At 44.6% G+C, this 278,946-nt stretch overlaps 3 protein-coding genes and 3 long non-coding RNA genes across 7 annotated transcripts; 3 read left to right on the forward strand and 3 right to left on the reverse strand.

Moving 5' to 3' along the window:
* Positions 1-31,704: 31,704 nt before the first annotated feature.
* Positions 31,705-97,181, forward strand: UBTD2 (ubiquitin domain containing 2). 2 transcript variants are annotated; one of them, XM_045501408.1, is made up of 3 exons: positions 31,705-32,224; positions 75,070-75,306; positions 94,686-97,181. In XM_045501408.1, exons 1-3 carry the CDS (start codon positions 32,155-32,157, stop codon positions 95,081-95,083), a joined length of 705 nt encoding a protein of 234 aa, XP_045357364.1. In that variant the 5' UTR covers positions 31,705-32,154; the 3' UTR covers positions 95,084-97,181. The 2 variants fall into 2 exon arrangements, with proteins under 2 accessions (XP_045357364.1, XP_045357374.1); XM_045501418.1 differs by lacking the exon at positions 31,705-32,224 and adding an exon at positions 48,485-48,751.
* On the reverse strand, positions 49,544-54,019 carry LOC123610608. Its single transcript, XR_006718223.1, has 2 exons — positions 53,918-54,019; positions 49,544-49,670 (listed from the first exon to the last, which is right to left on the reverse strand). It is a non-coding gene; the product is annotated as an uncharacterized LOC123610608 (long non-coding RNA).
* Positions 62,831-64,811, reverse strand: LOC123610613. The gene is made up of 2 exons (XR_006718224.1): positions 63,493-64,811; positions 62,831-63,232 (listed from the first exon to the last, which is right to left on the reverse strand). It is a non-coding gene; the product is annotated as an uncharacterized LOC123610613 (long non-coding RNA).
* A 2,974-nt stretch (positions 97,182-100,155) lies between the features above and the next one.
* Positions 100,156-111,239, forward strand: LOC123610605. Its single transcript, XR_006718220.1, has 2 exons — positions 100,156-100,336; positions 110,496-111,239. It is a non-coding gene; the product is annotated as an uncharacterized LOC123610605 (long non-coding RNA).
* Positions 104,622-110,920, reverse strand: EFCAB9 (EF-hand calcium binding domain 9). The gene is made up of 4 exons (XM_045501431.1): positions 110,785-110,920; positions 106,718-106,866; positions 105,596-105,772; positions 104,622-104,866 (listed from the first exon to the last, which is right to left on the reverse strand). Exons 1-4 carry the CDS (start codon positions 110,918-110,920, stop codon positions 104,669-104,671), a joined length of 660 nt encoding a protein of 219 aa, XP_045357387.1. The 3' UTR covers positions 104,622-104,668.
* Positions 111,240-121,299: 10,060 nt separating the features above from the next.
* Positions 121,300-237,693, forward strand: STK10 (serine/threonine kinase 10). Its single transcript, XM_045501468.1, has 19 exons — positions 121,300-121,797; positions 146,619-146,783; positions 174,174-174,222; positions 179,494-179,643; positions 194,522-194,594; positions 195,856-196,050; positions 196,632-196,713; positions 204,015-204,149; positions 206,252-206,797; positions 209,170-209,300; positions 213,563-213,686; positions 214,105-214,284; positions 218,349-218,441; positions 221,241-221,370; positions 223,136-223,260; positions 224,495-224,683; positions 225,280-225,405; positions 228,100-228,213; positions 235,235-237,693. Exons 1-19 carry the CDS (start codon positions 121,642-121,644, stop codon positions 235,373-235,375), a joined length of 2,904 nt encoding a protein of 967 aa, XP_045357424.1. The 5' UTR covers positions 121,300-121,641; the 3' UTR covers positions 235,376-237,693.
* The last annotated feature ends 41,253 nt before the right edge of the window (positions 237,694-278,946 follow it).

The following is a 278,946-nucleotide window of genomic DNA, read 5'->3' on the forward strand; positions in this document are numbered from 1 at the left end:
CCAGAACAAATGTTAATAGATATCCTGAAATAAGACACTGATGGGGAAACATGAGAAACACTGGGTTAAGTAAAGTTAAATAGTTCCCTTATTACAGGATGTCTCAAAGCCTCATATAATAACATGCAGTGTGAACGGCTGAGAGGGGGTTATTTATAGTGGGTCCCTCAAATGGACTTGACAGTGAAACCATTCACAGGGCATCTAGCAGGAGCTTGGTTTCATGCAATAAACTCTGGAAAATGTCAAAGTTTGCAGTTCAACTCTCCCTTGAATTCTGTCTGAACCACCATTCTTAGCTGATTCGTCACCCTGACTCCAGCTGTGACTCTGCCCCGCACCGCAACCCAGTCCTCAATGCTAACATTCACAGCATCACCAGTACAAAATACTTCCTTGAATGGGGAGCTGCTCGTGAACGTGGAGGTTTCTTATTGGCTATTGGTCTAACCTGAAGCAATCTGAATGGGCTTCTCCACAGTGAAATTGCCCCATGTAGGAAACTGTTCAGAAAATAGCCTCCAGGAATGCAGTTTGTGTTCTACCTCATAACCAAATTCTCCTTTAGAGATAACTTTAAGTTAATAGCAGTATTCAGAGCATTCTAAGTCAAGTTAATAAAGTCTAGATTCACTTCCTCTTAAGACTCGGGGCCCAGATCCTACAATTCACTATGTCCTCTGGCTTCCTTTTAACTGCATGAAAATTGGCCACACGTGTAGAGTGTAGCTTACAATAGTCATCATCAGTTTTCACTGAGTATAATCAATAAAAAAATTTAGCATGTGTGTGGCATATATTTATATATGTTTTATGAAATGAATATATCATGGACTGTCTTTTAAGGTAGCAAATTCTTCCACTCCAGGCTTGGTATTCCCTTCCACTTAAAGGGAGCTTCACTAGAGGGGCGCCTGGGTGGCTCAGTCAGTTAAGCATCCGGCTTCGGCTCAGATCATGATCTCACTGTTTGTGAGTTCAAGCCCCACACCGGGCTCTGTGCTGACAGCTCGGAGCCTGAGGTCTGCTTCGGATTCCATGTCTCGCTCTCTCTCTGCTCCTCCCCCCCCCCCCCACTCTCTCTCTCCCTCAAAAATAAATAAACGTTAAAAATTAAAAAAAAAAAAAAAAAAAGAAGAAGCTTCACTCAACACTCCAGCTTTCTTTCTCCCTAGACAAGAAGAGGACATTCTCTAGATGATTGATATCTAGGGTAGCAGGAGTTCTGTAGGGCATAGCACACTCCTCCTTCTCTCCTGTGTGGAGTCAGATATCTTCAGGGAGCACCCCTTCCAGCTGGGCCCAGACAGTGGGAGGCTTAGTGGTAAAAGGAGCCCCCACAAAAGAAGTCCTGTGCTTTTCCAGGAGCATGTCTAATTCTAGGACCCAGGCATAGGAAACCCATGACTGCTGCCCATCTCACCTAAGCCAGATTCTCCCATGGCTGTCTCAAGAAGAAAACTGACATTTTGTTTTCCAATTCCCGGGTCCTTCTGTCTCCCTCAATTCTAAATTCAGGTGTGGAGAAAGGCAAGTTATATGTTAGGATCCTTAAAAACCACCTACAGGGGGGCGCCTGGGTGGCTCAGTCGGTTAAGCGTCCGACTTCAGCTCAGGTCACGATCTCACGGTCTGTGAGTTCAAGCCCCACGTCGGGCTCTGGGCTGATGGCTCAGAGCCTGGAGCCTGCTTCGGATTCTGTGTCTCCCTCTCTCTCTGCCCCTCCCCCGTTCATGCTCTGTCTCTCTGCCTCAAAAATAAATAAACGTTAAAAAAAAAAATTAAAAAAAAAAAACACCTATAGGGGCGCCTTGGGTGGCTCAGTTGGTTAAGCGTTCAATCCTTGGCTTCTGCTCAGGTCACGATCTCACAGTTCATGGGATAGAGCCCCATGTCGGGCTTTGCACTGACCGTATAGAGCCTGCTTGGGATTCTCTGTCTCCCGGTCTCTGTGCCCATCCTCCACTCCCTCCCTCTCTCTGTCAAAAGTAAATAAACATTAAATAGTACCCTATTGGCTACTGATGAAGTTAATTTTAGCTGATTTGTTATAGCAGTTTTTATATTATAATAATAAAATACGTATGTAAAATTGAAAGTGAAGGATGAGCTAAAAAATATATAATTAAAAGACATAGTTTCTCACTACTGTGAGATAATAAGAGATTTATATTGGTCTCTGCCCCGAGTTCCCACAGAGAGCTCCTAAAACCCTTGTAAATTGCCTGAATGATAAGAGTACAGGGAACATGTTTGTTCTAATAGTTGGTCTTTGATCCCAGGTTCCCGAAACAGGGCTCCTGAAACCCTTGTGATCTCCCAGGTGGGAGGCATAGCTCTGGTTCTAATAAGGTTCTTCTGGGTGAGCTCCTGGATGGCTCCGGAAGGGGAGTGGTCGCCAGAAAGACCAAGCCGTGATTAGAAACTTGGCATTTTCAGCGCATCCCCTTTCTCTTGAGAGAGGAGAGGGGCTGAAAATGGGGTTAATGATCAATGTGCCTACGTGATAAAGACTCCACAGAAATCCCAGTAGTATGGGGCTCAAAGAGCTTCAAAATCAGCAAACACATCCACACCCAGAGGGTAACGCACCCTAATTCCACAAGGACAGAAGCTCCTGCACTCAGGACCCTACCAGACCTCACTATGTAGATCTCTTCCATCTGGCTGTTCATTTATATCCTTCATCATGTCCTTTAATAAACTGGTAAATGTAAGTGTTTCCCTGAGTTCTGTGAGCCTCTCTAGCAAATTGATTGAACCTGAGGAGGGGGTCATGGGAACCTCCAGTTTGCAGACAAATCAGACAGAAGTTGTAGGTACCCTGGGGACCTAACACAGCATTTGAGATGGGGGTGGGGCAGTCTTGTGGGACTGAACCCTTAACCTGGGGTATCTGATACTGTCTCCAGGTAGGTAGTGTTAAAATCAAGTTAAGTGATAGGACACCCAGCTGATGTTGCAGGGAATTGCTTGGGGCGGGGAACATACATTTGGTGACCAGAAATGTCAGAGGTAAAGTTTTCTGTGTGAGTAGTAGACAACACACACAGGAAGGAAAAACACAGGAGACACAGGCAGAAAACAAGTGTTTCGAATTCAGCTACGCTCCAGTGACTTGTCCCATCCACCTCCTGGGCTGTGTGGACCCCACTTTGCAAAACACTGACAAAGCGACCATTATGGCCTTTGGGGTTAAACAGACCTGGTTTTGAATTCTGGCTCCGATATACACTTTGTCTTTCTGATACTTAGCATCCTTATCTGTAAAATGGGGACAATAATCTCACACAGTTGTGAAGATTAATGGAAGCAATGTATGCCTAGCACATAGCAGGCACTTCTAATAACGCATCATAATTATCATTGTTTCTAGAAAAAGTAAAAAGAATTAACAGTCTTCAGATATTTTCATCGCCTCGGACAGGAGTTAGCACTTTTTCTCAAAGAGTTACATAGTAAATATTTCAGGCTTTGGGAGGCAAGAGTCAAAACTAGAATGTTATGCAAGAACTTACATAACTATTTAAAATGTAACCATTTGAACATGTAAAAACCATCCTTTGCTCTGAAAAAATATGCCGCTGGGAGGATTAGGCCCAAGGGCTAGTCTGCTGACCCTTGGCCTAGTCTATATTCATCTTCTATTTTATTACTGCTCTCTAAATGAAAGTTTTCCAAAGTGTGTTTGTGAGAACATCAGCCCCTCACATGATCATGAAAAAGCATCATGTGGTCAAATCCATTTGGCAAACACTTGTGTAAGTATCTTCCAAGGCTCTTTCCTTGGAGATCCGTGTGACACGCTAGCACGTTAACGGCTCTGAGAATCCTGCGGTAAGGAAGCTGTTTACCCTGGTTTCATCCAGAATTTCCAAAATGTATTTGATAATAGAATTCTCTTTTTCATGTAACATCTAAGAATATCCCACAGAATATACTTTGCATTCAGATGCTCTGCCCCTGAGCTATACCCCCGGCCACCGAATATACTTCGGAAAATTCTGCTGTAGATCCTAGAATGTAACCATTATTCAGCATTTCCCTGCACTAAATTGTATTTGTGCCCCGTAATGCATACATCTGAGGAATCTGACTTGGATCGTGTGTGTTAGTTACTATCTTCAGCAGAGTAACCAGGCCAACTTGGTCTTTAGTTTGAAAGAACTATAGACTTTGCTGACTTTTCTCCCTGTGTTTATTTTAGGACCGTAAGAATGTTCACTTGGAGAATGTTAAGGAAGTCCCTGTTAGAAGGATCAAGACGCCTCTTATAGCCCCTGTGTGCCCTGGGAATTGTGCCCCATGTGTTCTTGGAGGAGATCTGAGAGCCAGGCCATGTCCTTGCTGCCAGGAACCTGGATGTGCTAAATTACTGTCACTATGGATTCCTTTTATTATGGTGAGATGCACATAGCATAGTGTTTATCATGTCTACCATTTTTATTTGTTTTTTTTTTTATTTATTTTTTAACGTTTATTTATTTTTGAGACAGAGAGACAGAGCATGAATGGGGGAGGGGCAGAGAGAGAGCGAGACACAGAACCGGAAGCAGGCTCCAGGCTCTGAGCCATCAGCCCAGAGCCCGAGGCGGGGCTGGAACTCACGGACCGTGAGGTCGTGACCTGAGCTGAAGTCGGACGCTTAACTGACTGAGCCACCCAGGCGCCCCTCATGTCTACCATTTTTAAATGTACATACAGGTCAGTGACATTAAGTACATCACTATGTTGCATAACAATCACCACCATCCATCTCCAGAACTTTTTCATCTTCCCCACCTGAAGCTCCTTCCCCCTTACCACCAACTCCGATATCCACTTCTCCCCACCCCCTGCTAAGCACCATTCTGCTTTCTGCCTCTGAGTTTGACTCTTCCAGGTACCTCGCGTAAGTAGAATCATACAGTACTTATCCTTCTGTGGCTGGTTTATTTCACTTAACATAATGTCTTCAAAGTTCATCTATATTGTGGCACGTGTCAGAATTTCCTTCCTTTTTTGGGGCACCTGGGTGGCTCAGTCGGTAAAGCGTCTGACTTCAGCTCAGGTCACGATCTCGCAGTTCGTGAGTTCAAGCCCCACATCGGGCTCTGTGCTGACAGCTGGGAGCCTGGAGCCTGCTTCAGACTCTGTGTCTCCCTCTCTTTGCCCTTCCCCGGCTTGTGCTCTCTCAAAAATAAACATTAAAAAAATTATTTTACAGAATTTCCTTCCTTTTTAAGGCCGAATAATATTCCATATTTGTAGCACATTTTGTTTATTCATTCATCTGTCGATGGATGCTTGGATTGCTTCCGTCTTTCAGCTATTGTGAATAATGCTGCAATGTACATGAGCATACAAATATCTGGTTCAGTCCCTGCTTTCAATCCCTTTGGGTATATATTCACCATGACACTGCTGGATGCTACGTAATTCTATGTTTGATTTTTTAAGGAACGGACATACTGTTTTCCAGAGTGGCTGCACCTTCACCGTGTCCGTTGTTCATTTCTGGACCACATTTTTTTATTGAGATATAATACAACAGTTTCAGGTGTTTAATGTAATGTTGCATATTTGTATTATTGTGAAATGATCACCACAATCTACTTAGCATCCATTACCACACATAGTTACAAAAAAATTTTTTTTACTTATGATAAAACCATCTAAGGTCTACTCCTTTGGCAGCTCTGAAATATACAATGCAGTACTATTAACTATAGTCATCACGCTGTACCTTACATCCCCGTGACTTATTTATTTTACAACTGGAAGTGTGTTCCTTTTGACCCCCTTCTCTCATCTTGCCCACCCTCTGCTCCCCACCTGTGGTAATTGCCTGTTTTCCGTATCTATGAGTTCTGTTGTTTGTTTTAGATTCCACAGGTAAGTGAGATCACATGGTATTCATCTTCCTCTGTCTGACTTATTTCACTTAGCATAATGCTGTCAGGGTCCATCTATGTTGTCACAAATGGCAAAATGTCCCTCTTTTATATGGTTGAGTAATATTCCACTACTTTATATGCCACATTTTCTTTATTCATCTATTGATGGACACTTAGGTTGCTTCCATGCCTTGGCTGTTGTAAACAATGCTGCAGTGAACTGGGATGAACACGGGTTCAAGCTAGTGTTTTCATTTCCTTTGAATACATACCCGTAAGTGGAACTGCTGGATCATATAGTATCTTTATTTTTAACTTTTTTTCATGTTTATTTCTTTTTGAGACAGAGACAGAGCATGAGTAGGGGTGGGGCAGAGAGAAAGGGAGACACCGAATCCAAAGCAGGCTCTAGACTCTGAGCTGTCAGCACAGAGCACGATGCCGGGCTCGAACCCATAAATCATGAGATCATGACCTGAGCCGAAGTCAAACACTTAACCAACTGAGCCACCCGGGTGCTCCTGAGGAACCACCATACCTTTGTCCATAGTGACTGTACCAATTTAAATTCCCACCACAAGTGTATAAAGATTCCCTTTTCTCCATATCCTTGCTAACACTTGTTGCCTCTTGTCTTTTTAAAAACAGCCATTCTAACAGGTATTAAGTGATATTTCATCACGGTTTTGATTTGCATTTCCCTGATGATTAGTGATGTTGAGTACTTTTTCATGTACCTGTTGGCCATCTGTATGTCTTCTTTGAAAAAGTGTCTAACCAGATACTCTGCCCATTTTTCAATCAAATTGTGTTTTTTTGCTATTAAATTGTATGAGGTCTTTACATATTTTGGATCTTAACTCCTCCAGATATATGATTTGCAAATAGTTTCTCCCATTTGGTAGGTTGCCTTTTCACTTTGTTGCTGGTTTCCTGTGCTGTGTAGAAGCTTTTTAGTTTGATGTAGTCCTACTTGTTTGTTTTTGATTTGTTGCCTTCGTTCTTGGTGTCAAATCCAAAAACTCATTGCCAAGACTAATCTCATGGAGCTTACCTACCACCTATTTTTTCTTCCAGGAATTTTATAGTTTCAGGTCTTACATTCAAGTCTTTAATCCATTTTGGATTAATTTTGTGTATGGTATAACATAGTGGTCCTGTTTCATTTTTTGCATGTGGCTGTCCAGTTTTCCCAGCACCATTTATTGAAGAGACTATGCTCTCCCTATTGTATATTCTTGACTCCTGTGTTGTAAATTAATGGAACATATCTGCGGATCTGTTTCTTGGCTCTCTATTCTGTTCCATTGATCTATGTGTCTGTTTTTATACCAATACCCTGCTGTTTTCATTATTATAGCTTTGTAATATAGTTTGAAAGGGAACATGATGCCTCCGGCTTTGTTCTTCTTTTCTTCTTCTCAAGGTTGCTTTGGCTATTTGGGGCCTCTTGTGGTTCCACACAAATTTTAGGATTGTTTGTTCTGTTTCTGTGGGGGAAACAATATCCATCAGAATTTTGATAGGGAGTGCACTGAATCGGTAAATTGCTTTGGTTAGTATGGACATGTTAACACTATTAATTCTTCCAGTCCATGAGCACAGTATATCTTCCCACTGATTTGTGCCTTCTTCAATTTTTTTCATTGGTGTCATAGGGTTCAGGGTTCATACAGGTCTTTCATCTCCTTGGTGAAATTTATTTCTAGGCACTTTATTCTTTTTGATGCAGTTGTAAAGGGGAATTTCTTTATCTGAGAGTTCATTATTAATGTATAGAAACAACAGATTGTGTATATTGATTTTGTATCTTGCAATTTGGCTGAATTCATTTATTAGTTCTGACAGTTTTTAAGTGGTATCTTTAGAGTTTTTCAGACATAATGTCATGTCATATGAAAATAGTGACAGTTTTATTCTGCCTTTGCAATTTGGATGTGACTTATTTTTTTTTTTCCCTTGCCTAATTGTTCTGGCTAGGACTTCCAATATTGTGTTGAGTAAAACTAGCAAGAGTGGCCACGGGCCACATTTTTGACATGGAGCTTCTTATGTTTAAAAATAATTTTTCAGGGGCGCCTGGGTGGCTCGGTCAGTTAAGCGTCTGACTTCAGCTCAGGTCATGATCTCACGGTCCATGAGTTCGAGCCCCGTGTCAGGCTCTGTGCTGACCACTCAGAGCCTGGAGCCTGTTTCGGATTCTGTGTCTCCCTCTCTCTCTGCCCCTCCCCCATTCATGCTCTGTCTCTCTCTGTCTCAAAAATAAATAAACATTAAAAAAAAATTTTTTTAATAATTTTTCAGGGCACCTGGGTGGTTCAGTCGGTTAAGTGTCCGACTTCGGCTGAGGTCATGCTCTCACGGTCTGTGAGTTCGAGCCCCGCATCGGGCTATGTGTTGACAACTCAGAGCCTGGAGCCTGCTTCAGGTTCTGTGTCTCCCTCTCTCTCTCTGCCTCTCCCTGGCTCGTACTCTGTCTCCTCTCTCTCTCTCAAAAATAAACATTAAAAAAAAATGATTTTTCAAATTTGATTTTGTACCTACTCACTTTAAAGATAACAAAAGTCTTGGGGCACCTGGGTGGTTCAGTGGATTAAGTGTCCAAGTCTTGATTTCAGTCAGATGCATTAGCCTAGGTCATGATCCCAGGGTTGTGGGATCGAACCCCGCGTCAGGCTCTGCACTGGGCATTGGAGCCTGCTTAAGATTCTTTCTCTTTCTCCCTCTGCCCGTCCCTTGCGCGCGCTCTCTCTCTCTCTCTCTCAAAAAATAAAATAAAACAATAAAGATAACAAAAGTCTTAGAGACTTCCGGTGTCTGGACTGAAATGGTTTTTCATTATAGCATTATCTAACATAAACCAGGCACAAACATGTTCTCTTTGTAAAGAGAGCTAGTATAAAAATGTAAAAATGAACACTTTTAGAAGTTAAACACCCATCTACAAAACCAATAGAGTTTACCTTACCATTAATAAGAAAATTAATGCTGCTTTTTTGGATTATTTTTTATGGTAAAATATATAGAAGGGCTGATGCCGCTTTGCCAAAACCGTACCTCTCCTCACAATGACTGGATGAAGGCAATCACATTGGAGCAAGGTTTTTTTCAGTCAGTTGACCTACATACCCTGTGCATGGTGACAATTCCTCTTTCTACAATGGAAATGATAGGAAAACCTTCAGTAAGGCAGGATACATCGTGCTGCCATTAGCCCTAATTTGGTGCAAATACTTCACTTAGGTGTTGTCTTAGTTTGTTCAGGCTCCTCTAACAAAGTACCGTAGACCGGGTGACTTTGAAACAACCGAAATTTATTTCTCACAGCCCTAGAGGCTGGAAATCTGAGGTCATGGTGCCAGCAGGTTCAGGTTCTAGTGAAAGCCCTCTTCTGGGTAACAGACGGCTGCCTTCCGATGGTATCCTCACGTGGTGGAAAGAAAGCAAGTTGAATCTCTGGCCTGTGCTTTCAAAAGGGCACAATTCTCAGGACACCTGGGTGGTTCCATTGGTTAGGTGTCCGACTTCGGCTCAGGTCATGATTTCATGGTTCGTGGGTTTGAGACCCTCATCGGGCTCTGTGCTGACAGCTCAGAGCCTAGAGCCTGCTTCGGATTCCGGGTCTCCCACTCTCTCTGCCCCTCCCCTGCTCATGCTCTGTCTCTCTCTGTCTCTCAATAATAAATAGACATTTAAAAAAATGTTTCAAAATCATCAAAATGAAAATGCAAAATTTAAACGTTCTTCTAGATAATACTGTCTTTCTAACCCTCCCCCTACCTGCGCCAACCCCTAGGGACAAGCACACAGACACTCTCCGGTTGGACACTCTTTCTGCCACCAGCCTCTCCACTTCCCGTGAACACGCCCCGCACGGAAGAAGGTGTAAAGAAGTTGTGTGTGTGTTCTGGAAGGCATTTGGAAAGTGCTGGGATCACCCAATGCTTTACTTGCACTCTGGGGCTGGCTCCCTAAGAGCACAGAGTAGCAGTGTATTAAAAGACACCCAAAGGGGCGCCTGGGTGGTGCAGTCGGTTAAGCGTCCGACTTCAGCCAGGTCACGATCTCGCGGTCTGTGAGTTTCAGCCCCGCGTCAGGCTCTAGGGCTGATGGCTCAGAGCCTGGAGCCTGTTTCTGATTCTGTGTCTCCCTCTCTCTCTGCCCCTCCCCCGTTCATGCTCTGTCTCTCTGTCCCAAAAATAAATAAACGTTGAAAAAAAAATTTAAAAAAAAAAAAAAAGACACCCAAAGCTGCTCCTGGAATTTCGTTCTTGCCCAAAAATTGGTGATAGGGAAAAAAAGTTTGGATTCGAGGTTTAAGCAATTTAACCAGCAAGTCATTTTACACATTTTCATGTCGAAATAAACAAGGATAGGTTATGCAGTAGAATATAAAATTTGCACTTTTAAGATAAAACTGCAGACTTCAAAGAAATTTTGGCTTCGGTGGACTGCTTTGGGCCAGGCCCCAGGCCTCTTGAGGGAACCTGAGTCAGTAAAGTTTGAGAAACTAAGTGATTCATCACTCCTGCCACTGGCAAGTAGGGCGAAATCAATTAGGAGACTCTCTCCTTCCAGGTGTAGTCTTCTAACTGGGTTCATTATCAATCAAAACCAGATGCCCCATAGAGGATGAGCTGTAGAGATTCTCAGAAAAAGGTCCCACGATAGTACCCTAAGTGGGGGCAGACAGAGCTTGTGCGCAAAAGCAAATGCTTCTGAGAAACTCCTGCTTGGTAAAACTTAAAAAAAAATTTTTTTTTTAATGTTTTTTTATTTTTGAGAGAGACAGAGAGACAGAGCATGAGCAGGGGAGGGAGAGAGGGAGACACAGAATCTGAAGCAGGCTCCAGGCTCTGAACCGTCAGCACGGTGCGTGATGTGGGGCTCAAACTTACAAACCGTGAGATCATGACCTGAGCCGAAGTCAGACATTTAACTGAGCCACCCAGGTGCTCCCGTGCTTTTTAAAACTCTTAATTCTGGGGTGCCTAGGTGGCTCAGTCGGTTAAGCGTCTGACTTCAGCTCAGGTCACGATCTCACGGTCCGTGAGTTCGAGCCCCGTGTCGGGCTCTGGGCTGATGGCTCAGAGCCTGGAGCCTGCTTCCGATTCTGTGTCTCCCTCTCTCTCTGCCACTCCCCCATTCATGATCTGTCTCTCTCTGTCTCAAAAATAAATAAACGTTTAAAAAAAATTAAAACTCTTAATTCTTCTGGTCACGTGGTGGGGAGCCCTTCCATTAACTTCTGCCTGTATTTAATCACCTTAAGAAAATACTTTGTAATTTTTCAGCTAAGGGGTACAAGTTTGGGGTAGGGATGGTGGGAGGGGAACTCCCGACTTGCCAAAGGTGTACCTCAAATATTCAGAATCAGGACTAGGGACTCAGACAAGACCAAGGTCGAACACTCAGGTGCTACCACACCCTCCCCTGTCCTTTTGAACCCACACACATACACAAGCTCCATGAACAGGATGAGGGCTCCCACCTCTGTGCTCGTCACTCATCATCGAAAGCTGGATGTTCCAACATCAAATGAAGTATCCCTTCTATGTGGGCTGAAAAGACAGCTGCCCAGTGGTAACTTAACAAGTGGCTCTGGTGAGGGGAGAATGGGTGGCTCAGTAGGTTAAGCATCCGACTTCTGCTCAGGTCATGATCTCATGGTTCATGACTTTGAGCCCAGCATCAGGCTTTCTGCTGTCAGCACAGAGCCTGGAGCCTGCTTCAGATCCTACGTCTCCCTCTCTCTCTGCCCCTTCCCCACTCATGCTTTGTCTCTCTTCCTCTCTCAAAAATAAATAAACATTAAAAAAAATTTTTTTTAAACAAGTGGCTCTGGGGACAAGGAGGAGAGCAAGCAGCCCCTTGCAAACTGCTTTCTTTCAGCCTACAGGGACAACAATGTCTCCTTCAAAATCTGCCCCTCCCCTCCGATAGTGGGTCGGTGACATCAGCCAAGAACACACCCTGGGGTGTGTGGTCCACTTGCCATTCACATCAGTTAGGAATCCAGTGTGTCCTTGCTGAAGTTCCTTCACACACCTCCTCTCTGACCCCAGCAGTTCCATAAGAGAGAGGCTTCCAAGGGGCGAAAACTGCCTTGGCACGCGGTAGCTGAGCCTAGATGCTGTGTAGACAGTCCTGAAAGCTCCATGTTCACGCGTGAGAATACAGGAGCAAGCAGCCTACTTCTGGGGCCTTCTCTGGGCCAGACGTGGTGCTGGGAGCTGGAGACAGAGAAATGAACAAGAGAAGGATAGTCTAGCCGGAAAGACCGACCTATAAATGACTCCAGGTCAAAAACGTGAAAGGGTAGACACCGCACGGTGGAAGCTGGCAGCTGGCGGCCCGTATGTACATTTTCATGATTGCAAAGTGAAGTTTGACCAGGACGACCCCCATGTAATCACCCTTTTCTGGATCTAAAAATACTCAATGAGGTCCATAGTAGAAATAATTTTGCTTTTAATTGAAAGTCCTTGATCCTCTTTTCATAACACTACTGAAGTATAGTAAGGTTTTTTAAACGTTTTTTGTGGAGGGGTGCCTGGGTGGCGCAGTCGGTTAAGCGTCCGACTTCAGCCAGGTCACGATCTCGCGGTCCGTGAGTTCGAGCCCCGCGTCAGGCTGTGGGCTGATGGCTCACAGCCTGGAGCCTGTTTCTGATTCTGTGTCTCCCTCTCTCTCTGCCCCTCCCCCGTTCATGCTCTGTCTCTCTCTGTCCCAAAAATAAATAAACGTTGAAAAAAAAAATTAAAAAAAAAAAAATAAACATTTTATGTGGAAGGAAAGAAAAGGGAGAGTTCTTTGCAGAGAATGTTGCTATAACACCACACCACACGGTGATCCTGTGTTTATGTGTCCGTCTGCCTCCCCTCTCACCCCCCAGACTGGGATCCTCTCTGGCAGGGATCTCCTATTACTTTTGTCTGTCTCCTGAGTACATGGTGGAAGAGACGGACAGCCCTCTGTGTCTGCTGTGTGAATCAGCCTCGCCGGTAGAGTGGCGGGAGGGGAAGAAAAAAACGAAATAGTACTCCAGAATGCTTCTGACCAATGTTTTCTTAATGTGAGACAATGGAGCATGGTAATTAATTCGTTTAGACCTGAATTCTTGCCTGTTGAAGATAATAACAGGGTTGGCGTAAGGATTAAATGAGCTAATAGATGTAAAGTGATTAGAACAGTGCTAGTAAATAAACATTCAATTGATGGTAGCTACCGTTATTCCTGTTATAATTCATACAATTACACCTCCGTGCTGCACGCGCACACACATACACACACATACACACACGAATTGTCAAATACTTGCATAGGGGGGACATTGCGACTATTAGCTGCCCACAATCTATTTTCCTTTCCCCGGGTAGTATCACCCTCATCTTCCTTTAAGGAACCAACCACTTTTGCCCCTACTCTCAATTCACGAGATGTGGGTGGGGCGGGCTTCACCAGGGCCAAGAACAAGCACGTGACCCAGGTGTGGCCAATCAGGAAAGCCCAGTCTCCTGGCTACAACTGGCTCGGTAATGGGCACGTGACCTAAGTCGAGCCAATGAGACTTGACTTTTGCAGAGATTTTGAGAAGAGGCTTGCAAAGCTGGCCGACTGTAGCCTCCAGTTGCGGGTGACCGTGCTTGTCACCTCAAGTGCCGCGCCTACCAGAGAATGACGCCCAAAGCAAAGCGCCAAAAGATGTGGAGAAAAAGTCTGGGTGACGCTGCTTGAGACTCCGGATCTAGCTGTACCTGAAGGTGAATGGATGATTGGATTTTTGTTTTTGTCAGGTCAGTTTGAGTTGTTTCTGTCAATGGTCACTGAAGAGTCCTAATATACATAGTTAGTCAGACGGTATGTGGATCTTCAATCACTTTTTTTGGATGCCTTATTTAGAGCGAGTTTCACCAGTTCAGTTCAACAAATTGGCACTGTGGGGGGGGCGGGAGAGCAGGGAACATGAATGTAAGACTGCTCCTACGCTCAAGGTCCACATCTAGAAGGGAATACAAACTTTACAGCCATCTCGTAATACATGTTGAAATTGAGAGGTGAGGGGGCGCCTGGGTGGCTCAGTCGGTAAAGCGGCTGACTTCAGCTCAGGTCATGATCTCGCGGTCTGTGAGTTCGAGCCCCGCGTCGGGCTCTGTGCTGACAGCTCAGAGCCTGGAGCCTGTTTCAGATTCTGTGTCTCCCTCTCTCTCTGACCCTCCCCTGTTCATGCTTTGTCTCTGTCTTAAAAATAAATAAATGTTAAAAAAAAAAAAAAAGAAATTGAGAGGTGAGGAATGTGCTAGAACAGGAAACAGAGGAAGGTCCGTTCTGCCATAGGACTGTCTGGAAGAGAAGGGAGTACGGCCGCTTTACCATAAAACAATTTGCAGGGACACCTGGGTGGCTCAGTCGGTTAAGCGACCGACTCTTGGTGGTTTCTGCTCAGGTCATGATCCCAGGGTGGTAGGCTCGAGCCCCCCATGGGGCTCTGTGCTGACAGCACAGAGCCTGCTTGGGATTGCCTCTCTCTCCCTCTGCCAGCCCCCCTCTCAAAATAAATTAACTAAAAAACAAAAACAAAAAAACACACCAATTTGCAGACATTTAACAGTGTTCTCTTGCCTGGGTTCTGGAAGCCATTCACAGGCTGCCTATTTCAATTAGGTTTTACTCACCCACAGCTCGTGTATTCCTTTAACGAGTGCTTGATGTTACCAAGCGGAATGAAGCGTGCTTTATGCTGCTCTGAATGTGTGCCCACCTGCCTCATGATACCTAGAAGACTCTTTCTGGAAGCAATCCAGATATGAAGAGACGGGAAGGCCTCCGGGGGTGGGGGGGAGCCAAACAGAAAACCTACCCCTCGTATACTTACGGAAGAAGCATATAACTCAGTTATGCTCCGTCCTCTCCTTGGAGGGTGTGTGGTTTCAGCCAGGGGGCTGTGAGGGAATGGCATTGTGGGCACCACTGCTTGCTTTTCAAAATAGCAAAAGCACCAAGCTCCACCCACCTAAAGCTCTGCTACACAAAATGTCTCTTGTATCTTTGCTTGCCCTTCGTTACTCCTCACCTGCCCAACATAGTCTAAGCCCTTTCACTTGGCGCAGAGGGAAGGTTCTTCACAAGTGTGCCAGGGATCGCTCCAGGTGCTTGGGAGACACAGATCAACTAAAACCTGTTCCTGCCCTCAAGCAAGAGAAACCCCACTCAAACAGACTTATAGGGAATAAAATTAAAGTGCATTGACTTCTGGAACTGAAAGTTCCAGGGAGTAAATGTAGGCATCCCTGGATCCAACTCAGATGATTTTCAGGATTTAGTTTTTTTCTTCTTCTCAGCTGTACTTCCCTCTATGGTGGCGTCCCTCTTGGGTAGGCTCTCCCTCATTGGAAAGTGGCCCCGAGTTTTCCCTTAACGGGGACTCCAAGCAGCTCCAGGTTTACTTCATCCCAAATTCACGGGCAGAAGAAAGGAGATTCTTTCTTCTAAACGGTTGTTTGCAAAAAAAAGTCCTGGATCTGACTCTGAGCGTCTGTCTCCTAAAGTGATTCATGTGCCCCTCCTAAACCAGTCATGGGTTTGGAATACGCCAATTGGCTCAAGTCTGGGTGTCACAACCACCCTGCAGTAGGGGATGGAATGGGCTCCATGAGAGCCAAACGGACTGAGTCATGAGTGGGAGGAATTGGGTCTTCAAAGGGAATTCAGGGCACTATTACTGGAGGAAGGCTGAGTGGATACTGCGGAGGCACAAACTACACAGACTAAAATCTAATCATTGAGCTGTTACAGTAAGGCCGTGGTCTGGTCATAATACAGTGTTCCATGCGGGGTCTGGAAAATGGTTGGCGGGCAAGACTTTGTGGGGTCTCTTCAGCATTTTCCAAGGGACAGAATATTCTGTTTTTCAGGATTTAGGACAGGTATCCAGAGAAAAGAATATCTGCTTATTTGCAGACGACAGAAAGAAAAGGCATAAGGTAACAGAAACTTCCTCAGGAAGATCCAACTCCATCTGCTCGAATTATTTGCTTAACAAGCCACTTTCTGAACTTGGTCTCTTGAAAGGCCCCACACCTGCCACACTGGGAGAGAGACTCTGGCACAAACAGCCAGTAGTTGTCTTTCCAGACAGATGAATAATGTGCCATTCCACTGTGCACATCTCTTCCTTGTCATCTCCGAGCTTTCCTCCTTTGGTGAAAAGATAAAAATCAGGTATTTAAACTGAGGAAGCCTCCGCAAGTGGACATGAGGGTCAGTAAAGCAGACTGAAGCAATCGGTCTCTCTCTTTGCTACTTGTTAGCTGCAACATTGCCCTTTTCAGAGGCAAACCCATAGGAAAAAGCAATATTTTCATCCCTACCAATTAGCATCCTGGCTTGCTATGATTTAACAAGTATTTTTCTAAATAGTAACCACGTATTCCTGTTGGCCACCTGTGGAACGTTAAATTATTTTTGGCTCCGATTTTTCACCCTCCCTGTATCCACTCCTTTTGCCTGGGAGTTTTCAGTCTCTCTCACCAGGGACAAAATGGACTTCTCCACCCCCTGACTTTGGGCTTGGCCGTGTGACTTGTGGTGGCTAATGGGATGTTGGCAGATGGATGTGCCCCAAGCAGTGATCTCAGCCTGTATTTGTGCAGTTGGCTGTGCCTTCTTGCACCACTCCCTTAGCCATGAGAATATACTCCGTCTTAGCATATTGTTCCGAGGGCAACGAGAGACACCTGAAGCTGGCCTTGACTGAACCCTCAACCTGAAACAAAATTCAGTTTGGAGAACAAAGATCCCCAACTGACGTGAGAAAGCCCCCGCTGAAGTGAAGACCCATGGGAAGGCATAACTTCTTTAGAAATCATTTCAAACAGGGGCGCCTGGGTGGCTCAGTCGGTGAAGCGTCCGACCTCAGCTCAGGTCATGATCTCATGGTCTGTGAGTTTCAGCCCCGCGTCGGGCTCTGTGCTGACAGCTCGGAGCCTGGAGCCTGCTTCGGGTTCTGTGTCTCCCTCTCTCTCTGCCCCTCCCCTGCTTATGCTCTGTCTCTGTCTCAAAAATAAAAACATTTAAAAAATAGAAATAATTTCAAACATATAGAATAGTTGTAAGAATAGTCCAAAAACATCTTTATCTGGATATACTAGTTGTTAACATTTTGTCCCATTTGCTTTATCATTTGCTCCCCTTTTTTTAAGTTTATTTATTTTCGAGAGAGAGAGAGAGACAGAAGGCGGGGGGGGGGGGGGGGGGGGCGGGGACAGAAGATCCGAAGCAGGCTCCATGCTGACAGCAGAGAGCCTGATGTGGGGCTCAAACTCATGAACTGTGAGATCATGACCTGAGCCAAAGTCAGACACTTAATCGACTGAGCCACTCAGGCATCCCTTGCTCGCCTTCTATGTAAGTTTTTTTCTGAAACATTTGAGAATAAGTTACATATATCATACCTTTTTACCCCTAAATCCGTCTGTGTGTTTTGCTTAAGAATAAGAACCTTCTCTTTTAGAGCCACAGAGCAATTGCAATTGTTAACTGCAGGCAATTTCACATTGATACAACATTTTTACCTACTTTACCATTCATATTCCAATTTTATCTATTGAGCCAATAATATCCTCTATAGGATCAAGTGTCTTTAATCTGCTGTAATCTGGAACAGTTTCTTAGCTGTTCTTGGACTTTAATAACATTGACATTGAAAAAAATACAGTGTCTCTCTTCTTTTTATTATAGAATGTCCTCCTTTTGTGTTTGGCTAGTGCCTTCTCATAATTCCATCCAGGCTGTACCTCTCCAGTTAGAATACTACAGAAATGACGGTGTCATTCGCAGGAAATTCCATTTGGAGGCACATGACATCCATTTAATCATTTGGTCAACGTATCGTGTATTTTTTCCTTCTGCATCATTACTGGTTTTCTGCTTGCAATGAATAAACAATCTGTGGGGTGATATCTTAAGACAATGCAAATATCTAGCTCTTCATCAAAACTGTCTTCATATATTTAGCATCCATTGATGATTTTTGCCTGACCTAGTCTTTGCTGCTGTCTTAGTTCAGGCTGCTATAACCAAATACCATCAACTATGTGGCTGAAATACTAAACATTTCTTTCTCACAGTTCTAGAGGTTGGAAGTCTGAGATCAGGTGTCGGTGTGGTCGGGTTCCTGGTGAGGGCCCGATGCCTGGTGTGCAGATGGCTGTCTTCTCTTTGTATCCTCAGATAACAGAAACAGACAAAGGGCTACCTCTCTTCCTCCTCTGATAAGGACACTAACCCCACCATGGGGGCTCCTACAGTCCTACTTCCAAAGACCATCACATGAGAGTTCCAACATAGGAATTCTGGGAGATCACAAACATTCAGTCCATTGCAACTACTGCACCTGAAAAATCATGAATTTCCAGCTCCAGCACTTTCTTCATATTCACCAGTCAGCACTCTGCTGTAAGCAAGTGCCTCTCTTGTGTCTCATCTATTTATCTATGTATTATGTGTATATACTAATGGAGTTCTGTTATCTTCAGTGATGTGTAATTCCTTACTGTCCTTATTTTTTGGTGTTCAAATTGTCCTAGGTTTGGCCAATGAAACTCCTTCAGGCTGGCTCTTGTGTCCTCATGACATGTCTCCACCATTCTTTTTTTGGCACTTTTTAATTTTATGGCATAACAAGATCCTCTCTCCTTCAGCTTGGGATATGCCATTTCTAGAAGGAACCCTGCTTCCTGGTTGTGTGGAATGGTATTAGAGCCCAACATCTGGGTCCAAGACATGCTAATAAGGATTTTGCTTCTAGCTACACACACATACATAATCCTATGCACACAAACATAAAATATACTTATATGCATACATATATAAACATATACATGTAAACATATGGTTAATTTTTTGTGTCAGTTTGGCTGGTCACAGGGTGACCAGATTAAACATTATTTCTTGGGTGTCTGTGAGGATATTTCTGGATGAGATTAGCATTTGAAAAAAAAATTTTTTTTAATGTTTATTTTTGAGAGAGAGAGAGAGACAGAGTGCAAGCACAGAGGGGCAGAGAGAGAGGGAGACACAGAATTCGAGGCAGGCTCTAGGCTTTGAGCTGTCAACACACAGCCCAACGGGGGGCTCAAACTCACGAACAGTGACATCATGACCTGAGCCAAAGTCGGACACTTAACCGACTGAGCCACTCAGGTGCCCCAGACATTTGTCTTTTAACTTTGTTTGTGATGGTTTTGGTTAAGTAAAACATTTATTTTTGTGTAGTCAAATGAATAATTTTTTTAATGATTACATCTGGAATTTTTTAAAGACTTTTAAAGTTTACTTATTTATTTTGACAGTGAAAGAGAGAGAGCATGTGCATGGGAGGGACAGAGAGAAAGGGAGAGAGAGGGAATCGAAAGCAGGCTCCACACTGCCAGCGCGGAACTCAAAACCACGAACCAGATCATGACTTGAGCCGAAACCAAGAGTCAGATGCTTAATTGACTGAGCCACCCAGGTGCTCCAACATCTGGATTTTAAGATACATCTGGATTTTTTTAAAGCTTTTCCCTATATCCAAGTTATAGAAAAATTCATCCTTGTTTTCATCCAGTCCTTATCTGGTCACCTGGTTTCATCTTTTATGTTTAAAGCTGTGATCCATTTGGAATTTCTTGTGATGTGTGGGATTAAGAATGAATATAATTTTGTCACTTTATTCCAACAGTTTTCCACTTAGCCCAACACTAATTAAAAATTCCATCTTTTCCTGGGGAGCCGGGGGTGGCTTAGTCAGCTAAGCGTCATACTCTTGATTTTGGATCAGGTCATGATCTCACAGTTCGTGAGTTTGAGCCCCGCGTTGGACTCTGCACTGACAGTGTGGAGCCTACTTGGGATTATCTCTCTCTGCGCCTCCCCTGCTCATGCACTCACAACTCTCTCTCAAAATAAATTAAAAAAAAATTGTAATAAAACACGTATGGAATAATCACATGAATTTTCTTCTTGGATCTATAAATATGTTGAATTATATTAATAAATATCTAACATTGAACCATCCTTGCATTTCTATAATAAACCCCATTTGGTTATGGTTTATTATTTTCTTTAATGTTGCATTTGAGTCTGTTTGCTAATATTTTATTCCCGATTTTTTAAATCAGTATAAATGATATTGGTCTGTAATTTTATCTTATGTGGGGTATCTTTATCAGCTTGAAATGTCAATGCTAACCTACTTCATATAAAGAATTTAGAAGTTACCTTTATTTTCTCTACTCTGGAACAACTTATAAAATAGTAATGGGACTATTTTCTAAGATTTGGTAGAATTCTCTTGTGAAACTTGAGCTTGGTGTTTTGATGTGTGATAGTTCTTTAATAACATTCTATATTTCTTCCTTGAAATTGATTAACTTTTTATCTTGGGAGAGTCAATTTTGGCCAACTATATTTTCCTAACACATTATCCATTTCGTTAGGTTTATAAATTTCTTTGCATAGGGCTGTGTATGTAAAGGACTGTTTTATGACTTTCTGGCTTCCTCTGTATTAGTAGCTACTTTCCTCTTGTCATTTCTTATTCCACGTATCTCTGCTTTCTCCTTAGTTAAATTAGCTAGTGGCTGGTCTATTTTCTGACTTTATGCAAAAAGCCAGAATTTTTATTTTTTTGATCTATTTTCTAGTTCTCTATTACTTCCTGCTTTTATCTTTGTTATTTTCTTCCTTGTGGTTTCTTCTGGTTTTTTTTTTTTCTAACTTGAATTGGGAATTTAATTAATTTTAATTCAATTCAATTGATTGTTTAATTTTATCAACATGGGTTTTAGGGATATGAATTTTTCTTGGCTATATGAATATTCCTTGGGATATGTGTTTTACGTATATCCCATAGATTCTGATATGCAGCAATTCTGTAACTTCAGTAATTCCCTTATACCCAATCATTGTTAAATATAAGGTTTTTAAGTTTTTAGGTGGAAAATTATGCCAGTTATCAAGTTATTGCATCTCATATCCAAATTCACTCTTCATTGCCTGCTCTGTGAAAATGGATATGGGCCCTTTAAATATTGTGCCTTTGTCAGTTGGCACACATTTAGCTTTGACAGTAGAGGGCGCTGGAGAGACAACGAGGAAGGAATTTCCATTTACTCATTCAGTAGGCTTCCTCAGCATGGGTAGCTTCTCCAAGGTTGGGTCCTACAATACACAGGAGCTAACAGCACCCAGCAAGCAGCAGCCTCCCCAGGCACAACCCTGTCAAGTAGTTACATAGTAAAATGGCTATCATGAGATGCCTCCTATGAACAGTTCCCAGAACCCTATGGGACAAATTTCTAGCCATTCCTGGAGTGTAGATTTCCAGCAACTTCACTGGTGCAGCACAATAATAACCTCTCTGCCATTCACAGATCCAGGGCCATGTCCTCTCTAAGAAGGTCTGGCTCTTAATCCTAGAGGGGCCCCTTCCTTAAAACACACTCTCTCAGTCCTAGGGGGCATAGCTGTTTCTTAGTTGGCCATTCTTCTGTTCTTTAGATTTCCTTTCTCCCTTCCATAAAACTGAAATATCTAATACCAGGATTTTTTGCTAGGTATATGTTGCCACAATATTTAACAATAAGCCTACATCTAGCATCACACTTAATGGTGAAGAATGAATGCTTTTTCCCTATGATAAATAATAAGTAAGGATGCCTGCTCTCACCATTTCCATTCAGTATTGTAATACCTGCATTAGTGAAGCTAGGCAATGAAAGCAAAAAATTGGACAAGAAGAAGTAAAATTCTCTTTATTCACAGACAACATGATCATCTATTTAGAAAATCCAATGGAATCTCTAAAAGAACTACTAGAACTTGGGGTGCCTGAGTGGCTCAGTCGGTTAGGTGTCTGACTCTTGATTTTGGCTTAGGTTGTGATGTCATGATCTCATGGTTCATGGGATTGAGCCCCACATCAGGCTCCATGCTGACAGCATGGAACCTGCTTGGGATTCTCTTTCCCTCTCTCTCTCTCTCTCTCTCTCTCTCTCTCTGTCCCTCCCCACCAAAAAATAAATAAGTAAACTTAAAAAAGAAAAAGAACTACTAGAAACTAATAAATGACTTAGCAAGTTTGTAGGATGCAATATCAACATACAAAAATCAATTGTATATCTATGTACTATCAACAAACAAGCAGTAATTGAAATTATAAAACCAATACTATTTTCAAAAGCATCTAAAACTGAAGTCCTTAGGGATACATCTGATGAAAAGTGTGCAAGACCTATGCCCTCAAAAGTACAATGCATTGCTGATAAAAATTAAAGAAGATGTAAATAAAGAGAGATATACCATGTTCATGGGTTGGAAGAGTCAATATTGTTAATATGTCAATCTTCCTCAACTTTATCTATAGATTCTATGTTATCTCAGACAAAACCCAACACGTTTTCTTTTTGGTAGAAATTGAAAAGATGATTCTAAAATTCACATGGAAAGGCGAAGAGTCAAACCTACTTTGAAAAGAAAGAACAACATTGGAGGATTAATACAGCCTAATATCAGGACTTCTTATAAAGTCCTTCTTATAAGGCATTAGGGGTGGCTAGGTGGCCCAGTCACTTAAGCGTCCAACTTCAGCTCAGATCATGATCTCATGGTTTGTGAGTTCAAACCCCATATCAGGCTCTGTGCTTATATCCTCTGTCTCGCTCTCTCTGCCCCTCCCTCTCTAGTGTACATGCACTCTCTCTTTCTCTCTCAAAAATAAATAAACGCATATAAAAAACAATAAAGTTATAGTAATCAAGATAATATGGTGTTACCATCAAGAGAGACAAACAGATCCATGAGACAGGGTAGTAAGTTCAGAAATAGACACCCACGTGCACGTGGACAACTGTCTTTTTTTTTTTTTTTTTTTTTTTTTTTTACAAAATGTGAAGGCAGGTGGGTCTTTCAACAAATCTTGCTGAATAAATGGATACGTATATTCAAAAACAAAAACAAGGGGCACCTGGGTGGCTCAGTCGGTTAAGCATCCAACTTCAGCTCAGGTCATAATCTTGTGGTCTGTGAGTTCGAGCCCCATGTCAGCCTCTGTGCTGACAGCTCAGAGCCTGGAGCCTGGTTTGGATTCTGTGACTCCCTCCCTCTCTGTCTCTCCCCTACTCACGCTTGCTCTCTCAAAAATAAATAAATATTTAAAAATATTAAAAAACAAAAAACTTTGATCCATACTTCATACTATACACAAAAATTCACCCAATGTGGGTAATAGGCCTAAATGTAAACCCCCAAACTCTAAATCTTCAAGATGAAAACATAGAAGAAAGCCTTTTTGCCTTTGGATTAGGCAGAGATTTCTTATATATGACACCAAAAGCATGATCCATAAAAGCATACGTTGATAAACTGGACTTTATAAAAAATTTAAAACTCTGCCTTTTCACAAGACACTGCTAAGAGAATAAAAAGATCAGGTAAAGACTGGGAGTCAGTAACTGCAAGCCATATATCAGATAAAAGAGTTGTATCCAAAAAATATAAAGAACTCTCAAACTCCATAATACGCAAACAACCCGATTTACAAATGGGCAAAGGATGCGAACTTATGCTTCACCAAAGAAGATATACAAATGGCAAATAAGCACATAAAAAATGGTCAACATCATTAGTCATTCGGGAAGTGGAAATTAAAACTACAGTGAGATATCCACTATACATCTATCAGAATGGCTACTATTAAAAACTGACACCAAACAAGTGTTGGTAGGGATGTGGAGGAAGTAATGTTTTCATACAATTCTGGTAGGAACGTAAACGGTAACACCACTTTGGAAAATAGTTGGGCAGTTCCTCCGAACAAACAAAACCCAAAGCCATTCATTCTCCTACTAGACAGTTACCGAAGAGAAAGGAAGACATGTGCCCATACATAGACGTGTACATGAACGTGCACAGCAACTTGACTTGTAATTGTGAAAACATGGTGTATCCATCCACACGTTCAACAAACTGCCATGTCCATACAATGGAAAACTATTCATTAATTAAAAGGAATAAGCCTTACAATATGGATGAATCTCAAAATAATTATGCTGAGTGAAAGAAGCCATACCAATAAAAGACTCCATGTTGTATATATTCATGTACAGAAATTTTTAGAAAATGCAACGTAATCTGTAGTGACATAAAGCAGATGAGTGGTTGCCTGAGGACTGGTGACTGGGGAGGTGCAGTAGAGAGGGATTAATTACCAAGGGGCATAAGGAAACTTTTTGGAATAACGGACATATTATCTTGATTACAGTGATGGTTTCACAGCTGTATACACATGTCAAACTTATAAAAATGTACACTTCAAGTGTGTGCATTGTAATGTATTTAGTTATTTAGAAATCATGCTGACTGCTGGCGGAAGAATGTGTTGTAGGATGAGGCAGGAGAAACCACAGCAAGTTCAGTTAAAAAGGTTTTGCAGTAGCCAAGGTGAGAGGAAGTGGTGATGGCAGCAGACAGAGAAAAAGAGCGATTCAGACTACGTTTAACGGATAGAATAAAGAGGACTTGGTAATGGATTGGGTGTGGGAGAAGAAAATGGAGGAATCACTGATAAGTCTTGGGTTTGAGGCTTGAGCAATTGGGTGGATTACGGTGCCATTTGTGGAGGATGAAAAAGACTAAAAACCAGTTTGGCAGCGTGGGGAGAATTGAGTTTTTCAAGGCCATGTGTTCTTGGAATTCCCATCTGTGGTCTGAACTGCATCGGGAAATGCCCGATGTGTGAGTTAAAAATGCTGATTGCTGGACTCCACCTCAGACCAAATCAGCATCTCTGGGAAACTGTGATCTACAGAATCTCCCCAGGCCACTGAAATCCATACTAAACTTTGATGGCTACTGGATTTCATTTCTCCCTTCCCCTTTTCCCTTCTTCCCACTTTTTTCTTTCTCACTTGCCAGTTCGCCCTGAAGAATGAGCTTAGAAGGGGCGCCTGGGTGGCTCAGTCGGTTAAAGCGTCCGACTCTTGATTTCAGCTCAGGTCATGATCTCATGATCATGAGATCAAGCCCCACATCAGGCTCCACAACGAGTGTTGAGCCTGCTTAAGATTCTCTCTCTCTCCCTCTGCCCCTCTCCCCTGCTTACTCTGTCTCTCTCAAATAAAAAAAAATTTTAAAGAAAGTTAACTAAGAAGGCACTGCAAGTTTAACAATTGTAAACACATAATACCTAACAACAAAGTCCCAAAATTCATGAAGGGAAAACTATTAAGTGAACGAATAAATGAGCTCAGCAAGGATGCAGGAGACTTGACCAATATACAAAAATCAATTGTATTTCTATACACTTGTAATGAACAACTTGAAAGGGAAATTAAGACAATAACTCTACTTGTAAACAGCAAAACATGCAATATACAATAGGATGAAAAAGAATAAAATACTTAGGAATAAATTAAAAAAAATTTTTTTTTAATGTTTTATTTATTTTTTGAGAGAGCGAGCATGATTGGGGGAGGGGCAGAGGGAGAGAGAGACAGAATCCAAACCAGGCTCCAGGCTCTGATCTGTCAGCACAGAGCCTGACACGGGGCTCAAACCCACAACGTGAGATCATGATCTAAGTTGAAGTCGGATGGTCAACCGACTGAGCCACCCAGGCTCCCCAGGAATAAATTTTTAAAGAGTGCAAGTCTTACACACTGAAAACTACAAAATATCATTGAAAGGAATTTGAGGCATACATAAACAAGTGGAAAGATATCCATGTTCTTAAATTGGAAAGCTTAATATTGTTAAGATGGCAATATTCACCTGATTGATCTATAGATTCAACACATTTCCCATCAAAATTCTTTTTTTCCCCCAGAAATGGACAAGCTGGTAAAATTCGTGTGGATATATAAGGGACCCAGAATAGCCAAAACAATCTTGAAAGGAGAACAAATTTGGGGGGCTCATACTTCCTAACTTCAACACTTACTATGAAACTACAGTAATCAAGACAGTGTGGTACTGGCATAAAGATAGACATAAAGACCAATGGAATAGGGGCACCTGGCTGGCTCAGTCAATAGCACGTGAAACTCATGATCTCAGGGTCATGAGTTCAAGCCCCACATTGGGCATAGAGCTTACTTAAACAAACAAAAAAACAACCAACAAACAAACCTGACGCTTTCAAAAAAAAAAAAAAAGACCAATAGACTTGAGTCTAGAAATAAACTAAAACATTTATGGTTAACTGATTTTCAACAGGAATGCCAAGACAATCCAATGGGGAAAAGAATAGTCTTCTTTTTTTAAAGTTTTCTTCTTTTTTAAGTTTATTTACTTATTTTGAGAGACAGCACGTATGACAAAGGGAGAGGGGCAGAGAAAAAGGAAGAGAGAGGGGGAGGAAGAGAATCCCAACCAGGCTCTTCACTGTCAGTGCAGAGCCTGACTTGGGGCTTGAACTCACAAACTGTGAGATCCTGACCTGAGCAGAAATCAAGAGTCGGACACTCAATTGACTAAGCCCCCCGGGTGCTCCAGCATAGTCTTTTCAACAAATGATGGAACACTGGAAATCCACATGTAAAAGAATAAAGTTGGACCCCTACCTCACATCATACTAAAAAATTAAAATTCTTAGAGGAAAATAGGGTTGGTTTTCATGACTTTGGATTAGACAGTGGTTTTTTAGATATGAGCCCCAAAGCACAAGTAATCAAATAAAAAATTGGAAAAATGAACTTCATGAAAATTGAAAACTTTCATGCTTCAAAGGACACTACCATGGGACACCTGGATGGCTCAGTTGGTTAAGCACCTGACTCTTGATTTCTGCTCAGGTCATAATCTCATGGTCATGGGATCAAGCCCCTTATCAGGCTCCGTGCTGACAGCATGGAGCCTGCTTGGGATTCTTTCTCTCCGTCTCTCTCTCGGCCCCTCCCCGCTTTTGAGTGTGCGCTTTCTCCCTCTCTCTTTCTCAGGATAAATAAAAAATAAACTTTAAAAAATTTTAAAAAAACAGAGGAGACTATCAAGAAAATTATGGAACTATGGGAGAAAATACTTGCAAATCATATATCTGCTAAGGGATTTGTGGTTAGCGTATAGAAAGAACACTTACAATTCAATATGAAGACAAATAATACTATTTAAAAATGTGCAAAGGATCTGAGTAAATATTTTTCCAAAAATTGATATACAAATCTATAAAAATCTATAAGCACATAAAGACATTCAACATTTTTAGTCATCAGGGAAGTGCAAGGCACTTGGGATACATTGAGATCTTATTGAGTCACAGTGAGATACCCTACGTATGCAAAACAGCTGTACCATTTCACGTTTCCTTATAAATTGCTGGGGGGGGGGGGTGGTGCGGACACCTGGGTGGCTCAGTCAGTTAAGCGTCCAAATTTGATTTCGGCTCAGGCCATGATCTTACAGTTCATGAGATCCAGCCCCAAGTCAGGCTCCACACTGTCAGAGTCCCACTGCTTGGGGATTCTCTCTCCCCCTCTCTCTGCCCCTGCCCCACTTGCTCTCAAAATAAATAGATAAACACTTAAAAAAATAAAAATAAACTGGTGGGGATACAAAATGGTGCAGACATTTTGTAAAATACTTTGCCAATTCCTCAGAAAATTAAATGTAGAGTTATCATAGGCCCAAGCAATTCCACTCCTAGCTATATACCCAAAACAACTGAAAACTCACGTCCATTCAGAAACTCACACATGAACGTTCATAACAGCTTTATGCATAATACCCCAAAAATGGAAACCCAAATGCTCATCAACTGATGAATAAACAAAATGTGGTACAGCCACACAAAGAAAAATTCATCAGCTATAAACAGGAATGAAGTACTGACACATCATACAACATGGATCAACCTTGAAAACATTATGCTACATGAGAGAAACCAGCCACAAAAGACCACATATGATTCCATTTATATGAAATGTCCAGAATAGGCAAATCTATAGAGACAAAAAATTGATTAGTGTTGCCTGAGCTGGGGCTGTGAGTCGGGAGGAAATGGGGAGTGACTGCTAATAGGTATGGAGTTTCTTTTTGAGATAATGAAAATGTTCTAAAATTGATTGTAAATATACTAAAAACCCGTGAATTGTATACTTTATTTTTATTATCATTTTTAATCAAGGTATAATTGTCAGGGGTACCTGAGTGTCTCAATCGGTTAAGTGTCCAACTCTTGATTTTGGCTCAGGTCATGGTCTTGCAGTTGTGAGATGGAACCCTCAGTAAGGCTCCAAGCCCAGTATGGAGTCTGCTTCAGATTCTTTCTCCCTTGCTATCTGCCCCTCCCCAACTTCTGTGCCCTCACATGCACGTGCTGTCTTTCCAAAAAAAAAAGTGTAATTGTCATATGACATTAGTTTCACGTGTACAACATGAGTCAATATTTGTATATATTGCAAAATGATCACTACAAGAAGTCTAATTAACATCCATCACTATCCATGGTTATAAAATTTTTTTCTTGTGATGAGAACTTTCAAGATTTAATCCCTTAGCAACATGCAATACAGTATTAACTATAGTCACCATGCCGTACATTATATCTCTGTGACTTATTTATTTCATAACTAGAAGTTTGTGCATTTTTACCCTTTCACTCATTCTTCTGCCACCACTCGCGCCCCCCCCCCCCCCCCACCTCTGGCAATAACCAATCTGTCTGTGCATTGATGAGCTTGGACTGGCTTTGTTTTCATTGTTGTTTTAAATTCCACATATAAGTGAGATCATAGGTATTTCTCTTTCTCTGACTCATTTCACTTAGCATAATGTCCTCAGGGGCGATCCATGTTGTCACAAATGGCAAGATTTCATTCTTCTTTTTTTTTAAAGATTAAACAAAATTTTTAATGTTTATTTTTGAGGGGGGAGGGGCAGAGAGCAAGGGAGACACAGAAACTGAAAAAAAATTTTTTTTAACGTTTATTTGTTTTTGAGACAGAAAGACAAGTGCAAGCAGGGGCGGAGAGAGAGGGAGACACAGTATCTGAAGCAGGTTCCAGGCTCCAAGGTATCAGCACAGAGCCTGACATGGGGCTCGAACTCACCAACCACAAGATCATGACCTGAGCCAAAGTCGGACGCTTAACCAACTGAGCCACCCAGGCGCCCCTTTTTTAAATTTTTTTTAAGTTTATTTTTGAGAGAGAGGGAAAGAGTGCGTGCGTGCACGAGTCTGGGAGGGGCAGAGAGAAAGGGAGACAGAGGATCCGAAGAGAGTTCTGCACTGACAGCAGAGAGCCCGATGTGGGGCCAAACCCATCAACTGTGAGACCATGACCTGAGCCGAAGCCAGACACTCAACCAACTGAGCCACTCAGGTACCCATTCCACTGTGTGAATGTGTGTGTGTGTGTGTGTGTGTGTGTGTATCACATTTTCTTTATCCATTTATCTACTGATGGACACTTGGGTTGTTTCCATGTCTTGGCTATTATAAATAATGCTGCAATAAACATGGGGGTGCATACATCTTTTTGAGTTAATGTTTTATTTTCTTCGGGTAAATACCCAGAAGTAGAATTGTTGGATCTGATGGTAGTTCTATTTTTAGTTTTTTGAGGAACCTCCATACTGTTGTCCACAGTGGCTGTATCCATTTGAATTGTACACCTTAAACTGGTGAAATATAGGGTATATGAAATAGAGCTCAATAAAATGTTATATAAAAAGAGAAGCACACACACACACATACACATAGACACACAAAGAAGGCACTGTTTCTAAAGAAGGTCTTAAGTGGATTGAGCCATGCAGTAAGTTTAAATAGGTGATGCTAGACATGAAGTAGAGGACAGTTAATAAAGAGCCCCCACAGAGTTTAGAGCATTGTTATTGGCCCAGTTTTACAGGTGGGGAAATTGAGCTATGTAGAAATTTAAGGTCATACAGCTAGTACAGAATGGAAGCCAGATTCCAACCTAGGAAGTTGATAGCAAAGCTGTGGCCCTTAACTGCCACATTACTCTGTCTCCTTGAAACTCATGATTCTGCTTTAAGATAAAGGCAAGGAGGGGAACACCCACAACTGAAAATCTCTCAATGGCATGGCTCTCTCTTCCTAGGGCAACTCCTCAGTGCTCATCAGAAACACTCATCATTTGGGTGCCTATTATCCGTTTAATAGACATTGTGGAAGTCTTGGTTTCTGCCATTTCTAAAGCAAAATTCAGGACAAAGCAATCCTTTTGAAGATATTCATCATGCAGCTTCTCTCCTTCAGGGAAGTGATGAAGTGATGTCTGTCTACCAATGTGAATACTCAGCTGGTAATGATCAGATAGAAGGCTTTGTGACACAGTACCTGAATGTCAGAGCAACCTCTGAAAACTCATAAAACATGATTGTATATAAGCTCTTCTGAATTTTCATGACTACCCAGAACAATACTGATTTGTCAGTATAAATTTAATATAACAGATTTCTGTTTCTCACATTTCTGTGCTTTTATGTAAGTATAGGGTTTTGTTTGTCAAACCCTCATTTTTATCTGATTATCAAATGAATACAAGGACAGAAATCTGTCTTTGCATTTTGGACTATTTCTGTGAGCTAGATACCCATGTGTGGGATAATCCCAAGTCAAAGGGTATGAACATTTTTAAGGTTCTTGATCCTCGTTTCCAAATTAATTTGCAAAAAGATTAAACCAATTTACACTCCCACCAGCAGTGTATGAAAATATATTTAAATGCAAATTCCAAACTGCAGAGAGTCTTTTTCTTAGGTATTTCACTTAAAAAAACAAATTTTTTTTTTTTTTAATGCTAAGCAAAAGCCGACCCAAGATGTTAAAAAAAGAAAGTCTGATATAAAAATGGAGCAGATAGTTAAAACAGCTTGGGCAGAAATAAGCTTTAAAAAGGCCCAAGCAGGCTGATAAAAAATTTTAAGGCATCATAGCAAAACACAATTCTGAAGGGACCATTAACAATTTGGCTTAGATTAGGATAGCGACCGCCAAGAATGTTGGGCGTGGTCCATGTACCAAATTCTGGTTTCGAAAAAGCTGGGTATTTAATTTTTTTAAATACTTCACTTTGTTCTAAAGGCGATGTAAATACCTAAAAGGAGTAGCATTGTGTCTGAATAATCAATCCCGTGGAGATGAAATGAACCCACGCCCTCAGAACTACGGTCAGCGCTTATCTCTCCTACACGGAATGCCTCGCCTCTGTAATCTGAGTCCAGCTTGCAACCACAATGACCGCTTCTACGTCTAATAATGGGGCACAGTGATTTGGGGGGGGGGGTCTCGTGGGAGCGGTGCAGGCAAGGGGAAGCCCAGACTCGGCGTACCAATCCACTGAATTCTACACAAATCCCAAAGGTGCTGGAACCTCAGCCTTCGGCCAAGAACCCCCCACCCACCTTCGCCAGTTATTTGGGAACCAGCCCCGTTTCCGCCTACGAGGCTTCTATTACTTCTCTGTGCCCCCTCTGACTCGCTTCCCAGAGAAAGAGAAAGCTGACGCCCGAGGAGCAGCCAGAAACTCGATTTCGCCCCTCTCTACATCTCCTTTCTCACTTTTGTTCCTCCTTTCCTGCTGCCTCTCCCTTCTCTCTCCTTTTCTTCTCTTCTTTCCCCATCCTTCCTCCACGCCTCCTTTCCCTGCCTCTTCCCCGGACGGATCCGCAGTTCGCCTCCGCTCCTCCAGCTCGGAGCTCCCCTCCCCTCCCTTCTCCTCCCCTCCCCACCGCCCCAGCCCTCGGCTCGCGGCCCCTCCCGCAGCCAATCAGCGCGCGGCCTCCCGCGGCCCCGCCCCCGCCGGCCGTTCCGGGCGGGCCCGGTTGAGCCCAGGCCGCGGGTGCGGAGGGCGGCGCCGCGGGGCGGGGGCCGATGGGGCCTGGCGGACTGGCGGCGCCGGCGCGGGGCTCGCCTGGACGCGGGTGTGCGGGGCAGTGAGCGGGCGAGGCGGGCGCTGCGGCCCTCCCGGGATGGGCCGGCCCTGGCCTGGCGGGGCCGAGCCGGAGGCGAGGGCGGCACGCGGGCCAGGCCTGCCGGGCGGGCGGCCCGGGGGCTGAGGTAGAAGTGGGCGCGGAGGAAGGGGCCGAGCCAAGGCGGTGGGTGGAGCGGCGAGGGGGGCGGAGGCTGGGCCGCGGCGGGCGAGCGGAGCGGCGCGCCTGTCCGGGGCTCGGTGGCGGCGGCGGCGGCGGCTCTTGAGGAGGCTGAGGCGGCGGCGGCGGCGGCGGGCCGGACGAGCGCCCGGAGGTGGCGGACGAGGCGCCGGGGGCCCCCATGGGCGGGTGTGTGGGCGCCCAGCACGACTCCTCGGGCAGCCTCAACGAGAACTCGGAGGGCACCGGAGGTAGGTGAGCGCCAGGGGGCAGCCTCGGCCCCCCATTGTTCCCGGCCAGGCCCGGCCACCTGTCCCGGCCCCTGCGGGCCCGCTGGCCGCGCGGCCGGGGCCCCTGAGCCCCTTTGTCATCCCCTCCTCCACGTCACTCCCCGCGCTCCGCTTCCGGCCGCCCCGCCGGCCGCGGGGTCGCCCCTTGCCCTGCCGGCCCCTGAGGAAAGTCCTTCGCCCGCCGGGGATGTAGCCCTCGGCCTCTCGACCCCACCGCCTCGGCTCGGGAAACTCGCACCAGAAACTGCCTTTCTTGGCCACCTCACCCCCTCTCCAGCCCGTTTAATTATTCAGGAACAGGATGGCGGCGCTGGGGTTGCAGAAAAGCGAATTGATGGGGGGTTGGGGAGGGGAGCTTAATGCATTCCCTCCGACGGGCCCCGCCACATCTCTCCGCACCCTTCCTCGTTCGGCAGAGTTGGCTGGTCTCAGCTTTCCTGAGTTTCAGATGACAGCTGCCCTGGTTGGTTCCAATTTGGCCATTTAAACCTGCAAGTTTCTGGAGCTTGGCTGGGGAAGTCTCGAGTGGCCACACGCATTATTTTAAGGAGGGGTGGGGAAACCGTCCGCCCGAGGAAAACGTGGCTTCTTGCTACGGCTTGCGGGTGTTGGGCCAGTTTGCTGTCGGGGTGGGCTAGTTGAATTCCTATCCGCCTTACGTAAAGGAAAATATGTAGAGTAAAAGTACAAATGCAGGAGTCCGACTTAGCCCAGTGCTTTAAAAGTTTTCGAACACGGAACGCACTTCTAATTTGTTGTAAATAGCAGCTGGCGGAGGAGAGCTTTTTAATTCAATCGGCATTGTGGTATAACAGTGTAACAATACAATTAATTCTACCTTTGCTTAAATGACCTTTGGCTGAGGCCGCTCTATAGCTTGTGTAGAGGGCAGAATGTTGTAGTTAAAGAAGAAACAGCTAGGAATAGCAAAGATGACAGTGCTGGTTCTGTTCCAACCTTCTGTTAGATGTCTCAGAATGTAAGACGTATTTATAAGTTCCTGAACTAAATCGTTTTGGGGGGGGGGGAATGAGAGGGTTTACAACTTTTTCTTTTACTAGCTTTTTGGACCAATTGCTCGCCCTGTCCCTGGAGCTCCATCTGTAAACTGTGCACACTAACATTTAGCTGATAAATTTCCTGAATTACATGATATTTTGCCATGCCACTTGATTAAAATCTGTGGGTTTCTTGTATGATTAAATCCTGGACGAATAGTTTGAGGATTCATTGAAGTGTGTGGTGAAAAAAAATTGTCCATGAAAACACTACTTGTACATTTCAAGTCGTAGCATTGTGTTTTGGTGGCACATTAACAGTGAGATCCCCAGTGAGGACGAAGCAGAAGATTAAAAGCGCATGATTTAAAACAGCCCTGGGTTAAGGTCAAATTGGGGGTCAAAATGATTCTTCCTGCAATTGAAGTGATCATTAGTGGTACCAAAATACACTAGTATGTGCTATAAATAGTGGGTTTTTGTTTGTTTGTTTTAAGATTTTAAATTTGGGATGCCTCAGTGGCTCAGCTGGTGAGGCGTCTGACTCTTGGTTTCATCTAGGGTCATGATCTCCGTTTGTGGGATCAGGCCCTGCATTGGGCCCTGCTCCGACAGCGTGGAGCCTGCTTGGAATTCTTTCTCCCCGCTCCCTTTCTGCCCCTACCCTCTTGCACTTTCTCTCTCTCAAAATAAATAAACTTAAAAAAAATTATTTTATTTTATTTTTTTTTTAAGTAATCTCTGCAACCCATGTGGGGCTCAAATTCACAACCCCGAGATCAAGAGTCACATGCTCTACTGACTGTGCCAGCCAGGCCACCCTGGTAGTGTTTAGTTTCAGTTAAATCTAATTTGTTTTACACTCATTTAAAAATTTTAATAAACATTTTTCTCTTCTTGGTAATGAATTTGAACCAATTTATTGAAAACCTTTTGGTAATGTGACTTAGGACCAGCCAGGCATTATTAGCACGGGCCTTTAAAAGCATGAAGTCTTAGCTGTTGGTAATTTATTACCAGTAGTGTCTAGTTAGATAGCCATAGTATTAGTTTCTTTGAGAACTGAGATCTCTGGACCTTAAGCTGTGCTATAACTTTCTAAAGTAAAATTTAGAAAAAAGGAACACCAACCACAAAACCTCTTACTTTTCTTCTGAAGAGAAAGTATGGGCCTCATGTAATGAGTGGAAGAAGTAGAGGAAGGGGCTGCATGGGATAAAAAGATTGTTTTTGGAATTTAATTATAGAAGACTTTGTTCTTCATTATTGTCACGATAGTTAAGAGTTAATTGCGGTTTAAAGGAATTAGCTCAGGTGAGTGTTTTAGGTTAACACATTAAATAGTTTTTACTTATTATAGTAGGTTTTTGTTGAGAAGGGAAAGAGTATTTTTCCTAAGGGTGTTGGCACAGATCCTTTGCTTTTCAAACATAAATTGATGGTTTGTAGTTTTCACCTGGACATTTGTGTTATGAAAAATTCTTTTATCAACATGAAGTAATTTTTTATGACAGTTTTACATTCACATTGTTTTCAAGTCTCACCATTTTAGATTGGTTTGACCTTTTTTTTTTTTTTTTTTTTTTTTAAAGAGTGTGAATTGGGGAGGGTAGAGGGAGGGAGAGAGAATCCTAAGTGGACTCCACACTGAGCACTCGATCTCACAACCTTCAGATCATAACCTGAGCTGAAATCAAGAGTCAGGCGCTCAACCGACTGAGCCACATAGGTGCCCCTAGATTGGTTTGACTCTTGAATATCAGGTAACCTTAGTAAAAAATGACTGTTTTAAAAATCTTTTTGGCCATTTGAGATACTGTACTTTCTCTTTCCCTCTGGATCTAAGTCTCTTGTGCATGCAAGTAATTGCATATAGGAAAAAAACTTGCTTACTAAGGGATGTACTTTGAAGGAATTTGAGAAATTTTTGCAAAAGACTGTAGAATATGGAAATTGCTTAATCCACATTATAAGATTTGTGTTATATGTTATTTTGGAATCATTTGTAGTATATCTTGCCTAGAATTCAGTTTCTGAGTTTCAGCTAGTTTGACCATTTTTTAAAAGCCTAATTTTCATCAAGACAAGTATAGTATATACATTATACAAGATTATTTAGCAATTCACTTCAGGCTTCCATGTTCCTAGAACATTTTTTAGACAGCATGTTCTGTATAGTTGTCTGCCTTATTATGATGTGACATTGTGATGCTGGGGTTGGAACTCAGGACCTCTAGACAGGCTTTGTGTAGTCCATGGCATTGGCTAGGGAATGAAATCTCATGATTTTTAAAAATAAGTATGTGGGGAAAAAACGGTAAAGTGAAATTAGTTGAAGACAGCCAACTATTATTTTGTTCACCTCTTTAATGAACTTGATGTAGAAAGTGGGTTCTCACTTTCTGGGTGTATCTTTTGTTTTGCATAGTCAGTGATATCCCAAGGGGACTAACCCTCGGTGGTCACAAGTTTCCAGGTTTACAGCAGGATAACTGACTGCTGGCCATTCATTTCTTTATTTCATAATGTCTTGAGAATATCATGGAATTCTTTTGGGTATCCATTTATAGCAGCCTTATAGACACCTACTTGAGTAACAGTGGTTTTTGAACAATAACTACCATTTATCCAGTATTTATTATGTAACAGATGTTGTGCTCAGTGATTTGGTTTTCTCAGTTAGTCTTCAATAACTCTGGAAGGTGGATAATATTTCTATTTTATGGATGGATTGAACCTGAGAGAAATTAAGTTGCTTAACATTGCACTGTTTATAAATTTTTTTTTTCAACGTTTATTTATTTTGGGGACAGAGAGAGACAGAGCATGAACGGGGGAGGGGCAGAGAGAGAGGGAGACACAGAATTGGAAACAGGCTCCAGGCTCTGAGCCATCAGCCCAGAGCCCGACGCGGGGCTCGAACTCACGGACCGCGAGATAGTGACCTGGCTGAAGTCGGACGCGTAACCGACCGCGCCACCCAGGTGCCCCAACATTGCACTGTTTATAAATGGCAGGCAGAACTTGAACTCAGTGCTGTGATAAAAAATGCTAGTTTCTCTTTTTTTCTAGTTTCATTTTAAATTTGTGACAAAATACATATAAAATTTGCCATTTTAACCATTTTTGAGTGTACAATTTAGTGGCATTAATTACATTCATCATCCCCATGTGCAACCATCCCCCCATAGTTTTAGAAACTGTGTATTTCTAAAATTTTTCATCTCTTCAAACAGAAACTCTAGATCATTAACGAGTATTTCTTCTCCCCTCTCCCAACCCGTTAACTTCTAAATCTAAGTTTTTTCTTTGTGAATTTACCAAGTCTAGATATTTCACATAAGTAGACTCATACAGTATTTGTCCTTTTCTTTCTGATATATTTCACTTTGCATAATGTCTTCAGGTTAATCCTGTGGTAGCAAGTATCAGTACCTCATCCTTTTTATGGCTCAATAATACTCCATTGTATGTATATACCACATTTTGTTTATCCATTCTTCTATACAGACATTTGGGCTGTGTCCACTTTTTGGCTATTGTGAATTACGTGGCTATGAACTTTGGTGTACAAAGAGCTGTTTGAGTCCCTGTTTTTGGTTCTTTTGGATATAATATACCTAGGTGTGGAGTTGCTAGGTTAAATGGTTTACTTTTTTGAGGAACTGCCAAACTTTACCACAGTGGCTGCATCATTTTTCATTCCTACCAGCAACATACAAGGGTTTCAGTTTCTCCATATCTTCATCAACACTTGTTATTTCCCATTTTTAAAATTAATAGCCCTTGTAGTGGGTATCTTACTGTGGTTTTGGTTTGCATTTCCCTAATGACTAGTGATGTTGAGCATCTTTTAATTAAAGTGCTTCTTGGACATTTGTTTATCTTCTTTGGAGAAATGTCTGTTTAAGTCCTTTGCCTGTTTTTTAATTGGGTTGTTTTGGGGTTTTTTGTTGTTGTGTTATGGGAGGCCTTTATATATTCTGTATATAAACTCTTATCAGATACATGATTTGAAGATATTTTCTCCCATCTTTTCACTTTTTTTTGTTTTTAAGATTTTATTTTATTTTTTTTATTTAAAAAAAAATTTTTTTTTTTTTCAACGTTTATTTATTTTTGGGACAGAGAGAGACAGAGCATGAACGGGGGAGGGGCAGAGAGAGAGGGAGACACAGAATCAGAAACAGGCTCCAGGCTCTGAGCCATCAGCCCAGAGCCCGACGCGGGGCTCGAACTCACGGACCGTGAGATCGTGACCTGGCTGAAGTCGGACGCTTAACCGACTGCGCCACCCAGGCGCCCCAAGATTTTATTTTTAAGTAATCTCTGTACCCAAGGTGGGGCTTGAACTTACAACCCTGAGGTCAAGAATCCCATGCTCTACCAACTGAGCTAGCCAGATGCCCCATCTTTACTCTTTCTTGGTAGTGTCCTTTGAGGCATAAAAGTTTTTAATTTTAATGAAGTCAAATTTATTTTTTCTTTTGTTGCCTGGGCTTCTGGTTTTTGTTTTAAATGTATATTTAACTAATCCTTCACTGATGGAGAAAGAATAAATCTTTAACCGGTAATTCATAAGTCTAACTTAACTAACATTTGCTTTCTTAACTATGAATAGAAAACTATTTGAAGTTTATTTTCTGTCTTATGTGGTGAAAAGGTTGATTAGTAGTGAAATGGTTTTTAAAAAGTTGACAAAAGTAATCCATAAACCTACTTCGACTTCTTAATCAAGAGATGATTGTTACATTTTCCGTAGAAGCGTTTCACAATCAAAAGGCATTGAAAACCCACAATATGCCCAACATTGGGTTGGTTGCTGTTGTTCCAAAAAAGGAATCATGATCTTATTTCTTGAGTATGTCAGAATCCTTTTTTAGGAAAGCATAATAAAATATGCACACATGAAACAACTGTAAAACACTGGTAAACAGATAAATATACTATAGGATAAACTGTGCAAGTGCTGAGGGAATAAAAGAAAATAGTGATCTGAGCTGCTCAAAGGTGGTCCCGCTACCAGCAGTTTTGCTGTAACCTGGGAGTATGTTAGAAGTGCAAAATCTCAGGCCCGCCCCCAGACCTAGTAAATCAGAATCTTCATTGTAACTAGATTCTCAAATGGTTCCTCTGCATATTGAAGTTTGAGAAGCACTGTACAGGATTGCTTACAGTGGGAAGAGATTAGAGCAAGGAACCCATTAGGAAAAAAATGGCATGAATTGGGACTATATTGGATAAAGGGGTATAGAAAAGAAAGTAAAATACAGACAGTCCCTGACTTATGATGGCTCAATTTAGGATTTTTCAATTTTACAATTTTACAGTGGTGCAATGTGATACATACACATTCAGTAGAAACCATACTTGAGAGTTTGAATTTAGTTTTTTTTCCATGGCTGATGATAGGTGATATGATACTCTCTCGAGATGCTGGGCAGAGGCAGCAACCTGCAGCTCCCAGTCAGCCACGTGGTCAGGATCATGAGGGTAAGCAACGGATACTCTTACCATTTTGTTTCTCGCCTTCAGTATAGTATTCGACAAATTACGTGGTATTAGGCTTTGTGTTAGATGATTTTGCCCAACTGTGGGCTAATGTAAGTGTTCTGAGCACATTTAAGGTAGGCTAGGCTAAACTATGATGTTCTGTAGGTTGTATTAAATGCATTTTCAATTTATGATGATTTCAATTTACGATAGGTTTATTGGAACGTAACCTCGTCCTAAGTCAGGGAAGATCTGTAAACCCATGTTTGTGAATCTGGGTGACCAGGAGTATTGAGGTGGCTTGGCAGGTTTTGGGGAATAAGAAAGAGCTATCTGGGGCAAGTTATAATTTGCCTTTCAGTATGCCAAGGTTTAGTTGACACAAGAATTTTTAAGTTGGGACATCATGTAGGGTGGTGCAGATGTTTAGATATGGAACTCTTATTCAGGATTAGGAATGTGGATTTTGGAGTCTTTGGGGGAGGTTGAATGAAGGTGTAAAAGTAAATGACTGCTATAAGTAAGTGAAAAGAAGAAGAAAGTACTAAGAACTGAGTCATGAAAATTTCACAGAAGATGGACCTGACCATTCTTACAATTTCAGAAAATAATTTATTTTTTTAACTTCTCATTCTAGTGTGGTGTTTGCAGAAATTCTACCTGTAGTGTATTACATCCAGACTCAAGGTAGACTTCTTGGGCATCCAGCCCCAGAATATACCAGTAGGCCTTTTGAGGTTGATACACTTCAGAACAAACACATTTCTCTACAAAACACTGATATTCACCAAAAATATCATTCATATCTCTATCTTATGTATTTTCAATGCCCCATATATTCTACACATCATCTAATTAGTTTGCTGATTGAATTTTCTTATGCTTCTACTCTTAGGACTGGGTCTATAATTAAAAATGAAGTAGAACTGAGCATGAGGAGGGCTGATGATTAGGCTGCCCTTCTCCTTAGTGTGACAGTTGAAGTAAAAATTTTTCCTGTTTTCTGGGCTGGTAGCTCTGTGGCTTTATGAGTAGGATGCATAAAATTTTATGCCAGTTGGAGAAAGACATACTACAAAATAGGAGGCATTTACTGGATATAAAGCAGAGAGTGCTTGACTTTACCAGAATGAGTATAGCTGTGGGGGAAGACCAAAAGGAAAATAGGCAGCAAGAAGGTGTGTGTTGGAAATCCAGGGGAACTCTGGGTAGGAAGGCTGTAGGTATGAGAACAAAATTTAGGTTGGGGACGCTACAGTTGGAAAATACTGAGATGTGGGGAAAGCTGAATCCTCTTTGGAAAGAGATTTAAGCACTCAAGTTTTTATTAAAAATAGACATGGGATATTATATCCCTGGTTAGTCCAATTTTGTTTTCAGTTTTCTAGCAAATAAAAGGTTGACATTTTTTCCCGGTCAAGATTATCTTGGACGTTATGTTGGAATGGCATTTTTAAAGATTCTTGCTATGGATAGTAAATGGCCTGGGTTTTTTTCATCTCTGATTTTATTTAGGAATCAGTTGCTAGGGGGCGCTTGGGTGGCTCAGTTGGTTAAGTGTCCGACTTGGGCTCACGGCATGATCTCAGAGTTTGTGGGTTCGAGCTCCACATCCGGCTCTGTGCTGACAGCTCAGAGCCTAGAGCCTGCTTCGATTCTGTGTCTCCCTCTCTCTGCCTCTCGCCTGCTCACACTCTCTCTCTCTCTCTCTCAAAAATAAACATTTAAAAAAAAATCAGTTGCTAGTGCTATATACTATGGGTAGAATCTTTATGCCATTAGAAATCATAAGAATCTTGATCCTAGTCTGTAACACCTCTCTTTAAAAAAATTTTTTTTAGTGTTTTATTTATTTTTAAGACAGAGACAGAGCATGAGTGGGGATGGGGCAGAGAGAGAGGGAGACACAGAATCTGAAGTAGGCTCCAGGCTCCGAGTTGTCAGCACAGAGCCCGATGCAGGGCTGGAACTCACGAATTGCGAGATCATGATCTGAGCCGAAGTCAGATGCTCAACCAACTGAGCCACCTGGGTGCCCCTGTAACACCTCTCTTATGGAGAAATTTTAATAGATGGATTTTACTTTTTTTTTTTTTTAAGATTTTATTTTTTAAGTAATCTCTACACCCAACATGGGGCTTGAACTCACAACCCTTAGATCAAGAGTTGCATGCTTTTCCAACTGAGCCAGCCAGGAGCCCCTATTTTTTTTGTTTAAACATTTTTGTTTTAGTTTATTATTTATTTTGAGAGAGTGAAAGAGCACAAGCAAATGCAATGGGGGGAGGGGGAGAGAGAGAGAGGGAGAGAGAGTGTGAGTGTCTCAAGCAGTCAACATGCTGTCGTCAGCCCACAACTGTGGGATCATGACCTGAGCCGAAATCAAGAGTTGGACGCTCAACTCACTGAGCCATTCAGGCACCCCTATTTTATAATTTTTTTTTTTCAACGTTTATTTATTTTTGGGACAGAGAGAGACAGAGCATGAACGGGGGAGGGGCAGAGAGAGAGGGAGACACAGAATCGGAAACAGGCTCCAGGCTCTGAGCCATCAGCCCAGAGCCTGACGTGGGGCTCAAACTCCCGGACCGCGAGATCGTGACCTGGCTGAAGTCGGACGCTTAACCGACTGCGCCACCCAGGCGCCCCCAGGCACCCCTATTTTAAAATCTGATTTTCTTACTGCAAATGCAGAGCTTTGGCAGCACCTGCTAGTGGTACTATACTTAGGTGAGTCTTCTAATAGGAATGATTATTGAGTGTTACTCTCTTGTAGTGAGGAACTTTTGCCATTGTGTTTATGAATTAGTTATCTCTCTTGTGGCTTTTGACCAAGACACATTCTTCTCTTGTTGCAAGAAAGCATTAGATTGATTTCGTTAAACAACATAATCATATTAATTGGGCATGATGATCAATTTGCTGATTTAGTGATTCTCTCATTTTTCCTTACTGCAGACCACCTGAATGGTTTATCTTCATTTGGTGGACCATTGCACCTGATTCTTCCCGCCGCCCCTCACCATCCCTACCCAGCTTTCTGCTTCTGCTTATCGGGCATACTAGGCTACCAGCAAGCTCCTCATGATTCACTGGTAGTTCAAGGACCATAGGTTGAGACTTTACTAACGCGTATGTACTTAAAGATGCATGTGTGTTGGCCGAGAACAATCAGCATGTATTCGCCTTGCATCAGCCACTTTTGACTTGCAGTCAGCAACAATCAAGTTTGTTTTTGAATATATTCCATATATTGAGCTGAGAGGTTAAATATTGCTGAGTATGCATTGAGTGTTGTAATGCCGTTTTTTGCGTGTTTGCAGTAAAACTTTTAGGCATTTCCATTATTGCTCTGTTTTCAGAAATGGAATTTCCGTTCAAGTTAGATGTCTAAACAAAAACATCCTAATGTGTGAAAGTCATTTTAAGTGAATTTTACTTGAGTGTGAGTGAGGTCTTGATATATCAAGACTTGACTAAATAATGAAGTAGTGACTTTTGGACTTTTCTCATGAAGTCCTCAAAACCCTTCAGATAATTTTTTGCATGTATTATGATTGGCTCATAGGTATGAGCTAGGGCAGGCCTCTTTGCATCAGTTCAGATCATTTCCGTGCTTGTGGACTATGTGACAAGAGTATCAAAGGGGCAGAATAACAGATAGTCCAGATCACTTGGTTATGCTTCATGATAAACTATCACTTTCAACTCAGGGCAAACATCTTATTTTTTTAAACTGGAACTTTTAAAAATAGCCAGCCTCCATTATTTCTAACTGCCAGTACTTATAGCTAACCATATAAATAAGGCCTGCTGTCTGATATCAAGTAGCCTGTGGTTGAGTAGAGGAATCATACATTTAATTAGGAAAAGTTTTAAAAGCCTCTACAGTGGGGCTCCTGGGTGGCTGAGTCAGTTAAGCATCCAACTTCTGCTCCGGTCATGATCTCACAGCTTGGGAGTTTGAGCCCCACGTGGGGCTCTGTGCTGACGGCTCAGACCTGGAGCCCACTTTGGATTCTGTGTCTCCCTCTCTCTCTGTCCCTCCCCTGCACATTCTCTGTTTCTCTCTCCTTTATTTTTTTTTCCCCCACCCCATCTGCCCTTCCCTCTTTTTTCTTTTTTTTTCTTTCTCTCTCCTTTAAAAATAAACATTAAAAAAAATTTTTTTTAAAGCCTCTACAGCAATGGAAAAAGTATTATGGAAGTTCAGAGAATAGTGGGGAGCAGGGTCAGAAAGCTTCACTGAAGAGGGGATATAAGTAGTTGGTCTTGAAAGACGAGTAGATGGAGACAAAGTAGAAGGCAGAGGAAATTATTTGTATACCAATATGAGAAAACCTGGCATTTTGGCGGACTGGCAAGAAGCTTGTGGAGGGGTAGGTGAAATATGAAGTTATTAAGGTATGTTGTCAGATTTTAGGAAGGCACAGTTGCCACAATTAATAGACCAGTTGCGAGACAATATATAGGTGATGGTATTTAAGTGGATTTTTTGTGTGCTAATTCCCATTTAATGCTGCATTCTGAGGTTATTTGATACAAAATTCTGATGTAGCAAGGTGTTACAATCTTTAGCATATTTTTATTCTTTTGTAATTTTAACCATATTTTCACATATTAAATATCAGAAACGTGTTTCACTTTTTTGCATGCACATGGGGTGCCTGGCTCACCCACTCAGAAGAGCGTGTGGCTCTTGATCTTGAGGTCGTGAGTTCCAGCCCCACGCTGGGTGTAGAGATTATTAATAAATAAATAAACTTAAAAAAAACCACCTTTTTTATATGTACGTGTATGTATATGTTTGTCCCACATCAGTTTTTGTCTCTGGTCCTAGGTTTCTGGCACATGGAAAGAGTTTGCACTAAGATTCTGCAGACCTGCCTGAGTTTTAATCTCTTGAAAAGGCCTGCATTATCTGTGGTGCTTTGGGCTCCGTTTCTCACATTGTTGAAAGAAGAGAATGGATTAAATCATCTTTGTCAAGATTATATCTTAATTCTTTTTTAAAATATTTTTAATGACAGTTTTCAAACATATTGAAAAAATTAATATAATAAACATTTGAATATCCATCACTTAGATTAAACAGTGTGTGTGTGTGTGTGTGTGTGTGTGTGTGTATTTGCTTAACTGAGAGTACAGACATCATGACACTTCAACATGTAAATACCGTTATCACTTCTAAGAAGATTATTCCCTAAGATCAAGTCCATAATCACAGTCCACCAATTGTCCCAAAATGCCTTTTATAGCTATTTTTTTCTTTTTTTTTTCTTTTTTTTTTTTTAACATTTATTTATTTTTGAGACAGAGAGAGACAGAGCATGAACGGGGGAGGGTCAGAGAGAGGGAGACACAGAATCGGAAGCAGGCTCCAGGCTCTGAGCCATCAGCCCAGAGCCCGATGCGGGGCTCGAACTCACGGACCGCAAGATCATGACCTGAACCGAAGTCGGCCGCTTAACCGACTGAGCCACCCAGGTGCCCCTATAGCTATTTTTTTCAAATTAAGATCTATTCAGCATTGAGACATTGCATTTGTTTTTGTATTTAATTTTTTAAAATCTAGAACAGCTTCTCCCCTTTTCTACCCTATGACATTGATTTTTTGAAGAGTATTATAGAACGTATCACATTCTGGGTTTGTCTGATTGTCATTTAGTGTATTTCTCTAGCCTCTGTATTTTCTTTAAACTGAAAATTTGGTAGATCTAATACTAACAGAATGTGATTATTTCCTAGGCTATCCTGGATCCAAAATCCAAACTTTTCCCAGTTCTTTTCTCCTAACTTCCAACACTGGGATAATCTTTGATTACTGAATAAATCTGAACCTTATTTTCATTTTCCCACCCAGAAACAAGCTTAAGATCTGTCAGCCTGCAAGTCTACAGTACCCTATTGTTAACTATAGTCACTATGCTGTACATTATTAGATTCTCAGAGTTTATTCTTTTTATAACTGAAAGTTTGTACCCTTTGTATCTACATTCCTTTCTTTCAGAGTGTGAGTGGGGGAGGGCAGAGAGAGAGGGGGAGACCGAATCCGAAGCAGGCTGCAGGCTCTGAGCTGTCAGCACAGAGCCTGATGCAGGGCTCAAACTCGCAAACTGTGAGATCATGACCTGAGCTGAAGTCAGCCACTTAACCGACTGAGCCACCCAGGCTCTCCTCCTTTCTCTCATTTTTATAAAAAGGTTCTATCATGTTTTTTTTTTAATTTTTTTAATGTTTATTTATATCAGAGAGAGAAAGAGAGCACAAGTGGCAGAGGGGCAGAGAGAGATGGAGACACAGAATGTGAAGCAGGCTCCAGGCTGTCAGCACAGAGCCGGACACGGGGCTCAAACTCACAAGCCGTGAGATCATGACCTAAGCTCAGGTCGGACGCTTAACGGACTAAGCCACCCAGGTGCCCCTATCATGGTTATTTTTCGACATTACTTATCTTCTCGGGATGTAAGCTGCATTGGCCTGGTACAGACTTCATAATACTTGAGGTTTCATAATACCTTAGACTCAGTTAACTGTTGCGTGACATACATTTTTGACTTTATAATGGTGTTAGGGAGAAAGTAAAATTCCACTAATAGAAGACTTATTTAATTCTAGAACAAGAGCTCTTTGTTAACTAGAACCATATAGCGTAATGAAAAGTTCCAGTTCCACCTCTGTCTCTCTATATCTAATATGACCTTAAGTCACTTGACTTCCCCATTGCTTGTTTTTTTCTTATCTATAAAATGAGCATGTTTGTTGGATGAGATCAGTATACTCAAACTTTTTTAACAGTTGAATCTCCTTTTTTTAAGTATACCTTACATTGAATACTAAAGTATCAGCCTCAGCATTTCATTTTCTTTTATTTTGATTGTACACTCACTAAAAAAAATTAGAGTCTCATAAAGTTCTATAGGTTTTTTTTTGAAGTTTGAATCACTATCAACTGTACTCAAAACTTCAACATTATGTCTTCCAGTATTGTGACTTATGTTATATTTTCATTAAGCATTGTTGAGTTTTTGTCATGAGAGAATATGCTGAGCAGGTATATCTAAACTTGCTGTGACATTTAATGGGGCCCAGACCTGCATAGTACCATATTAGTGTGTTCACTGGTACATTGTTACATGAGTGGACATGTGTGTGCCTGTATTAAACAAAAGGCACCGTGCAGACCTCTTGATTTCCCAATCAATGACCCATTTCAAGAAGTTCCCTAAGTTTCATATGTGCATAGAGAAAGTAAGGGAAGCTTTATTCCAGTGTCACCATGATTAGTTTCATGATGAACATGTTTCATGATGGTCTGTATGTTTGAAATTTAACATTTGATGTGTGGGGTCTTGTTATATGATTCTTAAAAAGTAACATATTTTACATATAATTTGAATCATGTTTGTAGAACTCTGAAGCAACTGTTTTGTTTCCTTGAGTTCTTTGGAACCAGTTTTTAAAATTAGTTGATTAGATCCTAGGAAAAATCTTTAACACCTAATTTCAGTCGGTTTTTCTCTATTCTCAGGATAGGCATACTGTTGTGGGCGTTGTAGTAGATATCTGTGGTTTCATAGAATTACTGAAGAAGTACTATATGAATTAAGTATAAAACTTTAAGAGCAAACAAAAGAAAAGTAACACATTAAAAATAGCAAAGATGGGGGGCACCTGGTTGGCTTAGTAGAGCATGCAACTCTTGATCTTGGGGTTGTGCGTTTGATCTTGGGGTCATGAGTTCAAATCCCACGTTGGGCATAGAGCTTACTTAAAAAAGAGATAGTGAAGGGAATCAATGCGGTGGTAACTTGTGCCTATATTACTAATTGCAGTCTGGTTTTAGATCTGGAAGTTTGTTTACTGCCTGCATTTGACTTGCCTTTGCCAGGAATTAAAAGGGTAGTAACAAGCCCACAGGTGGTCTCTTTCTTCTGGAGCAACTTTTGGCTTCATAATGTACTCTGTAAGTGAAGCTGTTTCATTATTTAAGACATGAACTTTACCTCTCAGCCCATTTGAAGCTTGGCACTATTAGGCCTACTCTTCTCTCTGTCTGACACAGCTTCACTTTTCTCCTTTCTCTCTTGGGTGTCAAATATTTCAGCTCTTTGTCTACAATTCAGGCATGCTTGTATTGTGTTTAAACTTTGGAGTTTCAGGGGTGTCTGGGTGGATTAGTCAGTTAAGCGTCTGACTGTTGATTTTGGCTCAGGTCATGATCTCATGGATCCGTAGGATCAAGCCCTGTGTCAGGCTCTGTGCTGGCAGTGCAGAGCCTGCTTGGGATTCTCTCTCTCCCACTCTGCCCCTCCCCCCCCCTTTCAAAATAAGTACATAAACATTAAAAAAAAAAGAAAACTTTGGAAGTTCAGGCAGGAAGTGCTTAATGGAAATGGGGTTGATAAATGAGATCTTGCTTTTGAAAGATTTGACTGTGGCTTATGAAGGAAGAACCAGAATGAGATGATGCTGAGAGGGACCTAGTAGGTGAGGTCTGCTGTCTGTCATATATGTTAGTCAGACTTTGCTTATAAAGAGTGGACTATATTGAGATAAAACAAAGGAATGTCAATGAAAGAAAGATCTTCGCATCTAGTGAGCAAGGCTTGGATTTTCTTTCCTTTTCAAGGCCTTTGACCTTTTCACTTAGTATTTATTTACATAGTAAATATTTGCTATGAGATGCTTTTTTATTAAGTTCTTAAAAATAGCATGGCCCTTCCTCATTTTTTTAATTGCTTTTAGAAATTATTGGTTTACTTGTTTATTTCTTACTTGCCTCACAATATTATAAGCTCTGAAATAATAAATGAATAATTATGACTGTTTTATCACTTGGAGAATGAAAAGTTTACTACTTGGCTTTAGTTATTTAATTTGATTTTTGGATGAAATTATTTTATTACTAGTTCCTTAGTTGTATGAAAGCCCATTGTCTTATAGAGACTCCTCACCATAATTAACTCTGGGATAAATGCTTATTTGCCCAACTGAAGGAGGCAGTGATCTAATTTGCTTGTTAAGGTCTCCCTGCTTATTTTGTGTGTATTTTTGTTATTTTCTCCTGTCATCCTTAGCAAACCTAGTGATGATTTGAATTGCTTTGCATATGAAAAGAGTTAATTATATTTATAGCCCACCCAGCCCAGTAGAATTGTTAGGCTGCCCTTGAGCTGCATTTGTGTTTACATTGAATGCAGCAGAAATCTAGTTTTCACATATAGCCTATAAAGTATTCTATTAACAGGGAATAATAAAGACACTCTTTATTAATTTTCTGAATTTAGGGGTTTTTGTTTATTCATTCGGTGGGTTTTTTTCAGCAGACATTTTAGGGGATGTTAGAGGAGGGCAAAGTCTGAGGACAAGTTGTAGGATGAAACTGATCTTTGAAGTATTTTACTAAACACAAATTTCACTTTGGGGGTCTAACCCACACTCCTCCATGTAAAAAATATAAGGAGCTTTGTGTTTGGGAGGAAATTAGTTACACAAATACAATATTATAACATGTAGCTCTTTAACGCATGCCTTGTGTTATGAGATATTTAGTAATGCAAATATATTTCTCACTTTTCATCCTGTTTTTACATATCAAAATCTCCCTGTTATTTGCACAGCAAACACATTGAGTATACCAATATGACAAACTGAGCGTACATACTATTTCAACAGGGCCTAGCACAGTGGCTTGTAAGTAACATATACATAAGAAATACTTGTTGAATGAGAGCTTGAAGTAATTCAGAGTAATGGCTTTTCGATTGTTTAAGGTTCACAAGTATAATTAATATGTGAGAAGAGCCGTAATTGCAATACATAATCTTTTCCTTTGTTGTAGTTTTTGGTTTAAAAATAAATCTTCACATTTTCTTGATTCTTACAAGGACCCTTTGACTTTAAGGAAAAATGATGTTAATATCGCTGGTTCACAGGGGAGGAAACTGAAGCACAGAGATGTTTCGAATAAGGAATGAAACGAGTATCCCAAACTGTAAGCTCCATTTTCTGTTTTCTAACTCCATATCCTCTCCACAGATGGTGAGGGGTTTGGGTTGACTTTTCTTTCCTTGCTGCAGAAGTGTGTGTGTTTTTCCTTTGTGGCAATAAGCATAGTTGAAGTTAATGGAATGTGTTTCTTAAGGACTCTCATGTTCACTCTTGTATTCAAAATGGAGATGACAGCAGTAAAAAGTGAGGTAGATAGTTGCCTTTGATCTTAGTCAATAAATTATCTTGCTTTTCACAAGATAGAAAATTTGAACTAAGATGTTAGTTATCTAAAACTGGTGAAATGGAAAAAAGTGTTAGTCTTGTTCATCTTTTGTGCCCTTTTACTTGCTTATCTTTTGCACTTTTACCTCTGCCTCCTAACCTAGATTGAATGTTTTCAGCTTAAAACTCAGTTTACTCAAACTTGACCTTGAACTTCGCAGTTGAACTGGGTGGGGGAACAAGTTTCCTTGAGTTTCTTAAAGTATAAGAAAAGAAGGATTTGTCTAATCTGAAGAAACCTTAATAAAGTTTTTCTAGGCCTGTCCTCTGAAATTACCCTTAGTATAGAAGTATTAGAAAATCGGTCTCAGATCCTAAAGTGGTGATCACTCCAAGGGGTGAGTTGAAGGAGGTTACATGAAAGTTCTTTCTAATTGGTATATCCAGCAGTTAAAGGATGGGGATTGGAACCCAGAAGTGAATTAGTGTTTGTACTTAAAATGTCAGCATATGAATCATTGCAACTATCTTCTAGTTTTATAGCTGAGAAAGGGAACAGAGAACATCCATCTCCTGAATATGTCTTGCTCTGAAGGAGGAGGTGAAAACTATGTTGGTCCCATAATGTAGTTTCATTATAGTAGCTTGTGCTTTTTCTGGCAGTCCTCAATACATTTCTGCCTTGAACTTCAGTTACCCTGAAAATAAGAATTTTAACTTGACGATTAAAAAGCCTTTGGACCTTTAATCATTGATGTGTTGCCAAAAATTAACACACAGGACCTATTGAACACACCCTTCTGTGAATTTGGCTTTTGCTTCTCTGAGTTTGTGATGGTTGCATCATGTTGTGGGTAGCTGTGTCTTCCTAAATGACTCAGAGTAGTTTATAAAGTCTCATAATTTTGAAGTGAAAAATTGAGATGTGTGCTACTACATATAAATAGGACATAATGAAAAGGAACTTGAGAAACAATAAAATGATACCTAGTACTCTGGAATGAACATTGAATAAGACACTTCGGCCTGTAACAAGAGCTCTGAGAATGGGGAGAGTTGCTTATCTGTTATTGAATGAAATGTAATATACCCTTGGAAGCAAGAAGGAGAGTATCTTTTTGCACTGAATCTGTCATGGGGTTGAAAATAGGTTCTTGGCTTGTATTTTTATTTTCTATATACCAACACTAAATATACTGACTAGAAATTATAATGTAACTGCCTAGGGCAAACAAATGACTGAAAAACATTTAACTTTTTTTTCTGGAACAATTGATCCTTAAGCATTTTAAGAAGGGAATAATAAACAGGGACAGAACTACATTTGAATGGTAAAAGTAGGTTTTTCAGTTTAGAATAAGGATGAATACTAAAAGCCTAAATACGAAAAGTGTGAGAAGTTCCACATTCATTTACTAAAAAAAATTTTTTTTAATGTTTATTCATTTTTGAGATAGAAAGAGACAGAGCGTGAGTGGGGGAGGAGCAGAAAGAGAGAGACACACAGAATCTGAAGCAGGCTCCAGGCTCCAAGCTGTCAGCACAGAGCCTGATGCGGGGCCTGAACTCACGAACCGTGAGATCATTCATGACCTGAGCTGAAGTCGGATGCTCAACCGAGTCACCCAGGCGCCCCAAACTTCCACCGTTTATTTTATTATTATTTTCTTATTATTTTTTTAATGTTTTTATTTATTTTTGAAGGAGAGAGAGAGACAGAGCATGAGCGGGGAAGGAGCAGAGAGACAGGGAGACACAGAATTCGAAACAGGCTCCAGGCTCTAAGCTGTCAGCACAGAGCCTGATGTGGGGCTTGAACTCACAAACTGTGAGATCATGATCTGAGCTGAAGTCGGACGCTTAACCGACTGAGCCACCCAGGCACTCCAGTTCCAACATTTATTAAAGAGGGAAGAAAAAGAAGTTCTCAGATGAAACATCAAGGGAGATTAAAGAAAATTAAGATGTAGAATAAAATTCAGTTTCCATTGAAAAATAGTTCTTATTTAATAATAGGTGGTATAAAACACGTTGGCAAGTTATTTTTGTACCGAAGTCTTGAGGGAAAATGTTATACAATTTTAATGCGTTGGAAAGTATTGACTAATGATATCTTTGCATTTACTCCTGATACAGTCTAAAAGCTACTTACAATGTTACTAAACTAAATCAAACCTGGATCACTTTGCTTTCTAGGTAAGAAAGAGTAATTGAAGCTTTTGCACGCATGTGCGCACATGCACACACATTATATATAATATACATAAAATATATATACACATGGAAAAAATATATATGTATGTACTCTTTTTTGGTATATTTATTCTTATATATAGTCTTCTCATGTTTTACAGGAGGACTTGTTTAGGACTAATTTTTTCTTACTGTATATATTTATGGTTATTTAAAAAACTTTTTAAGAACTCTTTGTGGGGCGCCTGGGTGGCTCAGTTGGTTAAGCGTCTGACTTCAGCTCAGGTCATGATCTCACAGTTTGTGAGTTCGAGCCCCGCATCAGGCTGTGTGCTGACAGTTCAGAGCCTGGAGCCTGCTTAGGTTTCTGTGTGTCCCTCTCTCTTTGCCCCTCCCCAACATGCACACATGCGCGTGCTCTCTCTCTCCCTCCCTCTCTAAAATAAACATTAAAAAAAAACACTCTTTGCAAAAAAATTTTTTAAGTCAAAAAGCGTATTTAAGGTGCTCCTGGGTGGCTGAGTCAGTTAAGCATCTGACTTCGGCTCAGGTCATGGTGTTGTGGTTTGTAATTTCGAGCCCTGCATCAGGCTCTGCACTGACAGTGAGGAGCCTGCTTGGGATATTCTCTCTCTCTCTCTCTCTCCCTCCCTCCCTCCCTCCCTCCGTCCCTCCCTCCCTCCCTCCCTCCCTCTCTCTCTCTCCCCCCCTCCCCTGCATGTGCACGCTCTCTCAAATTTAAAAAAAAAGTTTATTTAAGAAAAAGTAAATCACATTTATCTTAACACCTAACAAATATTTTGGTGTACATTCTTTCATGCTCAGGTTGTGTGCTGTATGTATAAAGAGAGGGAGAGTAGGCACAAAAATCAGGTCGTATATTCAGAGGAAGGTGAAGTGCTTTTTAAAGTCATTGCAGCTATGCTTCTAGAGCAGTTATGACTTCTAGAGTTTGACTTTATGATGTTCTGGGATATAACAGAAATGTCAATTGTTAGCTTTTCATTTTGGGAGGGTTTATCAGTATTTTTTCTAAAATTGACCTGACCTCACTGTCTGTTTTGTAGAGTCACCACAATGATGTGAGAGATGCGCATCCCACGACTTAATCTGAGGAAATGCAGTATAAACTAGAGCAAAGGGAATACCCTGCTGTAATTGGGCAAGTTACCCAAGGTGTTTATGTGGGCAGTTTGTGAGAATACAGTATTTCTTAGGACATTACATCCTTCTGAACAGTGCAGTTAAATAAGCTAAAAGTAAAGCTTGGAGTTTTGTTGTTGTTGTTGTTTTTTTAAACGTTTATTTATTTTTGAGACAGAGAGAGACAGAGCATGAATGGGGAAGGGTCAGAGAGAGAGGGAGACACAGAATCTGAAACAGGCTCCAGGCTCGAGCTGTCAGCACAGAGCCCGACGCGGGGCTCGAACTCACGGACCGTGAGATCATGACCTGAGCCGAAGTCAGCTGCTTAACCGACTGCGCCACCCAGGCGCCCCAAGCTTGGAGTTTTGTAATGGACATAGCTATAGATGCAATTTAAAATAATTAGGGGCGCCTGGGTGGCGCAGTCGGTTAAGCGTCCGACTTCAGCCAGGTCACGATCTCGCGGTCCGGGAGTTCGAGCCCCGCGTCAGGCTCTGGGCTGATGGCTCAGAGCCTGGAGCCTGTTTCCGATTCTGTGTCTCCCTCTCTCTCTGCCCCTCCCCCGTTCATGCTCTGTCTCTCTCTGTCCCAAAAATAAATAAACGTTGAAAAAAAAAAATTAAAAAAATAAATAAATAAATAAAATAGAATAAGTGACATTCAAGGTCTATCTCTTCCCATGAGTCTAACCCCAAGACAATACAGTTTCTAGTAGTTTTCCTGTTACTTTGATTGTTTCCATCACCCATCACTTTCTTATAACTTGGTGGAGAGGTAGAGAATTTGATGATTGAGTCCCGGTTCTGCTTTACAGATTTTGTGGCAAAATCTTGGACAAGCCAAAATCCCATTATGTTCTGTGGATCTGTTGAAAGTACTGTTTGATTCTTACCTGTTCTTAAAATTAAGCGGGCTTTGATTGTACTTAAAACCAAAGGACTTGGCAAATGAATACAATTCAAGTGAAGTGCATTTACCCACATTTTTGCCCAACAATTTCTCAAGCAAAGGAAACTTTTCATATTGAAAATGGAGACCCTCCCCCCCACCCCCCCCCCCCCACCCCGAATAGAGTCTGATGGATCACTGGCTGGGACAGACACCAACATGCTTTGGGTAATTGGTATGTGCTGTCTGGGAAATAGTGTATAGTTTGGGCACTTAAAATCCATGCCAACTTGCTATGCCATCCTAAGCTCTGGTATACACCTTTAACCTCATGTAGCCCTGCAACCTTATAGATGGATTGATTATCATGTGGGTTCACTTTGGGAGGGTAGATAAAAGTCTAGGACCATGTTGAACATTAATCCAGTAACTCTTAAAGCCATGAGGTAGTGTAGTCCTAGTGGCTTAAGAATATGAACCCTGGAGTCAGTCAATCTGGGGTTGAGTCCCAGCCGTACCATTAGTTTGATGATCTTTGGGAGATTTTTAATTTTTATTAATTTAACAGACATTTAGGTATTGTTTTTTTTTTAATATGCTAGGCAATGTTCTAATTGTGTGTCAGAGAAATACTACTTCATTAAATCTTTAACTATCCAATTAAACTTATTTTATTTTTGTCATCTCCCTTCTCCTCCTCCCCACCTAGGTATTTTACCTTTTAAGTTTGTTTTCTCATTTTAAGATGGAGATTATACTGGAGTTGAACAGTAGGACAGTATATGGATAGCACTCTACACAGTGGCTGGGCCATGGTTATCATTCTCTGTTGACTTACTGTTTCTGAGAAAAGCAGCATTATGTGGCAAACTGCTACCTTCTTTAACCGTGATGTAACAATCAGAGTGATAGGAGTCATTCCCTGCAGGGTCTTCTAAATGCATACAGGAGCATTCCTGCAAATTCCTGAAGAATTTGAGTTGGTCAGGGAAAGTCTCTAAGAGTCTAACTCCATCCAGACACAGTCAGCACCTTTACATTGCCCTGGGTCTTTGGGGCCTGTTGAGATCTAGGTTAATACAATGGTTGCTCACCCCAATCCAAATCTGTATCCAGGGAATTATCAGAGTCACAGATCTTTTTTGTTTGTTTTACTTTATTTTAAAAATAATCTCAGATTTACAGAAAGTTGCAAAAATCGTAGGAAGAAATTCTGTATACCCTTCATCCAGATTTCCCTAAATGTTATTTTGTCGTTTATAATATTCTTTCTTTGTATATACCTACATGTGTGTAAATACTTTTCTTTTCTTTAACCATATGATTAAGTTGGAGACAGGAAATCTTTTTTTTTTTTTTTAATTTTTTTTTTTTTCAACGTTTATTTATTTTTGGGACAGAGAGAAACAGAGCATGAACGGGGGAGGGGCAGAGAGAGAGGGAGACACAGAATCGGAAACAGGCTCCAGGCTCTGAGCCATCAGCCCAGAGCCCGACGCGGGGCTCGAACTCACGGACCGCGAGATCGTGACCTGGCTGAAGTCGGACGCTTAACCGACTGCGCCACCCAGGCGCCCCGACAGGAAATCTTTTTACCCAAAAATACTTTAGTATATATTTCCTAAGAGCAAGGACATTCTCTTATTTAACCACAATATAATGATCAAAATCATGACATTAATATTGATATCATGTTAATATTTGCTCTGTTAGACTTTATTCAGTTTCACCATTGTCTTCCCTAGTATTCAAAGAAAATCACCCAGAATCATGCATTGTGTTTCAGTTGTCATATCTCTTTAGTCTACTTTAATCTGGAGCAGTTTAGGAGACTTTATCTTTCATGACCTTGGTATTTTGAAATATACATACAGGCCAGTTATGTACATTTCAAATGTACAGGCAGAGTGTTCCATCAATTTGAATTTTCTGATGTTTCCTCATGCTTGGATACCTAATGATTAGGTAATACCACAGAGATTGTGTCCTTCCTAGTGCATGATGTCAGGAGTCACATAATGTCTCTTTTTCCATTATGGGTGATGTCGATTTTGATCCGTTCTGGTGCTAGCCATATTTCTTCACTGTAAAGTTAAATTTTTCCCTGTACAAATAATAATCTAGTAGGGAGAAAAAAAAGTAGTAGGAAGATTGAGTGTATGTAAATATTTTGTTATCAAACAGGTATTAGTTTTAGCATCCATTGATAATTCTTGTCTCAAACAATTATGGTGGTTGTCAAATGGTGATTTTTTTCTAATTTCATCACTTCTTTTAATTATTAAATTTAATGTAAAAAAGAGCCCTCGGCTCCTCCATTCATTTACTTATTGTATTAGTACAGTAATGTACTAATGGTTTTCTATTTTATTCCATGAGGTATAATCTGTTACCATTGTCATTTATTTTGATGTTTAAATGGTACCATATTGGCCAGTGGGAGCTCTTCCAAGCTGGCCTCTTTTCCTTTGACATGGCTTGATTATTTGTTAAGCACCTATTTGTTTTCTAGTATTGTTTGCTAGTAATATTTGTTTTCTGGTATAACAAGATGTTTCAGGCTCATCTTGTATTTTTACCTGTCACAGCCCTGTAATCAGCCAGGGATCCCTGGTTCCCTTTAGTGGAGAATGATATTTGGAAGCCAGGATCTAGATTCCAGGTGTATTTGGTACTATTGGAGTGGCATTGCTTCTAGATTCTCTCAGTGAAAAGAGTTAGGATAGATAATAAATATGTAGATATATAGGTATAGATACAGATATATCCCTAAATATAAGTGACATATATGTGTGTATAACACACATCTCTATCTTTTTATGTATTAAAAACAGTGAGTTCATAATGATATCTTACATTCCCCTGCCTATATTTACAATTGTATTTCTCACAGTGAAAAATTTGGCTCTCAGTTTCCACAATATATTTATTTATTTACTCAATCTTAGAATATGTACTTTTGGAATTGCTAATTCATTTTATTGTGAAAAGCAAAACCACCAACTGGAATTGATTACAGTTCTTTATGTCTTTAACTTAAGGGTAAAATTACTAACAAAAGAGGTGCCTGGGTGTCTCAATCAGTTAAGCCAAGTAAGCGTCCAACTCTTGATTTTGGCTCATGTCATGATTTCACCCTTTGTGGGATCCAGCTCTGCGTCGGTTCCCTGTTTAGGATTCTCTCCCTCACTCTGCCCCTCCCCCACTCACACTTGGGAGCATGTTCCTCTCTCTCACTCTCTCACAAAATAAATAAACTTTAAAACAAAATTACTAACAAAATTTCTGTCCTCTGAAGTTTAAGTTAGATACACACTTTTTTTTTAAGTTGTCTTTTTTTTTTTTAAGTTTACTTATTTGTTTTGAAAGAGAGAGAGAATCCCAAGCAGCTTCTGTGCTGTCAGCACAGAGCCTGATGCAGTGCTCGAACTCACAAACTGTGAAATCATGACCTGAGCCGAAATCAAGAGTCACTTAACCAGTTGAGCCATCTTCTTCTTCTTTTTTTTTTTTTTTTTTTTGAAAAATTTTTAATGTGGGGCTTAAACTCAAAACCCTCGAGATCAAGAGTCACATGCAGCTGACTGAGCCAGCCAGGTGCCTCTCTTCTTTTTTTTTTTCCCCAGGAAAAAGACAAGAGCCCCAAATAAGGGTCCTTGCCCTGTATTTATTCAGACCAGAAGGCTTGCAAATGTGATAGGCGTGTATAAAGAGATAAACTAGGAACATTAACTTGTGGATGTGAGGGGGAAAAGGGGATTTTAAAGATATACAGTGTTTGGGGTTTGGGTCGATACAAAATCCAGGCACCAGGCAGATGGGTAGATGGTTGTTAACACCAGACAGGAGGCGCCGCACCTGTTTATCTTTGCCAGCCTAGGGGATGAGACAGATAGGGGGAATAACCTCAGGGTTAATATGCCACCTTTTCTTTTGTTAACCATCTCCGCTCTGGGCTGCTTTGCCTGCAGCGCAGTGGTCCAAAGTCCAATTCACCAATTTTACCTAACCTGGCCCCAATCTCCTATGGAAGCAGCTTTCTGCTATGGGGTGCTTTCACCTTGAATATCTAATCTTGTTATTCCTGTGCGCCATTTCTCTTTCAGGCCTTTGCCTCTCTCTCTATTTTTGGGGGCTCAGCAACCCCTCCCTATGTTGGGGTGCTTGGCACCTCCCTATTCCTGGCACCTTTGTGCCTCCCTATTCTTGGGGTGTCTTTGCACCCCCCTATTCTTGGAGTGCCAGTCTGGTTTACCCAAACTCGGGTGTGGGCATTATATTGACTTTGTATCTCTTTGTGTCTTGTTAACCCATTGGTGTAAACTCAGGGGATTCCTAAGCTTATCCCCCACAGGGGTGCATATATCCTTTAGAAGTAGTTTTTTTTTTTTTTTTCTTTTGTATTCTTTGGGTAAGTACCCATTAGTCCAATTGCCGCATCACAAATTAGTTCTATTTTCAATTATCTGAGGAAATTCCATACTGTTTTTCAAATGGCAGCAGCAATCTGCATTCCCAGCAAAAGTGCATGAGGGTTCCTTTTTCTCCACATCCTCACCAACATTAGTTTTTTTCTTATTGATTTTAGCCGTTCTGACAGGTGTAAGGTGATATCACGTGGTAGTTTTGATTTGCATTTCCCTGATCATGAGTGATGTTGAGCATCTTTTCATGTGTCTGTTGGCCATCTGAATGTCTTCTTCATGGAACTCTCTGTTTGTGACTTGGGCCCATTTGTATACTGTATTGTTTTCTGGCTGTTGAGTTGTATAATTTCTTCATATATTTTGGGTACTAACCGTTTATCAGCTATGTCATTTGCAGATATCTTCTCCCATTTAGTAAGTTGCTTTTCAGTTTTGTTGATTGTTTCCATCGCTGAGCAGGAGCAATTTATTTTGATGTAGCCCCAATAGTTTAATTTTGTTTTTATTTCCTCTGCCTCAGGAGACACTTTAGAAAAATGTAGCCATGGCCTAGCATAATAAAAACTTACTCTTTTTTTTTAATTTTATTTATTTGTTTTTTTATTTTTTTAAATTTACATCCAAATTAGTTAGCATATAGCACAACAATGATTTCAGGAGTTAGATTCCTTAGTGCCCCTTACCCATTTATCCCACCCCCCTCTCACAACCCCTCCAGTAACCCTCAGTTTGTTCTCCTTATTTATGAGTCTCTTCTGTTTTGTCCCCTCCCTGTTTTTATATCATTTTTGTTTCCCTTCCCTTATGTTCATCTGTTTTGTCTCTTAAAGTCCTCATATGAGTGAAGTCAGATGCTTTTTGTCTTTCTCTGATTAATTTCACTTAGCATAATACCCTCCAGTTCCATCTACGTAGTTTCAAGTGGCAAAATTTCATTCTTTTTGATTGCCGAGTAATACTCCATTGTATATACATATACCACATCTTCTTTATCCACTCATCCATTGATGGACATTTGGGCTCTTTCCATAATTTGGCTATTGTTGATAGTGCTGCTATAAACATGGGGGTGTATGTGTCCCTTCGAAACAGCACACCTGTATCCCATGGATAAATGCCTAGTAGTGCAATTGCTGGGTTGTAGGGTAGTTCTATTTTTAGTTTTTTGAGGAATCTCCATACTGTTTTCCAGAGTAGCTGCACCAGCTTGCATTCCCAACCTCTCTTCTTAAATCAGTTTTGATAATTTATTTCTGAGAACTTGTCCATTTCATCTAAGTCGTTTAATTTGCTGGTGTAGTACATAGTATTCTAGTATTATAATCTTTTTTTATTCCTGTAAATTTAGCCATAATATCTGTACTTTTGTTTCTGATTTTAGTTATTTGTGTCTTTTTTATTCTTAGTCAAGCTACAAATTTGACAATTTTGTTGGTCTTTTCAAAGGACTAGTTTTTGGTTTTGTTGAATCTCTCTGTTGTTTCTCTGTTCTGTATTTTATTTACCTCTGCTCTAATCTTTATTATTACCTTGTTCTGCTAGCTTTGGGTTTATGGTTCCTTAAGGTGTGTAGTTAGGTTATTGATTGAGAGTTTTCTTCTTTTTAAATGTAAACATTTCTAGTTCTGAATTCCCCTGTGAATATTGCTTTTGCTGTATCTTACGAGTTTTTATATTTTGTGTTTTTGTTTTCATTCGTCTTTTCTCATTTCCTTGTGATTTCTTAATTGATCCATTGGATATGAGTGTGTTGTTTAATTTCCATATTATATATTTGTGACTTTTCCAGTTGTCTTTTTTATTGGTTTCCACCTTTATTCCATTATGGTCAGAGAATATATGTTGTATGATTTCAGTCTGAAGTTTATTGAGACTGGTTTTCTGGCCTAATTTATTAGTCTGTCCTGGAGAATTTCCATGTGCACTTAAGACGGATATGTATTTTTGCTGTCATTGGTGAAATGTTCTATATATCAATCTGTTAGGTTTACTTGGTTTATAATATTGTTCAGGTCTTCTGTTTGGCTATTCTATTCGTTATTGAAAATGGAGTATTATAATTTCCAACTATTACTGTAGAACTTTATCCCTTCAATTCTGTCGGTTATTTCCTTAATATATTCTGGGACTCTGTTGTTAAGTACATACAGGTTTATAATTGTTATATTTTCCTGATAAATTGACCTGTTTATTATAAAATGTCCTTCTTTGTCTTTAGTAAAAATGTTTGTGTTAAAGCCTGTTTTGTCTGATACAAACCTAGTCATACCAGCTCTCTTTTGGTGACTCCCTGCGTGGTATGTCTTTTTCCATTTTTTGCTTTCAACTTAAATGTGTTTTTCATTCTAAAGTGTATCTTGTGGGTAGCATATAGTTGAATAATGGTTTTTTGGTCCAATTCTGTAAATTTCAACATTTTTTTAAGATTAAAAAAATTTTTTTTTAAGTAACCTCCATGCCCAATAAGGGGCTAGAACCTGCGACCCCATGTTCAAGAGTTGCATGCTCTGTGACTGAGCCGGCCAGGCGCATTTGTAAATTTCAACATTTTGATTAGAATGCTTAATATTTATATTTCATGTTAATACTAGTAAAATAGAATTTATATTTGCCATTTTCTGGGGGTTTGCTATATGTTTTATTCCTCTTTTCTTCTGTCCCTCTATTAATGGTTTATTTAGTGTTAAATAGATATTTTTCTAGTGTATCATTTTAATTTCTTTGTCATTTCTTTTGCTATATATTTTTGCATCGTTTTCCTAGTGGTTGGTCTGGAGATTATAATTAACAATTTATAACAATCTAATTGGAAGCAATCTAATTTCAGTAGCACATAAAAACTTGTACAAAGCTCCTTCCCCTCCCTCCTTTGTGCTCTTGTTAACATACAAATTACATCTTTATATAGTAAAACCTTGAATTGTGACTTCCTTGTTCTGCAAGTGTTCCACAAGATGAGCAAACATTTCTAATAAATTTTAACTTGATAAGCGAGCAGTGTCTTGCAATACGAGTAGTACCTGGCACCAAATGTCACATGATGACAAATGAGCCAGTGGTTCTTTTCCCTCCCTCCCCCTCTCTCTCTCTCTCTCTCTCTCTCTCTGTGTGTGTGTGTGGGGGGGGGATTAGGGGTGATCATTTCTCATGCTTGGTTGCTGGACTCAGGCCGTGGTGTTTGGCAGAAATCAGTGATTTTCCAGAATGTTGGAAGGTGCCCACAACTGATATTAGTGTAATTTTTGTCACTTCAAAGCACCTATGGACAGTCCTTTGCTTTTCTGTGCAAGAGTAAGCTTAGGAATGCTTTGCTCCATTCTAGATCAGGCTGTCTGCAGATATAGGCCCTTTTCTTCTGCTGCGTTATTGCCAGTTACATTAAATACAGTATGTAACAAGAATTTATTACTACTGTACTGTAGTCAACATCTGTGCGAGTATATATAGTGGTCTGCATGCAGAGAAAGATTCTGTTGAGGTGATAGCAGTGATTCTGTTAGTGATAGTGAGAGTTGTCCTACACAATAACTCTCCTTACTCTTGTTTCCCTCACATCAGCCACAAAGGTTTTCAAAGGTAAGTGCAGGTTAATTTACTTTTCTTTATATTTTGTATTTTCTTTATTGTTTTGTATAATATTACAGTATTGTAATCATTTTTTTATGAATATTTTTCCATTGTGGAACAAATCATCTGAGTTTCCATTATTTCTTATGGGGAAATTTGCTTTGATATACAAGCGCTTTGGATTACAAGCATGTTTCTGGAATGAATTATGCTTGCAAATCAAGGTTTTATTGTACATTGTATGCTCATGAACACAGATTTATAATTATTGCTTTATACACATGTCCTTTAGATCAAATAAGAAGAAACAATTTCAAGTGAAAAATCTATATTTGCTGGGTTTTATACTGAACTGAGTAAATTTGCATATGTAAATTTACCTTTACTGATGTTTTTTTATTTCTAAATGTATATTCACAATACTGTCGAATATCATTTTGTTCCAGCCTGAAGGACTTCCTATAGTTGTTTTTTTGTTTTGTTTTGTTTTGTTTTGTTTTTTGGGGTTTTTTTTGCAGAGCTAGTCTGCTAGCAACAAAACCTCTCAGCTTTTGTTTATCTAGGCATATTTTACTTTCTCCATAATTTTCAAAAGATACTTTTTGGTGGATATAGAATTCTTGGTTAACACACTCTTCTTTTCATTATTTTGAATATCTATCTCACTGCCTTCTGTCCTCTGTGGCTTCTGATGAGAAATCAGTTGTTAAACTTTTTGAGGATGTCTTGTATGTGAGAATTCCTTCTTGTTCTTTAAAGATCTTCTCTTTGGGGGCTCCTGGTGGGTGGCTTAGTTGGTTAAGCATCCAACTCTTGTTTTCAGCCCAGGTCATGACCTCACGTTTCCAGAGTTTGAGCCCCATATCAGGCTCTGCACTGACAGTGTAGAGCCTGCTTGGGATTCTCTCTCTCCCCCTGTCTCTGCCACTCCCCCACTCATGCTTCCTCTCTCTGAAAATAAATAAACTTAAAAAAGAAAACAACAGGGGCGCCTGGGTGGCTTAGTCGGTTAAGCCTCTGACTGGCTCAGGTCATGATCTCGTGGTCTGTGAGTTTGAGCCCTGTGTCGGGCTCTGCACTGACAGTGTAGAGCCTGCTTGGGATTCTCTCTCTCCCCCTCTCTCTGCCACTCCCCCACTCATGCTTCCTCTCTCTGAAAATAAATAAACTTAAAAAAGAAAACAACAGGGGCGCCTGGGTGGCTTAGTCGGTTAAGCCTCTGACTGGCTCAGGTCATGATCTCGTGGTCTGTGAGTTTGAGCCCTGTGTCGGGCTCTGTGCTGACAGCTCAGAGCCTGGAGCCTGCTTCGGATTCTGTGTCTCCCTCTCTCTTTGCCCCTCCCCTGCTCATGCTCTGTCTCTCTCTGTCTCAAAAATAAATAAAAACATTAAAACAACAACAACAACAACAATATTTACTATATGTGGGGCACCTGGGAGGCTAAGTGGGAAAAGCATGAGACTCTTGATTTCAGGGTCATGAGTTAGGACCCCACCTTGGGTGTAGAGATTACTTAAATAAAATATTTTTTAAAAAGATCTCTGTATTTGGCTTTTGACTGTTTTATTATATGTCTAGGTAGGGATCTCTTGCATATATAGATCAATGTATTTCATCATATATAAGAAGTTTGGGGCCATTATTTTTCCAATACTCGTTGTACCTTTTTCTCTCTAGTTCTTCTTCCTCTTCTTTGTTTTAATGTTTATTTGAGAGAGAGAGAGAGATAGTGTGCGAGCACAAGAGAGTGGCAGAGAGAGAATCCCAAGCAGGCTCCATGCTGTCAGTGCAGAGCCCCACATGAGGCTTGATCTCACAAACTCCAAGATTGTGACCTGAGGCGAAATCAGGAGTTGGACACTGAAACAGCTGAGCCACCCAGGTGCCCCTTCTCTCTCCTTCTAGTACTCATATTATGTGTATGTGTATTGGTAATCTTGATGGTTACACCCTTATCAGGATCTCTTGAGATTTTGCTCATTTTCTTTGTTTTTGTTTTTTTTTTAAATGTTCCTCAGAGTAGATCAGCTTAAAGGACCTATCTTCGGGGCGCCTGGGTGGCGCAGTCGGTTAAGCGTCTGGCTTCAGCCAGGTCACGATCTCGCGGTCCGTGAGTTCGAGCCCCGCGTCAGGCTCTGGGCTGATGGCTCAGAGCCTGGAGCCTGTTTCTGATTCTGTGTCTCCCTCTCTCTCTGCCCCTCCCCCGTTCATGCTCTGTCTCTCTCTGTCCCAAAAATGAATAAACGTTAAAAAAAAAAAAAAAATTTAAAATAAAAAAAAAAAAAAAAAAAAAAGGACCTATCTTCATGTTCACTGATTCTTCCGCCTGCTCAAATCTGTTATTAAGTCTCTCCAGTGACTTTTTCATTGTTATTGCCCTTCCTTCCTTCCTTCCTTCCTTCCTTCCTTCCTTCCTTCCTTCCTTCCTTCCTTTTGTTCTTTCTTTCAACTTTTATTTATTTTTGAGAGACAGAGCATGACCAGGAAAGGGGCAGAGAGAGAGGGAAGGGAAACATAGAATCCAAAGCAGGCTGCAGGCTCTGAGCTGTCAGCACAGAGCTTGACGTGGGGCTTGAACCCATGAACTGCAAGATCATGACCTGAGCTGAAGTCGGACATTTAACTGACTGAGCCACCCAGGTGTCCCTGTTATTGCACTTTCATCATTTTAAAAATAATTTCTATTTCTTGGGGGGTGGAGGAAGCAAAATGGATAAAGGCAAGTGGGAGCTACAGGCTTCCAATTATGGAATGAATAAGTCACAGAAATGCACAGCATAGGGAATACAGTCAATGATATTGTAACAGTGTTGTGTGGGGACAAATGTAGCTAACATTTGTGGTGAGCATAGCATAAGGAATAGAGATGTTGAATCAGTATTGTGCACCTGAAACTAATGTAATGTTGTGTGTCAACTATACTCCGAAAAATAATTTCTCTTTATTAAGACTTAATCTCATTCTTCTAGTTCTTTACATATGGTTTCCTTTAGTTCTTTGAACATATTTAAGATAGCTTAAATTCTTTGTCTTCTAAGTCCAATGTCTGGATTTTCTCAGTGACAGTTTCTTTTATCTGCTGCCCCCTCCCCTGTGTGTGGGCCATATATTCTTTGCATGTCTCATAATTTTTTGGTTGAAAACTGAACATTTAAGATACTACATGACAACCCTTGATTTCAAATTCTCTCTCCCTCAGGGTTTGTTATTATTACTGTTTTTTTTGTTTTTTTTTTACTGACTTTACTGAACTAATTCTGTAAAGTTTGTATTCTTTGTTAGGTATGGCCACTGAAGTCTCTGCTTAGTTTAGTGGTGAGCTAATGGTTGTGTACATATTTCCTTAAAAGTGCAGAATCAATAATTGTCCTATTCTTTGCTACATGGCTCTGTGTTCATATTGGGGCTCACATATTGGGGCTCATATTGGTACTGCTGTACCTTAGCCTTTATTTCCTACTTGTACAGAGCCTCAGTATCAGTCAGAAATAAGACCTTAGGATATTCTCTTGTCTTTCCTAAACATGTACACAGTCCCTGAATATGCACAGTTCTATGCATGAACACCTTTTAGATTCCCAGAAATACGTCAGTTTTTCTGGACATCTCATTCCCCAGCTTTGATTACCTTCTTGCTTGCCCCAAATGTTTCACTGCCTCTTGCAGGTGCAGTGTTAAACAATTTCTGCTTATAGTTTTTGACAAATGCCCCAGGAAAAGGCTGTTCATCCTGGGAGAGCTGTAAGTTAGGTCAAATAAAGATAAGCCCTATGAGTAATATTTCCCAGAGAACTTCCACATAGGCCAAAAACGACTGTTTGTTTGTTTGGGATTGGGGCTTTTAAAGCACTCCAACCCCATTAGACCCCTCCCGTGGCTGTGGGGCTGGTGGCTTTCACTGTGATTGCTGTCTGTTGGTTCTCAAGTCTGCCCTGAAGCTGGGGAGAGGGGAATTGGTCAAGGCATGTTAAAATACCACAATACTCATGCTTTTTACCAAAATTCAGCACTTTTTCTTGAATAAGAAGGAGTAAATCCTCCCTGGATTGTAAGAAGTCTTTGGTTAATTTCCAAATTTCTGAAGTTTATTTTGACAATTTTTGCCAATGTTCTCATTGCATTTATAGAGATTTTCAGAAGTCCTTGGGGCACCTGGGTGGCTCAGTTGGTTAAGTGTCCAACTTTGGCTCAGATCATAATCTCACAGTCTGTGGGTTTGGAGCCCCGTGTTGGGCTCTGTACTGACAACTCAGAGCTTGGAGCCTTGCTTTGGATTCTGTCTGTCTGTCTGTCTCTCTCACTCTCGCACACACACAAAATAAGTATTTTTAAAAAAAAAAGTTCTTACTCTATCTTTTCTGGTGATAGCACTCAATTTTTTTTAAGCTTATGTATTTATTTTGAGAGAGAGCATGAGCAGAGGAAGAGCAGAGAGAGGGAGAGAGAGGATCCCAAATAGGCTCCCCACTGACACTGGGCTTGATCCCACAAACTTTGAGATAATAACTTGAGCTGAAATCAAGAGTTGGGACACTCAACCTACTGAGCCACCCTGGCACCCCATCACCCAATTATTTTGTAAGGAAGTTTGAATAATAACTTAAAATGTCTTTTATATTTGTCCATGTAGTTAACCATTTGTAATGGTCCCCATTCCTTTGTGTAGATTTAGGTTTCCATCTGTTACCATTTTCTTTCTGCCCAAAGTACTTTGTAATATTTGGGTACAGGTATGTAGGTGATAAATTCTTTTAGTCTTTTTTTTTTTTTTTATGTTTGTTTATATTTGAGAAAGAGACAGAGTGTGAGCAGGAGAGGGGCAGAGAGAGGGGGAGACACAGAATCTGAAGCAAGCTCCAGGCTCTGAGCTGTCAACACAAAGCCTGATGTGGGACTTGAACCCTCAAACCGAGAGATTATGACCTGAGCCAAAGTCGGACACTTAACTGACTGAGCCACCCAGGCACCCCGAGATCTTTCAGTCTTTTTTTTTTTTTTTTTTTAATTTTTTTTTTTTCAACGTTTATTTATTTTTGGGACAGAGAGAGACAGAGCATGAACGGGGGAGAGGCAGAGAGAGAGGGAGACACAGAATCGGAAACAGGCTCCAGGCTCTGAGCCATCAGCTCAGAGCCTGACGCGGGGCTCGAACTCACGGACCGCGAGATCGTGACCTGGCTGAAGTCGGACGCTTAACCGACTGCGCCACCCAGGCGCCCCGATCTTTCAGTCTTTATATGGCTGATAAGGTCTTTATTTCATCTTTGCATCTGTGTTTATGAGGAATACTTGTTTATAGTTTTTTTTTTTGTATTTTATTTTTTGCAGTTGTGGCCCCATAAATTGAATTAGGGAGTATTCCTTTCTCTTTTGTTTTATGAAAGTGTGAGTAATTAGTATCATTTCTTTTTTTATTTTATTATTATTTTTTTAATGTTTAATTTTTGAGAGAGAGCATGAGCAGGGGAGGTACAGAGAGAGAGAGGGAGATAGAGAATCCAAAGCAGGTTCCGTGCTGACAGCGCAAAGCCCGATGTGGGGCCAAACCCACAAACATGAGATCATGACCTGAGCCAAAGTCGGAGGCTTAACTGACTGAGCCACCAGGAGCTCCATATTATTTCTTCTTTGTGTTGGTAGAATTCAGTAATCCCATCTGGGCCTGGAGTTTCCTTTGTCAGGAAGTTTTTAAAGACAAAATATCTTTAGTACATATGGAGCTAGTCAAGTTATCCCTTTTTTCCTGAGTAAATACACCTTCATTATCCCTTAAATATCTGCTGGATCTCTAATGATACCACCTCTTTCATTCTTATGTTGTAATTTTTGTCACCACCTCCCCCCCCTTGGTCATTCTGGCTAGAGATTTATCAATTTATTGATTTTTTTTTTGTTAAGTCAGCTTTTGCCTTCATGATTTTTCTGTTTTTATCTGTTTTCAATTTCTTTGGTTTCTGCTTTTTATTATTTTCTTTCTCAAGAATAGGCACAGGAACCTGGACATGGGAATATATAAGAGTGGATTAGGCATATGCCAAAAAGCCATACACATATAAATAAAACTCTGAAACTGGAAGTTTGAGTAGCACAGATTTAGCTTCTGAATTATGTGCTTGGTGTAGTATAAACTTAGAGTTCTCTGATCCTTTATTATAATCAAACATGGGGAACTTAAACAGTTATGTAAACATAACATTGAGTATCAAGAACTGATCACAACTGAAGTACTTTAAATATTGAATTCAGGTCTTAACTGCTTCTCACCGTTTGAGTTTTTACCAAAAAGGTTTTATTGTGAAAATATTCAAGCATGAAAAAATAGTACGATGAATATTCGTGTACTTCCCATGTAAATTTAGTAGTTAACATTTTGCTGTATTTACATTTTTCTCTTTTGTGTATATATGTGTATGTGTTTATACAGTCACACACACTCCCCCTTTTAACAGCTGAATCATTTGAAAGAATTGTCACAACTTTGGGGCACCTGGGTGGCTCAGTTGGTTGAGCATCCAACTATTGATTTCTGCAGGTCATGATCCTGTGGTCATGGGATGGAGCCCCATGTTGGGCTCTGCACTGAGCATGGAGCCTGCTTGGGATTCTCTCTTCCCTTCTCTCTCTGCCCCTCTCCTCTCTCTCTCTCTCTCAAAATAAATAAACTTAAAAAAAAATCCACTCATCTAGCTTCAGGAAGTTTTTTTTTTTTTTTTTAATTATTTTCATTGGAAACATGTTAAATGTAGATAACTTGGGAAGAATTGACATCTTTATAATGTTAACATCCAAGTATAAGAGATGTCTTCATTTTGTTCAAGTCTAGTCTACTTAGGGGTCTTTCAGGAGTTTAAAAAATGCATCCCGATAACAGGTGTTGCATTCAAAATATTTTGTCTTTTCTATTACTGTTATAAATGGGACCATTTCTTCCATTATCTCTTCTAGCTGGGTATTTTATGTATATAAGGCTTATATTTTATATCCCATTATCATATTGATTTTTTCTTATTTAATTTTAGCACTGATTTTCTTGTATTTTCCAATCATACTGCAATTAGAGATGGTTTTACTTCTTCCCTTCTGGTTATTATGCTTTTGATTGCTTTGTTCTGATTGCGCTAACACTTTCAAAACGATGTTAAATAGTTGTGGAGATGATGGGCATCCTTGACTTATGTGTGCTTCCCCTCCCTAGGATTACCCATAAATTAATAGAAGTAAAAGTCCCTGGATTCCAAAGACTGTAATTCTAGATAAAGCTATTCCCCCCCTACCCAGTAGAATCCTCTGAAAATTGCACTTATTACTTTAGAAGGTACAGTGGGCTTCTGTTAAGCGACCATTTTCTTAGTTCCAATTTTATGTAATTTTAGCCTTCCAAATAAAGTTGGGGCTTTCCGTGTACGTGTGTGGGATTTAATGTATGCTTTTGTAACATTTTTATTAAGACTCGCCCATTAAGAAAAGTCCTTTGGCATACTTTGTTCTAAGTTGGCATTCCTGTTGCCTGTTTGTATGCTCAGGCCATTGGTAAGTGGATTTATACTCTGAAAAACAGGCCAGGAAGTCATTATATTTACTTTCCCCCCCTCCCCATCAATAAAGCTAGCTCAGACAACATTAGAAATTATATGTATGTCTTTAAAATTATATCTTATATTGTATCTATAAAATTAACTGCTTAATTTTTATAAACTGTAGGATGGAAGCATGGTCAAAGTTCTTGTTTCTATTTTTTATAAAATAGCATTAAAAATGGTATATTTAACTTACGTAGATAAGTACGTATACATGTGATCTTTAGTGCCTAATCAGCTATAGACGCTGAGTACTTATAAGTTGAAGCTGACAGACCAGAAAACTGCATTAGCTTCTCCTTTATTATAGAATTCCTCTTTGGTGAGCGTGTTATCTCCAAAGAAATGAATTAGGTTGGGGATTTGGTGCTGCTCAGTTAACTTTTTCTTTCTCCAGAGATATTCCATTGGTCCTAAAATAAGTCTGTGAAAGATGGATCACTAGAAAAACGACTCAACACATGCTTTATTTTAAATGAAGCTTGTAATTGATTTGGTATGTAAAAGAAAATACATTTCTCAGCCCAAGTGAGACATGGAGTGCTATAATGGAAAGAGAGCTCTGGACTTTGAATCTAGTCATCTGGGTTCTAGTTCTGGCTCTTTTTGATCTTGAGCAAGTTGTTTAACCTCCTTAGGTCTTATTTCCCTTCCTGTCAAATAGTAAGGTTGGCTGGTACCATCTAAGGTCTCTTCCACATCTAGATTCTCAGATATGAGAGAACTTATGGGTATGGTTTTGACAGTTGGCCATGTTGATGCTCTTAGTTTAAGCATTTTAATCCCCATATCCCTATTTTTATTTTGACAGTTGCTTTAGGTAAAGGGAATGTATGTTGTGTGTGTGTGTGTGTGTGTGTGTGTGTGTTTGTGTAGTGTGTTCTAAATTTACATGAGAATAAAATACGAGTATCCTTTTAGGCTAGCACCATCTGTTGTGGAAGAGTTCTGTAGGATCTATTCTTAACTCTTGGGAGTAACAAAAATTTCCCTTTAGTTTTCATGATCTTCAGACTCAATCTAAATATAGGAACATTATCCCAATCCTATTCCTTGCTGCTTTCAAGTTTTTAGAATTCTGTTAAACAACATTTAGTCCTTTGATGGTGATCTCTTTAAATATTCAGTCTTTTCCCTTTGGCTGTTGTGTTAGCAAAACTGATGCTCTAGTTTTCAGTCTGTTAAAGCTATTATTACTTGAGTCGGATCTTGATGTTTACCTTATACATTATGGCTTCTCCTTTATTCATTTGAAGAGTCTCAGTATTAAATCAGGAAACCAAGAGGGAGGAAACCAAAAGAGAGGAACCAAAAGCAGGAAAATAACTATCAACATGCTTCATTTTGGAGATCATTGTTTTTTATCAAAATGTCAAAGTGAATTTTGTGCAAAATTCATTCAATTGTGTAAAACTAAATATTTAAGATTATGTTGCTATTTGGATCTGAGAAGCAGACCTTTCTTGGGTTTTCTGCATGTTAGATCTGTTTGTCAGAGTGGGAAGAAGTGTTGAATAGTTATAAGGAAAGATAAGATAAGTAGATGAGTGTGATTAAGAGGCTTCCCCCGGGCGTCTGATTTCTGCTCAGGTCACGATCTCACTGTTCATGGGTTTGAGCCCTGGTTCGGGCTCTGTGCTGACAGCTCAGAGCCTGGAGCCTGCTTTGGATTATGTGTCTCCCTCCCTCCCTCCCTCCCCCTCTCTCTCTCTCTCTCTCTCTCTCTCTCTCTCTATCTCTCTATCTCTCTCTCAAAATAAACATTAAAAAAAATTTTTTTTTTTTAATTTTTTTTTTTTCAACGTTTATTTATTTTTGGGACAGAGAGAGACAGAGCATGAACGGGGGAGGGGCAGAGAGAGAGGGAGACACAGAATCAGAAACAGGCTCCAGGCTCTGAGCCATCAGCCCAGAGCCTGACGCGGGGCTCGAACTCACGGACCGCGAGATCGTGACCTGGCTGAAGTCGGACGCTTAACGGACTGCGCCACCCAGGCGCCCCTAAAAAAAATTTTTTTTAAAGAGGCTTCTCAGAAGGTGAGTTTTTGGCAAAGTTTTCAAAAGTAACTGTGGATTGATGGGGGAAAGAAGTGTATTTTCTGAAATAATAAAATTAGATTTCTTCATTAATCTTTTGTTGTATGTTAAACCATGGAATAAACTTAATGTGGTTGATTGCCTGCAATTTAAATCAGAAATTTAGGGAATAAGAACTGTGTCCTGTCTTTAAATTCATTGTTAGAGCATAATACTGTACTTAGTCCCAGATACATGAATGATAATGAGCATCTCTCTCGGTATCAGGAGTCAGATTGATGTGTGAAACAGGTAAATCTGAAAGTTTCAGAGCATAAGATGTAATCTAATTAAGTATACATAGTTTACATCTTTTCCTTCATAATTGAAAATGGTTGACTTGGTTCAAAAAAAAAACATAGCTTCTTAGCTGCGAGACTCATTTCTGTGTCCAGGTATTTTCAGAAATAAAGGTTTATAGTATTGGCTAAAATCATAGCACATTTGATGACCAATTCCTAAAAAAATACTCCGATGAACACATAGGAAGAGCATGACAGTCATAGAACATTTCTTTTCAAAATTAAGGGAGGTACTTGATGTCAAATTCTCAGAATGTCAGGTTCTATTCAGAAGGTATGAAAAGAAAAAAGACTTAGCCTGTGTATTTTTGCAAAAATGTCTTAAGGTTTTTTATTTTATATAGCGGTCCCAAATTTATTTTTACTTAGCAAACACTTATTTGTAGTTTATTATATACTAATGATTTTTATTAGTGCTTTACAGATATTAAAATCCTCATAAAACCCTAAATATTTTCATGTTTTCATAAGACCATAGTTTAAATGCTAAATTATGCTAAATATTAATTGCTAAATATCCATTTTTTCTCCAGTTTATTTAACAAAGGTAAGTTAGGCAACAAACTGCATTTAGTTTAAAATGATCAAGCTTTTAACCTCATATTTTTTAGTGAAAAATCACTGCTCAATGGTTGCACTAAAATAATATGTTGTAAAGGCTTAAGTATTTTAATAATGGACATTTAATAGAAAGACATTCTTTATTACATATGTTTGTGATACGGAGAAAAACAGAGACCTAGACAGAGAAAAGGAGGCTTACTTGATGTCACAAGCATTTATTTTGTCTTACTTGCTTTTACATAAAGCAATTACTTTGGAACTTTACAGCATATAGATTTGAAATGGATTTGGAATGATTATCCTTAGGAAGCATAATGCATCATGTTTTTTTTATGGGAGTTCTTAAAACTTCTCTATGTGGAGGGAGGTAAAATCTACCTTCATATTTGTAGGGAAGGGGCTTTTACTTTTTCCAAAGTATTTTCTATCTTTATTGTTTTTCTTTTTGGTCCCTCTGAGGGCCTCTTTAGGTTTCTTGGGTGTAGGTACTGAGATTGTTCAGGTTTTGTTTCTGCCTTTGCTTTGCAATTCTCTCACAATGACAGAATTACAACTAGTTATCTCTCTGATATGTTTGATATATGTGAGGCTAGACAGTTCTCTGGAACTACTCAGGAAGACTCAAAACTTTATTCAAATGGGTATCTTATTTGATTATTGAATAGATAACTTTGAATAATAGATACTAATTTGAATGTTGAATAGATACCTATTCAAATAAGCATTTACCAGGGTGCCTGGGTGGCTCATCCACTGAGTTTCTCTTTTTGTTGTTGTTAGGTTTTATTTATTTATTTTGAGAGAGCACATGAGCAGGGAGGGACAGAGAGAGAAACCCAAACAGGCTCCATGCTCTCAGCACAGAGTCCAATATGAGGCTTGAACTCATGAACCATGAGATCACAATCAGAGCCCAGCTGAAATCAAGAGTTGGACACTTAACTGACTCAGCCACCCAGGCGCCCAAGCATCTGACTCTTGATCTCAGCTCAGGTCTTGATCTCAGGGTCCTGAGTTCAAGCCCTACTTTGGGCTCCGTGCTGGGCATGAAGACTACTTAAAAAAAAGGGGGGGGGGTATTTATCTATTGTATCCTGCCCTCTACTGTCTGTTCAGTAAACTAATACTGAGTGTTGTCCCTAAGTTATTTCTGACTTTAAAGGCTAATACAGCAGAAAATAAATTTTGCCTTTCATTTTACCTTTTGGTAGAACCAGTAGATTGCTATTATCTGACATATTGTGAACACCTTTTAGAGAATAATGCTCTGTATACATTTATTATTTGGAAGATGCAAGGGAAAATATTTAGTATAGATTGTGTTTCTCACATTTGAATTAAACCAGATACACACACCTATAGTGTTACCCTTAGTGGACGTTCAGTAAATACCTGTTAAATAAAGAGACTTGGATTCTATTTCTAGCTTTGCTACTAAATAGACAGTTTTCCTACTCTGCTGTTCATACCCTTTTAGAACTCAACTGGTTGGCATTTTACTAGGATAAGTTACAGAGCCAAAAAGTACAAGGAGTCAAAACACTGAATGTTTTAAGAGAAAACAGCTGGCAGTGACATGATGTGCTGTTCTGAAGGTAGAAGATGAGATCTCATGTTTGCTGCCTTGAGACAAAATGGCCAGTTTGGGGGGAGAGAGCACGGTTTAATCCAAGTGTCAAACCAGACACATTTGGCAGTATTAGTTCTGTCATCAGGAACATAGCTTGGTATAGGGTATAGAGATTGCCCAGGGACTGGAGTTATGAATAGCTCAAATTTATTTGGTTCTGGGCCAGTAAGGGAGTGGTTAATTTCATGGCCTCTTTAGAACCATTTTGAGAATAATTTCTTTTAAATTAGTATTCTTTCTGCTCTTAAATATAGAACATTGAATTTTGATGTACACCCTCTCCTTCCCACCACTGTGTCATTTACTTTCCACCCACTCTTACCCAAGACTCCATCAAGCTTCAGTTTTCTTTTTACTTATTTTTCCATCTGTCAAACTATTTTTTACCTATGGCTCCATATAAGATTAAGAATGGCTCTGTATGTCAGTGTGAGATCAGTGATCCTAGGCCAGGTAAGTGTCTGGGTGCAAAAAACTTACATCACACTTGTTCTAGCTCTACTACTATGTGACGTTCTCTAAGGAGCTATGATGCCTTTTACAGCAACAGAGGAGTGGACCCTTGCCCTCTTTTTTCTGCTCCTTGTAGTCAGGAGTTTCTCCCTTGGTTCATTATCAAGGATCACCTGTTCAGTCCTATTTTCTCCAAAGAGTGAAGCCCTGATTTCTGACCTTCTCCCTCACTACTTTCAAAATAAGCTCCTGTATAGGTTTCAGAGAAAAGTATTTACACTTTCTTGACTGAAGTGCAGGGGATGCTCCTATGATTAGGTTTCTTCATATGGAGCCGGTGGTTTTGACTGTTCTTTGGACGCCACAAAGCAGTCTTTCCCTTCTTGGGGATTTCTCAGTTCCTACTTTCTGGCTTCATATGTCCAGAGTCCTGAGAGTCCAGCTAATGTTGCTACTTCATTTTTCCTAATATCTTACCTCTCTTTATGTCATCCTTTGACTTTTTAAAATACTGCCATTATTGTTTGATGAAACCCTTATTGCTATTTTTCTGGGTAATTTTTGAAGTCATCCTGGGGAGAAGGCTTAACTGAGTTGAAAAGAATTACTAACTTGTCAATGGACATTTTGGATAGAACCTTCTAATGTCCTCATTTGCTCTTGTAGTTCTAAAATAGGGAAATTTCAGGGGCCCTTGGGTGGCTCAGTCGGTTAGGCATCCAACTTCGGCTCAGGTCCTGATCTTGCGGTTCATGAGTTTGAGCCCTGTGTCGGGCTGTATGCTGACAGCTCAGAGCCTAGAGCCTGCTTCGGATTCCATGTCTCCCGTGTCTCCTGTTTGCTCTCTGCCCCTCCCCCACTCATGCTCCGCCTGTCTCTGTCTCTCAAAAATAAATAAAAAACATTTAAAAAATTTTAAATAGGGAGATTTCAGAATGCAAGAATTAACTAGTAGGCGGGGCACCTGGGTGGCTCATTTGGTTATTGATAGCAGCTCAGGTCTTGATCTCATGGTTTCAGGAGTTCAGTCTGTGTCAGGCTCTGCCCTGACTGCTCAGAACCTGCTTGAGATTCTCTCATTCTCTGCCCGTCCCCACTCACGCTCTGTTTTTCTCAAAATAAATGAATAAACTAAAAAAAAAAAAAGAATGACTAGTAGGCAAACTTGTAGCTATAATTTTGATGAGTGAATCAAAGAGAACTGACCAGATCACTTTTAATACATTGTTTATAAATTTTGGTTTTCATATCAGCTTTTTATTTTTCTTCTCAGTCGCTTTAGGTCGTAACCAGCCTTTGAAAAAGGAGAAACCCAAATGGAAAAGTGATTATCCCATGACAGATGGACAACTGCGCAGCAAGAGGGATGAATTTTGGGATACTGCACCAGCTTTTGAAGGCCGTAAAGAGATTTGGGATGCTTTGAAGGCTGCAGCACATGCTTTTGAGAGCAATGATCATGAACTGGCACAAGCAATCATTGATGGTGCAAACATAACATTACCACATGGTAGGTTTGGTGGTCCTCAGGGACAAAGGGGAACATAATCAGCTCCTTTCTAATAACAAGAAACCAAATGGGAAGTGTTCATTTTACTTGCTGTGCATGATTCTCCTCCCTGCACAACCCCCCCCCCACCATCAAAGAGGAACATTTGTCTTTGCTTCTTTGTGGATTTACTTTGTGTGTGTATGTGTATTTTTTTTTTTTAAGTAAGCTGTGCCCAACATAAGGCCTTGAACCCATGACCCTGACATCAAGAGTCGCATGGTCCACTGACTGAGCCAGCTAGGTGCCCCAATATATGTATTTTTTAATATCTAAATATCTTGGGTATGCCTGGGTGGCTTAGTTGGTTGAGCATCCAACTCTATTTTGGCTCAGGTCATGGTCCCAGGATTGCAGGATCAAGCCCTGCATGGGGCTCTGCACTGAGCACGGAGCCTGCTTGGGATTCTCTCTCCCTCTCTCCCTTTGCCCCTCTCCCCCACTTGTGTGCTTTCTCTTGCAAATAAATAAAAATGAAAGATTTAATATTTTTAATCTCATGAAAGAGAATGCTTAATAACCTGTATTTTCTAACTTACATCCTCAGAAACTTCCTTGTTCTTCATCAAGGACCCTCCACCCCCTACCCCAATCTTTTTAGAGCTTCTACTTTATTCCTTTCCTATGAGCACTAGAGAAGTAGTCTCAAATTTAGATCTCAGAAGCCTTAGAGACTCAGTGGATGCTTCTTTAGTCTTTATGCTTTCTCATCAAGCCTATTTTTAGCAAAATGAAAAAAACTAAACATAGAAGTCACATGTTTTGAAGGACAGTTTTCTATGGTTGCAGGCCTGAGCATTATGAAGAACCTTTTTCTTTTGCTTAGGAATGTGACTCTAGGGACCACCATTAGCTTTGAGTATTTCCAGGAACACATATCTGCTGGACCCATGCACATCCTCTTGCTTGGTCTCTTTGATTAGAAACACTTCACAATTTTTCATGGTATGCTGAGCTTTAAGTGTTAATTTTATACTGTATTTATAAAATTTTTCTCTTTAGTTTTTCAAATTAATATTTTTCCAAGTTAGTCCTGTATATAATCCCCTGTGTTCTTCTGTATCCTTTTCTGTTCATTTATATCTTCATTGTTTCTTTTTCAATATCTCCCTTTTTGTCTACATTTTCAGAACACTGCTTTTCACTGTTTAATCATCTGCTTTATGTCCTTTGACTCCTTTTCAAATAAAGATATTTTAACTTTAATAAAGATAGTATCCTTCCCAGTTTTCCAAATCTCTGTTAATTTTCTGAACTAACTGTGCTTCCAAGAAACTTTTAAAAATACATATTCCAGGGGCACCTGGATGCCTCAGTCTATTAAGTGTCCGACTTTGGCCCAGGTCATGATCTCACGGTTTGTGAGTTCGAGCCCCACATTGGGCTCTCTGCTGTCACCACAGAGCCTGCTTCGGATCCTCTATCCCCGCCCCCCGCCTCTCTCTCTACCCCTTCCCCACTCATGTGTGCATTCTCTCTCTCTCTCTCTCTCTCTCTCTCTCTCTCTCTCTCTCTCTCTCCCTCCCTCCCTCCCTCCCTCAAAAATAATAAATTTAGGGGCGCCTGGGTGGCTTGGTAGGTTAAGCATCCAACTTCAGCTCAGGTCATGATCTCATGGTTTGTGAGTTCGAGCCCCACATCGGGCTCTGTGCTGGCAGCTCAGAGCCTGGAGCCTACTTCAGATTCTGTGTCTCCCTCTCTCTCTGCCCCACTGCTGCTCACACTCTGTCTCTGTCTCTCTAAAAAATAAACATTAAAAAAAATTTTTTTTAATAATAAATTAAAAAAAATTTTTTAAATACATATTCCATAGCTGTCCTGTTCTTCATTATGAAAGCTTATTAGCATAGGCTTGTGTTAATAACATTTATTGAGCACCTACTATATATAGATCACTTTTTCTGCACAGATGGAAAAATTATCCTTCCTACATTTAAAAAATGTTTAATTGAATGTCATTTCAGTATGACTCTTTAGTCCTGATTTTCATGAATACCCTCTAAATTCTTTACCTCTTATAATAATTGGGGTGGTGGACATCATCTTGCTCTGTTACCTCTTTCAGTTCTATATCTTGTCTTCAGATACTAACTTTATGGGCACCTGGGTGGCTCAGTTGGGTAAGCATCTGACTCTTGAACTCAGCTCAGGCCTTAATGTACAGTTTGTGAGTTGAAGTCCTGTGTTGGGCTCTGTGCTGGGCGTGAAGCCTACTTAAAAAAAAAAAAAAAAAAAAAGCTAGCTTTATATAAAGGAAAGAGTCTTCCTTTATAATTACTTTTTACATTCCTTCTGTTTTTAATACTTATAGCCTATATTTTTAGAGCAGTATTTATTTATTGTTTGCATAGGTTTGCAAGTTGGGAGTAGGGGATTGGGGGTGGGAAAGAATAACTGTTTATCTGTGATTGCCTTAATGTAGAATAAGCCTGAGACCCAGAACCTTAGAACTTTGACTTCCCTTACTTTGTACTTATCATAGTTATCTATAGGAATATCCGATTGTGTTCTATAAATTATGGCCTGTTTACAGGTTCATGGAGACAAAGTAGCTCTGTTTTATGTAAGGCAAGGGCCTATGCATTATTTTATTGGATATGGGCTCAGATCTCTTTGCTTATTCTCTGCTTTAGTATGAAGGAATCAAACTGATGTTTGATCTTTCCTTGTTCAAATGTCTAAAATAACTTTCTGGGTATTACTGTCATTGGTACCCTTGACTGAATTTCCTTGTTCATATCTGAAACTTAACAGTGTTTCTTGGGTGGACTTTTGAATTGTGTTCTGTCGTGTGCTCTAACTCACCATTAGTTTATAACTTAGCTATTTAGCTACATGATTTTACCTAGAAGTACTCAGTGGTGTTGCTGAAATTTAAGTTTAAGTGTTCTCATTTGTAAAATATGGATTATAACTACCTACCTCATAGGGTGGTTGTGTTGATTAAATGTGATAATAACACATATAAATTACTTACCATAGTCCAGAAAACATTTGATAAATAGTAGTGCTAATGGTTGTACTTCTTTTTTTTTTAATTTTTTAAATTAATTTATTTTTTATAATTTATAACCAAGTTAGTTAGCACATGGTGCAACAATGATTTCAGGAGTAGATTCATTCATTAAGCCCCTTACCCATTTAGCCCATTCTCCCTCCAACAACCCCTCCAGCAACTCTCTATTCTCTATATTTAAGAGTTTCTTATGTTTTGTCCCCCTCCCCGTTTTTATATTATATTTGCTTCCCTTCCCTTAAGTTCATCTGTTTTGTATCGTAAAGTCCTCATATGAGTGAAGTCAGATATTTGTCTTTCTCTGACTAATCTCGCTTAGCATAATACCCTCTAGTTCCATCCACATAGTTGCAAATGGCAAGATTTCATTATGATTCCTGAGTAGTACTCCATTGTATGTATATACCACATCTTTATCCATTCATCCATCAATGGATATTTGGGATCTTTCCATACTTTGGCTATTGTTGATAGTGCTGCTATAAACATTGGGGTGCATGTGTCCCTTCGAAATGGCATACCTGTATCCCTTGGATAAATATTTCGTAGTGCAATTGCTGGGTCATAGGGTAGTTCTATGTATTAATTTTTTGAGGAACCTCCATACTGTTTTTCAGAGTGGCTGCACCAGTTTGCATTCCTACCAGCAGTGCAAAAGAGATCCTCTTTCTCCGCATCCTAAAATCATCTATTGTTGACTGAGTTGTTAATGTTAGCCATTCTGACAGGTATGAGGTGGTATCTCAGTGTGGTTTTAATTTGTATTTCCCGGATGATGAGTGATGTTGAGCATTTTTTCATGTGCCAGTTGACCATCTGGATGTCTTCTTTGGAGAAGTGTCTATTCATGTGTTTTGCCCATTTCTTCACTGGGTTATTTATTTTTGAGTATTGAGTTTAGTAAGTTCTCTAGAGATTTTGGATACTAACCCTTTATCTGATATGTCGTTTGCAAATATCTTGTCCCATTCTGTCGGTTGCCTTTTAGCTTTGCTGATTGTTTCCTTCGCTTTTTATTTTGATGAGGTCCCAGTAGTTCATTTTTGCTTTGGTTTCTCTTGCCTCTGGAGATGTGTTGAGTAAGAAGTTACTGCAGCCAAGACAAAGAGGTTTTGCCTGCTTTCTCCTCTAGGCTTTTGACGGCTTCCTGTCTTAAATTTAGGTCTTTCATCCATTTGAGTTTATTTTTGTGTATGGTGTCATAAAGTGGTCTAGGTTCATTCGTCTGTATGTTGCTGTCCAGTTTTCCCAGCACCATTTGCTGAAGAGACTGTCTTTATTCCATTGGATATTCTTTCCTGCTTTATCAAAGATAAGTTGGCCATACGTTTGTGGGTTTCTGGGTTCTCTATTCTGTTCCATTTGATGTGTCTGTTTTTGTACCAGTACCATACTGTCTTGATGATTACAGCTTTGTAATATAGCTTGAAGTCCAGGATCGTGGTGCCTCCTGCTTTGGTTTTCTTTTTCAATATTGCTTTGGCTATTCAGGGTCGTTTCAGGTTCCATACAAATTTTAGGATTGTTTGTTCTAGCTCTGTGAAGAATGCTGGTGTTATTTTGATATAGGTATTGCATTGAATATGTAGATTGCTTTGGGTAGTATTGACATTTTAACAACATTTGTTCTTCCTATCCAGGAGCATGAAATAATACTTTTCCATTTTTTTGTGTCTTCTTCAATTTCTTTCATAAGCTTTCTATAGTTTTCAGTGTATAGATTTTTTACCTCTTTGGTTAGATTTATTCCTAGGTATTTTATGGTTTTGGTGCAATTGTAAATGGGATCAATTCCTTGGTTTCTCTTTCTATTGCTTCATTATTGGTGTATAGGAATGCAACCGGTTTCTGTGCATTGATTTTATATCCTGCAACTTGGCTGAATTCATGGATCAGTTCTAGCAATTTTTTGGTAGAACCTTTTGGGTTTTCATATAGAGTATCATGTCATCTGCAAAGAGTGAAAGTTTGACTTCCTCCTCGTCGATTTGGATGTCTTTTATTTCTTTGTGTTGTCTGATTGCTGAGGCTAAGACTTCCAATACTGTGTTAAATAACAGTGGTGAGAGTGGGCATCCCTGTCTTATTCCTGACCTTAGGGGGAAAGCTCTCAGTTTTTCCCCACTGAGAATGATAGTAGTGGTGGGTCTTTCATATATGGTCTTTATGATCTTGAGGTATGATCCTACTGTCCCTACTTTCTTGAGGGTTTTTATTAAGAAAGGATGCTATATTTTGTCAAATGCTTTCTCTGCATCTATTGAGAGGATCATGTGGTTCTTGTCCTTTCTTTTATTGATGTTGTGAATCACATTGGTTGTTTTCCAGATATTGAACCAGCCCTGCATCCCACATATAAATCCCATTTGGTAGTGGTAAATAATTTTTTTAATGTATTTTTGGATCCGATTGACCAGTATCTTGTTGAGGATTTTTGCGCCCGTGTTCATCAGGGAAATTGTTCTATAGTTCTCCTTTTTAGTGGGGTCTTTGTCTGGTTTTGGAATCAAGGTAATGCTGGCTTCATAGAAAGAGTTTGGAAGTCTTCCTTCCATTTCTATTTCTTGGAACAGCTTCAAGAGATTAGGTGTTAACTCTTCCTTAAATGTTTGGTAGAATTCCCTTGGAAAGCCATCTGGCCCTGAACTCTTGTTTTTTTGGGAGATTTTTGATTACTAATTCGATTTCTTTACCAGTTATGGGTCTGTTCAAATGTTCTATTTCTTCCTGTTTCAGTTTTGGTAGTTTATATGTTACTAGGAATTTGTCCATTTCTTCCAGATTGCCCATTTTATTGGCATATAATTGCTCATAATATTCTCTTATTATTGTTTGTATTTCTGTTGTGTTGGTTGTGATCTGTCCTCTTTCATTCTTGATTTTATTTATTTGGGTCCTTTCCTTTTTCTTTTTGATCACACTGGGTAGGGTTTATCAATTTTGTTAATTCTTTCAAAGAACCAGCTTCTGGTTTCGTTGATCTGTTCTACTGTTTTGGGTCCTTTCCTTTTTCTTTTTGATCAAACTGGCTAGGGGTTTATCAATTTTGTTAATTCTTTCAAAGAACCAGCTTCTGGTTTCGTTGATCTGTTCTGTTGTTTTTTTGGTTTCTGCTCTAATCTTTATTGCTTCCTGTGTTCTGTTGGTTTGGGGTTTTATTTGCTGTTCTTTTTCCAGCCCTTAAGGTGTAAGGTTAGGTTGTGTATCTGTGACCACCTTTCTTCCTTCTTTAGGAAGGTAACGGTTGTATTTCTTGAACTCTGACATTAACAAGTAAATTTGTTGTACCAAATCTTTAATTATAGAGTTTGTTCATTTTTCTGGATATATTATCTACTGATAACATCTTTTTCTGGCTTTTAGGAGATTGCCCATGGGCATATGCCTAATCGAATTTGGAGGTTGTGTTAACTCAATAGCTACAGGTTTATTAGACACCTAAACATTGAGGACATAGTTTAGTATCATCCCATATCTGGGCCATCCCTATCCCTTTCATCTGCATCTGTTAGTATTACCATAAGAGTATTGAACAATACTTAGATATTAGATTGACAATCTGAAGAGATCTTAGGCCATACACTCCTTTCTAAGATTCTTTCAGTCAAATCTCTCTCCTGTCTTGTTTTCATCTCATCCTCTCTGTCTTCTCTTTCCATAATCTTATTATCTCAACCTATTCATATTATCTTCCCAATATAAATATTATAAAAAATTCTTCAACGTTTGAAAACTATATGGAAATGTCTTTGTAAATGTTATTTGTATAGGTCTTGCTATCTTGTCTGTTATTTTAGATTTTGTGTGTACAAAATAAGCAAGGATCGGGGCGCCTGGGTGGCGCAGTCGGTTAAGCATCCGACTTCAGCCAGGTCACGATCTCACGGTCCGTGAGTTCGAGCCCCGCGTCGGGCTCTGGGCTGATGGCTCAGAGCCTGGAGCCTGTTTCCGATTCTGTGTCTCCCTCTCTCTCTGCCCCTCCCCCGTTCATGCTCTGTCTCTCTCTGTCCCAAAAATAAATAAACGTTGAAAAAAAATTAAAAAAAAAAAATAATAAGCAAGGATTATACACTTTTTGGTTTAAATTGTATTTAATATCAGTGTTATGTGCACAAAAATTATGTATTTCTCAATGGCTTTTGTTCCTATAAAATAACTATCTTTTTTCCTGAGTTGTTTTTGAAAGAAACAACCAAAACACATCCCACCACCCATTGCCTCTACCCCATGTTTCCTCCCTTATTTTCTTATAATGGTTCCTTGAATGATTCTGTCCTTGTCTCAGTTCCAGTCTGCAGGTCATATTCATTATATTTTTGCCTTGTCCAAGTGCAAAATAATTCCGTGCTTCCTAATGATCTCCCTTTATTAATATCAGTGGTGTCTTTAGTTCATTACTCTCAAATGGCAGTAGGGAGAGTTAAGAGGGCGGCTGGTGTCATAACTACCTGGGAATATTATATGTATGCATATATTTTCACTCTGCAAATTGTGACTCAGATTGAGGATGATATGGACATGTATATTATGGAAAAATCTTCCTAGTGATTCTCGTATCTGGCATCTCTTTTCTGTAGCCTTCTATCCTTTAAGAGCTTTATTTATTTATTTATTTATTTTTAATTTTTTTTTTTTTAATGTGTATTTATTCTTGAGAGAGAGACGGAGCACGAGTGAGGAGAGGCAGAGAGAGGAGACCTAGAATCCCAAGCAGGCTCCAGGCTCTGAGCTGTCAGCACAGAACCTAACGCGGGGCTGAAACCCACGAGCCACGAAATCATTACCTGAGCCGAAGTTGGATGCTGAACTGACTGAGCCACCCAGGCACCCCAGAGCTTTATTTTTCATGATTTACACAACATTTTTTACTTATGGTCCTAAATTTATTAAAGAATATCTCCTTTTTCTAACTGATTGCTATTTTGGCATTACCTAAAAATCATAAAAACATTCCTAACACAGTATTTTGCCACTAAAACTAGGTTACAGATTAAATGGCTTACCCAAATTAGCATAAACAGGTTTTTCCTTTTGTTTTTGTTTTAAGGTGTGAGATGCCTGCCGGGCTCAGTTGGTAGAATGTGTGACTCTTGATCTTGGGGTTGTGAGTTGAGCCCTACATTGGGTGTAGAGATTAATTAAAAATAAAATTATTTATTATTATTATTATGTTTGTTTATTTATTTTTGAGAGAGAGAGCACAAGCTGGAGAGGGGCAAAGAGAGAGGGAGTCAGCAAATCTGAATAAAGTAGGCTCCAGGCTCCAACCTGTCAGTGCAGAGTCCGACATGGGGCTTGAACTCAACGAGCTGTGAGATCATGACCTGAGTCAAAGTCGGACACTTAACCAACTGAGCCACTCAGGCGCCCTTTATTTTATTATTTTTTAAAGTTTATCTATTTAGAGAGAAAGAGAGCAGGGCGCAAGCAGGGGAGAGAGAGAGAGAGAGAGAAAGAGAGGGAGGGAGGAGGAGGAAGAGGAGGAGAGAGAGAGAGAGAGAGAGAGAGAGAGAATGAATGAATGAATGAATGAATGAATGAATCCTAAGCAGGCTTGTGCTGTCAGCACAGAGACCAAAGTGGGGCTTGAACCCATGAACCATGAGATCATCACCTGAGCTGAAATCAGGAGTCACTTGCTTAACTGAGCCACCCAGGCACCCAAAAAATAACATATTTTTTAAAAGGTGGTTTTTACTTCTTATTTTTCACAGAATCTGGCTCATAGTTTGTTTCAGAAACAGTATCTGTTTTATAAAGATGAGCATTTAATGCTTTTTAGAATTATTATATAGAAGATTAAAACGATTTTTAAAATTGGCTACTCCCTCTTCCTACCTTCTAATTTTTTAGAAAGGGTTATTTCTTTAGCATCTACAGTTAGTATGGTTTCCATCTTCCTTCCAATTCAAATGTAAAAGCTCCCCTCTTAACCTTTCTTGTATAAAAGGAGTAGCTGCTCACTGTTATTCAAACATGCACTTTTCTCTTACTTACAGACTTAACTCCAACTTTATTATTCTTGTGACTAAACATTGGCAGGTGTTCAGTTATGCTTTTCAAGGTCCATTTCTTTTGTCCTTTTTCATGCTTAGGGATATGGGAGGTATAAAAGGGTAATTCTTTAAAAACTTTTTAAAATCACCTTCAAAATACAGGTTGCCCAGAAATTTTTTTTTCCTTTTTCCTGGTCTTATCTCAAAATATATCAAATGTGAATAGATCAAACTATGTATAATGCAATGTAAGTTTTTAAACGTCAAGGCACTTATAAGTAGCTTAAATAGAGCATTTCTATGTAGAGGGAGCCCACATGATGAAAAGAACACCTGGACTGAGAATCAAGAGTAATAAAATACTAATAACTCGTGATGGTTTGAACTGATGTTATATAATCCTCATGCCTATAATAATCACCTACAACAACCCCCGTTTTAAAAGATGAGGACAATGAAACACAGAGAGGTTGTGTCCTTTTTCCAAGTTAGAAGTCATGGAATTGAAATTGGGATTTGAACTCAAGTCCTGGATTTAACAGTAACAAAGCAATTGAATAACACCATCAAGTCATTTCATCTCTGTTTTTTGTTGAGTGACCACACAAGTAATCTTCAATGTTAATTCCATTTTTAATCTCTCCCACACTATATAGAATACTTTGAAACCAGGGCACCTGACTGACTCAGTCAGTGGAGCCTGTGACTCTTGATCTTGGGATTGTGGATTCAAGCCCCATGTTGGGTGTAGAGATCACTTAAAATCTTTAGAAAAAAACAAAAACAACCCCCCCCCCCCAACGGTATACTTCTATTAACACTAAAGAGAAACAAGTGGATTCTCAAGACATGGGTAGGCAGGATGCATATGTGTAGGCATTGTTTCTGTTTCCCTTAAGTGAGAGTCCGTTAAGAAGCAGATCATGGGGCGCCAGAGTGGCTCAGTTGGTTTAAGCTGAAGTCAGTTGACTTCAGCTGAGGTCATGATCTCATAGTATGTGAGTTTGAGCTCCACATCAGGCTCTGCGATAGCAGTGTGGAGCCTACTTGGCATTCTTGTTCTCTCCTCTCTTCCTGCCCCTCCCCTGCTCGCGTTTACTCTCTCTCTCTCTCTCTCAAAATAAATAAATAAAAAAAGAAGCAGTGCATGAATTCTGGGTTATTTAAAGGTCCCTATAGAGGTGCTTAGGTGGCTCAGTTGATTGTGTCTGACTCTTGATTACAGCTCAGGTCATGGGGTTGAGCCCTGTGCTGGGCTCCACGATGAGCTTGGAGCCTGCTTGAGATTCGCTCACTCTCTCCCTCTGCCTTTTTTTTTTTAAATGTTTATTTTGAGAGAGAGACACTGCAAGCAGGGGAGGGACAGAAAGAGAGGGGGACAGAGGAGCTTGAAGCAGGCTCTGTGCTGACAGCAGAGAGCCTGATGTGGGGCTCGAACTCACAAACAGTGAGATCATGACCTGAGCCAAAGTCAGATGCTTAACCAACTGAGCCACCCAGGTGTCCCAGAATTTGTCTTTTAATAAGCTTAATTGATAAATTTGTCATCAACATAAAGCTTAAGAATGAAAGCATGAAGACATTACACATACATGGAGACAGAGAATTTTCTCCAGACTATTGTGTTTAGAAATGAAACAGGAAATTAATATAGGATCTGTTGAATGACTAACCATAAGTTAATAGTATATTAATATATTAATTAATGATTTCCACTCTATCCTCGAAGAAACAAAAATGATTTGGAGTTATAAAATGTAAACTTACCCGGGGCGTTATGGGTGGCTCAGTTGGTTAAGCATCCGACTTGATTTCAGCTCAGGTCATGATCTCACGGTTTGTGGCTCGGAGACTGCTTGGGATTCTGTCTCTCCTTCTCTCTCTGCCCCTCCCCTGCTTGCTCTCTGTCTCTCTCAAGATAAATAAAAATAAATTTAAAAAATAAAATAAAATGTAAACTTAACCATTCTTCTGTTTCTGTCACCCCCCCCCCCTTTTTTTTTCAATTAGAGTGACAAAGTCCTTGAAATAGCAGAGGTAAAAGATTGTCCCTGTGTCAGTAGGCTTCTCTGAAGATCATTGTCCCCTTAAATATGTGACAAAATGTTGCACAAGCTCTTAATCATGGTTTAACTATCAGATGGCTTGAGCAATGTACACAAGCTAAGCCACCTTTCACATGCTTGCTAGAAGACAGAGAGAGAGGGAGAGACAGAATCCCAAGCAGGTTCCATATTAGACTTGGTGCTTCTGAATGCTACTGTCTTAATAGCTAACTTGGTAGCATCTCCTAGTGTTTGACTGCCAGATATAAGCTTAATATAATTCCCAGGAAAGTGTTGTTTGCATGAGAGCTTGACATTAGTTAGTCCTAAAAGACCACTCATATTTGAATGAAGGGTAATTTTGATGGTCTTTTTGACATTGCAATTCAGGTTTGTAGAGGACCGCATGAGGCATAACGCATTGGACTCGAACTCTGTGAAAGTTTGATGCTTTGTGATGCTGCTGTGAGTGAGCTCTCCCCTGTAAATCTGGTTCTGAGATTTAAAACTTGTGTGAGAAGGGAACCAACATTATTGTTTTCAATGGGTTTATTATATGTATTAGGCAATTTTGCATGAGTTTTATTATTTGATCCTTATGACAATTCTGAGATAGATACTATAGTCCTTGGGGAAACAGATTGAATATATCCAAAATTAGTGTCTAAATTAAAATTTGAGTATGATCAACTCCAAAGCTGCTACTCCTTGCATCAGATTTACTTCTTCTCCTCCAGTCTTCTGGTCCTCCATTAGACTTGACAGTAGGCTTCCCAAATCATAGGATGAACCTACTGTTTTGTTCCTGTACAGTCTTTCTGTTATTTCCGTGCTTCTATCCAACTTCATTAGGCCTTCCTTTGCCATAAGAAGTCACATTTGTTGAAAAAGAGTTTGTGCCTTTTGGGTCAGTTAGAAAAGAGAAATCAGGGGGAAAAAAGGAAGGAAGGAAGGAAGGAAGGAAGGAAGGAAGGAAGGAAGGAAGGAAGGAAGGAAGGAAGGAAGGAAGGGAAAAAAAGAAAAGAAAGAAAGCAAAGAAAAGAAAGAAAAGTTCAGAATAAAGACAGTATTTCTACAAGCTTTGGAAGAGACCCCCAATGTGACAAAAGCCTTGTAGTTCCAGGACATTGCCCACTTAGTTAATTTTGGGAGGACAGTTTTCTATATCAGATTGTCAGTGTATTTTGAATATTAAAATTTCAACTGTATTGAGGTATATTGAAGTATACTAACAGCACATATTTTTAATTTTTTTTTAACGTTTATTTTTGAGACAGAGACAGACAGAGCATGAGCAGGGCAGGGACAGAGAGAGAGGGAGACACAGAATCCGAAGCAGACTCCAGGCTCTGAGCTGTCAGCACAGAGCCCGATGCAGAGCTCGAACTCACAGACTGTAAGATCATGACCTGAGCCGAAGTCGGATGCTTAACCAACTAAGCCACCCAGGCGCCCCAAGTGTACAACTTGATCAGCTTTGGCACGTATACACCATGAAACCATCATCACAAGATAACCTTTCGTATCTCCACAAGTTGCCTAATGTAAAAATTTATTTTTAACTTTTACAAATTTGTTCATGTAGGGGCACCTGGGTGGCTCAGTCAGTTAAGTGTGTCTGACTTCAGCTTAGGTCATGATCTCACAGTTCGTAAGTTCAAGCCCTGCATCGGGGTCTATGGTGACAGCTCAGAGCCTGCTTTGGATCCTCCATCCCCCTCTCTGTCTGCCTCTTCCCTGCACGCATGCTCTCTCTCTCACTCTCTCTGTCTCTCAAACATTAAAAAAATCAAAAAAACAAAAATGTGTTCATGTTGCTATGTGAGTCTCAGGTAGTAAAAACATTAAGACTGACTGCATGCAGTCTTATAGGAGTGAGCATAGAGGGATAAGCAGTGAGGCCTTTGAATGAAAGGCTGAAAAAGGCCTCTTTTTTTTTTAACCTGAAACATTGCTTGAGAAAGAGTTCTGGCATTTAGTAAAGCTATTCTTATTATTTGGCATATAATCTAGTTTTATCTTTTTAATTTTCTTGTGAAGTATTTTAAAATACTTCATAAAATAACCATAGAAAACAGTTGACCGAGGAAAAGAGAATATCTGCACAAGTCATCTAGACAGAAGGTAAATAAAAACTTGAGAAAATATGTATGAAATTAGGACACAAGGTGGAGCCTTGGCAGCTTTCTTTCTATCATGGGGAGATTTCAGGGCTTCCTGACCTGGGGAGGTGATACCCTGGCAGTTGTCTATCCTGGTGGCCATCTGTCCCTCCTAGCACTTGAAGCCTGTGATAGGTTTTTGAGGAGAAGGGAAAAAAGACAGGAGCATCCTTGCACTGAGACTGCTTGGTGAGCAGTGTAAGCAAGCCTGACCAGAACTTCTTTAGAACTAGTGAATTTGCTAAATGAACCATACCCTCAGGGTCCAGTGGGCAGTGAGTAAAAACCTAGAAATTGCAACTGCAAACATAGCTAAAAGTGATTTTAGAAAGGTAGAAAAATGCCTACATTATTGACATTCAAAGTGGTTATTTCCTTCTTGTGTTTAAACGTACAGGCTTTCTTTAAGGAAAACTCTCTGTCTTACAACTTTGCCCTGTTGTTCATACATTCCTCACGTATGGTAGGTGAGACAGTGACAGTAATAGGTCCATTTTGTCACTACATTTGGTGGCCTCACAGCACTGAAATTTAGTCACCGTTTTCTTTTGCCTCATCTTCCAGTTCCTTCTTGGATCTTATATTGTTCATATCATTGGCAGTTGTGTTGGTGGGCTGCATTTGGACTGTGGGCTTCTTGCTCCTTGTGATTCATGTTTGACTTTTCATCCCTCTAAAAGTTTCCTCTTCGTGGGGCACCTGAGTGGCTCAGTCGGTTGAGCGTTTGACTTCAGCTCAGGTCATGATCTCACGGTCTATGAGTTCGAGCCCTGTGTTTGGACTCTGTGCTAACAGCTCAGAGCCTGGAGCCTACTTCGAATTCTGTGTCTCCTCTTTCTGCCCCTCTCCTATTCACACTCTGTCTCCCTCTCTCACTCTCTCTCAAAAATAAATAAACATTAAAAAAAATTTTTAATTTTCCTCTGCCTTCCCTCCCCCCCCCATGTCCATTTCTTTCTTTCCATTAGCCATATCACTTGGGAACCCAGCCCTGTAGTTTTACCCCTATGTTACACATTTACTTCTTCAGGAATGAGATTATTTCAGTCTGTCACTTACTGTGTCTGACCCTGGACAAGTTCTTTCTCTCTGCTTCAATTTTCTCATTTGTAGAATGAGTGGAATAGACTGGCCATAGAAGGCTATTGTGAGGATTAAATGTTAATGTGTGAGAAGTGCTTAGAGCTAGAGCGAATGTCTGCTTTTATGTTCAAACCTGTACATCTGAGATTATTACTCTACAAGCTGCTCTTAACCCTTTTCCCAGTATGCCTTTTCAGTTACCTGCACATAATTCAGTTGAAGTATCTCGCTGAACCTGAAGTAGTTAAGAAACTAAGCAAAAAATCTTGTAACCCTAAATTCTCTGTCACTCTCATTTCCTATTTAGGTGATTCTTTCCTTTTTCTTTTCCATCATCCATAACCACTCGATAGGTCTGGCCAGTGACCATATTGTCTCAGATCCAATTCTTTCCATTGCTGTAGTCAGGCAGTCATTTCAGCAGGTCCCCCTGATACCAGGCATTGTCTCTTTATACAAATGATAAAATAGCCTTCAGCCTTTTGTTGTTCACTAGCCTAACCCTAGCACCTGGAACATTGCTTGGCATGTAACAGCCACTCAGTATCTGCTGGATGAAGAACTCATGTACTGTATCAGCCACCTCCGGTTACTTCCTACATTACGAAGTCTAAAGTCCCAAATCTTTCTATCAGGTTGCCACTGTTTCTGTCTATCTAGTCATTTCACATCATCGATTCTCTGTTCTACCTTAGCAAAATCACTTGCTATTTCCTGCTTACCTTGTACTAATTCTTGTTTTCTTATCGTTCCTATTTCTTGAGATGCCCTTTCCGTGTCCTGCCCAGAACACACTCTTTCTTCAGAATTTCTCCTCCTTTGCTCTGTTAACTTTAGTCACTCTTCTGTTGTGTGATGTCTCAGCTTTTGTTTGATTTTCAATGTGTCAATTTATACTTAAAATCTCTGGTGGGTTTGCTGTATCTGCTTACCTCAATTAGAAGTTTCTGGGGATCTAGGACAATGTTGGCTCTCTTGTAACCTTTTCTCCCTAGGGTCTTACACTCTTCCACGTGTTTAGTAAATGTACCTGCAACAACTCTGTGGACTGTGAAGATTCTTTTCTAGTAGTCCTTGTGAAGTCCTACAAAGGTGTGTTAGAGATCACTATTAGAGCAGTTTGTCTTTAGTGTAGAGATTTAGGGCTAATAAACAATGGAGGATTGGGAGTGTATTGTTCAAAACTCTGGGCCTACAGAGAAGGCATTCTGCTCTGAGCAGGTAATTCTGGGGTAATATTCAGCTGTGGGCTATATATATTGTCAGCAATGATTGTTTTTAATGATAACTTATGATCCCAGATATTTGGGGAGAAAATAACCAATAAAACTATAGCTTAAAGTGTAACAAAATCGTATCTGACTTCCCCTATTTAGTTATTTAGAGCATGTTTGTAACTCAGATTATAATTTGACAAAAGTGAGGAAAAGAGTAAATCAGAAAACTTCATGTTAACGAAATGCAAGTTACCTTTCCCAAAATATTAAAATATGGAAGCTAAGCAATACGTAGTCTGGATAGCTTATTTCCAGCATCATAGACATGAGTGCTGCCTGAGCTAGAATAAGAAGATGTGCCATCTACTGGCATCACTTCCATGGAATTTTTATTCTCACCGATTTAAGTCTGAAAACTGAATTTCTGACTTGTTGGGCTGAAGGGCTGAAGGGAAGACTGCATTCCAGGGGCACCTGTCTGGCTCAGTCAATAAAGCATGCAACTCTTGATCTTAGGACTGTGAATCTGAGCCCCACATTGGGGGTAGAGTGTACTTTAAAAATAAATAAATAAATAAAATCTCTTCCTTTATGATATTATCTTAAAAAGGTGGGGGAGGGAGAGAAATGAGTGAATGAATTGGCAGAAGATGCCTGAAATTAGCATTTTGTTTTTTTAATTTTGTTTTTTTAAGTTTATTTATTTACTTTGACCAAACTGACACAAGCAGAGAAGGGGCAGAGAGGAGGAGAGACAGAATCCCAAGCAGACTCCATGCCATCAGTGCAGAGCCCAATTTGGGACTTGAACCCACAAACCGTGAGATCACGACCTGAGCGGAGACCAAGAGTCGGACGCTCAACTGACTGTGCCACCCAAGTGCCCCTGAAATTAGTTTTAAGAAAAAGAGAGAAGGGGCGCCTGGGTGGCCCAGTTGGTTGAGCATCCGACTTCGGCTCAGGTCATGATCTCGCTGTCCATGAGTGAGTTCAAGCCCCACATCGGACTCTGTACTGACAGCTTGGAGCCTGGAACCTGCTTCGGATTCTGTGTCTCCCTCTCTCTCTTCCCCTCCCCCACTCATGCTCTGTCTCTCTCTCTCTCTCTCTCTCTCAAAAATAAATAAACGTTTAAAAAAAGAGAGAAGCCTGCTATCTATGGCATAGGGGCATTCAGATGTAAAAAGAGCCAAAGTACCTATTTGATTGTATGTTTGTTTTGAGATTGGCATGCACTCCTGTTGTAGCAATGTACAAAAGCTGCTATGACATCTCTAGTCCTTTTCTAAAGAGCTGTCTTTCAGTCTGGACATGGTTCTGCTTGCCATTTGACTGCTTTTGTTTGCAGACCTGCTATTTTATATCTGTCATGGCACTGACGACAAAGCAGCACATGCAAACCTGGAAACCACTTTAGAGATTTTCTCCTGCCTCATTTTGCTGAGTGAGAAGCGTATTTCAGGTTAAAGAATATTGCTTAAGGTTGCACAGCTAGTTAATAGCAAGGCTGGGAGTTTCATCTTGGTCTCTAGATTTCAAAGGTAATGATTTGGAATGGTGCTTCTCTAAAAGAATGTTTTTCTAGCAGAACAATTATGTAGATATGCTCTGGTACTTAGGCTGACCATACTGACCCCCCCCCCCTCCCCAGCAATATCAGTGGGATATATATCTGAGGTGTTTCCTTAATAGAGGTGATGGGTCTTTAGTGAACTCTCCATGTTCTCTCTCCTAGTTCTCCTGGTGGCCAGCCCAGCTGGAAGACACTAGTAGATTTCTTTGCCTCAGGACTAGGCTATATAAATAGTGAAGTTTGCACAACTGACTCTACCATTATTTATAAATAGTGTTGGTACTGCAACTGTGCTTGAAGTGTATCCATTTCTGCAATGTCCTAGCATTCGCATTAATTAGTGAACAACACAGAGGCTGAATGATATCTTTAAACACAGGGGCACTTGGGTGGCTCAGTCACTTGAGCATCCGACTTCGGCTCAGGTCATGATCTCGCGGTTGGTGAGTTCGAGCCCCGCGTCGGGCTCTGTGCTGACAGCTCAGAGCCTGGAGCCTGCTTCGGATTCTGTGTCTCCCTCTCTCTCTGCCCCTCCCCCGCTCATGCTCTGTCTCTCTCTCTCTCTCTCTCTCAAAAATAAATAAACATTAAAAAAAAAAAATTTAAACACAGAGGAAAGGGGAGATTCACGTGTGTTATGCTTGGTGACTGAATTCTCACCCAGCCCGTTTTCATGTAATTTAGAAGACAGAAGCCATGGTGGGCTGGTGACTGTTCCAGTCTCATTTTGGATGCCTTATATTTTCAGCCTATTGATAGTGGCCACAAAGTTCAGTTCATTGACTTATTTGTTCATTAATAAGTATTTCTCAGTGTCCCAACCCCATTCTCATTAGCCTGTGTGTGTGTTTTTTTTTTTTTTCTTTTTTTTTTTTTTAACGTTTATTTATTTTTGGGACAGAGAGAGACAGAGCATGGACGGGGGAGGGGCAGAGAGAGAGGGAGACACAGAATCGGAAGCAGGCTCCAGGCTCTGAGCCGTCAGCCCAGAGCCTGACGCGGGGCTCGAACTCACGGACCGCGAGATCGTGACCTGGCTGAAGTCGGACGCTTAACCGACTGTGCCACCCAGGCGCCCCAGCCTGTGTGTTTTGAATATGGTAGATGTTTTTATTTTTTATCCAAATTGATAATCAGCTGACATTAATGTTCCAGTTTGAACAAAGGACGTGATATGAATAACCTTGTAAGAAAACATTCAGTATGTATTCTTTCAAGCTTCCCAGGGGAAGTCCTGGTAATTATAATGCAATTTATGCTTTATAAAGAAATCAGCCATTAATACCTCCTTCTAAACCATAAATGATTTTTTTCTCTCCCCTGAGCTATCTGGTTATAAACTTCTTACCCCTTTTGTTCTTCCTTTTCAACCCATAACTTCTCTGTAACAGATTAACTAATTGGGGTTAAATAAAACCCCTCAGTCATTTTTGTGGTGATTGTGCAAATGAGGTTCATCTATAAGCCAGGAGCCAGAGCAGCTGGTAAGCTCATCATCTCCAGTTTGTGGTGTCTTTGACGAAGGACTTTTGGCTAAGTATTTAGGAAGTTGAGGCACTGAGGGAACTGCTCTGGAACACTGTGTTGGGGTGAATTGGGTTTAGAGATCTGTTTTTTGCTTTTTTGGTTGTTGTTAAGGTCGCTGATTTATTTCTTTAAAAGATATCCCAGCACAATTTGAATATCCCCTTAACTTGGTCCAAACACTAATAATATTAGTAAATTTGGATTCTGTGTGCTTTTTTTTCCTTTATCTTTTTTTTTAAGTTTATTTATTTTGAGAGCGAGAAAGCAAGCACCAGTGGAGGAGGGGCAAAGAGAGAGACGGAGAGGGAGAACCCCAAGCAGGTTCCATGCTGTCAGCAAGGAGCTTGATGCAGGGCTCGATCTTACAAATCGTGAGATCATGACCTGAGCTGAAATCAAGAGTTGGATGCTTAACCGACTGAGCAACCCAGGTGCCCCTCTTTTCCTTTATCCTCTTTTAATGAAAGTGTGAATTAGGTACGAAATGGCTTAGAAAACGTGGGGGTAAGGGGCTAGGGTCCTGGTTAAGGTAAGGTTAAGACCAAATAATTGGCCATGGGCCTTCATGATGATCTTTGATGAGCAGCTGGCAGTGATTGGCTTTATATATTTTTTCTCCTCTACAGTGGCAAGCTAGCAAGAGGCTTAAGCATTTTGCAGGGTATAAATAAAAATGCATTCATTGAGCTGAAACTCTTACTCATATCTTCTCTTTTTGAAGGTGCACTTACAGAGTGCTATGATGAACTGGGAAACAGATACCAGCTTCCAGTCTATTGCTTGGCACCACCAATCAACATGATTGAGGAAAAGAGCGACATAGAGACTCTGGATATTCCTGAGCCACCACCTAATTCTGGATACGAATGTCAGCTCCGTTTGCGCCTTTCCACAGGCAAAGACCTCAAACTTGTGGTCCGCAGCACAGACACGGTATACCACATGAAGAGGAGGCTACATGCAGCAGAAGGAGTGGAACCGAGTAGTCAGCGATGGTTCTTTTCTGGCAGACCTCTCACCGACAAAATGAAGTTGGAAGAGCTGAAGATCCCAAAGGACTATGTTGTACAGGTTATAATGAGCCAGCCTTTGCAAAACCCAACACCAGTGGAGAACTGATTGGTCCTATTGGCTGGTCCCCAGATCCCTCCCGCCCCTTTTTATTGTTGTTGTCATTTCCTACTCTATGGCGTGAAATTTATTTTCACTGCTCTGAATTCCGTATGAATGGATTTAGTTCTGAGGAATTACCAGTGAAAAATTCCATCTGTGATGGAGACCAACAAAAATAATTAATAAAACACAAAGAGCCAGCCTTTGAGACTCATGTAATTACAGTTTCTAATTTGTAAGGCAGTTAAAAAATAGATAACCATTTATTTTAAAATAGCCAACAACAATGTAATGACTGTATTTAAACAATTTGGACTGTAAATAGAATGTTATGTCCATGAAGAACAGCACCAAGCACCTTGTGAATACAGAATCAAAAAAAAAAAAAAATAGATTCAAGAAATCATCAATAACAGTTAAAAAACTTGAGCTTTTTAAAATGGAAACTGAAAAGAGCAGTATTCAAGGTTCACTTCTATTCTGGTCTTGATTCTTTGCTCAATAGTATTTAGCCATAAAGGAGTAGAGACTGGCAAATTGTGTTTTAGTATTGCTTTCCCCAACCCCCTATCTTGAGCTCCTTATTTACATTCACACTAAATTTTGGTGCCTTCCAACACATTGGTGGCAGGCACCCTTCTGGAACACTAGGCAATAATTTAGTGCGGTCAGATCTCTGATTTTCAGCTGATACTCACTTGAAAAGTCACTTGTCCATTTGCTGCATAGATATTTTGAAATGTCTCTATGATGAAGCTGTTTTTATATCCAGGCTTAGAAGGTCACTACAATGTAATACCTTCAATTCATCTACCTACTGTGCTTGGGACTTTTCAGCATGTTCCCCCAAATGCACTGGGCCAGGGAATGCAAGGAATCAAGGGCAAGTGTTCCCACTATAAGACAATAAGGTAAATTCTCTCTTCTCCCCCACTCTGCAGGAAGGGTGTAAGGAAAACCCATTGTATCTGTGCCTGGGAGAATTGTGCCTATTTTCAGTCTTTAAGAGAAAATTTCAACTCCTAATTTACTAGTATGTTTACGGACATCGCTTAAACATCAGCAGTGAGACCAAATGATGAAATATTGCTTTATATGTTAGTGCTTTCCAGTTCACTGTTACCTCTACTTGTGGTGGATGACAATTTTCCTCTCTCATCTTTCCTAGCAAAGAGTCCAGTTAAGAACCATCTGCAGATTAGATTAGAAGACAAAAAAATCTGATGAGAGTGCCTGATTCTCTCATACTATGACTGGAATAAAGCTGCCAAGGGTTATATTTAATTTGGAGCCTTTTCAAAGTTCCACAAATGAGAAGGGGGCTATCCCATAATCACTGTAGCCCCGAGCCTCGGTGAGATGGCAAGGTAGAGGCAGGAAGGTGCTTATACTGCTCTCCCTGGAAAATGATCAGACCTCCACACCTATTTGGATGAGAAGCACTATTCTTATTAATTTTAATGGCAAAATGAAACTGCTAATTCAATGTAAAGTTTAAAATGGCATTAAATTTCCTATAGCCTGATTAGATATAATATCTGTAATTGTAACTTCTGTTTCTGAGAGCTTTACTTCCCTTTCTTTATGCAATCATCTTAAAGATTGTGGCTACATTTAATTTAGGATTGCTAATAATTGAATCTAAATTCAAGAGACAATAGCAGCGTTCATTCCGAAGGAGTATTTTGATATTTGAAGGTAGAGGTTTGAGGGTATTTGACTGTAACGCCCTGTCATCGAAGAGTTTCGTTGTCATTTGTGTGCCACATTGACTAATAGCAACATCTCTCAAAGTCAGACAACTGGAAAAGTGTTCAAACCTATTTTTCTTAAGTTACGTTGGGTGATATCATCAATAATCTATGGTTGGTAAGAAGTTTTCTTGTTTGTTTAGAATTTGAGCTCTCAAGAATTTATTTTGTTTTAAAGGAAAATATACTTTGCATAACAATTTTCTGGGCATGTTTAACTAACCTGGATGAGAAAACCATGGTGCTGTTTAATGTAAATAGATTGATATAAGATTGGACCAATACTTGATGTGTACAATTTTAGTATGTAGGGTTTTTGTGCTTTTTTTAAAAAAAAAAAAAGATTCAATTTTTCTCTTTGTCTTGGCTTTTATTCTGGGTTTTTGTTATTCTCTACAGAAGGGTAATCTGCCTCATTCTAATGAAACCTCTAAGAAGGTTTTTCTTCTTTTGAAAAACCTTACCTCAATAAATAACAAGTTCATTATCACCAGACTTTGGCTCTGCTATGCCAAACCATACATGGTCATTTATAGATATGCTTTATCTTTCACGTTGAAATCTTGGTCTAAAGTAGGCTGTTGTGTTTTGTTTTTTTGTTTTTTTTTTTTCCTCTCTTTTAGAGCTAGAGTGTGAGTAGGGGAGAAGGGCAAAGAGAGAGAATCTTAAGCAGCCTCCATGCTCAGTGCAGAGTAGCAGAGCCTGACACGTGGCTTGTTTCCATGACCCTGGGATTGTGACCTGAGCCGAAATCAAGAGTCAGATACTCAACTGACTGAGCCACCCAGGCGCCCCAGCTGCTGCTGCTGTTTTTTTGTTTTGTTTTTGTGTTTGGTTTTGTTTTTTTGAGTCATAATTCAGAACTCATAATTCCGTTTTCTAGAAACAGTGAACTTTCTTACCCGTTTGCATCAAAGTGGCAGGTTTTGATAATTATTTTATTTTTTAATTTTTTAATGTTTATTTATTTTTGAGAGAGACAGAGCACAACCATGGGAGGAGCAGAGAGAGAGAGGGAGACACAGAATCTGAAGCAGGCTCCAGGCTCTGAGCTGTCAGCACAGAACCCGACACGGGGCTCAAACCCATGAACCATAAGATCATGACCTGAGCTAAAGTCCTACGCTTAACCAACCAGGCCACCCAGGTGCCCCTAATACCAGGCACCCCAATTAATCTTTTATTCAAAATAGGTGATAAATACACATGGAGGGGAAATCCAAACATACCAAAGTAATCTATCCATTCCCTAGATATAACAACTCTTACCACTCTTCTGGGTATCTTTAAAGATGCTCTATCACAGCAGTTCCTCAACTTGAGCATGCATCAGAATTACCTAGAAGGCAGGGTGCCTGGGTGGCTCGGTCATTTGGGCTTCCGACTTCGGCTCAGGTCATGATCTTACGGTCCGTGAGTTTGAGCCCTGAGTCAGGCTCTGTGCTGACAGCTTGGAGCCTGGAGCCTGTTTCAGATTCTGTGTCTCCCTCTCTCTCTGCCCCTCCCCTGCTCATGCTCTCTTTCTGTCTCAAAAATAAATAAAAACAGGGGCACCTGGGTGGCGCAGTCGGTTGGGCGTCCGACTTCAGCCAGGTCACGATCTCGCGGTCCGGGAGTTCGGGCCCCGCGTCGGGCTCTGGGCTGATGGCTCGGAGCCTGGAGCCTGTTTCCGATTCTGTGTCTCCCTCTCTCTCTCCGCCTCCCCCGTTCATGCTCTGTCTCTCTCTGTCCCAAAAATAAATAAACATTGGAAAAAAAAATTTTTTTTTAAAATAAATAAAAACATTAAAAAATTTTTTTAGAATTACCTAGAAGGCATATTAAGACACACATTGCTGGACTTTTCTCTTGCGAGTTCCACATTAGGTCTGAGTGGGGCCACAGTAATTTGGTTTTCTGAACATTCCCAGGTGCTATTGTTGCTGGTTGAGATTCACACCGTGAGAACCACTGTTCTGGTGTACCTTGAATACATTCACCCACCCTACCCTGTTTTTTCTGTAAATATGCATAAATACATATACTATTCTGCACCTTGATTACTCTTTAAAATGATTAATCTTGGATCTGCATCATCCCTCTTACTCTACTGTCTGGGGTACCAGTTATTTCAGACTAAATTTGGTCAGTTTGGCTATTTGCAATCTTGCTGCTGTAAACCATGCTGTCGTGAAATGTCCTTCTCTATAGTTATGTCTTGGTGCCTATGTATGTCTATAGAATGCACTCCTGAAGAGAGAATTGCTAGATCGAAGAGTCTGTACATTTAGAGAGTAGAAGCACAATTGCCCTCCAAGTAGATTTTACCAGTTTAACACTAGAGCAATATGACTGCTTTTGTTTTCCTATATACCCTAACCAACATTTTGATCGTTGACAATCTAAGTGAAAATCTGTGTCCTGCGGTCCTACTTTGTATATTTTCTTTGAAGTTTAGCATTTTACTCTAGGCCTTTTTTTCCCCCCTGCAAATTGTCTGTTTGCTCATATTTCTGGTGCATTTTGGTCCTTATCCTCTTGATTTGTAAATATTAAGGAAATTAGTCATTTTCTATCCTGTATTACCATTTGTTTTTGGTTTGGGTAATTTACCATGCACAAATTTTAAGTTTTCCTTGGTTGGATCTATCAGTCTTGTGTTTTATGGCTTCTGGGTTTTCTTCTTTACTTCAAAAGGTATTACCCACCTGGATTATAAAAGTTTTTTTCTCATGTTTTTAATATGTTTTATGGTTTCATTATCTGGAATTATTTTGGTGCAAGGAATATAGTACCTGCCCAGATTTATCTCTTTGTTTTTGTAGGTAGCTAGTTAATCCCACTTTTCCTGATACTACTTACTGAATAATTTTCATTGTTCTTTTTCCCATTGATGTGGGAAAAATCACTCTTATTTTATGGCTTTTTAAGTTTGTTAGGGTGTGTATGTACATGAGCGGGGGGCAGGGTGGCAGAGAGAGAGGGAGGGAGAATCCTAAACTGGCTCCACACACGGTGCAGAACCTGACGCCAGGCTCAATCCCACGAACCATGAAATCATGACCAGAGCTGGTATCAAAAGTCAGTTGCGTGGGGTGCCTGGGTGGCTCAGTCATTTAAGCATCTGAGTTAAACTCAAGTCATGACCTTGAGTGGTTTGTGAGTTCAAGCCCCACACTGGGCTCTCCCCTCTTTGTGAGGAGCCTACTTCAGACCCTCTGTCTCCTTCTCTCTCTGCCCCTCCCCTGCTCATACTCTCTCGCTCAAAAATAAATAAACGTTAAAAAAAAAAGTCAGTTGCTTAACTGGCCACCCAGGCACCTATTTATTTATTTATTTATTTATTTATTTATTTATTTGCTTGCTTATTTGTTTGTTTATTAATTACAGAGAGCACAAGCTGGGCAGGGGCAGAGGGAGAGAGAGAATCTCAAGCAGTCTCCATACCCAATGCAAGAGCCCCACACGACTGAAATCATGACTTGAGCAGGAATCAAGAGTACGACACTTAACTGACTGAGCCACTCAGGTGCCCCTTTTCACGGTTTTTAAGACTATCCTTTTTTAATGGTCTAATTGAACTATATAACTAGCAAATATATCTGTGTCTGCCTCCAACTTTCAAATGTTATGATTTAACATTTTTATTTACAGAAAAGAAAGAAGAGTGTGGCTGATAACCTCCCTTGCAGTAACTGGCCTCCTGTGATTTCTGTTCTCTGGCTCTGTGAAGGGAGTTCACGTAGGTAGCCCCATTTTGGCAGGTGTCAGCAGAGTTGATTTGGCCTTTTCTAGTCTCTGTCTTTGGCATGAGGCAAGTGATAACACAAGAGGGCTAAGGACTAGTGGAAGAGAAATGATTTCACTTTGCTTAGCTTCCTCTAAAATTCTTTCCTCTTCGCGGCGCCTGGGTGGCTCAGTTGGTTAAGCGTCTGACTTAGGCTCAGGTGGTGATCTCACGGTTCGTGAGCTTGAGCCCCGCATCGGACTTTCTCCTGTCAGCGTGGAGCCCACTTTGGATTCTCTGTTTCCCTTTCTCTCTGCCCCTTCCCCACTCACACTTTTTCTCAAAAATAAATGAAAATTAAACATAAGATGATTTCCTCTTTATAGCTGATACAGTTTGTGGAGGAACCCGTCCTGTGGTGCTGGGTTCCGGGGCTGACACTGTAGTCCTCTCCCCAGCCCAGCCTGCCGTTCTCCTGCACTGCAAGTGCGGCCGCTCTGCCCATTGCTTAGGCTCCCTGAACAACACGTGTTTTGCTGACCAAGGAATTCTAATCTAACTATGACATAGAATATAGTGTGTTAACCACCACCCAAAAAATACGTAAATGTACTTGGTCCAACCGGACACAGTGGATTAACTCACTGTGGAAATAAACTTAATTGAAGCATCTACATACACATTTGTATTGTTATTATTTTTTTATTTTTTTTTTTACATTTATTTATTTTGAGAGAGAGGGAGAGAAGGAGAATCCCAAGCAGGCTTCGAACTGTCAGTGCAGAGGCCTCCCCACCCCCGATGCGGGGCTCGAACTCACAAACTGTGAGATCATGACCTGAGCTGGAATCAGGAGGCAGACGCTTAACCGATGTAGCCACCCAGGTGCCCCATACACAGACATTTTTAAACACTTTAAATCCCGGTGTGCTTTGGTGCCTCTGTCGGTTAGTGACCGGCTTCAGTTCAGCTTATGGTCTCATAGTTCAGGAGTTCAAGCCCCACATCGGGCTCTGTGCTGACAGCTGAAGCCTGCTTCAGATTCTGTGTCTCCCTCTCTCTCTGCCCTTCCCCCACTTGTGTTTGCTCTCTTTCAGAAATAATAAACATTAAAAAAAAAAAAGTTTAAAAACTTGAAGTCCTGTAATGTAATTGAGAAAAAAAGTTCCAAAGTAGACGTTGACAGATTGTTTTCTTTGTTGTACCCCTAGTCCCCAAAGTGTCACTTTACCCCTGCTATTGAATTTTAGTTTTTATACAGAGTTTCAGTTGGGGCCCATCAGAGCTGAATGCTCAGTTTCCTGATTCCATTCTTAAATTGCCCAATTTATGAAAATGCTCTTAGGATTTCTTAGGGGTGCCTGGGTGGCTCAATTGGTTAAGTGTAGGACTCTTGATTTTGGCTCAGGTCATGATCTCACAGTCATGTTGGTCTCTGCACTGGGTGTGGAGCCTGCTTGAGATTCTCTCTCTCCCGCTCGGGCTCTCACTCTCTCTCTCTCAAAAGAAATAAATAAACATTTGTTTTTAAGGATTTAAAAAAATCTGATAGTTGGATCATGTACCTTTTATTGTCACCTAATGATATCCAGGGAGGAGGGAAAACTCATTCCTGAAACTTTAGTCATTTGATACTCACTTTAAATTAACTGAAATAGGGGCACCTGCGTGGCGCAGTCGGTTAAGTGTCCGACTTCAGCCAGGTCACGATCTCGTGGTCCGTGAGTTCGAGCCCCGCGTCGGGCTCTGGGCTGACGGCTCAGAGCCTGGAGCCTGCTTCCGATTCTGTGTCTCCCTCTCTCTCTGCCCCTCCCCCATTAATGCTCTGTCTCTCTCTGTCCCAAAAATAAATAAACATTTAAAAAAAAATCTTAAATTAACTGAAATAAATAAGTTATTTTAAATTTTAGTTTAAAATTTAGTTAAAATTCAAACCAATGAACTTATCTTCAACTTTCCCTTCTCCCTTCCTACCCCCATTCTGAAATAGTTAAAGGTATAGTATCTTCATTGTTTTAGAGACTGTGTCTGTAAAAATCACATATGCCATGGTTCCTTTTTATATATCTCAGGACTGTTGCCCTTGGAAAATAGGAAAGAGAAACCTTTCTAAGACCTCATTATAGTTTCTCCTCCCAGAACTCTGTGTAGATCTTAAGGCTGTCTGGTAGCAAAAGCTATCTAGGATTCCAGAAAAGAGGCAGAAACCTATCCCAAGATAAGCTTATTGGCAAGAACCTTTGAAATGATGATGGATTTCCAGCTGTCATTTTCCAGCTAAATGCCAGTCTCTCAGTTCAATACTCTGTGTCTATGCAGTAGTATCTAAACTGTTTGCCAGAGGGTATTCTCCTTGGGGAATATCTGCAAACTTTTCACCAAATCAGAGGAAGAGAGAAGCATTGTTCTGAGGTGCTTTGTATGTTAAATACAGAGTGTGTTCATGGTAAAGAACTTGATTTGTGTTCTTACAAGTTTGACTTACCAGCCACAATCTTAGATAAGCAGTATTCTTTTCTGTTGCACGTTGAAGGTGATTTCTGATGGTTATTAGGTAATGAAGTTTGGATGCCTTATGGTTGGTTATAATGTATAACTGATCCTTAAGAAATTCCTGGTTTATAGTAAATGAGCTGTATTTCTTTAATTGCCCAACTTGTTCCTCTAAAGTTTATGGTAGAAGGAAAGGTGGTAATTAGCATTGTGCAGAAGGGGATTCAGAGCCAGTGAAATCCTGGCTTGAAATTTAAACAGAATCTGCTAGAACTGAAGTCAGTTACTCCGATCATTTGCTCTGAGCACGGGCATCTAACTGACCTTGAATTTGAATCGTGGTCCTACCACTGGCACACTATGTGTTTTGGGGAAAGGTTGTTAATTTCTCTAGGCCTCAATTTCCTCACCTGTAAATTCTGGATAACACCTGATTCACAGGGTTATGAGTATAAATAACTTCATGCGTCTAAAGCACCTGCCTAACCCATAGCAACTACTTACTAAATGGTAATTATCACCATTAATATCACAGTGCAGTCAGGGACGCCTGGGGGCTCAGTCAGTTAAGCGTCCAACTCTTGATTTTGGCTCAGGTCATGGTCTCACAATTCTGTGAGTTTTAGCCCCGCTTCAGGCTCTGTCCTGACAGCTGGGAGCCTGTTTGGGATTCTGTTTCCCTCTTTCTGTGCCCACCCCTGCTTGTTCTCTCTCTCTCTCTCTCTCTCTCTCTCTCTCTCTGTGTGTGTGTGTGTGTCTGTCTGTCTCTCAAAAATAAGTAAATAAACATTAAAAATATATATATATCACAGTACATTCAGGTGGGCGGATTCACAAGTCCCATACTAAAATCATTTAAAAATTATTCAAGGCATTACTTATACAAAAAAATAAAATTATACAAGGAAATGTAATAATTATTTTACCGTAGTAGATTTGTACAGTTGCTTAAGCACCTAACTTAGTAATTTAGGTCCTAGGAAGAACAAGCCCCCTATATCCTTAAAAGTCTTGGGGCCCCTGGGTGGCTCAGTTGATTAAGCGTCCAACTCGTGATTTCAGCTCAGATCGTCTCAGCGTTCGTGAGATTGAGCCCCATGTCGGTCTCTGCGCCGACAGTGCAGAGTCTGCTTGGGATTTTCTCTCTTCCTCCCTCTCTCTCTGCCCTTCCCCTGCTCACTTGCTCTCAAAATAAATAAACTTTTTTTTTTTTTTTTTTTTTTTTAAGAGGAAAAAATGTCTTTCCCTTACAGGTAGAGGCACTTCACCAATTTGAAGTGTCTTGCATCCAGGTGGTTTTAGCTTAAGGATTGAGAGAATCGAAAGGATTCTGAGAGTATTGGACAACTAGTGAACAAACATTGGAAAAGTATCATTGTCTTTCAGCTGCTTAGCTCCAGCCAGTGTTTGTAATTATTTGGATATACAGGGACCTTAGGAGCAGTGTTGATCTGAAAAGCGGCAACAGAACTGAGACATGTGCACTTCACGTTACATTATTGTGGGGTCAAGAAGTTATTAAAGTATTAACTTGCTGATCGAAGAGCACGTATTTGAACCTTTCATGTGTAGAGGTCAATGTAAAGATACCCACTTCGATCTTCTAAATTTATTTTTAGGCATGTTAACAGCTGTAATTACTTACATTCTACTTTCAGATCTATTTGTAAAAGAAGACTGTTTGGAGCTCACGTTAACCTGATGCTGTGTTTTCTTTTTGAGCAGAGCCTTTTTCTCTTTCTTTCTCTTTTTCTCATTCTCTTTCTCTGCTTTCTGCCTCTCCTGGTATTTGTCCATGGTGAAGATAGTAAACAGCTTAAATTCCTTGTAATTAAGACGCTTTTGTTGGGGGAAAGAAAGAAAAATTATTTCAGGAAGGATTTGATACTTTGTTTCAGATGACTACAGGATTGTAATCATTTCTCATTTAAAAACTTGGAAACTTGAAGAGGCTCAATAATTAGGACATAATTATAGTCTGATTGTCGTCTAGGAGCCAGGAACAGAGAGTGTATTGTAGACTCCAAAGGAGCCATGGGTCACTTTCTTACTTCTGCGTCCAGTCCAGACGCTTCGGGCTGGCATCCAAGGTTCTACATAGTATCATCCATCTTTTTCAACCTTAGCTCCCACTCTCTTCCCTGCCATAGACTCCCTCTTTAAATAGGCAGGATTCAGGGTCTTTACCATACTTGTGTCCTCTTTGGAGTTTGCTCCTGCGTTACCACCAGAGACTTTCTTCCTTTCTACTTAGTTAACTCTATACACTCTTTCCCCAATGTCACCTCCTGCCATATTAATCTAGTTACTTCTCTGAACTTCTAAACAAAATTTTCGTCTCTAACCTTCTGTAATTTTGCATCTATATGCTATAACACGTATTCAGTCCTCTCTCTTCACGGGCCTATAAATCTCTGGGTTTTTTTTCCTGCTCCCAGTGCCATGACACGCTCAAACAGGATTTCCCCATCTTCCTCCCCACTGTGTCTATCATAGGCAGTAGGACATTGTCTCTGCCTTTGGACAGAGAGGCTTCCAGGGAATCACACTTAGGGAATCTGTGCTTACACGGTCACCTGTGATGTCAAAGTCGTGGTAGAGCTCTTTGAGTTCCTGTTTTTTAATATTGAAGAGAAAGTTGTACATGTGGAAGTTGTCTGCACCAATTCTCAGCTCCCCCTCCAGGTCAAGCAGCTCAAAAACAGGCCGGGAGTGGCGGAAGATAAACTGCTCTTCTAAGTGATTCTATTGAGAGAAGAAATACGTAATAAGATGAACAGTGTTGTTGGTGCTACTTTCAAAACTTGGGCTGCATCAAGAGTAGTATATTCACTTATCCATTTCCCAGAGAACTAAAAGCAAAAGGCAAAGGGGTGCCTGGGTGACTCCGTCAGTTAAGCGTCTGACTCTTAATCTCAGCTCAGGTCTTGATCTCAGGGTCATGAGTTCAAGCCCGCATTGGGCTCAGTGTTGGGTGTGAACCTACTTAAAACACAAAAAACCAAAACGCAAAATCCTAGGAGCTCAGGGTTGAAAGCTTTCTATGGTCCAGGTGGCAAGTCCTGCTTCAGCATCTGCATTCAAGGGGAACTTAAGCCACCTGCTGTGATCAATTCTGCTAGACAGAACCCTTGTCACTAGAACGCATTTCGAGTGAAAATCTGCCCATGAGACATCACAAGATGTTAAGATGATGAACACAAAAGTTTCCTTCCCAAGGGGGAAGTAGATAAATACATACCGAGAAAGTATATATAAGGTAAGGTGGGAACCCAAAGAAGAACGTGTCTCATTTCCATCTTTCATTCCCTTCAGAAAATTCTCTGAGAGAAGGGATCATTGAGAGAGTGAGGCACTTGGGATTACTGGTGACTCTCTAAGAAGGGCAAGGATGGACATGCCAAGGAGAGAAGTGATAGAGTGAGATCTATCTTCTGGAAGAGGGTGCAGGAGGGCTAAAGATGGGTGGGGCAGCAGGCGAGGGAGGCTGGCTAACTTGGGAATTTCTAGGTTATAAATGGACAGTTTAGGAACCAAAGCTAGTTCTCTCCACGTTTTGTTCTTCCTGTTTCGAGTGGAAGGAAGGCAAAGTCTGATGCAGTCTTAGTTCACTGCAAGTTCACCTTCAGCAAGATGGCGGCAGCAGCCACGCTCTGCATCCTCTGCCCCAGATCCTGACTTGTTACTCACCTGTTGTGCCAGCAGTATGCAGACCAACATGTAGAACTGGTCAAAACCAATCTCGCCCATAGCATTCCAGTCCAGCATGTTAAACACAATCATGATCTGCCTCTGTTTCCAGTTAGTCACATGATGAAGGAAGTGGTAAAACAGCACATCTGTTAAGGTGGGGAGATGCAGAGATGGATTGTTCCGAAACTGTTCCAAATGCTAAACAAGCGGGAGCCACAGAAACGGTAGCAGCTGTTGGAAGCTTGCCCACCTGGGAATGAATAGTCATGGTAACACTGTTTCTGGCTTTGTCACTGTTCCTTCCACAACGCCTCCAGTCGTAATTGCCCTTGAGCTGTGTGACAAAGCACTGTGCCCAGATTTGTGGGGAAGGAGATAGTAGATTGGGCTTGATTCTCCACCCCGGCTCCTGCGCTCGACTGAGCAGACAGATGTGTGTCCGTAACCAGTAAAGGGCATGGAGTGCTCTTCCTACACGGAAGAGGTTAATTCTCACTGGGAGCCCAGGACACTTTCTTGGAAAAACTGACATTTTGCAAGGGTCTTTCACTTGAGGTCATCAAAATGAGAAATTTAAAAATCATGTTTAGAAAAGTACCGGGGAGCATGGATAGCCCAGTCAGTTAAGTGTCCGACTTTTGATTTCAGCTCAGGTCATGATCTCAGGGTCGTGGGATTGAGCCCTGCATGGGGCTCCGCACTGAGTGTGGAGTCTGCTTAAGATTCTCTCTCTCTCTCTCTCTCTCTCTCTCTCTCTCTCCCCCCCCGCCCCTCCCCCGCTCATGCATACACTCTCTCTCAAAAATAAAAAGTATCAGTATTCCTCATGCTTCTATAAAGCAAATGGATTTGGCTATGGGGGAAAGAGCAATCACTGAACACGTTAGGTTCTAGGTGCTTTAAATGCCACATTTCATTGAAGCCTGACAACCCTACAGGGAAAGTGGTATGATACTCGTTTAAAATAAGCCTCAGATAGTAACTAGTCTATTTCAGTACTTGTGTGACTGTAATGAGCATACCGTTCACTTGAGAATCTTGTAAAAATACAGATTCTGATTCAAGAAATCTGGTGTTGGACTGAGTCTACATTTCTTTCTTTTTTTTTAAGTTTATTTTGAGAGAGAGAGAGCGTGTACACACGAGTGGGGGAGGGAGAGAGGGAGAGGGAGAGAGAGAATCCAAGCAGGCTCCGAGCTGTCGGTGCAGAGCCTAATGTGAGGCTCGATCTCATAACTGTGAGATCATGACCTGAGCCGAGATCAGGGCCAGACATTTAACCAACTGAACCACCCAGGCGCCCCCTGAGTCTACATTTCTCGCAAGCTCCCAGGTGATATGGCTGCTGCTGGTCCGTGGACCCTACTTGGAGTGACAGAGCTGGGATTCAGAGTCTGTCTGACTCTGCCTTGCTCTTTCCATAGTGATGCCATATCTGTTGCAGATTAATTAATACATATGTATTCAATCATATACAGAGAAAAAATACTGTAATTTAAAAAAAAAAAAACAAGGAAGGCATTTGCCAGAAATTCTACTCACTAATCATCTGTCTCAGGGAGTACAAGATGGAAGAAACCAACATGGTGACACATTTATATAACAGCATGTGGCTTCCAGATTGTGTATGCAAATCACCCATGGTAACCAGGGATTTTGAAGTGTAACTTTGTGAATATGTGATATCCCTTTACCCGCTGATTCCAGAAACTATCTCTTGCATAAAATGTGGCTCTAATAAATACATAAAACATGTATGTCGTTTGGAGTCCCAGCTGAAGAGCATAGTGAACCAGTCATCACAATGTCATGATTTTTTAAACAATTTTTTTTTTTTTTTTTTTTTTTTTTTTTCTTTTTCGACGTTTATTTATTTTTGGGACAGAGAGAGACAGAGCATGAACGGGGGAGGGGAAGAGAGAGAGGGAGACACAGAATCGGAAACAGGCTCCAGGCTCTGAGCCATCAGCCCAGAGCCTGACGCGGGGCTCAAACTCATGGATTGCGAGATCGTGACCTGGCTGAAGTCGGACGCTTAACCGACTGCGCCACCCAGGCGCCCCAACAATTTTTTAATAGTTTATTTATTTTGAGAGAGTGCACAGGACAGGGAGAGAGAGAGAATTCCCGGCAGGCTCTGCATCATCAGCATGGAGCCCAATGTGAGGCTCAAACTCACAAATCGCAAGATCATGACCTGAACCAAAACCAAGAGTTGGACGCTTAACTGACTGAGCCACCCAGGTGTCCCCACAGTGTCATGATTTGAGAAGAATCTGATGGTCTCTTGATGTTCCTTCCCCACACCCCACCAGGTACGAACACGTGGGAATAACACATTATGTATATACACAGTGTTTTTTGTGTAGTTGCTCCTGGAGAAATGTTTTAGTGTGGGATATAGTAGCTACTTAACAAATACTGTTTTTAAAGCAGTTGGCTCGGGGCGCCTGGGTGGCTTGGTCAGTTAAGCGTCCAACTTCAGCTCAGGTCATGATCTCATAGTTCACGAGTTCAAGCCCCGCCTTGGGCTCTGTGCTGACAGCTGGGAGTCTGGAGTCTGTTTTGGATTCTGTGTCTCCTTTCTCTCTCTCTCTCTCTCTGTCTCTCTCTCTCTGACCCTCCCTCACGTGTTCTCTCTCAAAAATAAAAAAACATTGGGGTGCCTGGGTGGCGCAGTCGGTTAAGCGTCCGACTTCAGCCAGGTCACGATCTCGCTGTCTGTGAGTTCGAGCCCCGCGTCGGGCTCTGTGCTGACAGCTCGGAGCCTGGAGCCTACTTCGGATTCTGTGTCTCCCTCTCTCTCTGCCCCTCCCCCGTTCATGCTCTGTCTCTCTCTGTCCCAAAAATAAATAAACGTTGAAAAATAAATAAATTTGAAAAAAAAAAAAAAACATTAAAAAAAAAAAAGCATCTGGCTCTGGCCCACTCAAGTGTCCAAAGCCTTATGTCACTGCCTCCCTGGAAGGCAAAACTTAAGGCTGTTGCCTTCACTCTGTCAGGTCACTATCCAATCCCTTGGTGACCAGAAGACAGGAGTGTGACTTTATCTCTCAGGCACTGCATCATCAGGGAGTGATTTTGTTACTAGGGAGATCAGACTTCTCAGCAAATATTCCAGTGAGATTATGAGCATAGGCTTTGTGATCAGAAAGCCCTGGGTTTCAGTCCCAGCTTTTCTGTTTACAGCAAGGTGCCCTACACTTGCCTTATCTAGGTCGGGGTTAGTGCAGAGATTTGGTGGCATACTATGTGTACATCTGTATGTAAAGAGAAAAACTGAGACATGAAATTATGAGAAAATGAAGGTGTCTTTTAAGCATTTTTTAAAGATTGTGTAAACTCTTAACAAATCTTTACGGAAGAAACACCTTATTCACAAATGGCATTTACTTCCTTCAGGTCACGAGGAATGGTTAGGATACGTTGCTTATACCTGGTCCTTAAGAACAAAACAAAATGAAACAAGCTTAAAGTATTTTAACTGGTTTATTAGTTTATGCATTCAAAGGCAGGGTTGAGATTGTCAATACTTGGTCACAAGTACCAGGAATTAGAAGGGATCCTGCAGATTACTGACTCAAACCTTCCATTTGACAGATGAGAGATCTTGTTAGGGGGTCTTAAGGGCTAATGCCTGAATGGGACTCAGCCCCCAGGAATAATTATAATAATAACAAACACTAAGTTCTTACCATGTGCCAGGCACTGTGCTAAACGTTTTCCATACATTATCTCATTATCTTTTTTTTTTTTTTTTTTTTTTTTTTACTAGGAGCCTCATGTATGGACGAGGAAAATGATACTCAAAGAAGGTGATGATACCTTCTCCAAACCACCAAGGAGCGCCAGAATTTCACCCCAGAGCCCGCAACCTTCTCCCCCTCCCGCAACCGCCCCCAGTGTCAAGTCTCAGTTGGCCATTTTTCCCTGCTTTCTCCCTGCTTCACTGAGAGGTAAAATGCATCTCTGTTAATCAGGCCGTTCCCAGCTCCGCAAGTGACCCTGCACGTTAGTTAAAAACCAGGTGACATCTCAGAGCAGACGTGGCTGAAAGCACTGACCGTTCAAGGTGTTGTTGTGGTGCACGTCGAGAAGGTGAAAATACTCCACCAAGACCTTCACGTTCCTCACGGATAACAGGCAGTATATCTTGTCCAGATAGAGGTACCACAGAAACGAGCCCTGCTTCAGTTTCATCGTGGCGCTCGGGAGGCCGAAGGCACGGGCGACCTGGAACAGAGGAGGGTTCTGGAACTAGAATGCTGGCTCGAGAGAGGCTCTGGGAGTAGGCAGAGACATCACAGGAAGCAGTCAGTAAAAAAATTAAAATTGCTTCCTCCCAGTCCTCTGGCCTGGCTGGTAGTATCTGTGGTCTTAAATCTCTCGCTACCTTGGTTTTTCCTCTGCCACCACATCACCAGTCGTAACCGAAAATCACAGACTGTTTAGAAATGAATGCGAGAACACTCTCTGCTTACACTCTGTCTCTCTCTCAAAATAAAGACCCCCACACACACATTTTTTATTTATTTATTTAAAAAAAATTTTTTAATGTTTTCATTTATTTTTGAGACAGAGAGAGACAGAGCATGAACGGGGGAGGGGCAGAGAGAGAGGGAGACACAGAATCCGAAGCAGGCTCCAGGCTCCGAGCTGTCAGCACAGAGCCCGACGCCACGGGGCTCGAACTCATGAACTGCGAGATCATGACCTGAGCCGAAGTCAGACGCTCAACCGACTGAGCCACCCAGGCGCCTCCTCTCCCCTAATTTTTATTTTTATTTTTTAATGTTTTTATTTATTTTTGAGACAGAAAAAAATTTTTTAGAAGAGTCACGTGCTCCACTGACTGAGCCAGCCAGGTGCCCCAAGGCCTGTTTTTTTCTTTCACAAAATTTGTAATGGAATTTGCAAATACTGTATATCACAAAGTAAAGAGATTGGTATAAAAACCTACATGCAATCAGCATCCAGCCTCAACAATTACCAACTCAGGGCCCATCTTGTTTCATCTCTATTCCCCATCCACCACCACCACCATCAACTGGATTATTTTGAAGCAAATCCCAGACATAACTTCTCATCTGTGAAGATTTGAATATATATTTCAAAAAGAGAGCGACTCTTTTATTTTTAACGTAACCACCTATCACTTCTATACCTAAAACCAAACAGCATTCCTTAGTGTCATCAAATATTCACTCGGCATTCAAGTTTTCCTAATTTTCTTTAATTTTTAAAATTTTTCTGTATTAAAAAATTTTTTTAAACAAATCTTAATTCATGTGAGAGAGAGAGAGAGAAAGAGAGAGAGAATCCCAAGCAGGCTCCATGCTGAGCAGGGAGCCTGACCCAGGGCTTGATCCCACAACCCTGGGATCAGGACTTGAGCTCAAATCAAGAGTTAGACACTCAACCAACTGAATCACCCAGGCGCCCCTTTTTAGATTTTTAATAGATGATTTATTTAAGTCAGGAAGCCAAACAGATCTAAGTATTACTTTAGTCTGTTTCTTAATATCTTTAGGCTCCTCTTTTCTTTCTTTTTCTTGAAATTTATTTGTTGAAGAATCCAGACTGTTGTGTAGAAGAAAACATTCTGGTTTTTGCAGATTTTCTCTCCAATGTGTTAACACATTCCTCTGTCTCCTGTATTTTCTATAAACTCATGGTTAGGTCTAGCATGAAAGCTGGTTTTAGGGAAAGACCAATAAACACAGATAAACTTTTGCCAAGTGTGATAAAAAGACTTCTAAAACTGAGAACGAGGAAGGGAACAATTATTGATGTGGAAGAGTTCAAAATACATATAAGAATACTATACACAGCTCTAAAAAGCTAAATTAGGGGCGCCTGGCTGGCTCAGTGGGTGGGGCTTGTGACTCTGGATCTTGGGGTTGTAGGTTTGAAGCCCTATGTTGGGTGTAGAGATTACTTAAAATCTTCAAAAGCTAAAATATCTACGTCCAATAAATATACACCGTGAGCCACAAATATGAGTCACGTACATAATTTGAAATTTTCTAGTAGCCACATTTTTTTAAAAAGTAAAAAGAAGTGAAATTAATTTTGATAACATTTAACCCAGTGTGTCTGAAATGTTATTTCAATTTGTAATCAATATACTTTTTAATTAGCTATTTTACAATTCTTTTTTCGAACTCTATTGAGATTCAATTGACATATGACACTGAGTGAAAAAAATTTTTTAATGTTTATTTATTTTTGAGACAGCACAAGTCGGGGAGGGGCAGGAGAGGGAGACAGAGGATCTGAAGTAGGCTTTGCACTGACAGCCGCAAGCCCTATGTGGGGCTCAAACTCACGACTGTGAGATCATGACCTGAGTGGAAGTGCGATGCTCAACCGACTGAGCCACCCAAGTGCCCCAACATTATGTGAGTTTAAACTGTACAACATGCGGGGCACCTGGCTGGCTCAGTTAGTAAAACATATGGCTTTTTTTTTTAATGTTTATTAATTTTTGAGAAAGAGACAGAGCACGAGCAGGAGAAGGGCAGAGAAGGAGAAACGGAATCCGAAGCAGGCTCCAGGCTCTGAGCTGTCAGCACAGAGCCCGATGCAGGGCTCAAACCCATGAGCCATGTGATCGTGACCTGAGCTGAAGTTAGATGCTCAACCGACTGAGCCACCCAGGCACCCAGAGCGCATGACTCTTGATTTTGGGGTTGTGAGTTCCAGCCCCACCTTGGGCATAGAGTTTACTTTAAAAAAAATGGGGGTACAACAGCTTTACTAGTCTTCTGAAGAATCATGAAGAGAGGAAACTCTCCAACTCATTTTATTTGTCTAATATTATCTGCATGCCAACACATGGCAAATCAGTATAAGAAAGGAAAGTTACAAATCTCACTCATGAACATAAATGCAATAATTCTAAAGAAAACATTAGCAAACTAAACCCATACACATAAACACTGAGAAAAAAAACACCCACAAGTGAATTCTTCCGGCACAGAAAAATAATCCCACGTGGAAACACAGAAATTCAGGAAGGGAACAAGAGCACCAGAAATTGAAAATGAGTGAGTAAATCTAAATGAGTATTTCCCATATACGACACTAAAAAAAATAATGTCATATGAGGACTCTAGCTGCAGGTGCCCTCAGAACTCACCAGGAGCTACCAAGGGAAAGATCTGCTGCCGCTGGGAGGAGGGAGAAGAAACCGTGTCATATTTAACCGCATGTTTCCAGCGTTGTAGTCAGAGTGAGTGCTGCTAGCTACTGTAACGACTCTTGGAATATCAGAACTCTTTGCCAATGCCATGGTAATTGGTAGCATTCAAGACCTGGTGCTCCGTCAGGTCAGCCGAGTTCCTGAGTGACTGCACAAAAAGACAAAGGACCCTTTCCTTTGCCCAAGGTAAGAGCCAGAGGTCTTTACCTGGGCCCTGGGAGGGAGGGGTTTTGTTCTCCTCTCCCAATAGCATAAAGCTTTTGCTTTGAAGGCGGTTGCTTTTGCACTTCTGGGGAAGTAGTGGAGGCCTTATACTCCTTTCCTGGCAGCCACCATTAAATATTGCAACAACATGAGTGAAAAGAAGCCAAACTTAAAAGAGCATATACTGGGGGCGCCTGCGTGGCTCAGTGGGTTAAGCGTTCGACTCTTGGTTTCAGCCCAGGTCACGATCTCACGGTTCGTGATACGGAGCCCCGCACGGGGCTCCATGCTGACAGCACGGAGCCTGCTTGGGATTCTCTCTCCCTTTCTCTGCCTTCTCTTGCTCATGCACCGTCTGTCTCTCTCTCTCAAAATAAACAAATTAATTTAAAAAAGAATATGATTCCACTTAGATGATAAATTAGGAAAGGCAATTCCAATATATGGTGGCAGAAAACATCAGCTGTTGCTGGGGCCAGGAGTGTGAATGGGGATTGCCTGGTGAAGAAGCAGAAGGAATTTTCTCAGATGATGGACAAGTTCTGTACCTTGACTCTGGTGACAGTTACATGGGCATATACATTTGTCAGAACTCCTAGAACTGTGTGCTCACAATGGGTGCATTTTTCTTGAATGTAAATTAAACCTCAATAAAGTTGATTTTTAAAAATTACAAAAATTAGACACATAAATTCAATCACATCAGTATTAAGCATATTTGCTCAATAGAAGACACTGTTTACAAAGTTAATGGATGATAAATCAGAGAGATATTTGCAATGTCTAAACCGAATAATAAACTGCCATCAAAAAGTGAGATAAGAGGGGCACCTGGCTACTGGTAGAGCATGCAATTCTTGATCTTGGAGTTGTAAGTTCGAGCTCCATGGCAGGTGTAGAGATTACTTAAAAATAAAATCTTCAGGGCACCTGGGTGGCTCAGTTGGTTAAGCATCCGACTTCAGCTCAGGTCATGAGCTCACAGTCGGTGAGTTCGAGCTGTCAGCACAGAGCCTGCTTCAGATCCTCTATTCCCCTCTCTCTCTTCCCCTCCCCTGCTCATGTTCACTCTGTCTCTCTCTCAAAGATAAATAAATATTAAAAAATTTAAAAAATAAAATAAAATCTTACAAAAAATTCAGGAATAATAGCAGTGAAACTGACAAATCACTTAAGTAGTAATTAGTAAAATATATTGTGCAAACACCAAAAATACAGTTCTCAGACCAGGAACACTCAAACCAAAGCATGGAATGAGGCTCAGGAGTATATTGTTAAAAAGCAGTTTATAGGGGCGCCTGGGTGGCTCAGTCGGTTAAGCGTCCGACTTTGGCTCAGGTCACGATCTCACGGTTCGTGAGTTCAAGCCCCGCGTCGGGCTCTGGGCTGATGGCTCAGAGCCTGGATCCTGCTTCCGATTCTGTGTCTCCCTCTCTCTCTGCCCCTCCCCCGTTCATGCTCTGTCTCTCTCTGTCTCAAAAATAAATAAACGTTAAAAAAAATTAAAAAAAAAAAGAAAAAAAAGTTTATATAGTGAGAAAGTAGTAACTATTTCTCACAGTGATTTGTTGTTAGAATATTCTTAAATGATAAGGAATTGGTCAGTGGTTACCACCTATCAACCTTGGGAAACAGTTCAACTTTTGCTTGTGATTTCCAGAGGCATATGCAAGAAATGACCCAGGTCAAGTTAGTCTTGCAAAATAAGCTAAATTAAGCTTTGTTTGTATGACTAAAATGGTTTTGTCTGCTGAAGAATTTTCAAGCAAGCCTGGTCTCCATTTGTTTTTTATTTTAACATTATCTTGATTTTAAAACCAGATAAAGGCAGCACAAGAAAAGTATAGACCCATTTGACTTGTGAGCATAGATACAAAAATCCTAAATATAAGATTTGCCAGGCAAAATATTTCCTTTCCGGGAATGCAAGAATATTTTAATCAATGAAGTTCACCATGTTTATAGGCTAGGGGAGAAAAATCATATGATTGACATATGATAAACGCATAAAAATATTTGCTAACGTTCTACTTTGTAGATGATATAAAAACGATATGCTATGATTAAAACAATTTTAGCAAATTAGGAATAGCAGGAAGCTTCTTTTTGTGTAAAAATCGTTTGCCACCATGCTTTCACAAATATCATACCTGGAGGAGACACTTTAAACCCTTTTCCATTAAATGTTGGACCAAGACAAAAATTCCCATCTTCACCGTTACTGTGTAACTAACATATGGCTAGAGCCCCTAGCAAATGCTATAGGAAAGGACAAGAAATAGGAAATGTAAAGACTTGTAGTAGAAGCTGTACAAAGCCCCGTGACATCTCTCAATTTAGGGGTGTTTTCTTGTCCCTCAAGCAGGGCATGCTGGAAGTGCTGCCCAAGGGAGCAGCCCTTGGCCAAGGACAGATGGGGCTTGGGGGAAAACTTCCCATTTCCTTGCCTCTGGGGTGAGTTGACTCTGAAGTGTGTTGTGTCTTGGGTTCCAGAATTCCCCAGTGGGATTTAGCCCCAGGTGGCTGCAGTAGTAATCAGCTCCAAAGTGCATCATTTTTCTTTCTTTCTTTCTTTCTTTCTTTCTTTCTTTCTTTCTTTCTTTTTTTTTACAAGTTCATTTTGAGAGAGAGTGGGGGAGGAGCAGAGAGGGAGAGAGAGAGAGAGAGAGAGAGAGAGAGAATCGCAAGCAGGCTCTGTGCTGTTAGCTTGAAGCTCGATGCAGGGCTTGAACTCATGAACTGTGAGACCATGGCCTGAGCTGAAGTCGAGTGCTTAACTGACAGAGCCACCCAGGCGCCCCAAAGTCCATCTTTTACTGGCATCATGCCTCCCATTCCCTACTGGTGCCTCCCAGGTATTTGGCATCACCTCCCAAATAAACTACTTGTACCCAGATCCTGATCCTTCCGACTGGGGGAAAACGACCTAAGAATGGTGTCAAATGCTTTTTCTATGACTGTTGTGACTGTGACTTTCTCTTTTCCTTTGTCAGTGCAATGTCTTGACATTGATAGCTTTTCTGTTGTAAGACCGTTCTTGTACTCCTGGATAAACCTTTCTTGGTCATGATGTTTTTATTCACCTCTGGTTTCATCTGGCTAGTAATTTATTTTTCTCTCATTTAATTCATAAGTGAAATTAGCCTATAATTTTCTTTTACTGTCCTTATCTAGTTGTGGTCAATCTTATTTCATAAAATGAATAGAATTCCTTTTTTTCCTATCTTCTTAAAAAATGTTTATGAAGAGACGCCTGGGTGGCTCAGTGGGTGAAGTGTTGGACTTTGGCTCTGGTCATGATCTCATGGTCTGTGAGTTCGAGCCCCGTGCTGGGCTCTGTGCTGACAGCTCAGAGCCTGGAGCCTGCTTTGGATTCTGTGTCTCCATCTCTCTCTGCTTGCACTCTGTCTTTCTCTTTCTCTCTCTTTCTCAAAAATAAATATAAAAAAAATGTATATAAAGAGAGAAAAACAAAACAAAACAAAGCAAAAAGAATACATATAGGGGGAAATTATTTGTAGTGCTACATAACCTGATGTCTTTTGGTAGGTATAGACTTTTGATTTTTTATTTTCTTTATTGGTTATTAGTTTATTTAGGCTTTTGTTTCTTATTCAAATTATGTATATTTATAGGGCCCCCCGGGTGACTCAGTCAGTTAAGTGTCTGACTCTTGATTTCCACTCAGGTCCTGATCTCACAGTTTGTGAGACAGAGCCCTGGGTTGGGCCCTGCACTGACAGCTCAGAGTCTGCTTGGGATTCTCTCTCTCCCTCTCTCTCTGCCTCTCCCCTGCACTCTCTTTCTCAAAAATAAACATAGGGGCACCCAGGTGGCTCAGTCGGTTGGGCGGCTGACTTCGGCTCAGGTCATGATCTCACGGTCCGTGAGTTCGAGCCCCACATCGGGCTCTGTGCTGACAGCTCAGAGCCTGGAGCCTGTTTCCGATTCTGTGTCTCCCTCTCTCTCTGACCCTCCCCTATTCATGCTCTGTCTCTCCCTGTCTCAAAAATAAATAAAAGCGTTAAAAAAAAATTAAAAAAATAAACATTAAAACAAGAAATTATGTATCTTTACACATCATTTATATATATTATTTATATCATTTCTATTTTCTTGCACATGATTACCGATTTCATGTAGATTACAATTTATTTATGTTGGAGCACCTGGTTGGCTCAGTCAAGGAGCATGCGACTCCATCTCGAGGTCGTGAGTTTGAGCCCCATGTTGGGTGAGGAGACCACTTAATTTTTTTTTAATTTATTCACATAAATTTGTTTAAAATATCATTTTCTGATTTAAAAACCTTTACGGTACCCAATATTATATCTCTTTTTTCATTGTCTCCGGTGAATATTTTTCCTCTCTTTAAAATTTTTTTTTGACTAGTCTACTTGTTACTTCTGAAATGTTCCTCTAGTTTTGTTGAACCTGTTTGATTTCTTACAACCTTATTGAAGTACAGTTTACATGTCGTAATATTCACCCATTTCAAGTGTACAATTCAGTGATATTTATTTATTTATTTATTTATTTATTTATTTATTTAATTTATTTTGAGAGAGAGAAAGAGAAAGAGAGAGGGGCAGAGGGAGAGGGAGCGGGAGCGAATCCTAGGCAGGCTCTATGCTGTCAGTGCAGAGCCTGACACGGGGCTTGATCTCAGGAACTGTGAGATCATGACCTGAGCACAAACCAAGAGTCAGGCGTTTAACCGACTGAGCCACCCAGGCGCCCCTCAATTCAGTGATTTTTAGAAAATTTACTGAGTTGTGACATCATCACCATAATCTTATTTATTTATTCCTAGAGAGAGAGTACATGAATGTGGGAGAGGGAGAGTGGGGGGGGGGAGAGAGAGAGAGAGAGAGAGAGAGAGAGAGAGAGAGAGAATTTTGAGCAGGCTCCACACTCAGCCTGGAGCCTAACTCCGGGCTTGATCCCATGACCTTCGTATCACGACCTGAGCTGAAGTCGAGTCCGACTCTCAACTGACCCACCCACATGCCCATATACTCCAACTTTAGAATATTTTCATCACCCTAGTAAGGTTCTTCATGTCTATTTACAGTTAATCCCCATTTCATAGCAACATTAATCTATTTTCTGTCTCTGTGAGTTTGCCTTTTCTAGATGTTTCATGAAAATAGAGCCTTAAAATATGTGGTCTTTTGCCTCTTCCAGACATTTCGTATCAGCGAAATCATATGTGTTCTTTTGGGTTGGGCTTCTTTCACTTAATGCATTTGGATGAACCTCTCCATTTTTGTTTCTCATCTCATTTCTTTCTGGAGTGATCACAGAGCCAGTCACAGAGCCCTGGGTTGGTGCACCTGGGTCGGTGCAGGCCTGGGGATGAGCTAAGGCTTGGACCTCTCATCCCCTCAGACCTACAGCTTCTGCAAAGTCACAATCTCCACTTCCCAGTGGGAAAGACTTCCCCTTTGTCCCCTCACCCTCTTCGTGGAGTTGGTCAAATGGACAGAAACTAATGAAAGACCCGCCTTTCAGCTTGTTTGGGGAGGTTGAAACATTGGCTTTCTCAGTGAGAATTTTCCTTCTTTTAGTGGCAAAGACCCTCTACAGTTCTAACTGCTCGGGAAGGTGTTGGAACCTTTCAAACCTCTTGGCAACCTTTACTTGCAGACGTTACTTGGGGAACGTGTTGTGCAGACCACCACCAGCATCCCAGGCTTCTTTAGTTTTCCAAACTAAGAACTACACTTCATATTTGCACCCTGCTCAAGAAGGGGTGAAAACATCTCAATATTGGCATTCTCTGTAGGGGTGGGGATTCCCGGAGAGTGACATTCCCTGAAATGCTATTTGATTATGAGGTAGATTTATAATCCAGTCTTCCTACCCCTCAGCATGATTTATTTGGAAATGTAATATAAAAAGTGGCCAGGTTTTTTGTTTTTTTGTTTTTACCAGCAAAATGGGTTTATACAAGAATATAAGAAAATCACAATTCAGGACATGCACGCTAAGGCAAAACCATAGGCAAATACAACAGACGAAGGAAAATAACTTTATTTTATGGAGAAGGAGAAAGTTGGAGAGAATTGTTTGGAAGGAAATCCTATCAGAGAAAAGCAAGAGTTTGGGGTGATAATGGTTTTCCATTGACTGAGTTACCAGGGTAGTCAATTTCTTCCCCAAGATGCAATATGCATCTTTCCCTGTTGAGCCCTGTAATTGATGGTTTTCCTGTTGAATATTCTTACGTTGGGGTTTGCAATTGACAATTTTTCTGTAATTGACATCAAGTGCTGCCAGATCCCCCTTCTAGCCTCAGGACTCCGCTCTAGTGAGGTTTCTTTTTATCAATTTTCACAGAACCACCTTGTAGATTAGATAAAAGTATCATTGTCCCAGTGACAGCGAACAGTAGCTGGTACAGTGGCAGTGGGGCGTGTCAAACAGGCAGGATCAAAGATGATGATGGTCAAAGCAAACTTCAGTTGTATCTGTAATGAGCTCATTTTTTAAAATTGGGAAATTAAGACTAAGAAAGTTTTTACTTAATATGCATATATACCTTAAGATCCATCATAAAGCATGTGATAACTAAGTTCTTTCCCCCAGCCCTCTAATGCTGACCGGTTTGTGGATCCTGGTCGGGAAGAGCCCCTGGGAAGCAGGAAACGAGCGAGGAAGCCCAGGCCTCCAGGGACTGACGGCGGCCGCAAGGGGCGCAGCATTTCGTGCACTAGGAGGCAGCACCACGCCGAGGAAACCGCACTGGATCCGCCAACGGGATGTGCAGCCTGGGGCTGGTGCCTTTGCCCGCCGGGAGTCCTCACTTGAAAAGTGGGCGCGAGCAGAGCAGGCTTGCGGAGTAGTTGCGGGGCAGATTAAGTGATTAATGATGGCTTTCACCTTCTTGGCCTTTGGACAACAAATCAGTGGGCGTTCGCGAAAGCCAATTTGCTTCCCCTCTCGCCCCCACAGACATTTTGAGAGCCACGCGGCGTGGCTGGCCTCGCAGACCCGGGCCGGTCCCGCGGAAGGATGCCCTAAGCTCTGTTAAAGCCCAGCCCGTAGCTCGCGGGCGGGCGGCGCGCAGGGGACTACAGTTTCCAGAGTGCCCTGCGGCGACGGGCGGAGCCGGGGAGCGCCCGCAGCCAATTAAGGGGTCTTCGGGCGTTGCCGGGGAGCGGCAGGTGGAGCCGGGCCGTGGGTGGGCGCGGGGCCAGGTCCCCAGAACGCGTCCCGAGCCCCGGTGGGGGCGCGGCGCGAACTGGGCGGGCAGTCGGGAGGCGGCTCCGGGGACGGGACCGAGCGGGGGCGGGGACCGCGGCCGCCTGCGCGGTTCCGGGTGCTCCCGCCGCGCGCAGCCCGGGGCGCACTTGACCGGGGACGGGCTGCGGGGAAGGGCGGGTCTGGGGAGAACCCCCGAGCGCCGCGGCGTCCTCCAGCCCCTCCTCCTCGCGGCCGCCGGAGCCACAGCCTGAGCCCGAGCCGGAGCCGGCGCCACCTCGCCCCCCCGGCTCGCGCGCCCCCAGCCATGGCTTTCGCCAATTTTCGTCGCATCCTGCGCCTGTCTACCTTCGAGAAGAGAAAGTCCCGCGAATATGAGCACGTCCGCCGGGACGTGGACCCCAACGAAGTGTGGGAGATCGTGGGCGAGCTGGGCGACGGCGCCTTCGGAAAGGTTTACAAGGTGAGGGCGCTGGGGATGGGTGGCCCCGGGCGCGTGGACCGGGTCCGGAAGGAAGGGGCGCGGGCCCGGATCAGCCCTGGCCCCGGCTCAGAAGGGCGCAGAAGGGCTGCCGGCCCTGAACTCGGGGTTCCGCGCTTCGGTCCTGGTGACTCTTGTTCTTTGGGGAGACCCTCCCTCAGCCCGGCTGGTCCCTCCGTGCTGGGCGCCCCCTCTGGTCACGGCCGCTGCCCCCAGCTCGTTTCTGAGTACTTCCTGTGCGTCCGGCACCGCGCTCGGCGCCGCAGGGGGAGACAAAGGGGCGCTTATAGGACCTTGGCATCCGAGACGAGGCATCCGCCGTAAAACGGATTCTAGGCATACTTTGTAAGGCCACACAGATGCTGTGAGAATGCCGAGGCGTGGAGACCGAGAAACTTCTGCCGTGTCTGGAAGAGTTGGGATCGGTGGAGCTGGGGACACACCTGAACTTGAGCCAGAGCCAGGAAAGGAGGTGGCCCTAGAGTGAGGTGTTAGGCTTGGAAAGAAGGGGAGGTCAGGGCTCTGTGAATATTAGGCTGCAGGGATTGGATTTGACTGTGTGTGTGAGTCACAGCCGGGGAGCCTTCCAGTTTGCAGTCAGTCACCTTTCCCCCAGAGGAATAAGGGGGCAGAGAGCTTTTGTGGAGGGATGGGTGGGGCAGAGCTGATTAATTCTAGACACGTTTGCAGCAGGTCATTGTCTGGTTCCTGCGCCTGTGAACCAAGTCTGAGTTGCTGAGTTGTACTGGAGACCCAAACACATAGGGCTTGACTCCACCCTTCTCGCCCGCGCGCCCCCCGCCCCCCATCTCCTTTCCCTGAAGCTTTACTGAGAGAATCCCCCAGTTGCTGTGTAACTCCAGGAGGGGTCTTCCTTCCTAAGGCACCATCACCGTTCTTGGGGCTCCAGTTAGCTTGTACCCCACTCTGACCCCAGGATTGCCCTTTCAGGAGGCTGGCCCACAGAGGGGGCTTCTCCAGACCCACCTGCTCAGGACTTGCTCTCAAAGTGTAGTCCCTGGCATTAGCATCACCTGGGAGCTTGTTAGAAATGCAGACTTGCAGGTCCCGCCCCAGCCCTGCTCAATTAGAGCCTGCATTTTAACAAGATGTTCAGGTGATTGCTAAGCGCACTGAGTTTGAGAAGCACTGCGCCTAGGGGCAGTTTTGAGGCCATCCAGGCCCGCTGGGTGCCTGTGTTGTTACCTCACCACCTCTCCTCAGAGCCCGCACTTCCTGTTACAGGGTGGAACCCCCACTGGAGCAGAGGTCCTGTGGTTGGAGAAGCAGGCCTCTGTGTCACTCACACCCGTGGCTTTCTGGCTGCCTTGATTTGCTGCCCTTCTCTGCTTGAGGGCTCTGCTGTCTTTGAGGACAGCCAGCACATTCTTAACTTGGCACATCTCTTCTTTACCCTTCTCACAGCTGCGTCTTCCTCCTGGTGGCCCCAGGAAACTGCCCTCAGCCTTGCAGCAATCTTCCTGGACATGCTGCCTTCTCCAGTGGGAGCCTGCTCTTCCAGATGTGCCCTGACCACCACGAGGGCAGCTGGACCCTTGGTCAGCTTACCACATCCTTTTTGTCCAGAAGATGCAGTTGGTGTTTTTAGCGCACACTGTTGGCTCTCACTGATGTTTCTTGTCTGTTAGGGGCTGGCTTTCAATCGCAGTCTTGTCCCCCTCTCCCAGTGTATCCTGGCTCCATATGGATCATTTTCTTTCAAACCTAAATGCAGAACTTTGCTTTTATACTGGTTAAGATTTCCCCCTTGTCAGTTTCACTTGTCATTTCCGCCTGCTTTAGCCCTGTAAAACGCCCTTGCTACTCTGGAAGTTTCATGCAGAGGAGTGCATCTGATTCACAAGATGCTTTGTCTCCTGGTATCTCCAGAGTAAGGGGACCCTTTTTAAGTGAATCTAGTTCCCCAAGCTGTGAGCTGCCTCACACCATCTCAGAACCCCTGATTTTCTCATAATTAAGACAAGGGAGAGCTAGGCCAAGAGAGCTGTGTGATGGCTGATACTCTTGGACAATTTATTAGGTCACCTGCTTGGGCTTAGGGTGTGACCCGCTGATCTAACCCGACCTCATGTTGTGTGTGGGGATACTGATACTGGGGCCCTGGGAGAAGAAGGGACTAGAACCCAGGGCTCTGAGCTTCAGTTTAACACTTGCCTTAGTTACCAGCTAAGGAAGACCCATCCTGGATGGGAGATCCCTGTCACCCAGGCTTCCTATTCTGAAGTACTGCTTGCTCGGTCCCTTGACGTTGACGTAGAAGCAGGTATTGCTTTACGAAAGACTCCAGTCAGGGACCATAACTCTTTCCCACTTCATTGTTCCCTGGCATGGCCGCCGTGGCAGCAAAGGCCGGAAGGTCCATCTAGGTTTTATGGCTGGGCCCAGGACTTAACGTTTTGACACAGTGCCCGGGGAACTAGCTGGCTGTGAACTGGGGAAGTAATGGCACCGTCTCATCTTTCTGACTTAGAAGGAACAGGTTCTCCTGGCTCCCCACGTGGTGAAGACCTTCCCGAGGACTTCCCTGGCCTATGACGCCTTAGGGATCCCAATTTGTCAGATGCGTGTCAGGACAAGACTGATTACAGGTTTCCTGATGAGTCTTGCAGAAGCTCAAAGCCTAAACATTAGCAGTCTCAAGATAGGGAGCCCCTTTGCTCCCCTTCTCCCTGATAAACCAACATTTGGCCTCAGGAGAGGAGGGTTGGATTAATTTTGGGCGGAGTCAGGGTCCTTCTCACCTAATGTTTGTGGGATGCAAATGGATTTCAAAAGAAAATCATTTCTAGCTTATTACTAGGTACAAAGCAAATGTTACCATATATATGGTTTCAAATTTCTTATATCATTTCAAAATTTTTTTTTTTTCTTAATTTATTTTTTAAACGTTTATTCAGTTTTGAGAGACAGAGAGATACCATGAGCCGGGGAGGGGCAGACAGAGAGAGGGAGACACAGAATCCGAAGCAGGCTCCAGGTTCTGAGCTGTCAGCACAGAGCCTGATGTGGGGCTCGAACCCATGAACCGTGAGATCATGACCTGAGCCGAAATCGGCTGCCCAGCCAACTGAGCCACCCAGGCGTCCCCATTTCAAAATTCTTCTTAAAAAAATCATCTTTATTCTGAAGACAAGGTAGAAAGGGAAGGGAGTGTTTGATATCCTATTGAGTAGAACGAAGCTGCCTTTAAGCAGGTTGTGGTTGCTGTTTTGGCGGCCGGATGGTACTCGTGTGCTGAGCACAGAGTGAGCAAACATCAAGAGTTGGGTTGGGGGTGCCTGGGTGGCTCGGTTGAGCGGCAGACTCTTGGTTTTGGCTCAGATCATGATCTCACATTTTATGGGTTTGTGAGTCCAAGCCTCATGTTGGACTCCCCACTGACAACACCAGAGCCTGCTTGAGATTCTCTCTCTCTCCTTTTCTCTCTGCCCCTCTCCTGTGCATGCTCTCTCTTAAAATAAAAATAAACTTTTCTTTTTTTAATTGTTTATTTTTGAGAGAGAGTGAGAGAGAGAGTGAGAGTGTGTGTGTAAGCGGGGGAGGTCTAGAGAGAGGGGGAGACACAGAATCTGAAGCAGGTTCCAGGCTCTGAGCTGTCAGCATAGAGCCTGACACGGGGCTCAAACTCATGAACCTCGAGATTATGACCTGAGCCGAAGTCAGAGGCTCAACTGACCCAGCCACCCAGGCGCCCCTCAAAATAAAAATAAACTTTAAGAGTTGACTTAGCAGTCTGAGATTATTTTTCTGCTTTTTTTTTTTTTTTCTTTTTAAAGATTTTATTTTTAAGTAACCTCTACCCCCAATGTGGGACTCAAACTCACAGCCCTGACACCAGGAGTCACATGCTCCACTGACTGAACCAGCCAGGCGCCCCATTTTTCTGCTTCTTAAAAAAAACTATTTTGGTTCTGATCTTATGCTGCTTGTGAGCTGTTAAAAGCCTTATGATTTTGCAAAGAACGTTTTTTTTTTTTTCTGTAGGTAAAAAGAAAAACACCATCCTAATAAGTCCCATCCATTGCTTTTGACATTTTGATATATTTCCTTACAGACTTTATCAGCTTTTATGATGAGAAAAATGTTTTAATGCAGGGTTGGAATCATACAATCATACATACCTACAGTGTTGTATACTGTCTTTCGTTCCTAAAACATCTTTCTGTATTATTTTAAATGCTTCCTACATAGTTTTTGTGATGGCTCAGTACCGCCTTGCTCTTAATCTTACTGGATATTTAACTTTTTTTTTTAAATTAAATGATTTTTAAAAAAATGATTAAATGCTTATTAAGTGCTGTGTGCTGTGTTAAGCACTGTACATAATATAGTCAGTTCTGCTGTAATGTAAATAAGCGTTCCTAAAAATTTTGGAGCTGTGCAAAATCAGAAAGAATGGACGCCTTATAAGACATGCTGCTAAGGGCAGTGCTTAAAAAATGGAGGCAGGAGCCCATAAAAAAAAAAAAAAAAGGAAGCTAAGAACCCCGTGGTACAGTTGTACACAAGTTTTGCAGATAAGAAATACAAACATACTACAATAAATATAGCACCGTATGGTGAAAAAGAGCTGCCGGGTGCTGTGGCCGTGGGTGCGTTAGGGCAGGTGAAGCCATGGGAGGAGGGTTATCTGAAATCCGGCACTAGGTGGGACCCCAGATGTGGAGGGCTGTGGCCCAGAGGCCGCTGACAGATGTTTGAGGTGCATGCCTGTGTGTGGTGGGCATTTCTTTGCAGCTTGGTTTGGGTGGATGCAGTTTTCCGCGTTCACCTAGTGTTTCTGGCAGACAAAACTGCCCGTGAGCAAATTCACATTTAAGCGTCTTGATGAAATTGTTCCGCAGTATATCAGTAGTCTTGGGACAGAGTTGGCGTGTCCAAAGTGAGCATTATGGCTGAGCTGTACGTTGATGATGAGTTTTGCTGGTAAAGTTCTTTTTGTGTTTTAAATCCTTTTTCAGGCTAGACTCCCAGAAGGGCTTTACTGGGTTGAAGGGTATGCCTATTTGAGGATGATTTTTAAAAGAAAATGAGAGAAGTTAGTAGAGGCTTCCTTTTGCCCCTTGCTCTCGCCAAGGGCCAGTCCTCGAGTTCTCTGGGGCCTTGGAAAGGCCTGCCCTCCTTGGGGACCTCAGGTGCCCTTGGACCCAGAGAGCCATTGTTAACCCTCACCCTTCAAGTGCCATATCCTGCCCTGAGATTTCAGATGACAAAGCCGACAAAGGGGACGTTTGGTGAGGTGGGAGCCAGCTGTCAGGCCTTCCGCCCCTCCCGGCCAGAGTCATGCTTTCACCTCCTCTCCTGCCCTTAGTTTTAAGGCCCGGTTTCCGCTTCCTCTGGGGCTGCCGGGGCTGCCGAGGGCTTGGCCTGTGCGCCTCCCCTCCTCCTCCTCCGGAAAGAGATCTGCTCCCAGGCAGTAACCTTATTTCCGCTCAGCCTAGTGTTTCTAAATAGAAGTCCATGCTATTGTGAGTGTGTTCCTGGCTCGATCCTAAACTCAAGTGGCCCTAGCTTCCTGGGGTGTTGCCCACCTTGCGGGGTGGGGTGGCGGGGGTGGGGGTGTCTCTTGAGCAGCTGATTTAGCCCTGAGACCTTTTCTGGCTGGCTCCAGAGCAGGCCCTGGCGATGTGAGCTAAACAGCTAAGCAGATCCCCACCCTCACTTCCATCTGGGTCCCCTGACCTCTGGAGGTTACCCAGACCAGGGGACAACCGCAGGGACCGCCACCCCAAAGCCCCCAGAAAATAGCCCTGTGCCAGCTGCCGCTTAGGGCAGTACAGCAGGGTGATTAAGGGAAGAAGTTTGAGGGTCAGCAAGATCTGGGTTTCCACCTGAGCCAGTGACCTCCCACTCTGAGCCTCAGGCTCTTGTCTGTAAATGAAGGTGGTAAGTCAGAGGATAGGAGGGCCAAGGTGCTTGTAGCTCCTGATCCCCACCCAGGAAGTGGGCGGGAAAGGAAGATACTTTGTTATTGTTGATGCTCTTGGTATCACAAAGAGAAGGTCCTGGCCAGTTACTGCTGTTTAACTGGGGACCAGGAAGAAATACGTTCGTGTTTGTAGTGACACAGAACCAGCGTGAGTTCGCTCCTTGGTGAGTCACAGGTACAGGTGGAGTTGTCCCGCAAAAACTTGTGGCAAATAAGCACATCACGGGGAATAACTTCCAAAGCCGTGACTCCCAGAGCAAGGGTGCATGGGCTCCTTTTATTTAGGGTTGGGATGAATAGTTAGAAAGGGGAGCCTCGGGACCAGGTAGAAGCCGGCATAAAGTCAGGCATGTACCTGGAGGAAACATACCGATAAGTATATTCTGAGTCACGTAAATGAGGCTTGTGCTCCTTGGGCGGAGATTTTAGCTTTCTAACGAGAGAACGGTAACTGTCAGTCATTCCACAGGTCCCTCCGTGGTCCATCTGTGCAGGTGTGGGTTGGGGGTTGAGCTCAAAATGGTCCGGGGGGGTCTGGGCCGGCGGAGTTTGTCCTGGCCGTCCTTCTTGCTTGAGGGGTAGTTTCGATTTCCTTCGAGGATGCTGTGTCCATCGCGCCTTTTGCCCGAGTTAAGAGATAGTTGGAAAGAAGAGCCTGAGGAAAAAGGTGGGACAAAGGTCTGTGGGAACAAGCGGGTGAGCAGTACAGGACAGGTCTTGGGGGTCTAGCTGGTGACAGTAGCTTGGCTCTTATGCCAGGGCTCGCCACCTCGGCACTGTTGACATTTTGGGCAGGAATCCTTTGTTGTAGGGGCTGTCCGTGCATTATTGGGTGTTAGCAGCATCCTTCGCTTCCACTCGTTAGAAGTGCCACCAGGGCCAGCACCACCCTCCCCTCGGCCCCCCTAGTTGTGACGGCCCGAAATGTCTCCAGACGCTGCCACATGCTCTCTGGGGGGCAGAATTGCTCTAGTAGGGCACCACTGCCTCATTGGAGTGAACTGGCTCGATTCAGTATGGCAAACAGTATTTGTTCGTGTCTGCGGGTCAGGTCCCTGAGTGTAGGATGGGAGACTCAGGCCTTGCAGCCAGGGGGACCAGCGTTCGAATCCTGGCTGTCCCACTTAGCAGCTGTGCGATCTGAGCCTCAGTTTTCTCATGTGTACAGTGGGGCTGAGACTAGGACTCACCCCCCACGAAGGGCACAGCAGTTGGCTCAGAGGAGGTGCTCCGTGGTGCCAGCAGCCTCCTCTGCTGCTTGGTGGGGGGAGGACACAGGGGGTTCTGCTGGGGAAAGTGGAGAAGGGGGAAGGCTTCCACCAGGCAGGGCAGGTGGGGTGGTGATAGCAAGCTGGAGAGAAGGAAGCCTGGGCCAGGAGAGAGGTCAGATAGTGAGGCCTGAGGTTGCCAGCCTGCACACTGATTTGTGTGGCTCCCACGGTGGCTGAACCAAATTTGAAGCGATTGCCAGCATTTTGAAATCATGTGTCACATAAAAGCCCCCCTTCCCTCTGGCTACCACCAATCTGTTCTCTGTATTTATGAGTCTGTTTTTGGTTGCTTTGTTTGCTTTTTTTCCCTAGATTCCACATATAAGTGAAATCATATGGCACTGGTCTTTCTCTGACTTACTTCACTTAGCATTATACCCTTTGGGTCCATCCGTGTTGTCCCAGATGGCAAGATCTCATTTCTTTTTATGGCTGATTAATAGTAACATATAAAGTCTTCTTTATCCATCTCTCTACCACTGGACACGAGTTGCTTCCATATCTTGGCTATTGCAAATAATGCTGCAGCAGACATCGAGGTGCATATGTCTTTTTGAATTCGTGTTTTCACTTTCTGTGGGTAAATACCTGGTAGTAGAAATACTGGATTGTGCGGTATTTCTATTTTTACGTTTTTGAGGAACCTCTGTCCTGTTTTCCACAGTAGCTTCAGCCGTTTGCCTTCCCACCGGCAGTGCATGAGGGTCCCTTTTTCTGCACACCCTCACCAACACTTGTTTCTTGTTTTTGATACTAGTCATTCTGAGTGTGAGGTGGTATCATTGTGGTTTTGATTTGCATTTTCCTGATGATCAGTGACGGTGAGCGTCTTTTCATGTGTCTATTGGCCAGCAATTTTTTGTTTGGTTCTTATTTTTCAATTCACATCCAAGTTAGTTAGCATATAGGGCAATGTTGATTTCAGGAGTGGAATCTAGCGATTCATCCCCTACGTAGAACTCCCAGTGCTCGTCCCAACAAGTGTCCTCCTCAATGCCCATCACCCATTTAGCCCATCCCCCCACCCACAAGCCCTCCAGTAACCCTCAGTTTGTTCTTTGTATTTAGGAGCCTCTTATGTTTTGTCCCCCTTCCTGTTTTTATGTTATTTTGCTGGTGGCCACCAGTTTAATAGTATATTCTATTTAACCCAATATATCCAAAGTATCATTTCAGGATATAATCAATATAGAATAAAAGAGATATTTAATATTCTTATTCCATATTCAGTCTTTACAATCGGTTTGTGTTTTGTGTTTCCAGCACCTCTCAGTCTGGGCTAGCCACATTTCAGGTGCTCAGTGGTGACATGTGACTGCTGTTCGGTACAGTGCAGATCTGGCCTCTGACGTTTACCAACACCTTGTGCCTTCCTCCTGGGCCCCTCTACACATTTCTGTTGCCGCCTCAAGTCCAGTGGTCAGTGGGTTTGGGAGCTGGGCATGGCCGGAGGGGCCGGCTAGGGCAGGGCCAGATCAAGAATACTATTTGGCGGCCCAGTCAAGAAGGTCTCGAATGCCAAGCTGAGGAATTTGGTTGTGTTGGTTTTGAGCTCAGCTAATGTCCTGCCTGCCCTGTGTCCAGGGCCTGACCAGATCAGCCTCCCGCAGTGTTAGAGTGGAGCTAGTTTTGGATGGTCACCAGAGGAGGGGAGTTGGGGGATGTCAGAGCCAGGGTTCCTGGCTGCCCAAGGCCGGGGTAGCCATTAATGAGTGAAGGCTGGGACAGAGTGGCCACACCCTGCTGGCTGGAGCAGGTGGGGGTAAGAGGAAAGGCCAGAGCTGTGGTTGGGGCCCAAGTCAGAGCCCAGGGAGAAGCACTGATGGAAGGCAACCAGTCCAAGAATGAGATGTTGTACCATGGGCAGGAGGCATGGAAGATTCTAGAGAGCAAGGGATGGTAGTTAGGAAGAGGCAAGAAGTTAGAGAGGATGAGGTGGGAAGGGAAACTCACATTTGCCCGGGATCAGAGATGGCGTAGGAACTTGGATGAGTTTCTGGAGTTAGAGCTTGGCTCGCTGCCTCTTGCGGTGATCCCGAGAGAAGTACTTACCCATGTGCCTCTGTGTCTTTAGCTGCAAAACGGCACTGGGAGGAGTACTGCTGCAGGGTGGTTGGAGAGTGAAATAACCCAAGTGGTAAACCACTTGGCCCAGGACCTTGGAAAAGCTCAAATACAGGTTAGCCACTGGAATTATTAATTGAGCACTTCCCGTGTGCCAGGCACTGTGGGTTCCAAGGTGAACAAGATAAATGAGTGGGGAGGTGCTCTTCTTATCTGTTCATCGTTGATGCTTCTGCCAACCTCGGGAAGGGCAAGGGTTAGTTAGCATCCTCTCTCCGCACCTGACGAAGCAGAGGCCCAGAGAGGTACCTGGATGGACTTGCTTCGGCTCACACCGCTTCTCCGTGGCAAGGCTGGGACTTGAACCTAGATGTCTCTGGCTAGGAGCCTAAGCCTTTTCTACTTGTACACTATGGAGGGAAAGACGAGGGGGCTTAGTGTGAGGAGAGATTCCCAGGCCACCTCAGTGTGGTGTCTGCTTGTGGCCTTGGCGTTTCTGTGCCCAGCGACGTGACCCTCCTCCCTAGGCCTGGCTCAACCTTAGCTGGGTCTGGGCCCCGAGATGGGGGCGGTGGCCTCTCACATGCAGAGGAAGTGGTGACTAGTGTAGGCAGGGCTCAGGCTCACAGAGGAAGTGGTGGGGGAAGCTGGGTGCTCCTGGCCTCCTCCTGGGGCTCTGGTGGGTGTGGGCGTGCTGGTGCCACAGCATCCTAAGGTTCTGGGTGCCCCTGAGTGCTGCCAGCAGGGTAGGGAGGCATGTTACTCCGAAGAGCTTCTTCCTCCCTTCTCCTTTCTCCCCACCCCCCTTCTCCCTCCTCCCCTGCACTCACCTTCCTCTTCACTCACTCTTTTCTCTCTTCCCCTTTCTCTCTGCTTTCCCCTTTGCTACACTTTTTTTTTTTTCCTTCCTTTCCCCATAGCTTGCTTATTTTGTTTTCTCACTAACGGGCAATACCAGAACCAGAATTGAGGCCCTGAGACTCCAGAGGATTAACCACTGTGCTAGTGACTAAAGCGTTAACTGTAGCCAGCCTCTGTCCGGTGGGGGAGGGGCCACTGAGAGGAGTTGAAGGAAGGACATCCCTTTTCTGTCTCAGGACCTTTGCACTTGCTGCTCTCTCTGCCTCCCACTCTCTTCCCGCTACTCTGTGCAACCAGGGCTCCTTCTCATCCTCTGGGTCTCGATTGACACGTCCCTTCACAGGCCTGCTCTGACTACCCCTCCCTGGCCATGGTGACAGTTCCCTGCTGATTTCTTTCGGAGCTCCAGCCACAGACTGGGTTTCTTTTGCGTGTTGACTTGTTTATTTTTCTTTCCTCTCTGGAAGATGTAAGGTCCCCGCAGGCAGGGAGTTCTCCATTTTTTTTTGTGGCCAACGTAGTAGATGCTCATAGCAGATGCTTAGTTAATTTCTCCTGTGTGAATGAACAACGAATGAGTAAATGCTAGCCCTAGCTTCTTCTCTGTAGGCAGGCCCAGCACTGTGCTAATGAGTGTAGGCACAGGGGTCCCTGCTGAGCTTTCTCCTAGTTTCCCTGCCTCCTTGCTGTGTGACTTTGGGAAAGTCGCCTCACCTCTCTGAGCCTCAGCATCTTGAGCTGTAGAATGAGGATCGAGATAGCGCTTCCCTTAGAAAACTTAATAGAAGATGGAGACCTGGCCAGTCCTTACCATCCATAGTGCTCAGAATGGAGGGAGAAGTAAATGCCGTTGTGGTGCTGATGATTATTCCTGCTGGTTGACCAGCACACCTGGCTCCTGAGGGTTGGCAGGCAGAGTCCCTGGAGGCCCCTGGTCCGCCTCCCCTTTCTGGTCATGCAGGAGGCTGCTTCTTACATAGAAGTTGGTGTTTCGGGTTCCCGGGGGTCAGCCGGAAGCTTCTTGCTCTCCTGCCCAAGAACGTGATAAAGAGGCTCCACCCGGCCTTTGGGAAGTTCGCTCCCTGCCTGCTCCGTTGGGTCCAGGGTGGCCGCTCTGGGTGGTGAAAGAGCAACATTCATGCCCCAGAGGGCACGCCTGCCTTTGCCCTCCTTCCTGGAAAGCTCCGGCCTGTTCTGTCTGGGAGCCCAGGCCCAATTCTTGGCCCCTGAGGCTGTTGCCACCATCAAAGCTGGCTTTGTCACCCTGAGGCAATGACCCCATCGGAGCTGGCCTGCTTCCCTGTTTGGCCTGGAGATTCTTTCTACCTTTGTTTTGCCGCTTCGCGGGCTCTGGTCCCCTGGCTCTTATTCAAGCCTCCTCCTCCCTCGAGTGCCCTCCACCCCCACCCCGCTTTGAGGTGACAGGAAACCCACTGCTGCTTCTGTTGGCCAAGGAGGGAGCCGGGGACTGGTGCCTACAGTAATGAGGAACCGGTGCCGGCTCTGGCCGAGGCACTGCTCTGTCTGTAGACCGTCTGAGGCCGACAAGGTGAACCTCAGAAGGCCTGTGGCGCACCTCCCACCTCCTAGGGGAGCCCCGCCTCCGAGGCTCCTACTTGGTGGTGCAGGAGTCCCGGCTCGGCCATTGTCGTCTTTTTGCTGTGTGACTTTAGGCGAGTGACGTTACCCCTTTGAGCCTCGGTGTCCTTTTCTGCAAAATGGGGATAATACCGTTCCTCTCACAAGTGGGACGTAGTTCTTGTCCCGCACCATGGAATACCGGCAGGAGGTATTCCCAAATGCTCACGGCAGTTTTTCTGGGAGTATCGGTGTTTTTTTTGTTTTTTTTTTTTTTTTAACTGAAGTATAATTCACGTGTATGTGATGTAATGTATAATTAATGGCACTAGTTTCATCTCGTGGTGATTCGACAGGTCTGTGTCTTTAACACCTGCAGTCTTACGAGGCCAGTACCCAAGGACACGCAGCCAGGATACAGCAGGACTGGCCTGCGCCTCGCTTCACATATTTATTACATCTCGTGTCAGCCAGGGCGTGGGGAGGAGGGCTGTCAGCCTGCACGACCATGAGGCCTGAAGCGGCCCAGCCATTTGGAGAGCTTGTCTGGCATCTCGTGATGGAGTCTCGGGCCCCTGGATGCAGCACCATGTGACGGCGTGGAGTGGCCTGACCATATGTCCGACCCGTCATGGCCTTGCCCTTTAGCAGAGCAGTCTGCAGCTATTGGAGCTGATGCCGCGGCAGAGTGTCCTGTGATCCACAGGGCCGATCATGACGCCTTGTTAAATGGCATGACTGTCCCCGCGTACAATACACGAGCATACTGGTCAGTGAAGTGAAAATGACAAATCAGTGTGTACAGTTTAACCCCACTTTTATAAGGTATGGGAGAACATATCCGTGGAGAGAGAGAATAGTGAACAAACATTTGTGGGGTGCTCACTTCGGGCCAGCCCTGCCCCGAGCGTCGGTCACATATTAATTAGCTCAATGAATGCCCACAACAGCCCGCGAGGCAGGAACTGCTTAGCAAAAGGAGGAGAGTGAGGGACAGAGAGGCCACATAAGTCCCCTGGGGTCACACAGCTGGGAAATGTTAGGGTGGGTTCAGCCACAGCAGGCACAGGCAAGAGGTGCTACAAAGTGCTGCAGGCAGTTTTCTCTGGGATTATGGGTGTTTTTCTTTAACTGAAGTATAATTAATGCACAGTGTTCTATTACGTGGACCATGTAACGATTCAGTAGTTCAGTGTAAAACTCCGTGCTCACCACGGTCAGCGGTTGCCATCTGTCCCCAAACAACATTATCACAATATCATTGACTACATCCCCTATACTGTAATTTTTATCTCCATGACTTATTTTATAACTGGACGTTTGTACCTCTTAATCCCCTTTATTTCACCATCCCCCACCCACCTCCCCTCTGGCAACAACCAGTTCTCTGTATTTAAGTGTCTGTCTGTTGGTTCATTTGTGTGTTTTTTAGATTCCTTATAAAAGTGAAATCATAAGGTGTTTGTCTTTCCATCTCATTTTGTTTCACTTAGCGTGATACCCTCTAGGTCTGCTCAAGGGATTATGGGTGGTTTGATTGTCTTCTTTGTAATAATACATTTTGAAGACTCTTTTGTTTTTTAATGTTTATTTTTGGGGGGGAGCAGAGAGAGAGAGAGAGAGAGAGAGATTGAGAATCCCAAGCAGGGGCTCGAACTCACAAACTGTGAGATCATGACCTGGGCTGAAATCAAGAGTTGGATGCTCAACCGACTAAGGCAGCCCTGGAGAAAGGTGCTTCCTTCTTTCTTCCCTCCCTCCTCTCTGCTCTTGACCCTGGGCCACCCTCCTGCTGTGACTCAGCACCCATTCCTCTGCGGGCCATCCCCTGGCTCCAGGGGGCTTGGGAGAGGTGGGAGCAGTGTCTCTACATCACCTTTCTCACCTCCTTTATCAGCACTAGGTGAGGTTGGATCCCCATCGCTTCTGAAGAGCTGAGATCTGAAGGCTCCCACATCCCTGGCCTAGTTGGACAGCTTGCCCGGGTTTTCTGTCAAGGCCACGGTGCGACATCTTTTAGGCTAATCCTGTTGGGTTTTGTTTTTTTATTTGCTAGCCCAGAAGGATTTGGAGGCTCAGGCGTTCCCTGCTGTGTCAGGATGGCTCGCCAGACGTCTCTTCCCACCCCCCCCACCCCCTGGGAGAGAGTATTAAATGGCCGTCTTTGGAAGCCATACCACTCCTCTGCTTTGTGCTGCACAATCTTTGCCATCCTTAAGTGTCACTTGTTCTGAAACTTGGCACTCTCGTTCGTCCTGAGCTGAAACTTGGCCCAGCGATTATTGATAGGGAAGTGGTTTCTCTCCACTTGGCAGGACTCAGTAAGTGTGTATATCCTGCTCAGTCAGAGGCTTGGGCTTCCCCAAGGTAGAGAGGAGACAGCTTTCAAAACCAGAGAACAGCTAGAGATTCAGGAATATAAATACGTTGAGGAGAAAAGGGACTTCTTGTCACTTCCATTCCATCCTTAGGCGGAGGGCATCGTTTCTTTTTTTGCACGGCGATACAAATGCCAATTCAGCCATCCACCCATAACTTAAAAATACGTAGTGTGTACTATGGCTGAACATGGTGGCAGATATATTGGTGAACAAGCTAAACATGCTTTTAGGCTTTTGAAAGTGAAACATACACGGTCCTAAGTGAGGAACGTAACAGCCAGTAGTTAAGCCACTAACCCATGGTGGTTTATAAACTTTCTCGTGTGTCTCTGGAATTGTCCACATCTCTGCCGGGAAACTAAAGTCTGGTTCCTTGCCTTCCTGAAGGGCGCTTAGCTGGTAAGTAGTAGAGTCGGGATTTGAACCCAGCTTCTGTGCTTTTTCCATTCCACAAATCATTTGATGGAAATTTGCCCATTTCTAAGTTTGCCAAGATGGGGACCTGGGTGGAATGGAGTAGGGTAGGTGCCTGTAGAAAAAACTTTCTTGGCTACAATATTAAGGGAAGGAGAGAGTCTGGTGTTCACAGAAGCCAACAGTGTAGCTGAGGGTGCCTGGGTGGCTCAGTCAAGCATCTGACTCTTGATTTCGGCTCAGGTCATGATCTCAGGGTTTGTGAGTTTGAGCCCCGCATCAGGCTCTGCACCGACAGCACAGAGTCTGCTTGGGATTCTCTCTCCCTCTCTCTCTGCCCCTCCCCTGCTTGCTCATGTGTGCGTATGCACGCGTGCAAGCTCTCTCTCTCTCTCTCAAATAAATAAACTTAAAAAAAAAAAAACAGGCTCTATTGCCTTTTGGAAAAAAAGATTTGATGATTGTTTACTGTCTAGTCATACTTTTCATTCCTTTCTTCCTGTCTCACACACACCTGTTCTCCCATCCACCCGTTCGTAGTCCTGCTTGCTCACTCTCCTGTCCGTCCATCCTGCCATATGCCCATCCTTCCATGTAGCCCTCTGTCCCTCCCTCTCTTCCACTAACCCATCCACCCACCCTCCTTTTCATGCACCTGTCCATCCAGCTCCCCGTCCACTACCCACCTGCCCATCTGCCTACCCATTCTCTCATCTTCCCATTTACTCAGCCTCCCAGACTCCTATCCACTAGATATTCTGTGCGAGGCTCTGCAGGGTGGACTAGAATGAATTAGACATGGGCTTAGCCTTTCAGAGCTCACAACGAAGTCAGAGAGAGAATCTTGGAACACCAATGCCTGGGGTACCAGGAGGTCTGTGAAGAAAGCCCTACTAAGGTGTGAAATGGTAGTAGGGGAGTTGGGGTTCTGAGAGCACTTCAGGGAACAGGCTGTGGAGTTAGACTTTGTGGGATAAACACACGTATGGGGAAGGCACTCCAGCGGGGGGAAGAAACGCGTGGAAGTAGGAAGCAGGAGGGCACTGGCCATAGCAGGGGGTGCATGTGGAGGAGTACTGGACTCCCAGAAAAGTAGAAGGGGTAAATCACCCGGGCTCCGTGTCCCAGGCCGGGGAGTTTGAGCTTTGCATCAGCAGCAGGGAGCCATTGAAGTTTGCCCCCAACGGGTTTCTGGCTGAAGGGAGTGAAGGAAGAGAAGGGGAAGGAGGATGGGCACACGTAGAAACTGGGTGGGAACCCCTGGAGATACTTCCTCTGGGGGGCTCCTGAAGGGGAAAAGCACTGGGCAGAAGGCTGGGCCTGCGTCGAGTCCTGACCGCACTTCCTAGCCGCCTGACCTGGGACAGGGCCTTCATTTTTTCTTAACAGGGGCAGACAGAACAGCAGCCTACCTCGTGGACCTATGCCGGATACTGGTGAGGGGATGCTTATCCCCCCTCAAGAGATCTCAGGAGGTCTTGGCCGGCCTTCTTCCCGAGGCCCACAAGACCCAAGTGTCCGGAAGGCTGGGCTGTGGAACACAGACTCCCCTCCTCGACTGACTCATGCCTGCCAGCCAGGGGTGTTAGTGGAATCTGAACCCAAGGCCACACTGGCTCTGTGTCTGGTGCCCTCAGGCCACCCTGCTTGGATTTATGTTGGGCCCCTTCCCTTGCACGTGGCCCGTCCTGCTGTGACCTTGTGGGGCCAGATTTCCTCCCTCCATAATAGAGTGGAAGCCTTTCCCGTGATTGGTAACAGACCTCACCACACAAAGATAAAATGTTTTCGGGCAGGGACACCACAGCTGTGTATCGTAGGACACAGACCAGGCTCGTTCTTGGTTCCAGCGGCCTGACCCATGTTTGACACATGCCTGGCACAGCCATCCAGAATCCAGAGGGCGGGGAAAATAGAAACCTTTAGCCTTGTCTACTCCATTCTCTGGCTCTGACCCACATGCCTAGGCTGTTCATCTGACAGGTCAGCTGGGAGCCTTCCTTCACGCCTGCCTTCCGGCCAGGTTGCTAGGAGACCGGACTCCCTAACGATCACCACCTGAGGTTCTACCCACTCTTTGCACTTGAGACCTTTGTTTCCTCCTCGACAAAGAAATACATGTTTCTGAGGCTGGGTCTGGAACATGGGAGTGAGTTTCAGATGCTCCCTCACCTTTAGGAGAAAGTATTTTCTGCCAGGTTCAGCCTTATGTTCAAAGCTGCTTCCTAGAACTTTTTCCAGTGATAGGAACATTGTTTCTCCTCTCTTCAGTGTGGCTGGTAGCTGCCATATTGGACAGCGCAGCTCAAGTGGGTTCCTGAGAGGACGAGGGTGACCATGCCTGGATACATTCAAGACGAGGTCAAGATAAAATGGTTACTTGTAGGGCACCATCCTCCACTGTCCTTGCTGGGACCCCTGTGGATAATTGTCAGATGCCATTGAGGGAAATTAACTTTTACAAGCGGCTTGTATTCCTTATGCTGTGTTTTCAGGTTCTCCTGATTCGTAGGTGCAACGATCTCCCCAAAGTTCTCGCTTAGCCCCATTTTATTAGCCTGCTTTGTTGGCATACTATTATGGCTTAATTATTTTTTCGCATTACTATATTGTTTTTCTAGTTATCATCTTAAAGGGTTGCTTAATATCCCACTGAGTTAATTTGACCACTGTCTTACTGTTGAACATTTAGGTTCTTTCTGGGTTTTTTTGCCATTGTTATGGACTATGGTGACCATGCTCCTAGTACATTTCTTTTGTTGTCTTTATTTAAATAATTTCCTGGCCTTACTTTCTTAGGAATGAGGGCTGATAGGCTTAAAAGATATAGTTAAGGATTTTAAAACCTATTGCTGGCTTTTGTCTTTGGAGGATTGGATCTGGACGCCAGTCGGTTATCCGACTTCGGCTCAGGTCACGATCGTGCAGTTTGTGAGTTCCAGCCCTGCGTCGGGCTTGCTGCTGGCCATACGGAACCCCGCTTCAGATCTTCTGTCCCATTCTCTCTCTCTGCCCCTCCCCTGCTCACATTCTCTCAAAAATAAACATTAAAAAGAAAATGAATCTGTATTTTTTGTCAGTAATGAGTATACCCATTTTACCACCCTCTTTGTCACCAGTCCTGGAAGTTGTCATTCCTTGTTTTTGTTAATTCAATAATTATAAATCTCTGCTTTTTTGGAGGAGGGTTTTGGGGGCGGAAGTATCCCCTGGTTTCTGTTGTCTGTGGCCTGTTAGTAACCATGTTTTCCACTTGGGGCTTTGTGTCCTGGGTTATCAGTTAGGTCCTCGGAGGGGCCTCAGTGAAGATCACTTTGTAGGTCTTGGTGGCCCTTTTGAAGGTGGCCCTTGTTACACGTGTGGTATGTGGTGAAGTACCTCCACAGATACCTGTTCTCTGCTGGAATACCCCCAGAGATGGCAAACCTACTTACTTTTTGGTGGCAGATGACAGAAGTCCAGAAGAGACTGAAAAGTCTAAGGGCAGACCCTGTCTTCAGGAACAGCTGTCTCCAGGTGTCCGCGGACCTCAGCATCTGCCCTCCTCCATTTGTAGGCCCTGCTTCCTTTGTCATGGCTTCATCCTCAGGCAGGGTCTCTGGAGGAATGGCCATGTGGGCTATAAAACCCTCCAGACTCTTCCATTCTACCCGTTTAGCAACCCCAGAGAAAGAAAGAGCTTCTTTACCGAAGAACTTTACCGAAAACCCCCAAACAACCCCCAAACCACCCAGGTACAACCCTGTTGGCCTGCCTTGGGTCACTTGTGCAAGTCTGAAGCGCTGGCGGTGACCGAGAGGGCCAGGAATGCGTGGCTAGGCCTGCGCTGAGCACTGGGGCCAGGTGGGCTCAGCCCCCCGTGAATCCCTTGCACCAAGAGGGAGGGGCAGTTGCCAAGGGAAAGGAGGGTTGTGAATCTGCAACTGTCCCAGACTGGACCCAGGTCACTGCATTCACTTTTGTTTCCTCATCCGCAGAGGGCACGGGGGAGTTGGGATTTAGGAGTGGTGGCTAACATTCTCGTCTCTGAGTTCTGTGATATCAGCTCTTTCCCTGGGGGAGGAGGGAGGGACACCAGACACTGTGATCAGCCGGCAGCTGGGAGGGACGGGGTGGGCTGGGGGTTGTCCCCCTCAGCTGCTGCTTTGTGATGGACTTTCAGGAAGCCCCCGGCCCCTGAGTGGACCGGACAGGACTGGCCTGGCCTGGCCGGGCCCCTTGGGTGGGGCAGGGCTCCCTGCTGGGAGGGTTGTCCCCACCTCCTCCAGGCTGGGCGCCTGAGCCGCACAAGGGGGAAGATTGTTCCCGCCAAGGTGCCTGGGCCAGTAAACACAAGTGGCCACTGTGTGTCTGCTCTCAAGGGTGTGGGCTGAGGCGTTAGTCACTGCCAGCCAGCAGCAGAGGGCTGGGCGGGGGCTCCCCCACCCTTTGCTGGACCCCAGCCTTGCCTCAGCCAGTGGGAGAGATGGACGTCAGAGGCCACAGACAGCCACTTGTTCTTTATGCGACTCCTTGACTGTCAACTCCCACAGGTGCCCCATCCGATTGGACCACCCATAGCTTTCCAGGACCTACCCACTCTCACAAGATGCCCTACACATCAGACCATGAAGAGAGCTTGGGCATCATTTCCCCACCCTGCTACTGTACAGGGAGGAAACTGGGGCCCAGACAGGACCTTTGCAGAATTTGACCACTGGTAAAGAGGTCAAGAGCGTGGACACGGAAGCCACATAGACCTGAATTCAACTCCCAGCCCTGTTGTTTATCTGCTGTGTGTTCTTGAGCAAGTGGCTTTACCTCTCTGAGCATGAATTTTCTTACACATAAAATGAGGCTCTTCATAGTACCTCCCGGGTATAAAAATTAATTGAGGGGATCAAGCAGTGTCCTCTTGTGCCCTCTCTAGGCTCTATTGCTTCAGCCAGTTTCATTTTCATGAAATGTTTATGCTGGAGGCTAGCTTAAAGTGGGGTTTGGGGTTATCTGAGCCATCTCTGCTATTGTTCCGAGGTTGCATCTCATTGGCTGACGTGATCACATTCTTCTCCCTGAGCCATTCATGTTCTGATCGACCAGTATGAGTCACCCACCCACTTCTAGAGTTGGAGGCGGATTCTGCTCCAGTGCATTTTAGGGACTGGGAATGAGGGCGGGTTAGCTCCCCGAAGAAAAATCAGGTAGGGTGAGATGTCATGAGAGGGCCGTGATTTCTATTACCAGTGCTCCTTCTAGCAGAAACTGTCTTGTTCGCTAGAAAAGGACCTCCCCTAGAACATGAGCTCAGTAAATAATGGTTGAATGAACGAACAGGGACTAAGCTGATTTCTGGCAGCCTAGTGTAGTCAAGAGAACACTGGACGGGGTGGGTCCTGGTACGCCTTTGAGCCTTAAGTCTGCTAAACTGGGAAATGGGCTGCCTTAATGGCATGTGGGCGGATTAAAGTTTGGTTTTTTTAGTACTTAGCTGCCAAGCATGTTATCAGTTGTGGTCTATAGTGGTTTATCTTCAGCGATGGCAGGCGGAGCAGGGTGCCCCCCAGGGAGGGCTGGTTGGGAAGAGACTTGGAGTTTAGGCTCTTTGAGCAAGGTGGGCCTGCATTTGGATCTGCTTCCACTCCCCGCTTGCTGTGTGACCTGAGGCAAATCACCATGCCTCTCTCAATCTCTGTTTTCTCATCTGTAAGTTGGGGTTACTAATACTTATCTCCAAGGGCTGGATGGAGGATGAAATGAGAGATTCCATTTAAGGCCCGTCCTGGCACACGGTGAGCGCACAGGCAGTGTTAGCTGTTTTTATCATCAGCCATTATTACGTCTTCTGGCACGGAGGTGAGTAGATTGCTGCCTCAACCAGACTTGTAAAGAATTTAATTTTGGCGAAGTCACTTTATGCACCACGACTGCTGCCAGCTAACCCCTTTCTGGCAGGCTCTGGTCTCTGTAATCCGAGCGAGGTGCTGGGCAGCGGGTGTTCCTCGGTGTTGACCCTGGCACCCGGCTGGAGGCCCAGCCCTGTGGTCAATGCTGCTTTCAGGGTGACGGGCAAGGCAGGTTTTGTGCGCTCACGGAAAACGGTCCCTGCCTGGGCCTCCCTCACTCCTGGGAGAAAATACTGGTAAGGAAACCCGGGAAGAGGTGCCATGCAGCCTCCTTGACCATCTCTCAGGAGTGCAGGGTGAGTGACTGAGGGAGTGGCTTTTGCCCTGCTCAGTTCTCCCCTGTGCTGCTCTGGCTGGGGGGCTGGGAGAGCATGGTCAAGGTGGTTGCCGTGCTCACCCGGGCCCCACCTCTGGCCACCCCGCTGAGCTTTCCGACCTTCCTTCTGGTAAAGGAGCAGAGCAGGCCTTACCTCCTCTTCTGGGTCTGGAGAGGAGGGGGAGCGAGAGTGGTGTACAATGTGAAAGGGTGCTTTGATGGTCCTCTTGCGGGCACTTAAAAATCAGCCTTACCGGAAATGAAAGGGCAGGTACACAGTCAGGTGTGAGAAAGGGAGTGAGTGTGTGCCCGCGTGAGTGAGCACCAGAGCACAAGCGCCCAATGGCTGAAATCGTGAGTTTCTCGGGTGTTCTCAACAAGCTTTCACGACTGAGTTTATAGGAGCGGCCCCCACTCAGGTGGGGCGAGTGAGCAGGTGGGTTCTAGCACAAGGACTGACACTGGGTTATGGCCCCCTGGGAAATTCTGTCTCCCCGCCCCTTCCCCCCACACTTGGCTCCTGGGCCTCATGAGGAAGGGACTGTGTGGAGGAAGGGTGTCCCTGCCGAAGCAGGCGTCCAGACCGGCCCTGTCACCTCACCTGTGTTGGGGACTCTGCTCAGTCTCCTCGTCTGTGCATAAGATAGTAAGAGCACCAGCATTGGGGGGTGCTTGAAGAGATAAATGAGTTAGCACATGCTGGAGTGTAGACTAGTGACCTTGATCAATGGGAGACCATTGTCATCACTGCGTGGGGCCCTGGGGATTTTGCAGCTCTGTTAACAGAAACAGTTACTCACATGGAGAATAAATTTGCACATGAGCTCAAAAATGGCCCATTGGCATCACTCCCTTCTACAAGGTTCCCTGGTGGGGTTTGCCGCCCCCTCGCAGTTACCCCACCCTCCATAAGCATGCCCTCTAGTCACTGGCAGTAGAGGGGTGGGTCTCTGGCTGGACCTTGAGGCCACTCTGTCTCTGCGGGGAGGGTACCCTGTGCGGGGCTGGCCTGGGAGCTCTCTTGTAGGTGTCTGTGGGCGTCTGGTCTTAGGGCTTCTGAGTTCTGGAGACGATCAGAGACCTTGTACAGCAGTGGAAAGTGCACAGGGTCTTGGAAGTTAGAGGACCCAGGTTCAAAGTCTGGTGCCACTATCCTAGTTCCAGCCATGTCCCCTCTCCAAGCCTCTAGAATGGGGACACTGAGGTGCTGGGTACTGCGGTGTCATGTGAGGTGATGCTAATGCTCATTGTCATCCTTGGGGGTGCCAGGCATGCAGGAGCATCTGGGCCATCCACCACCACGTCGTGGGGCCGATCAGAGTTGTCCTAGGAGGTGAGGGTGTTGTGTGATACTGTCCTCAGGAAGCCACCACAGTGGAGACCACCAGGGCTGCTCATGGAGTCCAGAAGAGCCCGTTTCCCGTGTGCTTCCCCACAGATGGCTATTCAAGGGCTCCAGACGAGTGGCCTGCTTCCTGGGCCTGTGTTGTTGGAAAGTGTGCTCTCTTTTTTTTTTTTTTTTTTAATTTTTTTTAACTTTTTTTTTTTTTTTTAATTTATTTTTGAGACAGGGAGAGACAGAGCATGAACAGGGGAGGGTCAGAGAGAGGGAGACACAGAATCTGAAACAGCCATCAGGCTCTGAGCTGTCAGCACAGAGCCCGACGCGGGGCTCGAACTCACGGACCGTGAGATCATGACCTGAGCTGAAGTCGGCTGCTTAACCGACTGAGCCACCCAGGCGCCCCAAGTGTGTTCTCTTAAAACACCCGAGCCCATGCAGCACAGTGGGTGAATGCTCCCAGCGGCCCTTGAGGGTCACGGGGCCACTTGAGGGTGTGTGGGTTCTGTTCCCTTTTCCTGGATACCAGCTCCCCGTGGGTGTGGTAGCTTGCACTGTTTGCCTGGTTCTTTCTCTCTTGCTCTCAGTTCTTAAAATTGTGGTAAAATATGTATAACCTGAAACTGACCATTTTTAGCCCTAAGTGCACAATTCATTGGCATTACGTACGTTCACAGTGTTGTACAACCTTCCCCCCCCCCCCCCCCCCCCCGCCCCGTCCCTTTCCAGAACCTCTTCGTCATCCCAAACCGAAACTCGGTGCCCGTTAAACACTAACTCTCCATTTGCCCTGGTGGCCTCGATTATACGTCCTGTCTCTGAATTTCACTCGTGTAGGTATCTCACATAAGTGGGATCATACGATATTTGTTCTTTTGTGACTTGGCTTTTTTCATCGAGCATGAAGTTCGTCCTGTTCTAGCACGCATCAGAATTTCCTTCCTTTTTCTATCCAGCGAGGCTTTCGTTCAGGATAGGAGAAATACAGTTTCCCAGACAAAAGAAAAAAAAAAAGAAAGAAAGAAAGAAAAGAAGGATTTCCTTCCTTTTTAAGGCCAAATAACATTCCACTGAGTGTATATTCCACTTTTTTGTTTGTCCATTCATCTGCTGATGGACATGTGGCTTGTTTGCACCTTTTGACGTCAGTGGGTAGTGCTGCCGTGAACATGGGTGGACAGATACCTGCTCGGATCCCTGCTGTGAGTTCTTTTGTATCTCTCCCCAGGAGTGGAACTGCCGGGCCACGGTGGTTCTGTGTTTAACCTTTTGAGAAACCCCCAAACTGTTTTCCGTGGTAGGTGCACCATTTTACCTTCCCACGAACAATGCGCAGAGGTTCCAATGTTTCCACAGTCTCACCAACGCTTCTTTTCTTGCTTTCTTTTTCTTTTAGATTTGATTTTTAAGTAATCCCTATACCTCATGTGGGGCTCGAACTCACAACCCTGAGATCAAGAGTCGCATGCTCTACCGACTGAGCCAGCCAGGTGCCCCTATTTTTCGTGTTTCAGAAAATTACAGGGGCACCTGGATAGCTCAGTTGGTTGAGTGTCTGACTCTTGATTTAGGCTCAGGTCGTAGTCTCAGGGCCATGGGGTCGAGCCCTGCTTTGGGCTCCGCACTGAGCATGGAGCCTGCTTGGGGTTCGTTCTCTCTCTCCCTCTCCGCCCCCCCCCGGGCTCATGCTCTCTGTCTCTCTCTCAGAAAAAAAAATTTTTTAGCCATCCTTGTAGGTGTGAAATTCCCTCCCTGTTTTTCATCAAATAAACCGTTGTTATACCGGGGAGATGCATCTGGGAAGCACTTGCACTGCACTTGGTGGGGACTTAAAACCTCTTTTCATTTTACTTTTAACGTGTGGGAAATATGCAAATACACATATGAAATGTGCCTGTTAATGTTTTAAACAACACACAGAGAGTGAAGGTGCCCTTTAATTCTCCCCATTTTAGGCACCTTCCTAGCCTGCTGTCAGGCAGCATGTTTCCAGAGTTTTCCATGCATTTATGCAGTTTTCCATTAAATTTTTTTTTTTTAAATTTTTTAATGTTTATTTATTTTTGAGACAGAGACAGAGCATGAACAGGGGAGGGGCAGAGAGAGAGGGAGACACAGAATCTGAAACAAGCTGCAGGTTCTGAGCAGTCAGCACAGAATCTGACGCGGGGCTTGAACTCACGGACCGTGAGATCATGACCTGAGCCGAAGTCGGACACTTAACCGACCAAGCCACCCAGGCGCCCCCCATTAAATTTTTTTAAGTTTATTTATTTAGAGAGAGAGAGAGACCGCATAAGCGGGGGAGGGGCAGAGAGAGAGAGAGAGAGAGAGAGGGAGAGAATCCCAAGCAGGCTCCACACCATCAGCGCAGAGCCCTATGTAGGGCTTGAACCCATGAACTGTGAGATCGTGACCTGAGCCGAAACCAAGAGTCAGATGCTTAACCGACTGAGCCACCCAGGGGCCCCACTTTTCCACTGTTATAGAAAAAGTGTCCTACCACTTGATTGTTCAGTGACTTATATCTCTTACTGAACACAACTTAGCAATCTTTCCCTGTTGGTGTTTGTAGGGATACGCGATTCTTGTATTTTTATTTATCGCATAGTGTGGGTATGTCGTAAACAACATTAGCATGAATCGCCGAACACCGGTTTTCACGCAGGGCTGTCCGAGCGGCTTCCGGGGCTCGGTTTCCTGCCAGATGTGCCTTGTTGACCTTCTTTGCCTCCACTTCACAGGCCAAGAACAAGGAGACGGGTGCCTTGGCTGCCGCCAAGGTAATTGAGACCAAGAGTGAGGAGGAGCTTGAGGACTACACAGTGGAGATCGACATCCTCGCCACCTGCGACCACCCCTACATCGTGAAGCTCCTGGGAGCCTACTACTATGACGGGAAGCTGTGGGTAAGGGCCGCCTGCCTGCCCCCTCCTGGTCCTTGTGGTCCGGTAGGCCAGAGCTAGCCAGGTTCACAGGTGCTCTGCTCTTTCTTAGTGTCTGTTTTGAGGGCCGCGGCCCGGGTGAGAAGAAGGTGAAGTAGGGCGGCTCTAGATCCCCTCTCCTTCCCTTTCTACAGAGCCTCCCCACTTTTGGGTGTGGGGGCAGTGGTTTGAGCAGGAAGGAATTCTTTTTGGACGGGAGAGGGGCAGAGAGAGAGAGAGACAGAATCCCAAGTAGCCTCCATGCCCAGAGTAGAGCCTGACGCAGGGCTTGATCCCATGACCCTGAAGTCATGCCATGAGCCAAAGTTGAGAGTTGGATGCTTAGCCGAGTAAGCCATCCAGGCGCCCCACGGGATTCTAAGGCTCTGCCACTTACGAGTTAGAGAATCCTAGGCAAGCTCTTAACTTCTCTGTGCCTCAGTTTTCCCAACTGTAAGATGGGAGTAATAATAGTACCTGGCCTATTTGGTTATTATAGGGATCAAATAAATTAACTCATGATCGGTGTTTACAAGTGTACCTGGCAGGTGCAAGAGCCTGGTGACTGTCGACTGACGGACTGTTCGTATATGTTATATCATTTGCAGTAGCGGTGTCATTACTGTGGCTGCTGTGTGGGGATTCTCTGCAATGGCAGCATCAGAGGAGGGGACCCCTTAACACCCCTCATTCTCCGCCCAGGAGCCTCATGGCTGGATGTGCACAGTGTGGGCGCAGCTTCAAGCCCCACCTTCCAAACCCAGCCTCACTCCCTAGCCTCTCTAGAGAAATTTTGCAGGCTCCCTGCTTTTCATAGGACATGTCTGTCCTGCAGAATGCTTGTCCCGTGGACACTCTTCTGGGATGAATGCCTCTCAGTTTATGAAACCCAGACTCCCTAGAACATACGTGTCTCTTCAAACTATTTTTCAGCAAGCGTTTTATATGTAGAGCAACGTGTGAATGTTCCCAAAACTCCGTTCAACAAAATCACGTGCAGGAAAAGTCTCCCGTGAATTCTAGATGCAGTTGGAAGACTGTCAGAATCACACGTAGATGTTTTGCAAAGACATCCCAGGGGTTGGCAGGACCGGGCACCTGCAGAGGTGCTGGAGCCGAGAGAGCTGGCCCAGGTCCGTGTTGCTGCGCACAGCAAGGTTAATGATGATTTAGTGGTTACGAGGGGGATGTTCTCAGTGTTCAGCCTCCTATCGTGATAGGTTATCACGTGTAGAGAGAGTTACTATGTTTTAGTTATATTTTAGGAAATTAATGGAGAGTTTGGAGTTGATGTGCTTTTTAATTTTTCCCATTTAAAATAAGGGGAAATAGAGGCGCCTACGTGGCTCAGTCAGTTGGGCATCTGACTTCGGCTCAGGTCATGAATTCGCAGTCTGTGAGTTCGAGCCCCGCGTTGGGCTCTGTGCTGACAGCTCAGAGCCTGGAGCCTGCTTCGGATTCTGTGTCTCCCTCTCTCTCTCTTCTGCCCTTCCCCCACTCATGCGCCATCTCTTTCAAAAATAAATGTTAAAAAAAGTAATAAAATAAAATAAGGGGAAATAGACCCTAGGTTTTTTCTTTCTGTACAAGATACCTGATTTTAGGAACAGGCTACTGATGCTTGATGGGGAAATCTGTGTTTCATTTGAGAAAAGGATCCTGCTGTTTTAAGAAAAACCAAAGGAGAGTTTAGGGAAACCACTGTCGGAGTTTATCCCTGTCATTTCACAGAAGTGAAGGAAGCCAGTGTCTGAGGGGAGTGAGAATGCGGCCCCCTGGCCCTGCCCAGAGCTCTGTCCACTGAAACGCCTCCCCTTCCAATCCTGGGTGGAAGCCAACTTTTGTTTGCCTCTCTGAGAGTCTCTTTGGGGAGCCCCCTGGATGTCACCGGGGGGATGAAACCACCACCACTGACTGCTAGATGCAGATTCCAAAGCCTTTCCTCATCCCCTGTCTCCAGGCACCTTGGGAGGTGAGCGGGGTGGGGACACAGGTCCAGAGAGGGAGGGGCCTCTTGCTCATGGCCATGTACCTGAACCTGCTTGTTTCCTCTGTCCTGTTCATGGAGCTGCTTCTCAGAAAGTTCTTTCTTTTAAGAAATTAAACAAATACTGTATCTACGATCCCTGGAGAAAAATGAGAGGCTACAGAAAAACAAAAGAAAAAAAATGATTAAAACCATTCAAAATTTTGTACCAGAGATAACTGCTGATAAATGTAGAATATATTTTTCTAGGTTTCTAAAATATATACATATATGTACCCATGCCCACAGGTTTTTTTAAAAAAAAGAAAAATTGATATCATACTTAATACTTTGCCTTTTACTCTTTTTATTTAAGGTCTATTAAGAACAACTTTTCATGTCAGTGGGGGCACACTGCATCTTCATATTTGGTTTTTCTGTAGAATTCCATCTCCTGGCTGTGCCATTCTCTATTGTTGGGCATTTAGGTTGCCTTTTTTTTTTTTTTTTTCTGTTATAAACAACTTTGTGATGGACCTCTTTGACTTTTTAAAAAAAAATTTTTTTTTAACGTTTATTTTTGAGACAGAGAGAGACAGAGCATGAACAGGGGAGGGGCAGAGAGAGAGGGAGACACAGAATCGGAAGCAGGCTCCAGGCTCTGAGCCATCAGCCCAGAGCCCGACGCAGGGCTCGAACTCATGGACCGCGAGATCGTGACCTAAGCTGAAGTCGGACGCTTAACCGACTGAGCCACCCAGGTGCCCCTCTAATAGCTATATTTAAAAAAGAAAGAAACAGATGAAGTTAATTTAAATAATATCATTTATTTAAGCTGGTATATCAAAAATATTATTTTGACAAGGAATCAATAGAAAAATTATGAATGAGACATTTCACTTTATTTTTCATTCTAAGGCTTCAAATCCAGTGTGTGTTTTACACTTATAGACGTCTCAATTCAGGAGCTACATTTTCATCAGAAATCTATATTTAGATGTCGTAAAATTTACTGTTGACAAAGTAGATTCAGTGTTGTCTCCACATTCTTAAACGTTTCCTAATAACAGAATTGAGTGTCAGATTTTAAATTTAAATTGATTACAAGTGAGTAAAGTTCTATATTAGCCGCATTTCAAGTGCTTGATAGCCACGTGTGGTTAGTGGTACTGGGTTGGACACTGTCGACAGTGCAACTCTGGGGGTACACCCAGGGCACAAAAATGAGGGAGTGCAGGAAACGCTGGCTGCCCTCATGACTTTCCTTGGGTTTAAATTTTTTTTTTTTTAACGTTTTATTTATTTTTGAGACAGAGACAGAGCGTGAACGGGGGAGGGGCAGAGAGAGAGGGAGACACAGAATCGGAAACAGGCTCCAGGCTCTGAGCCATCAGCCCAGAGCCCGACGCGGGGCTCGAACTCACGGACCGCGAGATCGTGACCTGGCTGAAGTCGGACGCTTAACCGACTGAGCCACCCAGGCGCCCCTTTCCTTGGGTTTATAACGGACCCTCCTCACCAGCATCCCTCCGGTCCCCAACCCCTGCCCTGAGCCAGATTTTGGCCTCTGGCAAAGTCTTTCAAGGGTTGGGTGTGTTTTCCTATAGGTGTTTGGGAATGGGAGAATGGGACGATGGGAAATTTGTAACAGTCACCTCCTGAGGAGAGCAGCCCCGGCGTGTACCGTCTGCCATTTTCTGTGGTATGAACATTCCCGCTTTGGTTGATTTCAGGCTACAAACACCATGTCGCTAACAGAGTTGGAAAGAGGTTTGCAGTGGTATTCCATGATAAAGTATTTCTGCCGCACAGATTTAGTAGATGTAAATAATCTCAAGTGCATAGGTGATAGTAGAATGTGGTACAGTCATTAGGGAAAGGATAGGTCTTGAGTGTTTATAATCTTTGTTTTCAACGTAAGTCCAAAAATTATAACGTTATATAACTTCATTTTTAATAGTGGTTGTGTTTAACAGCTGGCTGACGACAATTCCTGAAAATTTCACAATCAGTTTCCCAAGCCAGTGAATGCTTGCTCTGGCATACCACTGGAGCCAGACTAGAGGAGTGTTGACTAAGCCACGGGACACTGCCGCCGGGTGTCACACAGCCATCCACTCATTTGAAAGATGAGACAACTGCAGGCCAGACAGGGTCCGGGATTTACCTGAGGTCACACAGCAAATTAGTCACAAGGCCAGACGTACGGAAGTCTTCAAAGACCAGGGATGAGAGAACCTACTCATGTTAACGCTGCTCTATGGAAAGCCCTTCCACGGCTCCCCAGAATATATTCCAAATCCATTACCCGGTACACAGGCTGTGGTCTCCCATCAGCGGATGCTTTCCCAGACCTATTCTAAGCCCCTTGCAGGCGACACCCCCAGACCTTTGCTCATCTGGTACCCTCTTACAGGCGTGCCCTTCCCATCGTCATCTGTGGTCAACGAGAGCATCACTGCCTCCATGAGGCATTTTCACTTCTTCCCTGTACCTCTAGGTGGAATGTATCTCCTCTTCCTCTCCTCTCCGCTCCATTTCTTTTCTCTCCTTTTACCAGGCATGTTTTAGCACAGTTACCAGTCTTGGTGTCGCCTCCGGGAGACTGGGTCCTACCTTCATTCTGGTCCAGCACAAGGGAGGGAGTGGAGGTCCAGGCCGGTCCCCTCAAGACAGCTGAGGCGGGGGTCCGATTCTTGATTTCGGTTCAGGTCATGATCTCATGGTTCGTGAGATCGAGCCCTGTGCTGTCAGTGTGGAGCCTGCTTGGGATTTTCTGTCTCCCATTCTCTCCCTTTTCCTGCTCGATCTCTCTCTCTCTCTCTCTCTCTCTCTCTCTCTCTCTCTCTCTGTCTCTCTCTCAAAAATAAATAAATAAACATTAAAAAAAAAAAAGACGGCTGAGGTGCTTGGGGCCAGCCCTGCCCTGGGGGAGTGAAGTCCCACAAAGCCGATGTCCTAAGGTTGACTTTGGGCTTTGTTCTCTAGCTAGCGATAGCTGGTAGGGAGGAGGGAAGGAATCTGCATTCCTCTAAAGCTTTTCCTTGTGTTGAGTGGAAGAGAGGTGAAGGTGGCTGGAATCCTGCTTTTGCACCTGGTGAGCATTTTGAAGCCCCTTCTGATCAGTTCCTGAGCACAGATCTTGCTTGGCCTTTTTGACGGACACAAACCCTGAGTTTTGATGTGTTACCTGTTCACCCCAGGACCTCCAGCCTTGGCCTCTCCGAGCGTGGGTGATGCTGGGGCAGTTGAGCCTGCAGCCCTGGAGGACTGCTGCAGTCTCCATTTAGTCATTTAACCAAGTCTCTCTCGGGTTCCTTCCTTGTGCCGAGCCATGTCCCGGGCCCTTTGGATACAGAAAGTGATGCAGGCAGGTTGGGTCCGAGGACCCAGAGGGGGTCCCACAGGACTAGCCAAGAGGGTCCTTGGCTTGGTGCAGGATGGAAATCAAATTCAAGCCAGCAGGAGGTGAGGCCTAAGGACGGGGCAAGCCACCTTCAGTGTGTGGTCTGGGAAGCCTTGAGGTGATAGCTGAGAAGGAGCCAGTGGAGGGAGGACTGAGGTTACATCAAGTGGGGGTGTGTTCACTGCGTTTAAAGCCAGCGAGGGGCAGTGCCTGGGCTGGGTGGGAGGAGATGGGGGTCAGGAAGGTAGGAGTTGCGATCTTATTGTAGGTGTTGGGAAACCCCTGGGGTGTTTCAAGCAGGGCAGTGCCTGCCCTCTTCTTAGCCGGTCTGAGTCCCTTTGTACCTCCTCCGTGCTGGTCACATGCATTTGCTCCCTTCCCGGCCCTGTGGTGTAGGAGCCAGGTCCGGTCCTGTCTCTTGGTGCCAATGTGGATCTTAGCTAACCTTCGAGTCTCCATCTGTTCAGCACAGATGGAGAGGATGATCACAAAGCTTATCCTGTTGTAAGGATGAAGTGAGGCCTGCAGGTCAGGTGTGGGCAGCAGTGCCTGGCACAGAGTGTGTGCTTAGTTAATGCCCTTGTCCCTCTCTCCCCTCTCCTCCCAACCCTTTTGGCCCCATTCCCCGCATGCCTCCTACCCCTAGTTTCCTGCCGCTCCCTCTCTCCTGGCTTCTCTGCCTTTTGCCTGGCGAACCTTCTTGAGGCTTCGCTGTGATTTTGTCCTCCCAGAACAATAAGAAAGGTAATGTTAGGGTTCGAGGATGACACCGACAGAGGGAGGGAAGGCCTTTCATGTGCACACAGCAGGCCCTGCCACCCTGGCCTGCCCTGGAGACTCGGCACAGGTCAAGTTCAGAAGTCCCTGTGTCCCCAGGTTTCACCTGGTCAGAAGGTTTTGCAGTGAGTTTATTGGCCCAGCAATGTCATTGCTGAGTATCAAATAGAGCAGTGACTCTTCTGCTTGCACGGGAGGTCTGTACCATCATGGAGTCTTCCTGGGTTTTCCCTGGGTGTGAACAGACTATTCTCAGTGCTGAATATCTATGGTATTTATAGGGTATTCTCGATAGGGCTGCTGCTTCCACAGCTCATCTGTTCGGCTACTGCTATGATCGTTAACCTTCTATTTATTTTGAGGGAGAGATAGAGCATGAGCATGAGGGAGGGAGGGCCAGAGACACGGATTTCCAAGCAGCACAGAGCCCGACATGGGGCTTGAACTCACAAATCATGAGATCATGACCTGAGCCAAAATCAAGAGTCAGATGCTTAACTGTGACTGAGCCACCCAGGTGCCCCTCACTCTTTTTTTTTTTTTTAAGTTTATTTAATTTCAAAGAGAGTGGGGGAGAGAGAGAGAGAGAGAGAGAGAGAGAATCCCAAGCAGTTCTGTGCTGTCAGTGTGGAGCCCAAGGTGGGGCTCGAACTTAAAGTGACGCACTTTCTAGAAATTAAATACATGTATTTAAAAAGAAACTTTCGGGGGCGCCTGGGTGGCTCAGTCAATTAAGCGTCCGACTTTGGCTCAGGTCATGATCTCACAGTTCATGAGTTCAAGCTCCACATCGGGCTCTGGGCTGACAGCTCAGAGCCTGGAGCCTGTTTTGGATTCTGTGTCTCCCTCTGTCCCTGCTCTTCCCCTGCTCATGCTCTGTCTCTCTCTCCTTCAAAAATAAATAAAAACATTTTTAAAAAATTAAAAAAATAATAAAAATAAACTTTCATCTTACTACCCTACATGGGAAACTAGGACCCCCTTGTCATAAACAGAAATAAAAGAAAATAAACCAATTGTGTTGAATTTTAACCCTATCCCTTTGCCTGCCAAAGCCTCAGCCTGGGTACTGTACTCCCTGTTAAAAGGAAGTTGTCACAATGGGCCTCTTCAGCACATTAGTACTCATTTCCCACTCCTAAGGTGGCCCCCAGAGTAGCCCCATGGACTCTGGTCTACACTGGGGTTTGGGTCATTGTGTGTGTGTGTGTGTGTGTGTGTGTGTGTAGTTGTCCTGTACATTGTAGGATGTTCAGCAATGTCCCTGCCTCTACCCAGTAGATTTCTAATAGAACCTCCCACCTCCCACCTCCCGGCTCAGTTTGACAACCAAAATGTCTCCAGATATTGCCAAATGTCCCGTGGTGCGGGGGTGGGAGGCAAAATCGCCACCCCCCCCCCCCCCCCCCCGCCCTTGAGAACTACAGGTCTTTGCCATTCAGTCTTTTTTTTTTTTTTCCAACGTTTATTTATTTTTTTTGGGACAGAGAGACAGAGCATGAACGGGGGAGGGGCAGAGAGAGAGGGAGACACAGAATCGGAAACAGGCTCCAGGCTCTGAGCCATCAGCCCAGAGCCCGACGCGGGGCTCGAACTCACAGACCGCGAGATCGTGACCTGGCTGAAGTCGGACGCTTAACCGACTGCGCCACCCAGGCGCCCCGTGCCATTCAGTCTTTTGCTGTTGGGGTGGAAGGGTATCTACCATGCCAGATGGGCCACGAGCCAGGGCCCCTCACCTGCATGTGAAGCCTTGGAGAAAATTGCAGACTGATGACCTCAGGCCGGATTGGGCCTGCGGATGCTTTTTGTTTGGCATGCGAGATGCTTTTAGAAATTTGCTGCTAGCATTTTGTCAGAACATTCTGGAGATGTGGTTGTATAGGCTACCTTTCTGCGTGGTGGCGATTGCCTGGGGCCCCCACAGACAGGGATGTGCTCTCCGATTAGCCTCAGACCTCACTGCTCCCTGACGCATTCCCGATACTGAGGTCTGTTTGTCATTGGGGGGTACTGCTGTAACTTCCAAGTAGAATTGAGAGGAAACGTTTCTCATCTCACATCTCTGTCAAGACTGAGGAAAGTAAGGACAAACAAGAAGATTGTGTTCCTAGAAAAATGTTGAGAGCATATGTATATCTTTTTATGTATGCAGCCTCATTTGCCCCTTAAGTCACCAGACCTGGTGAGCTCTGAAGTCAGGACTTCTGGCCTAGGGAGTCCAAAAATAGGCTTGTGGGGGATCTGTGAACTTCCTGAACACGTATGCCAACTTTGTGTGTGTGTGTGTGTGTGTTGTGTGTGTGTGTGTGTGTGTGTGTAGTACCCAGAAGGAATGACTCGGGGCTTTTCAGAGAGTGACTTCTTGTCTGAAAGTAAACATTCTGCAGAGAGGAAGTACAGGTCCCAGGGTCACAGAGCAGGGTGTGGGTGGGAGGGGCCCACTGTCCACACATGTTCGTATGACCACATTTCATCGGCCAAGGTTTCTGTGGCTTGTCGCCTTGGGCTAGGAGGCCAGCTGTTGGTTGCTGACAGAGATTGCATATCTGGCCTTAAACAAGCCAGAGCTATAAAGAGAAGGTGATGTTAGAAAGTACTTAGCAGCTCTGTGTACGTCTAGAAAGTCGCTGGGTGTGGCAGGAGTGCTGGGCTGGTATCAGGAGACCTGAGATCTCCCCTGATCCGAGACCAACTTGCTGTGTGACCGTAGCCAAGCACTGTCCCCTTATCTGTGCCTCTGCTCCCTGGCCCACAGTGCCAGGGTCTTGGAAGGGTTTCTCCCAAGGAGGTCTTTTCACGTATGTCAGCTCATTTTGTCCTGACCCGTGGTTCCCTGAAATCTTGAATTCTGCATTCGCGGGCATCAGTGTTGTGGGCCAGGACCCCTTTCCACGGGCTCTAGGGTCCTGGCCCCCCCTGGAGCAGCCTGGCATTCACTAACCTCTTCTTTCCCTCTGGGTGGGGTCTGTGCAGCACCCACTTGTCTCACACACACACACACACACACACACGCAGTAGTACCTGAAAGTCTAAACAGGCTTCTCAGTCCTTTGAGGCAGATGTGTTATTACTTTCTTGCCATTCCCCTTGTATAGCTAGGGTGCCCTGAAACTTGGGGAGGGAAAGCAGCGGGGGGAGGCTTGTAGCTTCTTGGAGTAGAGGATGAATCAGGCAGGGGGGACGAGAAGGAAGAGTCAGCAAAATACCTGCCCTTTGCTGGGCTCTTTCATGATTATCTCACCGGATTGTCCCAAATCCATGGGATACAGATGCTGTTACCTCCATTTTACAGATGGGAAGACAGGGTCAGAGAGAGAGAGAGAAAGAGAGAGACTTGTCTTGACTCAGCCAGTTTCCAGCCCAGATCAGCTGGGCTTCAAAACACTGCCCCTCCTGGTGCCAGCCCTGGGTGCCACTGGGAACAGTTCAAAGGATACAGTGTGTGACCCCCCCCTGCTGTCCACCCGAGGAGCCCGTTGTCCAACAGAACATGTTTGGCAGTGTCTGGTGGGAAAGGGCCTGTGGCCAGGCTTCTACCTTGGGCACAGTAGACCCCCCTGGTGCTGCTGGGGTCCCCTGGCTGGGAGCAGGTGGGGTCATGCAGACGTGGATGGACAGGCTGGAGTAACCTGGGGCCACCTGGAATCTTGCTGTTGGGATGGCCAGGCTGGGCTCTGTGTATCACAGTCTCAGGAGCAAGGGTGACTCTGTAGTCCGGGGATTTGCCCACCACATTCTCAAGCACGTCCACGTGGGTTTTGTCTGCTCTCTGACCCTGTCGGGCGGCTGTCGTCCCCTCCTTGGTCCTCCTCACAGTCCTTCAGCCCACCAGGCATGGGCCTTGGAGTCACCCAGACCTGGGCTGCAGTCCGCCCCCTGTGCTGCCGTGTGACCCTAGACGTATCTCTTCATGCTTCGGAGCCTCAGTTTCCTCATCTGGACGTTGACGGTGATGACACTGACTTCACAGCCCTTTGTCCGGGGTCAGAAACCCATCATGTCCCAGCTGGCGGATAGTAGGAGCTCAGTGTCAGGCACTTAGCTAACGGGTCTAGGTGGGCAGATAGATGTGTCAACCAGGCCCACAGGCTGCATCGAGGTCAGGCCTTTTCAGTTTTTTGAAATAGGGTGAACCTTCATAAATTGACATCTTTCACACGAGAATCCAGGCACCTGGCTTGGCTTGAAGGGTCAGCAGCTCCGGCCACACGGGCCCATATTTCTGCATGGCCCCTGTGAGCTGGCTGAGTGTAGCTGCCCCATAGCTGGGCACCTGCCCTCCTGCCTGCCGCTGCCCCTGTCCAGGCAGCATTTATGCTCTGCCGGGCCCCGAGGGGACAAATGATTCCGGTCCTGGGTGGGGAGTGGGGAAACGGGCATATGGGGGGCTGTGGGGCTCTCTTCTGTGTGGATTGCTGCCTTCCTGGTGGTGTCCCTACTGGGCTCTGTCAGAGCGCTTCCAGCTTGCGTTGTCACTGAGGGGACCTTTAACCCCTACAGCTGTCACACGGTCTGTGAGTCCCTGTCGTGGTCACTCCTGTCTGTGTCTGCTGTTCCACATCCACAGCCTCACGTGTCGGGACCGAGACCTCCCTGGAGCAGACGGGGCAGCCACACTTCATTCATGTATTCATTCATTCATTCATTCACTCATTCATTCATTCACTCACTGGTTTGTGGCTTCCTCCCTCCCTTCCTTCACCAACAAATGTTCACGGAGCACCAGCTGTGTGCTGGGCACTGTTTCTGGTGAGGGCATGGACACAAAGCCCTGCCTTCAGGGAAACTCCACTCTGGGGGTGGCTTGGGGAGGGGACAATAGACAAAATGAGCATGGACCACGCATCGGGTGTCAGGTGATGGTGTGTGCTGTGAACACATGGGTGCTTGGACTTGCCTGGGACACCCAGTGTTTTTCCCCAGCTGCCTGCTGCTCTGGAATAACTGCTCCTTTGCCCTCTCGCGGGGCACGCACTGGTGGGGCGCACGCTCGCCAAGTGCATACAGCTGGTGTCACGGACAGTTAGTGCACTTGCCGAACGCGCCCTCGGCCTTCCTCACGTCACCCTGTTTGATCACTACCTGGGAGGCAGGTCCTACAGTTCCCCCCACTTGACAGATGAGCAAACCAGGCTCGGAGCTCTGGACGTGCCCCCGGGGTTGTTCTGTTAGTGTCAGAGCCCGAACTAGAACCCAGCTGTGTGTGACTCCAGTCCTGAAATCCCGTGCTCACGTTAGTTTACGCGGGAGTATTGGTTCCTTGAAGGCTTGTGTCCCTCAGGCAACGAATCAGGGAAGGCCAGCGGTTGTCTTAGGTAGTAAGACCTGAATGCCCACCCTGCACCACTTTCCTGGCTCTGCCTGTTGTACTTCATCCCCCCCTCCACCGCCCCACTGCCCCGACCCCTTTGTTTTAAATCCTGCTTGTCCCTTAAGGACCATCTCAGATGCCACAGTGTTTAACAAATTTAGTTGAAAATGGGGTCTCCTACCAGGCAGGCCTTTCCTATGACCCTACTCACTCCAGGTCTCATGGATTTGGGAGGCCAACTCCTGACCCCTCCCTTCTAGTCACTTCCCCCAGGGCAGGGCTATGGCCCTGCCTCATTCCTCTCTATCTGCAGGAACCCTGGTCGCAGCTGGCTTTAGGGAATGGTGGCCGGGCCAACAGATGGTCAGAGGGATCAGAAATGTCTTTGCAGACACACTAGAGCCTGTGTCTCTCCCCAGGGGCTGGAGGTCCAGTTTGCATCTGCCCCGGAGCCTGGTTCCAACCCTGAACTTGGCCTTTCCTGAGTGGTGTGTGAGGAGGGCGGTGGTGATGTTGGTGGCCATCATAATGATGACAGTGGCTCTCGTTTGTCACGTTCTGGCTAGGTGCCAGGCACTGTTTGTTAATTTTACACCTCTGATCTCATTTAATCTCCCAAGATTGCTTCAGGGCAGGAATGTGTTGCCTCATTTTACAGATGAGCAAATGGAGGCTCTGAGAATGAAGGCCTGTAGTCCTCCCGTAGCGGCCTGCGGACTCAGGCTCGGGGACTCTGATCCTGAAGCCAACGCTCCTGACCTCCGGGCCAGACGGTGCCAGGAGTTAGGAATTCCCGGATTCGAATCCCCTCCGTAGCACCCCACAGCTGCGTGCACTTGGGCCAGCACATGAGGATGTGGAACCACCTCTGTCTCCTCATCTGGTGATCCCACCCTAGGGATTGTGGCAAAGGGGCCATAGAATGTGCTAGACAGGCTTGGAAGCTCGCCAGTCTTCACTCCTCCCCTTTGCCTTGACAGAATTGCACCTCTACCCCCAGGAACCCCAAGGTCATCCCCTGTGCTCTAGTTCACATGGGCTCAAGGGGAGCCCGAATTCCTTCCCTTGGCTTTCTGTGAATGTGGCGGGTGGGGCTGGGGGCGGAGGAAGGAGGCACTGCGTTCCAGGGAGGCCTTGTGGGTGTGGGCTGCCCCACTCAATGGCCACATTGTTTGGCCCAGAGCTCAGAGGTGCTGAGGTTCTGGGGCTCCACCTACAGGGACAGGCGGCCCAGAAGCTGGAGGAGACATTTTTGTGTTGACTGTTTTGTTTTTTCGTGGCTGCCCCACGGACCTCTTTCCACAGGCCTCTGTTGAGTAACCATCTGTGCTGATGGGGTGTCCCCCTGCCCAGGGCACGGTGCCTTTCAGAGCAGGGAGGCCTGGATGACTGTAGTACCTATCTCCGCTTCCCTGGGAAGAAACAGCCCAGAGGGACAAAGGGCTTGCTTGAGGCTATAGGCCTCAGCTCTGTCTTAGAGTCAGACAGACCTGGGTTTGTGTCCTGGTTCTGTCCCTTATGTGCCGAGTGGCTTTGGGGAAGCCCTTTCCCCACCAAACCTCAGTTTCCCCATCTGTGTACTAGGGATAAGTATTACTGCTCCTAGTAGAGGAGTGCTTAGCACAGTGCCTGTATGCATTAGGTGCTCACTAATGGCAGCCCTCATCTCTACTGTCTTGGGTGGCCGAATGGCGGGGGTGGGGCTGGCTTCTGTCTGGCTTTCTTTGCAGAATCTGGCTGTCAGCAGCGTTAGTCACCCTTTGGCTGTTCTGCCTGATCTTTGGGCATCTTAACGCCACTGAAATGTTTCACTGATATTTATTCATTCATTCACGGATCCCTTGACACATGATCTGTGTATACAACCTAGCACGTGATTCATCTATGGTCACGTGCTAGGTTCAGGCTCTGCTAATGGATGATATGAATGGACTTTTATAAGTACAAACTACTATTTATTTAATGACAAAGTGACTTTAGTCACTCCCCTTGAACTCTGAAAGGTCACTGTTGCACATAACCTTATAGCTGTCAGAAGCTTCATTTTCCAGATGTGGCAGCTGAGGATCAAAGCAGGAAAGGGATTATGATAGCTCCACAAAGGACAGTGGCAGATCGGGGACTGTGTCCAGACCTCCCGGCTGGACAGATATATGGCTTCATTAATTTTAGTCCCAGGAATGTTGCCAGTGTTTATTTATTGACTGCCTTTTGTGTACTCGGTGCCCCTGTTGGCTACAGGGGAGGCCAGAGAGGTGAGAGGACCCAGGCTCAGAGCAGAGTGTTGACGTCTCCTCTCTGGCTTGAGCGTGCCTCAGTTGTCTCTCTGGGACTGCCAGGCTGTGGCGGTACGGGCCAGATCCTGCTGGTTGGCCCTGCTGCCTGTGGGCTGTAAAAGTTAATTTCTAAACCCTGTGGGTGGTCCATGCTTGTTCTTATTGGGGCCGGGACATCCTAGCTCCCTTATCTCTGGGTGAGCAAGCTAACCTGGTATGTGTGAGCTGACCAGTGGGGCCCAGGGAGAGCTGAGCAAGGAGAGAGAGGGGCCCTTTCTCCGACCCACCCAGAGGCTGTGACTCAACGCTTTGCACCGCTTCCCCCTTGAGGCCTGAGGAAGGAGGGGTGGGGTGGGGTCACCAGGTCTCTTCCACCAGGGAGATGAACAGAGCCGATTGTCACCCAGATAGGGTCCCAGTTCAGGTCCTGGCTGTGCCACTGCTTACTTCATACATTCACGGTCTTGAGATGGTGCTGTGTGTCCTCCTTGGCTGGGGAGGGACCAGCTGTGCCATCACAGATGCTTCCATGCACTCAACCATCCCTTTCCTGCATGGATTGTCATGGCCTCTTGTGCAGCCTCCCTCTCTTTCTCTGTGAATGGAATTAAGCCCAACCAGAAATCTTCTGTGGGTTTTTTTCTTATTCTGGTTTTAGTTTGCTTTTATCAAAAAAGAAAAGAAAAAAAAACCTTTGGGGCGCCTGGGTGGCTCAGTGGGTTAAGTGTCTGACTTCAGCTCAGGTCATGATCTCACAGTTCGTGAGTTCAAGCCCTGCGTGGGGCTCTGTGCCGATAGCTTGGGGCCTGGAGCCTGCTTTGGAGTCTGTGTCTCCTTTGCTCTCTGCCTCTGCCCCGCTCGTGCCCTGTCTCTCTCTCTCAAAAGTAAATAAACATTTAAAATATTTAAAAAGAAAAAAAAACCCTTAATCACAGACTAATCTTTCTGAGCCTCAGTTTCCCCATATGTAAAATGGGAATAAAATATCACTAACTGCCAATAACAATTGGTAACATTTATTGAGCATTTACTTTGTGCTCGATAATGTTTTAAGTGCCCGGCATACATTATCTTATTTAATCCTCACAATAAGCCCCACGAGGTATAGGTATTTTTTAGGATGCCTACCTCGATTAGTGAGTGGAAGATAATCTGTGCAAAGGACTTGGCATAGGGCCTGGCACAGAGTAAGCTCTTGATTCCAATTAAATGTCATGGATGGGGAAACTGAGGCTGACCCCAGGTCACAGACCTGGCAACCACTCACCTCTCGAGGAGGTTGAGGGCACGGAGTGAGACATAGGTAAAACAGCTGCGTTCGTGGGGGTTTCTTTGTGTGTGTTACTTAGAAAGGCGGAAATCACCTTGGTATTGATGTTTAGCCCCGAAAGGTGGATCTGGTAGAGAGGAGAGATTTTTAATTCTGGCCCTATCAGTCTTATGGACTATTGAGTCGATCGTTTGCACCGCTCCAAAGAAGGTTGTACGGTAGCCATTCCCAGGCCGGAAAAGGGAGACGTTACTTCTTTAATTGAGCTGTGCAGGTGCGGTGCTGGGTACACGACCGCCCCGACACCCTGCCGGGTGGGCTCATCACCCAGACACGCAGATTGGTTTTCTGAATGAAACTCCAGGTGCACGAGGACTGTTTCTCACTGCTATAATCCCAGGGGCTAAAATAGTATAGGTACCGGGTAGGTGCCTGAGAAATCCGTGGACGAATGAATCAACGAATGAATGAGTGACTGGAGAGGTGACCTGGCCTGCCAAGATCATGTAACAAGGCCGTGACCCCTGTGCTGTGCTGTGACAGCTGCTTAATCTAAACTGATGGGGAGGTAAACACAGGTTTCCAGTTTCCTTTGGCCTCCAGCCAGAGAAGAAGCCAGCAGCTATGGGCTGTCCCCCATCCGGCACCCCCAGCTGTGTGTATGGGCTGGCGTCTCCAGGGAAACAAAGCTCGAGAGTGCAGAGGAGGGAGACCAGTCACGGTGAGGGCACTCTGATGAGAGGGCCTGGAAAAAGCAAGCACCTCCCTTAGCAGAATGTGCGACTTGTGTCCAGGCTCAGGCAGCCCTGCCTTCTTTTTTTTTTTTTTTTTAATTTTTTTTTTTTTTTTTTTTAATATTTATTTACTTTTGAGACAGAGAGAGACAGAGCATGAAGCGGGGAGGGTCAGAGAGACAGGGAGTCACAGAATCTGAGACAGGCTCCAGGCTCCGAGCTGTCAGCACAGAGCCCGACGCGGGGCTCCAACTCATGGACTGCGAGATCATGACCTGAGCCGAAGTCAGATGCTTAACCGACTGAGCCACCCAGGCGCCCCAACCCCGCCTTCTTAATGCAGGGCAGCTGCTGCGAGCAGCCCGGCTCCTATGGCCAGGGTTCAGATCCCACCTCTGCCAGCTGTGGGTTCCAGGGTAGGGTGGGAGGGGAATGCCTACCTTACAGGTTGAGGTGAAACCTTAAAATAAAGGTACTCATGTACCAAGGAGCTGCCTGGGGGGGGGGGGGGGGCTCAGTCAGCTGAGCATCTGACTTCGGCTCGGGTCATGATCTCGCGGTTTGTGAGTTTGAGCCCCGTGTCAGACTGGCTGCCGTCAGTGCAGAGCCCGCTTCGGATCCTCTGTCTCCCCGTCTCTTCCCCTCCCCTGCTTGTGTTCTCTCTCTCAAAAATAAATAAACGTTAAAAAAAAAAAAAAAGAAAGATATTCAGGTACCAGTAGGGAAGATGTCTGATGCGTTGTAGGCCCTCCCCACTGGTTGGGGAAGTTGAGCCCAGGGAATGGAATAGGAGCTCTTTAGTCAAGCACCTGGGTCATGTCCTGGCCTCACCTCTTATTAGTTGGGGACCTTGACAAGTTACTGAATCTCTCTATGCTTCAGTTTTCTCATCTGGAATCGGGGATGACGGACAAGCGCCTGAGCACCAAATCTGGCCTGCCCCCCGTGTTCGTAGATGAAGGTTTGTGGGCACACAGCTGTGCCCATTTGTTCAGGTACCATCTCTGGCTGCTTTCTGGCTACAAGAGTGATTTGCATGCGACAGACACCTTATGGCTGCAGACCTGAAAGCATTTACTATCTGGCCCTTCGCAGAACAAGTTTGGCAGCCCTTGATCTATAGAATGGAATACAGAACCGTGTGAGGATTAAATGAGAGACTGTGAATAAAGGGCCAGGGAGGGCCTGGGACGGGGGCTTGGCACACGGTGTCAACAGCCTTCTGATCCGGAGAGTGCTTGGGTCACATTTTGAGAGCCGTGCAGTGTATTGCTCCAGGAGCCCGCCCTCCCCTGCTCCGTACCCCACCCCTCCAGTGCTCCCTCCCCCTAGTCCCTTGTAACCACCCATCTCTGTTTCTATGGATTTGCCTGCTCTGGATGTTTTACGTAAATGGAATCCTATCATACATGGCCTTTTGCCATCTGACTTTCACTCTGTATGAAGTTTTCAAGGTGCATCCACACTGCAGGATGGTGTCAGTGCCTCATTCCTTTTCATGACCAAGTAACATTCCACTGGATAAAGCTAATGCCACATTTTGTTTCTGCATTCATTAGCTGATAGACATTTGAGTTGTTTCCGCTTTTTGCCTATTGTGAATCATGCTTCTGTGAACATTTGTATACAAGCTTTGGTGTGGATTTGTGTGTGTTTTTTTTAATTGGGGCAAAACACACATAAACAACATCGGCCATTTTAATCATTTTTAAGTGCACAGGCCATTGGCATCAAGCACTTCCTCAGTGTTGTGCAACCGTCACCACCATCATGCCCAGAAATTTTTCATCTTCCCAAACTGAAACTGGGTCCCGTTAAGCACTAACTTCCCGTTCTCCTCCCCCCACCACCCACTGACGATCCTCTTAATACTTTCTGTTTCTATGAATTTGACTAGTAGAGGTACCTCACGTAAGAGAGCTCATATTTGTGCTATTGCGGCTGGCATTTCACTTAGCATATTGTCTTTGAGGTCCACCCGTGCCGTAACTTGTGTTAGGCTTTGCTTTTTTGGAATTTTTATAATTTTATTTATTTATTTATTTATTTTTTATATATATTTTTTAACGTTTATTTATTTTTGAGACAGAGAGAGACAGAGCATGAACGGGGGAGGGTCAGAGAGAGGGAGACACAGAATCTGAAACAGGCTCCAGGCTCTGAGCTGTCAGCACAGAGCCCGACGCGGGGCTCGAACTCACGGACCGTGAGATCATGACCTGAGCCGAAGTCGGCAGCTTAACCGACTGAGCCACCCAGGCGCCCCTATAATTTTATTTTTAACATCTATTTGTTTTTGCGAGAGATTGCACAAGCAGGGGAGGGGCAGGGAGAGAGGGAGACAGAGCAGCCGAAATGAGCTCTGCACTGACAGCAGAGACCCTGATGCGGGGCTTAAACTTGTGAACTGTGAGATCGTGACCGGAGCTGAAGTTGGACGCTTAACTGACTGAGTCTCCCAGGTGCCTTGAGTGAATTTTTTTTAAGTCTATTTATTTGTTTTGAGAGAGATCGACAGAGCACAAGCTGGGGAAGGGTGGAGAGAGAGAATCCCAAGTAGGCTCTGTGCTTGAACTCACAAACGGTGAGTTTTATATACCACATATGTAAGAGTTTATTTCTGGGCTGCCTTTCCACTGATGTATATGTCAGCCTTTCTTCAGTACCAAAGTGTTTTGATTACTCTAGCTTTGTAGCAAGTTTTTTTTTAATTATTATTTATTATTTATTTTTGAGAGAGACAGAGTGTGAGCAGGGGAGGGGCAGGGAGAGAAGGAGACACAGAATCCGTAGCAGCTCCAGTCTCTGAGCTGTCAGCACAGAGCCCAACGCGGGTCTCGAACTCATGAACCGCGAGATCATGACTTGAGCTGAAGTCGGAAGCCCAACCGACTGAGCCACCCAGGCACCCCTGTAGCAAGTTTTAAATTAAGAAGTGTGAGATTTCTAACTTTCTTCTTTTTTAAGAACGATTGTCTTGGCTATTTGGGGTCCTTTGATATTCCATATGAATTTCACAATGGATTTTTTAATTTTTGTAAAAGATGCCATCAGGATTGATAGGGACTCTGTAGATGGGGTAACATTGACATCTTAACAATATGGAGTCTTTCAATCCACGAACACGGGATGTCTTTCTATTTACTTGTCTGTCTTTAACTTCTTTTAGCAATGTTTTATACTTTTCAGGGTACAGATATTTTGCCTTCTTGGGTTTTTTTTTTTTTCTTCCTAGGTATTCCTGAGTTATTTTCTTCTTTTTGATGCTATTGTAAATGGAATTGTTTCCTTAATTTCCTTTTTGGATTATTCATTGTCAGAGTATAGAATCTCAACTGATTTTTGTGTGTTGCTTTATGTCCTGCAACTTTGCTAAAAATTGTTTACTGGTTGTAACAGTTTTCTGGGTGTTTATAATCTTTAGGGTTTTCTACATGTTGGGTCATGTCGTTTGCAGAGATAATTTTACCCCTCCTTTGCAATTTGCTGGCCTCTTATTTTTCTTACTTAATTATGCTGGCTAGGACTTCCAGTATTGTGTTGAATAGGAGTGAAGAAAGTGGGCATCCTTGTCTTGTTCCTAATCCTAGACAAGAAGCTTTCAGTCTTTCACCATTCGAGTATAAAGCCCACTATGGGTTTTCATATATGGCCTTTGATATGTTGAGGTGGTTTTATCCTATTCCTAGTTTGTTGGTGGTTTTCCTGGGAAAGAGTGTTGAATTTTGTTAGATGTTTTTTCCTGCATCAATTGAAGTGATGGTGTTTTTTCCCTCCTTCATTCCATTAATGTGGTCAATTCCATTGACTGATCTTTGTATGTTAAACCATCCTTGCTTCCAGGAGTAAATCCCACTGGGCCATGGTGTATAATCCTCTTAATATGTTGCTGAATTTGATTTGCTAGTATTTTGTTGAGGATTTTTGCATCAGTATTCATCAGGGATATTGATCTGTAGTTTTATTTTCTTGCAGTGTGTTTGCCTGGCTTTGATATTAGGGTCATGCTGACCTCATAGGATAAGTTAGGTAGTGTCCGTTAAGATTTTCCATTTTTTCATGATTCAATCTAGGTAGGTTGTCTGCTTCCAGGAATTTGTCTAGGTTTTCCAGTTTGTTGGCATATACGTGTTCATGGTACTCTCTTATGATCTTCTTTATTTCTGTAAAATCAGTAATAATGTCCCCACTCTGATTTCTCGTATTAGTAATTTGAGTCCTCTTTTTTTTCTTAGTCAATCTGGCTAATGGACATATGTTTTTAATCAGTGGACATGTGGCGATACACACACACACACACACACACACACACACACACACCTCCGACTGGAATTGCTGGATCATATGGTAATGCTATGTTTAACATTTTGAGGAATTGCCACTCTGTTTTCTAAAGTGCCTGCGAAATTTTATATTCCCACCATCATTGTACAAGGGTTTCAGTTTGTCAGTATCCTTGCCAACACTGATTATTGTGCATCTTTTTGATTCTAGGCATCCTAGCCTCTATGAAGTGGTATTTTATTGTAGTTTTGACTGACATTTCCCTAAAGACCAATGACGGTCAGCACCTTTTCATATGTGTATTTGGCCATACGTTTCCCTTTTTGGGGAGAAACATTTATTCAAATCCTTTGTCCATCTTTTTAAGTTTATTTATTTATTTTGAGAGAGACAGAGAGAGAGAGAGATTGTGAGTGTGCATGTGTGAGTGGTGGGGTCGGGGAGAGATAGAATCCCAAGCAGGCCCCACACTGTCAGCACAGAGCCCAACACAAGGCTGGATCCCATGATCTCTGGGATCGTGACCTGAGCCGAGATCAAGGAGTTGGACACTCAACCCACTGAGCCACCCAGGCGCCCCCCTTTGTCCATTTTTAAATTGGGTTATTTGTCCTTTAAAAATTTTTTTAAGTTTATTTATTTTGAGAGCTAGAGAGAGGGAGGGAGGGACAGAAAGAGAGAATCCCAAGCAGGCTCCGCAGTGCCTGTGCAGAACCTGACGCAGGGTTTGAACCCCAAACCGTGAGATCATGACCAGAGCTGAAGTCAGACGCTTAACTGACAGAGCCACCCAGGTGCCCCATATTTGTCCTTTTATTGTTGAGTTGTAAGAGTTCTTTATATAATCTGAACACTAGTCTTTTATCAAAATATATGATTTCCACGGTTTTCCCCATTCTGTGGGTTGTCTTTTCACTTTCCTGATCATGCCCTTGGATGTGCAAAAGCTTTTATTGTTGATGAAGTCCATTGTGTTTGGTTTTTGTTGCTTGTGATTTTGGTGTCATTTCCAAACACCCCATCTTTACTAATCCCTGTCTCCTTGACATGCGTTCAAAGGTCCTCAAAGCATGGCGCTATAAAGAGGATAAAAGAAATCATAATTCTTCCAGTTTGCTCCTAAGATTTCTCTCCTACCATCTTGCACTATTTGTTTGCTAGAGGGAGGAGAGGTGTGGCCCCAAGGTCCAGGCTTCTTGGTCTTTTGCAAATTCCTGTAGAGCAGTGGTTCTCAAAGGATGGTCAGGGGACCGGGGGCAGCAACCCTCAGGCATTTGTTGGAAATGCAGATTCTTGGACCCACCCCAGCCCTACTGAATCAGAAACTCTGGGTTAGGGCCCAGTGACCTTGTTTTTAATAACATCTCCAGGTGATTCTGTTGCACGCTTAAGTTTAAAGACTACTGGCATAGTGTTTTTAGCTGGTACCACCTAGAGATTACTGGGGAAATCTTATTTGCCCCATGAGATGGCATCCTTGTCCTCCTCTCTCACTGTTCTAATTCATCCTCATCATCTCTTGCCAAATGTGAGATCAGATGCTTTTGGTAACAAGTAACAGAGAATCTCAAACTAGCCTAAACAACAAAAGAAATTAATGCATATTTTATTTGAAAAGTCTGGAGGAAGGTCAGGTTTGAGGGGGATTTTGAGCAGGACTTAGATTCTCTTTGTCCTCCTCTTTGTAATAGGTTTGTCTTCACATTGGCTTCCCTCATGGTTGCAAGATGGCTGCCTGCAACCATCAGGGCTTTGTGTTTCTTTATGGCTCCAGGGGAGATATCATGGCTTCCCACACCATCAAGCAGAGCTCAGGGCTTGGTTGTGATTAGACCAGCCCTGAATCAGCCCACAGGGCAAGAGGCAGAGAATTTCCCTGATTGGCTTAGGCCTCCTCTCCCCACTGGGGATGAGATGAGTCCCACCCAGTTTTCGTGGCTGTTTCACAAAGGGGAAGGAAAGAATGCTCTGTGTGCAGGAGGAAGACATCCATGATGCCCTGGGCACTGGGACCCATAAAATGGCCTTTTTACTATTTGCGCCAGCCAAATCCACTGTTCCTCTGCTTTCCTACCCTTTAGAGATACCATATCCAGAGGGATCCTCTAAAGCAGAAACTGTCTATAACACCCCTTATTAAAACCCTCTGGTGCCTTTCTCCAGACATGCATACACAGCTCTCAGGGTAAAGTTCATACTTGGAGATGTTTGAATTCTAGTTCCAGTTGGCCTTTGTGGCCCGCTCTCTTCTCACCCTTTTTTTTTTTTTTTTTAACGTTTTATTTATTTTTGAGACAGAGAGAGACAGAGCATGAATGGGGGAGGGGCAGAGAGAGAGGGAGACACAGAATCGGAAGCAGGCTCCAGGGAGCCATCAGCCCAGAGCCCGACGCGGGGCTCGAACTCACAGACCGTGAGATCGTGACCTGAGCTGAAGTCGGCCGCTTAACCGACTGAGCCACCCAGGCGCCCCTCTTCTCACCCTTTTGAACCCCTTGGAACATTCCTCCCTTCTCCCCTTCCTACTCTTCCTTGCTGTTCTGCCTCTGCAGTTGCTGTATTTTACCTGGAATGTCTTTGTCCTTCTTCATTTGGCAAAATTGCCCTTCAAAACCCAGCTCTTCTCTGGGAAGCCCTCCATAGTTACAGGCTTGTAGGTAACACAGTCACCGTGTGCCTGTACTGGCCTCTGCCTTGGGGCAGGGATGTGTCCGGTTCCTCCTGGTTCCCTGGTCCCCAGGCTTGTTATAGACTAGGAGCTCAGATAGTGTTTGTTGATTAAATACTACATTTATGGCCCTGCTGCGCCTAGCAATGTGGAGCCCTTGGTAGCGTTGTCGATGGATTAAACTGATCACAAACCTCACTTCTCCTGGTCCTGAGAAATCCTAGAGCCACAAGTGGCTTGCTGCTCTCAAGGGAGTGTGAAGGATGAGCCTCTGATGGGTTCAAGTTGTTGGTCCTTGGTACTTAGAGCTGGATTTGGGGCTTGGTCAGGGCTTAGAGGCCTTCAGTCCTGCACCGCGGAATCCTTGATCCTAAGGAGCCTTCTTTCATCCCAGGACACCGTGGACACAGGCCTGCTTTAATTGTGGACAGCCACAGATAACTTCCTCTTCCTTCAGAGGAATCGATGCATCTACAGCCGGGGGTTATTTTAGGCCTGTTCTTCCCATTAAAAACAAAGTATTTCTAATATTTTTATACATATTTGTTGAATAAAATTTGGAAAATATTTAAGTATAGACCACCTGTAATCCTTCCCTGAGCATTGATGTATGTACCTCCATTCTATCTTCTAAGCATGCATATTTAGTAACTTCGAAAGGTATTAAGATGATTATTTTATTTTTGCTCTGTTATTTTTATTAATTGAGATTATTTTGTTAATTAAACCCCACGCATTTCAGTAGAAGTCCCCTACAGCCCTGCCAGTGACAAGGTGAAAGGTAGAACGTTAAGACACATGGAATGGAACCTAGTAAGAACTATCATGAAAGGGACTTTTTTTCTTTCCCCCATCCCATCAGGGCACTAAGATGTGAAATTTTTATTTCTTTATTTATTAAAACAATTTTTTTAAATGTTTATTTATTTTTGAGACAGAGAGAGGCCGAGCTTGAGCAGGGGAGGGGCAGAGAGACAGGGAGACACGGAATCCGAAGCAGGCTCCAGGCTCTGAGCTGTCGGCACAGAGCCCAACGTGGGGCTCAAACCCATGAACCTTGAGATCATGACTTGAGCCAAAGTCAGATGCTTAACCAACTGAGCGACCCAGGCTCCCTAAGATGTGAAATTTTTAAAACCAATTGGGGGTAAAAACACTTTCAAAAAAAAAAAAAAAAAGGAAGAAAAACCAAACCCTATTTTGCCACATGTGAGGGTATAGTCAGGTAGTATTTACACAAAGGTTAATGGAATATCACTCTAACACATGTGTGATTAATACCAAGGGGCGTTGTTTCTTCAGACTTCTGCAGGATGATTATCTTTTAAAAACATTTCATTGGGGTCCATATACAAATTGTGGAATGTTGCGGGTTTAATCTCGGTATAGAACCAAAAAAGTCGGTACATTTTTTTTCCCGGGAATAGAACCAAAGCTAAGCTCAGAACTTTCCAGCAGCTAGAGCAATCAATCAGTCAATCAGCAAATTTTAAAAAATTACAAAAGGGAAGCGCGTGGGGTCACGGAGCTCTTGAATTGCAGAAGAGGAAGCAAACCGGATCGGCGGAATGGTCAAGCTTTCCTAGTGCCGAGCTCTGGAGAGGATGGGGGGGGGTCTTGTGTAAGGGGATTGTGTAAGGGACAAGTTCACTGACAGATGCAGGAACTGACTGGGTTTGGCCACTTCTCATACTGACTGTTGATAATAACAGAGGGTGTGCTGACAGACTGAGTTCTAGGAAGGCACAGATTTGTAGGGAGCCTGAATAAGGTGGTGTAAGTGTGATACTTGCTGGTGGGTTTTGTTTGCTAGAGGTTCAACGAGAGCGTGTTAATCGGTGTGGCTTTGCTACTGGGCTTTCGTGTTGAGGATCTCCTTTAACTGCCTTGACTTTGGAGGTGGAGGTGATTAGTGCCATTTTATAGATGAAATTGAGGCTCGGGGAGATGAAGTGACTTACTCAAGGTCACATAGCCAGTTAAGCTGCACCATCAGTACCGGAGCTCAAGTTCACCACCTTTCAGCTGCACCCTTAGAGAAGGGGGCAGTGCCTGAGCCTGTCCTGCATGCACTGTGTGGGAGGCTGGGCCTGTTGTTTTGTTTTGTTTTGTTTTAAATTAAAAAAAAAAAAAGTTTTTTTAACGTTTACTTATTTTTGAGACAGAGAGAGACAGAGCATGAACGGGGGAGGGTCAGAGAGAGAGGGAGACACAGAATCTGAAACAGGCTCCAGGCTCTGAGCTGTCAGCACAGAGCCCGACGCGGGGCTCGAACTCACGGACCGCGAGATCATGACCTGAGCCGAAGTCGGTGCCTAACCGACTGAGCCATGGGCCTGTTGTTTTGTAAACACCACCTCATCCAATCCTTAGGGTAGCTCTGGGTGGTCCTTAGTATTACCCGAGCCACACAGATAGTAAGGGGTGCAGAGGCAGAGCTGCAGCTCCTAACCTGCGTTTGGTGGGGGGACTTCAGGGTGTGCAAAAATTCAGTAGAATTGCATGCAGGCCCCTGTTCCTGTTGGCATTTTTCTGAATGAGAGGAGAGGATACCTTTCATGGAGTCTCAAGAGAAAAAAATCCCAGACCTTTGAGCTCAAGGAAGGAGCCATAGTGACAGTTCATACTGACTGAGCCCCAGCCCGGTGCCTGCCACCCGGCAAGGCCTGGTGACCTGTCATTCCTGCGGAGGTCGGGTGAGCAGCAACCGGGCTGCTCAGATAGTAAGCGGTTTTGCACGATGACAAGGTTTGCTTCTTGTGGCTGGGCTTTTCCTAGCAACTAGTAGGGTTTTTTGTCCTTCTGTGGAGCTGAGAATTATTAAAAGCCCGAACGATCTGCTGCTGTGCAAGAGGTCAGTGCCTGTGTCCAGGCCACCTTTGTTCGTTGGCCCCAGGGAACAAGTCTGGTTGGGGGGCGGTTGGTGAAATGAAGCAGCGAATGAAGGAACGAGTGGAAGACAGAAGTACCTCTTTCTCACTGTTCTGGGTTGCAAGACATTAGTTCATCTCTGATGGCTGTTATTCAGGGTCACTGTAGTGTTGGAAGTCCTGGGGCAGTGCGGGCCAAGCACCATCGGAGGGACCCTAGGGGCCTCAGGGGCCATGTCCTTCCTCCCTGGCGGGAGGTGGTGTGCAAGCTGGCGGTGTCCCCTTACAAGGCTCTCTCCCCCAGCACGGAGCCTCCCACAGCATGGAGCAAGTCTGTTCCCTGCTCAGGGCCAAGCTAGGAGGGCCAGCACAGTCTTGCTACCCCCAGCAGCTGGGACCTCTGGCCCCCTGCCTGCTCTGGTTTCTTGCATCCAGGTGTGGCTTGTCCCCCGAAAATATAGCCCAGTGGGGGGGGCCCAGTTAAGTGCAGTGGCATCAACAAGCCCCATCTTCCAGCTGAGAAAATGTGCTCTGTTGAAGTGACCTGCCCACGGCTGCAGCTAGTGAACGGCGGGCCTGGGACCTGGGTCCAGCCACGGACCACCGCATGCTTACATTTACATGGCCAGGAAGCCTCTGGAAGGTCTGCCACAAGCTGGAGACTCATGGAAACAGTGAGGCCACTCCTCCCTCCTCTGACTGGAGAGCTGTTCTGGCCCAGAGGATTATGGCAGAGGTTTTCTTTCCCCTGGGGCGGGGGGGTGGGGGGGGTGGGGGGGGTGGGAATGACTGGCCCCAGGGCACGACGCCTGCCTCTGCCCAGCTAGGTTGGAGGGACTTTACGACACGCTGGGCCAGGAGCTGGAAGCGGTGAGGAGATTCCGGGAACGGCTGCTCGAGTTTGTGACACTTCCCCCTTCCCCACCTACCTGTATCTGTAATTTCAGAGAAAAACAGCATCTTTGCACATGTGATAGGAGCCCAGTGTGGGTGAGAAAGAACAAAGATGGGAGGGCTAGAGAGGGAGGGCCTGGGTCAGCATCAGTGGCAATCTGCACGCTCGTTGTCCTTCTCCAGCCCCTGCGCTGAGCTGGGAGCCAGCCCTCGAAGGCCTGGGTCTGGTTGTTCTCCTGGGCCCTGTCCCTGCTGGGTGTGTGATGAACGAATGAATGCATGCATGCAAGAATGACCTGGGGCATTAGAAAACCTTTCTGGTGCAGGACCTGCCACTTAAGAATCTGGCCTCGCTCAGTCCCATCCCCTTCCTGGGCCTGGGTTTCTACACCTGGGCTGGTCTTCAAGGCCCTGATGTTCTGTTGCAAGCCAGCGAGGGCCCTGGCCTCTGAGAGATGGAGAGAGGCGCGAGATAGGTGCCAGGATTCCATGAGGACTTGGCCAGCTTGCATGTGGGCGATGGCGTCCTTTGAGCTTCCTGGCTGTGGGGCCTAGGAAGTAGAGCAGCTGGCAGGTGGGGACAAGGGAGGAGGGCAGGCTGGAGGAGAAGGGAGGGTGCAGGCGTGGGGCAAAAGGCCATTGGCTACCGTTGTGGGTTTCCGTGGCAACTTTTTTTTCCCCCCTGAAAAATGAACTGGCCAGGGACCCCTCTGGGTTTCAGAGCCTTCTGTGAGGGTTGGGGTCAGATCAGAGGGGGTGGTGCAGACTGGACAGGCCCCGGGGCAGGATGAGGAGAGGCCAGGGAGCGGGGGCACTGGGTGCCGGCTGATCCTGCTGGGGCCGGGTCCCGAGGTGCTCCCCATCCCGTGGGCTGTGCACCGCTGCTCACTCTTACTTTACCTTGTGTTTTCTGCAGATCATGATCGAGTTCTGTCCTGGGGGAGCTGTGGATGCCATCATGCTGGGTGAGTGCCCCTTGACCCGGTGCAGTGGTGCTGGGGTGGGCTTGAGGGCTCTAGTCCAGGACTGGTGTTCCGCACTCCCCTGCCCCAGCAGTTCATGTGGCCTGTTTGAGTACTTTTATGCTCTATCCCCTTTTGGGAATGGGGTTGGGTTCTTGGAGGGAATGCAGGGTGCTCATTAGAAAACCAATACTTCCTATTCAAAAAGCCATGTGTCCTTGAGCTGGTCACTCATCCCCTCCAGCCTTGTTGGCCTCAGCACCCTGAGGAGGTGAAAATGAGACACCTAGGGGAGATTCTCTGAAGAGTGGGAATTCTGGGGCACCTGGGTGGCTCAGCCTGGTAAGCCTCCGACTTCGGCTCAGGTCATGATCTCGCGGTTCGTGGGTTCGATCCCCGCGTCGGGCTCTGTGCTGACAGCTCGGAGCCTGAAGCCTGCTGCGGATTGTGTCTCCCTCTCTCTCTGCCCCTCCCCCGCTTGTGCTCTGTCTCTCTCTCTCTCTCTCTCTCAAAGATAAACATTAAAAAAATTTTTACAGAGGAGTACCTGGGTAGCTCATTCCGTTGCACATCTGACTTCCTGACCAGATTGACACTTAGAGGGGTTAAGGAGCTGTCCCAGAGTCCCACAGCAGGGCTGAGACAGGAGCCTGGCTCTTGCTGGCTTGGTGGGCAGTGAGTGAGGAGAGGCTGAGGGTCTGGGGCCCCAGAGCATTGATAGGCAGGCCTAGGATTTTGCGGTGGCTCAGGAGAGGGGAGGTTTTCAGTACAATGTAGCACTATTCAGCCACTCTCTTACTATGAGGAAGGTATTTCCCCCCTGAGTTTATCTCAGGAATGTTGAATTTGTGGCGGCCCTTTCTGGAAATACAGAAATGCTGGCCTTCCTTGCAGAGCCCCTTACCACACTCCCAGAGTTGTCAGACGGGTAAATGATGGATGTGAGTACGTATGATGCGTACTTTGGGTGTTCCTTCTCTCAGCAGAGACTGCCTTTGAAGATTTTCATCGTTCTGGGTAGAATTTAACAAAATAAAAATGGTGGTCTTGTAGGAGTTGAGACTCTCTAGGTTATAAGGCGATCAGAGGACTCTTTAAATTGGTTTAGGGGGAAAAAAAGGTGGGAGATATGGGAGGGAGAATTTATTGGCACAAATAACTAAAAAGTTCAAGGGTGGCCAGCTTCAGGCACAGCTTGATCTAGGAGTTTTTGTTTTGTTTTGTTTTGTTTTGTTTTCAAGTTCTCATAAAAACATGGTTTCCTACTCCAACTCTTGGCCCTGCTTTATTCTGTGTTGGTCCCATTCTCATACTGGCTTTCTGTTTATGGTGACAAGGTGGCTGTAGGAGCTCCAGCAATCATATCTGTATTCCGAACAGCAAGATAGAAGAAGGGAGGGTAGGACAACTCCACAAACACACTTTCCACTTTTTTAAGGAGACATTACAGAAGCCCCATATGATACCTCCATTTACATCTCATTGGCCAGAACATAATAGCACACAGCTAGAAGGGAGGCTGGGAAATGTGGTCTTCCAACGGGTGGCCATGTGTTCAGATACTCACAAAGAGGGGGGGGGAACAGGAGCCGTCTACCAGGTCCTGCTACTCCAGGTATGCTGCTTAGCTCATGTGGGGGGAGAATGTCAGAGATGGAAAAGACGTTTACACATACCTTACACTTACTGGGTCCTTGACCTCATTCATAGCTGGGGCAGGATCCCAGGCTGTGGCTTAGCCTGCAGGCAGACTCAGTCTCTGGCTGCTCTCTCAGTTCTCCTGCTCCAGTCCCAGGTGGTTTTCTTCTTGGTGGTGGCAGCAGTTAAAGGAGCATTGCCATTGCCATCAGCATCCCAAGTGGGTTTTTTTTTTTTTTTGAGAGAGTGAGCAGGGGAGGGGCAGAAGGAGAGGGAAAGAGAGAATCTTTTTTTTTTTTTTTTTTAATGGTTGTTTATTTTTGAGAGAGAGGGAGACAGTGCGAGTTGGGGAGGGGCAGAGAGAGAGGGAGATACTGAATCTGAAGCAGGCTCCAGGCTCTGAGCTGTCAGCACATAGCTGAACGTGGGACTCAAACTCATGAACCGTGAGATCATGACCTGAGTCGAAGTTGGATGCTCAATGACTGAGCCACCCAGGCGCCCCTAATGTTTGTTTATTTTTGAGAGAGAGAGGGAGAATTAGAGAGAGCATGTGTGTGGGAGGGGCAGAGAGAGAGGGAGGGAGAGAATCCCAAGCAGGCTTTGTGTTAATAGCAGAGAACCCAACGTGGGGCTCAAACCCGTGAATTGTGAGATCATGACCTCAGCCAAAGTCAGATGCTGAACCGGCTGAGTCACCCAGGCGCCTCACCATCAGCATTCTAGAAATTAGGGTGAGAGAAGAGAAGGTGGGATGGGGAGAGCTGACCAGGTGAGAACTGGTTGCAGCTGTGTGACGAGGGGTGGGCTCTCCCACAGACGCTGACCCTGCTTAGAGGCACTTTCCGTCCTCGGCATCTCCCCATCGCCCTGCAGAGTTGCATAGAGTGACGAGCCTGGACTTGGGGTCCAAGGGACCTGAGGTCTGTTTCTAGGTTCCTCTGTGGGGTAGCTGTGGGGTGCTGGGCTGGCCCCTTTGCGAGATGGGGGGAATATGCAGAGCGTGTCACTGTGTGGCCAGGCTGGTTACTTAACACCCAGTGTTTGCTCTGATCCAGTTGGCCTTGCCTTGCCGGCTCTTAAACGTTTGGCTCTCGGCCCTCCTGCGGAGGAGAGGGGGTGGAGTGGGACTAGCTGTGGTTTCAAACAGACGTAGGACTCATCTGCAGTGTTGCAGATTTTTTTAATCTGTAGAAAATATTCATGTATTGCTGTGTAATCAAAAATTAATCTCAAGAATTTATCATACTGTATGATTCCAATTATATGACATTCTAAAAAAGGCAAGACTGGGGACAGAAATCAAAGTAATGATAGCTCATGGGCTGGAGACGTGGGGCTGAAATGTTGATCACACATGGGTTCAGGGGAGTGATCGAAACATTCTGCATCTAATTCGTGGTGGTGGTCACGTGACTATATACGTTTGCCAAAACTCATAGAATTGTACACCTAAACAAAAATGAATTTTACCCTTGATAAATTTTATCTAAATAAGGCGTATCTGCCTGGTCGGGTCATTGTGAAGATTAACTGAAAGAATGCATCCAAGTCCCTAACACCGGGCCTCATATGTTGGTAAAACCTCAGAAAATGATGACCGTGAGATCTCCACCATCATCAACAACATCATCATCATCATCATCATCATCATCATCATCATTTTGCTTATTCTGATTTCATTTATGTAAATAAATCAGGCACAAGAGGTCACAGTTTGACCTTTAAAAAAAGTGGCCACAGATAATCCAGCATAATCTCAGGACCAGCCTAACAGTAATCGCCTTTTATTGGCCATCCTTTGTGCTGAGAAGTGAACGTGCTTTATCGCTGGGGCCCTGCCTACGTCCATTCCCATCATCCCATTTTACAGATTGGGAGATGAAGGCACAGACGGATGGAGCGCCTTTGAGAAACCACATAGCTAGCAAGGGGCAGCACCTGGCTTCAGGCTCAATCTGCGTGGTCCTGGTGTCCCCCCAGGCTCTAACCCTGTCCGTGGATGGCAGGACATGGGAGTTAAGGCTGAGGCCACAGGGAGGGATAGTGGTTGTGGATCCCGGAGAAGGACCCCTGGTATGGGGCCAGGCTTCCCAGGGCATGGCTGCTGGCTCTGGCATGTGTTTTTTTTTTTTTTTTTTTAACCAAGCCTGTGGGATCTGTCCTTCAGGATTTCTGGCCAGGCGCGGCCAGGGAAAACAGATGGGAGAGGACTGCCCTGATTGGAGGGAGGCCTGGGAGCAGTGCCCTGGCCGGCCAGCCCTGGAACCTGCAGCCGGAGGACCCAGCAGGCAGGGCAGTGGGAGCTCCCTGCAGCACAGGTGGCCTGGTGGCAACAATAACTAAATAATCCCGCTGGCCAGTGGGGCAGTGAGCACAGGACATTGACCTTGAATCTTCTCATGCCCTTCCCCCGCTACACCCACTCAGTCCCACTTTCTGTCGTTCCCACCTCCCTGACCCGTTGAGTCGAGAATGCTTCCTCTTTGAAGCCTTGGCCGCCTTCTTGTCCTCCTGCACCGCCACGATGGCCCGCCGCCGAGCTCCCTGCAAGCTCCTCACTCACCCCACGAGGGAGACTTCTTTAAATGCAAAAATCAGATGGTCTCTGCCTTGCTTAGAGCCTCTCCTGGACTGCCCATTGCATTTCGAATAAAGTGCAACCCTCATGGATGGCCTGCAAGGTCCTGCAAAATCAGGCCCTTCTGACCTCTGACCTTGATTCGCTTTCCCCTCATCCTTCCCCTTTAGTCAACAAGGGCCCTTTGCACGTGCTCTGCTCCCCACCTGCTCAGAGAAGGGTCCTGCCATCTCTAAAAAGCAGACACAGGGTTGCACATTGTGTGTGTGTGTGTGTGTGTGTGTGTGTGTGTGTGTCCCTGACTCGTGCACAAGAGGCTCTTGATGACGGCCTTCCCACTAGCCCTTCACCTTCCAGCACCTTCGCTCCTCCAGCACCACCACCAGCCAGCGGACGTTTCTTTAACGCCAGCTCGTGTCAGCCTCCAGGCCTCTGCTTCTGCTGCTTCCTTGACCTGGAATGCCCTGGCCTCGCCTTTTCGCCTCTCGAACACCTGTTCTCCGTACAAGACACAGCTTGAATGTGTCCCCTTTCTCCTGGGGAGCCTCCTAATTCCCAGGCAGAAGGGGTTGCTGCCCATCCTGTCTGCCCCCAACCCTCATCCAAATCCCACTCTGTTCCAAGCATTGCTCACCGTTTCCACGTGCCTCTCCGTGTCCCTGCACCAGGCATGGAGCCTGACATGGTGTAAGTGTCACTGACTGCTTGCAGAATGGATCTTTGCCTCTTGATATGAACCTGAGTTCTAAAGCCAGACTGGCTGGCTTGAATCTAAGATCGGTGAATTTCTTCCTGTGTGACCGTGAGCAAGTATGTTGACCTTTCTGAGCCTTGGCTTCTTCCTCTGTAAAACGAGGTAGTAATTGTGCCTGCTCCATAGTGTTACTCTGAGGACAGAACAGGTAACATGTGGAGTGTTTAGAAATGAACTCGGTACGTGGTCAAGCGCTCAGTAATGGTGGGGGCTTTTGTATTTCTTGAACCTGGCATGAACTTGACATTCAGCTGCCTGTAGTGGGCACTGCATTGACAGTGGTTCCCCTGTCTGTTTCCAGAGCTGGACAGAGGCCTCACCGAGCCCCAGATTCAGGTGGTTTGCCGCCAGATGCTGGAAGCCCTCAACTTTCTGCACGGCAAGAGGATCATCCACCGGGATCTGAAAGCTGGCAATGTGCTGATGACCCTCGAGGGAGACATCAGGCTGGGTACGGGGTGTCTGTGGGTGAGGACAGGAAGGCAGAGCCCCACGGGGCCCGCCTGGGGGTTGTCAGCCTGGCCTCTGTGGGCAGGAGGGAGTGCATGTGGGATCCTCACTCCCATGGCGGCCCGAGATGTCGCTGGTCTTTCTGCCACCTGCCCTGGGCCACAGGATGGTTCCCATTGGCTCGGTCTCACCCACTGGTTCTTAACTGAGGGTGATTTTTGTCCCCCAGGAACATTTGGTTGTCACAACTAGGGACAAGGGAGACCCCTGGCATTTGGGGCTCACCATCCTCCAGCGCCCAGGACGGCCCCTCGCCAGGGATCTGCCCATGAGGCTGGTGGTGTCCTGTGGGAGGCGCTGGTCTGACCCTTTTGCTCCTGCTTCTAATCTAGAGAATTTGAGTGAGAGTGGCGGACAGAGGGACGGGTCCGCCTCCCTTCGCAGGTAGAAAATAGGACGTCAGGCGTATGTGTCAAAACAAACCTTTTTTTGTTTTCGTCTCTTCGCTCCTTGGGTTTTCTTTCTTTCTTTTTTTTTTTTTTTCAGATTGTGGTAAAATGCATGTGACATAAAATTGATCACCTTAACTTTGAAGTGTAGTTTTTAAGTGTCCAGGTCAATGGCATGAAGTACGTTCACGTTGTCGTGCAGCCATCACGGCCATCTGTCTCCAGGAACTTTCCGTCATCCCAGACTGAAACACAGTCCCCATTAAACACTAACCCCCACCCCCAGGCCCTGTTCACCCCCATTCTACATTTTGTCTACGATTTTGACTGTTCTAGGGACCTCCTATAAGTGCAATCATTTGTGCTTTTGTTTCTGGCTTGTTTCACTCAGCATAATGTCCTTGAGGTTCATCCGTGTTGTAGCAGGTGTCAGAATTTCTTTGTGTTTTTAAATTTTTTTTTTTTTCAACGTTTATTTATTTTTGGGACAGAGAGAGACAGAGCATGAACGGGGGAGGGGCAGAGAGAGAGGGAGACCCAGAATCGGAAACAGGCTCCAGGCTCTGAGCCATCAGCCCAGAGCCTGACGCGGGGCTCGAACTCACGGACCGCGAGATTGTGACCTGGCTGAAGTCGGACGCTTAACCGACTGTGCCACCCAGGCGCCCCTCTTTGTGTTTTTAATACCTTTTTTTTTTTTTTTTTTTAACCAAAATAACACAGGCACACCTCATCTGCTACGACCACCTTCTTTCCCCATCCATTTCCACCAATGACACTGAACTCTTGTCCTATTTACTCCTGCATTGATCAATAATATGCTTATAATGCTATTTCCTTTTTTAAAAAATGTTCGTTTATTTATTTATTTATTTATTTTGAGAGAGAGAATGTAAACACGAGAGGGAAGGGGCAGAGGGGGAGAGAGAGAATCCCAGGCAGGCTCCGTGCTGCTGGCACAGAGCCTGATGTGGGGCTCAATCTCACCACCGTGAGCTCACCCCCCGGGCCGAAATCAAGTCCGACGCACTTAATCGACTGAGCCACCCAGGCGCCCCTGTAATGCTGTTTCTTAACTAATGGCTTTTATTGTTTGATGGAAAATCATACATGTTTATTATCCAAAACTTACACAGTACAGGAACGTTGGGAGGGGAGAGCCTGGAAGTCCCTCCAATCTCATTCTCCAGAAGTTGGCACTGGTTGTCCTCCCAGATCACGGGTGCATACGTCTCTGCCAGTGGAAGGGTGTCCAGGCAGAGAGATGTTTTGTCTGTCAATGACAGAGAGACAGTTTGACTTCATTCCAGTCTTTTCTAGTAACACCTTCCTGGTGGCTAAATCACTCATTCGTCCGCACCTCTCCCCCTCCCTCGACCGTGTCCTTCCAGCATAGGAACGTCACTATTGTACTTTCTCTAGTGGTAACCTGCGTAGCTGTAAGGAACAATTTGCATCATGGCCACAAGAAACTGCACCAGCGTTGAGTCCCTGTGATGGAGAACTGCAGGGATCATCACGAGGGTTGGAAGAGAAATGGTGCAGTGCAATCATCTAGTACATCTTTTGCCACAGGAGAGCAGCTCCCAGCATCCTTGCTTTGAGGGCTCTGAAGCTGAGAGGGTGGGGACCTGCCCTGGGTCAGAGAGCTAGTAAGGACAGAGCCAGGCCTGACCCCAGGGCCCGCTGGCTTGCTTCCCAGGGCTCGCCCACATCACCGCGCTCCCCTCCATGAGCGCTTCGATCCTTAGGGTGGGGCTGGGCCTTACAAAATGGATGCAGTTCTAGTGGGTTCTCAGACTTCGTGCATTTTAGTCCTCTGGAGGGCTGCCAACACTCAGATTGCTGGGTGTTACACCAGCGTTTCTGTCTTGGGTGGGGCCCAAGAACTTTCCTTCCTTCCTTCCTTCCTTTCTTCCTTCCTCCCTCCCTTCCTTTCTCCCTCCCTCCCTCCCTCCTTCCCTCCTTCCGTCCTTCCCTCTCTCTCCCTTCCTTCCTTTCTTTCTTTCTTTCTTTTCCTTCCTCCCTCCCTCCCTCCCTCCTTCCCTCCTTCCCTCCTTCCCTCTCCCTTTCTTTCTTTCTTTCTTTCTTTCTTTCTTTCTTTCTTTCTTTCTTTCTTTCTTTCTTTCTTTCTATTCCTTCCTCCCTCCTTCCCTCCTTCTTTCCTCCCTCCCTCCTTCCCTCCTTCTTTCTTTCTTTCTTTCTTTCTTTCTTTCTTTCTTTCTTTCTTTTCCTCCCTCCTTCCCTCCTTCCTTCCTTTTTTAAAGTTTATTCATTTATTTTGAGAGAGAGAGAGCACAAATGGGAGAGGAGCAGACAGAAGGAGAGAGAGAATCCCAAGCAGGCTCCACACAGCACAGAGCCTGACGCAGAGCTCAAACCCACAAACCATGAGATCCTGACCTGAGCCGAAATCAGGAGTCGGAAGTTTAGCCAACTGAGTTTCTCAGGGGCCCCAGAACTTGCATTTCTAATAAGCTCCCACGTGCAGCAGTACTGATGGGACCACTGTGACAACCACCACTTTTGACCCTCGCTATCCAAAGTATGGTTGGTGGTAGCAGCAGCCTGACCTGGCAGCTTGTTAGAAATGCTCTGTTGTCCAGAGGGTAGGGTTGGTTCTGTCTTGAAACCAGCAGTACGAAGAAGTTTCTCAGACCAGGCGTGAGCAGGGAGGGTCACACTCTGTGCTATGTCCTGGTACCTTCCGGGGGTCAGCTCACATCCCTGTGGCTCTTCTTCCTCCATATTCCTTCTTTTACCTGGAATGGTTAAGAGCATGCACTCTAGTCAGAGAGTCCTGAGTTCAAATCCCAAGTCTGCCTCTAGGTCTGTGACCTTGGTAAAGCCACCTAACCTCGCTGCTTTTCCATTTCCGCATCTGTAAAATGCGAATGATAATAAAACATCTGTTGGAAGGTTGTGATACCAGTTACAAGCAGGTGTATGTGTAACAAGCTCTCTGTAAAGGCCAGCTGTCATTACTGTTGTTTCCTTAAGTGTCTGCTGTGTGCCAGGCCCTGTGCTGGGCTCTGGGAACTGGAAGGGAGTGAGATTCTGGTCTCCTTCCTGCTCCTGCAGAGTTCCCAGGCAGTGGGGAGACACTTGAGAGCATCAGGGCTGGGGTGGGGAGTCTATGGCGGGGAGAGGGGGGGCTTGGTTCTTCCACCTGAGCCTGGAGGTGTGGGTTTAGAAGAGGCTTTGGTAGGAAGATAGTTTGAGCTGAGTTGTGAAAGGCGGATAGGTATTTACCAGGTAAACCAGGTTGGGCAGGGCAAGCCAGGAAGAGGGAGCCTAGCAGGCAGGGGCATGGAAGTAAAGAACAGCAGAATATTTGGGGGGGACTGATAATAAAAATAATACACATTGGGGCACCTGGTTGGCTCAATCAGTTAAGCATCTGACTTCGGCTCAGGTCATGATCTCATGATTCGTGAGTTTGAGCCCCGTGTCAGGGCTCTCTGCTGTCAGCACAGAGCCCACTTCAGATCCCGTCCCCCACCCCCCCCCATCTCTCTGCCCCTCTCCCCATGCTCTCTGAAAAATAAAAAATAAACATTAAAAAAAAGATAATGCACACTTAACTGGGTTTATGAAGCACCCGCTAGATGCCAGCCATCAGAGGAGACACTTTCTAGATGGGTCATTTAATCTGCACTCCAGGGGGTACTGGGCAGGAGTGTGGGGAGGGGAGGGACTGTACCCAACATAGATGAGGACACTGAGTTCAGACCGTGAGGGAGGAGAAGTAGCAGGGTTGGGACTCGGGTCTTTCTGACTTCACAGCTGCCAGTGGTTGGGCTCATTCAGGGGTGGAGTGTGGGCGGTCAGGGAGGGGCCAGGTTGGGGAGTGCCTTTGCCTTCAGGCTCAGGGAGGATTGGGGGGGGGGCAGAAGAGAGCCTCTTGTGCTCCGAGGGATTCAAGGGAAACCTTCAGCTCCATCCGTCAGGAACTTCTCACTTGGAGGAGGCAGCACACAGCAAACCTGGGTCAGGACCAGCCAGTCAGAGCAGAGAGGCCCTGGTGGGGGCAGGGAGGGAGGGAGGGTCCCAGCAGCCTTGGGCTAAGGTGTCCGCATGGGGTTCCCATCTCCCGTTGCCATCTCCCCCTGCACACCCCCTAAATCTGGAGGGCACTGAACTGACATGCCGAGCGGACTCCAGAATCTCACTCAGAGCCTAGCAGAGGGCCAGATGGAAGCAGACGGGTACATCAGTTTTCCAAATGACTTGGCATATGCAGTTGAGAACACCAGGAAGCCAATGAAAAAGGCAAAAAGTGCAGGGAGAGTTGAGTGTGAGTATTTACACGATTTCACAGAGCCCTGGGAGCCGTGGTGTGCACGCCTGCTGGGGCCTGTTGTTCTGTTTTGGAAAATTCTCCATCCCCCTTGGGCCTGGAATCTGCAGCCTGGCGGGGCAGCGGAGGAGGCCTGGGAGACACAGTGGCAGCTCGACTGACTCTTGCTGGCTTCTTGAGACTGCCTCGGGCCCTGAGGCTCCCTCTCCCCCCATGTCCTTATATAACTTAGGGATGCATAAGACAGTTGCTTAGCAGATCTCTCTCCCAAGCAAGGGCCACACCCAGGCTTCTCAGTGGAATGGGAATAGAGTGAAAAGCAGCAGGGAGAGCTGAGCAGAGCGTGGGCTCTAGACAGACAGGCACGGTTCAAGTCCTGGCTCTGCCACCTCGAGCTGGAGAACTGTACGTAACTATCCAAACCTCAGTTCTTCGATCTGTGCAATGGGTGTAACAGTAGATCGCCTCTCAGGGTTAGTTGGGACCAGTTGGGTGAAGCATGCAAAGTACTGTCACAGGGAGGCTCAGGGTTATGTCCTTTTCTGCTGCTAGACACTTTGCTTTCTTCCTTGTTCATACCAGACTTCCCTGAGGCTCATTTGGTCATTGCCAAGGAAGGCACGAGCTCCCGCTCTGAGTGGGGGGAAGCGATTTCTGATGACCAGTGGGAATCCATAGGCGCAGAGAGAGAGAGAGGAAGCACGCCTGCTGCCCAGAGACCATTGGGATATTCGGTGGGGGCTGGACGCTGCGGTCTGAAGAACCGTGTTCTGGCCCCAGATCTGCCATGTCACGTTGGGTGACCTTGGGTGAGTCACCTCACCCTTTTGGGCATCAGTTTCTCAAAGTCAAGAGTGTGGTAACAGTTCCCATCTCACGGGATTCGTATGACAGTGTAGTGAGACCGTGCACACAGAGCATGGATCTGCAGGTGGGGCGACTGGCTGGCTCAGGCGGTTGAGTGTCCGACACTTGATTTCAGCTCGGGTCATGATCTCGCGGGTTCGTGGGTTCGAGCCCCGTGTCGGGCTCCATGCTGACAGTGTGGAGCCTGCTTGGGGTTCTCTCTCTCTCTCCCTGTCTCTCTTCGCCCCTCCCCCTCGCCCTCCTCTCAAAAATAAACATTTTTTAAAAAGCATCTACACAGAGAGGGGCCAGCAAACGTTAGGTTTCTTTCTTGGGCCTAGGGACATTTCAGAGACGCTGCTGTGAGAGACAGTGTTCCCTCTTCTCTGGAGAGTCTGTGTTCCTCTCCCCAGTGGTGCATCTCTGAAGATGGGAGGAGAATTTTACTTTTGGAGTCTTTCACATTCTAAGCAGGAGTCCAGACTGGCCTAAAAGTCAAAATGCTCAGCCCAGAACCTGGGTACCAGTCAGTAGTAGTTTCTATAGCATTGTCGTCACTTTACCACGTTATGATTACTGCAGGATTCCTAATTCCCAAAGTCCCCTTGATGCATAGGAGGCCAGGCATGTGGGCCTGGCGGGAACCCATTACCTGCCCCTCACCCCCACCTTGACCCCCAACCCAGAATTCCTGCTTGCTGCAGCCAGCGGGCTGGTGACCTGATTCTTTCAGTATGACTATCATGTACTGAGCCGGTGTTTGATATGTAGTAATTCATTCAGTCCTTAAAGACCACTGCTAACATTTTACAGAGGAGATGGAGATACCTGGCGTCTAAAGAGGTTAACTTAACCCCAGATCATACAGCCAGTAAGAGGCACAACTGGGGTTCAGACCAGCGCATCTGGCTTCAGAGCCCACGTGCTTAACCATTACCTTATTGTAGCAACAGATGATGAGAACCGTTCTCCTGTGATCGAAGACAGACAGGAGAATGTGCCTCTGTGTTGGGGAAGAGATCACCTGGGCATCCAGGGCAGTTGAACCCTGGAACACAAACGCTCCTGAGACTCTCTCTGGTCTGCCTTTCTGTGCACGTTGGTTAGGCTCTGACCAGCCCCCTCCACAAAGCATCTGGCTAGGGCTAGTTTTAATTTTCCCAGCATCATCTTCTGAAGGTTGATCATCGGAACCTCACCATTTCAGGTCTCCGGTTAATAATCCCAGTGAGGGGTGTGTGGGTGGCTCAGTGAGCTAAGCGTCTGACTTTGGCTCAGTCGTGATCTCAGGGTTCATGAGTTCGAGTCCTGCGTCGGGCTCTGTGCTGACAGCTCAGAGCCTGGAGCCTGCTTTGGACTCTGTGTCTCCCTTTCTCTCTGCCCCTCCCCTGGTCACATTCTGTTTCTTTCTCTCCCAAAAATAAATATTAAAAAAAAAAAAAATCCCAGTGAGGGATTCTGATCGGCCTACGTTGGTGTGGGCATAGACCCTCTGGATCAATCGACAAGGTCCAGTAAGGAGGGCTTCTCTGAGAAGGAAGAGGGGTCAGGTAGCAATATGGAAATATTAACCCACCCCATTCCCTCGTCCTCTCCATGGAAGAGTGTGGTTGGGGTGGGTTGGATGGTTTTCCAGAAGGAAAGTAGATTTGCACTGACCAGAAAACCAAATTGTTGTCCCCCATAGACTGGCACAGCCTGTTGGAAGCAAGAACAGAGTTCTGAATGTGTAATTGAGGTTGAGGGAGAAAATACCAGAAAAAGACAGGGTTATGTAGGGGAGGAGAGAGAGAGTCAGTGAAGGCCGTGGGGCTGGGAGGCTGAAGGTGGACCGGAATGAATGGGAAAACAAAGGCTTCTATAGTGGTCACGTGTATCTAATAAACAAAAGAAAATAAACATGGAAACAGAAAAATAGAGCAGTTCGGTCAGCCTCACATTTGGCTACCTAATATGATGCCTGTTTCCTAGATGAGGAAACTGAGGCTCAGAGACATGAAGCAGTTTGTCTCAGATCACAGAATCTTCTTGCTTTCCTGCCAGGTGCGGTCTCCGTGACAGCAGAGGCAGGAAAGCTGCCTTCAGGAGAGGCAGACCGTGCTGCTAATTCAGAGAAGTCACTTGGGTGCCGTGGTGGGGCCTCCCTGTTAATGAGCTGGTGCTGTAATCCTGAGGAGGAAGTCCCGTGGGATTCCAGGGCTGGGGGCAAAGCCTTTGTTTTCTCCTGTCCCCAGCTCACTTTCAGCGGGTCCCTCACCCTCTCTAGGTTTCGCTTCCCTGTCGGCACCATGAGGACCCTGGCTGGGGTTTGTCCACGGGATCACTGCTGGCATTTTAGATGAGACCATTTTTACCTTAGGAGGTTCTCCCCCGTGAAATGGCAGGAACACTCGCCTTCATGTGACAGCCAGACCACCCCCACCCACTTTCAAACATCCTGGAACACACAGCACCCCATGGTTGAGGACCACCTAGAAGGTTCTCAGACCTAAATCCCAGGGTAAGCCCTGACCATGCTGGCCTACAGACTCACTGGCCTGGGGTAGAGGGTCCAGGAGGGAAGGCGGTTTACCTTTAACTGGCCTGACATTATCTGGGAAAAGGCTCCTCTTACCTTGGATTCTTTTGGTCATCTGCAGTTAAGGGGACAGAGAATTTCTGTTACATATCTCCATACAGTCTAAGTTCATGGCTCTGTGTGTGTGTGTGTGTATAATATATAACTTCTTACATTGTGTGATTTTTTTTTGTTGATAAAAGTAATATGTGGGATTTACGTATAGGAAGATACGTACAATGATACCCATTGCAACAATATTTGTAACAGCAAGAAATGAGAAATGATCCAGCTTATTCCTGTAGAGTTATGGTACTATCCTACAATGAAGTCTTCTTCAGCTACTGAAAATTGTAGGAAATGTGTAATCTCTTGTAAAAATGTATGTACACACCGTGAAGGGACAAAACACAAGCTGCAAGATAGTAGGCTTCATCTGGTTTTATTTTTCGAAAGTATTTTTATTTACGCATATACTTCTTATTTATGTAAATAAACGTGGAACTGTGTGCAGCAAACACTTAAAAAGTGTTTATCCCTGCCAGGATTATGGAGACTTTCGAATCTGTAAATGTTTGGATTTTTGATAAGCAGCATTGCTTTGGTCCTAAGAAAAACATATTTATAAACGAGTATATAGATTGATACAGTCTAGACAGTCTGGAATAAGACCCACAAAGAAGGACGTGAAAGTCATTCCTGATGTTGCCACAATGCACCACCCTAGTCTTCCTTTCAGTATTTTTTCTGCGCACAGAATGGTAGAACCTGGTAGTGGTAAAGAGCACAGACTTCGGGATGCCTGGGTGGCCCAGTCGGTTAAGCGTCCGACTTCGGCTCAGGTCATGATCTCACGGTTCGTGGGTTCGAGCCCCGCCTCAGGCTCTGTGCTGCCAGCTCGGAGCCTGGAGCCTGCTTTGGATTCTGTGTCTCCCTCTCCCTGCCCCTTCCCCACTTGCACTCTGTCTCTGTCTCTCAAAAATAAACATTAAAAAAAAAAAAGCACAGACTTCGCATATGTCTGTCCTTAGAGCTGGGTAACCATCTGCAAGCTCCTCAGTTTTCTCATCTGTAGAGACGGGGGATAATAATTTTCCCTGCTCCGAGGGTCCTGGCTATAAACGATCTGCACAGGGATATATATATGCACATGATATGCAAAATGATTTGCAGAGGAAGATGTAAGTGATGTGCAGAAGTCTGCACAGTGCTGTGCACCTGGCAAGTTCTCAGTAAATATTAGCGTTTGTTACGACTGTTGGGCGTGTGCAGCGTGTCAGGTTTTTGCTAATCCCTGCAGTCAGTGTGCCCTCCGTCCAGTGTGCGCAGCTCACCCCCGGCAAGTGTGAGGTTCTCTCACCACATCCTGGCTCCCACTGGGTTTTACTCAAAAAGCAAAAACAAGAACCCACAAACCTAAACGACTTCTGCTACGTGCATTTCAGCTTTTTAAGCCAGAAAAGCGGTGTCCTCTTTATCAGAAACATTTTAAAGAATAAAAGCATCTAAAGTTAAAAAATGTAAGACCCGGGGCACCTGGGTGGCTCAGTTGGTTAAGGGATCCAACTCTTGATTTCATCTCAGGTCATGGCCTCACGAACTGTAACAATGCGGAGCCTGCTTGGGATTCTTGATCTCCCTCGCTTTCTCTGCTCCTCCTCGGCTTGGGAGCACATGCGTTCTCTGTCCCTTTCTCTCAAAATAAATAAATAAACGTTAAAAAAATGTTTAAAAGAAAAATGTAAGACCCCCTTGTGTGCTCTCCCCAAATCCTGCTTCTGGGGAGGTGGTTACCATTAGGTTTGATGTATAACCTCACAGACCCTGTTCTGTGTTTGTGGGTGTATGTGTGCACACAGTATGTGTATGTTTTTCTTTTAAAATACAACTGGAATTCTGTACATTCTATCATATGCATCAATCACCATCATGTTCAGGGCAACATGTTATGGATGAAGTCCCAAGTTAGTACATACAAATGCAATCTCCTTTTTTTTTTTGATATGTGTATTTTTTTAGGTGGGGGAGAGGGCTGGGGGCGGGGGGCGGGGGGAGAGACTATCAAGCAGGCTCTACACTCAGCGTGGAGCCCCATGTGGGGCTCGATCTCATGACCCTGGGTTGGTGACCTGAGCCGAAAGCACGAGTTGGACGCTTGACTGAGCCACCCAGGTGCCCCTGCAACCTCATTCTGTTTAAGGGCTGCATACTAGTTCACGGCTGGGCCGCACCACAGTTTTTCTAACTCCTTTGCCAGCTCAGCTTTGGCAACAACTGGGTGCTTTCCAATTTCTTACTCTTTCCAATAATGCTTCTGTAAGCTTCCATATATATTATAAACATGATTTGGGGGAATCTATTTCTAGAAAGAGAATCGCTGTGTCAAATATATTTCTTTCTTTCTTTTTTTTAAACAATCTCTTTGGAGAAGCAACAAATATATTTCTTAAAACCCAGTTTTCGTTATTTATTTGTTTGTTTGTTTGTTTTAGAGATTGAGAGAGCGAGCGAGCAGGGGAATGGGGCAGAGGGAGAGAGAGAGAATCTTAAGCAGGCTCCACCCTTAGCACGGAGCCTGATGCGGGGCTCGATGCCGCGACCCCGAGATCATGACCCGAGCCGAAATCAAGAGTCGGACACTTAACTGACTGAGCCCACCCAGGCGCCCCAAACCAGTTATTTTTTCCCAAACATAAGAGGCGGTCTAGCAAAGCCCGTCCGTTCATTGATTCAGCTGTACTTCCTGTGCCAGCTGTGCCCGCAGTGCAGCTCTGGATACAGCAGAAACGACCTCTTTCCTTACGGAGATGATAACTTATGAAACAGGCCCCACCTTCCTACCTGCTACCTTGCTTCTGATCCTTGTGAAACGGGAGAAGGACAGAGGAGTGTTTGCATTAGAAGAGACTGCCTGGGGAAAAGCCCCTTTGAGCTGTCGGAGGCAGCCCCCCACCTGTCAGGGGACACCTCCTGTAAACACCATTCAGGCAGCCTGAAGTCCCAGGGCTGCCGGGAGGGGCCGCCCCACCCTCCTGGGTGGGCCCCTTCTTGGGGGGGGCAGAGGTGGGGCAGAAGGGGAAGTAGCCGCCATCCAAGAGGCTGGCTGGCTCATGCCTAAGGGAGGGTCTTGGAGACCAGCTGTGTGTCGTTGCAAAACTGTGGTGGTTTCTGCTTTTCCTCTTTCTTCTCAGGCGGGGAATGGAGACCCTGGTGGGGGAGTGGCTCCTGCCTCCAGCTCCAGGGAGCCTCACGCTGGGTCTGAGAGGCAGTCACTGTTGTTCCCAAAAGATTTCCTGGGAAATCTGTGCTGCCCATTGTTGGTGTTTGCAGGGGCCCCGTAGGGAGGAGGTAAGGCAGGCCCCCCATTCTTACCCAGGAGCCCGGAGAGGTGGCGACTTGTCCTGGCCTCCCAGGTAGTCCTCAGCAGAGCCAGGTTCTCCTGTGGGTTTCCTGGTTTTGAACCTCACTCTGCCACAGCCGTTGGTCCCTCCTGGCCTGTCATCAGCTGACGGAGCACCTGCCATCTACTTAGCCTTGACCGGGCTCAGAGACCAGCTTTCCTGACCATTCCCAGGACCCTCGGCCAGGCTCCAGTCTAAGATTCTTGAGTCTGCTGGCTCACGTGCCCCATGGACAGGGCATTTACACAGCGCTGGGCTTGGAGCTGAGTGCCTCGTGTGTGTCATTGAATCCTTGTGGCAACCCTACAGAGTAGTTCTATGGAATCACCACCCCTGTATCACAGACAGGGAAACTGAGGGTCAGAGGTGTACTAATTGTCCTGACCCCTGCCTTTCTCCTGCCTTGTCTGCTGCCACCTCCTCTCCCTCTAGCCACTCTGCCTTGCCCCTTCCAGGCCCTTCAGCCCATTTGTCATCCCTGTCTGTAAATCTCTTCCCCCAGATCTTGACCTCCTGTCTAAAAGAACCGCCCGTCCGCCTCTCACCTGCCGTGGGGCTTGTGGAGGGCCTGTTTTTACTGCTAGAGTAACAAGCCACACTAGGGTGAAGATTTTGGTTCACTCCTGCACCTAGAACGTAATAGATGTTTAATTAATATGTGTTGAATGAATGGATGCCTGGCACATAGTAGATGTTCAGTTAATATTCACTCCTTCCTTCCCTGTTTGTGCTCTCTCCCGCTCACTGTCTCTGTCTCTGTCTCTCTCTCTCTCACTTCTCTGACCGTAGACTGCCTATCCCATCTTTCCACCCTTTACACAGTTAGGAATATGTACTTACTGGTGTTTGGTTGTCCTCTCCTTCCACCACTAAACTTTGAGCTGCCGAGGGCAAGGACTTAGTTTGCTCCTGGCTGATGTCTGCCTCCAGATGGCACCCTGATGAATAGGTGAATGAACCAATGAAAAAGAAGAGCCCGGGGGCACCTGGGTGGCTCAGTCGGTTAAGCATCTGACTTCAGCTTAGGTCATGATCTTGCAGTTCGTGAGTTCGAGCCCTGCGTTGGGCTCTGTGCTGACAGCCCAGAGCCTGGAACTTGCTTCAGATTCTGTGTCAGCCTCTCTCTCTGCCCCTCCCCTGCTCATGCTCTGTCTCTCTCTCTCAACAATAAATAAATGTTTAAAAAAAAAAAAAAAAAAGAGCTGAGACTGGAACCAGCTCTCTGGTATTCAGGCCTATGCTCTTAGCATTATGCTTCTTCCTGGTTTGAAATTGTGGGTCTGATTCAAGCTCTCCAGGACAGCAGTTGTTATGTGACTGTGGTTCGGGCCAGCTCATTTCAAGACCTAGACAGGCTTCTGGGGCCGCTGGCAGTTGTAACAGCTTTGCAACTTGTCTTGCTTTGAATTAAGCACCAGCAGTCTGCTCAAGGTGTTGCTTCCTCTTGAATTTATTTTTTAATCAAGATGAAACTTACCTATTTTTTCTGTCATACAAAAGTTTATGTTAACTTACTAGTTGGAATGCTTTAAAAAAAGTCTTTTTTTAAGATTTTATTTTATTAAAAAATTTTTGTTTAATTTTTATTTTTGAGAGAGAGAGCGTGCACACGTGCAGAGTGCAAGCGGGGAGGGGCAGAGAGAGAGAGAGAGAGAGACATAGAATCCGAAGCAGGCTCCAGGTTCTGAACTGTCAGCACAGAGCCTGACGTGGGGCTCAAACCCACCAACCGTGAGATCATGACCTGTGCCGAAGTTGGACGTTTAAACCGACTGAGCCACCCAGGCACCCCCAAAAAGATTTTATTTTTACGTAGTCCCTATGCCCAACATGGGGCTTGAACTCCCAACCCCGAGATCGAGAGTCACATGCTCCAACTGAGCATGTGGCATTGGACTCTTCTCTTAGTATTGGGCTTGTGAAGGAAGACTGGCTGGTGCTGTTGGATGGCTTAAAGATACATTTAATTTTTGTTAGTCCTGAAAGTCTTGTATGTTCATCATGGGAAACCTGAAGAATTCAGAAAAGTAGAAGAAACCTAGCCTGGTCTCATGCTCCACACACAACCATTTTAGCCAGTTGGTGTATTTCCTCCAAGTCAGTTCATGTATATTTTGCCCTTTTTTTGTGGGGGAAGGGAGCATCGAGCCGACCACACACTGTTCAACTGTGCGTCCTCCCCTTTCCTGCTGCACCTTCTAAGTCTATAAATACAATGTCTTAATATGGTGTTAAATATTGACATATTTAAATACATGTTAAATAATATCAAATGTTAAATACATACTAAACATTTAATGTTGATATGTATTCGTACGTGTAATTCAGTGTTAAAATATTGAATAAAAATACTTCAAAACTAATTTTAATGCCTATAAGATACTCCGTCATATGCCAGTACATCACACTTTACTTTTTGTTTTTTCTTTTTTTCTTTTTTGGGAGAGAGAGAGAGAGAGAGCAGAGGAGGGACAGAGGCAGAGGGAGAGAGAGTCTTAAGCAGGGTCCGCAGCGCTGTCGGCACAGAGCCTGATGCGGGGCTCCGTTTCATGAACGTGAAATCATGACCTGAGCTGAAATCAAGAGTCGATGGCTTAACTGACTTAGCCACCCAGATGCCCCATCACACTTTCCTTAATCTGCTCAGTTGTTTACCCTTTACCTTATCTTTCTTACCTCTCTCTCAATTTCTTAGTTTGTGTGTGTGTGTGTGTGTGTGTGTGTGTGTGTGTGTGTGTGTGTTTGATATGCCATCATAAGTCCTTTTTGGAGAAGACAATGTAGTATATGAGAAGTTTTATTTTCTTTATTTCTTACATAAGAAGTTTTAAAGTCACTCCCTCAGCTTTGTGCAGAGACAGTATCATAGCCAGTGAGCTTTAACCAAGGCACAATTATTTAACTGGCTAAAATCACTCTCTGAAAGCTAAATAATTATGGTTCTTTTTAATTTGTCCCTATTACAATAGCACTTGGATGAACATCGTTCTGCATAATTTTTTTATATTTGAGATTTCATTAGGGTAAATATCTAGGTTTGCGATTACTGCGTCAGAAGAGCGTATAGATATTTTAAAGTTTCTTGCAATTTATTGCCCCACTACTTTTCCGAAAGGCTCTTCAATTTATACCGTTATTAGCAAGAAGGAAATTGCATGTCTCAATATATCCTTCCAGCAGTAGATATATTTTTAATGATCAAAAATTTGCTAGATAGGAAATGGCATCTGTTAATTGACTTGGAACGTCTGTCTCTTGAGTTCACACCCCAGCACTGTGGGTGGAGGAATGTCCATCAAATACTGTATCTGATTTTTGCCTTGCAGCTGACTTTGGTGTGTCTGCCAAGAATCTGAAAACTCTGCAGAAACGAGATTCCTTCATAGGAACGCCTTACTGGTGAGTTGTGCAGTTTCTGGAAAGGGAATGGTAGACTGAAGGCTCAACCTCAGACTCCCCAAGGTGACCTCTGGCCGCGTCAAGGGCTCCTGAGTCAGCCTGCTGGGTTTGAGCCTGGTCTCCACCACTCACGAGTGCTGTGACCTTGGCCAAGTTGCTTAGCTTCCTTGTCCCTCCGTTTCCTCCTCTACGAAATCAGGGATAGAACAGCACCTACTTCACAGGTTGTTGAGAGGATGAAATGCGATGATGTGTACAGAAAATACTCCATTAGGGACACCTCAACGGGAACCCCTAGAAAATGGTTTAATTCTTTTTTTTTTTTAAGTTTATTTATTTTGAGAGAGAGCGCATGTGCGAGTGGGGGAGTGGCAGAGAGAGAGGAGAGAGAGAATTCTAAGCAGGCTCTGCGTGCTGTCAGCACAAAGCTCAATGTGGGGCTCGAACCCATGAACTGTGAGATCATGACCTGAGTTGAAATCAAGAGTGGGGTGCTTAACTGACTGAGCCACCCAGATGCCCTGAAAATGGTTTAATTCTTAATTAATTCAACAAGTACAGATTGAATGTGAGGCCCTGGCCTGGGACTGTGAGGATGAACAAGTTCAATTCCTATCCTCCCGTGAAGTTTCTCTGGGCTTCTCTAGGCCATTGTGTTTCCTTCTTTCCCCAAACTATTACTTAAAAAAAAAAAAAAAAAAAAAAAGGCAACAAAATAAAAAAAAACCCAAACCAAACAAAAAACCTCTCTCAGTTTCACACCTAACTGCTTTCTGTTTTTCATGTGCATTACTTCTCATTGTGGAGTTAGGCTCCTTTCTTGCTTGCTTATTACTCACCCTTTCTTTCTCTCTCTCTGCCCTTTCATTCCTCTTTCTCCTGTTATCTCCCATCCGTTCTGTCTGTGCTGGTGTATTCTTTCCACACCCCCCACCTTGTGCCCCCAGTTTTTTCTGGGCACCTTCCCCTCTGCCTCTACCCACCCCTTCCCCAGGACTCTGTGTTCTGGATTGTTGCTGCCATCTTGTGGTAGGCTTCGGGAACTGCAGCGGGACATGGCGTTGGAGCTCCTTGAAGGCATCTTACTGAGTGAAGACCATCGTAAGGAAGGAAGACAGTGGGATGGACAGCAATGCAAATCGTGATTCAGGAGTGCTGCCAGCTCTCTGACACTGGCTTGTGGTGGTCCTGACCCCGAGTCTCTGAGAAGGGCCTATGAAGGCCAGGTTCTTAGCCCTGTGTTATCCCTTGGTTGGTTCAGGATGGCCCCCGAGGTGGTGATGTGTGAGACCATGAAGGACACCCCGTATGACTACAAGGCTGACATCTGGTCCCTGGGCATCACTCTGATTGAGATGGCCCAGATCGAGCCCCCGCACCATGAGCTCAACCCCATGCGGGTCCTGCTCAAGATTGCCAAGTCGGATCCCCCCACTCTGCTCACGCCTTCTAAGTGGTAAGGAGCAAGGCCTGTCTGCCTGAGGGTGTTTGTTGCATGGCCAGCAGGCCTGGGTCACAGGGCAGGTGGGATTGGGTGAGTGGAGTGCCCAGAGTGGGGGAGCAGTCGGGGCCTGGAGGTTTCTGGGCCTTTCTGAGCTACCCGGGCCCTCCACGTGCTCTGGACATGGGTTGTCCATCAAAGCAGACTGGGTGATCCCATAAGCCGGATCCCGCTGTGGGAGTAAGTGCCTAAATGAGCCCCAGCAGCCACACGGCACGACCCTGGGCTGGGAACCAAGGCTCGGGCATAAGTCCCTGCACTTCTGTGTATTACCGTGTGGCCTTGGGCAAGTCCCTGCTCTCTGATTTCCACATCCCATCCGTACGGTGATGTTCACAATGAAAAGGTCATCGTGAAAACCCCGTAGCCTTCACCGCTTTAGCTCATGAAGGCGCCTTTGTCTTCGAGGGCTGTGTTTGGGAAGCACACAACTCCCAGGAGAGTAGAGTGTGCGACGGGGAGAATTTTCTCAGTTTCTGCCCTACTTGGAGCTGACTGCTGCCACCGGTGGGCACCCCCCACCCCCACCCCCCCAGGTCTGTGGAGTTCCGAGACTTCCTGAAGGTGGCCCTAGATAAGAACCCAGAGACCCGGCCCAATGCTGCACAGCTTCTGGAGGTAAGCGGTGCCCCTCTCCCGGGGGTGGCGGCCTGCCCCCTCTGCCCTGCCCTTGCTTTGGAGGCAGGAGATGGCCTGGAAGCTGGGTGTGTTTCTCCTCAGCTCGGGTGACCTCAGGAGCAACCATTTATTCATCAGCTGATTCTTGCTGGGCGCCTCCTGAGTGCCTGCTCTTGTCCTGGGAGGGCTGTCGTGTGGAGGCTCCCCCAGAGCCTGTCCTCAAACAGCTTATGTTCTACTGGGGGAGACAGGCCGCAGACAGCGGGTAGGTGCACATGAAGGGGGGGAGAAAAATAAAACAGCTCAGGAAGAGGGGGGCCTGGGAGGGTTTGCTCCCCAATAAAAGGAGGGCATGGAGGAGCTCTGTGTGAACAGACACCCAGAGTGGGGGAGGGGACTAGGTAAGTGGTCCTGGGGAGTGGAGGCAAAGGCCTGGCCTGTGAGCATGGCTGGGAAGGGCTAGGAGGCCAAGGCACCGAGCCAGGGGTGAGGGCAGAGATCAGAGAGGCGTGTGGTCTGTCCACCTGAAGTTTGGATGGTTTGCCGAGAGGGTACCCGTACCGCCACGGCACGCTCACTACTCTGATGCTTTGCAGCAGGACACAGACCCCAGAAGGAAGGCAGGTGCTCAGCGTGAACCATACCGTCTGTGCAAACAGTTTAGGCAGAGCGAGCCACTCCTGTCCCTTCACAGTGGACCCCTCCCCAAACCCAAGTTTCCAGCGGCTTGCTAAGGGCTGGTGGCAGAAGCAGGCCCTTCAAAGGGGGGCAGGCAGGCTGCCGCGCTCGCTCTTTTCTGCCTGAAGGGCCATGTCGCACAGGGTCACGCGGGGTCCAGGACTTGAGCTTTACCCTGTGTGCAGTGGGGCGCCCCTGAGGATTTGGACTGGGGAGATGGCGTCTGACTTATACTTACAAGGGCCCCTCTGGCTGCCATGCGAGGAACCTCCGGCCTTAGCATGGGGAAGGTGACGGTGGTTTCCTAGAAGCTTTTCGAAATATTGGGGGCAGCTGGGAGCTGCTCTTTGCCTGGGCTAGTGCCTTGTGTTTTGACAGTGGCACATATCACCTGCCCAGCCATCCTCAGGTGGGCCAGTTGCTGTCCTCATGCCATCAACGCTGATGGGAGATGGAGAGACAGTGGCCTGGGTGCTGGGGAGGGGCCGCTCCTCCACACCCTGCCCCCTCTGGTTCTTCCGCGTGTGTGACCCAGCCTCTGATGTGTGCTGGGGGGGAGGGACCAAGAGGCCACACCAAGCACCGAGGCTTTGTTCACGATCGGCCACTCTCCCTGCGTACCTGCCGTGTGCCAGACACTGGGCCCCCGGTCGACATGCTGGGCTACAGCGCATCCCTCTGGGGTGTGCAGCACAGCGATTAAGTGTGTGGACTGTGGTTTTAAGGTCCTGGGTTCAAATCCCAGCTCTGCCACTTACTGGCAGTAAGACCCTAGGAAATTGGCTTCACTTATCTGTGACCCTGTTCTTGCTCTGAAATGGGATAATAGCAGTGTCCCCCTTAACAAGGTAGCTGTGAGGGTTAAGTATGAAGATATGGTCAAGTGCTTAGCTAAGGGCCAGCTCGCTGAGTGATGCATTGAATTCCAATGTCTGGAGTATCCTGAGGCCTCATTTTCTGGGTATTGTGTGCTGGTTGGTGGGGAAGCCAGAGGTGGTGGTGGGGGGGGGGGGGGCAGGGGCGTAGCCGTTGGGGCCGATTGTTTCCTGTAAGCAGAGCCTCCTGGCCTGATAACATCCGGCCTCTAGGACAGTCAGGACATTCCACGGAGAAGAGACCAGCTGTCCTCCGTTCCCACGTGGCAGCCCTAAAGCCTCAGGCTGAGCCAGGAATTTTTACTCCGTAGTTGGAAAAAATGTCCTGCCAGGGGATCTTCAGTGTGAGACAGAAAGGGTTGCAGAAGAAAGGAGAGATCCCTTGAGATCAATAAAACCTGGCTTAGGCCACCGTCAGCCTTTTCCGAGTGCCGCTTTATCTCTGGGTGTGGGAGGGTAGACCGTGACTTGCTGAGGTCACCCGGCTTTGAGTGACAGGTAGGCCTCAGGTCTCGGCTTCCCAGTGCCCCCCCTGCCGAGCCGCTCATGCCCCTTGTATCTGCCTGCTTCTGGGAGGTTCCTCCCGGCCCCTCAGCCTCCCCACCCCGACCCCCTGTTCTGCCTTGAGCTCACGTTGGTTTCCGATTCACTTGCTCCCTTGCACAGAGATTCTTGGGGACCGTGTCCCGTGGTGATTAGTAACCCAGGCTCTGACCACCCGGCACGTGAGTGGCGCTCGCTCTGTGCCTCAGTTTCCTCATCTGTGAGATGTGGATAGCGCTCACTTAACGGAATCATGTGAGTGAATGAGATTCTTTACGTACTGTTTTTAGCATCGTGGCCGGCACATCAGGTGCTCAGTGTATACTCGTTGAGTTTGTTGTCGCTCTCGTCAGCAGCATCAGTGATGTTTACATTGTCGGACGTGGTGGTGGGCTCCGGCCTCAGTGCTCGCCCCTGGGGACCCGGCCGCGGTGGCCACAGCCGATGCTCGTCCTCACCCCTGCCAGCGCTTGGCTTCCGGGTCCCCACACCTTCTCGCCCGTCACTCCTCCTCCATGCCCTTCACCGGCTCCTCTTCCCTGTGACTGCTCACCGTGGAAGCGCATCAGGGCCTCGTCCCCCACCTCCACTCACCTCGAGGGTCCCACCCCAGTTACAGCGACGGCCATGTTTTCCCCTGTAGCCCACGCAGCCCCACCTGCCCCACGTGTGCGCCCAGCCGTTTACGCTCCACCGCCACGCGGACGTCCACACCCGCGTGCCCTCCGCTTCCACCGGTGGCCGTCCTGTCTCAGTCCGTGGCAACCCGTCCCCTCAGCCGTCAGGCCCCAGACCGTGCAAGCATCCTTCATACCTTTCTTTCTTGCATGCTCCATGTCCGTTCGGTCAGGGAGTCCTGTGGTCCCTGCCTTCAAAACATGTCCAGAATCCGATCACTTCTCACGTCTTCCATTGCAGCCACGGGTCTGAGCTGCCATCAGTGTCTCTCACTTGGATGATTGCTTCCTCACCGGTCTCTCTGCCCTCCTTCAGTCTGTTCTCAGCGCAGCAGCCAGAGGGAAACCTCCCGTCCCTCCCTCGTTGGCTCCCCTCTCGCTCAGGCTATCACCCAGAGTCTCGGTGTCCTGCAGGGACCTGCATGATCTACCCACCCCATCTTGACCCCTTAGACCTTCTGCCTTCTTCTGGCCCCCTCACTCACTGCCAGCCTCTCTGACCTTCTTGCTGTATTTCAGACACTCCAGGCATACAACTACCTCAGGGCCTTTGCACAGCTCTTCACACTGCCTGTGATGTGTTTTCCTGACACTTCCAGGGATGACTCTCCTTTTTAAGGTATTGTCTCAGATGTTAGCTTCTCAGTGAGGCTTCTACCAACTATCCTATTTCAGACTGCAAACCTGCCACCCCACCCCCCACATATTCCTAATTCTCCTTTCCCTGCCCTACTTTTGATTTTTTTTCCATGGCTTACTTGTTTATTAAGTGTATTGTTAATCTCTCTGACCAGCATGTCAGCTCTCTGAGGACAGCAGTCTGTTTTGTTCACTGGTCTGTCCCAAGCATCCAGGACAGTGTCTGATATATAGAGGGCCCTCAGCAAGTATTCATTAAGTACAGTTACTTATTTTTACTTAACAAACTGTTGTGTAACCCTTTGTCCATGCCAGGTACTATTCTAAATGTTTAGCAAATGTTAACCAATTTAATCCTTGTGACAACCCTATGAAGTAGGAACTGTTCAGATTTCCATCAAACAGATGATAAAACTGAAGCACAGAGAGGTTAGGTAGCCGGCACAAGGTCACACAGCTTATAAAAGACAGAGCTGGGATATTGATCCTGGTTGTCTCCTTCCGAAGCCTGTTCTCTTGACCACTCTGGTAAGCCTCCTCTCCGAATGAACAAAGGAGAGAAGGAAGGAACGAAGAGAACAAGAACGAGAGAAAAGGTTAGCCGGGGGTGAATTGAACAGATGCTGACAACTGAAACCTGGAAAGGGGTATCTGGTGTTGTCCAAAGCCAGCCTCAGCATGTAGGACCCCTGGCAGGTGGTTTCTCAGTATACAGAGGAAAGCTAGGCTCCTGCTCTTGGAAAGAATGTCTGTGTAGGTGGCGGGAGGGCTCCTGGCCAGGGGGGAAGGTGCCGGTTGGCCAGCTGTGTGGCATCGTGGGACACCCTGTAGAAATGCCACTGAACAGCTGTGCCTCTTCCCCAAAGAGCAGACGGCCGAGCTCCCCTCCGATGTGGGCCTCCTGCAGGGGTGCCTGAGCACCTTTCCGGTGACCCGTGTACCCGGACTGGCCTGTCCCCATGCTGGCACACACTGTGCTTCCCGCCTGGGAAGGCCCCAGCCCTCCTTGCAGGGCTTCTGTCTCTCTGCTGGGCCTCGACAGTTTGGGTTTGGGTGTTGTCCTTTTTAGACACATCCCTGGAGGTATCCGAGCTGAGGCAGTGCGGGAGGTTGTCTCTGCTTTTTCTCTGCCAGGGCTGTTTACACAGCAGTGTTCTGGGCCTAATCAGCCACTGGAGGGTCTGCCCTGTCAGCCCCACTTGCCTGGGGATTCCGGGGTTGGCATCCAGGGCAACTGCCCAGCTCACCCGCACCTCTGTCAGAGGGCTTTCTTCTCCATGGCTTCCGCCTCTGCTTCCTAAGGACCCTGGGGTGCTCATGGGAGGCAGTGGGGCAGATTGTCCTGCCTTAAGAAAGACTCCTGGCCATGCTGAAAAGCCACTGATTTGGTCAGTATGTAGTGTGCCCTGATGAAAACCTGGTATTTCCAGAAGCCTGTGCCTGCATTCTTTGCCTCTGCCACATCTGCTTCAGCAACTGCAGGGAAGTGTCCTGTGGCTTCCTGCTCAAATTCATGCGTGAGGTTGTGCAGTGTGAGGCTCGGGAACCTTTGGGAACTGATTCTCACCCTCCGTCCCAAAAGCTGTGCCCTGCGGGGATGCAGGAGGGAATAGGGTTGGCTGGGGGTGCAAACTGAGCCATGAAGGCTTCTCCAGCTATGCTGCTGCTGGTGGTGACGGTGGTCGTGGTGGTGACAGTGGCAGCGATGGTGGCGGCAAATGGTGTTGGAGGCGATAACAACGATGTGGATGATAGCTGCCATACTTGGAGCACTTCTGTAATGCTTCGCACAACCATACTGTTATTCCCAGTATACAGATGAGCACGCTGAGGCTTAGAGAGGTTAAGCGACTTGCCCAAGGTGGTGGTGGAAGCAGGATTTCATCCCAGGCACCCTGGCTGCAGAATGTAAAGCCAGTACTCTAACCACTACACTCTCCTGCCTCGCATGATTAGTAAGCCCTTTTGGAACCACACTCAAGCCCTTTTGGAACCACACAGCAGCCAGACTGCTCCCTTTAAGGGGTGAGTGTTAATACCACTGCTCTGCTGCGCCCTCCAGCAGCTTCCGAGAAGAAAGTCTCAGTTTCTCACTACGGCTGGGGGGACCCTGCATGCACCACCCTGCCCTTCCTCCTCTGGCCCCTCCTCTCTCCTCTCCCCAAAGCCCTGCCTCCTCGGACTTCTAGCCGTGCCTCCAGCACACAAGCTCAGCCCTGCCGCAGGGCCCTCGCGCTCTGCTGCTCCCCCTGCCTGGAATTCTCCGTGCCCAGATCTTTCCTTGGCCAGCCCCTTCACCTCCCTCAGGTCTCAGCTCAAATATCACCTCCTCTTGGAGGCCTCGCTGACCGCAGACTAAGTAGCCTCCACCGCCCAGCCCAGGCCCACGTGGTTCCAGCCTCTTGCTGTCCCATTACCTGATCTGACGCGATCCTGTTTGTGGGTTGGCCACGCGTCTGTTGTCTCTCCCCCTCAGCTGCAAGCCCGTAGGGGCAAGGACCTTGCCTATCCTGTTGTTGAGCCTTATCTCAGATCGCAGCACGTGGCACAGCATGTGGCTGTGGCAGGAATCAGATAGTTAATGGGAGCATGGGAGAGAAAGGAAAGAGATGAAATACTTAAAATCTTTACTAGTTTGGACTAGAGAAAGCCCGGCTGGTGTAGGGCTCTTTAAAAGGAGTGAGGTTTGGTGCTTTTCACATGTGCAGAGTTAGGTGACCAAGTGGAATGGGGTGGTGCCTCGTGAGCCTCCACAAATGAACTGTTGTAAACGAACAAGCAGATAAAAATGATTTGTAATGGACCTATCAGTTGTGAATGTGTTTACAGGGTGCTAGAAAATTTATTCTTCGTCATTTACATACTTCCCTGCAATCTCGTTGACACTGTTCCTCCGCTGATAAACTTTCTGACCGTAAAGGTGGCAGATGTCATCAGAGCCTTCCTCTACATTTCAAATGAGCAAACTCCAATTTAATGACTGCCCCCGCCCGCCATACACACTCCTGGTGCTGGGGGTTGGGTGCCCAAGGACAGATTTCTACCAGGGAGATGCTTGTGCTGATGTAACATCTGCTGAGGCCTTGAAAACTTTGGTGTTTTGCAAGGTGTGTGAAAGAACCTTCTTTCTTTCCCCTTCCTTCCTTCCTTCCTTCCTTCCTTCCTTCCTTCCTTCCTTCCTTCCCTCTCCCTTCCTTCCTCTCTCTCTCTCTCTATTCCTTCCTTCCTTCCTTCCTTCCTTCCTTCCTTCCTTCCTTCCTTCCTTCCTTCCTTCCTTCCTTCCAAGTGAGCCAGAGAGAGGGGGCAGAAAGAGACAGGGGGAGAGAGAGAGAGAATCTCAAGCAGGCTCTGCACTGACACAGGGCTTGAATTTGCAAACCATAAGATCATCACCTGAGCCAAAACCAAGAGTCAGATGCTTAACTGACTGATCCACCCAGGGGCCCAGAGCCTTCCTTTTTTAAAGATGCGATGTTTCTGTAAATGCCTAGGAATAGAACATATACATCTTTGCCTTAAGAATTTGCAAATACATGGGGCGCCTGTTTGGGCTAAAACACTTCCTTGTACATTATTTCGTTTAATCCTTACGACCTCCCTGTAGGTTTGGCATTATTATCTCCACTTTGGAGATGAGCCTGCAACTCAGGGAGGGAAAGTGACTTGCCCAGTGTCACATAGCCGGTGAGTGGCAGAGCCACTCTCCCACCACCCACAGGACTTTGTGAGCTGCCCCTGGCCCACCTGTACCAAGTGTATGTTCACATTTCTCTCAGAGATGCCGTTGGCCTTCTCTGCCTGGGAGATCGCCTCCCCTCCGCCTCTGCCTCCTCCTCCTGTACCCTCCAGCCCAAAGTAGTTCTAATCCAGGTGTGTCTTACCCCCTCAGCATCCCTTCGTCAGCAGTGTCACCAGTAACAAGGCTCTGCGGGAGCTGGTGGCTGAGGCCAAGGCCGAAGTGATGGAGGAGATCGAAGATGGCCGCGAGGAGGGGGAAGAGGAGGACTCCATCGATGCCGCGTCTGTAAGGCCTGGAAGAACGGGCGCTGGGGAAGGATGGGATCCCAGCAGGCCTTGGCTGGTATGAGTGGGAACGTGCTGGGGTGCAGGAAGGATTCCTCTTCTCCCACGGCTTAGAGGCTACAGGCTCCCGTATCGCAGGTTACGTGAGTCGGCTCACGGGCCGGGGTGAGGCAGCAGAGTGTATTGGCCAGATTCTGTAAGTTTTCAGGAAAGAGCAGTAATCTGGATTTTCACTTGGGACCTTCCAATTTTCAAAAGTTGGTAGCTGAGTCATTACTTCCCAGCCTTTTTCCTGTTGTGGCTCACATACAAAATGAAAATGTTTTAGCACACTGTGGGGTAAATGCAGATAAAGGCTGCACGTGACCGGAGGCAACAAGCCGAGGGGCTCCGGGTACCCCAGACAGACCCTGTTTGGCTTCTCATGTGCCCAGGGGACCCATGTCTTGGCACATTTGCAACCCATCTGCAGCTTCAGCACTTGGCTGAATTTAAGTTTAAATTAAAGCTAATTTAAAAATTTAAAAACATCCGAGCCAAGCAAAACATGTCCGTGGGCTGGATTCTGTCCTGAGCTGCTGCTTACATCCCTGGTCTAAGCTGTTTGGGAAGGGCCTCTTCCAAGAGGGAAACTTGAGGTGCAGGTGGTGTTATGGACCAAGTGAGGCAGGGGCTGGCCTTGTCTAGAGGGAATGGGCAGTACGGTGCTGTCTGGAGGTTAACGGGATCCTGGGAGGAGCCAGAGGCTGGTGTGAATCCTTACTAGGGTGAAGAAGGGAAGACCGAGGAGGACGAGCAGAACCAGCACAGTAGCCACAGCCTTTTACTTTGCCCTTGCTGCGTGCTGGGCACTCTGCAACTCTGATAGGAGGACCAGGGCTCCATTTAATAGATAGGAAGACTGAGGTCCGAGCAATGAAGTGGCTGGTTGAGCTGATAGGAGGCACAGCCAGGTGTAGGAGAACCATGGTGGGAGAGGGAGGTGGTGGGTCTGGGGCCTGGCTCCAGGACGTGGCAGCAGGCAGCGAGGTTGGGGAGGGAAGCAGCAAGCAGTTATGTTGGCGGGTTCTCTGCAGGTAGGAGGCTGCTTCTTGTCATGAGGGCGGTGCAGCTAATGAGGGTTTCAGGCAAGGACATTGGTGTGGGGATGATAGGATCAGATCTGAATTTCTGAACCATCACCCTAGGGGTGTTGAATAGGAGGTGGATTAGAGTTGCTTCTGGAAGCTTCCATATCCAAGGTTAAAAACCAGCGGCCACTGGGACCCAAGGGAGTGCTAATGGTGTGATTCCATTAATATCTAAAACCCAGCAAACTCACTTGTAACACTTAGAGATCAATGTCAGGACAACTATTATGTTAAGGGGAGGGACACACATGGAAGGGGGGTCTCTCTGGTGGGCACTGTTCCATTCCTGATGTGGAAGGCGGCTAAGTGGGTGCTCACTTTATTCATTCATCAGACATTTATGTTTTGTTCACAGAACTGGGTGTTGTATTTCACAATAGCAATATTTCCAGTACTTTCCACCCTTCTCCCCAAAGAAAAAGCTCTAAAGAAAAAACAAAACAAAACTTTAAAAACTCAGTGGCCGATAGGCTGAGTCCAGCCCCTGGATAGTTTGGGTTTAGTTTTTACGCAGCTAAAAAAACAAAAAACAAAAAACTGGAATTAGCTGCCGTCGGAAAGTCAGAAGGTGTCAGGTAAAAATCCGGATTCCAGCTTGTTTTAAAACAGTTGGAAGGTCTGTCCACAGGGGAGCCATTTTTCTTATATTGTCACAATTAGCTGCAGCAGAGTAGCCACTGGCACCTTTAGACAGGGCATCAGCTGTCCAGCTGGCCACAGTTGCCTCCAGTCCTAGGAGGAGAAGCGGGCACCAAACTAACTCACAATAAGTAGTAATTTTATTGTTGGTTGGCCGGTAGGGAGTGGTGAGGACTGTGGCTCACTGGAGAGGGATACCTCCTCTGCTTCCTGGGTCCTGGCCTACTTGACCTCGTGGGTGTCTGCCTCCCCAGCCCTACTGCATCTTGGACTCCGGCCTGGGACATGCCATCGCATGGCCTTGACTTGTTTTTTTTTTTTTTTTCTTCCCTAGCCTCTGGGGAACCATACTCGAGACTCTTCTGAGGTGAGTCAGCTGAGTCTCAATACCGACAAGCTTCTCAAAGAATCACCTTTCACCTCACTGCCGCCCAGCCAGCCCCAGGACAACGTGAACGGGCCCAGCCAGCCCTCTGGGGACAGATCCCCCCAAAGCGCCAGCCCCCCGGACGTGGCTCCTGGAGACGAGAATGGCCTGGCAGTGCCAGCACCTCTCCGGAAGTCCCGGCCAGTGTCCATGGATGCCAGAATTCAGGTTTCCGGGGAGAAGCAAGTCGCTGACCAGGGCGGGGACCTCAGTCCAGCAGCCAACAGGTCCCAAAAAGCCAGCCAGAGCCGTCCCAACAGCAGCGCCCTGGAGACCTTGGTTGCCGAGAAGCTGGCCAACGGCAGCCTGGAGCTCCCCACCCAGGCAGCTCCGGGCCCTTCCAAGAGGGACTCGGACTGTGGCAGCCTGTCCACCAACCAGAGCGTGGACTACAGCACCTCCCTCTCAGCCGACCTGTCCCTAAACAGAGAAACAGGCTCTCTGTCCGTCAAGGTAATGCCAGCTCTTGTACCGCAGTTTGCGGGCTGTGCTGCTGCCCGGGCTTGGTTTTTGAAAGCGTTTAGCTGGTGGCTGCCTTCCATCTTAAGTGGTTCGTGACGATGGCTTTTCTTGAAAGATCTTTGAGCTCCAGTTCATAGTTTAATCTCCAGAATATCTGGGTTCAGTCTGGGATTTAGTCATGCCAGGCGGTTGGTTCGATTTGTGTAGCCATTTCAGTTGGGTTTGGTTAAAGGCCCGGGTGAAATTCGGGAGAGAAGTCTAGGAACGAAGTTCTCTTATTTTGGGGTCCGCCGTGTGGTGCAGCTGCTGACTGGGAGATTCGGTTATCGGCAGTGGGCTCAAGGCGCCCTGTGGGGTCAGTGGCCTTTCTGGACGTGGGTAACATCGTGAATGGCAGCACCCACTGTGCTTAAGGCCTCAGCATGGAGGCCAACACCGTGAAGCGCTTTAAAGACAATGGAGGTTCCATTTCTCAATGTACAGATGAGCAAACGGATGCTTAGGTGGGAAGTGGAGGGCTGGTGAGACCCACGGACTTTGTGCTCTGAACCCCACATGCCGTTCTGCTTTCCCAGTGCAAGGCTGGCCGCCTCCCCAGGGTGAGCTGACCCCTCCCCTGCCTGCTCTGATACATGTCAGGGTGTTCTTGAACTCACTGTTGGCCACTTGACAAAGGCCACACTGAGGATCTCCCCCAAGCAAGGCTGATGTTAGGGAAGATACTGTATCATTTGGTTTTTTTCTCCCATTGTTTACTTGGTGGAAACCACACAGTAGAGACTCAAAAATATTTGCTAAATGAAAGGAAGTGAAAGAAGGAAAAGCAGCTGGCCAGCCCAACAATTAGCCTCAGGACCAGAAAGATAGCATGGTTCTAACACGTCACCAGGACAGGCACAGACATACACGGCTCTTCTACACACATAGCATCAGGGCCCATCATCTTCCTTCAGACAGATGTCCTGTCTCTTCTCTAGTTAAAAACAAACAAACAAACAAACAAAAACAAAACAAAACAAAAAAAAAACAAACACTAAGAAAAAACAACAACAAAAAAGGTAATTAAAAAAAAAAGGCCAGAGCAGGGTCTCCCCTGCCTGTTCTCGAGGGTGTTGAGAATATTCCTTTGCTGGCTGACTGGCAGTGAGTCGGGGAACGCGGCTGGGCTGATAAAAGTCCATGGGCTGCATCAGCAGCACACCTTGGTGAGATGAAGGGCTTGTTACCTCGGGGGCAGGAGGCCCTGTGATCAGGGTTTCAGGGTGAGGGCCGCAGCCCCAGGCCACCTTTCTTCCCAGCTGCTCCCCATTTCTCACCGCTAGTCTTGGTTGGGCCCTAGGACATGTGACTGTAGGAAGATGAGAGTCAGGTGTGGCTGATGGGAACAGGTGGAAGCCTTGGGGTGGGGGTGGGGGGAGCCGAGCCCTCAGGGAGTAAGGACCGTCCGCTGGTCCTGGCTGAGCAGGAGTGGGGGTTCAGCGCACGCTTTGAGGGTGCAGAGACCTATGGCAGGATGCCACCCTGGCCTGCCCTCCTTTTTCTGGCTAGAAGGCCCTTGGAAGCCAGTGGAGGTCAGAGGGGGAGATGCCGTGATGACTCCAGCTGCAGGCCCACGGGCTCTCAGTTGAATCAGGACACCTCCAGGAGTCCCAGCAGCATTTTGTGAGTGCTTGCGTCTGAAATGTGTGGTTATTCACAGGAAAAGGTCATGAATAATTTCATGGCTCGGATGGGCATGGCCTCCTGTGGAGTTCAGGTCAGCTCAGGTTTGGCTTCCCAAACAGTCATGAACTTCAGTTTGCCGGGCTGTTTGGATTTTGGCACTTTGGGTAAAAGATTGTGGTCTACGGTAATAACTGTGAGCCATAAATACCAACGTACTGCACAATTGCCATGAGCTGGGCTCTGTGCTGTGTCCCCCACGCATTCTCTCACTGTACCTTTGTAACCATCTTGGGCGAGGCAAGTACTGCTGTTCTCTTCCTCTGACAAGTTGAGGAAGCTGAGGCTTGGACAGGACAAGGGACTTGTTCAGAGTCACAGAGCCAGTAGGTGGTAGAGGGAAGATTGGAACCCTGACCATTCTGGTGCCATGTCCTGTATGTGAGTGTGCTGGCAGCCAGGTGTGGGGCCAGCAAGTAGTATCAGAAGGCCAAGATCAGGGGGATCGGGGTGGGGGGTGGTAAGCCCAGACACTCAGGACCCCAAGTTGAGAAGCTTGAGGCAAAAGGGGGATGATGGACAGCTATGTCCTATCTGGACGTCGAGGCTGTGGGGCCAAGAAGGCTCTGCGCCACACTCCCGTGTCACCCACAGATTCCTAGCTGATCCTGAGCTTTACTTAATGGTTTTACCCTGCCCAGGACTCAAGGCTGCACAACAAAACCCTCAAGAGGACACGCAAGTTTGTGGTGGATGGCGTAGAGGTGAGCATCACCACCTCCAAGATCATCAGCGAGGATGAGAAGAAGGATGAGGAGATGCGATTTCTCAGGCAAGCCTGGGAAGGGCCAGTGATGGCTGTAACAGAGTGGGGGCGTGGTGAGAGGGAAGGGTGTAGGTTCCTTTGGTTAGGGAGCTATGTACAGCTCCGAAGTAAGGGATCAGGACATAAAAGGAAACTGGTTTTGCTCCTGCACTTCCCAATCCACTCAACCATCCATCTACCCACCCACCTATCCATTCATTCACCCACCTGCCCATACATTTACCTGTTCACCCACTCATCTACCCACCACCCATCCACTCACCCACACATATCCATCCACCACTTATCTACCCACCATCCACCACCTACCCGTCCACTTACCCATCCATCTACCTATATCTATCCACCCACTCATCTGCCCACCATCCATCCATCCTCCCACCCACGCATCCACCTACCCATCCATCCATCTGCTCACCTACCCATTCATCCACTCACTTACCCATCTAGTCACCCACCTACCCACCCACCTTTCCATCCATCTACCCACCTGCCCATCCATATACCCATCTACCCATCCATCTACTCATTTACCCATCCCTCCACTCATCTACCCACCCATCCATCAGTCCACCTACCCATGTAGTTACCCACCCACCAGGGTGGGGTATATGGTGGTGACCCAGATAGCTGAGGCTGTTGCCATTGTAGAACTTGGACCGAACGGGCCAACACAGGATACACAAGATAATCCGCAATAGTGGTACACGCCGTGAGGGAAGTAGTGGGTGATAGGACAGCAAGCCCTGGGCTGGCGGAGGCTTCTCTGTGTGTGGGAAACAACCTGAGTGGAGTGGCTGGGGGAGCACAGAGGGGCCTGCGAGGCTAAGGCCCAAGCAGTGACTGCTGGGCTTATTTAGGGAGCTGAGACGATAGGGCTGGAGTGTGGAATGTGAGGGCAGAGGTCACGTGGGCCTGTGGGCCAGGGTGGAGGAGTGTTGATTCTGTCCCAGGCACAGCTAGAATGAAACAGCTGGAGAGTGACTGGCTCTCATGTCCCTTTTGAAAGATGGCTCTGGCTGCTGTATGAGTGTGGGCTGTAGGGGGGCAAGGTGGACTTAGGGTGACAGGGAGACCCCGTCCAGGACAGTTGGGTTGTAGGCTTGGGCTGGGGCAGTGACCAAGAAGAGGGAAGAAGTGGTCAGTTCAACATGCATTTTGGAGGCAACAGCACTGAGACTGGTGAGGTGGGGAGAGTGTGAGGCACAGCTGTCTGCTGTGAACCATTTCTGCACTTTGGAGGTGCTCAGGCCCCCTAACAGCCTTCCATGGGGAGACCCTATTCCCCCCATTTTGTAAATGACAAAACAGTGTTTTTTGGCAGGTAAGTACTTGCCCCGGTTCACTCAGGTGCGAAGGTAGAGCTGAGATTCTAACTAGACCCATGTGAAGATTCTACCAGGCTTCCACTGGACTGGAAGCTTCCTGGGGCTGCCAGGGAGAGGCTTAGCTCCCCCTGGAGCTCCCCTGGGGCCAGGCCTTTGCAGGGTAAATTCATGATTAGTTTGGAGAACATTTCTAGAATGTCAGACACATTGATACTTATAAAAAGCACAAGCATTCCAAAGCCAAATGGAAGCGGTTTTGGATGCTCTGGGGTACTTCCCCCTCTAGGGACCACAGAGATGAAATGCTGCCTTTTCATTAGTGGTGTTTCTGCACGAATACACATACACGTGTACACACACACACACACACACACACACACACACACACACACACAGAGTCGTCCTCATCATGTGGGCTGGGGAAGCTCAGGCAGGGGGTGGGAGGATGGTTGCTTTTGGAGGATGACACCACCTTCCATTTTCACAGTCACCTGGGAGGCAACCTGTCTCCTAAGTGTCAGACCTCACTGGCTGAGTTTCCTTTCCATCATCTCCGGTTTGGGCTTCTGGGTTGACATTCTAGATCCACCATACCCCATCTAGAATGGATGCCCTCTGGCCCTGGCCGGCTGTGTGCTGCTCAGGTTTGAAAGGTGAGACTTCGCAGAGGTTGAGAAGCTTTTCTTATTTGCCTGTCATGGTCCAGAGGACTGAGTGTTCCGAATATCGAATACCACCCCCCCACCCCCAGCCTTGCTCTGCAGGGGTGCGGAAGGCTCTCATTGTTTCCTGGCTGGCAGTCCCCACCTCCTTCCCCTCCCCCCTTGTCCCTGTAATACCTGGATTCGAGGATTTCCAGAGGATTGGGTCACACACAGGCTTTTGAACCATGTGATCAGATATTCACTCTCCCAGGTTGAGGCTTCTAGGTCAGAGTTTTTCCTGTTTTTCCCTAAGATTGCCAGTGCCAATGCCCGCCTTCTTAAGAATCAGCCTGTCTCTTGTCCTGCCTTCCCTTGTGAGAACTCAGGTGGGGCAGGGAGGTAATGTTAGAACCTGGCTGCCCACCTTCTTTTGTATGCCTTTGCTCTTTGGTCAGGTGTTCTCTGAGTCAGTTTCTTTGGAGTCAGGATTTCTATTTCTTCATTAACACTCTCAACCCTCTCACTGCCCCAAGAGCAGAGGCTCCGATGGAAGCTTTTCCTTATGTGGCTATTTTGCCTCTTCTTTCTCATGCTCACTCCAGCAGCTCCCACTTAGTTTGTTAGTAACAAACTTAGCACGTTTTACCTCTTAGTTACCATGTTGGCATTATCTGCGGTAGACATTATCTGCACATTTTACAGATGATGGAACAGGGGCCTAGAGTTTGAGTGACTGACTGAAGGCGCCCAGCGGAAAGTCAGCAGAGCTACGATTCAAACAAGGTCCCTCCTGAGGGGCCACCAGGGAGTCCTGATTCATAGTCAGGAGGTCCAAGTTCCTTCTGCATCATTTTCTTTTCTTTTTTTCTTTTATTATTTTTTAAATGTTTATTTATTTTTGAGAGAGAGACAGACCACAAGTGGGAGAGGGCAGAGACAGAGGGAGACACAGAATCTAAAGCAGGATCCAGGCTCTGAGCTGTCAGCACAGAGCCTGACGCGGGGCTCGAACCCACGAACTGTGAGATCATGACCTGAGCCGAAGTCAGAAGCTTAACCGACTGAGCCACTCAGGAGCCCCATCATTTTCTTTTCTGATGACATAAATGATATATACCAGTCTTTAATGGATTTGTCCAGAAACACAATTAACGCTTTGAAGTTTATCCTGCAATTATTTTTTTCTGTGAATAAACACATGTACACTTCACCAATAATGTGATATAAAATTAAGGTCTATTATGTGGTTTAGGTCAGGTTTTTATTATATTTTGAATAGGTAATATAATATCATCGTTCAAAATTCAAAAAAACAACAAAAAAGGAGAGGGTAAACTGTGAAAAATCTCCCTCCCTTTTCTGCCAGCAACCAGTTCCCCTATCTGTGTTAATATTTTATGTAAATTTGATTTTTTTTCATGGTTGTGTATACAAAATTAACATCATATGGATACCAGATGCATACATTTTAATTTATCTAATTAGACATAGATAATGGACATTTAAGTCATTTCAAATTTTGTGCTATTCTAAATAATTTTGTTATGGATATCCTTATTCAGTTGTGCTGTGCATCTATAAATATTTCTTTAGAATTAATATCTAGAAATGGAAATACTATGTTAAAAGGCATGAACTTATTACCAAACTGTCTGCCAGAAATGTACCAATTTATACTTATGAGCAGGTTATGAAAGTATCAACTTCCCCTATAGTCTAGCCTTTTTAATGAAAACAGAATTTTTAATTTGCATTTCATATCCATATTAGGTAAATTTAAATTTTTTTGTTTTTTTTGGTTCATGTCTACTTATGTTTTGTGTCCCTTTTTAAATAAAAAAACATTTTTTTAAATGTCTATCCATTTTTGAGACGGGAGGGCGGGGAGAGAGAGAGAAAGAGAGAGGAGACCAGAATCCAAAGCAGGCTCCAGGCTCCGAGCTGTCAGCACAGAGCCTGACGCAGGGCTCAAACCCACGAACCACGAGATCATGACCTGGGCCAAAGTTGGGTGTTCAACCGATTGAGCCACTCAGGCGCCCCTTGTGTGCCTTTTTAAAAGTAGGCTGCTCCTGTTTTTCTTATTGATTTGTAAGGACTCTTTATACGTTAGGATTATTAATGTTCTGTCTGTCAGTAAATGTCAAATTAAGCCTGAGTTCTAGTCCTGCCTCTGCTCCCAGACTTCTGTGATGCCATTCCACACTCCAGCCTTCAGTGTCTCTGGCTATGAATTATGTGCCCTGTGAGGCGGGCCACTTTCTGACTGACATGTCCGCATCCTTTAACCCTTCAGGCGCCAGGAGCTCCGAGAGCTTCGGCTGCTCCAGAAAGAAGAACACCGGAACCAGACCCAGCTGAGCAGCAAGCATGAGCTGCAGCTAGAGCAGATGCATAAGCGTTTTGAACAAGAAATCAACGTGAGTGTGAGGACAGATGGGTCCCTGGAGGGCTTCTTGCCTCCAAGTTTTCTTTAGGGGCAGGAGAGAGCCCGGTTCCTTTGGTTTCTTGGTCTCCTGGGCCACTGACTCATAAACACAGGATCTCATGAAGGTCACAGAGCTCCTCTGAGTCACAGAGGAGGACCTCTAGAGGGAGACCGACCTTTGCCGAGCACCATGCAAGAACTCTGCAAGGCAGATGGTCTGGCCTCCCTTTTGTACAGAGGCAGCAGAGACTCCGGTGAAATGACTCGCCCCGGGTCGTACAGCAGAGAGGCGTAGAGCTGGGATTCAGGCCCCGGTCTGAAGATAAACTCTGGGCTCTCCCCATCTTGCATCCCATCTTCCTCCCAGGTATAAAGAGACTTTGCTCAGTTTCTCCTTCTACTCCTTCCAGGCCAAGAAGAAGTTCTTTGACACGGAGCTGGAGAACCTGGAACGCCAGCAGAAGCAGCAGGTGGAGAAGATGGAGCAAGACCATGCCGTGCGCCGCCGGGAGGAGGCCAGGCGGATCCGCCTGGAGCAGGATCGGGACTATGCCAAGTTCCAGGAGCAGCTCAAACTGATGAAGAAGGAGGTGAATATGTGCTGGGCGGAAGCCAGGGGCTCTAGGACGCAAGCGATCGAAACCCCAGCTCAGTCCCGCTTCAGCAACAGAGGAGACTCTGGGGAGCTCATGTATCTGAAAAGCTCACGTCCACGTGTCGGGATTCATGTGCTCCAGCTGCGTCATGAGGAGCTACTTCTCTGTCATTTGGGCTCTCCTTTCCTGTGTTGACTTGGCTCCCAGGCAGCTTCCTGTATGTCGTCCCAGCTCAGCAACCCCAGCTGAAAGACAGTAGGGGAGGAGGAAGGGCTGGCAGCCCAGGGGGATCTGAGATGCTTTCACCAGAGCAGGGGAACAGGTGCCGGGTGGCAAACACAATACGTCTTCTGTGCCCTGCCCTCTCTTCTCTCAAAACAACAGTCCCCTAGTTGGGACCCATGTGGCTCTTCTCTTTTCTCTCCCAGCTGAAGAGGTGGGGAGGGGGGGTGGTGACAAAGAGGTAGATGGTCCCGAGACAAGGGGAGGGAGGTGAGTCTCCTAGCCTGCCCTGGGGAAGGGCATCTGGGTCCCAAATAACAGCTCACACCTCCCTCTGTGGAGCCTGGGACATACTTACTAGGCCATTCCCAGTCTTCAGACAAACAGCTTCTAAGGGTGGTCCGTGGTGCTGCAGGCTTCAGAGCCCAGCTCCCAGACTGCAGTCTATGGGGGTGACATTTGTATCCAAGGGGCCTCAGGCAGCTGCAGGGGCTGGGCTGGAGCTGGAGCACAAAACTTAAGCGGGGGCGCCAAAAACCTTGGTAATCAAGACAAATAATATTGTAGCATAGTGTTTTAACATCAAAATTATTGCAGAAAAGTCATGATGAACAGACTGTTGGCTATTTAAAGTCAGGATTCAACAGGGCCAGGTTTAGGGTAAGGCGGTGAGAATGAGTCCTGCAAGTATAGGGTGGATCCTGTCTGTATTTACAATTTTGATATTATGTTCGTGGCATGAATTTTGATTTTTAAATTTTTATTTATTTTTTAAAAAATCTTTATTTTTGAGAGAGAGTGAGAGCGCATGCACACGCGGGGAGAGACGATCTGAAGCCCGCTCTGCGTTGACAGTAGATAGGCCGATGCAGGGCTTGAACTCATGAACCGTGAGATCATGATCTGAGCCAAAGTCAGATATTTAACTAACTGAGCCACCCAGGAGCCCCCGAATTTTGATTTTTTTTTTAATGTAATTTTATCTTCATTACTGAGATTTTTGGTATTCCTTTTTATGCCCGCGGTGAGTGCCTCACTGGCCTTACCCTGGTCCTGGCTCTCCTGCTGGGGTACAGCACTGACACTAAGCATACCCCCCAGCTCTAGGGCAAGTGCAGGGAGCACAGGCTTGGGAGTCAGGTCTGGTTCTGAGTCGTGGCTCTGGATCACTAACTATTGAGCTTTGGACAAGTGATCTTCCTGAGCCCTAGTTACCTCCTATCAAAATGAGAGCTGTTCAGCACCTGTTTTATTGACTGTCTACATGTATGGCCCTGTGCTAGGTGCTGGGGGTACTGAGCAGAATAGATAGGGACTCTACCCTCAAGAAGCTGTTAATTACCATGGAATCCAGAAGTTTTTGGCCATTTCTGATATTCATTAAAAATTTTATTTTTGAGAGGGAGAGAGCACAAGGGGGGAGGGAGGGGCAGAGGGGGGGCGGAGAGAGAGAGAGAGAGAGAGAGAGAGAGAGAGAATGAATGCTAAGTAGGCTCCATGCTCAGTACGGAGTCCAACATGGTGCTTGATCCCATGACCCTGGGATCATGACCTAAGCCAAAACCAAGAGTCAGGCGCTTAACCAACTGAGCCACCCAGGCGCCCCTGATGTGTATTTTCCATTCCAGTCTCTTTCTCCCCAAAACAAAAACACAAATATTAGACCTTTGGTATTTCCCTGTAAGTCCCTAAACCTTTAGTTTTCATAATTTTTATTAGTCCTCAAATTCACGGGCTCTTCTGCCACCTCCACTCCACCCTGGGACCTTCCAGTGTTTTCTGTGTTTACTGTTAGATGCTGTATTGTTTGGTCCTAAGCTTTCTAATTGTCTCTGTTTTAGAGTTTGTATTTCTCTGTGGCAACATTCTCTTTCTCCATTAACCTCAAATATGTTTACCTTTACCTGACAGAGTGTGGTTATAATAGCTGCTTTATAGTTTTTGTCTGATAATTCCAACGTCTGTGCCATCTTGGAATTGGTATGTGATGATTTTTTTTCTTTGCAAATGGGTCACATTTCCTGATTCTTTGTACGTAGAGTAATTTTGGATCGCATCATTGACATTTTGAATGTTCTAGTCTATGGACTCTGGGTCCTGTTACAGTCTGGAGAGTGTTGACATTTTTGTTTTAGCAGGCAGTTGATCTTGTTAGGTTCAGACCACAGGTCTGTCCTGTCTTCTGTGGGTGGTGGCTCTGATCGTAGTATAGTTTTCAAAGCCCCTGCTGTACTGCTTTGGGTCTGTCTTGCTCCTGCTCGGCACGGGTGAACTTGAGACATGCGTGGGGTCATGCACAGAATTAGGGTTTCCCTCCTGCTGTCTTCTCTCTGGGATTCTTCCCACACTCTCTGACCCACACAGGCCCCTCTTCCTGGTTCTCTGGCCAGAAACATGAAGTTTCTTACAGAGTCTTAGTTACCTTTCCCATTGCACTGCTGTGCAGGTCTGAGAGTACTGCAAAGCCAGGACAGCAAAAGGGAAAAAAAAAAAACCACAACTAGGAAACTCACTCCTGTGCTGGCCCCTCCTATAAGTTTTGACTCTTCTGATAGTCACCTGCTTTTGTTTACTTTCCAGAGTCCTCAGGTAGTTGTTTTTTGTATTTTATCCAGGGTTTTTCATTGTGATCGGCAGGACAGGGAGGCTGTTTTGGCTTACGCTGACCATGCCAGAAGAACTCCCCTGGAATGTTCTTTTGATCATGGACAGTATTTTTCCACCAGCTGCTCCTAAGAGCCTTCCATCAGTGAGTCTGGGGTGGTGTTTCAGGCACCTGTAGAGGTGTGGGTTCCTCAGAACTGTCTGAGGAACTCTGGGTGCCTTGGAGAGAAATGTCATGAATCTCTTCTCCCTCTTCTGTTATAAAAGACAGAAACTGGGGGCACCTGGCTGGCTCATTCAGTAGAGTGTGCAGCTCTTGATCTCAGGGTTGTGAGATAGAACCCCACATTTGGTGTAGAGATTACTTACCAAAAAAAAAACAAAGACAGAAACCCATTTCCAGCTGGTTTGAGAACACTTACTGGCCCTGATCGGGAGGGCAGAAGTATCACCAGGAACCCTTCTTTTACATGTTTTGGCATTGCTTCCCTGCATTCATCTTTGTCTCTGGCGGGCCCTTCCAGGGTGGCCCACCATGGCCTACATCCTAGTTTAGCAACCCCGGAGGACAGAGATCTGCTTTCCTCGATAGTTCCAGCACACATCCTAAAGCTCTCACTGGCCCAGCAAGGTGTCTGAACCAATCCCTGAGGCCAGGGCATGGAACATGTTGACCGACAGCCTGAATCATATGTATGCCTGGCCTAGAGCCAGATGGAGGTGGCCGGGGGCGGGGGTGGGGGCGGGTATTAGCACCACCTGAACCTCAGGAACGGAGGAGATGTCACCCGTGAGGGGTGAGAAATATCTTAGATCATTATAAGGGTTTAACAGATTGACAGTTTGTGGGATTAATATTTCTTGGGGGTAGGTGATTACGAAGAAAATGTCTACAGAGGTTTCTGGGGGCACAGTATGAAGAAAGGTTGACAAAGTCTGCCCTCAAGGAAGGGGAGGTGATGCTCTCAGAAGGCCGCAGGATGTCAAGCAGCAAAAGCAGGACCTCTTCGCTCTGGGGGGAGTCTGAAACCCAAGCCAGCAGCAGACAGGAGTAGGCCAGAGAGGACTACCTGTCAGGGGCTTGGTGGAGAGCGGGGTGGGGGGCCGGTATCTAGAAAGCTGCACCTCGCCTTTGGCCTCCCTGGCCCAGGAGTTCTGGTGTTGTAGTTTTTCTTTCTAGGAAGTGTGAGGAGGGACGCTGACCCAGCCGCTGTCTTCTGTTTCTGGTACAGGTGAAGAACGAGGTGGAGAGGCTTCCGAGGCAGCAGCGGAAGGAGAGCATGAAGCAGAAAATGGAGGAGCACGCACAAAAGAAGCAGCTTCTCGTGAGTCCTTGTCCTCGGTCAGCGAGTCCCAGGTTGGAGGTCCCGAGTGATGACCAGGTTCCTCCTCTGTCTCAAGTCCAGCCTATTTTGTTGGCACCTCCCTCATGCAGCCTTCCTTGATTGCTCTAGCTCCCTGTCTCTGGACACCCCAGCCCTTTACATCCGTGTCTTAGGGTTGTTTGTAGGCCATGTCTCCTTGAATAACCCAGTACATCCACCTGCCCACTTGGCACCTTTTAGAATCTTAAGACAAACCCACGACCTCCCAGACCTGGTCCTGTTCTTGTATTCTGAGGGGGCACTGTCCTTCATCCTGCTGTCAGGCCAGAAACATTGTTATTTCTGACCGTTCCTTTCCTTCCAACCCTTTATCACCTCCTGAAGCATGGATTTTGTTTTTTTGTTTTTAAGCTCCAAACTGTCTCTGGATCTGCCAACTTTGTCAATATCTCTGTGACTCCATAGTGACTGTCATTTTTTGCCTGGACTACTGCAGTAGCCTCCCAGCTAGTCTCCCTGCTTCCTCTCTTGCTCTCCTGCAATTTTCTCTCCCACCAGCCAGTGTAATCAATATGAACTCCAGATCTCATCATGTCACCCTCCCCCTATAGCCTTGTGTCCTGAAAACCTTCAGGAGCTCCCACTTTGTGTATAAGATAAGACGAGCCTCCTCATGTGCTTACAAGGCCCTGTCCGTCTGGCCCCTGCTAGCCTCTCCCCGCTCCACTCGATCCTCCCGGCCCCAGCCTCACTGGCCTTCTCCTTAGCCCTTGTCGGACCATGTGCTTGTTTTTCTCCTACTGGGGCGTCTGTACATTTTGCTGCCTCTGCCCCCAAATGTATAGAAAATTAGAGTCTACACTTAAAATGCTTTTGTATATTACCCAGTTTAGCGTTCATGGCTTATCAGGGTAGGTGCTATTTGTTTTTCCCTTTACAGAGAAAGAAAATAAGGCTTAGAGAGGTGACTTTGTAGAGTTCATGGTATGGGGCAAGGCTTGAAACTCAGTCTGGCTCCAGACTTCATGTTCTCTCCAGGACACCATCATACTTTCCTACAACCTGTCCTTTGATGCTGTGATCAGAAAAAAAAATGCAGGGCTGGGGAGGGTGGGGGAGATAGGCCCCATCCCCACACAGGGAGAGCATATTGGGCCTCTAAGGGGGCCATTCTCGCAAGGGCATCAAGAGCCTCAAAAAGGTACACATTATTGGCCTGGATTTTTTTGCTTCTAGAGACTAATCCTAAGGATTAGTCATCACAGAAGTTCACAAATATTTAGCTACCAGAGTATGAAGACACACTCCATCTAAAATAGAGACAACTTGGGGCACCCGGGGGGGCTCAGTCAGTTAAGCATCCAACTCTTGATTTTGGCTCAGGTCATGATCTCACAGTTCATGAGTTTGAGCACCACATCAGGGTCTGTGTGGCCAGCACAGAGCCTAATTGGGATTCCTGTCTCACTCTCTTCTCTGCCTCTTCCCCACTCTCTCACTCTCTGCAAATAAATACATAAACATAAAAAAAAAAAAAATAGAGACAACTTGGAAACAAATTATTAGGTATTGGGTAAATAAGGTTAGGGTATACCTACCTGTGCCATGAAATGTTTTCGGCCATCAAAACTCATTTGATAGAAGATTACATTATCACATGGAAAGGTATTTTTAATTTTTAAAAATTATAGTAAGATAAGGCATAACGAATTTAGCACCTTAACCGTTTTTAAGCATACAGTTCAGTAGTATTAGGTACATTCACACTGTTGTGCAAACCATCACCACTGTCCGTGTCCAGAACAGTTTATCTTGCAAAACTGAAACTCTACCCATTAGATAATAACACCCCATGCCCTTCCCCCAGTCCCTGGCAACCACTATTCTACTCTCTGTCTCCACAAATCTGACTTCCTGTAAGTGGGATCATATGGTATTTGTCCTTTTGTGTCTGATTTACTTGACATGTCTTTGAGATTCATCCATGTTGTGGCATATGTGGGAATTTTCAGGGAGGAGTAAGATTCCATTGTGCATATATGCCACATTTTGTTTATCCACTCCTCTGTCTGTAGGCACTTGAGTGTTTCCATCCCGTGGCTGTTGTGAATAATGCTGTTATGAACATGGGTGTACAAATCTCTAAGTCCTTTTAAACAATTTGTGAAATACAGATGCAAACATGTTTGTATAGATACACCAAAACCTGCTGCTGCTCCCGGGTGATAGGATTAGTGGGGATTTCTAGTTTCTGCTTATGTGTTCCCTAAAATTTTTAAATTTTAATTTTTAAATCTGACTATGGAAAATTAAAAACATAGGCAGAAATAGGTATATTAGGAACCCCCACATAGCTGTCACCTGTTACCTGGTCTCAGTAATTAGGAGCTCATGTCTACTCACTCCCCCACCCTTCAGGGTTATTTCGAATCAAATCCCACGTATCGTATCCTTTCACCTGTCAGTGTCTTAGTATGCATCTCTAAAAGAACCCACAATACTATAAAGTCACCTAAGAATTTAAATATTTATCGTAACTGCTTCATGACATCCCATTTGCAGTTGAGTCATTAGTTACATTTCCATTTGTCTCATGAATGTTTTTTTTTTTTTTTAATCTGTTGTTTGAATCAGGGTCCATATGAAGCGCATATGCCACAGTTGGTGGACGTGTCTCTAAGTCTCAGGTTTCCCCTGCGTATGTTTTCTTTGCCGATCAGGACGACTCCTCTGTAGTAAAAGTAGACGTTGAGGTGCCGGAACCGGTGCTAGAGGTCTGTCCTCCTCTCTCCCGCCCAGGACCGGGACTTCCTGGCCAAGCAGAAGGAGGACATGGAACTGGCGATGAAGAAGATCACTGCAGACAACAGGCGGGAGATCTGTGACAAGGAGCGCGAGTGTCTCACCAGGAAGCAGGAACTCCTTCGAGGTGGCTGCCAGAGAGTGGGCTGTGCTAGGAACTGCTAGGTTCTTCTCCATCCTAAAACCAAACAGCATCCTTTAGGGCGACACATGGGGAAAGCCTCCACTGCAGTCAGGACTGAGGCACAGAGCCGACATTATTTGACCTCTTTCCTGAGGTTGAGGAAGGAAGAAAGCCAGCAAGCCACGTAGAGTGGGTGGAAACTACGGGGTGGTGGGGAAAGTATCGTGCCCCTTATGACATCCATCACATGTGGAGTGACGGCTGTGCCAGTTTTCATGTCTCTCTCCTTGAATCTTCACCTTAACCCGACAAGTCGTTTTTGTAGACGAGGAAACAAAGGCTTGCAGAGCCACTGTGCTTGGGCCGGGGTTGCTCGGCTAATGCGTGGTAGAATGAGCCTTGAACATGGATCTCCTCTTGAAGCCTCTTGAAGCAGTCAGTTCCTGACTGCTCTGGTGTGCTGGTGCTCTGACGGGTTTGCGGGCTGGCAAGTCCTTTGAGCCCAAGACCTTCCAGAGACACTAGTGTGGGCCACTCCCGGAGGGAGGAGGGCAGAGGAACTCTAGGGTACAGAGAGAGGGCTTCTGTATCTGGATGGGGTCACTAGCAGGGGAGGTTCTGGGGTAGAGTTCTGAAGGGCAGCAGGGCTTAGGGTCTTTCTTTAGCCCCTTAGGTTTATCTTCTCTATGCCTGCGGATGTTGGGTGCAGTTTTGTGGGGCGTGCAAAGCAGGTGGGCTCTGAATGGCCAAAAGTCTGCTGTTTGAGCTACACTTGAAACAGTTGGATGGGAGAAGTTCAGAGTTTGGCACCCGTGGGCTTCTGAGAGTCAACAGTCCAGCCTGCGGTAAAGACGTAAACAACATAGGGCCGGTTGTACAGGTGCCATCTCTGGCTTACTTACACAGCAGGTGCTGCGGCCAGGGCTGTGATGGCCGGTGCAAGCCTTGTAAACCCCTCAGTACTTGGTGTGGGGCAGCAAAACGGGGTCCTTGATGTTCTGACGTTCTGAAGAGCCACCGCGGTTTCAGGAAAGCCCTCATTTTCTTTTTTGGTCCCATGATGCCAGTAGGAACCACCCTACTTGTGGGACAGCGCTTTCGACTTTGATAGGAAGCCAAATCACTGTTCTGATGTACTGTGTGGGTAGTTACCAGTTTTCATAGATCAGGAACGCAATGAAATGAAATGAACATTCATGTGGGTTGAGCACCACCCGCTCCGTGTCTTACAGGGCATGAAGTCTTCATCTGATGCCAGCTCCGTGCCTGTGGCTGAGCAGAAGGTCAATTGATAGACTTCCAGTGATAAAATGCCAGATGCTGTGTCTTAATAATAATGTATACATAAGGGATGTACAATGGCCAAGGAGGGTCTCGTCCATTCTTCAAAGGAGTAAATAGTGACAGGAGGCTGTTCCTGTCTTCTTCATGGGGTTTCGTGAGCCCTTCCCACTGGCCCATTAGGAAAGCAGCAGTGCACTGTGAGCTGAACATAATGGTCTCCCAAGACCATTTCTGCCTCCACGGAATGGTTGCACACGTTTGGTAGAGGTGGAAGTGGAGGCCTGGAGAGGATTTGTTACCCGTCCCAAACCCCAGTGAAGGAGCTGGGTTCTAGCCTCAGTCTCTGGTTTCTCTGGTTCCTGGCTCCATTCGCTTCCCGGTGTACCACGCTCCTGGGAGCTAACATCTGATGCAGGAGAGGGCAGGGCAGCGCTCAGTGGCGCTCTGGCCATTAGCATCTCACCAGGCCTCATGTCGTCCACAGACCGGGAGGCAGCCCTGTGGGAAATGGAGGAACATCACCTACAGGAGAGGCACCAGCTGGTGAAGCAGCAGCTCAAAGACCAGTACTTCCTCCAGAGGCATGAGCTGGTGCGCAAGCATGAGAAGGTGAGGTCCCGACTTGGGCGGGGCATGGGGCTGCCACCGGAAGCTCTGGGAGGGCCAAGTGGGGCACCACTTGGGTACCATCTGTGCTCCCAAGAGGAGGCAGGCGTTGGTCATGGTAAGGCCCTGGGAGGTTCTGTGAGATGTCCTTCCTCTGATGAAAGGGCCAGGAATGGGGGAAGCCCTGCAGGGAAGCAGATGGCAGCTCCCTCACTGACTTAGACACCTTAGTGTGTGCCTTTCACTTTTTTCCTCTTCTCCGTGAGCTTTCCATTTTCCCCTAATCTCTCTCTTTCGCATGCATTCCCTCGGAATACTTTTAAGTCTCAACTTAATCACCACCTCTGCCAGGAAGCCTTCCTTATCTCCCTCAGACCAGGCAAGGGCCCCTGCTTTGGCCAGAGCACTCTCTTACTTCTATGTAATTGTCTTGACTTGGTCCCCTTAGTGGGAGCAGGGACAAACTGAGATCTGGATGCACAATTAGTGGATAATTACAATTCCTAATCTAAATGCAATGATGGACAAACAGCTCTGAGCTGTGGCGGCTCTGAATAAGGGTGCTCAACCTGGCTTGGAAGTCAGGGGAGGCTCCCTGGAGAAGGTGATACCCGTGCCACGTTTTGAAATACAAATAGGTGTTAGGCGAAGGAAAAACTCAAATTTATCATGACTTTTAAAAGTATGAATTGACATCTGCCATCAGTAGTGTACGTCTTGCTTTGAGGTATTAGCTTTAATGACATGCCAACCATTGATTAGATGCGAAGGCATTTAGAAGGTAAAAATCCAAAGCGTTACTAACAAAAAGTAACATTTTCTGTTCTCACTTAAAAAATTAACAGTAGAGGGGCGCCTGGGTGGCGCAGTCGGTTAAGTGTCCGACTTCAGCCAGGTCACGATCTCGCGGTCCGTGAGTTCGAGCCCCGCGTTGGGCTCTGGGCTGATGGCTCAGAGCCTGGAGCCTGTTTCCGATTCTGTGTCTCCCTGTCTCTCTGACCCTCCCCCGTTCATGCTCTGTCTCTCTCTGTCCCAAAAATAAATAAATGTTGAAAAAAAAAATTAAAAAAAAAAAAAAATTAACAGTAGAGGTAAAATGATGCCAGACTTGCTCTGCTGAGCATTCAGGGCCACGTGTGTCCTGGGCTCCCAGGCGGAGGGTGGCAGCCTTTGGCCTCTGATCACACCCCGGGCCCAGAGCACACCTGACCTCAGCCCCGGCTGGCTGTGCCCGCAGGAGCGGGAGCAGATGCAACGCTACAACCAGCGCATGGTGGAGCAGCTGAAGGTGCGGCAGCAGCAGGAGAAAGCACGGCTGCCCAAGATTCAGAGGAGCGAGGGCAAGACGCGCATGGCCATGTACAAGAAGAGCCTCCACATCAATGGCGCGGGCAGTGCCTCTGAGCAGCGCGAGAAGATCAAGCAGGTGGGGGCTCTGTGCGTGTACTGCAGCGGGGACAGGTGCTGGTTTGGTGGGGCCTGAACTTTATGTGGCTTGGGGAATAGAAATACAAACTGCAGTACGGGGTCTTGGAAGGGGGGTGTCGGTCACAGCCTGGAAGCCTCACAAGCCCCACGGCGAATGTCCCTCCGGTGGACAGAGGGGGAAGCTTGGTGTTGCTTTCTCATGCACAGTTCCCTTTCACACTGTGGTGCTTCGATCCTGCGGCTTCCTCTGCTGGTAAACCCCTTCTTCTCATCCACCAAGACCCCACTTGCATGTCACCCATTCGTCTTGGGGACATGGCGCTGGTGGCCCTGGGCTCCCGTGATTCCTGTGTGGTAACGCACGTTGTCTTAGCATGTGGCACAGCACAACGTTGTGTCCCCACCAGCCTGGGTCTCCGCTCAGGAAGAGAGCATGGCCTGAATGGTGTAGGGCACTAGGGCTGTGCACAAACCAGCCCCTCTGACGGGGCTTTCTGGAATGGGGTGGGGGTAAGGGCCCCCCCCCCCCGCCCCTGCCCCCGCCACCAGCCAGGCCTGTGACCCTCTGAGGCACCCACCCTCCCTCTGTTCCAGTTCTCCCAGCAAGAGGAGAAAAGGCAGAAGTCGGAGCGGCTACAGCAGCAGCAAAAACATGAGAACCAGATGCGGGACATGGTGGCACAGTGTGACAGCAACATGAGCGAGCTGCAGCAGCTGCAGGTACAGGCCCCCCCTTCTCGCATCACCTCTGTTCCCGGGACCACAGACTCTATGGTAGGGAAGGACTCTCGTCAGACAAGCCCGGGCTAAAACGGTTCAATCCTGCCGTGTCATGCTGGCCAGATCCATCATCTTCCAAGCCATAGTTCCTGCATCCATAAAATGGGGATGGGGTGGGGGTGAGCATTCCTGTTTGGTAGGACTGAGCTGAAAGTGCCGCGCCTGGGGCCTGGCAGTGGCCTGTGCTGGGCTTCTGATTCATCACTGTGTCTTGGGACAAGGTGTCCAGGTTACTCCAATACCAAAACCGGACATTACAAGTAAGGAAGATGGCAAACAATGCCTCAACGAGATATTATTAGCGAATCGACTTCAACAATGTATAGAAAGAATTATACACCATGACCAAGTAGGCTTTATCCCAGGCTGGCTCAACATTCAAAAATCAGTGCAATCTGCAACATAACAGGCTAAAGAAAAATCACATGATCACAGCAACAGACGCAGAAAAAGCATTTGACAAAACCCAGCACTCATTCACAACAACACTCTCAGTAAAAACAGGAGTAGAGAGGAACTTCCCTAACTTGATAAAACCTACAGCTGATATCATCCTTAATGGTGAGAAGCGCAAAGCTTTCCCACTGAGATCAGGGAAGGCTGTTTTGGTGTTGCCAGCCTCTTGGTGACCCCTTTCCCTTGGGAGGTCCTGGCCTCTTCCAGTTTCCTGACTCCTGAGCTTGTCCCTGCCTGAAGGGCGCCACCCCAGGAGCCGGTACTTGGAGCCTCCTTGCAGCGGAGCAAGGCATTGTCATGCCTGAGGGATGGGCAGACTCAAACCCCTGTGACTTCAGGAAATTGCTCAGGCTTTTGCACCCATTTGGCAATTTCTGGAGACGCAAGGAGGGGTGGAGGAAACGTGACAGGCATTGACGCCTGTCAGGTAGGGACTCTTGTCATTTGTCACTGTAAATTTTAGCCAACTCCCTCAGCTTCTGCATCTGCTCATGGGGTGACTGGGAGGACTGACTGAGAGAACCCACAGGAAGTGCCAGGAGCCCAGCTTCTGGCAGGGCAAAGGTATTCCGTGCTGTAGTATTATTTCTAACTAAACTGATTTCTAAACTCTCGGGAGCCTTGAGTTGAAATCCAAAATGAAAATCCCCCCAAGGTGTCCCACTCTTCCAACCCCAAACGATTGAGGTATCTGGATGGAGACCCTTTCCTCTTGCTTTATAAATGCCTTATAAACCACAAGACTGATTCTCTGTGAGGATCAACAGGGACTTATCACTTCTGCCTTGCGAGAAATTCCAGGTAAATTTTGTGAGGCGGATGACTTACCTCAGAGAATAATAAAGTTGGGAGTGTCTCTGTCAGGTCCAGGTCCTCATCTTTACACAAATCTCTCCTGAGGAAATGATACATAATACAGAAAATTACATATATAATTTATATAAATATTTATACATACAGATTATCTTAGCTCTGACTGCCATAACAAAATACCCGTCTGGCGGCTTAAACAACAGTTTCGTTTCTCATAATTTTGGAACCTGGAAATCTAAAATCAGGTTGTCGTTGCAGTTGGATTCTGGCTTGCAGACGGCTGCCTTCTTGCTGTGTCCTCACATGGCACAGAGAAAGAGAAAGCAACCTTCCCAGTGTCTCTTGTAAGGACACTAATCCCATCATAAGGGCCCCACTCCCAGGACCTTATCTAAATTTAATTTTCCCCGGGGCACCTGGGTGGCCCAGTTGGTTGAACGGCTGACTTCACCTCAGGTCATGATCTCACATTTCGTGAGTTCCAGCCCCGTGTGGGGCTCGTGGGGCTCGCTGCTGTCAGTGCAGAGCCCTCTTCAGATCCTCTGTCCCCTTCCCTCTCTGCCCCATTCATGATCTCTCTCAAAAATGAATAAACATTAAAAAAGAAATAAATGTAATTATCTCCTAAAGGTCCCACCTCCAAATACCACCACACTGGGGGTTAGGGCTTCAACATATGAACCTTGGGGGGACACGATTCAGTCCATAGCACAAATGGTTAATACAATGCTATTTAACATAGTGAAAATTAAAAGCAACCTAAGTGACCAAAAATGGAGGAATATTTAAGTAGATTTGATGAATCTATGCTGCGGGATACTCTGTAGGCATTAAAATTTTCATTAAAAACAATGAAAAATGTTAATTCTTTAGAAGTTAATTAATGTTTACATTATAATGTTAAGGGTGGTGGGAAAGCAGGTTTCAAAATTGTATATAGAGGGTGAGCTAAACAACATTTAGGACAGAGGCTGCCAGAAAATCACATTTTTGCAGTGGCTGCCTCTAGTGGTGGGATTAGGACACATTTTTATTTATTATTAATAGTTTTACTGTTTTGTTAAAATGACATATATGTTCATGTTGAAGAATTCAAACAATGCAAAATAGCACAAAGAAGTAAAGTGCAAATTACTGTAGATCCCACTACACAATAAGAACTATTAACATGAATATTCTGAAATGTTCCTCCAGGCATCTCTTGGTATGTATTTATATGCATAGAGTTTCCTGTAAATTACAATCAAAGAGAAGAAATAATAATAATGCTGGTGCCTTCACTGGCTACAGCATGAGGTATGTTTCAGCCTTCTGCACCTCTGCCTTCTAAGTTTTCTTACCTGTTCTGCCTGGAATTTGTTCCAGAATGAAAAGTGTCACCTCCTGGTAGAACATGAAACCCAGAAGCTGAAGGCCCTAGATGAGAGCCATAATCAGAACCTGAAGGAATGGCGGGACAAGCTTCGGCCACGCAAAAAGGTAACCACGTCTGGGCTCGTGGGCTCAACAGTAGGCTTTTCTCCATGTTGAGCCACAGGCGTCTGCCTAGGATGTGAATATAGATAAGATACAGATTTACTTTAGGAAGTTGGTTCATATGATTGTGGAGGGCTAGTAAGTCTGAAATCTGCAGGGCAGGTTGTAGGCTGGAGATCCAGGAAAGAGTTGATGTTGCAGTTTTGAGTCCCACCCATGTTAGGGAGGGTAATCTGCTTTACTCAAAGTCTACTGAGTTAAATTTTAATCACATCTAAAAATTCCTTCACAGTGACATCTTGATGGGTGTTTGACCAAACAACTGGGTACCATGTCTTGCCAGGTTGACACATAAAATTAATCATCACAGGGCCTCAGTGTGGTCATTTGTAAAGTGGAGATGTGAATATTGTACTGTGTGATGCAAAAAAGTCATCAGCCCGTAGTGCAGACCAAGGACATACTCATTTCCTTCCACCCCTAAGCTCTCTGAGGAGAGAGCTGCCTTAATTACCCTTGATCACATGTCTTGAAGCCCTGAGGTTTGTTCTGCCATCATACATCAGCTCTGCTTGCTTTCACTGTGGTCTGGACAAGAGGCAGCTGCCCACCTCAGCTAAGTAATGGCCTTGGAAGTCCTTGAATTGAGGCTTCCCTAACCTGTGCTAATGGAGCTTTATGGCTGGCAGCTGGCCAGGGTCCTGGACCTTCCTGGCAGCAGGCTCATGTTCGTCATTTTCTGTAATCATGGCCTGTTGGGCCTTTTGATACTTGACACTCAAATCAATAATGCTCCTACTGACATCGGTTGACTCTGGTATCAGGAAACAAACGTTCACCTGGTTCTCTTACCTGGTGGTTCTATACCCTTGGCACATCCTGAGAGAGTTTGAAGATGAATGATCACGTTGCCTCTAGCAACTGCCTCCTATTTCAGGGGCACCTGGGTTTGGGGGAGGTACTGTGGTGTATGTCTGGGGAGCTGGCATTGGATTTTGCCTCTGGGGGCTGCTGTTTTGCAGAGTTCTTTGTAGAATTGTCATTAGCTACCTGGGTTACTGCTGGAACACTTAACCAGAGGTGATAGAAATGTTCTTTCACACTCGTGTTACAGTCAGCAATCTTGAGCTATGCAGGGGAAGGGAGATGACTGTACACTGTGGAATATTTTTAGAAAACTTCAGACTTAATTCTTTCAAGTAAGTATAGAATATCTGGTAGCATCCATAAAGTGTTGCTTGGGTCACGGCTGACACAGAATGTGGCCTCAGACCAGTCCTCCCTTCGCAACCTTTGCTTTTTAGGACTGTAAAATGTAGATAGAACATTTCTTCCCTTAAAGCATGTGTTAGTAAACTATTGTCCATGGGCAAATCTGGCCTACCATCTGTATTTGTAAATAAAATTTTATTGGAACACAGCCATGCTCATTCATTTACACATTGTCAGTGGCCGAGTTTGAAGTACAACGGCAGTTTGAGTAGTTGTGACAGAGACTTCACAGCCTGCAAAGCTGAAAATATTTATAATCTGGCCCTTTACAGAAAAAAGATTAGACTCCTGCCTTAGGTTATATACATGAATATATATGGTAGGTAGAAGAGAGTAGCGCTTAAGAGCACAGGTTTTGGATGAAGTCCTGGCTCCCTTATTACTAGCTATGAAACGTGGGGCAAGTTACTAAAGCTCTCTGTTCAAAAAGTGGTAGCTGTTATAATTAAATTGTTATTCTTTAGCAGAGGTCACAGACTGATTATCCATGGGCTGAAATTGGCGCACAGGCATTAGGTTTGGCCAACATATAGAAATTTCAAAATTTTTTGAAAGTTGCCAACCTTTAAGTACAGGCATACTTTGTTTTATGGCGCTTCACAGATAATTGCATTTTTTTTCTCCCTCCAAAATGAAAGTTTGTGGCAGCCCATGGTGAGTAAATCTACCAGTGTCCTTTTTCCAACAGCATTTGCTCACTCCATGTCTCTGTGTGTCTCTTTTGATAATTCTTGCAATATTTTAAACCTTTTCATTATTTTGTTATGGTAATCTGTGACCAGTGATCTTTGATGTTACTGTCATAATTGTTTTGTGACCACAAAAGATGGTGAACTGACATCAGGCACAGCAACATTTTCCTAGCTACGTCTTCTAAGGCAAGGGAAGCAAAAGCAAAAATAAACTATTGAGGCTACTCCAAACTCCACAAAGTTTTTTGCATAGCGAATGAAGGAAACCGTCAACAAGATGAAAAGGCAACCTACTGAATGGGAAAAAAATGTTTGCAAATGATGTATCCAATAGGGGGTTGATATCCAAAATACATAAAGAACTTAATACCAACCCCCCCCCCCAATAATCTGATTAAAAATGGACAGTTTTCCAAAGACCTATATTTGACCAACCATACATGAAGAGATGCTCAACATCACCAATCCTCAGGGAGCTACAAATCAAAACCACAAACAGATATTACCTTATACCTATCAGAAGGGCTAGGTATCAAAAAGAGCAGAAATTAACAAGTGTTGGCAGGGATGCAGAGGAAAAAGAACTTTTGTGCACTGTTGGTGGGAATGTAAATCGGTGCAGCCACTATGGGAAACAGTATGGAGGGTCCTTAAAAAATTAAAAACAGAGGGGCACCTGGGTGGCTCAGTCGGTTGAGCGTCTGACTTTGACTCAGGTCATGATCTCGCGGTTCGTGGGTTCCAGCCCCACGTCGGGCTCTGTGCTGACAGCTCGGAGCCTGGAGCCTGCTCATGCTCCAGCATGCTCTGAAACTCATGCTCTGTTTCTCTCTCTGTCAAAAATAAATAAACTTTAAAATATATACATATTTTAAAAAATTAAAAATAGAAATACCATATGATCCAGTAATTCCACTACTGGATATTTGGAAAACAAAACAAAAACGTTAATTTGAAAAGCTATATGCACTCCTGTTTACTGCAGCATTATATATAATGGCCAAGATAGGGAAGTAAGCCAAGTGTCCATCACTAGATAGATGACTGCATATATAACACATACACACACACAATGGAGTATTAGTCCTAAAAAAACAAGATTTTGCCATTTTGGACAACATGGATGGATCTAGAGGGTATTATGCTAAGTGAAATAAGCCAGACACAGAAAGACAAGTGCCATATGTTTCATTTATATGTGGAATCTAAACAAAGCAAAGTAAACAAAAAGCAGGAACAAAACCCATGAATACAGAGAACTGATAGGAGGGGATGGGATAAAAATTACAGCATTGGGAATATAGTCAACATAACAGCATTATACGGTGACAGATGGCAGCTACCCTTGTGAGCCCAGCATAGTGTACAGAGTTGTCACATCACTATGTTGTACACCTCACACTAATGTAACGTTGTGTGTCATCTATACTTCAACAGCAATAAAAATGCATTTTATGGGGAAAAAAGATGGCGAACTGTTGTGTATTCTGACTATTCCACTGACTGACCATTCCTCCGGCTCTCTTCCTTTCTGCTCAGGCCTCATTCCATGAGACACGGTATTAGTGAAATTAATGAGGCCAGTGAATAACCCTACAGTGGCCTCGAAGTGGTCAAGTGAGAGGAAGGGTTGCATGTCTCTCGCTTTAAATCAAAAGCTAGACATGATCAAGCTTAGTGAGGAAGGCACGCTGAGACTTGAGATACTGTCCTTTCCCACCAAACAGCTACAGTCGAGTTGTGAATGCAAAGGAGAATTTTTTAATTAAAAGTACTACTTCAGTGGATACACGAATGATAAGAAAGCTAAACAGCCTTACTGCTGAAAGGGAGAAAATTTTTATGATCTAGGTAGAAGATCAAACCAGCCACGAATTCCCTAAAGCTAGGCCTAATCCAGAGCAAGGCCCTAACCTGTCTTCGGTGCTATGAAGGCTGAGGTGAGAAAGCTGCAGAATAAAAGTCTGAAGCTAGTAGAGGTTGGTTCATGAGGCTTAATGAAAGACGTCGTCTCCAGAACGTGAAAGTGCAAGGTGAAGCAGCTAGTGTTGATGTAGAAGCTGCAGCACGTTATCCAGGAGATGCAGCGAAGGGAATTCGTGAAGTTGGCTACACTAGACAACAGATTTTCAATATAGATGAAACAGCCTTATGTTAGGAGAAGACTTTAGAGCTGGAGAGGAACAGTCCATGCCGGGCTTCAGAGCTTCAAAGGACAGGCTGATTCTCTCTTGTCAGGGGCTAGTGCGGCTATTGACTTTAAGTGGAAGCCAGTGCTCATTTGCCATTCTGAAAATCATAGGGCCTTTTAGAATTATGCTCTATCCTGCCTGTGTTGTATAAACGGAACGGCAAAGCCTCGATGATAGCACATCTGTTTACGACATGGTTTACTGAGTATTTCAAACCCGCTGTTGATATCTTCTGCTCATTGGCAGTGTGCCTGGTCACCCAACAGCTCTGATGGAGATGTACAACAAGATTATTATTTTTTTAAAAAAGATCAATGTTGTTTTCATGCTTGGTAACACAATATCTATTCTGCAGCCCGTGGTCAAGGAGTAGCTTTGACTTTCCAGTGTCGTCATTTAAGAAATACAATTTCGTGAGGCTATAGCTGCCATAGGTAGTGATTCCTCTCATGGATCTGGGCAAAGTAAGCTAAAAACCTTCTGGAAAGGATTCACCATTCTAGATGCCATTAAGTACATTCGTGATTCATGGAAGAGGTCAAAATATCAACATGAACAGGGCTTTGGAAGAAGTCGGTGACTTTGAGGGGTTCAGGACTTCAGTGGAGACAGTAACTGTGATGTGGTGGAAATGGCAAGAGAACTGGATTAGAAGTGGAGCCTGAAGATGTGGTGGACTTGCTATCGTCTCAGGGTAAAACTTGAACAGAGGACGAACTGCTGATGATGGATGAGCAAAGAAAACGGTTTCTGGAGGTGACATCTACTCCTGGTGAAGACTGTTGAAATGCCAAGAAAGGATTTAGAATATCTCATGAAGTTAGTTGATAAGGCAGAGGCAGGGTTTGAGAGGACTGACTCAAGTTTTGGAAGAAGTTCTACTGTGGGTAAAATGCTGTCAAACAGCATCACAGGCTACAGAGAAATTGTGAAAGGAAGGGTCCATCAATGTGGCAAACTTCATCATTGTCTTATTTTAAGGAATTGTATGTGAACTACACCTCAGTAGTAACAATTAAGAGATAACTACATTTACCCTGGTGAGCACAGCATAATGTACAAAACTGTCGTCACTATGTGGCACACCCAAAACATAACATTATATGTCAATAATAAAAAATTGGCACAGCCACACCGTCAGCAGTCACCTCGTTCAATCAGCAGCCATCGACACTGAGGCAAGACACTCCACGAGCAAAAAACAGTCATGAACTGCTGAAAGCTCAGATGACGTTTAGCACTTTTTCGCAATAAAGTATGTGCTCATTATGGTACATACATTTTTTTTAGAAACGGCTGTTGCACACTTAGACCACAGTGTACTATAAACATAACTTTTTATAAACAACTTTCATATGCATTAGGAAATCAGAAAATTCATTTGTGTATCATGATACTCACTTTATTGCAGTAGTCTGGTACCAAACCCACAGTATCTCCGAGGGAATGCCTGTGTAAGGGAATTTTTCATAAGAATCTGGCTTTCCAGTTTCTTTTGTGAATCCAGGAGCTCTGGCCACACTGGGCTCATTGTACCACGTGACAGACATCAGCTGGAGCTGAAAAGAAACCGCCGTCTTCAGACACAGTGTGTGCTCTTCACCTCACTGCAGTCCTCCTCACTCCCTATTGCCTCACACCCAGCTCTCTTTCTTCATTCGGTTCATCTGGCTGGCTCCCATAGGCACTGGATTTCGTAACTTGTTACAAGAGCTTACACAGTACCACTTTTATCTTGCTTATATATAATGTTTGCTTACCACAAACACTTTTAACATTAACATATCCGGGGGCACCTGGGTGGCTCAGTCAGTTAAATGTCCAACTTCATCTCGGGCCATGATCTCATGGCTCGTGAGTCTGAGCCCCATATTGGGCTCTCTGCTGTCAGCACAGAGCCTGCTTCAGATCCTCTGTCCCCACCTCTCTCTCCACCCCCCCTCCCCTGCTGCTTCTCTCTCTCTCTCTCTCTCAAAATAAAAATTAAAAACTTAAAAAACGTATTTTTTTAAGATTAAAAAAATGTTTAACGTTTATTCATATTTTAAGAGACAGAGCAGAGCATAAGTGGGGGAGGGGCAGAGAGAGAGGGAGAGGGAGACACAGAATCTGAAACAGGCTCCAGGCTCTGAGCTGTCAGCACAGAGCCTGACGCGGGGCTTAAACTCACAGACCGTGAGATCATGACCTGAGCTGAAGTCAGATGCTCCACCCACTGAGCCACCCAGGCGCCCCTAAAAAACATAATTTAAAAAATGCTAATACATCTGGCAAAGGAGAACTTCAACCAAGACACTAGACACTTGCTCTGAGTTACCAAATGGGCTTTTACAACACAGAGAACCCGTCGTACTGCAGGTTTTCAGAATCACAGTGTCAGGGGATGGTGGGAAGGCACATGATTTTTGAAGACAACTCCCTAGGTGATTTCTGTGGGGCAGTATCCTCATTAGGAACACAATGTACTTGGACATTCTGGCCCTGTCCTCCCACCTCCCCCCAATCACCCACTGTTAAATCTGTCCATTTTCTACCTTGGGTCTTTCTGCATTCGATTGTTTTCCTGCCAGGAGACTGGCATCTACCGCCCCCCCACCCCCCATGGAGATGGCATTTCACCAAACCGTGGCCCTTGATCCACAACAAAATCCTGCATGGTTGTGAAAGAAGGAAGCTAGAGGTGGTACCTGTCTTCTGGGTGATGCACTCTGGGAAAGGAAAGATGGAAGACCGAGTTACCCATGCAGCAAAGGAGCAAAGGCTTGTTGGGAGGGAAGGGAAATTTCCAGAGGAGGCCACTTTGGTGGGGGTCCTGTGTTTGGGAGATCCATGCCAATGGCATCTGACTGCGCCCTCTCTCTGTCCTAGGCTCTGGAAGAAGATCTGAACCAGAAGAAGCGAGAGCAGGAGATGTTCTTCAAACTGAATGAGGACACAGAATGCCTGAACCCTACCACCCCAAACAAGGCCACCAAGTTCTTCCCCTATAGCTCTGTGGATGCTTCTTAACAGCCACCTGGGGCTGTGGCTGGCAGGTTGGCGGGCCTCCAAGGCCCTCCCATTCTCTGTGAACAAGTAACTCAGGACCCCCCCCCCTTCCCTCTTGCTTCCAGGCCAACTCGCATCTAGCCCCTTGCCTTGTGTTACCCCAGCTATGCCCAACAGACCCACCCCAGTGTTCCTTAATTCTCGCTCACTCATGGAGGGCGAGGTTTTATTATGTGTTGCCTGATCCTAATGTATGTCCCCTCTGAGCCCCACATCCCTTCAAGGTGTCAGTGATTTGGGCTGCTAGTGGGGTCACGGCCCGGGAGGAATGGTGTTCTGCAGCCTTGAGACCCTCCTGCTTGCCAAAACATCAGTTTTGCTATCTGTGGGCACAAAGCGCTACCATCAGTCACCATGAGTTTGTCCATATTATGATTCTTGGTGTGGTGTCAGACAAGAACACGGCTCCTAACAGCCATTTCAGTTCCTAGCGAAGCCCGTCCTGCTGCCAGCTGCTCAGGGGGTGCCCTCATTCTTCCAGTAGCCCCCAATTTGCTTCCCTCTTGAGACAAGGCTGTGTCTACAATAGTGGGCTGGAGGAGAGCCTGAATCATTCATTCTGCTGGCCTTGGGTGTTTCTTGCCATCTTGTGTCCCTCTGCCTGCACACACATACATACACAAGGCTTGGCCCCGTGGCATTACCCAGGCTTGCCTCTGCTCTGGGCCTCTTGTGCCAGGTGGGTTGAAACATACTCATTGCCTGAGCCTGTGCCACTGAGCATGTTTAGGTGGAGCCATTGGTTTGAAGGGTGCTGGGTACTGGCACAAGATGGTATAGGCTGAACTGCCGGTCTGTGATTCCCTTTGGCGCCTACGCTGGATGCTGTGTTCAGGGATAAATTCCTCACCACACAAGACTTTCACAGCCTAGGCTGTTCCCGTCTCATCCTTGCCCATCCTGTCTGCAGGCTGTTTCCCTCTGTCCCTCCTAGCAGGAGTCTGGCCTCATACTTGAGACAGAGGCTTGTAGTCGCTGGGATTTCTGTTCAGGAAGAAAAAACATCAGGGAGAAATGCAATGCTTCCTGCCCCCAGCAACAGAGCAGATGCAAAGCTGCTTCTTCTCAGATGGAATCCTGGGCCTTCGGGTTATTCAGCTGGCCACCCACAGATTCTGATCCCACAGGCTGCAGGATGTAGATAAAAAGTAATGCTCAAACAGGCATTCAGTTTATCTACAAAGAAAGCTTTTTTCACTTTGATTTCTAACTTGAAACAAATATAAACAAATGGCTTCTATAGGACGATAACCTGCTTTAAATAAAACAGAAAACTGAAGGCGAGTTTGAGAAATCATGGATGACGTATTAAGTCTGGGTACTGTTTTGTCATGATGGAGTGGCTGACATCCCAGGAGGACTTTTTCCTTCTTCACTCCTACACGTTAAGGTTTGACACTTTGTCCTACAGCAATTCTCTGCAAGTTTCTTGGCACTGGTTGTAACTGGATCTTGGGGAGGGAGGGTTGCCATTCAGTAAGAAGGGACTTAGGGTTCCCAAGGCTTACATGTGCAGTGAAGATGCTCTGCGGGCTGTGGGAAGGCAGTGGTCCTCTTAAGTTGGTGAACATTTGAGCTTGCCTGCTTCAGTATTTGACCCAGATGCAGCAGTTTTCTGGTCTCACACAGATGAGACCAGTGAAACAATTGTCCCCTTTTATTCTTTTTGGTGCACAGGTGCCGGGAAAATGTGACCTAGCAGCAGTGTAATTACAGAACACTGTCCGGGTTCCACCAGCCAAGGCCGGCCCTGGCAAATGGTCAGGCAGGGCTGATTTGGGTTGTGTTTGCACTATTGCCTGGGGTGTGAGAAGGGGCATTTACATGAAATGACGGTTTCGTGGTTCAGACGAAAGTCTTTGATCATTCCCCTATTTGGCTTTTCATTCACATTTGAATCTTGTTCAAGAGTTGCTGCTTTCCTGTTCAGTGCTGCCCAAGTCCTGATGGCTCCCCTCTCCTTTCTGGATGGGGGCCGGTTGAGTCCTCCAGCCTCATGATTGAGCCAACACGCATGCCCACCAGTGAGAAGGCCCACGCAGTATTCCGCATGCCCCGTGCTAATGTTTCCTCGGGAAGGGACAGATGGAACTGTTTCTTGTTTTCAGTCCGTTTTTGGCAGAGTAAATATAACTAACTTATATTTTCCCTTTATAAAGGATAGAAGTTATTTTTATGTAGTTTCAAAACTTTATACAAAACTTTTGTAAAATGTGCTCTACAAAGTTTAACTGCAAGAATGTAAATATGCTTCTAATAAAATAGCAAAAGGAGAGAAACCCTATTTGCATTTGTGCTTGTTCTCTTGGGTGGGGTGGAAACAGCACGGCAGACTTAGCCACATTTGCCAGGCAAGAAAGGGTTCACCATCTTCTCAGTGCACTGGTGCTTTCCAGGTCACATGGCCAGTCAGACCTTGGGGTGGGTTTCTGTTTTGAAAGGAGTTATATTGTGTGTGTGTTCTCTACAGACATTGAACAACATTCTCATTCAACAATAAACATTTGGCCCCCAGGAGTTTCCAAATACTAACTTACTGAATCCTTTTAACAACCTGTGAGGAAGACATTGTCATTTCCATTTTATAGAGGAGCAAATAGATATGAAGCAAGGGTAAGGTCAGGCTGAACTTCACCACACTGGTAAATGATGCCTATGAAATTCAAATTAGACCTTCTGAGGTGCTGTCTCCACCACACCTCCTCTCCCACTCTCAGCTGCCCATTACACTCACTAAGAGTCATGCACTTAACTATCAGCTGCTGTATTTGAAAGCATTTTTCTGCCATGCTTCTAAAACCCCATTCAGAGGTTCTTAACCTGGGGTCTAAAGAGCTCCCCTATCACCAGCAAGGGGTCCGAGGGTAGAATTCAGGGTGTCTTTGTTCCTGGATGGGAAAAGATTTGGTTTTTAGTTTGACTAAGCTCTAACTGAAATTCAGTATTTCCTTTCTGTATGGATGCAGGCAACCAGCTCTGTTAGGATAAGTGGTACCTGAGACTGTCAGCAATAGAATTCAGAGATTTCATCTCCTGTTACTGCTGTGCAAACACCTCAAAATTTTGTTCATCACTTTGAAATAACAGTAGTTATTGGACTAATTGTTAGCTCCTGTTATTTAAGATTGAGATATTCAGGGGCGCCTGGGTGGCTCAGTTGGTTAGACATCCAGCTCTTGATTTTGGCTCAGATCATGATCTTACAGTTCATGAGATCAAGCCCCAGGTGGAGCCTGCTTGGGATCCTCTCCCTCTCTGTCCCTCCCCCGCTCAAAATAAACATTAAGAGAAATCGAGATGTGCATATTACATATATAGATCACATCTATAAGCCAATATATATATAGAGAGAGATTTTCTAATATTTTGGTACCTATATTTCATGATAGGTTTCACTTGTAATCTATGTGCTTTACATTGTGCATCTGAAAGTATTCTCAGAAGGGGTTTGCATTCTTGGTGGAATGCCTTCAAATTAAGAACCTCTACTGTGTCTGCAGCGCTGAGCTGTCACTGTCCTAGAAACCTGCTGACCAGCAGGTGGTGATCCACTCTCAGGGTGTCTCATACGTCTGTGACTTGGTGTGTTGGGGCAAGGGGTGCAGTGCAAACAGCAGCTGGCATGCCTCCCATTAAGGGACAGAAAAATGACTGGGGTTCCCAGGAAAAAGGATTCATGAGACTGATGAAGAAGATAATGCATCAAAGGATACATGGAACTTGAGAAATGAGATCGTTCCACAGTAACTGAGCCCTCTTATGCACTAAGTGCTTGAGGTGCTGAAATGAGTAAGACATTAACATGGTCTTCAAAATACTTGTCCTGCTGAGGAAACAGACCTGGAGAAAGAGTGTCAGTTCAGGCTGATGGAGCCTTGGAGAATGAGGGAAGAGCTCTCAGAGATGGTGATGCAGAATCTGGGAGGACTAGTTACTATGTGCCAGAACACATTCAGGGACTGGGTTGTGAAATGGTTTATGAGCCATGAGGCTGGAGAGAACAGGGCCAGACCCATGTACCTGGGCTCAAGCTGACCCTTACCATCCCAAGGGCAGTAAGAAGTCTGGGAAAGAGTTTACTCGGGAAGGACAGTTGAAATCATGACTGCAGCAACTCAAGAGACCAGCCGAGGACAGAGATTAACATTGATGCTGGTGGGAATGATGGCCCACAAAGGCTGGAGGCTTTAGGAAGGAAAGGACAGATGGTAGACCCCATAAGGGCAGGGAGTAAGACTCTAGCTGATCCCTAAACACCTAGAACCCAGCATGTTGCCACACTGAGTTACTCCGTCTGGGCTCCTCGTGCCATAAAGGATCTGAAAAGGGAGCAGCGGTGGCCTGGGGGCTGTAGACTGGATGTATATAAACCTAGTATGGTACCAGAGATGTTCACTAGGTCTGACTAACCAATGTGTTGCCAGTTAAAAACAAAACTGAGAGAACATCCACTTCCAGTGATGGCAGACTAGGTAATTCAAACCAGTCCTCTAAAGCTGAGGACAATTAGAAAAGCTGGACGAAAATATTCAACACGTCTACTTGAAGGCGCAAGAAAACTACAAGATAGTGAAGACTTACAAAGCCCAGATTGAAACAAGGACAGAACAGGGCACCTGGGTGGCTCAGTCGGTTGAGTGTCTGGCTTCGGCTCAGGTCATGATCTCACAGTTCGTGGGTTCGAGCCCCACATCGGGCTCTGTGCTGACAGCTCGGAGCCTGGATCCTGCTTCGGATTCTGTGTGTGTCTCTCTCTCTGCCCTCCCCCCATTCACACGCTGTCTCTGTGTCTCTCAAAAATTAATAAACGTTAAAAAAAAAAAGAAAGAAAAGAAACAAGGAGAGAAGGCCAGAGAGACGATTCTGGTGCTTCACCCTGAGAACATTTGCTGATCCTAGAGAGGGTATAAATGTGAACCTGACCAGAGTGCCAGGATCTCTGCAAGGAGAATTTGTACATGTAGTCAGTGCACTAGTTGCATCCTGTGTCCCAGTTTTTTGGGGCTGCTGCTCCCAGGATGCCTCTTGATTGCCTGGATCTGGGGGCTGAAGTGCGGGGAGGTTGTGTTCCAGGGTCCCATGGGACTGTAACAACTGGAGACAGTTCATGGCAGGCTATCACTCCCAGAATACTACTGCACAGACAGTAAATTAAAACACACCCCTAGTTTTTCTGTGAAAGAGGTTCAAATGCTTGTTCTGGAGCTGTGGCCTGAGGGGCAGGCTCTAGGTTTAGCACACATCTAGAGGCCTATGGAGGTGCCTATGTAGGCTGGGGGAATACCACCTTTGTGCTCTCCCTCTGCCTTGCTCCAGCTCTCTAGTATCTCCCAGAAACAAGCATATACACTTATCTGGAGCCCTGATTTTTGCTAATGTCATCCATGGGACACCTCCAGATCACCTTGTCTGGTGGCCAGCAGGGTTCATGCTTGTGGTCTCACAGTACTGTATATATTTGCATACTCAAAAGCTGCTACCTGAAGGTCTGGCTTCCAATCAGCCTGAATCTAGATGCTGAGATCCCCTACTTTAGGATAGACAGAGCTTGGTACACCCTCAACAATGAGAGCTTTACATTAAAAATAAAATAGGCTGCATGGAAAATCATAAAGGTTCAAGAGCTAGACAAGGCTGAACAATAATATTCATCTCTTACACAAGGCCACTCCTTCAAGACTAGAAGAGGTGGTTGTTTCACTTAATACATAGAAACAGGGGCGCCTGGGTGGCGCAGTCGGTTAAGCGTCCGACTTCAGCCAGGTCACGATCTCGCGGTCCGGGAGTTCGAGCCCCGCGTCGGGCTCTGGGCTGATGGCTCAGAGCCTGGAGCCTGTTTCCGATTCTGTGTCTCCCTCTCTCTCTCTGCCCCTCCCCCATTCATTCTCTGTCTCTCTCTGTCCCAAAAAAAAATAAAATAAACATTGAAAAAAAAAAAATTAAAAAAAAAAAATAAATAAAAAAAAAAATACATAGAAACAAACACAGAGTCAAGCAAAATCAGGAAATAGGAATATGTTCTAAACAAAAGAACAAGATAAAACCTTAGGAAAAAAGTCTTAATGAAATGTGTAAGTAATTTGCTTGATGAAGAGTTCAAACTAATGGTCATAAAGATGTTCACCCAATTTGGGAAAAGAAGGATGCTCACGCAACTTGGAAGAAGAATGGATGAGCACAGTGAGAACTTTAACAAAGGGATAGAAAATATAAGAAAGTACCAAATAAGCCTCAGAGCTGAAGAATACAATAACTGAACTGAAAAATACACTAGAGGGATTCAACAGCAGACTAGATGAAGCAGAAGATCAGTGAACTCAAACACAGGGCAGTGGAACTCCCCAGTAAGAGCAGCAAAAAGAAAAAAGTTTGAAGAGTGAAGACAGCTTAAGGGATTTACAGGACAACATCAAGTAGACTAACATTTGCATTATAGAGGTCGCAGAAAGAGAAGAAAGGGGCAGAAATTTTACTTGAAGGAAGTAAGGCTGAAAACTTCCCTAAGCTAGAGAAAGAAATGAACACCCAGATCCAAGAAACCCAGAGAATTCCAAAGAGATAAACTCAAAAGACCCCACACCAAGACATATTATAATTAAAATGTCAAAAGTTTAAGCAAGGAGAGAAATCTTAAGAGCAGCAAGAAGAAAACCAACTTGTTATGTACAAAGGAACCTCCATTAGACTCTCAGCAGATTTTTCAGCAGAACCATTGCAGGCCAGAAGGAGTGGCATGATACATTCAAAGTGCAGAAAGAAAAAAACCTTCCAACCAAGAATACTGTATTTGGCAGAGTTATTATTCAGAATTGAAGCAGAGAGAGTTTTCCAGGTGAGCAAGGCTAAAGGAATTCATTATCATTAACCTGACCTTAGAAGAAATGCTAAATGTACTTCATACACTGAAAAGAAAGGGTGCCAATTAGTAACAAGAAACCATGTGAAAGAATAAATCTTACCAGAAAGGTAAATATACAGTAAAGGTAGTGGATCAATCATTTATAAAGCTAGTATGAAGTTTAAAGAATAAGCAGTAAAATACTACAATAATTAGTCAAGTAATACACAAGATAAGTATAAAATTGTGACAACAAAAACATAAAACAGGCTAGGGGAGAGTAAAAACATAAAGCTTTAAAATGCATTCAAATTTAAGGTGTTATCAACTTAAAATAGAGTGTTATGAATATAGGTTGTTGTATATAAGCCTCCTGGTAACCACAAAGCAAATACCTATAGTAGACACACAAAAGATCACGAGTAAGGAACCTGAGCATACCACTAAAGAAAGTCATCAAGCCACCAAGGAAGAGAGCAAGAGAAGAAAGGAAGAGACAGAAACTACAAAACAACTAGAAAACAATGAACAAAATAACAATAGGTACATACCTATCAATAACTACTTTAAATATAAAAGGACTGAATTCTTTAATCAAAAGACAGAGTGGCTGAATGGAAAAAAAAAATAAAACCCATCTACATGATGTCTACAAGAGACTCACTTCACATGTAAAGGACACACACAGACTAAAAGGGATGAAAAAAGATGTTCCACACAAATGTAAACCAAAATAAAGTTGGGGTAGCTATAATTATATTTAAAAAATCCCACTTTGGGGTGCCTGGGTGGCTCAGTCGGTTGAGCATCCGACTTTGGCTCAGGTCATGATCTTGCAGTTCATGAGTTCGAGTCCCGCGTTGGGCTCTGTGCTGACAGCTCAGAGCCTGGAGCCTGCTTCAGATTCTGTGTCTCCCTCTCTTTGCCTCTCCCCACTTGTTCCCTGTCTCTGTCTCTCTCTCAAAAATAAACATTAAAAAAATTAAAAATAAAACCCACTTTAAAACAAAAACATAATAAGAAACAAGGGCATATTATATAATGATAAAGGACTCAATTCCAATAAAAATATATAACTTTTTAAAATATTTATAGACCCAACACAGGAGCACCTAAACATATAAAGGAAATATTAACATACCTAAAGGGAGAAATAGCAACACAATAATAGTAAGGGGTGTTAATATACCACTTACATCAATAGATAGATCATCTGGAGAGAAACTCAATAAGGATAAATCAGCCTTAAATAACATGTTAAACCATACAGATTTAACAGATACATATGGAACATTCCATCCAAAAGCAACAGAATAACATACATGGAATGCTCTACAGAATAGATCATAGTTTAGTCCACAAAACAAGTCAATAAATTAAGGATACTGAAATCATATTAAGCATCTTTTCCAAACACAATTGAATGGAACTAGAAATCAATTACAAGGAGAAAACTGGAAGGGTGCCTGGGTGGCTTAGTCAGTTAAGCATCTGACTTTGGCTCAGGTCATGATCTTGCAGTGCATGACTTCAAGCCCCACATCAGACTCTAGGCTAACAGCCTGGAGCCTGCTTTATATTCTGTGTCTCCCTCTGTCTCTGCTCCTCCTTTGTTCGTGCTCTCTCGCGCTCTCTCTTTCTCTCAAAATAATAAACATTAAAAGAAAAAAAACCCTGGAAAATTCACAACTATGTGGAGATTAAATCACATGCTACTGAACAACCAATGAGTCAAGAGAAATAACAAAAATTTGTTGAGACTAAATAAAATGGAAATACAATATCCCCAAATTTATGAGATACAATAGAAGTAGTTCTAAGAGGGAAGTTTATACTGATAAAGGCCTATATCAAGAAACAAGAAATATTTCAAATAAATGTTTGAACTTGACACCTCAAGGAACTAGAAAAAGAACAAAATCCAAAGTTAGTAGAAGGTAGGATATAACAAAGATCAGAGTATAAATAAATGAAATAGAAACTAAAAAGATGGGGGGTGCCTGGATGGCTCAGTCATTTGAATTTCTGACTCTTGGTTTCCGCCCAGGTCATGATCTCACAGTTTTGTGGGTTTAAGACCTGTGTCTGGCTCTGTGCCAGCAGTGCAGAGCCTGCTTAGGATTCTCTCTCTCTCCTACTCTGTCTGCCCCTCCCCTGCTCATGCTGTCTCTCTCAAAATAAATAAAACTTAAAAAAAAAAAAAAACAACTAAAAAGACAATAGAAAATATAAACGAAACTAACAACTGGTTCTTTGGAAAGATTAAAATGGCACACCATTAACTAGACTTAGTCTCACCAAGAAAAAGACAAGGGTTCAAATGAAATCGGAAATGAAAAAGGAGACATTACTGATACCACAGTAATACGAACACCAACAAATTGGACAAGCTGGTAGAAAAGAAAAAATTCCTAGAAACACACAGACTTAGAGGACCAAATCACGAAGAAATAGAAAATCTGAATATACCAATTGCTAGCAAGGTGAATGATTAGTAATCAAAAACCTCCAAACAACAACAATAAGAACAGCAAAACAAAACAAAACCAAAAAACCTCCCAAGAAATAAAAGTCCAGGACCAGATGGTTTCACTGGTGAATTCTACCATCCTAAGAATTCATACCAATCCTTCTCAAACTCTTCTGAAAAACTCAAGAGGAAAGAATACTTCCAAACTCATGTTATGAGGCCAGTATGACCCTAATACCCAAACCAGACAAAGATCCCACAATAAAAGAAAATTACAGGCCGGTATCATTGATGAACATAGATGCAAAAATCCACAACAAAACATTAGCAAACCAAATTCAACAATACATGAAAAGGATCATATGCCATGATCAAGTGGGATATGTACCAGGGATGCAAGGATGGTGCAACATCCACAAATCAATCATGATACACAACATTAACAAAGCGAAGGATAAAAATCATATGATTGTCTGAATAGATGTGAAAGAAGCATTTGACAAAATTCAACATCCATTCATGATAAAAAAAAGTCTCGACAAAGTGGGCTTGAGTTGACATACCTCAACATATAAAGGTCATAATATGACAAGCCCACAGCTAATATCACACTTAACAGTGCTTTTAAGATCAGGAATAAGATAAGGATGCCCATTCTTGCCAGTTTTTTTCAACACAATACTGGAAGTCCTAGCCAGAGCAATTAGGCAAGAAAAAAAAAAGCATCTAAACTGGAAAGCAAGAAGAAAATGACCACTATTTGGAAATGACATGATACTGAATGTAGAAAACCCTAAAGATGCCCCCCCCCCACACACACACAAGTGCCTGTTAGACCTAATAAATTAAGGAAAATTCCAGAATATAAAGTATGCAAAAAAGTTTCTACACATTAATAACAGACTATCAGAAAGAGAAATTAAGAACACAAGTCCATTTACAATTGTATGGGGGCGCCTGGGTGGCTCAGTCGGTTAAGCGTCTGACTTCAGCTCAGGTCATGGTCTTGCAGTTTGTGAGTTCGAGCCCCGCGTCGGGCTCTGTGCTAACAGCTCAGAGCCTGGAGCCTGCTTCCGATTCTGTGTCTCCCTCTCTCTGCCCCTCCCCCACTCGTGTTGTTTCTCTCACTCAAGTATTAAAATTAAAAAAAAAAAATTGTATGAAAAAGAATAAAATACCTAGGAATAAATTTAACCAAGGAGATAAAACACCCATACACTGAAATCTATGAGATACTGATGAAAGAAAATGAAGAGGACACAATTAAGTGGAAAGATATTCCATGCTCATGGCTTAGAATATTGTTAAAATGTCCATACTACCTAAAGCAATCTACAGATTTAATATAATCCCTATCAAAATTCTAACATCATTTTTTACAGATACAGAACCAACAACCCTAAAATTTGTATGTAACCATAGAAGACCTTGAATAACAACAGCAATCTTGAGAAAAAAAGAACAAAGCCAGAGGCATCACAATCCTTGACTTCTAACTATATTACAGGGCTAAAATAATCAAAAAAGTATGGTGTTGGCATAAAAACAGCCACAAAGATCAATGGAACAGAACAGAGAGCCCACATGTATGGTCAATTAAGTTATGACAAAGGACCCAAGAATATAAAATGGGCAGGACAGTCTCTTCAGTAAATGCTGCTGGGGAAACTGAATAGCCACAAGGATAAAAATGAAAAGTAGATGACTACCGGGGCGCCTGGGTGGCTCAATCGGTTAAGCATCTGACTTCACCTCAGGTCATGATCTCATGCCTTGTGAGTTTGAGCCCCATATCAGGCTCTGTGCTGACAGCTCAGAGCCTGGAGTCTGCTTCAGATTCTGTGCCTCCCTCTCACTCTGCTCCTCCCCTGCTCACACTCTGTCTCTCTCTCTCTCAAAAATAAATAAACATTAAAATATTTAAAAAAAGAAAACTAGGTAACTATTTTACATTATATATAAAACTAACTCAAAATGGGTAAAAAAGGCTTGAATGTAAGACCTGAAACCATTAAACTCCTAGAGGAAAACAGGCAGTCAGTTCCTTAACATTGGTCTTGGTGAGGATTTTTTTGGATCTGACACCAAAAGCAAAGGCAACAAAAGTGAAAAAATAAAAAGTAAACAAGCAGAACTATATCAAACTGAAAACCTTTTGCAAATCGTATATAATAAGGGCCTAAAAATCCAAAATTTATTAAAAAAACTCATACAACTCAATAGCAAGAGTCAATCTGATTAAAAAGTGGGCAGAGGACCTCAATAGACATTTTTTCTTTTTTCTTTTTTCAAGTTTATTTATTTTTGAGAGAGAGTGAGCAAGCAGGGGACAGGCAGAGAGAGATGGAGAGACAGAATCCCAAGCAGGCTCCACATTGTCAGTGCAGAACCCGATGCAGAGCTCGATCCCATGAACAGTGAGATCATGACCTGAGCCAAAATCAAGAGTCAGGTGCTTAACCGACTGAGCCACACAGGTGCCCCAGACATTTTTTCAAAGACAGATGGCCAAAAAGTATATGAAAATATGATCAACATCACTAATCATCAGGGAAATGTAAATCAAATCCATGATGAGATATCACCTCACACCTGTTAGAATGGCTATCATCAAAAGACAAGGAACAGCATGTGTTGATAAGGATGAGGAGAAAAAGGAACCATCACGCACTCTTTGTGGGAATGTAAATTGATGCAGCCACTGTGGAGAACAGTATGGAGGTTCTTCTAAAAATTAAAAATATCATTACCATATGATCCAGCAATTCCACTATGGGTATTTATCCAAGGAAATGAAAACACTAACTTAAAAAGATATGCACTACCATGTTCATTGCAGCATTATTTATAATAATCAATATACGGAAACAACCTGTGTCTATCAATGAATGAATGGATAAAGAATCTGTGGTGTGTGTACACACACGATGAAATACTATTCATTCATAGAAAAGAATAAAATCTTGCTATTTGCAACAAAAGAGATGGACTTTGAGGTCTCTGCATAGATACAGAGATAGATTGGTGGTTGCCAGTGGTGGGGATGAGGGTTTATAGGTGAAATGGGTGAAGATGGTCAAAAGATACAAACTTCCCATCATAAAATAAGTCATGGGGATATAATGTACAGCATGAAGACTATAGTTAATAATACTGTATTGCGTATGTGAAAGTTGCAAAAGGAGGGGGGCGCCTGGATGGCTCAGTTGGTTAAGCATCCAATTCTTGATTTTGGCTCAGGTCATGGTCTCACGTTTCTTGAGTTCGAGCCCTGTGTCGGACTCTGCACTGACACTTCTATCACCCTCTCTCTCTCTGCCCCTCCCCTGCTTGCTTTCACCCTCTCTCTCAAAATAAATAAACTAAGAAAAAAAAAGTTGCAAAGGGAGTAGCTCTTAAGAGTCCTTATGACAAGAGATAATTTTTTTCTAACTCTTGTGAAAATCAAATACAAATAAAGACCAGACTTGAAAATTCTCTGGGTAGACAAAACCAGTTGAGTCATACAGGCAAAGCTTAACTTACTAGCTTATTTTTTAAGACAAGTGAGGCTAACTCGACCTGGGACACTTCTTGCCTATGCCTCTGAAAATGATAAATGAAACTTAAATTGATCCCAAAACTGATATGAGGTAACCACTGATTCCCTTTAAGAAAATTCAAATACTGTAACCAGTCACTGCCTATATGCCACATAAACTGGTTTATAATGATATACTTGTGAGCCTCATTCTATGTTTTGGTTTGAGAGCCCCTGGCTTGCACACTGCCTTTTTAGTGTAAGCACAATTAATTTTTACTAATAGTACTTCGGGGAGTCATTGGTTTTACGTCTGTTTTTTTTTTCCCCCTGAACTTTTGACACAGTACACTGGGCTCACTGATTTCTCACTGACCCTGGAGTTTCAGGGTACATCTCTCTCTCTCTCTTTTTAAAAAAATGTTTATTTATTTTTGAAGGAGAGAGAGAGAGAGATAGAGTGTGAGCAGGGGAGGGGCAGAGAGAGTGGGAGACACAGAATCCCAAGCAGGCTCCAGGCTGTGATCTGTCAGCACAGATCCTGATGCAGCACCTGAACTCACTAGCTGTGAGATCATGACCTGAGCTGAAGCCTGACACTTAACTGACTGAGCCACTCAGGCACCCCCAGGGTACATTTCTCTTGATTTGAGCTCCAGTATCTTTGTTCTGGGCTCTCCAACTTCATTGTCACATATGTTTTCTGTTTTTGTTTGTTGAAGCTTCTTGGTAAGTCACCCTCTGTACGTGTAAGGGAAAAAAAAACCAACCATGATTCTCTGGATTTTAGGTCATGGTAGGATTACTAAGGCTCCCATACATTATTTGGGTTAGGGAAACTAAAGGCAAAGATGGGGTCTACCTGGTCTAAAACTCTTTCTGTACGTCCTGTAAAGACTCCTCCCTCTTGTATGTATAACCACTATGGATGATGATCTTGTGTATTTTCGGAAAATGTGTGATCTTTCAGATAATTTGGAATTGTAGTGGCCCACTTGGAGGTCATTTCACTTAGATAAATCCAGCTTAAAGAGCACCCTTGAAAAGAGATGATCAAAACTCTCACAGATGATGGAATGCATGCTTTGACTGGTACATAGAAGCTTCTAAAAGATAAGATGACTCCAAAAATAGCTTCTGCGAAAGAATCTTTATAGCATGCAAATAAAAAATGTTTAGTAAAAACTATGGCCATCTAACCAGGCAACCTTAACTTAGTCCCTCTGCCAAACACAATTTGGATCTAAACTACTGAGTTTTGAATTATTGCACCTGAGACATAATAAAAATTTTAAGATGAAAACATAAGATCTATGTGTGTGTCTGTATGTTTATGTCTATCTAGTATGTATATTATGTATATTATATATATGTGGTATTCTAAAAATAGTTCTATTTAGGGGAGACTGGTGGCTCAGTCGGTTAAGCATCTGACTCTTGATTTTGGCTCAGGTCATGATCTCACGTTTCACGGGATCAAGCCCCACGTCAGGCTCTGCACTGACAGCGTAGAGCCTGCTTGGGATTCTCTATCTCCTTTCTCTGCCCCTCCCCCCCATTAATAAATAAACACTTTAAAAAAATGTCTTAAAAAAAGAGTCATATTTAATTGGCTAAAAGCAAAAGAAACACTTGTATAAATTAAATATTCCTAAAACTTTCAGAAATACAGAATCTAACCCAAATGTTTTCCAAGTTCACATGATATGGGATAATTTTTTTTTTTAAGATTTTTTTTTAAGTAATCTCTACAACCAATGTGGGGCTCAAACTCACAACTCCAAGATCAAGAGTAGCACGCTCCATTAACTGAGCCAGCCAGAGCTCCCTGGGATAATTTCTGATAAACAGAAAGTAGTTTAAGTTTGTTGGTTTAGTAAATACAGACATGTATTCAGAATTGTCAACATAATTAATGCAAACATACAACTTTTTCTACCTGGGTTTACTAGCTCATGCTATATTTATGTTGCAAATTTTATCAACAAGAAAAATAACTTAAAATGACGATTAACTGTTTCATGTCTAAGCATAATTGTTAAAAACAAATAATTTAAATAAATTTAAATAAGATAAAAGTTTACATTAAGTTAAACTATATAATGAATATTCATTGAGTATATGTCATTCTCAAATAAGATAATATACTGAGACATGGATTGCTTAACATGCTTATCTAGTTTTGGCATTTTAATTTTTTTAATGTTTATTTATTTTTATTATTATTTTTAATTTTTTAACGTATATTTTTGAGAGACAGGGAGAGACAGAGCATGAGCAGGGGAGGGGCAGAAAGAGAGGGAGACACAGAATCAGAAGCAGGCTGCAGGCTCTGAGCTGTCAGCACAGAGCCCAACGTGGGGCTTGAACCCACAAACTGAGATCATGACCTGAGCCGAAGTTGGATGTTCAACCGACTGAGCCACCCAGGCACCCCAATGTTTATTTTTGAGAGAGAGAGAGAGTGAGAGAGTGAGACCAGGGGAGGCAGAGAGAGAGGGGAAACAGAGGATCCAAAGTGGGCTCTGGGCTCACAGCAGAGAGTCTGATGTAGGTCATGAGCTCATGAACCGTAAGATACTGACCTGAGACAAAGTCAGATGCTCAACTGACTGAGCCATCCAGGTGCCCTTGCATTTTAATTTTTACAGAGACAAAAGATACTTGGGTATATTAATAAATGTCTTTGCCACATTGAAAAATTGTACTACAAGGGACTTTTGGGTTGCTCAGTCAGCTAGGCATCCGCCTCTTGGTTTTGGCTCGGATCATGATCTCGCAGCTTTGTGGGTTTGAGCCTTTCATCAGGTTCTGTGCTGGCAGCCTGCTTGGGATTCTCTCTCTTCCCCTCTCTGCCCCTCCCCTACTCATGTTGTCTCTGTCTCTCTCAAAATAAATAAGTAAACTTAAAAAAAAAAAAAAAAAAAGAAGGGAAAAATTGTACTATGGAAAACATGTCTCTAAAAATTGTGTTTTTATAACTGCATTTATAAGTTTGCTGATCTATGGGATGCTAATATATGAAAGACAGTTCACAATTGTCTGTGCCATAGTTTTCACTGGAAGGTAAGGATTACTAATATTAAAATTTATAATCAATATGTAAAAAAAAATCTATTTATTAGAGACAGTAAAAGTTAAAGGGATCCAATTTTGTGTACAAAATGTGGGAAGAAAATCAGGTGTGTTTATGTGCAGAATATGCAAAGAAGATAGGATGTTTTTTCATTATGGAAAAAGAGAGTATTGTTGTCTGAACTAAAATGGTTGTTCCAGAATAAGAAAGTAAAAAGAATGGGACAGAGCCTAAATGGATATAGAAAGTTGCAGAAGGTTTGTGGAAAAGAAGTTTCATGTCGTGAGGTCAAAGCTGAGTAAAACTGAATAGATTTACCATAAGGGTTTTTAAAAATAAGCTTTTTTTTTTTTTCAACGTTTATTTATTTTTGGAACAGAGAGAGACAGAGCATGAACGGGGGAGGGGCAGAGAGAGAGGGAGACACAGAATCGGAAACAGGCTCCAGGCTCTGAGCCATCAGCCCAGAGCCCGACGCGGGGCTCGAACTCACGGACGGCGAGATTGTGACCTGGCTGAAGTCGGACGCTTAACCGACTGCGCCACCCAGGCGCCCCAAAAATAAGCTTTAATATATAGTGTATTTATATAAAACTGTTATTTGATTTTCCTTCATATGCTAAAAGGACAAAGTTTTCTTAGATTATTGGTCTGCTCTTTTTTTATAAAAATGTTTTTAATGTTTATTTATTTTTGAGAGAGAGAGAGCCAAAGTGTGAGCAGGGGTGGAGCAGAGAGAGAGGGACACACAGGATTGGAAGCAAGCTCCATGTTCTGAGCTGTCGGCACAGAGCCTGACATGGGCTTGAACTCACAAACCATGAAATCATGACCTGAGCCAAAATCCGATGCTTAACTGACTGAGCCACCCAGGAGCCCTTGGTCTGCTCTTGACAGGATTATGAAAGGGTTTCCTTGACTTTTAAGTAATTTGCTTAGAAAACAAAGATTCTATGTTTTATCAAAATAATTTCCTGTGGTTTATATTGTCTTTATCATGCTTTTGATTACTTTAAAAAACCCTGAGTCTTCGCCATTAAAAGAGATAAGTTTTTTTTTTTTTTACAAATATACAACTTTCTGTATTTGCCTTTGAAATCTTTTGTCACTTTGAATGGACATTAAGTACAGTTTCACAGTGAAACTGTTATCCTATTTGATCAAGTGTTTTAAATCTTTTGGGGTGCCTGGGTGGCTCAGTCGGTTGAGCATCTTACTTGGGCTCAGGTCATGATCTTGCAGTTCATGAGTTTGAGCCCCATGTCGGGCTCTGTGCTGACAGCTCAGAGCCTGGAGCCTGCTTCAGATTCTGTGTCTCCCTCTCTCTCTGCCTCTCACCTGCTTGCACTCGCTCTCTCTCAAAAATAAACATTAAAAAAAAAATTTCAATCTTTTGACACTTTTTAAAAAAATTCTAATTTTTTTGTTTTTGAGAGAGAGAGCATGAGTGAGGAGGGAGGGCCAGAGAGGAGGACAGAGGATCTAACGTGGGCTCTGCTGACCACAGACAGCCGGATGTGGGGCTGGAACTCATGAATCATCAAATCATGACCTGAGCCGAAGTTGGACACTTAACTGACTGAGCCACCCAGGTGCCCCTCTTTTGACATTTTTAACGAACTTCACCAAACCAAATTATTTTTTGTTTTTTTAAAGATTTTATTTTTGAGGTGCCTGGGTGGCTCAGTTGGCTAAACGTTTGGCACTTGATTTCAGCTCAGGTTATGATCTCACAGTTTGTGGGTTCAAGCTCCGTATTGGGCTCTGTGCTGACAATGAGGAGCCTGCTTAGGACTCTCTCTCTCTCCCTCCCTCTCTGCCCTTCCCTTGCTCACGCTCTCCCTCTAATAAATAAATAAATAAAACTTAAAAAAAAAAGAAAAAGAAAAAGGCTTTTATTTTGAAGTAATCTCTACACTCAGTGTGGGGCTTGAACTCACAACCCCAAGATCCAGAGTCTCATGCTCCACCAACTGAGCCAGCCAGATGCTCCTCACCAAATCAAATTCTCTTTTTTAATTTGAACTAATTTTGGGATTTTCCCGAGGAACCTTTAAAAAAATCTCAAAAGATTTGCGCTCTTTCCGCATAAAAGAGAAATATTAATTTATTTAGGCTTAGTTGATATATTAAGCTGCATGGGAAACATTGCCAAATAAGAAGTTTGCTTAATCTCCTTAGCGAGCCCTGCATTGGGCTCTGTGCTGACGGCTCAAAGCCTGGAGCCTGCTTCCGATTCTGTGTCTCCTTCTCTCTCTGCCCCTCTCCTACTCATGATCTGTCTGTCTGTCTCTCTCTCTCAAAAATAAATGAACATTAAAATAAATTTAAAAAAATAAAGTACTATATATCACAAAAATAACAATTTGCTTTTCTTTTTTTTTTTTTTTCATTTTTTTTTTTTTCAACGTTTATTTATTTTGGGGACAGAGAGAGACAGAGCATGAACGGGGGAGGGGCAGAGAGAGAGGGAGACACAGAATCGGAAACAGGCTCCAGGCTCTGAGCCATCAGCCCAGAGCCCGACGCAGGGCTCGAACTCACGGACCGCGAGATCGTGACCTGGCTGAAGTCGGACGCTTAACCGACTGCGCCACCCAGGCGCCCCAACAATTTGCTTTTCAATTGCATCTTTTTTTTTTTTTTTGGTGAACTCTTACCAGATCTTTAACCAAAGCTATTTTTAAGTCTCTTCATTCACAGTCATTTATTGTTTTACTCTTTTTCTCTGGAAGCACTTACAATCAACTACAGGCAAAAACGCTTCATCTTCAAAAAGATTCATGGAAAAGACCCTGACAACTACTCTATAATACAGGTTTCTGATAACATTAAATACTACCACTGACCTAGGTAAGAATTTCTAAACATCTAATGGAATGGTGATTGATTCACAAAGCTGCTAACCCAAGATGAAGCAAAACAAAATTACAGGTCTCTGAATAAACTGATGAAGATGATTATAAATACAAATTAAAAATGTAAATCAAAAGTACAATGAGGTTTCACCTCACCCCTGTCAGAATGGCTAAAACAAAAAACACAAGAAGGGGGCACCTGACTGGCTCACTGGGTAGAGCATGTGACTCTTTTTTTTTTCTTAAATTTTTTTTAATGTTTGTTTATTTATTTATTTATTTATTTATTTATTTATTTATTTATTTTTTCAACGTTTTATTACTTATTTTTGGGACAGAGAGAGACAGAGCATGAACGGGGGAGGGGCAGAGAGAGAGGGAGACACAGAATCGGAAACAGGCTCCAGGCTCTGAGCCATCAGCCCAGAGCCCGACGCGGGGCTCGAACTCACGGACTGCGAGATCGTGACCTGGCTGAAGTCGGATGCTTAACCGACTGTGCCACCCAGGCGCCCCAAATGTTTATTTATTTTTGAGAGAGAGAGAGAGAGAGAGAGAGCGTGAGTGGTGGAGGAGCAGAGAGAGAGAGGGAGACACAGAAACAGAAGCTGGCTCCAGGCTCTAAGCTGTCAGCACAGAGCCCGATGAAGGGCTTGAACCCACAAACTGCGAGATCATGACCTGAGCTGAAGTCAGATGCTTAATCGACTGAGTCACCCAGGTGCCCCTGTGACTCTTGATCTCAGGGTTGTGAGTTTGAGTTCCAAGTTGGATGTAGAGATTACTTAAATGATTAAATAAATAAAAACTAAGCAAACAAAACCCCCCAAAAGAAACCAGTGTTGGTGAGGATATGGAGAAAAAGGAACCCTCTTGCACTAATGGTGGGAATGCAAACTGGTGAAGCCACTGTGGAAAACAGTATGGAGGTTCCTCAAAAAGTTAAAAATAGAACTATGCTATGGTTCAGAAATTGCACCATTGGGTATCTACCCCCAAAGTACAAAAACACGAATTCAAAGATACGTGCACCCTTATGTTTATAGCACCATTATTTACAATAGCCAAATTATGGAAGCAGCCCAAGTTATATCAATAGATGATGGATAGGGGCGCCTGAGTGGCTCAGTCAGTTAAGCATCCGACTTTGGCTTAGGTCATGATCTCACAGTTTATGAGTTCGAGCCCCATGTCAGGCTCTGTGCTGACTGCTCAGAGCCTGGAGTCTGCTTCAGATTCTGTGCCTCCCTCTCACTCTGCCCCTCCCCAACTCGTGCTCTTTCTTTCTCTCACTCTCTCTCAAAAATAAACATTAAAAAAATAGATGAATGAATAAAGAAGTGGTATAATATATATACAATGGAATATTATTTGGCTAAAAAAAGGATGAAATCTTGCCACTTGCAATGACATGGATAGAGCTAGAGAGTATAATGCTAAGCAAAATAAATCAGACAAAGCCAAATACTGTATGATTTCACTCATATGTGGAATTTAAGAAACAAAACCAGTGAGGGGCTCCTGGGTGGCTAATCGTCTGACTCTTGATCTCAGCTTAGGTCTTGATCTCAGGGTCATGAGTTCAAGCCCAGGACTGGGCTCCCTGCTGGGCGTGAAGCCTACTTAAAAAACAAATAAACAAACGAAAGAACACCAGAAATAAGCAAAGGAAAGAAAGCACAGAGACAAACCAAGAAACAGACTCTCTTTTTCTTTTAGGTAAGCTCTATGCCCAACATGGGGCTTGAACTCATGACCCCAAGATCAAGAGTCTTATGGTCTACTGACTAAGCCAGCCAGATGTCCCTTAAGAAACAGACTCTTCACTATAGAGAACTGATGGTTATCAGAGGGGAAGTGGATGGGGGAGTTGGTGAAATAGGTGATGGGGATTGAGGAGGGCACCTGTGATGAGCACTGGGTGGCATTTTTTTTTTTTTTTTGAGAGAGAGAGAGAGAGAGAGAGAGAGAGAGAGAGCATGCACGCGAGCATGCACGAGTGGGGGAAGGGCAGAGGGGGAGAGAGAGAATTTTAAGCAGGCTCCATGACCAGTGAGCAGCCAGACTCGGCACTGGATCCCATGACCATGAGATCATGACCTGAGCCAAAATCAAGAGTCGGAGGCTCAACTGACTGAGCCACCCAGGCACCCTAGAAATTGTTCAATCACTATATTGTACCCCTGAAACTAATATAACACTATAATTTTTAATGACTTCATTAAAACATTGATGGTTAATGTTTTGTTTTCCAGGTTTAAAGGATCCCCTTTTCTCTTCTAAGCGATTTACATCTTGCGGCAAATTGATAAAGTATACGTTTGTAAACAAAAGTTGAAACATTACCTTTTCCTCCCTACGTGATCCCTCCAGAATTCAGAAACTCCTATTAAATATTCTTTAAGTTTATTTATTTATTTTGAGAGAGAGAGGAAGAGCAAGCACGCACATGTGTGTGGTGGGGGGAGGGGCAGAGAGAGAAGGAAAGAGAAAGAATCTCAAGCAGGCTCTGCACTGATCTGTCAGTGTGGACCCAGATGCCGGGCTCGAACTCGAGAACTGTGAGATCATGACCTGAGTTGAAATCAAAAGTTGGGCACTTAACCGACTGCGCCACCCAGGTTATTACATATTCTCATTTTTCAAGACAATGTATGTATTTAAATAAGTTCTGTAAGAGTCTGTTCTCCTTATAACAGGACACAATTAGACAAATCCTTAACTTGGCTCTTAGCCTAAAGAGACTTTAAAGTTCTGGGATTCCTTACTATCAGGAAATTTTAAAGAACTAAGGTTGACTTTATGAAGCCTATGAAACCCCTTGAATATTGCCAAAAGTTTGACAAGAACATCTTATTTGAGAATATGCATAGAATCACTCTTCTTACTACACTTATGTAAATAATCCAAGTTTAATAAGATTAGATTTAATTTTTACAAATTAGTTTCACTGTATGTATCTTTGATAAAAATGGTATAAGTATAAACAAATTATATTTGAATAGAAAACTGTAGTGTACCCATTATCAGATTCTAGTCCTGTTAACTGTCGAAGGTTTTGTTATCTACTTGACTTCAGAGAAATCACAACAGATCTTCATGTCTGTTGCTGTATAGGCCACCACTTAAGAAAACTCAACACCCGATGACATCATCAAAGACAGTCAAACTGCAAACCAGGAAAATCCACGTGCCTGCAACTGTCATCCTCATTTTACCATATAAAAATGCTTCAAACTCAAATCTAGAAATTTTCTCAACTGGCTGTGCTCAAAACTCAAAAAATAAATTTATAATTTGCTTGAGCTACTAACTTTTGTTTTTAGTTCCATCTAAATGCCTCCTATTAGATTACCTGATTGCTCATATCACAGAGGCCTACTTAACATGGAAGCTCATTTGTAAAACTGCCTCCTGTACAGTATCACATCCTCATGTTCATGCTGTCCTAAATAATCAGAAGGATATTCGATTGCTAATATGTCTGTTGTGCTTATGTAAGATAACTTCCAAAAAAAAAAAAAAAAGTAGATTGAATTAAAAAAGTAAAACCTGAATCTGATCAGAACCCATTTAAGTCGATTAGTTGGTTAAATCTTGGCTTCGGGGAAGCTTGGCTCTGGGTAATTTTTCAATCCTTGTTTATTGTTCTCCTTAGAGTTATCAATCATATTAATCTCTCTAGTGTATTATAGCCTCTCAAGGGCTTTAAATGCTTTTGGGTAGCCATTCATACATCAAAATATATCCATCAGGATTAGATAATTCAAGAAACTCAATGATCTGACCTCCCATATATATATGATGATCTGACTGCTGGCGACAGTGACTAAATGACCCTCCATCCTGAGGACTCAACTACTAGAAACTATAAATGTGTGATTCCTCAGCCTGGTTACATCAATAGTGGTAACCAGGAGTAACATACTAGTTGGCTATACTCAGCTTGCTAGGAGAATGACCAAAAAGTAATTGTCAAAATCAAACACAAATTGGGGCACCCGGGTGGCTTAGTTGGTTGAGCGTCCAACTTCGGCTCAGGTCATGATCTCATGGCTCATGAGTTCAAGCCCCGTGTCAGGCTCTGTCTGTGCTGACAGCTCGGAGCCTGGAGCCTGCTTTGGATTCTGTGTCTCCCTCTCTTTCTGCCCCTCCCCCGCTCATGCTCGCTCTCTCTCTCTCTCTCTCTCAAAAATAAATAAACATTCAAAATAAATAAATAAAATCAAACACAAACGGAGACCAGAACTTGCATGGGAGCTTATTTTGCACAGCAAGTGAGGGACCCTTCTTGCTCATGCCTCTGAAAATCATAAGTGAAACTTAAATTGTTCCCCAAAATTGATATGAGGTAACCACTAATTTCCTTTTATTTAAGAAAATTCTAATACTGGGCGCCTGGGTGGCTTAGTCGGTTAAGCGTCTGACTTCAGCTCAGGTTATGATCTCATGGTTCATGAGTCTGAGTTCCCCGTTGGGCTCTGTGCTGACAGCTTGGAGCCTGGAGCCTGCTTTGGATTCTGTGTCTCCCTCTCTCTCTGCCCCTCCCCCACTTGCACTCTGCCTCTAAGATAAACATTAAAAAAATTAAAAGAAAATTCTAATAACCAATCACCATGAAGAATAAACACTATCTGTATTCTACATAAGTTAATTTATAACAATAAACTTCCGAGCCTCATTCCATGTTTTGAGTGCTCCTACCTTGCAAACTTTCTTTTCGGTATGTGCACAATAAGCTTTTCCAATGATTACTTCAGTGATTCATTGATTTTACTTCTGTATTTTTCCTGAACTTTCAACACTATGTATGGTGATGAATGTTAACTAGACTTATTGTGATCATTTCACAATATACAAAAATATTAAATCATTATGTTGTACATCTCAAACTAATACGTTAAGGTCAATTATACCTCACTTACCAAAAAAATGTAGAACTGAGCAGCTAACAACCTCCCAAGGCTAAGGGCATGAAGATTAGTGCCCAGGACCTGATCTAGGCAGAGTGGAGGGAACCCAAGTGAAAGCAATCCCTTTGTAGGAAACTCAAAGGGGTATACACCCATGAATAAGCATAAAGCTGATATTGACAAACCTCATAGGGTTTGTAGTTCTCCTTCAAATAATCAAAACCTCTGAACTTGGCCTGGGGTAATTCAGAATTGCCAGTTCTCACAAGCACCTAGCAGAAGCAAAGGTGAATCTTCACTAGAGGAGACACCATTCTAGGTTTCAACAATTTCTGCAAACAATTTTATAAATAAAACATTTAGCACTCAATTATAAAATAACTAGGCACACAAGGAAAATTTTATCAATGAAACCAACAGAAACAATGGACACTAGAAACAGACCAACGGACAGACCAGATACTGGAGTAATCTAACTCCAAGTACAAAACCACTCTGCTTACTATGTTTGAGGAGATAAAGAACACAATTTGAAAAATTTCAGCAGAGATGAAAACAAAAGTTTAAAAAGGAAACAAGTATTCTAAAATGAAGTAATGATGATGGTTGCATAATCCTGAATATACTAAAAAAAGTCCCACTTTTTGTACACTTTAAAAGAGTGCATTTTATGGTATGCGAGAAACATTTCAAGAAAGCTGTTATTATGGGGCGCCTGGGTGGCGCAGTTGGTTGAGCATCCGACTTCAGCCAGGTCACGATCTCACGGTCCGTGAGTTTGAGCCCCGCGTCAGGCTCTGGGCTGATGGCTCAGAGCCTGGAGCCTGTTTCCGATTCTGTGTCTCCCTCTCTCTCTGCCCCTCCCCCGTTCATGCTCTGTCTCTCTCTGTCCCAAAAATAAATAAACGTTGAAAAAAAAAATTTTTTTTTTAAATAAAAGGGGGAGCGGGTGCTTGGGTGGCTCAATTAGTTAAGTGCCTGACTTCGGTGCGGGTCATGATCTCAGGGTTCATGAATTTGAGCCCCACATTGGACTTTGTGCTGACACTGCAGAGCCTGCTTGGGGTTCTCTCTGCCCCACCCCCACTCGTGCTTTCTCTCTCTTTCTCTCAAAATAAATAAACAAACTTAAAAAAAAAACAAAGAAACAAGTAAAAAGTCTAGATGTAAAACAAACATAAATGAAGTAAAATAGTGTATAGGCACAAGAAGAGACACTGTCAGAGGACTGCATCAACTGTTAAATTAGTCCACAGCTCTGTCTTTCCTACCTCTGTGTATCTTATCACTTTGACTGGGATGATAAAGTTTTGAAAAAGTTTGCAAAACATTTCTTTACCAGTTCCATGAGAGCATGGACACACTGAAAATTTCATGAAACAGAGCCAACAAGATGGGTTGACTTCCCTCAGGACACCAAAAAAACCCAGGAGGGACAAAGCTAAATCAGAATCTCTTAGTTCTTTGAACCCGGGTGTAGTCAGAGAACAGGCCAGTTAGGAAGGGAAGTTGGGAAGCTGAAATACCAAGATATAGTGAAGAATCAGAGGCCAAGTGCACGCCGGAGTTAGAAAGGAGCTGAAACTCAGGGATGGTTCCTGGATTTCTGGCTTTGCTGGCTAAGTAGGTAGAGGTATCACTTACTGAGTTAGAAAAGATTGGCACAACACAACAGTGGGTGTGGTTGAAGACAGAGAATCCGAAATTCAATTTTAAAGAGCTCTTTTTTTTTTAAAGGCTTAATTGTGAATGTATCAAATTTGAGATGAGTATGGGACAACCAAAGAGGGATGTCACCTGTCTATATACATCTGGAGCCCAGGAAACACCTGGGATGGAAATACAAATTTGAGAAGGTATGAAGTGGGTATTTGAGAAAAACAAAGAAGATACAGGCATGACCAAAGAGATATATAGACATTACGAAAAGGAATTTGGATTTTATCCTGAAGGCCACATGCTACATCAGCTTTATACTGCAGACAGGTAACTAGCTGCAGTGTAAGGAACATACTGCATTAAGGGATGGGGGGGGGGGTAATAATTAGGGCCTTTACAGTAATCCAGGTAAGAGATGGGAATTCTCATATACAGTTTCTTTTTTAGAAGTTTATTTATTATTAAAAAAATTTTTTTAATGTTTATTTTTGAGAGAGAAAGAGACACACACACAGAGCATGAACAGGGGAGGGGCAGAGAGAAAGGGAGACACAGAATCTGAAGCAGGCTCCAGGCTCCAAGCTGTCAGCACAGAGCTTGATGCAGGGCTTGAACTCATGAACTGTGACATCATGACCTGAGCTGAAGTCAGATGCTTAATAACTGACTGAGCCACCCAGGCACCCCTATTTATTTATTTTTGAGAGAGAAAAGGAGAGTGCATGAGTGTGTGCGCGAGTGCAGGGTGGGTGGGCAGCGAGAGGGAGACAGAGAATCTGAAGCGGCTTTGTGCTGAGATCCCAGGAACCATGAGACCATGACCCAAATCAAAGTCAGACGCTTGACTGACCGAGCCATCCAGATGCCCCTCGTAGTTTTATATTCTGACTTTTTTCACTTCTAACATGAGCATTTAGGGGTGCCTGGGCGGCTCTGTTGGTTAAGTGTCCGGCCCTAGATTTTGGCTCAGGTCGTGATCTCATGGTTCGTGTTTTGGGCCTGGAGTGAAGCTCTTCACTGATGGTGTGGAGCCTACTTGGGCTTCTCTCTCTCGGCCTCTCCCCTCCTTGCAAGCACGTGTGTATGCTCTCTCTAAAAATAAATAAGTTAACATTAAAAAAAACAACAGTGCACCTGGGAGGCCCAGTCAGTTGAATGTCCAACTCTTGGTTTCGGCTCACGTCGTGCTATCATGGTTCACGAGATGAAGCCCCGCAACAGTGCGGAGCTTGCTTGGGATTCATTTTCTCTCTCTCTGTCTCTCTCTCTGTCTCTCTCTGCCCCTCTCCTGCACATGCTCACACGCTTTCTCTCAAAATAAATACACGTTTAAAAAAAAAAAAACACTTTAAAACAAAAAAACACAAGCATTTAACAATGTCACTAAAAGCTCTCTGGAAACATAGTTTTAAATGACTAAATGATCTACCCACCTGTGAATGCACATAATCTAATCTATTTAACCACAATAGGTTACAATACAGTTAGGCATTTTGGTTATTTTCAGTTGTTTATTGGTAAGCTTATTCACTTATTATGTACCTATCCTCTCTGCTAGGTAAAAATCTTTCCCCCCTGCCTCAGTGATAAAATCTCTGGCAAATCTCATAGGTTTTCCAAAATTATTTGATTACTTCTAGCTACCAAGTTTTACTTTCTCATTTGTTTTATAACTTTTTCTCATTCAGCTGAAGTTTGAACTAGACTTAGAAGCTTGTAGTAAAAAGACAGGCATGGCTGGGATGACAATCACCGACTGCACCATTTGATCCCCACATTTCTTGTTCCTGTGCAGTCAGGCAGGGCTTTGTGACTTGTGCTGCCCAGTGACATGTGACTGTCGCACTTGTGCTAAAGCACACCGAAAAGCCCATGCAAGCATAGTTCTCCCATGAAGAAAACCGGGGGAGCTGTGTGTTCCAGATGGGGCAGAGTAAGACGGTGGCCCTTCTAACAACTTAAGTCCCTAGTGACCACGGGGAGCCCAGTCCTCTCTGCAATTCATGTAGGACATGAAGCATACGCAAAACATAAACTTTATTGTATCAGCTGCTGAGATTTTAGGGCTACTTGTTACCCCAGTATAACAGAGCCCATCCCGGTATAGTGCACTTCACCATTTCTACCACTTTGCTCTCTTCCTCTTCTTTCCCACTTAGGGCATCTGATTCCTCCAGGGTTGGAGAAGTAATTAAGGAGTCAGGGAGGGAAGGAAAGGTAACAGGTATGTAATGGGTACACCTGGTGTTCCACCCAAGTCCCCTTTATAATGTTTGCTAACCTCCACCTCCCTACCTGCCCCCCAGCTTTTGTGTCTTTTGCTTCTCACCATCCACACCTGAGACTCTCTTCAAAGGCCTGCTCCAGGGCTACTGGAGCCACTGTGTCTATATAGGCACAGAGTCAGAAGAGCCTGGGAACTTACATCCACCCACCAAAAGGTGGATCACAGCCAGTGATTGCCTGGAGTATGAAAGTAGGAGTACAGAAGCCCAGGTTCCTTGTAACAAGTCAGGGCAAACTCTGAGGCATAATTTATATTCCAAAGTTCCGTTGTGGAATCAGGCTGAAGGCCCCCTCCATGGGACTTTGTTTGAAGTCTCACCCTTGCTTTGCTTCCCCCCCACCCCCACTTCTTCTAGTCATTTTCCAGTTTTTCCTGGGAGCATTTCTTTAATAGATTCCTTGCTGCCAAATTCCCACTTCATAGTCTACTTCTGAGGAAATCTACCGAAAACGTTTGAAACTGGTATTGGTCCTAGGACACAGACTTTAAGGATGGGATTTTGGAATTTGATCACTTGCTGGCCACGTGGCAATAAGGACATTCTTACTGATGGAAATGCATGTTGTCAGCACCTGGGATGCTGTAGCACTGCCATTACTCACATATGTACCTTTGCTCAACTAGAACCAGATATAGCTGACAGGAGTTATGGGAGCTTGTGCAATACAGAGGAAACAATCATTTAAAGGGCTATGAAATTAGTTTATTGTTGCTGGATGCTATTGATGCATGGAAGAGAGAAAATGACAGGCTCAATACAGATAGTTACTAATTTAAGGCAAGAAATGAAAGTCAAGGGGCCTCTTTTGAGTAGCTTTTTAAAAAGACTGCTATTTACTTGTCTGGAAGGTAAATTACGTTGAAGCCCAGGCATAAGACTGAATCCAAAAAAAAGAACTGTAGCAACAGCTAACTTTGCATCCTTAGTAAGTCTCCCATACTGAAGCCAGGACTTTGATGGGGAATGAGTGGGACCCTGAAACTTGGGGTGATGATATTTGGGAAGATGCACTTGAGAACCCAAAACTTTTAGATCCCTTTGAACATGCGGGCATGCAAAAGTGCCGAGAATCACGTTCTTTTGCTAGTGGACAAAAGTAGGACCCTCCCTGCAGAGACCTCAACTGAGGCAGATGTCCTGCACAATACCTCCCTTCTTCAATAATATGCCCCATCCCCTCCGGGACACTAGGCCAATAACTAAGGTTAAGTCTCAGCATGACCGATCTGGGGAAGAGCTGGCCCTGCTAAGGGTGGAAAAGAATTACTCATGAAAGAAGCTACAGGACCAGGCTATTATGTATCAGTGAGAACCAAGAGTACTTCTTATAAGTACACCTTGAGGATGCTGAAGCAGGGTTTGGGGTTGTGGGATGGAATACCAGTCTGGTTAAAGGAGTGTTTGTTGATATGGGGATCTCTTCCAGGACTTAATGTTTAATACCCTGACAAGGGTCCTTGGAGCTGACTCTAATAGTGGGACAGTACTTCAATACTCAGTAAAAATGATGCCCACATTAAATGAGTTACTATGCTGGAACTACCACGACAGAGTGCTGAGGAGGGGATTAAAAGTTCCAAAACTAGAGGCACTTATCAGTTAAGCATCTGACTTAATTTCAGCTCAGGTCAGGATCTCACAGTTTGTGGGATTGAGCCCCGTGTTGGACTCTGTGCTGACAAGAGTGGAACCTGCTTGAGAGTCTCGCTCTCCCTCTCTCTCTGCCCCTCCCCTATACTCATGCTGTCTCTCTCTCTCTCTGTGTCTCTCTCAAAAAAAAAAAAAAAAAAAAAAAAAAAAGTTCCAAAGCTAAAGCACATCAAAGACCCATCATTAGAGAGGAGGGGTTCTGGAGGCCAGACAACATATGCAGTCCTGACCCAGGTCTTTTTTACAGTGGGTCCAAATCTTCACAGATACACCTAGTGACCATTTCCTTTGTACCCCAATGCACAATCAGGTTGCATACGCTTAGTGTCTGGGAGAGCCCTTGCATTACTTCCTTGATCTACGTAATAAGGACTATTATAGTAGGAAAGGCCAAATGAAAGCTCCTGAACTACAATCCACTCCAAGTCTGGTTGAGACACTGATTCACAAACAGCAAACAATACTGCCTCTTGGGTGGAATGATGTGCTAACACTAAAAATGTGAAGGATTCAAGGGTAGTAGTCCCTCATTATATTCCATTTTAATTTACCATTTAATTTACTGGTAAATTAAATGGACCACATTTCGTATGTGGTCCATACGAAAACCACAGACGACAGTGGAGTACTGCCAACTTAACTGAGTGGTAGTCTCACTGCAACTGCTCTGTATGATGTAGGATCTATACTAGAACGAAGCAACTTAGCCTCTCTTATATAGCATGTAGCTACTGATCTAACAAACGTATTTCAATATCCATCAGAAAGGAAGATGAGAAACAATTTGCACTTACGTAGGATGGTCAACAGCATACATTCACAGTCTTGCCTCAGGGCTCTTCTGTTACCTCTACTGTTCTCTGTCAAAACACAGTCCAGTGGACCCCGATTTTCTGGATCTTCCATGGAACATTACATTGGTCTATTATATGGATACATATTAACTGGACTTGATGAGCAAGACGTGGCAACTACTCTAGGTGCCTGGTAAGACCATAGTTCCAGAGGTTGGGAGATAAATATCTTGTTATGCTAGGGTGGTTCTGAAGTGCTCAGTGATTCGGGGCATGTCACGCCAGGACATTCCCATTAGAGTATAGGAATTATTATTGCACCTTGAAACTCCTAATACTTAGTAAGAAGCATCACGTTTGGCAGGCTTCTTTTGGCTTTAGAGAAAGTATATTCTGCATTTGAAAATATAGCTCTGAATGATTTACTGGGTGACTTAATAGTCTTCCAGTTCTGAGCCCCACTAATGCCTCAACTTTAGCTGATACCTATGGCTTCACTGGAAGAGGCTGTCTACAATGAACTGATGGAGAAGGAAAAAACATGGGTATACTGTGCTATTCCTAAGCAATGAGTAAATCTGATGTTTCCACAGGTAATTACTATAAACCCTAGACCAAATGCAAGACAAAACCAAAAATACAACAACAACAACAACAACCTGAAGACACTAGAGAGTAAATAAAGGCAAGTACATACTGGAGGGGGGTTGACACTTGAAAGAAGAGAATAGCATGAGGTGTTTCCAATTTTTGTGGCCTTTAGCCTCAGGGTACAGGGCAGTTGGTGCTGTTCAAGGCAGCAAAAAGTCTCAAAGAAAATTCTCAGTCTCTCTGCTTTAAAAATGAGAGAACTCGGGGCGCCTGGGTGGCGCAGTCGGTTAAGCGTCCGACTTCAGCCAGGTCACGATCTCGCGGTCCGTGAGTTCGAGCCCCGCATCGGGCTCTGGGCTGATGGCTCAGAGCCTGGAGCCTGTTTCCGATTCTGTGTCTCCCTCTCTCTCTGCCCCTCCCCCGTTCATGCTCTGTCTCTCTCTGTCCCAAAAATAAATAAACGTTGAAAAAAATTTTTTTTAAAAATGAGAGAACAAACTTCAGGACAACTGTGCTGCTATAAAGTGAGGAGGGATATCCCAGAAAGCAGAGACAGAGACCAGAAGCTCCAGATTGTGTGTATAAACAATGCCTAAACTCTAGTTCATTCCTGAACATGCACACACAGGACTAACTGCAAGCAGCCCAGCTTAAAAATAAAAGAAATGAACTGAGATTTGAGCTCATGCCCAGGAGACAGACTTTACAGTTTGAAAACCACCAAGTTAACTGCCTGCTTAGAAACAACAATGAAAACAAAACCACTCTTCAGAGAAATACAACAGAATCCAGTTTCTACAGCATAACCTTCAGAACACCCAGGATACTGTACAAAATTACTTTAAGAAGAAACAGGAAAATGAAACCTGCTCTCCATAGAGAAGATAGCCCATGGAACCAATTTTGAGAAGACTCAGATGTTGAAATTTAGACGAGGATTTTAAAGAGTTTATTATAACAACACTCAGTGGTATCAAGGAAAATTGATTTGCAATAAATGAAAAGGAGATCATAGCAGAAAAACAGAAGCTATATGTGTTAAAAAAAAGATAAAGGGGAGCCTGGGTGGCTCAGCTGGTTAATTGTCTGACTTCAGCTCAGGTCATGATCTCATGATTCGGAGATTCAAGCCCCATGTTGGGCTCTGTGCTAACAGCTCAGAGCCCAGAACCTGCTTAGGATTCTGTGTGTGTCTCTCTCTCTGTCCCTCCTCTACTCACGCTGTCTCTCTCTCAGAATAAATAAAGACACATTAAATATATATATGTATATAAATTCTAGAATTGAAAAAAACAATATCCAAAACAAAAAATTCACTAGATAGGATTACCAGCACAGTGGAGGTGAAAAGAGTTAGTAAAAGAAATTACTCAATCTACAGAAGAGAGAAAAAAAATGGGTAAAAAAATGAACAGAGACTCAGCGACCTATAGGATAATATCAAGAAGGAGGAGGTAGAGACAGCACAGAAAAATATTTGTAGAAATGACTGGCATTGCCCCAAATCTAGTGAAAGACATAAAAATTGATAAATTCATGGTCAGCAGATCTTAAGTAGGAAAAATATGAAGAAACCCATACTCAGGGACATCATAATGAAACTGCTGAAACCAAAAATAAAAAGGAAATCTTGGGGTACCTGGGTGACTCAGTTGGTTGAGCATCCAACTTCGGCTCAGGTCACGATCTCACGGTTTGTGAGTTTGAGCCCCATGTTGGGCTCTGTGCTGACAGCTCAGGGCCTGAAGCCTGCTTCAGATTCTGTGTCTCCCTCTCTCTCTGCTCCTCCCCTGCTCACACTCTGTCTCTCTCTCAAAAATAAAGATGAAAAAAATAATTAAAAAAAAAAAAAAGGAAATCTTGAAAGCACCAAAGAAAAATGGCAAATTACATACTGGAGAACAACTTGAATTGACTACTGACTTAGAGAGAATGGAGGCCAGAAGACAGATGGAGAGGGTTGAATTGTGGTCCTCCAAAAGATGTATCTGTTCCAGTCCAAGGTGACGATGTATGAGGATCCTGAACTCACTTCCTTCCATAGACTCACTGAACCTATGAGTACAGATGGAACAATTTCCTCTGATAAACAAAAACAAAAACAAAAAACCACCCAAACCAGCTGAATGATGCTTACACATTGGGTGCAACAGAAAAAACTCACATAAAAGATAGAAGAAAGTGAGAGACAATCTCTCCGTGAAGCCTATCGTTAGTGTGGTGGCTCATAATCAGAAGGGAACGCAAAACCCCAAGCTTTTCACTGAGGAGTGAGTGGTTTGAACTCCACCTCTTGAACCCCAACTTTTAAGACATGCACCTGAGAGATGAGTCCCCAAACATCTATCTTTAAAAGCTAATGGGGGAGTGCCTGGGTGGCTCAGTCGGTTGAGCATCTGACTCTTGGTTTTGGCTCAGGTCATGATGATGTAGTTTTGTGAGTTTGAGGCCCTGCACTGTCAGTGCAGAGCCTGCTTGGGATTCTCTCTCTGCCCCTTCCCCACTTGCACTGTCTCTGTCTCTGAATACATACATACATACATAAATGCTAACGGGGCTTGAGTCCATGAGAACCATGAGGCTATAAAGAACTGAGGAACAACTCTTAAAGGGACATGTGCACAGACTCACCCAACCTCAAAGCCCAGTGCAGAGGTAATCAACTGAAAAGCTCCCAGGGCTTTCTGTGAAAGAGACTTACTTGCTTATCTTAAAGCATTAGCCTCATGTGACACACATCCAGGAGTCTACTAAAATACTGCCCCAAGATGGAGGCCAGTAGGCACCATTCTTATGCTCTCTGCCTTGCTTGAGTGCACAGGTATCTCCTGGAAGGGGGCTTTGGACCCTCATTTGGCACCCTGACTTTTGCACCTGTTGCCCAGGGGACACCCCTAGGTTGCTTGGCCCTGGTGGTCAATGGGACTTATGCTTGTGGGTCCCACAGGTCTGTAACAAATAAAAAAAGGAGCTCCTGGAGTGCTTGGCTGGCTCAGGAGGTAGAGGTTTGTGACTCCTGATCTCAGGGTTGTGAGTTTGATCTCCACATTGGGTATAGAGTCTACTAAAAAAAACAACAACAAAAAAACAGTTCTTAACCAGCTACCACCCCAAGGACATGGTAAAGAGGCAACAGACTAAGACGTCCAATCTCTCAGTGAAAGAGGCCTATTATCTTACGTTCAGAGCTATGCCTGAGGGGCAGGCTTCTAATTACACACACACACCTAAGAGCTGACTGTCATCCTCTCCAGAGACCTTGGAGGGCAGGTGCTGTCTTCATGCTTTCCTCTGCCACTCTCTAGAGGTCAATGTCTCCCAGAAGGGAGCTCGTACATGCATCTGGTGCCCTGGTTATTATGCCCAGTGCCTGCTTTTTGAGGCTACTGCCCAATGCCCCTTGATCCCTTGCATCTGTGTGCGCTTGTGTTCCTTGCGTCCCATGTGTCTGCAACAATCAGAGATAGTTCTTGGATGTCTACTATCCCCAGGGCACAGTGCAGAGAGCAGAATGAAACATACCCCCAGTCTCTGTGAACAAGACCTATTTGCTTGTCCTGGAGTTTCAGACTGAGACACAGGCTTCAGGTTCGGCACACATGTAGGGACCCGCTGAGGTACTCTCCAGGGATGGAGGCCAGTGGACACTATCTCGGCACTCTGCCTCTGCTTTGTTATAGGTTGCCAGTATCTCCCAGAAAAGAGCTGTACACTCACCTAGAAGCCTGAGTCTTGCAGCTGCTGCTCAGGGGGCATCTCTAGATCATATGGCTCTGTGGCCAGTGAAGCTTATGCTTGCAGTCCTATAGGACTATAATTATTTGCATACTTTAAAAGCTGCTGCCCATGAGTCTCACTTTCAATCAGTCTGAATCTAGGTGTTAACTGATATTGACACTGAGAAGCTACTCTCAGCTACCGAGAGCCACTAAAAATAAAGTAGGTTGCTTGGACAATCATAAAGGTTTGAGAAACAACCAAGAGCTAGGGCAAGGTTAAATAATAAGCTTCATCTACATGAGGCCCTTCCTGAAGACTGGGAGATGTGGCTGTTTTATGTAATACATACAAACCAACACAGAATCAAGAAAAATAAAGGCATAGAGATGAATATATTCCAAAACAAACAAAAAAAAGGTAAAACTTCAAAAAATGATGTTCATGAAACAGAGTTAAGTGCTTTACCTGACAAAGAGTTGAAAATAATGGTCATAAAGATGCTCATCAATCTCAGGAGAAGAATGGATGAACAAAGTAAGAATTTCAATAAAGAGAAAATATAAGAAGGTACCCAAAAGGAAGTCACAGAGCTGAAGAATACAATAACTGAAATGAAAAATACGATAGAAAGGTTCAAAAACAGGCTAGCTGAAGCAGAAGAGAGGATCAGTGAACTGGAAGATCGGGTCCTGGAACTCATTCAACCAGAGCAGCAAAAATGAAAAAAAGAGAAAAAGTAAAGATAGCCCAACACACCCACATTTAGGTGTTTCAGAAGCAGAAGAGAAAAGGAGGCAGAAAATTTATTTAAAGAAATAATGGCAGAAAACTTCCCTAATCTGGAGAATGAAACAGACATCAAGATCAAGAAAACCCAAAGACTTCCAAAGAAGATGAACCCAAAGGGACCCATACCAAGACCCATTATGAGTAAAGTATCAAAAGTTAGAGGTGTCTGGGTGGTTCAATCATTTGAGCATCTGACTCTTGATTTTGGCTCAGGTTATGGTCCCAGAGTCATGGTATCAAGCCCCATGTTGGGCTCTGTGCTGAGCATGGAGCCTGCTTGGGATTCATTCTCTCTCTCTCTCTCTCTCTCTCTCTCTCTCTCCCTCTCTCCCTCCCTTTGCCCCTCTCCTCAGCTCATGCTTACACTCAGTCTCTCTCTCTCTCTCTCTCTCAAGTAAATAAAATGAAAAAAAAAGTAAAAGTAAAAACTCCCATAAAATGTATAAACAAAAAAAAAATAAAAGAAATACATCAAAAAATTTAAAGCTTAATGTATCATTTTGTCTTGTAAGGTTTGTAATGTATGTAGATGTAACACATAAGACATTTATGGTATAAAAGATGGGAAGGGATAAATGGATCCATATATAGTTCCAAGTTTTCTATATTTTAGGTGAAATGTTAAAATATTAACTCTATGTAGGCTGTAAAAAGTTAAAGAGGTATATTGCAATCCTTAGAGCAACCACTAAAAAACTAAGGAAGGGTTATAGCTAAAAAAGTCAACAGATCAGGACCTGGTACTATTGGGTTGAGTGGAATGTTTTAAGTAGGATGTGGCAGAGGATGATAAAGATTGTTCTAAGCAAGGGAAACAAAAGGATCGGTAATAAAATTGCTTGTGGCAAAGGAGATTAGAGTGGACATTATAGTAGGAGGAATAGTGGTCCTCCACCAATATTTCTACCCAGAATGTCAGCATGTGACCTTATTTGGAATAAGCGTTTTTGTCGATGCAATTAAGGATCTTAAGATCATCATGGGTTAAGGTGGGCCAATAATGGGTTCCTTATAAGATACAGACATAGAAGAGAAACACAGAGAGAAAGAGAAAAAGGCCTTGTGAGCACCAGGACAGAACTGGAGTGGTGATGCCACAAGACAAGGAACACAAGGAAGCACCAGATGCTTGAAGAGGTAAGAATAGCAAAAGAGTGAAGGTGAACCCTTTCCTTACATTATACACAAAAATGAACTCAAAGTGGACCAAAGACTTAAAAGTAAGAGCTAAAAGTATAAAATTCTTAGAAGAAAACAGGAAAAACTTCGTGACTTTGGATTTGGCAAACATTTCTGGGATATGACACCACAAGCACAGTCAACAACAACAAAAAATCAAATACATCAAAATTTATCTTTTATGCATCGAGGAAAACTATCAACAGAATAAAAAGGGAATGGAAGAAAATATTTGCAAATCATATACCTTTTAAGAAATTAGTATCCAGAATGTGTAACAAATTCCTATAACACAACAACAAAAAGCCAAAAAACAAGTGGATTCAAAAATGGGTAAAGGACTTGACTAGACATTCCCCCAAAGAAGATAAACAAATAGCCAACAAGTATACGAAAAGATGCTCAACATCTTCCATTATAAGGGAAATGCAAATTGAAATCACAATGACATAACACTTCACACGTTATGATGGCTCTTATCAAAAACAAAACAAAACAAACAATAACAAAACAAAAAAGAAAAAAAAACAGAAAATAGCAGGTGTTGGCAAGGATGTGGAGAAATGAGAACACTTGGGCGTTTGCTGGTGGGAATGTAAAATGGTACAGCTGCTGTGGAAAACAGCACCACAGTTCCTCAAAAAAATTAAAAATAAAATTGCCATGTGATCCAGAAATTCCACTTCTGAGTCTATACCCAAAGGAATTGAAAGCAGGGACTTGATGACATATTTGTACAGCCATGTTCAATAGCTACATTATTCACGACAGCCAGAAAGTGGAAGCAGCCCAAGTGTCATTCAGTAGAGGCATAGATAAACAAAATGTGGCATATACACACAATAGAATATCATTCGGCCTTAAAACAGGAGGATTTCTAACACATGTTATGACATAGGTGAACCTTACAGATACTATGCTAAGTGAAATGAGCCAGTTGCAAAAGAACAAATACTAGACGATTCCATTTCATGAGGCACCTTGAGTAGTCAAATTCATGGAGCTAGAAAGTAGAATGGTGGTTGCTGGAGTCTGGGGGGAGGTGGGATGGGGGGCTATTGTTTAATGGGTATGTAGTCTGGGAAAACGTTACGAAGTTCAGAGATGGACAGTGGTGACAGCTGCACAACAACATGAATGCACTTGATGCCACTGACCTGTACACTTAAAAATGTGTCAAATGATAAATTTAAGTTATGCATATTTTACCATAATTAAAACATGGAAGAAAAAGAAAAGATGAGGAAAGGAAGGAATCTTTTTTAACGACTTTGAGGGAGTATGGTCCTGCCCATACCTTAATTTCAGACTTCTGGCCTCTGCAACTGTGAAAGCATAAATTTCTGTTGTTCAAAGCCATCAAGTTTGTGGCAATTTGTTGTGAAAGCCACGGGAAGCTAATATTGATACACTGAGACTACAGAAGGCAAATAAGACAGAAATGGAAACAGAAGACGCCATGCAATACATCATTATGATGAACAGCTAGAACAGGACTTTGTACAACTCCCCTAGGAGTGAGGCTGGGAACTGCAGACCATGCATGCTCCCTTTGTGGCACTAGCTCAGTGAGCCCTTGTGCTACCAGGTCAGTGAAAGCCCCCCATCCCCTGCCACAAAGGCATCCCCCAATGCCCCTGCCCCATTGAATAGTCAATGACAGCACTCCCAGCTTGATAAAAGTATCCATGGCCGCAGACCCCTCAGGGATGAAGATCTAGGACACCTTTAAAGGCAAGCCACCTAGAACAGCAGAAGTGTTACCGTCAAGGGTGATGGGCACCTAGAACATGTACAGAAAAACATGGGTTCAAACTACATGGATCCACTTAAATTATATGCAGGTTTTTTTCTGAAACAGCATAGTACTATAAATGTATTTTCTCTTCCTTATGATTTTCCTAACGTTATCTTTTCTCTAGCTTACTGTATTTTAAGAATATAGCATATAATACGTATAATATGCAAAATACTATTGACTGTTTATGTTTTTGGTAAGGCTTCTAGTCAATAGTAGGCTGTAAGTTAAGTTTTTGGGGAGTCTAAAGTTATATGTGGATTTTCGAGTGCACAGGGGGTTGGCACTCCTAACCGCCAAATTGCTCAAGGATCAAATGTACTGTTTTTCAAGGATGGCCCTCCTATTGCTGCTGCTTTGCCCAAAGCATAGAGAGCCAGAAGTGCCTGGAAGCTGACTGACTGATCCAGGATTAGGAAAGCTCAGGCTCAAGTTAGGACCAACCCTGGGGAGTCACTTATATCCCGGAGCATCACGCAGGATCAGCCCTAGGCCCAAACCCTACTTTACTGAACTCTGCCTCAGAGTGCACCTTCCCTTTCTTGGTTCCCCATTCTGTAACAGGTTTCTCCCGGAAGTACTTTTTATTTATTTATGTATTAATTGTTTTTTATTTTTTTGTGAGAAAGAGACAGAGAATAAGCTGGGGAGGGGTAGGGAGAGAGGGAAACACAGAATCCGAAACAGGCTCCAGGCTCTGAGCTGTCAGCCTAGAGCCTGGCATGGGGCTCAAACTCATGAACCCCGAGATCATGACCTGAGCCAAAGTTGGATGCTTAACCAACTGAGCCACCCAGGTGTCTTCCTGGGAGTACTTCTTCATAAAGCCCTTGTCCAGTATCATCTCAGGATACTTCCTGAGGACTATCCTGGGGAGCCCAACCTGAGGCAAGGGAGAAAACACCTTGACTTGCCCAGTTACAATCCGGCACCTGTATCTCCTAAATATTTCATGTCAAAGCTGGTATCTTTTCTCAAGGGGCACTTTTTGGGGTTCCTGCTATTCCCAGATAAGAGTTACCTCCTCTGGCTAGCTGCCCCAAAACTTCCTCCCCTCTTAATCTCTTCCTTCTTATGCTGCACCCCTCATAGGGTACAACTGTAGGAATCACCTTCCCCCTCCAGATGGCTCTCTTGGTCAGCATCCATTTCTTTTTTCTTTTTTTTTAAAGTTTATTTTTATTTTGAGAGATAGAGAGTGAGCGGGGAAGGGGCAGAGAGAGAGAGAGAGACAGACCGACAGACAGACAGAGAATCTCAAGCAGGCTCTGTGCTGTCAGCACAGAGCCCAATATGGGGCTCGAAATCATGAACTGTGAGATCATGACCTGAGCCAAAATCAGGAGTCAAGGCGCTTAACTGACTGAGCCACCCAGGCACTCCAGTCACCAACCGTCTTAAGACAATCTTTTTGTGGAATCCCTGGCTTGCCCCCACAAGCATGCATGTTTGCCCCTCAGAATTTTGGAAGTGCAGGCCTTTCCAGAAACGGGTATTTTCTCTCTGTGAAAAGAGGGCTGCCACTCAGCCTTTGGACTGCCCACATATTCACTTTTGCAGACAAGAATGAGGACCCAGTGCCCATGTTTCCGAACTCTAGGGGACACACTTCTGTATCTGAGTGGCCCCTGAAGGCCCCCTGCGGTGCACTTGGGCAGTACTAGGAGGGAAGAATTCTATAAATGCTCTTCTGTCTTAGCTGATCAGTCTCCAAATCTCTCCAGTACACCCTCAAAGTAGGGGGATGGGCTGATTAAGCTGGCAGAACTGGTTTTTGGACAACCTCCTTCATAGGCCTTCCAAACTTCATCTAAGACTCTGCATTAAAATGACACCTATTATTTTCAGGTTTGAGGCCACAGCTGAAACTCCAGACTGAAAGCGTCCCATTTTCACATCTTGTTACATAGATAAGGCTCCTTGTGCATACACTTTCCTTCAAGTTTGGTAATTCTGAGCCGATACTGGTTACAAAGCTCCTCCAGCAGAGAGAAAAAAAAAAAAAAAAAAAGGGAGAAGCAGGCATACAACACTCCCATTCAGGTGGGAGGGAAGAGAATAAGACCATCAACAAGAGACACACCTGAATACACAAGCAAAAAACTCATTGGGATTAATGCTGGAAACCTCAGTCTTATAACTTCTGTGTTCTAGCAGCTAGAATCTGGTTCATTAGGAAATCCCTACATAACTTCATTCCTCTTTACCTGTTTTCTGCCAGCTGGTTTCCTCAGAACTTAGGATACTCCTTGGGATAAATTTCTTAATCCTTGGAACCCTCCAGTTGCTCAGGGCCTATAGAAGGGCCTGGGATAGGCTCTGGCAAAAAAAGTTCACACTAAATTGCTGAATAATGCACTGCCCTACCTCTCATTGCCCCTCATTTTGGACTCTGCTTGCAAGCACCCACCTCATCCTCTCCAAGATGGGAGAACTGCCAGAAAGAGGGACCTGCAAACCTGAAGACATGAAGTTATGAGGGTTGATGGCCTGTTCTGGGAAAAATGAGGAGCCAGAACAGGAAGTGGAGGAAAGCATAGTGAGAAATGAATTTGGAAGGGTGTATTGGAGTTACACTGGCAAGAGCCTTCCGTGCTACATGCCTGCCATGTTGCTACTCAGGAGTGAGGAGTGGGACACACAGACTGGCTACCTGGTTTTAACCGGTATGTCCGTGGCTATTACTGAGGGGAAATATTTTCTAAATCCAACTCTCTCACATCTACATCAAAGACTTCTTGGCATATGTATAGTCTTGTTCAAGATCCTAGACTTGAGTCTGGCACTCAGGAAGCCAAGACCCTTTCTGCATTCACCAAAATGATCTAGAGCATCGTTGACTTTTTTTTCCTCTTGTGAAGTTTGAAACACAATAGAATTACTCATTTCTTAAAATATCTAAATTTTTTCAGCATAAATTTAAAGAGTCGAGAAGAATATGGTTTTCAGTGTATTGTAAATATTGACATTTAAAAACAAAGCTGTTCTGTTACTCTTCTCAGTGAAATTTAAATATATAGTAATTTCATACCATAATCCTTTTAAAATATACATGAACAAGCTGTTTTCCAATAGGTGGAAATTTTATACCCTTTTTTTTTTGTTCCTTGAATTCTTATCTCCATTCCATTCCCCCCGCCCCCAAGTTTTATGCTTGAAAGTCTTAATGCTCACCTTATCCTACGTCCCTTCTGTATGTTATAGTTTTCATTTTTGGTGATCACAGGCTTGGAATGTTGGTTAAAAAAAAAAAAAAAAAAGCTTTCTGCATTTATATTATCATTGTAGGGTCACCTGGGTGGCTGAGTCAGTTAAGTCCCTGACTCTTGGTTTTGGCTCAGGTCATGATCTCATGACTCGTGAGAGTGAGCCCCACATCGGGCTCTGCACTGCTGGTGTGGAGCCTGCTTGGGATTCTCTCCCTACCTCTCTCTCTGCCCCTCCCTGCTTGTGCTCGCACATGCGCGCACTCTCTCTCTAAATAAATAAATAAACTTAAAAAATAATCATTGTAATTGTTATTAAATGCAAGTGGTCAAAGAGTACATTAACATTTTGATAAACAACAATTAAACATAATTTTATTAGAACTACTTCTTTAAATCAACCAATAATTTAAATAGTTTGCATATCCATGCATGAATATTACTCACTGCTAGAATGAGGGGATTCAGCATCAAATTTTTATTTCTTTGTTTATTTTTATTTACTTTGAGAGAGAGACAGTGTGCGAGCAGGGAGGGGCAGAGAGAGAGGGGGAGAGAGAATCCCAAGCAGGCTCTGGGCTGTTACTGTGGAGCCCAACACAGGGCATGATCTCATGACTCATGAGATCATGACCTGAACTGAAATCAAAAGTCAGATGCTTAACCTACTGAACCAGCCAGGTACTACTCAAATTTATTTTTAGGTCACATTTTTATAGATGTTAGTACTTAAGAGGCTTGTTTATGTAAAAATGAAAACTGTCTTATAGCAATGTTATGCAACTTCTTTGGATTCCTTCAAAGTTATTGTGCCAAATATTACATAGTGACCAGTCAGCACAATTATTATTTTTGTTTTTATTTTTGAGAGAAAGAGAGTATGAGTCGGGAAGGGACAAAGAGAGGAGGACGGAGAATCTGAGGATCCAAAGTGGGCTCCATGCTGATGGCAGCGAGCACAATGTGGGGCTCAGACTCAAGAACTGCGAGATCACCACTTGAGCCAAAGTCAGATGCTTAACTGAGCCACCCAAGCACCCCACAAAATTTTAAATTATCATTAAAATTTAATTCAACCATCAATTTTGTTGAGTGCAAAGCTTTGGAAATCATCTTAGTAAAAGCATTTTTTATACAGTCACTAGAGAAATTCACCATCTCAATTTCTGGAAAGCATACCTAAAAGTCTTTATCAAGATTTACAAAATAATTATTAATTATACCTGCATAGCAGAGACAGTCCTATGTACTCACCATCTACTTTATTTCCTTTTTTCTAGGTGTGCAGGGAGAGTACATTGTTTAGCCTCTCTTGCAGCTTCTTAGGGCCATATGATTAGGTGCTGACCAATGAACAGTGAGCAAGAATGATGTGCTTCTGAGATAAGGCAGTTACAGCTGGTGACCCTCTCCTCTGTTCTCTCTCTCCCAACAATATGGGAGACCATGAATTCTAGATGGTGTAACTGTAAGATAGAAGGCTAGCTGACCCCTTTGGACTGTGAATGAACAAAAAATGTGTGTTAAGGCATTATGTTCCCAGGGTGTGGAAACTTAGTAAGATGTCTGCTTGGTGAGGCTGAGTCACATTTCCCTGAATACTGTCCCACTGTGTTTCTGATTAGCATGGGCCACAAGGTAGTTCCTGTGGGGGATTTGAAGGGTAGAAGTGAAACTGAAGTCATTTTGTAGCCCATACACATTGTCATTGGTCTGCTTGCTTACGTCCTTGGTGTGAAGAGTGTCTGGGTCCACTGTCACTCCATGTTCCCTTACAGCCTTCTTTAGATTCTCTGAGTCTGGGGTCACAATTGTGTGGTCAGCTATGTGACGAAGGGCTCCAGCCTCTGCAGGACAGCTACACCACCAAGGACAGAGGAAATAAGAACTTACAGGCTTCAGTCTATCCTCATGGGGCTCCAGTTTGGCTTAGGCTGGCTCTCCCCCATTTTAAATTTTTTTTTTTTTTCAACGTTTATTTATTTTTGGGACAGAGAGAGACAGAGCATGAACGGGGGAGGGGCAGAGAGAGAGGGAGACACAGAATCGTAAACGGGCTCCAGGCTCTGAGCCATCAGCCCAGAGCCTGATGCGGGGCTCGAACTCACGGACCGCGAGATCGTGACCTGGCTGAAGTCGGACGCTCAACCGACTGCGCCACCCAGGCGCCCCAACTCTCCCCC

The sequence above is a fragment of the Leopardus geoffroyi genome, chromosome A1 (assembly GCF_018350155.1).
Source record: "Leopardus geoffroyi isolate Oge1 chromosome A1, O.geoffroyi_Oge1_pat1.0, whole genome shotgun sequence".
Classification (NCBI taxonomy): Eukaryota; Metazoa; Chordata; class Mammalia; order Carnivora; family Felidae; genus Leopardus; species Leopardus geoffroyi.

Excerpts from the sequence above, each read along its gene's own strand:
- UBTD2 (XM_045501408.1), top strand. The coding sequence starts at position 32,155 with ATGGGCGGGTGTGTGGGCGCCCAGCACGACTCCTCGGGCAGCCTCAAC. Across the intron at positions 32,225-75,069 it reads GAACTCGGAGGGCACCGGAG|TCGCTTTAGGTCGTAACCAG; the intron begins GTAGGTGAGCGC and ends TTTTCTTCTCAG. Across the intron at positions 75,307-94,685 it reads AAACATAACATTACCACATG|GTGCACTTACAGAGTGCTAT; the intron begins GTAGGTTTGGTG and ends CTCTTTTTGAAG.
- EFCAB9 (XM_045501431.1), bottom strand. The coding sequence starts at position 110,920 with ATGAAACTGAAGCAGGGCTCGTTTCTGTGGTACCTCTATCTGGACAAG. Across the intron at positions 106,867-110,784 it reads CCACAACAACACCTTGAACG|ATGTGCTGTTTTACCACTTC; the intron begins GTCAGTGCTTTC and ends CCACCTTAACAG. Across the intron at positions 105,773-106,717 it reads GCATACTGCTGGCACAACAG|AATCACTTAGAAGAGCAGTT; the intron begins GTGAGTAACAAG and ends TTCTCTCAATAG.
- STK10 (XM_045501468.1), top strand. The coding sequence starts at position 121,642 with ATGGCTTTCGCCAATTTTCGTCGCATCCTGCGCCTGTCTACCTTCGAG. Across the intron at positions 194,595-195,855 it reads TTCATAGGAACGCCTTACTG|GATGGCCCCCGAGGTGGTGA; the intron begins GTGAGTTGTGCA and ends TGGTTGGTTCAG. Across the intron at positions 213,687-214,104 it reads GTTTTGAACAAGAAATCAAC|GCCAAGAAGAAGTTCTTTGA; the intron begins GTGAGTGTGAGG and ends TACTCCTTCCAG.